General features: G+C 58.1%; 4 protein-coding genes across 17 annotated transcripts; 2 read left to right on the forward strand and 2 right to left on the reverse strand.

The window, feature by feature from the left end:
• Positions 1–22,253: 22,253 nt before the first annotated feature.
• Positions 22,254–97,062, reverse strand: TP73 (tumor protein p73). 7 transcript variants are annotated; one of them, XM_070768334.1, is made up of 14 exons: positions 96,808–97,062; positions 70,563–70,659; positions 70,097–70,217; positions 43,237–43,479; positions 29,907–30,093; positions 29,526–29,641; positions 27,958–28,067; positions 27,490–27,632; positions 27,063–27,151; positions 26,162–26,286; positions 25,593–25,741; positions 25,199–25,337; positions 24,738–24,831; positions 22,254–23,282 (listed from the first exon to the last, which is right to left on the reverse strand). In XM_070768334.1, exons 2-14 carry the CDS (start codon positions 70,628–70,630, stop codon positions 22,944–22,946), a joined length of 1,923 nt encoding a protein of 640 aa, XP_070624435.1. In that variant the 5' UTR covers positions 70,631–70,659; positions 96,808–97,062; the 3' UTR covers positions 22,254–22,943. The 7 variants fall into 7 exon arrangements, with proteins under 7 accessions (XP_070624435.1, XP_070624434.1, XP_070624433.1 ...); XM_070768333.1 differs by lacking the exon at positions 96,808–97,062 and adding an exon at positions 96,364–96,724; XM_070768332.1 differs by lacking the exon at positions 96,808–97,062 and adding an exon at positions 82,976–83,081.
• Positions 97,063–98,924: 1,862 nt separating this feature from the next.
• WRAP73 (WD repeat containing, antisense to TP73) lies at positions 98,925–110,939 on the forward strand. 4 transcript variants are annotated; one of them, XM_019976868.2, is made up of 12 exons: positions 98,942–99,071; positions 102,777–102,929; positions 103,415–103,531; positions 105,611–105,683; positions 106,654–106,757; positions 107,422–107,508; positions 107,813–107,947; positions 108,023–108,100; positions 109,055–109,154; positions 109,808–109,933; positions 110,273–110,464; positions 110,609–110,939. In XM_019976868.2, exons 1-12 carry the CDS (start codon positions 99,003–99,005, stop codon positions 110,749–110,751), a joined length of 1,377 nt encoding a protein of 458 aa, XP_019832427.1. In that variant the 5' UTR covers positions 98,942–99,002; the 3' UTR covers positions 110,752–110,939. The 4 variants fall into 4 exon arrangements, with proteins under 4 accessions (XP_019832429.1, XP_019832427.1, XP_019832428.1 ...); XM_019976869.2 differs by lacking the exon at positions 107,422–107,508; XM_019976870.2 differs by lacking the exons at positions 102,777–102,929; positions 103,415–103,531 and having other exon boundaries at positions 98,925–99,071.
• Positions 110,940–112,488: 1,549 nt separating this feature from the next.
• On the reverse strand, positions 112,489–115,438 carry TPRG1L (tumor protein p63 regulated 1 like). The gene is made up of 5 exons (XM_019976693.2): positions 115,128–115,438; positions 114,911–115,002; positions 114,657–114,833; positions 113,639–113,792; positions 112,489–113,003 (listed from the first exon to the last, which is right to left on the reverse strand). The coding sequence occupies exons 1-5, from the start codon at positions 115,335–115,337 to the stop codon at positions 112,809–112,811; spliced, it is 828 nt and encodes a 275-aa protein (XP_019832252.2). The 5' UTR covers positions 115,338–115,438; the 3' UTR covers positions 112,489–112,808.
• Positions 115,439–129,278: 13,840 nt separating this feature from the next.
• Positions 129,279–231,038, forward strand: MEGF6 (multiple EGF like domains 6). 5 transcript variants are annotated; one of them, XM_070768341.1, is made up of 39 exons: positions 129,280–129,654; positions 133,408–133,542; positions 137,855–137,964; positions 149,565–149,669; positions 177,509–177,631; positions 195,693–195,815; positions 205,498–205,623; positions 206,534–206,656; positions 208,116–208,238; positions 208,567–208,704; positions 209,559–209,678; positions 210,034–210,156; positions 210,689–210,859; positions 211,194–211,325; positions 212,047–212,175; positions 214,362–214,490; positions 215,172–215,306; positions 215,728–215,862; positions 218,596–218,721; positions 219,251–219,382; positions 219,476–219,604; positions 219,696–219,827; positions 220,353–220,481; positions 220,580–220,708; positions 220,882–221,010; positions 221,402–221,530; positions 221,784–221,912; positions 222,124–222,252; positions 222,372–222,500; positions 222,652–222,783; positions 222,889–223,017; positions 223,576–223,704; positions 224,783–224,911; positions 225,150–225,278; positions 225,506–225,634; positions 225,725–225,853; positions 226,447–226,575; positions 228,102–228,149; positions 228,436–231,038. In XM_070768341.1, the coding sequence occupies exons 1-39, from the start codon at positions 129,308–129,310 to the stop codon at positions 228,567–228,569; spliced, it is 5,166 nt and encodes a 1,721-aa protein (XP_070624442.1). In that variant the 5' UTR covers positions 129,280–129,307; the 3' UTR covers positions 228,570–231,038. The 5 variants fall into 5 exon arrangements, with proteins under 5 accessions (XP_070624444.1, XP_070624442.1, XP_070624443.1 ...); XM_070768342.1 differs by lacking the exon at positions 228,102–228,149; XM_019976749.2 differs by lacking the exon at positions 177,509–177,631 and having other exon boundaries at positions 129,281–129,654.
• Positions 231,039–231,364: the final 326 nt, after the last annotated feature.

The raw sequence follows: 231,364 nt of genomic DNA on the forward strand, positions 1-231,364 counted from the left end.
TGGATTGAAAGAATGTAGGCTCAAACTACAGAGAAGGCAATGGCACCCCATTCCAGTACTCTTGCCTGGAAAATCCCACGTATGGAGGAGCCTAATAGGCTGCAGTCCATGGGGTCTTGAAGAGTCAGACACGACTGAGCCACTTTACTTTCACTTTTCACTTTCATGCATTGGAGAAGGAAATGGCAACCCACTCCAGTGTTCTTGCCTGGAGAATCCCAGGGATGGGGGAGCCTGGTGGGCTGCCGTCTATGGGGTCTCACAGAGTCGGACACGACTGAAGTGACTCAGCAGCAGCAGGCTCAAATTACAGTTTTTTTAAAAAATTAAGATTAAAAATCACCAATAGTTTGAGGCTACATTTTTTCAGCCTATCCTTCAGGGAGCAGCAGACAGAGCTGTTTTTAAGCAGCTTCACTCTCCTTCAAGGGAACCAAGGTGTCGTCCCAGAGCCCAGTCCCCTCTGGGTCACCTCATGTGTCCTACAGCTCAGCATGGTCTTCACTCCCACACCATCCACTGGTCTGGCCCAGCTCAGAGTTTCGAAGGAAACTGGAACACTGTTTTGAGTTGAAGTCTCCTGCCTGTTTCAGTGTCATGTGTTGCTGCTCTTTCTCCAGTCCATGCGAGGGACACGTCTAGACATGAAGCTCTGGGTTCTGCGTTTCACAGACAGTTGAATCTGCCATCTTGGTTCCCACTCCTGACTGTTATCTTGAGTCTGAAAGGAGAGGGTCCCTCTTGGAATCAGAGGCTCTGAGAACCATCAGGGGCCCGTGTGCCATCCTGGAGGCACCTATGGAAACAAATGTGTCCATGAGAGCATGAGGGGCAATACTGCAAAGGCTTTGGTGCCTGTCCCATGTCAGTAGAGATACAGACAGTACAAGGGTAATCCTGAATCATGAAACAAATGTAAGAAAATCAAATATCAGTCATTCCCAGATGGTTATGTTAATGCTTTCTTTATGTGTGTGTGTGCTCAGTCCTGTCTGACTCTTTGTGACCTCATGGACTGTAGCCCGCCAGACTCCTCTGTACATGGGATTTTCTCAAGAATACTGGGATGGGTTGCTATTTCTTTCTCCAAGAGATCTTCCTGACTCGGGGGTTGAACCCAGGTCTCCAGTGTCTCTTGCATTGCAAGCAGATTCTTTTTTTTTTTTTTTAATCTAAAATCCAGATTTTATTGTTTTTGCCAGAATTTTTACCTTTTTCCTTTTTTAAAACTTAATTTATTTTAATTGGAGGCCAATTGTTTTACAATATTGTGTTGTAATATTGTAAAAGGCGGACCCCTTCCAGGGCCTGAAACTGGGCTCTTGTCTAACACTCAGAAATGAATTTTCCAAGGAGACACATGTGCTGACAAAGCAAGAGATTTTATTGGGAAAGGGCACCCGGTTGGAGAGCAGTAAGGTAAGGGAACCCAGGAGAACTGCTCTGCTGCGTGGCTAGCAGTCTAGGGTTTTATTGTGATGGGATTAGTTTCTGAATAGTCTTTGGCCAATCATTCTAATTCAGTCTTTCCTGGTGGCGCATGCATCACTCAGCCAAGATGGATGCTAGCGAGAGGGATTCTGGGAAGTGGACGGACTTGCAGTGTCTCCTTTCAACCTTTCCCGAACTCTTCTGGTTGATGGTGGCTTATTAGTTCCATATTCCTTATCAGGATCTCCTGTCATAAAACAACTCATGCAAATGGTTACTATGGTGCCTGGCCAAGGTGGGCGGTTTCAATCAGTGTGCTTCTCCTAACAATTTTCCCCTGAGAGACTTCATACTCAAGATACTTGTTGGGAATTGGGGCAGATGTCTCTTCCTTCTGTAACTTCTTCCTGCTATGCATGGGCATAGGCCTGCCTAGCAGAGCAGAAGTTTCTCTCTACCAGATCTAAGTCAAGGTATTTTTTGCCTGGAACCAGCATTCACCCTTGTAATAACAGCAATTTAGTTTGAAACTGTTGGCTCCTCTCAGAGATGAAACAGACAGGGGCCAAACAGGAGACCTAACAGGATGGTCATCTCTGGTCCCCAGAAACAAAAGGCAACATTTGGGGTGAGGGTTACAGGGTTTGTGACCCTTTTTGATTGGTTGGTGGTGAGGCAATAGAGCTGTGCTCCAGAAATCTTGTGTTCAGTCTGAAGTTACCACCCTCCACCTGGGTGGGGGCTTAAAGACTGTTATGCATATTTCTTTGAGTAAGAACCAGGACTCTGTCTGGAGGCAGTACCAACCTTTGATTGTTTCTCCTGTTTCTGTATCCCCTCCCTTTCCTGATTAGCAATTGTTTGAATCCACCCTTTGGAACTCAGGGAATGTCAAGGAGGCTGAATGAAGCCTATATCCTACAGACAAGAAATGGAGAACACAGAACAGATCTCTACTCCAGAGCCCCACAGAGTTCTACTCAGTTTTAATTTAGGGAACTAGGCAGCTATGACTGTGATAACTTCTTGTCAAAATGGAGCATAGGACTGCCTCAGCTTGGAGTATAGACACTGAATTGGAACTATTTCTGAGTTCCAAGTTCTAGATCTGAGTCTTGTATGATTAAAATTTCAATCCCTTGGTCTGCCATTTTGCTGTAACAGACCCAATTAGAAGTAGTTGGAGGAGTGATAACTGGGATTTAGTAGACAAAATAAATCTCATTTCTTTTTGGAAGAATAGGCCTGAAACCCAGTCTGGACCTGGCACTTCAGGGAGACTTTTAGCCAGGTAGTCAGTTGCCTAGTTTTATAAAAAGTAAGGTTGCGTGAATTTAACTCAGATGACTATTATATCTACTACTGCGGGCAGGAATCCCTCAGAAGAAATGGAGTAGCCATCATGGTCAACAAAAGAGTCCGAAATGCAGTACTTGGATGCAATCTCAAAAACGACAGAATGATTTCTGTTCATTTCCAAAGCAAACCATTCAATATCACAGTAATCCAAGTCTATGCCCCAACCAGTAACGCTGAAGAAGCTGAAGTTGAACGGTTCTATGAAGTCCTACAAGACCTTTTAGAACTAACACCCAAAAAAGATATCCTTTTCATTATAGGGGACTGGAATGCAAAAGTAGGAAGTCAAGAAATACCTGGAGTAACAGGCAAATTTGGCCTTGGAATATGGAATGAAGCAGGGCAAAGACTAATAGAGTTTTGCCAAGAAAATGCACTGGTCATAGCAAACACCCTCTTCCAACAACACAAGAGAAGACTCTACACATGGACATCACCAGATGGTCAACACCAAAATTAGATTGATTATAGTCTTTGCAGCCAAAGATGGAGAAGCTCTATACAGTCAGCAAAAACAAGACTGGGAGCTGACTGTGGCTCAGATCATGAACTCCTTATTGCCAAATTCAGACTTATATTGATGAAAGTAGGGAAAACCACTAGACCATCCAGGTATGACCTAAATCAAATCCCTTATGATTATACAGCGGAAGTGAGAAATAGATTTAAGGGCCTAGATCTGATAGATAGAGTGCCTGATGAACTATGGACGGAGGTTCGTGACATTGTACAGGAGACAGGGATCAAGACCATCCCCATGGAAAAGAAATGCAAAAAAGCAAAATGGCTGTCTGGGGAGGCCTTACAAGTAGCTGTGAAAAGAAGACAAGTGAAAAGCAAAGGAGAAAAGGAAAGATATAAGCATGTGAATGCAGAGTTCCAAAGAATAGCAAGAAGAGATAAGAAAGCCTTCCTCAGCGATCAATGCAAAGAAATAGAGGAAAACTACAGAATGGGAAAGACTAGAGATCTCTTCAAGAAAATTAGAGATCCCAAGGGAACATTTCATGCAAAGATGGGCTCGATAAAGGACAGAAATGGTATGGACCTAACAGAAGCAGAAGATATTAAGAAGAGGTGGCAAGAATACACAGAAGAACTGTACAAAAAAGATCTTCATGACCCAGATAATCACGATGGTGTGCTCACTCACCTAGAGTCAGACATCCTGGAATGTAAGTCAAGTGGGCCTTAGAAAGCATCACTACGAACAAAGCTAGTGGAGGTGATGGAATTCCAGTGGAGCTCTTTCAAATCCTGAAAGATGATGCTGTGAAAGTGCTGCACTCAATATGCCAGCAAATGTGGAAAACTCAGCAGTGGCCACAGGACTGGAAAAGGTGAGTTTTCATTCCAATCCCAAAGAAAGGCAATGCCAAAGAATGTTCAAACTACAGCACAGTTGCACTCATCTCACACGCTAGTGAAGTAATGCTCAAAATTCTCCAAGCCAGGCTTCAGCAATACGTGAACCGTGAACTTCCAGATGTTCAAGCTGGTTTTAGAAAAGGAAGAGGAACCAGAGATCAAATTGCCAACATCCGCTGGATCATGGAAAAAGCAAGAGTTCCAGAAAAACATCTACTTCTGCCTTATTGACTATGCCAAAGCCTTTGACTGTGTGGATCACAATAAACTGTGGGAAATTCTGAAAGAGATGGGAATACCAGACCACCTGACCAGCCTCTTGAGAAATCTGTATGCAGGTCAGGAAGCAACAGTTAGAACTGGACATGGAACAACAGACTGGTTCCAAATAGGGGAAGGAGTACATGAAGGCTCTATATTGTCACCCTGCTTATTTAACTTATATGCAGAGTACATCATGAGAAACGCTGGGCTGGAAGAAGCACAAGCTGGAATCAAGATTGCCAGGAGAAATATCAATAACCTCAGATATGCCGATGACACCACCCTTATGGCAGAAAGTGAAGAGGAACTAAAAAGCCTCTTGATGAAGGTAAAAGAGGAGACTGAAAAGGTTAGCTTAAAACTCAACATTCAGAAAACAAAGATCATGGCATCTGGTCCCATCACTTCATGGGAAATAGATGGGGAAACAGTGGAAACAGTGTCAGACTTTATTTTTGGGGGGCTCCAAAATCACTGCAGATGGTGACTGCAGCCATGAAATTAGAAGACGCTTGCTCCTTGAAAAGAAAGTTATGACCAACCTAGATAGCATATTCAAAAGCAGAGACATTACTTTGCCAACAAAGATCTGTCTAGTCAAGGCTATGGTTTTTCCAGTGGTCATGTATGGATGTGAGAGTTGGACTGTGAAGAAGGCTGAGCGCCAAAGAATCGATGATTTTGAACTGTGGTGTTGGAGAAGACTCTTGAGAGTCCCCTGGACTGCAAGGAGATCCAACCAATCCATTCTGAAGGAGATCTGCCCTGGGATTTCTTTGGAAGGAATGATGCTAAAGCTGAAACTCCAGTACTTTGGCTACCTCATGCGAAGAGTTGACTCACTGGAAAAGACTCTGATGCTGGGAGGGATTGGGGGCAGGAGGAGAAGGGGATGACAGAGGATGAGATGGCTGGATGGCATCACTGACTCGATGGATGTGGGTCTGAGTGAACTCTGGGAGTTGGTGATGGACAGGGAGGCCTGGCGTGCTGTGATTCATGGGGTCACAAAGTGTCGGACACGACTGAGCGACTGAACTGAACTGAACTGAAGGTTGCAGTTACTAGCTTCCAGCAGACATTGTTTTGAGAATGGTGGCATCCGAGCCTGACATGACTCAGGAAACTCAAGTGTTTATCAACACAAGGTCTAACCTGAAAGTACACCCATAGCATCACCTACTTATTTCCCAGGATATCTGAATCATAGCTACTCTATTTTGACTTTTAATTGTAAACTTTTCCTTAATAGCCAAAGCAGGTTTCACCGTTAATGACATCAGTGTTTCTCTAGGTATAAGAAGATGCAAGAATTGGGATTCATAAAATCTTCTCCTGAAAAGATTTAACTATTTGAAAGCCTGTTCTGCCAGTTTTTCCCAGAGCACAGAGTGCCTCATTCCTGGTTTTCACCCTGAACTCCTTTCAGGGGCGTTGAAAGCCAGCAGTTGCAGCAGCCACAATTTAATCTTTGTAGATGTAGATGGCAAGTGTCAGTCTTCAGTTGGCAGAGCCCCTTTTTGCTCATAAACTTGACCATGATTTTGAGGGGGACATTTCAAGACTATTTTATCCCATGGTGCTGAGAATGTCCATTCTCAGGTTTGGCAAAGATTTTGTTGACAGGCCACTCAATGTGCTGTTACTGGACTAGGCCATAAAACAGCATCCAAAATTCTCTGGACCACCTGTCATACTAGCCTCTTGGTCCAGGAAAATATTCCCTCTTGTTGCTTCTCATATCTAGAGTTACACTGTTACCATCATCTGTCTCGTAAGGCAATGGCACCCCACTCCAGTACTCTTGCCTGGAAAATCCCATGGACCGAGGAGCCTGGTAGGCTGCAGTCCATGGGGTCACTGAGAGTCGGACACGACTGAGAGACTTCACTTTCACTTTTCACTTTCATGTAGTGGAGAAGGAAATGGCAACTCACTCCAGTATTCTTGCCTGGAGAATCCCAGGGACAGGGGAGCCTGGTGGGCTGCTATCTATGGGGTCACACAGAGTCGGACATGACTGAAGTGACTTAGCATAGCATAGCATAGCATTATTCTATTAGAGGCCTCAGACACACATTTGACAGTGTAAGAAACAGCAATTTTGTAAAACAGGTGAAATACAAATAACATAGCCAGCAGTATTATTAAAGTCACAAGTAAGACTTAAGTTAAGAGCTTCTATTAGACGTAGCCGTATATCTCAGGTCATCTGACTTAGTCTGCTCTGTAGAATCTTTATCTTCCAGGGAAATTATATATTGGCACCATCTATAAGGCACATAGCCCAGTTTTCTAGTGTTACTAGACTAATTGTCCTTAGTATGATTTAATTGTTTCCAACACAGAGGAGACTTTAAACCTAAATTATCATAGCCTGGTGTTATCTATATAAATCCATCCCATAATTGTGGGAGATTTTTTCCTCCTTTGCTGAAACTTTTCTGGTTTCTCTGATTGAGCTTGAGTAATAGAAAAAAGCTCAAATTTATGGCCAGAGTCAGAGCAGGCATTATTAATTGGCCCAGTGAGGGGATCCCATCTAGTAATATCACAGTGACCTGAATATGACTATAATTTTTTTTTTTAAAGTAAAATTTCTCAGGGCCAACCAGTTAGAGTCTTGTAGTAGAGAAATTTACCAAGGTAACCCAGAACTAGACATAGGTAATTGGCTACAAACCCAACAATTGAATTTATTTCTAAAACTAGCATAGAATCAGGCCTATGATAGAAAAGGTCTTTGATTTATATGCAAAGGTCTAAGAAGTCAAGAAAACATAAATGATCATACGAATCAGGTCCAGCATCTTGGGCAAGCTGTCTACCTCTGATGTCGTTGTCTTCTCATCCTAGTGTAGTGTAGTTTCTCCTGCTTGAGCATCATTTTAAAGTGAGATCAGGTCAGCTGTCTTCTCTGTAGACCAATCCAGTGTAGGGGCCTTTAGAAGTGGGAATTAATCTAAGAGTTAATTTCCCTTCAGTTTCCTTGTGCATGAGCTAGTTAAGAGTACCTGATTAAAAAGTCCTTCCATCCAGGTTGGAGACAGTCCCTTAAATTATGTCTTTTTCCAGTCCTGGTTGCAGGTCATGAGGCATCTGATCTTCATCCAAAGATAGATTACTGAGATAAGCTTCAGAAACAAACTTAGGATGTTCTTTAAGAATTCAATTAAATTTTACATTAATATCACATAACAGCAAAGAACGATCTAAAAGATGAGTCTTACTAGATGCAGACCTCCATTAACAAACTGGGATTTAACATTTTTTGAAAAATATCTTTTTCTCCCAAAAGTTAACCTCATTTTTATCAAATATAACCAAATTAAGGATAGTTTGTTTGCAAAATAGTTCTGTTCTCACTAATTTGGGTCTGATGATTTATATAACCATAATTGATTATAGACTTTTTATTTTGCTGAAATATTTATAGAGTCTCAGACTGAACTATTAAAATAAAACAGGGCTGGGAAACTCACACCAAAGGCTTATCACAGATTTTGCCTAACAAATCTGGGTGAATTCTTCCCTTTTTAAGGTCTCAAAAATTTCTTGAGATTTTTGTACCCATGAGATAACCTTCCTAACTCATTTGATAAACTTACTGGAAACCTAAGAATTTCCAATTTTTGGAGGAGTCAGATAGAGAGAAAATATAATTGTTTTGTTTATAACGTTTAATTTTACCAAAGTATTGTCACAATTAGTTTGAGAGGAAGGTTTTCCCTACTCCCTGAAAACCTAAGATTCAAACCAGTAATTTTTCAGATAGAAACCATAAAAGTTATAAGCATATTCGCTGGCTCATTCAGTCCTTTTGTTAACTTTTGTGAAGTCATCAGGTTTTCCATTAGAATACCAGGACATATCAGAATGTTAAGAACTTCATATAATTTCTAGGACATCTGTATTAGTAATTTTACCATACATCATAACGTGAGCGGATTTATTACTCATTTGATAATCTTTTTCATGTAATTTAACCAACGAAATAAACACAGTTTAATATCTCTCTTTGGGATGTTTCAGGGGCCCTCTGAAGCACCCCAAAGTTAGCTAGAGGTCAAAAGAACTTCAAAAGAATTCTATTTAGGAAGTTTTATTGAAAAGATCAATTAAAAGGGTTTAGAACATGTGGTCAGATTTAGTCAGTGTTGATGGGTGCATCATTTAGCTTGCTGATACGTCACAATAGGCCTAAATACCAAGGCTCAAGGTCTAGTGAAAGTCAGCTCCACCATCTTGGACCCCAGTTTTCTTATGGCTGTGTCATTTCTAACAAAATCCATTTATCTGACTAATTGTAATCCAATTTTAGAAAATCCTGATCATGCATAACTCTTTTTAGTAATTTTTCATACCTTTTTTTTTTTTTTTTTTTACTGAAAACACACTTCCTACTTTCCTTTAGCAACCAAGAACTTACCTTTATATTAGCATTTTATAGATTGGTGAGCATAAATATCAGTGATAATTTCCAAAACACTTGCTTTCTTAGAACATTTTAGGATGGCACCAAACATTATTCATTTATAGTCCCAAATCTCTTTAGTTTCTCTGTAAAAGGAAATTAGTGTTTAGTAGTAAATGTTTCAAAATCTTTATTTTATTTGGAAATAACCTAACTATTCAACAGACTTCCAACACTTAGCACACTTGGCACAACCCTTAGAAATTTAAGTTACACCAATCTGGAGAGACTATTTTAGACAGATAATTCTAAAGAATAATTATTCTTAATAGAGTTTATATAAAAGCTCATATCTCATTTACATTTTTTTAGACGTTTCTTCACTCAAGGTAATTTCCTTATTGATAAACTTGTAACAGATATAATATTTAACTTATATTAAACCTAGGTACAATGAAAATATTCTACTTAATGTTAATTACTCTAAGACATATCTATATTAGATAGGTCAACAAACAAACATTAATATCAGGTATTTAATCTGAATATTTCCCAGTTCAATTAACCTGGAATTTATTGTTTAATTTAGAATTATTTGATTTGTAAGCACTTACCTTTTTTTAAGCCAAATAAATAGAGTTTATTTACAAATTAACCTCAAAAATATTACCCAGAGACAAAGACATACCAAGACATATTTAGGCAGACACAGTGCAAGATCTAGCTTCATTTTCTAAGTTTAGTCATGAATTAGATATTACAATATAGAATTTACTAGTTTATAAAAAAACAGTTGAAATAAATAAAAAATTTAAAGTCTTTTTCTCCTTTTCCCTCAGTATCAGGAGTTAGAGATGGTCTAGATAAGTGTTCCTGAGAGTCCTGGTCTCAAGGCATATGGAAAGAAAATCAAGTTCTAACAAAATGGCGGCAGGTCTAAACCAAATGGTGGCCAGACAAAGCAAAACGGCCATCAAAAATCACAACACAGAACAGAGTTAAAACACACACATATAAACCTGGCAGTCCTCATCAGACACTCCCTTAAATACAAGAATACAGTCTCTCAGAAAACCTCCTATAGAGACACAGAACTTCAGATCTAAGTACTAACAGCTTCAAAGATTTCAAAGGGAGGAAAGGAAGCCAGGTTGAAAGAAGGGGGAGAAGGCGGGAGAGGGGGCAAAAGTGGTGGCCTTACAGACGTCTCCTGCCACCCACAGATACCCAGGCATTACGGGACTTTACCCTGGGCCTCCAGCGAAGGGAGGACTGGAACTCGGCACTACCAGAAATCAGACCAGACCAGAACCAGAATTCGAGTTCTCTACCAAGAAGAGGCAATCAGTCTCCAATCCTCAGCTCAGGCTGAGGGCCCTCCGACCAGATTCCTGCATCCAGGACCGGGGGACTAGAAAAACGGGGAAGGATAGGAAGGTTTAAGGAGAGGAAAGAGAGAGGGAAGGGGAGAGAGATCAATAAAATCTCTTGTTCCTTACCGGTCGGGGCACTCTGGCCAGTTGTCTGCGTCAGGAGGAGACCAGGGACAAAAGGGTCCCAGTTGCAGCCGCTGGGTCTGGTCCATTGACAGGCAAGCTGGCCCCTGAGTACCCGGAGTGGTCAGGTTGTCAGTCTCAGTGAAGAAGAGTCCCGCCAGAGTCGCCATTTGTTGCAGGAAGGTGGACCCCTTCCAGGGCCCGAAACTGGGCTCTTGTCTAACACTCAGAAATGAATTGTCTGGGGAGACACATGTGCTGACAAAGCAAGAGATTTTATTGGAAAGGGCACCCGGGTGGAGCACAGTAGTGTAAGGGAACCCAGGAGGACTGCTCTGCTGAGTGGCTTGCAGTCTCAGGTTTTATTGTGATGGGATTAGTTTCTGGGTGGTCTTTGGCCAATCATTCTAATTCAGAGTCTTTCAAACTGGTGGTGCCACGCATCGCTCAGCTAAGATGGATGCTAGCGAGAGGGATTCTGGGAAGTAGACGGACACGCGGTGTCTCCTTTCGGCCTTTCCCGAACTCTTCTGGTTGGTGGTGGCTTATTAGTTCCATATTCCTTATCAGGATCTCCTGTCATAAAACAATTCATGCAAATGGTTACTATGGTGCCTGGCCAGGGTGGGCGGTTTCAATCAGTGTGCTTCCCCTAACAACTGCAGTGGTTTTTGCCATATATTGACATGAATTAGCCACGGGTGTACATGTGTCCCCCATCTCAAACCCCCCTCCCACCTCCCTTCCCATCCCATCCCTCTGGGTTGTCCCAGTGAATCGACTTTGAGTGCCCCGTTTCATGCATTGAACTTGGACTGGTCATCTATTATACATATGGTAATATACATGTTTCAATGCTGTTGTCAAATCATCCCACCCTTGCCTTATCCCACAGAGTCCAAAAGTCTGTTCTTTATATCTGTGTCTCTTTTCTGTCTCGCGTATAGGGTCATCGTTACCATCTTTCTAAATTTCATATATATATGTTAATATACTGTATTGGTGTTTTTCTTTCTGACTTACTTCACTCTGTTTAATAGGCTCCAGTTTCATCCACCTCATTAGAACTGATTCAAATGCATTCTTTTTAATAGATGAGTAATATTTCATTGTGTATATGTACCACAACTTTCTAATCCATTCGTCTGCCGATGGACATCTAGGTTGCTTCCATGTCCTAGCTTTTGTAAACAGGGCTGTGATGAACATTGGGGTACACGTGTCTTTTTCAATTCTGGTTTTCTTTGTGTGTATGCCCAGCAGTGGGATTGCTGAGTTTTATAGAAGTTCTATTTCCAGTTTTTTAAGGACTCTCCACACTGTTCGCCATAGTGGCTGTACTAGTTTGCATTTCTACCAACAGTGTAAGACGGCTCCCTTTTCTCCACATACTCTCCAGTATTTACTATTTGTAGACTTTTTGGTAGCAGTGCAGGCAGATTCTTTACCCACTGAGCTAATGTTTTCTTTGGGATCTATTAAATTCTTTCCTAATTTCTTCTTCTGCTTTGGTTTCTCTCTATTACTTTTGTCTTAAGTCTGTCTGTTGAGCGGTTCAGCTCTGGGGTAGGGGCAGCCTCCAATTCCATCCTGCTTCCTTTGTTGCTGTTGGGTGTAGTGTTTTATGTAGAGCAATTTGGTAAAGGAAACCCATAGTCTTATTCAGATCATCTTTCTCTCTCTCTCTCTTTTTTATTTTTATTTTTTTGGCTGCACTGTGCAGCTTGTGAGATCTTATTTCTCTAACCATGGGCCGAATGTGGGCTACAACACTGAAAGTTCTGAGTCCTAACACCAAGGAGCTCCTCAGATCCTCTTTGGCTTGCTGATTTTTACCCCTCTCATCTGCTGAGAAAAGATTATCAAAATCTTCCAACTGTGGTGCAGAACTATTTCCCCCTTCAGTTCTATAAATTTTGCTTTATGTGTTTAGGAGATCTATTACCGGACACATACGCATTTAAGATGGTCATCTCTTTCTCATGAATCAACTATTTATCTTAATGAAAGATCTCTCTCTTTTATCTTTTTGGCCTTAAAGTCTATTTTATCTGATATCTGATAGTCACTCTTACCTTCTTATGCTTCTATTTCATGGCATTCCCACCCCCATCCATTCATTTTCAATCTATTTGTGTCTTATATTTAAAGTGTATCTCTCACAAATAGCATATGGTTAGTAAAAGAGTTCCAGAAAAACATCTACTTTTGCTTTATTGACTATGCCAAAGCCTTTGACTATGTGGATCACAACAAATTGTGGAAAATTCTTCAAGAGATGGGAATACTAGACCACCTGACCTGCCTCCTGAGAAGTCTGTATGCAGATCAAGAAACAACAGTTACAACCGAACATGGAACAACAGACTGGTCCCAAATTGGGAAAGGAGTACATCAAGGCTATATCTTATCACCCTGCTTATTTAACTTATAAGAAGAGTACATCATGCAAAATGCCAGACTGGATGAAGCACAAGCTGGAATCAAGATTGCTGGGAGAAATATCAATAACCTCAGAAGTGCAGATGACACCACCCTTATGGCAGAAAATGAAGAGGAACTAAAGAGCCTCTTGATGAAAGTTAAAGAGGAGATTGAAAAAATTGGCTTAAAACTCAACATTCAAAAAGCTAAGATCATGACATCCGGTCCCATCACTTCATGGCAAATAGATGGGGAAATGATGGAAACCATGACAGACTTTATTTTCTTGGGCTCCAAAATCACTGCAGATGGTGACAGCAACCATGAAATTAAAAGATGCTTGTTCCTTGGAAGAAAAGCTATGATAAATCTACACAGCATATTAAAAAGCAGAGACCTTACTTTGCTGACAAAAGTCTGTCTAGTCAAAGCAATGGTTTTCCCAGTAGTCATGTATGGATGTGAAAGTTGGACTATAAAGAAGGTTGAGCACCTTCTTTTGAATTGTGGTGTTGTGAGAGTCCCTTGGACTGCAAGGAGATCAAACCAGTCAATCCTAAAGGAAATCAGGCTGAATATTCATTGAAAGGACTGTTGCTGAAGCTGAAACTCCAATGATTTGGCTACCTGATGCAAAGAACTGACTCACTGGAAAAGACCCTGATGCTGGGAAAGATTGAAGTCAGGAAGAGAAGGGGAAGACAGAGGATGAAATGTTTGGATTGTTAGTTCCGTGTTCCTTCCCAGGACCTCCTATCTTAACATAACTCAGGTAGATGGTTACTACTACGTGGTGCCTGGCCAGGGTGGCCGGTTCCAGTCAGTGTTTCCCCTAACAGAGCCAGAACCCCCAGTGGCAGCTACTACTGCCCTGGTCCCCCATGTGCTGGCCTCACGTGGCAGAGTCACTTCTCCAGTTCTGAAAGCCAGGAGTCCAAGACCAAGATGTCGGCAGGGCTAGTTCCTTCTCAGGCTGTGGAGGAGGTGCCTCCAGGTCTCTCACTGAGCCTCCAGTCCCCTGGGACTCCTTGGCTTTGTCGATTTAGAAAAAATTGCACAACGTGAGAGCTGTGAGTGAAGTTATATTTGGGGTGAGATGAGGAGTACAGCCTAGGAGCCGGCACTTCAGAGAGCTCTGAGAAACTGCTCCAAAGAGGTTGAGGGAGGGGAAGGTCAATATATATGCGATTTTGGTGAAGGGGGAGTTCATGTTATCAAGCACTTATCTTTGCAAAAAAGTTTTCTGCAAGTCACAAGGAGCTGATGTCACCACAAAGGGATGTAGTGCTTTGCTAGTTCTGAGGATAGGGCTCACAAAATACCTAACTATCCGAAGACCTGTTCTGCCAGTTTTTCCCAGAGCCCAGAGCGCCTCATTCCTGCTCTCCACCCTGAAATCCCTTCAGGGTGTGTTGAAGGTCAGCAGCTGCAGCAGCACATGGCTCAGTCCTTGCAGAGGTTGATGGCAAGTGCCAGGGTGTCGTTGACAGCTTGTGAGAAGCATCACCCTGTCTTCCGCTTCATCTTCACATGACACCTCCCCATGTGGTGTGCCTGTGTCCACATGTCCCCTGTTTATAAGGACACCAGTCCTATTGGACTAAGGGCCTGACTCCAGTGTGACTTCACTTTAACCCAACCATTCACTGTCTGCAATGACCCTGTTACCTAATAAGGTCACATTTACAGGTCCTGGGGGTTAGGACCTCAACACATGAATTTTTTAGGAGACAAGATTCAACCCATAACAACTTCCCCCATCAGTAATATTAAGTGAAGAGTGCTGTCCAGTCCAGATTCCCTGGCCTCGGGCCACCTGAAACATGCCTGGCACGTAGCAGTATTTGGTCAAATGCGTGAATCATCATTTTTGTCTTATGAGGATTTCTGGTGAAAAATGCAGTAAAAAGCTGAGGACATTCCAGCTTGTTTTCAAACTTTAAGTCAGTAAATACTTAAGGCCAACCAGTAAAAAACAGCAGGCTTGTTCCGGTGCCAGGGATAGTGAGGTGAAAATGAGACATCTGTTCCCTTGGAGATTAGCCCCTGGCCTGAGATATTTTGTCTTCACCTTTATTTTACTCAACTGTGACCCATGAATGTATCCTTCATTCAGAGTCTAGAAATAGGAGCTGATCACCAATGGGGCAGCTGCTTATACAATATTCCTTTCTTTCTGTAAACAGATCCTGGGTTTTAGGCCTGGCAGGGATTAACCCTGCTAAGACATTTCCCAGCCGTGCAAAAGTAGTCATTTGCTTTCCAGAGAGCTCTTTAAATAGAGAGGGTCTGCTAATGTTCAAGTTGTGATCAGACTTCCCTTCCTTTTTAGGGCTGGATAATATTCCATTGTATAAATAGACCACATTTTTTTTATCCCAGTGGTCATCCATAGATGGACACTTGGGTTGTTTCCATATTTTGGTTCTTGTGAATAAATCTGCCATGAACCCAGGAACATGAGTTTTCAGCTGTTGACTAAAAAGATCCACAATGTGAGAGTTGAGAGATCAGTTTTATTTGGGGCAAAATGATGACTGCAGCCTGGGACACCACACCTCAGGTAGCCCTGAGAGACTGTTCCAAAGAGGTAGTGGGGGAAGGTAAATAAATAAGATTTTGGGAGGGATTTCAGTGTAATCAGTATTTACTTTACAAAAGGTTTTCTGCTAGTCATGAGGGGTAGATGTCACCACGAAGGGGTTTAGTTCTTTTTTCAGATATGAAGAGATGCAAAGATTGATCATGAAATCAGTTCCTGAAAATATCTAACCATCTAAAGACCTTTCCACCAGGTTCCCTGGATCATGGAGTGCCCCACTCTCCACCCTGAACTGTCTTCAGGGCGTGCCGCAGGTCAGCAGCTGCAGCAGCGCAGGATTCAATCTCTGCAGAGGCAGATGGCAAGTACCAATTTGTAGCTGACACAAACATCACTTCCAGGCTCCCAATCATTCTTGGTCTTTTAAAAAAGTATTTGCTTATTTATTTATTTGGCTCCTCAATTAAAAGACATTCCTTGGAAGAAAAGCTATGACAAACCCAGACAGTGTATTAAAAAGCAGAGACATTACTTTGACGACAAAGGTCCATGTGGTCAAATGGTTTTTCCAGTAGTCATGTATGGATGTGAGAGTTCGACTGTGAAGAAAGCTGAGTGCTGAAGAATTGATGCCTTTGAACTGTGGTGTTGGAGAAGACTCTTGAGAGTCCCTTGGACTGCAGGGAAATCAAACCAGTCTATCCTAAAGGAAATCAACCCTGAATATTCATTGGAAGGGACTGATGCTGGAGCTGAAGCTCCAATCCTTTGGCCACCTGATGCGAAAAGCCAACTCATTAGAAAAGACCCTGATGCTGGGAAAGATTGAAGGCAGGAGGAGAAGGGGACGACACAGGACGAGATGGTTGTATGGTATCATCAACTCAATGGACGTGAGTTTGAGCAAGCTCTGGGAGTTGGTGATGGACAGAGAAGCCTGGGGTGCTGCAGTCAATGGAGTCGCAAAGAGTCGGACACGACTGAGCGACTGAACAACAGTTTATTTGGCTGCACTGAGCTGCAGTGATCTGCACGCAGGACCTTCAGTTGTGGCATTCGATCTTCAGTTGTTTGCATCTTTACTGCATGTGGTGGGGACTCTGTGCTGTCCTGGGCCAGGTGGCCCCCTCCCCAGGGCAGGATGGTGACTCAGTCTCCGTGCAGCACTGTCCGCACTGAGCCTGGGGCAGCCACACACCTGTGCTTAGGAGACACTTTTAGATTGACTGGTTCACCAGCCATAACCCCCCTTTTCTCTCAGTTTCCTGTTTGCTGTAAAGCTGTACCCTGTGTAGAAAACTTACTTGCCCTTTGGATATCAGAAGCTCTATACTTCCCCCAGATTAACTCCTATGACATCTAAAATGTTCTTCTATCCATTAATAGATATGACCTCCTTAAAAGATGTAGATAGGTCTTCCCTGGTGGTTCAGTGGTTAAGAATCCACCTTGCAATGCGGAGGATGCAGGTTCAATCCCACCCCTAGTTGGGGAACTCAGATCCCATGTGTAACTGGTCAGCTAAGCCCAGGCACCACAACTACTGAGCCCACAGGCCACAACTAGAGAGTCTATGTGATGCAATGAAAGGTCCCACATGATGTCACGAAGATCCCACGCGCCACAACTGAGACCCGTCACAGGCAAATAAACAGCACAGACACTGTGGTGATCACCATCAAATTCCCTGGCGAGTCTCTGGTCACTTTGAACATCAGCCAGCTCCACACGGGGATCTGTGACCAGAGACTGGAGGTGACTCCCTATCTCCTCTCCACCCCCCAACCAGTTGTAACTGTGAAACATAAAGTATTTCATTCTGACGGGTCGAAGGGAAGAGCTCTTCTGATCCAGCCGTGCTCTGTTCAGAGTGCACGCAGGAGGGGCAGTACTAGGGCAGCACCTTGTATGCAGTAGGTGCTCAGTAAATACTTTACTTTAGAAAAAAAAGCTTTTGTTTATTTATTTGGTTGCACCAGGTCTTAGTTGTGTGCGGCATGCCAGATCTTAGTTCCCTGACCAGGACTCGAACCCATGCCCTCTGCATAGGGAGCATGGAACATTAACCTCTGAACCACTAGGGAAGTCCCTATTGTACTTTTTTTTAAAGTACTTTTAAACTCTTCTGTTTAAAAGTTTCTTACGCTTTGATGATTGAGATTCACTCTTTGGTCCTAACGATGTTTAAAAAAATTGGCTTCCTGAAGGTGCTTATCCTTTATTTACATGGGTTGTTGTATCAAAGATCCCCGTGGTCTTTCGGTCATTACACACAGAGCTTAATCTGCATCATGGCACATTGTAGTATAGAGTGGAAACAGGCCTGGAAGGTCAGTGTCATATGTCCCCCCTCCTGTGCCCTGCCCTGTACAAGCTGTCACCACCTGGACAGTGCATCTCTAGCCATTTGCCCTTTCAAGTCCCCCTTGACCACTTTTCAAATGCACAGCTAGGGGCACCTTTACAGGCGTATAATCAGGTCCCCCTGGACATCTCCAGCCAGCCTCTCCCCTCTCCCTGGACTCCCAGGCCCAGGTTGAGGGCTACCTGGAGGCATGCCAAGAGCTCTACAGACACTTTCTCAGGAAACTTCAAGGTTGGTGACATTCTCAGGAGCAGGGATGTGCTGACTTTTTAAAAAATATTAAATATTTGGCAGCGCTGTGTGTTAGTTGTGGCATGTGGCATCTTAGAGCTTCATGTGGCATTCAGGATCTTTAGTTGTGGCATGAGAACTCTCAGCTGCAGCATGAGGAATCTTAGTTCCCTGACCAAGCCCACTGCCTCGGGAGCACGAAATCTTAGCCGCTGGACCACCAGGGAAGTCTTGGGACTGTGCGGACTTTCAACAAGAATATTAAGTTATGGGTGGTGCAGTGGGCGTGTCATTTTCAAAGTGGAATTCACATTGCCAATGCTAGAATTAGTTTCAAAGTTGTTTGTTTTGAATAATCATTAGCCTTGTATTTTAGGTACCATGCTGCAGGTGTCCCTTTAGGGTTATGTGAATATACCCCTTTGCCTGAAGTGCCATAAACACTGTTTTAGCTTTGAAGCATCTAATAGGACAGTTACTTCCAAGTTCCTGGGATCTAGCGAATTTCACATGTCCTTGAAGAAAGCATGTGCTTAGTCGTTCGGTTGTGTCCCACTCTTTGCGACCCCATGGACTGTAGATTGCCAGGCTCCTCTGTCCATGGGCTTTTCCAGGCAAGAATACTGCAGTGGATTGCCATTCCCTTCTCCAGTGGATCTTTCCAACCCAGGGACTGAACCCAGGTCTCGTACATTGAAGATGGATTCTTTATCACCTGAGTCAACAAAACATAGCAGCTGCTGAGTAGAGCTGTGAGTCTAAATCCCTGGAGAACTCCTGCCTGGGGCCGTCCTGCACTTAGGAGCCATTTCTGGGGCTGATTGGGCTTCCCTGGTGGCTCAGGAAAGCATCTCTTATGTCTCCTGCATTGGCAGGCAGGTTCTTTACCTGGGAAGCACACGTACCATACTGATATTAATGAATCATTTAAAAATTTTTGCCTGAAGATAGCCCTTTTCTTTGGGTGTATGTGTGAAGCGGAGCTGATGCTGTTCCTCCCGAGGGGGCCGTGGCCTCCTGTGCTCTCTGGCAGCTGCTGGGTGGGGGGGTGGAGTGGGGAGGTTGTCCCCGGAGCACTGTGCCTTGCAACACGGCAGATCTGCTCTGAGCCCAGGCTCTCTCTTTCTAAAATTACATGCCAGCCTATTGGATATGTTTTTGTATATTTGCAAACAATCGTGTGTTATTCCTTGTGCTCCACTTGTGAAGAGTTTTTAAACCTAGATACTAAAATCGTCTTGTGCTGAACACGTGAGCATTACCGTGTTCAAGTGCGTGTTGCAAGTCCCTGTCGCGACTTTGTCTGTCGCAGCCTGTTTCTAAGTCCTTGTTCCATCCTTTCCTGAGGTGTTGGCATCTGTGATGCGGATTCCTGTCACTGCGATGGGGTGGGACCACTTCGCTTTGACCTGGAGGATGGCAGTTCTGGAGGAGTCGGGGATGCCAAGAGCCCCGCCCAGGAAGGCGGGGCCGGGGAAGTGGGTGGGGCTCTATCTCATCTAGTTCTGAGAGGTGTGTGGAGGAGGGCACGCCAAGAGCCCCGCCCAGGAAGGCGGAGCGAGGGCGGGCCCGGGTGGTGGGCGGGGCTCCGCCTCACCTTGTTCCGCTTGGTTTCAGCCACGTGTCTAGAAAACCCCGAGCCTGTCTCAAGGTTGAACGGGTTTTGAGTGCTGTCCTTTTGCCATGACAGGACCCCAGTCCCGAGACCTGAGGGACAGAATGAAGCCCCGAGCCCTGGAGACTGAGCCTGGCTGACTGGACGAGGTCCTGAGTTTTGCAGAGAAACGTGAACCTCAACTCGAAACAGAGGGAGGGCTGTCTACACTTGACGCGGGGGAGACCTTCCTAAGAGGGACTCTGGACCCTGCTCCCAGGAGGCCTGAGGTGGCCGGGCCGCAGCCAGTCCTGTGAGCTGAACCAGCAGCACGGGGACAGAACCCGGTGTTACCCCTCAGGTCATGCTTGGACTCAAGTCCCTGCATATCCCCACGGAGCACTCGGCTCTGAGGTGCAGGGGAGGAGGGCTCCCGGGTGTGTCACACACTGAAAACACCGGACAAACTCCGATGGGAAGCCCGCTGGGTGGTTTATAACTTGTGCTCTTGGCTTTGAATCCGATTCAGTCATAAGCGTCAGTCATTGGAACCCAGGCTTTATTATGTAACAAAACCAAAAAATCCCATCAAAACACAGCTAAAAAAACACGTTTTCCCGAGATTACATTCCCAAGAGAGGGTAATAATACGGTCAGAATAGATCCATCAATGCTGCTGGAAGAAGCATTGCCTTACATTACCGACGGGAGTGGTGTGTTTTTTTTAAACCTTAAAGTGCTTTAGCCAATAAAACAGAAGCAAGTGTTTGTGTCTGCAAGGCTGGCATGTCCTAAGGGACAGTGAGACCATGTCCCCGGTCCCTGCATATCCCCGGACGAAAGCCACTAAAGGTGCCACCCAGACCTGGGTGGGTGACCACCCCCCAGCAGCCAGGAAGGGCTGGTGGAGACTGAGCAGCTGTGCTGGGCCTGGCCAGCTTCCTGCCCTCCTCTTCCCGGCTGGGAAACCTCACAGCTCACAGGTTTGTCTTCTCTTGATTTTTAAGGGCTTGTAAGGGCCATTGCTCCTGTGTGTGTTCCTGTGACCATGATGGAATCCCCACTGAACCGGTTCTCAAGGTTGCTCCTCCATCAGTGCCAGAACAAAGGTCCAGGACCGCTGGAGCTCACCACCTGTGGCATGGGAGTGGGGAGCCTGTGCTTGGCCCTCCACAGGAATGTGCCTCCTCTGCCTCCGTATTGGGGCTCTGCCTGCCCTCTGCCTGCATGTTGCAGCCTCCCAGTTTCAGGAGCACCCAAGGGCCTCCCCACCGGCCAATGGAATGAGCCTGAGGGACAGCCATGGGAGCTCCAGGAGCTCAGCTACTTCTCAGCTGGGCTCATGGACCCCCAGGACCTGGAGGAAAGGCCTGTGGCTCCTGATGGGCCATGACTGGGGGGCCCAGCATGTGCGCTGGAGCACATGCCCTACCCCACAGCAGCCGGCTGTGACCCTGGGCTCAGACCCAAGGTCTGTGGCTCAGTCTCCTCATCTGAACTGCATGAACAGTGTACTTACCCAGGCCCTGTGAGGGTGAGAAGGGAAACCGATGCCCACACCCCTCCCCCCGCCCCCACCAGCCCAGCAGCCCTGATCCTATGGCTGCTGTGATGATGCCACCAGGGTGTGTGCTCCAGGGGGGCTGTAGGCCCCCAGGACCGGAGCTGGCTCCTATCCCCAGGCTCTCAGGCCTGGCTGTGGGCGGGGCCTCCAGGTGCTGATGATGCCCCCTCCCACCTCAAGGAGCTTCACAGGGAGCTTATGGTGTTGGGGGAGGGGGGTGTCACCCTAGACTCTGGCACCTGCATTCACACAATGCTTTTTAAATAAGCAGAACCAGGCAGTGTGCAAACTCCATGTCCAGGATAAAGCCCTGGTCTGGAGGGCCACTGCTGGCCAGTCAGGGGTGGAGCTGGCTCTGGGGCTCCATTCCAGACTGGGCTCCGAGCCACTGAGTACAGGAGACACCCCACCCCTCCCACCCCACCCCCTGGTGCCCCTTACCTCCACCCAGTGCCCTCCTCTGAAGAGCCTGGGAACTGAACACAGGAACTGGCACTTGAACCCCCAGGACTGAGAGCCTGGCTTCAGAGTGGACCTGAGTGATCACAGTCTGCTGCTTCCTGACTTCCCAGGGCTGGGGGCAGGGTGGGGATTATGGCAAGGGAAAGAACCCAAAGAGCGGTTAGGGCTCTGTCTGCATCAGCCCCTGGTCTGGGAGCCTTGCACTTCCCCATGACTTAGAGACAGGAGGGCTCAGATGATAACCAGCTAACCACGGGTAACCATGCAGAGTGAGGGACAGACAGGTGTTAGGAAAATACCAGGTGATGTCTCAGCTTACACAGGAGTCAAGCTTCCCTGCATCCCTCCTGCCTCATCCCCTCGCCCACGATCCCCTGTGGTCCTGCTTCTGGCTCAGAAGGCTCCCTGCAGACAGAACCAGCCCCATCGCCCTGGGGGGTACAGACATTGTCTCTCCCAGCCCGCTGACTCCTCTAGCTGCCCACAGAGGCCAGGACCCCCTCCACTGGCCTCAGCACTGTGAAGACAGGAGGGCCCCTCCCACACAGAACACAGCCTCCCAAGGAGCAGGGTGGGGCTGCGGCTGCAGCTGGCTCTGTTCTCCCATCCCGTAATGGGGGAGCAAGTGACTGACCCCTCCCTGCTGTGGATCCCACCTGGCTGGCCCTTTTCTTAGCCCATTTTGTTTACACGCACGTTCAGAACGAAAGTTAAAAAAAAGAAAAGGCTCACCCACATGTAGAAAAAGGGCATCATTTTATCAAATGTTGACAATTCCCAGTGGTCTGAGGAACCTGTGTCCGTGCTCAGGGGGCCACTGATGGAAGGGCACTGTGGCCAGAGGTGTTGGCATGGGGCCTGGCTGCAGGCCATCCACCCGAAGTTTCCTTGCCTCCCAGGAGGGACCAGTCTTCCTAATTCCAGTGAAACTTGGGAGTTTGTTTGGGGCAGGAAATGGGAAGTGGCTGCAGTGGGCTTTACACCAGTGGACAAGGGTGCAAGGGGCAGACCGACCCTCAAGACCAGCAGAGGGACCAGCCTCGGGCGGAGATGTAATCTGGAGACTGGACTGGAGAACAAACGTGTTAGGGACAAGCACCGAGCCCCTCATCCCTACCCAGACATTGAAAAACACTTTTTGGCAGTTGTCAGCTGAGCCCCCCAGGAAGGAGAGGCAGGGAAGGTGAGCCCCCCAGAGAACGGACTTTGGATGCGCGTCCTCAGTACAGCTCCGGGGTCCTCCCCACTTCACCGGCGCAGCCCAAGGATCCTGCCTCCCAGGCCAGTTGGTGACTTGGAGGAAGCAGCCATCCAGCGAGGCTTCCTGGGCCGCCAGCCCGGAGACTCCGCCCTCTCCGCCGAGACTCCGCTCTCTCCGCTCTCCGCGTAGGTAGCACGGGGGCAGGGGGTCTGGCCGTGTCCTCCCCACTCAGTTGGCCTCGCTCTCCGTGAACTCCTCTTTGATGGACTGTTTGCGGGACTTACAGTCCGGGAGGTCGAAGCCGAAATCGGCCCACTCGTCGGGCCCCGCGCCCCCGGCGGGGCCCCCGCGGTTGGGGATGGTGATGGTGTGGCGCACGCGGAAGTGCACGGCCTCCATGACCCGCTGGCGCTGAAGTTCCCCCGAGCCCCCGATGGCGATGGTGGCCGCGTTGCTGCTGGAGCGGATCAGCTGCTGGGCGCTGTAGTCGTGGCTCTGCTTCAGGTCCTGGAGGCCCCTCCAGATGGTCATGCGGTACTGGTCGGGGATCTTCAGGGCCCCCAGGTCCTGCAGGAGCAGCTGTCAGGCTCCGCCCTCCCCCTACCAGGGACATCACCTGCCCTGCACAGCCATTGGGGGACCAGGAGGGAGGGGAGGAGCCCTCACCGGGGTGGGGGTGGGGGGCACAGAAGTAGACAGTGCTGGATGCCCCTGTGCCTGGTGGTCTGGCCACACCCAATTCTGCCCTCGACAGGACAGGAGAGACAAGAAATGACATGGGTGGGAGTGGGGCACTGAGGTCATGTGGGCCAGGTAGGGCCTGGTTACTCTGATCACAGTCAGAGTAACAGATGGAGCTCCCTGACACCGGGTGCTGGAGGACACCTGCCTCCCAGCCTTAGGGCCGGGACCCCCACTTCAGGACAAAGCAAAGCCTCAGGTTCCTGTCACCCAACCCCCACCCCACCAAGCAACGCATCAATTGGTGAGGCAGGGTTAACAGGCCCTGAGCTAGTCCAGTGGGGCCACCAGCGACAGGTCAGAGAGGGTAGTGGACAGAGGACAAGGCTGCCCTCTGAGCCACTGGCCCCGCTCCCTCTGGCAAACCCGCATCCCTTGGCCGGGGAGGAGGCCTCTGTCCCAGGGTCGACTGTGGAGCAGGTCCAATGGAGGCTCCAGGCCACTGAGTTGGAGCCCTGGGATCCAGCCCGCCGACAGCTGTGTCTCCCGGCCTCCAGCTAACAGTCATTACACTCAAGACGTCTCCAGGCTGTACACTGTGCTGTCGCTTCGGTCCTGTCTGACTCTTTGCGACCCCATGGACCGTAGCCCTCCAGGCTCCTCTGTCCATGGGATTCTCCAGGCAAGAATACTGGAGTGGGTTGCCATTCCCTCCTCCAGGGGATCTTCCTGACTCGGGAACTGACCCCGTGTCTCTTACATCTCCTGCATTGGCAGATGGATTCCTTACCACTAGAGTCATCTGGGAAGCCCTATGAGTGCTTGTTGCTGGGACTCTGGTTTAACCCAAAGACCAACCCTGGCTGTGGGTCAGGGGTCAGGATGCCAAGGGTGGGGCACTTCTAGCCCTGCACACCCGGGACCGGACATTCAGTTGCTGTGGGTGCATGGCAAGCAGTTTGGGCCTCAGTCCTCCCCCGCCCCCATCCTGTGTAAACAGTGCTGAGCTAAACCAGCACCAGGTCCCTTCTGGACTTCCCCTTCTGGAATTCATCATGCCTTGGAGACAGTCCGCCCCTAGATCAAAGGCCGCAGGATAGAGACTCAAGTCCAGATGAGGGACTCGGGGCAAGTCCTGTCCAGCTACGTGATGCTGGGTGTAAGCAAGTAGACTTGGCTACTTGCAGGAAGAAGGGTTTTCCAAACTCCCCAACCCCCCTTACACGGGAAGACGGGAAATGGAGGGACTGCACCGCAAGAGGAGAAAGTTCCCTGGCCTGCAGACAGGTCCCAGGCTGGTCTGGGGGTGGGTTCTCCATGCCTGCCCCAGCAGGCAGTTACCTCTATCGTCAGGTTCTGCAGGTGGTAAATGTTCTGTAAGCCCTGGGAGGTGAAATATTCGATGCAGTTTGGACACCCCAATCCTGTTAGAAAACTGCAGAGAATTGGGGAAACAGAGCAGCGTTAACTTGTAAAAACCTGGCTGTATGGCCCGTCTGAGTGGGAACTGGCCACCCCCAGGTCTCCCCACCCGGCCCAATGTGGCCACAGCTTCCGGCCCACGCTCACCTGGGTGCAGCCTCCAGGGAGCCCCTGGCTTTCTGTGCCCGCCTTCCAAGCACCTGCTGGAGGCTCACTATCCCCCTCCCTCTATCTGCTCTCCAGACAGCGCACCAGGGACGGCACCAGCTGCAAGGGGCAGCAGGCACAGAGCCCTACCTTGGGCTTGGGGCCAGGCGGCCAGGAGCCACCAGGGCTGAGGTTACTGGGTTTGTGGCAGCACCCAGCAGCAGCCCACATACCTGACCAGGCTGGAGTCAGCATGGTAGGGGGGTGGCGGGGTACAGTGGGACCCCGAGACCATGGACTGGGAGCTGGGGCCACCATTCATCTCCCCATTGGCCGGCAGGGTGTGGCCATGGTTGTTGAGTATCCCGGGGCCTGGGCAGAAAGCAGGTGGGACAGTCAGAGGCGGGCAGGCCAGGCCAGGTGTCCCAGGCTGTGTGAGGGAGGCTTGTAAGGCTCAGCCCCCACTGAGACCTGGAGTGGACAGAGGGGACCATGCCTCCTGCTCTCCGGCCAGAACTGCTGGAGGGTCCAGCCATCAAGAGCCCCAAGCGGTCCTGAGCTGGGCAGGAGGGTCTGGAGCCAGGCTCCCCCACTCCCCACCCCAGCCACCCTGTCCGAGCCACTCACCCATGGGTCCCAGGTTGGGCCCAGCCGCTGAGCCATGCGGGGGAGGCTGGCCCACCAGCTGGTTGACTGAGGGCAGCTTGTTGACGGCCCCATGCGCTTTGCTCATGGGCGAGAGGACAGGCCCATAGGATGGAGGCTGAAGGTGGCTCCTGCTCAGAAGGGACAGCACTCTGAGTGAAGCCCCCTGCTGCAGGGGCCTGGAGACCCCGCCTACACTGGGGTCAGAGTGCCCACTTCCAGCCCACCCTCCCTGCCTGACAGTGGCCACACTCACTCAAAGGCAAGACCTGGGCAATGAGTAGGAGCCAGAGGGGCACCGTTCTTGACCCTGGAACCAGACCTGTTCTTGGTGGGTCACTGTCACCCCGACCACCCCTTCCTGGCCTCCACTCAGCAGACTTCTAGGCTGAGATGCTGCAGTTCAGGGAGCCTTCCTGGAGGAGGGGTACTGCCTGGTGCTGCTGTGTTTTCCCTACTGGGTCATCCAGCCCCATCTTTCCCCACATCAGACAGGTAGGTAAGACCCGGAAGACTGGGATTGGGGGCGGAGGTGGAGGGGCTGCACTCACGGCCTCTGCAGGAGCTGCTGCTGCTGCTGCCGGTAGGAGTCCACCAGCTGCTGGGGCACCAGCTCCATCAGCTCCAGGCTCTCCTTGACCTTCATCAGGATCTCAAAGTTCTCCCGGCCCCGCACCTGAGCACAGACAAGTGGACCCTCTGCCTGCCCAGGATATGTAGACACCGCCTGGCCCCAGAACCCCCCACCTCCTGGCGCAGGGGAGTACTTCTTCTTTCTCAGGGCTCCCCAGCCCCTGCAGCCATGGGGTCCCCTGGTCCTGCTCTCCTCTCCAGAAGTAGGTCTGAGTGAAGCTGGTGGGCTGGCTCCTGTCCATGCAAACCACACCCATCCCTTACTACCCCTGAGTCTTTGCCACACTGCCCCCTCCCTCTTTTCAGAGCTCAGCAGACCTGGGGTACTGGGGGGGGCCCTGGACAAACATGGGGCTTCTCGAACAAGGAACTCATTCTTGAAGGACTCAAGACAAGTCCTTGAAGGACAAACAACAAGCTCACGTCATGGAGACCAGACCTAGCAAAGCAGGTGAGGGTTTATCTGAGCTGGGGTGGCCGCATCACAGGGCAGCCTATACTCCCGGCTCAGTGATGCGCTGGGGCCCACCAGGCTGTGGGATTCCTCCCACATGCTCCCTTGGGTGGGGGACTGCATCGCCCTGCACACTGTACCACTGTATCCGTAACGAGCCCTCCTGCTCTGGGAGCTCCATCAGTGGACCTGCTCCCCTTGTGGCTAGTCCAGCTCTCTGGGCCCTGGTTCTCCTTTCTGGGATCCACAGAGCTTGGGGTCTCAGCTGTCAGGGCATGCTGGATGGCACCTGCCACCCGCGGGGCCCTGGGTCTCCCCCTAGCACCGCCGTGCCCCGGCCTGGGCCCCGCAGCCGTGGGACTCACGTGTATGTAGTACACGTCATCGTCACCATGCCGCCTCTTCTTCACATTGGTGCCCAGGGCAGGAGCGGTAGGGGGGCTCTGCTTGAAGGCTGACAGGGGTCGGGGGCTTTGTGAGCAGGCAGGGAGGAGGCGGGGCACACGCAGGTGAGCCAAGCTAACCCCCTCACCCCACCCCACCACCCTCCCTGAGGTGTCCCTCGTGGACAGGCCCGAAGACCAGTCACCCACTTGGATGAGCAAACTGGAGCGGCCACCCAGGCTGGACAGAGTGGACTGGGGGGCAGCCACATGGGTGGGGCTCACTCTGTCCCCTGGACACAGGCTTGCATGTTTCCTGAAAGTCTCCAGACCGGTCCAGCTCGTCCGGAGGATGGCCTGGCTCTGACAGTCCGGAGTTGCCCTCCGCCCTTGCCCCCGCCCCGCTCACCGCGCTTGCTGGCAGCCCCGCTCTTGGCAGCACTCTCGTTGAGGGCCTGCTGCTCACGGTAGTGGTCTTCATCTGCTTTGCGGTCCCGGCCAGGACAGGCACAGATGCGGCCCTCGAAGGACCGGCGGCCCAGCACCTGTCCGCTGTCCAGGGTACAGCCAGAACCGTGAGCTCTAGGGGCCCACCTTCCCCACCCACCTTGAACCCTACGGGACTGGCCTTGATGGGCCCAGGGCTCAGGGCTGAGAGCACAGCTGCTCCAGGACACCAGGTCTTCTGCCTCCCTCCCAGGGTGGTGCCTGCCCCTGCAGCCCCTCCCAGCACATGGCCTTCAGGGGCCCTCCCCAAAGTTGCCTCCAGGGCCAGCATCCCTCCTAGGTCATGGCTGTCTCCCCAGCAAGACCCCCAGCAGCACTGGCCCAAATCCCTGCCCTCCCACCCCCCTACTCCCACCTCCAGCAGACTCACTCCCGTGTCTCCAGGGTGATGATGATGAGGATGGGCCGCCGGTTCATGCCCCCAACACAGCTGCTGTTGCACATGAAGTTGTACAGGATGGTGGTGAACTCTGTCCCCACCTGCACACAGGGAGGCGGGGAGGCTGTGGTGTCAGCAGGTGGCCTCAACCCACAGGTGTGGGGGCTCCTGGGCTTCCAAGCACCCATCCCTCACATCTCCGGTGGGCAAGAGGCTGCTGGGCCCTCTGGTCCTCTGCCATCTATCCACCCATTCACCATCCACCTGCCTCCATCCACCCATCTTTCCACCATTCACCATCCATCCATCAATCTACTTCCATCCACCTATCCTCCTATGGGTCATTCATCATCCATCTATTTATCTATTCACCATCTATCATCCATGCATGTATCCATCCATACATCTATCTATCCATCCCTCAGCCCCTATCCATCCATCATCCATCTACCTTCACCCACCCATCCTTCCATCCATCCACCCACCATCTGTCCATCATCTGTGCACCCAGGCGTACATCCATCCATTCCCCATGCACACATCCACTTGTGTGACTACAACCTATCCATTCACACACTACGCTGAGTGCCATGTGCTGTGCTGGCTGTGGGAACCAAGAGAGCCATGGCGGTTGCCCCCACCACCTCCCCACCCTGACACAGGCTGGAGGTTGCCCAGGCAGCTGGGTATGAGCACAGGCCCCTGTGGGCACAGGTGTGTGTTTTGCAGTGTGGGCTCTTCTGGGCACTGCTCTGGCAGAGGGAGGGACCAGAGCTGTCCGAGTGGGCTCCACATACACTGGTTCCTGGAAGTTTACGGACCTAGGACTCGTGACCCCGGGGGCATCCTAGGACCACAAAATGTGCAGTTGTCGCGGTCTCCCTGGGTCTGGAGGATGGCTTAGGAAACCTGGCCTTTCACAGAACTCCTAGCACGTGGCCGCCACCAGGGGGCGGGAGAGACCTGCTTTCCTGGCCAGTCCTAGAGGTGGAGCCGGGCTGGAGGCTGAGGGCTGGGGGAGGGAAGCCGGGGTGGAAAGCCCTCCCAGGGCCCTGGTCCCACTGACATAAGGGCTGTTCCGTGGGGAAGCACGAGGGCTTCTGGGGAACCAGGTGCAGGAATGAGGCCTGGAGTGGGAATGCCTAGAGGACTGGCTACAGCACTGGGGGAGGGTCTCGGATCCAGGGTGGGGGTGAAGTAGTGCCATGCCGCCGACTGCAGGTCTGTCCTCTTCTCCTCGGGGGCTCCCCACAACCCATTCCACCCGGCTGACTCCCCCTGACCTGAGTCCCTCCCTCCCCAGAGCCCAGAACCAGGAAGAGGGACGAAGGGCTGGGTTGAGGCTCAGGGGTCGCCGGGCCCACCCCATGCTGTAGAGCTGGGGGTGCAGATGCCCAGAGAAGGCTGGAGGGGCTGCCCCCAAGCCGGGGGTCAGGCTAGGAGGGACTGATGGACAGACAGATGAGAAGACGAGGGAGGAGCCCCACAGCTGGACTTAACTCTGGACACTAAGGAAGTGACTTGCGGGGCCTGTGCCCCACCCCCGCCTGGCTCCCTACCTGCGGGGGCTCATAGGGCACCATGACGCTCTGCCGGCCGGTGACTGGGTCGTCCACGTACTGCGAGAGGTTGTTGCCCTCCACACGGATGAGGTGGCTGGCGGGAGCGGACTGTCCTGCCGAGAGGAGTGAGCCGCTTCAGAGACCCTGCCAGCCAGGGGCTGCACCCCTTTGCCGGGCACAACGTAGTTGCTTCGGGGCCTCCCAGGGGGACGCAGGCGGCAGGCAGCTCTCACAGATGCCCGGGGCATCTGACTCAGCAGCCCTACCCCGCTCCACGCGCCCTCCCATTGGACCTGCTGCCTCCAGGTAGGAGGCCGGGCCAGCCCTCCTCTTCCCTCCAGGGTGCAGAGGGGCAGAGGAGGGGGCGGGGACACTCACCTTCATTGAAGTCCCGCCCGAGCTCGTGGTTGGGGCAGCGCTTCACAACCTCGGTCACGTGCTCCGCCTTCTTATAGACGGGCATGGCGCGGATGGCGGTGCCTGGGGGCGGCGGGGCGGACACCTTGATCTGGATGGGGCACGTCTTGGCGATTTGGCAGTAGAGCTTCTTCAGCAGCGGGGAGTACTGCAGGGGATGGGGGTCGCGGTGAGGCTGGTCACACCTCCTCCTGCTGCGCCCCGCCAGGACTCCCCGCCCCAAGCCCTGGGATGACGGCCCTCGCTGGACACTTCTGGCTATCTTTCCCTCCCAGCTTCTCCCCAGCCCCACTCAGCAGGTGCCGAGTGTCCTGTGCTGCCGGGAGGAGGCGCTTTCTGTCTGGATCTCACTAGTTGGAGGAGGAGGATGAGAATTGGACCATAAAGAAGGCTGAGTGCTGAAGAATTGATGCTTTCAAATTGTGGTGCTGGAAAAGACTCTCGAGAGTCCCTTGGACTGCAGGATCAAACCAGTCAATCCTAAAGGAAATCAACTCTGAATATTCATTGGAAGGACTGATGCTGAAGCTGAAGCTCCAATAATTTGGCCACCTGATGTGAAGAGATGACTCACTGGAAAAGACCCTGATGCTGGGAAAGACTGAAGGCAAAAGGAGAAGGAGGTGGCGGAGGATGAGGTGGTTAGATAGCATCACCGACTCAATGGACGTGAGTTTGAACGAACTCTGGGAGATAGTGAAGGATAGGAAAGTGAGAAGGAGCTGCTGGAGAGCAGGGCTGGGAGCCAGGTCTGGTGCCTCAAGCCTGTGGACCTTAAGCCTCCAGGCTGTAGTGGTTTGAGGGGTGAGGTGCAGCATCCCGTGTCGGGTTTAAAAGCCTGGAGTCAGGTCTTCTGGCATTTGTGCAGAGGAGACAGGCACAGGGACTCCCCGGACCATCCTCGGAGGGGCCAGCCCTGCAGTTGGGTTCTGGCCACTGCAAGTGGGGGGCTTTGACCACGGAGCCCCAGGATGCCTAAAAGAAGCCCCTGACCCAGGGAGGATGGGATGATGCCCACACCACCTGCAGGGACCCCCAGGGCCAGTGCCCAGGGGTCCAGGTGGCCCACCTGAGGACCCAGGCTGGCTCTCGTGAGCCCAAAGTGACCTTGATGGAAGGGCCCCTTGGAAACAGGGGTGTCCACTCATTTCTAAGCTGGCTGTTCTCCAGTGACTGGCTCCTGGGGACCCATGGCCCTATCTATCCACAGGGACAGTGGGGAACATCAAGCTCTTAGAGTCACAGGAGGCTTCCTGTCCCCATGCCACATCCCTGGGTCCCCCCACAAGCCCGGGGGACTTGGAGTTACCCCAGCCAGAAGACTCTGGGAAGCCCCCAGCACATCACACCATGGTGTGTGGGGTCAGGCTGGAGACGGGGCTGCTGCAGTCCAGAGGATGAGCAGGTCTGAGCCCACCTTTGCCAAGGAAGCTGGCGCCTGACACCATGACCCATAGATGAAGGCCACCCTGGCCACTTGCGCTGCCTCTCTGGCAACCAAGGGACACAGTGGACCCTCAGGGCCTCCTAACCTCAGCCACTCCAAGTCCGGGAAGAGCAAGGGAGATGGAGCTCACCCTGAGCCCAGGGGGAAGGGGTCCCTGCCCCTCAGCACCCTCGGCCCTGAGCAGCACAGCTGTCCTTCCTCTGATGAACTGAAACCCAGCCAGAAACGCTGCCCTGTCCCTGCAGTGGGTCTGGGGGGCTTGGGGAACAAGTGGGAGGGTCTTCCTAGTGACGTCCTGGGGGATGGGGACCCTGCCCAACTCCCTCGGCGCTGGTTGCAGGACGAGCGCCCTTGTACCCCTGTCACGGAAGGGATCGGATGCCCACAGGGCTTGTCCCCTCCCAGGTGCTCTGTCCACTTGTGCCGCAACCCCACTGCTGCAGGCAGGCACACCCGCTATGGATGCAGGTGGGCCCTCAGCTGCTAGACAGCAGGCTCAGAGGCCACACGGCAGGGGGCAGCTTGCATCCCAGGGAGGTGACCGCTGACCTCCTGTGTCCCCATCAGGATAAATGCTGCCCCTTCACCAGTTTGGGAGATCAGCTGAGTGCCCCGTATCGAGATCTGTGCCCAGGCAGCACTAGCCCAGCCCAAAGCAAACTCCAGGTGCCAGCCGAGGGCCCAGCTCTCTTGTCCACCCACGTACGAGGCTTCAGTGTCCGTCCCTGACGTGAGACAAGTGTGCACTTAGTCTCGGGATGAAACTGCCTGGTCATCGTCATGGAGGAGCTTCAGAGGGCTACCCAGGGGGTCTTCCTGGTGGAGGAGGGCCCCACAGGGAATGGGAGGCCTCAGTTGGATTGCAGGGACCTGAACACAAGCAGTGATGGAGTAAGAAGCTGGGATGCCGGGAGCCATCCACTCGGCAAGCCTTTGTTGAACGCCTAGTGTTTGCCCAGCTCTTGGCTCATTAAGGAAATGAGCCGAGAGGCCCTCCACCCCCAGAAAACTCTAGACTTAGCTGAGGCTCACGGCTCATGCCCAAAGGCCACGCAGCCTCATGGCCTCCTGCTGTGGCTGTTGGATCCCAGATGGGGCTTCCTCCCCTGCAGGTGACCCACCTGCCTTCGGAAGGCTCAGGGAATAAGGTGACCCGGGACTGGGAGGGGCATGCGGAGGACTGCAGAGAGCTGGCCTGGACTACTGGGGGTGGTCTGCAAGGGGAGACTGCCTGAGGTCTGGCCACTGTGTCCCAGTTTCAGCTCTGGGCTGGACAGCTGGGACACCTTAACCACTGGACAGACCTTTCTGTGGCGTGACCGTCGGCTGTGCAGGTCCCCCTCCGGGAGTCCCATTCGCCCTCTGACTTGTGCTCCCACCGAAGCCCTGAGATGGGTAAAGTCTACCAAGACCAGGCATTCCTGGCAGCCCCACTGAGGAGGGAATGGAGACAACAGGGTGCATCCAGGCTCCAGGCGCAGCCTGGGGAGGTACAAAACTGCTGCCCCCCCTACCCCAACCCCCCAGGCTCCCTGATCACCCCCTGGCTTCAGAACCCCCGCCCCACCCACACAGCCTTTCCCCCTGGGCTGCCTGCCCCAGCCCCACTGGCCACCTCCGCCAGAGCTGAGGACGCCCCACCCTCTGGGAGGAGCTGCCGGGAGCTGTCCCTGGTACCGCCGGGCAGCAGCAGCCCAACCGCCCCGGTGAAAGGCAAAAGCCGACTCGGCTGGGAGCACACCGCTGCCTGGGGCGCCTCACCGGCCAGCGGTGAGGGTGCAGAGAACACTCTTCCCTCTGTGGTCCTAGCAAGGCCAGTCACTGGCTCTCCACCGCTCCCCACAGGGGTGCCCCCAACCCAGTGCTGCCCTCCCTACTGGCTGCTCTTGTGGCTTTCGGGCACACACACAGGTCAGGCCCCCACTCCAGCAGGGGGTGGATCCACAGATGTCCAGCCTGGGCAGAGCCCGGTAGCGTCAGGGAGCGAGACCTGAGGTCTCCGCAGCCTGGTAGCATCAGTGGTGACACCTGTAGTCGCCGGCCTGCAGGGCAGGAGGGAAGCCTGGGAGGGGAGGGGGCAGGCCGGAGGGGTTGGGGGCAAACCAGTGGTTGGGTGCAGAGTGGGACCTGGAGGGAATGAAGGAGCCCCCCCTCTTCCCAGAGCTCCGGGGCCTCAGGCCATCCTGGGCACAGGGCAGGGAGAAGGAGGGCTCCTGGGTCCTCCTCGGTTCTGTAAGAAAGATCACGTGGAGACAGTTCCTCTCTCCCTCCTGCCTGCCTCTCCTTCCCTAGGACCGCTAGATGGATGTGTTTCAACAGATTCCGAGCTGATAAAATCTTATTTATCTTCGGCTGTTGACACGGAGCCGTCAGGACTTGCCTGTTCGGGGATGCGTGTGTTCCTTCGTGTTTGCAGGAAATGGTTCTCCCAAACACTGGTGTGTGCCCATCCCGCCCCCTCCAGCTCTTCCCCTCAGATCCACACCTCCCCGTCCCCCGCCCAGCTCACGATGGGCCCGGCCTGGCTGGAAGCCACAGGCCTGGCAGGGCTGGTGCGGGGGTGATGGGGGAGAGGGCGGCGGGTGGCGGGCGCGGCGTGGTGGCTGTTAATTTCCTCGCGCCCGCTCCCCGGCAGCTGGGTGCCCAGCATGGGCAGGTTTGGGCAGGAGCAGAGTGGAGAGGTGATAATAACTTGTCTGTCATTTTCCAGGGACGTGTAGCGTCTTGCAAACCGCAAATACCGTTAACCAGCTTGGGTGAATCTGTTACAACAGATTCTGGGAGACGGGGCCCTCAGTGGGGGCTTTATTTTTTTTAATGATTTTTTTATAGACCACTTTTATCTGCTTTCTGTATGTGTGTGCATGCATGCGCTGGTGCTCACACCCACATTTCTCCCTGCTCTTGGGCTACGGACCCTTTGAGGACCCCCTCAAGACCACAGACCCTCACTCACCCTAGAAAAGCTCTCGAGTAGATCAGCAGAGCGCTTGGCAAGAAGCTTCCTGGGGTTCCAGGAAGCTTCCAAAGCTCATAGGAACCCCCGGTTCAGCCTCCTTTCTCCCTCCAAGGGAGGAGGCCTCCCAGGGTGACACACACCACAGGGACAGTGCCCCCTACTTCTGGCCACACCCTCCCTGGCACAGATCCACTTCCACAATCCCATCTTCACTCAGCCAAGAGGGACTGGGGACACGGGGAGCTCTGACAGACGTCAGCGAGGTGACCGGCCTGGGGGATGCAGGGACACCTATGACCATCACCACAGCCTGCTTCAGGGCACCCACGCTCAGAAGGCAGTGAAGGTCTTCGCTGGAAACCCACACACAAGGAAACCCATGGCCAACACTCCACCCTGGATGCGGGCCTGGTGGCTGGAAGATCCAGGGAACTTGGGACGCCAGGGCAGCAGCCGGTGCCTGGCCGGCAGAGAAGGCAGGCCTCTATGATTCCTCAACAGCTCCTAGCTTGGGATGGGGTGGTGTGGGAGATGCTTCTGCTGACACCTCTGTGAACCTGGATGGCCCAGGCTCCCCTCGCCAGGAGCCCAGCAGACCGGGAGGTGGAAACAGGCTGTGCTGGTGCTGAGAGACCCTGACTACCATCTTGGGGAGGCCCTGGAGGCTGTGTTCTAGAAGCTGTCCCCCGGAGAGAGAGAGAGGCTGCAGGCCCCTGACAGCCTCAGTGAGTGTGCCCCCTTCAGCTGCACCCCTAAACCAGCACTCCTCGTCCCACTCAAGGCTGTGGGCTGCCAGGGGAAGTGGCTTCTGTCCTGGGCTAAGATCAGGGGCAAGGTGGACAGCAGGAGTGCACTGAGCTGACCCAAGAGAGAGGCTCCAGTGGGCACTGGGCCTGCTGTGCAGGGTGGCCAGCAGGGCAGGAGCCGAGGGCTCACCCAAAGCCTGGCCAGACGGAGGGGACAGACCACGTGGGTCTGGGGAGGCCATGTCCGCTGGTGTCGAGGCCAGGAGGCCCGTGAGTGGGCGCCGTTGCCCCGCACTCTCAACGGGGCTCCCGGGGCCACCTGCATGGCCACCGTTTACTGACACCTTCTCTGTGCTGGGTCCACTCGCACACAACCCCCGCCTCGAGGTCACCCTCTCACCCTGTTTTAGCAACACAGAGCTCTGCTTCCAAAAGCTGGGGTGGCGCCGCCTTGGGCCCTTGAGCTCCATCTCCAGAGCCCTTGTCACCACTGGGCTTGACTTGGGGCCGTGAAGACCACGTAGCTCAAAGAGGCAGGTGGACAAGGACACAGGGCCAGCTGTGACACCCTTCATTCCAGCTGGGCTGAGCTCCAGCCTCTCAGGACAAGGGAACCAACAGGCGGGAGCCTGACCTGCCCTGTCCTGCTGGGGAGGGGGGGCATCTCCCTCGACTGCAGAAGGAGCATAAGACAGCCTCCTGGTGCAGTGAGGGGTCTCCAGGTGGGGATTGCTGGGGAACAGCTAGCTGGGGGGAGGCAGCTGGCCTGGATGCTCCAGCCCCCACTTTTCTGTTGAGATGCTGTGTGATGAGCCTCAGTTCTGACCCTGAAGGGCCTTGTCGAGTCACCAGCTCCCCTGTGAACAGTGCTTGGGGGGTCCTGGCACACAGGGGGTCCTGTTGTCTCCTCGGTCACTCTGGTCCCTCCAGGAAGAGGAAGCTGCCCAGAGGCCGGCCGTGCCCGTGGCCCCAGTGAACCCTGAGGAGGAGAAGGACGTGCCCCCACCCCCTACTCCCAGGGCACAAACAGCGTCACCATCCAAAGCACCAAACTTTGGTTCTGCCGGGTCCAAACTCAGTTCCTCTGCCCACAAACTTGGCTTCTGACTTTGCAAGCCTGTCTGTGCTGGCCTCCTTTGAAGTCCAGTGTCCCTGCCTGCAGTGGGTATCCCCGCAGGCTGGCCTCATGGAGACAGCGCTCTGGCCAGAACCCGGCTAGCAGGGCCATGGCCAGGCCTCGGAACTGCCCGACATGAGGCAGCGTGGGGAGGCTGCCTACCAGCCCAGCTCTGATCCAGTGCTGGGAGGGCCCCCGGGACGGCCGGGGGAAGAGGCCCCCACTATGCTCACCCTACCCCCTTGTGCCTTTTTGAGTTGTCGTGGCCTTGTCGGCATGGTGAAGGCAAGGGTCAGTGGCCAGCTTCCACTCACAGGACAGTCCCAGAGCCTCTGCCTGTGGGCATGCCATTCTGGATACTGGGCTGTGCAGTGCAGGCAGTCCTTCCCCCAGCTCCCTGCAGCTTCTGGATGGCCTGGGGGCATCAGGGCCAGAGCTGAACCAGCTGCAGGAGGCTGAGGGGACTCAGGGAGGGGAGGCTGGGCAGTGGCCACGGCAGTGGCAGACGCTCAAGGTGGCCTCCTGGAGGGCTGTCACGTCGGTCCCAGCAGGAGCCCTAAGGAAGCACTCTCCTGCCTCTGACCTTCCTGCCATGGCTGCCACAGGTAAGCCCCCAGTTGGGAACCACAGTTAAAGCCACGCCCTCCAGTCAGGAAGCAGTGAGAGCATTTCTTCACTAAACAAACCCCACTCCCGGCCAGCAGGAGAGAAGCCCCGGGACCTGCATGCCCTGGACACGGTGGGTAGCCATTTCTCAGCTTTTAGTACAGATGGCTGCAATCGAAGTTTTCGCTGGAATTTGTAACTGGCCAGTGAAGGGTCCGAGGCAGGGAGTACTGACTTCTGAACATCCGGTCCCGTGCAGCGCAGCATGAGGCGCTCCCACTACATAGCACCACCTGGGCTCATCCTCCCTGGGCACTAGAGGCTCTGGCTGCTCCCCTCCCCAACACCAGGACCCCACAGAGGAAGGGGGCCTAGCCCTGGTAGGTCTGTGATCCTGAGGACTCTGCCTCCAGGCCACTGAGTGGTTTTCCCAACAGCCTCTGATCATCTACTTCACCCAACCCTGTGTACCTTTCACAGGGGCTTTCCTGCCCTAGAAATTCTGAGGGATCCATGAACTTGAGCTTGGTTTCCAAGTTCGGGATCTGAGAAAACCCCAAAGCAGATTTCCCTGACAACCAACCACAAGGACTCACTTGGCTTGGACACAAAGCCCCCACTCACTGCTCAGCTGTGACCTTCATCCCGAGTTCCCCATGGCCAAGGTCCAGGGCACTCAGCCCCCTGCTGCTGCAGCAGCGGTTTTAGGAGAAACCGAGGTGGGGTCTCCCCTTCTGGCCTCACTTTCCCACCCAGAAAGGGGGCTAAGGGAGCCTGAGAGTGAGCTGAGGATGGCGGGCCTGGCTGAGGTGTGGCAAGAGAGGAAGAGGGGCGGGTCCCCTGCCCAGCTCCCCTGACCCCCAGGCTCTCCTGGCCTGTGGCTACTTTTACTTTTGAGCCTGGTCAGACCCGATCTTATAGAATGCTCCTGAGGAGTTTTCATTGGTCAATAAGAAGCAGACAGAGAAAGTGGTCAGGCAGACTCCACCCGCCCAGGGGCAGCTGTCACTCATGCGCTGACAGTGATCACAGGCTTGCTAGGGGCCTGGGTGCTTCCTGCCGTAGCCATTGGCAGGCCCTGTACCTCTGAGGGGTCAGCTCCCCTTACCACTGGTCCCCTGGGTCCTGGGGGTGTCTGCAGACCCAGCCCTCGGAGCTGGGAGAAGGCTAGTCCTTAGATGTGCCCCACAGAGGTACACAGGCTGTGCCTACAAGCTAAGTAATGAAAGCCAGGGGTCAGGCTGCTGGGGTTCCAACGCCTCTCTCCCTGTGCTGATGGGTGACCTTGAGCAGGGACCTGGCCACCTAAGCCTTATCAGTAAAGTGGGGAGACCCTGAGAGCCTACAGCATGTACCAGGGTGCTCCTGGTGGGGCCTGCCCACAGGGGGACCCTGCAGGGGCACTGTTGATCCACAAACCGGTCACCCCAAAATTCACAGAGCTGTGTCCAACTCAGAAAAAGTCCCAGGAGATGAGAAATGACATGGATCGCATTGTGTCCCTTCCACAGCCCCACACTTCCGAGATGGACCCCCAAACCTAGGGGTTCCTCTACAAGAACCTTGGGGTGGGAGGTGGCAGCTGCCCTGGGAGCACCCCTCAGCAGCAGGGACTCAGGGCTCCTCTCAGGAGTCCCCAAGCTGAGCTCTGTGACCTCCAGGCGCAGGGCTCCCTGGCTGCTTGAGGGGACAGAAGGAGAAGAGGTGACCCCTACCTCGGGCTGCGAGCCAGGCACTGATGCCCCAAGTCCAGCCACAAGAAGCCCTGACCCCAAGCTCGACACAGGGTGAGGTTTGCTGAAGACCCTCCCTGAGTGTGGTGCATCCGATTCCCCTAAATAACCCGCGTTTCATCTCCACAGTGTTAGGACTCTTCCTTCAGTTTCAAATACGTATAATTGCTCCTGGTGCCAGTAAAAGGTATTAATTCCACTTATGCATTCCATAAACTTTTAGGATAACGCAATTGATACCGCGATCATGTTGGGACACCTCCACTATTATTTTCCTGCTTGCAAACCTCCGAGGGGCTGGAAAGTTTTCTCCCAAATCCATTAGTGTTGACTCAGCCCCGTTCTACCCAGGAATCCCATGAAGTGCCTTTGTGTTTCCTGGCCCCCCACCGTGTGCTTCTAGGAGGGGCATCACTTGGCCTTCGTGGGCCAGCTAACCCCCAAGACAGGCAAATGGACACATTCCCCACTGAGTCTGAGGGAAGCTGGAGGTCACTGAGGGGCTTTGTCCAGGCTGGCGGGCTGTCCATAGGTCCCCCAGGGGCCAGCTGTGCCCTCACACTCCCGCGTACCCACACCATCTCTCCTCACGGCAGCCTGCCCTGTGGGCCGTCAGCAGTGCCACCCAGTCTGCCCAAGGTGACCACAGATGCCCAACAGGGCCAGCGCTCTGACCACAGTAAGTCGCCCTTCTGCCCTCGGAAGCCCCTTCTCAAACCTCCAGAACACCAAGGACAGCCCTTCCCTGGCTCCCAGGTTCAGCCTGGAAGCAGATGGGGAGGCCGGGCTGGGCTCTATAGCATCCAGACGCCCTCACAGGGGCTGCTGCTGCTCTGTGCTCCCTGGGACTCTTGTCACCAGCTGTCCCCACACTGACAATGTAGGGGGGCTCCCGGGGTGGGAGTGGCCATCCGGAGGTCAACAGAGGGTGAACCGCCATGTCCTGGGGAGTATGTGGAACAGGGACCCGGGAACCTGGCACCTCCATCCGCAGCCTGGATCCACCCATCTACCAGCCCAAAGAGCATCAGTGCCCAAGGGTGCCAGCCTCACTCACACCCGTGAGCTCTCATGATGCCTGTCTCTCTCCAAAGCGCAGAAGGCCCCCAAAATGGACAAGCCCCAGCCGGGATGCTCACAGGCAGCGAACACTGGCAGGGGTTACAGAACCTCCTGTGATAGTGCCCTGGCCAGCCACACGCCCACCTGGCCTGGGCCCTGCCCCTTGTTCACAGTCTCAGGAAGAGCCCAGGCCCCTCCTCTGGCTGCTCAGTTACCTGCCACCCACTGCTCCCGGTTCCTGGAGGAGGGGAGGGGCTGTCAGAACCCTGGGCAGCAACCAGGAGGCACCGGCATGCGTGTGCGTGTTTAAGAACATGTATGCATGTCTGCACAGGTGCTCCCATGTGCAGACAGCATCTACATGCACGCCATGTGCACACATGTGCTGTGGTGTGCATGTGTGTGTTATGTGTGCGTGTCTGCATGTGTTCACACGCCTGTGCGTGTCTGCATGTGTTCACATGTCTGTGCATGTCTGCGTGTGTGTTCACACATCTGTGCATGTCTGCATATGTGTGCTATGTGAGCGTGTCTGCACACGTGTTCGTGTTTGTGCATGCATATCTGAGTGTTTCATGCACGCATATGTGCACATATCCTATGAGCTGAGGGCTCCAGGCCCTTCTGAGCCCTCAGTGTGGGTATGAGACCTGAAGTCTAAGGCACACAGGTCAGAGCAGATCCATCCAGGGCTGTGGGACTCGCAGGGGGCATCGGCCAAACAGAAGCCAAAGACCCCATTAACAGCTGCAGCCGTGTGGGGACTGGTGAGGGTGTTTTTCCTGAGCAGGGAGAGGAGTGAAGGCAGCAGTCAATCTGGAATTGCACTTGAGAAAAATATGAATTATCTATCAGTTACCAGCAGGCTGGCGTAGGGGGCAGCGGGCGGCACAGCGGAAGCCAGGATCGCAAGCCCGAGCAGCAAGTCTGGGCAGTGCCTGCACAGCCAGGGCCCCGCAGCCGTGAGCAGGGAGGATGCCCAGTGGTCTCCGTCCTCACCAGGAGCTGGCTGCCCATCTGCCCCCTCTCTGGGCAAGGAGGAGAGCCTGTGGGGACGGGGTCCGCTCCCAGAACCGAGGTGCCAAAAATCTCATTATCAATGTTTGTCCCATCTCTACCCTGGCATGGAGAAGGGCCAGAGAAGGGGATCTGTGAGCACCGTCTTCCTTCACTCAGCTCCATGAGCCATGGTGGAGAGTGGGAGGTGTGGGGAGGAAGGGAGGGAGGGAGGTATCCACTGCTTGGGCTCTGGGGGGTGAGAAGGGCTGGAGATTGGAGGCAGAGCCACTGGGGCAAGCGAGGCTTCCTCTGCGCCCTGGACAGACCACCCATGCGACCACTTAGGGCCAGCACAACTGTGGCCAAGGCATGAGCCCCTCCAGCCCTAAGGTCACACGCCTGGCAGGGGACGGTAGAGGCAACCAGGCACCAAGGGGCAGCTCCCATCCCTCCCCGAGGACCAGCTCAGACCATTCCAGGTGCTCCAAGCCCCCAAGATGCGACAGAAATTCCACCAGCATCCTCAAACAGTGGAAAGGAAGGGAGCCAGGACCCCCACAAGCTGCCCACCAGGACTCCTAAGAACCAGCAACTTGGGCCCTGATGACAGAATGTCAGTGAAGAAGGGACCGGGATCCTTCTGCTTAGAAGAGAGAGAAAGGGCTTAAGAAGCAAGTGGGAACTTGGAATAAGAGCGGTAGTGGGCCTCCTGTTGCTTGAGGTGTGCAAGTGCAGTGATGTCTCGAGGGCCAGACCTCACAGCAGGGGTGTGGGGAGCAGGACCCCACAGGCCATAAAGAATCCCTGGCAGGTGCAGCTTTGGGTAAACAACTTTGTCCAGGAGGACCAGGCTCCGTGGCACCCCCATCATCTAAGGAAATAATAAAGACATGCCAGCACTAAGCCCCATGCAGCACAGGCACCATCCCATTTAAGCCTTATCTCCTTCACCAATAGAGCAAAGGAATGAACATTTGCAGATGAGGCCATCTGGGCACCAACAGGACCAGGTGCTCCCTTGGCCACTGCAAGCCCTGGAGTCAGTCTGAGCCTTGACTCAGCAATCGGTCAGCATCTGGGGGAGCCCACTGCTCAAGCAAGAACTCAGAAATAGCTGTAGGGGGCTGCCCAGGCTGCCTTTTGCTCCGCCCCATCTCTGGTTCCCCAGAGTGTGGGAAAACCACAGTCTGGCCAGTGGGCACTGGGGACAGTGGGAACCAGTTCTTAAAGTGGCAGAACCTTAGTGTCACCTTCTCAGCACTCCCATGGGGGCCAGAACCAGCCCCCGGACACAGCCCAGCCTCCTCTGCTCCAGGGTCCTTTGCCAGGAGCTATGAGTGAGCACGGAGATGCTGTTCCTGGAGAAGGTGATGTGGCCCCATGGCCAGGCTCACTTTCCCTTCCTGGGGGCAGGCAGGAGACTGGCAGGTCCTTGGGGTGCCCTTTCCTGCCCCATGCCCTGTGTACCCAATGCTCAGAGGTGAGCTGCTAGTGTATCCAGGGGTCTCGGAGTCTCTATAGCCTTTACTGTGCCCAGCGGGGACATCAGGCAGCCTGTTTCTCTCTCAGCCAACAGTAGGGACAGTGCGGTTCCCACGTCAGCACCACCACCCCACCCCACCCCGCCGGCCTCTGCATAACTCTGAGAAGGCGGTCTAGACTATCCTGCATGCATGCTAATTCGCTTCAGTCGAGTTTGACTCTTTGCCACCCTGTGGACTGTAGCCCACCAGGCTTCTCTGTCCATGGGATTCTCCAGGCAAGAATACTGGAGTGGGTTGCCATGCCCTCCTCCATGGGATCTTCTCAACCCAGGGATCGAACTTACATCTCGGGTTTCCTGCACTGACAGGTGGGTTCTTTACCACTAGCGCCACCTGGGAAGGCCAGTCCTGGACTATAAATGGGTCAGTAACAGATTCTACCTTCTGGATTGTAGGCAGTTTCAAGGGTTAACATAAATTCAAAGAGCTTACGGCAATAGCAATTCACAATAGCAATTCTGGGAAGCAGCAACCATGGGTGTGTGGGATGTTCTCAAAGTTGGCAAAATCTTGATGGTGGTGGGTAGGAACATGCAGATGTGCCCAAGGGCGCTGTGGCAGGGCCTGGGGTCCGCAGCCTTGGGGCTCCATCTCGACCTCCTGTCTCACACCCACACTTGGAGATGACAACCCAGAGACAGAGTGGGCAACGCCTAAACATGCCTACGACAGAGGCTTCTCGCCAGCCTTGCACTGCCTGGAGGAGGTGGCCTCTGTGGACCCAGGGACCGAGCTCAGATGGCTTCAGGTGTCTGAGGTGGGAGCCTCCTGTCCACCCAGGACAGAATTCAAACCAGAGCCCCCACCCAAGCTCAGGGATGCTGGCCAGGCAGTCTTGATGAAAACAGTCTGCCTCTGTCCTCACGGGGGATGAGGGACATGTCCATCCCCTCTGGGGTGCTGTGGGCGGCTCTGTGGGAGGCTGGCCCACTCTGGCCACGCGTCCGAGGGCTGGGCACGCCCAGACTGCCCAGCCCTGAGACCCGCCTCCTGCCTGATGCTCCTCCTGGCCAGGTGGGAACCCTGAGCGGACACGGGTGTATGTGGTCACCCCCTCCCTGCCCTGGGCACCACTCACCGTCCAGGTGGCCGACTTGGCTGTGCTCGACTGCTGGAAGGTCACCTCGAAGTGGTGGGGGCCAGGGTAGTCAGTGTTGGAGGGGATGACGGGCGCGGGTGACATGGTGTCGAAGGTGGAGCTGGGCTGCGCGTAGGGCGAGTGGGTGGGCACGCTGGCGGCGTGCTCTGGGGTGTAGGGGCTGGCCGAGGCCGCGCGGCTGCTCATCTGGTCCATGGTGCTGCTCAGCAAATTGAACTGGGACTGGCGGGAAGGGGAGGAGGGAGGGGGAGACACACAGTCAGGCTGGAGAGTGGAAGCCATCCCGTCCGGGGAGGTGTCCTGTTACAGGAGCCTTAAAGGGCCAGCGGCTCAGTCATCCCAAATATTTCCTCGGTACCCCCCCACCCCGACAGGTCACTACTTGTGTTGGGATAAACTGACATATTCACCTCGCCCTCCTCTCTCCATCAGCCTCCCGGGTGCCAGGGCTCCTGGGGCTCTGCTGAGCGCACCTGGAGGGAGCTGCCTGTGGGGGCAGCTCCCAGGGCTGATGCCCTGGCTGCACTCTCTGGGGGCAGCACCTGGCTCAGCATCCTCATTTCTTGCCACCCCAACCCCCCGCCCCCTTCAGTTCAAAGTGGGGAGACCTTGCCCCAGGGAACCAGGCAGAAAGAGGGTGCCCCAGGGTGCAGGGGGCACACACCAGGCTCCGTCCAATGCAGGGGCTGCCCAAGAGGCTCTGGGGATCCAGCCCTGTAGGGTTGGGGGCTGGATGGTGGCTGAGCCAAGAGTCACTTTCGAAGGGCCCCTACAGGCTGCCTCCATCCATCAGCATCTGAATGCCGCACCCCCGCCCCCGCCCCCACCCCCACAGTCCCCTCTGCTAGCATCTTCCACACCCTCCACACACAGAAGGAACAGGAACTCAGCCTCACCGTGTGGGCGTGTCCCCTGGGTCACCCTCTGCGGGGTCCGACCATCAGTCCCTGCCAGGAGCTTAAAGGAGACCCCAGCAAAGGGAGGGGGTGCCAACCCATGATTCAGTGCCTTGAGGGCAAGGCAGGGCAGAGCCCCCCAGGAGGGCTGGCACGGAAGACCCCCTCCCGATGGCGGGGTCGGGGGGCTGAGGGGGGGGAGGCTTCAAGCAGGAGGTGGTTCAGAGGATGACACAGTAGCCGACAGGGACCAGACCGGCTCTAACCTCGAATGCTAAACTGCTCCTTCTCTGTGCCAGCTGCGCTCCGCGGAGCTGTTCCTTCTCACCACCTGGGGTGGGCGTTGCCGCCCCCACTTGCAAATGAGGAGACTGAGGCTGGAGAGCGGGTGATAACCTGGGGACTGTGAACTGGGGGACTTGCGTCTGGTGGGCAGAGAGCCTGGAGTCCCCCTAGTGGGGTGAGGGTTAGGGGTGGGGGGAGGACCAGAGGTGGCGGGGAGGACGGGACAGTGGGAGGAGGGGGGCAGGACCAGACAGCGGGAGAGGAGCCCTCCTGCTCTGTCCTCTTCTCCACAGTGAAAAATAAAAGAGCAAGTTCCTCCCATGGATGGTCAGGAGAAACTCCGCCCTGGGGCAACCCATGCTCAGCACCCCTCTGCACTTCAGGAGGCTGGGGCTCCATGACCCAGAGTCCCCTCCTGCTCAGTACTCCTCCCCAGGCACGCATTCCCCTGGGCCCCTCCCAGCCTGGAGAGGTGACTCTTCCCCTGAGGTCTGCCCAGCCTGGAGGAACTTCGGCTGGCCCTGGTGATGATGGAGCCGGGAGGTGACTGGTGACGGACGGCAGGTGGCTGGTTCTTAGCAAAGCCACTGCTCCCCACTCCTCCTGCCCACTGTGCCTCACCGAAGTGGGTGCCCCAGCCCCAGTGGCAGACTGCCACCCAGTGCAGATCGTCTGGCAGTGAGGCAGAGCCTCCAGGCCCACCTGTACCCTCCCCATCAGGAACGGCCAGACTGGGTGAGGCCATCAGGGCACAGGCATGATGCCCTGGCTGAAACTGCCATTGGACAGATCCCTTAAGCGGATCCCTTTTCTGTTTGAACCTCCAGGGCCATTCATACTCCCTGTAAACCAGTGGGACAGGGAGCCCTGCAGGGCAGACCCCACTTCACTGTCCCGTTGAGCTTCCTTCCCTGGTCAGCGCTGTACTACCCCCGCCACAGCCTTCCTACCCTCTGTGCCTCACCTGTAAGACGAAGGGGGCCCAGTGCCCACTGCCCACCTTGCAAGTGGATGAACAAACTGCAGAGTACGTGTGATGGAATATTATTCCTCCACCGTCAGAAAGAAATGAGCTACTGATGCCACAACCCAGAGGAGAAACACACCATGCAAAGGTGCAGACACAAAACCTCAGATGTCTTCTCTCTATTGACATGACGGTCCAGGCGCGGCAGACCCGGGGGAGAGACACAGGCAGGGGGCGGCCAGGGCTGGGGGTGCTGCAGGGGGACGGCTCAGGTGCAGGCTCCCTTCTGAGACTATGGAAGTGTTCTAAAATGGACTGTGGTGATGGGTCCACGTATCTGTGCATTTTTAAACTGAAGTATAGCTGATACCTGATGTGTTAATTTCTGCTGTACAATAAAGTGACTCAGTTATACACATCTATACATCTTTTTCATATTTTTTTCCATTCTGGTTTATCACAGGATGTTGAATATGGTTCCCTGTGCCATATAGTAGGGAGAAGGCAATGGCACCCCACTCCAGTACTCTTGCCTGGAAAATCCCATGGACGGAGGAGCCTGGTAGGCTGCAGTCCATGGGGTTGCTAAAAGCCGGGCAGGACTGAGCGACTTCACTTTCACTTTTCACTTTCATGCATTGGAGAAGGAAATGGCAACCCACTCCGGTGTTCTTGCCTGGAGAATCCCAGGGACGGGGGAGCCTGGTGGGCTGCTGTCTACGGGGTAGCACAGAGTCAGACACGACTGACGCGACTTAGCAGCAGCCACACAGTAGGGCCTTATTGTTTATCCATTCTATATGTAATAGCTTGCATCTGCTAACCCCAAACTCTCAATCATTCCATCCTTTACCTACCACCTACTTGGGAACTCTAAGTCTGTTCTCTATGATTCTGTTTTGTGAATATATTTAAAAAACACTGAACGGCATACTTCAAACTGCATACTGCAAACACTGAACTGAACACAGCTGAGCTGTGTGGTAAGTAAATTGTAACTCAGTAAAGCTATTGAAAACAAAACAACGGACCCTGCGGATCCTCGCCTCTCCTGAGCCCAGGTTGTTCTGGGGATGGGGGGATTGACAGCCACTCACTCCCGAGGGCCCATCTGGGGATCCCAAGTGCTCTCACACCCCCTTTCTCCAGGAGAGCTCTGCTCTGTGCCCCCCTGGTTTATGCCTCCCCACTGGACTTCAGACCCCACAAGGACAGACCTTGTCCCACGGGCATCAATGTATCCCCACATGGACACAGGAAATGCAGCCGGTGTGAACTGAGCTGTGCTGTGAGCATAGAGAACCGACTCCAAGGACTTAGTGCCAACGAAAAGAATAAGATAAAATATCTTGTTCACAGTTTTATATCGATGGCATGCTGAAATGAGCATAGTTTGGGATAAGTGAAATAAATTCTTGAATTATTTCCATTGTTTCTTTTCACCATTTTTAATGTGGTTACCAGAAAATGCAACATTATATATGCGGTTTGCATTCCGTTTCTCCTGGACATTAGGCACAGGATCCTCAATCAGTAGCCAATGAGGGACTTACAGCTGGAATTATTGTTATTACTATTAATTATGAGGGACTTGTAGCTGAAATTATTGTTATTACTATTATTACTATTAAATTATCAGCACGCCCTTTAGGGGTGTAGTGCATTTCTCATTATGGTGTGGTTACTCAAGAGGGTTCCTCCCCTCAAAAAAGAGGGTTGCTGGACAAGAGAGTGAGCAGGTACAGGGATGAAGGGATAGGTGGATGAATGGATGGAAGAATGGAGGGACGAATGGTGAAAGGAGGGATGGGTGGGTGGATAGATGGAGGGAGGGAGGGATAGATGGATGGAGGGGCGGATGGATGTGTGGATGGATGGGCAGAGGAAGGGAGGGATGGGGGAGGAGCAGAGGGATGGATCGATGGATAGTTGGAGGGATGGATGGAGGAGTGGGGGGCAGCAGGATGCCCCTCCCACCATCTGGATGCCCAGGAATGAGCATGGGATGTACGCCTGCTCCCCCATCACAGGAGGCTGAGAGCCCTGTGGGTCCTGGGGGGAGGAGTCCCAGCCTGCTCTCATTGTTTTTCTTTTCTAGGCGGTGAGCATGGCCCCTCTGGAGGGTCTTCCCTGTGCCTCCACTGAAGGCTGCAGGGAGCCTTCCTCATCTTGGCCGCAGAAGCATCCTATGTCCTGAGCAAGGTGGCCCAAACCAGGGGTCTCAGGTCTGTCCCCCCCTGCTCCATCCCCAACAGGAAGATGGCCCAGGCCAGCGGGGCAAACAGCCCTTGCCTCCCAGTTCAGGAGAGGCGGGAGGCTGCCCCACGACAACGTGTTCAGATTTTAACTTGTCCACATTCTTTTCAGATCTGAGGCGGGTGCCAGGGAATTAGTCATTGAACCAAAAGGAGCCGGGCCGATAGGATCTACACGCCCAGCAGCCACAAAGCAGGGAGGGGGATGACTTCCAGCAGGCTGGCCCCTGTGCAGGAGACCTTAATGAGATGTGGGACCACCGAGTCCAGAGAGGGTCCTGCCCCCTCTGCAGGTCCTCTTCTTGCTCCAACCTAGGTTCAGGGGCTTCCTGTGGTCTGGGGTCCTGGGAAGCCCCCCCACCCGCCCGGGAGCCCGAGGACAGTGGCCCTGTGCTGGGTCTGGCTCACAGGGGCAGATGCGGCCCTGGGGACACTGGGGCTGACCCTTCCTCCCTCGTGCTTCCCTAGGGACACCATGCCCATACCCTTGAGCCAGCTGTCCCTGCGGCTTTTCCCTGTGGCTTTGAGCACAGCTGGGAACCCGAAGATTAGAAGCGAGGCACCTCCGCCCTGAAGGGCCCTTTCTTTCCTGCCCACAGGAAACTTCGAATTTCCTTCCTCCTGACAGGAGCCTTGCTGGGGACCCCCGCCCTCCAGACCCAGCTGCTAAACAGGAGCCTGGACTTGGGGGGAGGGAGGGGAGGCCAGCGTAGTGCCCGAGGTCCAGGGTGGTGCACCCACCAGAGCCTGTGGGGGACGGGGGTTCTCCAGAACCAGAGGCCCCCCTCCCCCACTCCCCGGAAGCTGAGACGAGACCCACTTGGCAGCAGCGAGGAACTTGGGCAAAACCAGGACTTTTTTGGTTTGTTTTGCTTTCAATAAGAACTCCCAAGAGAGTGGGCTGATCGGGACACGCCCGGCCCGCGGCGGTCCACAAGTACCTACATGCGCGTGCAAGGCTCTGGGCCCGACCCAAAGAGGGCCGTGAGCGGGAGTCGGGAGCCGGCGGGTGGCCTCTACTCCTGCATCTGAAGAAGCGCCCGGCCTGCCTCTGTGGCCTCAATGCCCAGTGGGCGGGCGGGTGGGGTGGGAGCACTGAGAGGAGGTTGGCCAAGCCAGCCCACTCCAACCCTCGATGCCTCTGGCTGAGCAGGACAACACCCCAGGGGCCTCTCCCGCCAGGACCACGCAGCCCCTCCCAGACGGTCCTGTCCGTCTGCTCCACAAACGCTCTCCTGAGGCTCTCTGTCTACTTAGAGCAAGACGCTGAGCCGGGGGAGATGGGCCAGAGCTGCCCTCTGGGTGCCTACGGTCTGCAAACCCACACGGGCAGGGCTTCTGGGTTTAGAGCGCCTAGGTTTATGTCCCAGCCTCCAAAGGGCAGCCGGGCTTGCTCCTGAGGTCAGTGTTTCTCCGGCAGGAATCTAGGGTGGCCCCATTTTTGCTCTGTGTGGGACCTTGGGTCCCGCATCGGGGAAGGCGTGTTCATGCACGTGCTCAGCACACACAGGGGTGGGGCAAAGGGTCCCACTTCAGGCGAGTCAGCAGAGGGAGGAGGTTAGATGGGGAGGGAGAGCAGGGACCGAGGCGGCCCCGCCCCCTGGATGGACACCCCGCTTGGCCTCGGGAGTCCCAGGGAAAGGATGGGGTTCCCCAAAAAGCAGTGGGGAGAGGTCCAAAGGGGACTGTCCCTGGGTGGCATCCTGTCCCAGCTCCTGCCCCACCCCACCCCCCTGTACCCAGCCCCCAGCCTCAGGGGCCTCCCTTCAGTCCCTCCTGATTGGCTGCGGGTTTTCCCCGGCACAAATTAGCCCCAGACTGGATGCTCAGAAGCTCTGGGTTGAATGAACCGGATCCTGGAACTCACAAGTAGACCCCCCAAATCACACATGTCCATTGTACCTGAGTGCTAGGCGCACTTTGGGGCCAAAGGCAGCTTCAGCCCAGGGCAGCCCTCCTGGGAGACCCTGGTGGGAGTGGCCCCCTGTGCCCAAAGTGCCTCTGCCTGCCCTGGGGCTGGGCTCCGTCGCAGGGAGGGCAGGGAGGCTTCCCCCTCTGCGTCCTCCTCTGTCCCCCACCAATCGCCATCCTAATCAGCCGTCTCCAGAACCAAGGCGCCACTGGGTCCATCCTTCCACTGTGAGCTGTGTTCTGTAGGTTTATAAGTATCCCATTTCACGTGTTTATCTATTTAGCATTTGTAAACCATCTCAAATGATTTTGGGGGGTGTCCCTGGAAAATAAACTGCCTTTTACAGCCTGTGTCTCCACCCCTCCTAATCTCGTGCCTCTCTGTGTCCATGACCATCTTCAACAAGGCTCCAGGATGCTAAGATCAGACACCAACAGACCACACGGTCAGGGATCCAGCACAGATTTACAATCAGGGACGACAAGCACTGATCTCTGGAGTAAAACATTTTTTTAGTGAGCACGGCAACAGAAAAACTTGTCAGTAAAATTTAAAACAACTCTGGAGGCTGAGCAGAGGGAACTGGGAAACACGGAGCTCAAACACTGATTCAGGGAGCATCTGTCTCAGCTGCAACGACACACCTGCACCTCTGGGCGGTGACGACAGCTCTGAGGGAGCCCGTTTCCAGCCTCCTAGTGACCCTACAGGTGGTGCCCCAGGGCCTCTGCTCGTGCTGTCTCCCACTCCCACTCACCCCCAATGCCAACTGTCTCCTCTACCGTACCAGCTCTCAAGCCTCACCTCTTCCCCGAAGCCTCCCAGGCTCTCTCCCCCCATTTCTGTTTTCCAGGGCTTCCTCTGCTGCTTCTCTGAGTAGAGTAACTGACACAGTGATGAACACCTGTGTGGGTCTGCATCCATGCCCACCTTTCACCAATGGCTTCTGAGGGTCAAGCAGTTAATATACTAAAAAGCTGAGAAGGGTGCCCAGCACCCAGCGTGCACGGAAGCGTCTGCTGTTGTTCCTACCAGCTCTCTCTCCCTCACTTGCCCCAGGTGGGCACGAAGGCCACAGTCCTGAGAGCTACCATGTGGACAGCATCATTTCCAGTTCCTCCTTTTCCAAGCCACAGGAAGGCCAGCTCACCCATCCTGAATTCTCCCGCATTTCCGGCAGAAACCGAAGTTTCATGCTTTTAAGGTTTCTCCTATTCATTTAAGGTCTGGTGAGGAGAAGACTGTCACTCAGGGTGCCCTCCCAAGGCCCTGAGGGTCTGTCCCAGAAAAGATCAGAAGGGACTCAGCAAGGGACAAAAAAGACAGGACAACTCAGAAAGTGCCAAAGAGTCTGTCTGGTGGGGACCAGCGTGAACAGGGACCCAGGACGAGACACATCATTGCGGGATCCCACTGTCCAGGGAGCAGGGTGGGGAGAGAGAAACTTCCCCGAGGCATGGGAGCCCTGACCTTAGCACAGGGCTCCTCCACCACAGTGGGCCATCCATCGGATGCCCTCCTCCTGCTCTACTTCCTATTTCTATGTTAAAAGCCAGCTGAGTTTCCTGCATGCCTGCAGTCACAGAAGCAGCTGGCCAGCACCGAGTTCATGGCCCTGAAGTGTGTGCCGTGGCCCAAGTGCAGACCTTATCAGAGCCTTGAGTACAGCCAGTATGTGGGGTATATGGGAGAGAAAAGTGGCAAGGAGCACTTGCTGACCTGAAGCTCCTGTCCCCGCAGGAGCCAAGCCTGCTCAAGGAGGGAGTGGGGGAGGGGGAGGGTCTGCCACACCTTTGGCTCTTTAAAACGGCCCCCCTTCCGGCAGAGGGTAGAACAGTTTGACAAAGAGCTGGTCCCTCCCCCACAGGCAGGGTTGAAATTCCACCAAATGGGGCAGCGCCCAGGTCCTGCCTCCAGGGAGCGCTGGGGGCCCCTGTCCATCCCAGGGCTTCCAGACCCCACTGGCCCATCCCAGCCCTGCCTCTACCAGGTGGCCTGGCTGCACGGCTCGGCCACTGTGTTCTCAAGAGGTCACGAGCCCTGGTGACAGCAGCCAAGCAGCGGAACGCCTGCTGGCTACGTCCCAGGGCGCCCATGTGGGCGCAGGTTTGCCCCCCCGGGGAGTGGGTTGGGGCGGAAATGCAGGATTCTAGAGAAGCTAGCAGCATCCTGGGAAGACGCTTTTCTGGGCTGCCCTTTGTGCCTGTCCCTGCTCCTTCCGGGAGAGGGAGAGGCAGCAGGAGAGGCAGTGGCATTTAAGTTCCCAGCAGACTGAAAGGAACTAAAGGATCAGTTTATCTTTTTTTAATTGGGAGGTGGGGCTGTCCCTTTTCCTCTGGCTGTAAGCCTCCGCACCTTTGTAGAAACCATGGCAAAGGTCTCACACCCTTGACCCTCAGTTTGTTTTAGAAGCTGAAAGCGGGTCTCCCTGGATTTACATCAGGCCAGGAGTAGGACTGCTCTGTGTGGAGAGCAAGCAGGTGACAGCTGGCCTGGCGGCCCTCCCCAACACCCCCCTAAGCTCTTCTTGGTTTTTGACCTGAGCTAGGTTCACAGGGATCATGTGCGGGACCCTCGAGAACCAGCAGGGAGGTCTGGCTGCCAAGTCGGCCCTATCCATGTCCCCCATCCTTTCCCCGAGACTCCTGACAACAGGCAGATAAGATGTTTCCCAAAAACCCAGGAAGCCTAAACGCAGGTCCCAGCACAATCCCGTGTCCTTCCCAGATGTGCAAGGCGGCGACCCAACAGCCCAAGGCTTCACAACTTCCTCAGCTTCCTTCCCTCACTCCCTCCTGATTTCCATCCTTCCCTCCCTCTCCCTCCTCTTCACTTCCCTCCATCACTTCCCAGTCTCCTTCCCTCCCTCCCCTCGTTACTTCCCTCCCTCCATCCCTCTCTCCTTTCTTCTCTCCCTCCCTCTCTCCCTCCCTCCCTCTGAACCTTGCTGGGTCCCGGCAGACTCACTCATGCTGCCTCCACCTGCCTGTCTGCTGCACCCAAGTCCCCCAAGCCTGCAGCTCCCACCCTGCATCTAGCACTGCACCAGGGTCTGCAGACAGTCTTCACCACCCCAAGGACAGGCTCTAGGCTGCCCTCGTCTGCACACCAGCATTCCAGCTGTGCAAGGCTTCCCCACTGGCTGGCTGTTCTCCCCCAGAGAACACTTCAGCCTTTCACCCCAGGGAAGCCCTGAGCCCTCCAGCTCACAGCAGGGGCTCTCTGTCCCCTCTTGCTTCTTCCTTACTCCCTCCAGGCCCTGCTCTAGGCCCACATCCCCAGAAAGCCTTCTCCAGCAGCCTGGCCTGGCTGGTCCCTCCAGGCAAAGGGCCACAGCTGAGCCCAAAAGGCACGGCCCACAGACCCATCCTTTCCTTTCCAGGTAGGGGAACCTCCTGCCATGGGAGCCACATCACCCTACTGCACCCGTCTGCGTGGTCTGGCGGGGGACTTCTCTTCGGAAATCTGGTAAATATAGTAAGTCCCCTACATATGTACAAGTTCCGTTCTGAGAGCTCATTCGTTAAGTTCAATTTGTTCATAAGTCCAGAAAAGTTAGCCTAAGTACCCAGCTAACACAATCAGCTATATATACTACTGTACTGTAATATGTTTAAAATACTTTTCACACAAATAATGTATAAAAAAACAACCACAAAAATTAAAGAAAACATTTTAATCTCATGGTACCTTGGAAAATACAGTACAACAGCTGGCACACAGGGACTGGCATCGAGTTAACAGGCAAGAGTCATTGACTGGAGGAAGGAGCGGAGGTGGGAGATGGTAGAGCAGAAGGGTTGTCAGCAATACAAGACGGAGGGCAAGCTGCAATGTCACTCCCGCCTGCCGCGGATGGCACGGGTTCTGGTTCCTTGCTGGACTCAATTCTATCTACCCTCCTGAAAAAATGATCCAGGGATGACTGGGGAGCAGCTCTTTTCCTCTCGTCTCAGATGACACGGCAGCACTGGGCTGCACTCTGAACGGTTGGGCTGCTGCAACCTTTGTGCACCGTTCTACATTCCAGTCTTGTTCCTCAGAAAGGAAGAGTGTCTCCTCAAACAAAGAAAACCCCCGGGACTTCCCCGGTGGTCCAGCGGTTGAGAATCCCCCTGCCAGTACAGATCTGCCTGCCTGCCCTCGCAGAGGACACAGGCTCGATCCCTGGTCCAGGAAATAAGACCCCATGTGTCCCGGGGCAACTAAGCCTAAGGGTCACCAACCGCTGAGCCGGCGCTCTGGGGCCTTCGAGCCGCAACAAGAGAAGCCCTCGCACTGCAACTAGAGAGGAGCCTCCACTCGCCACAACCAGAGAAAACCCACACGCAGCAACGAAGACCCATGGCAGCCAAAAATAAATAAAATAATTTAAAAGTGCACTGAAAAAGAAAACCCACCTGCCATTTCCCGCGTTCTGAGTCTTCTTAGCGGTACCAGCTGCACTACCACTGCTTTCGCACGTGCTTCTGGACCTCCTGGGCTTGAAATGAAGCCACTGCACCACCATACTTGATACAGTAAAGACACGAAAGCTCAACCACTTGGAGAGGACGCACACACGTGACAGTGGACGCCAGACACGTGAATAACTTACATGACTGCATCTTTGAAAGTTTGCAACTCAAAGGTTCGCATGTAGGGGACTTACAGTAGCATTATCTGTGTCTTCCTCATGGGACCACAGCGTGCATCTAGATCGGATGGGGGCTGGGTGCAAGGTGCTGGGCCCCCTGCCCTGTGGCCCCTCCCGATTTCCCTTGGGCTCAGATGTCACCTCCTACAGTGCGAACCCCAGCCTGTCATTCTCATCCCAGGTACAGTACCTCCTAACCCAGGCCTCCACCCTGGTGACCCCCTTCATCTTGCTCCCCGCACTGGAGGAAGGTTCAAGTCACCCCAGGTTTGAGGACCTGGGGTCAGATCTCAGAGGCTCTGCTTGGGGAGGGTCAGCCAGGCGCCCCCTCCTCTGGCATGCTCCGTCTGCTCTGACCTCTACCCCCTGCTCCCCAGAGGAGGATACCAAGACCAGACTTTCAAAATCTAGAGCATGAAACTTCCAACTCCCGATCTTCCCTGGCAGGCATGTCTGAGCTTGGGCACAACCTCGCCCAGAGGAAAGTGACTGACGGGCCGTCTGGGCTTCAGTTGGAGATAACCCGTCCCACTCAGAGCGGGACCTCCAGCCTGCTGCTATTTCCCACAGCGTCTCCCGGAGTCTGTGATTAAACGGATGGAAATGCCAACAAGATTCGACTTGTGCTTGGGGGGAAAGGCTCCCGCTCCTCCAGAAAATATGCACACACGCTCTCCTCTCTCGGGGCCTTGCCCAATCCTCGCCAGGGCCGTGTGGAACTTTCCACACATCGCACCAGGGGAACGTGCCCCCAGAAGCTCCGGCTGCGCTGCCGCTGAGGGAGACGTGTGTCTGCAGGACCCGCGGCCAGAGCCTCCGCCTGCAGATGGCGCTGCTGAGACAGTGAGGGCCCAGACTGGACCCAAGCGCATCCGCAGGGTCCCGCGTGGGTCGGGGGTCTCGGCCTGCGCCCCTGCTGGGCTCTGAGGAGCTGCCCCGTGAACAGGCAGGTGACCCACCGATGCAGAGCCTTTTTTTAACCACTGGAAAAGGGGCCCAGTCCACGTCCCACACCTCCCAGGGTGCCTGGAAGAAAGAGATTCTCGAGGAAAGTGGGGAGCTTGGTGATCCCTCATAGGCACAGCCAGCCGGGGTACGTTGGGGTGTTGGTTCGCCTTCCCCCTCAGCACCACTGGGGAGCGGTCAGCCCCCTTCCCCACTGCCTGCAGCCCCAGAGCCCGGCCCATGTATCGTCCATTCATCCTTTTGTCTGTCTGTCCATCCTGAAGATGCTAAGCAGGAAGACACGGAGGGGCCATCATCAGGGTGGACACACTCCTCAGTGGAGAGACTGTGAGAAGCACAGTGAAGGGGCAGGGAGGCGGTGGTGGGAGGGGAGCCCCCTGGGACGCTGGGGAGGGACTGCCTGCACCTACCCAGGAAGTCCTGCGGGCGGACCCCAGCCCCGCCCTCCAGCCCTGAGGCCCAGTCCAGCTTCCCCCGGTGTGGGAGGCAGCTCAGCCCTTCAACTCTCATCTCCCAGGCACTGGGAGACAGCAGTGTGCGGGCACCAACACACGGCTGGCTGCACCCTCCGGAGCTTAGCTCGAACAGCGGAGAGTAGTAGAGGAACCAACGAGAGAACCGGCAAGTGAGGCTTCACTACAGGCTGAAGACAAAGGAAGACAAAAACAAAAGCAGCCCAGAGGTGGCCCAGGATGTGGGGCTGGGGGGGACCCTGGCCAGTGGGGTTCTGTAGGCAGGAGGTGGAAGATGCCACCGGCTACCCGGGTACTGGGTACCAGGACATCTAGACTCAGACATTGGGGAGGGGGAGGGCCTTCAGGCCAGGGAGCTGCAGGGCCGAGGGCAGGACACTGGTTAGAGGAGCAGAGCTCTCCCTACGGGGGCCTGAGGGGGACTGAGAGGGGAAGGGACGCTGCTCCATGATGTGCTGCGTGAAGCTGGCACAGTCAGGGTCAGGCTGACTGGTTCCTGATGAGAGCGGGTGCAGCAGAAAGGGGCCAGGAAGAGCTCCCAGGTGTTGCCGAGCGAAGGGAGGAAGGGTGGGTTTTCCACCAACTGAGAGGGACAGTCACTGTGGGGACGGTGGGGATGCCAAAAGCGTGGGTGCTTTGGGGACAGACGTGGAACCTGGCAAAGGAGCAGGAGCCTGGGCTGGTGAGCCCAGCTGATGGGATGACCCCTCTGTCCCCCAAATCAGGCTCTGACATCTCCTTCCGGAACGGTCAGTCCTCCCCCCAGCCCCAAGGCCTTGCATCCTGGCAGCACGAGCTAGGGAGCCTAGCCCAGTGCCCGCACCCCCCAGTTCAGACCCATCTGCTCCCATCCACGGAACGCCTCCTGCCGAGTCCCCTGAGGCCCTCCCTCTTCTGTCCTGGCCACCCCGCCCTCAGCAGCCTTCCCCACCCCGCTCCCTTCCCAGGCTGCCCCTTTTGTCTCCTGGCAGAGTCTCTCCCTCTGCTCAGCTCCAGTTTGGGGAGGTTCAGGGGAGCGGCCGGCTTGTCTCCAGCGCGCAGCCCCGCCCACCCTGATGCCCTGGGCTCCCCAGGGGCATCTCTGCCCAGACCCTCCAGCACTCGGGACACCTGCCCCAGGTGTCCAAGCGGCTCTTTCAGTCCGAGACTCAGACTCTGCACTGTCCTCCCGTCTGTAAGGTTCAAGAAGCCTGGACCTTTTTCTCAGTGCCTCTCCTGCCCTTATTCCGAAGGTCATCTCCAAAGCCCCCCTCAGCTGGCCGCCTCCCGACACCTCCCCATCTCCTCCTTGCTCCGTGTCTCAGGTCCCAGGCATCGGGGTGGCACTGCTCGGCCCTCAGCCCCACCGGACATCCCCTCCCACTTCCTCCCAAAGCTTCAGAAACTCTACTCCTGTTTCTCCTCTTGTTCACCTGTACAGTGGCCAAGACGCGTCTCACACAACACAGCCAAAGCAGAACGCTTACTTTCACCCTAAATCTCACTTCTTCAGCTTCCCAGCTGCATAAATGCCGACTCCCTTCACCCAGTCACTTAGGTCCAAACCTCAAGCCCATCAGCAGCCCTGTCCAGGACCCCAGGGCTCTCAGCCCTTCCCCTGCTCCCTCCGGGTCCAAGGCTCCTGCGCTGTTCTCCATCTGTCTCCCGTGGCTCCCAGCCTCGCCCTGCCCTCCTGTGGTCTGCTCTCAGCACTGCAGATGGGGCTGCTTCTAGAACTCAGGAGGGATCCCGTCCTCCTCTGGTGTGCCCGGTGTGCCTGGGGAGGCAGTAGGCTCTCAGCTAATATTTCTTAACGCCCTGACTGGCCTTTCCCTCCTGAGCCCTCCTGTCCAAGGCTGCCCTTCCTGTAGGAGCTGTCTTGTCTGGGGGGTGGGGACGACCCTGCTCCTGGATACACGAGAGATCCAGGCACTGTGCCCTCCCATGCTGCCCAGCACACAGCACACACCTACAAACCCTATCCTGGGCCTGGCCCCCAGGACAGTGGCCCAGTCACCCAGGAGCCGGCCTTCCATAACCTGCAGACCAGGTGGACCTGGGCCCATCAATAGAGGCAGGCACAGGGAAGCCAGTGGCGTCCAACATGCCCGTCTCATGCTGTGAGGGTCTAAATTGATACACAGTGAAACAGGGGCCTGGGAGGCAGCTGGGTGGGGCCCCTGGATACCCACCTGAAGGACTATGGGACCATCCGGGTGGTAACGGAGCTCGTCCCATCTGAGGCACCCCATGGGCCCTCAGCTCCTTCCTCTCTGTGAGCTACTGGTCCCTGCAGGAGGGAAAGGCTGCTCTGACCAGTACCAACCCCACCCCGGCATCAGCTGAAGGACCCCAGTAAATGGGCCATGGCAGGGGGCTGTCCAGCCCTGCCTGACCCATGGGCGGTAGGAGGGAGCAGGGAGTCAGACATGTGCCCTCCTGGGTCACCCACCGGCACAGGGCTGCAGGCCGCTGCATCAGAACCAGAGCTCAGAAAGGCGGGTCCCCCAGGAGACCAAGTGGGCGCCCCAACAGCTCCATGCTTCCTTCCTGGCCAGTGGGCTCCTGATAACCACAGGAGCGACCACATGACCTCCAGTTCAACCCCGAGTGTTCATACCACTTCCCCTCTGCATACAGTGAGTAGATCGGAGGTAAGCTCCCCCGGGACGGAAGCGGAGGCACTTTTACAAATCAGAACCACCCAACCCAGCTCCCTGGCCCCAGAAGGGGCTCTGGAGGCCCCCACCTGCCACCAGAGCTGGTCTGGGCACCTGTTGACCTAATGAACGAACAGATGGCCCACGGCTACCCTCGGTCTGCAAGGAGGCCAGGCAATGACAGGGTTGGCGTTGCTGGTCCCCAGGGCAGGGCAGCAGCAGCAGGGAGGATGCCAGGGGGTCCCTCCCCACCACCTACAGCTCCTGCAGGGAGGCGGCGCTCCATGGCCCAGAACCAGGGTCTGTGCCCCGCATCACCATGCCTCCGCCTTCTCAAAAGGCAATGAGCTGCAGCCTCAGCTGACTTACACGGTGACACCCACTTCATGCAAGAGGACAGGCTGTACCAGAGTCCTCTGTGTCCGAGGGGCTCCCCAGCTGGCTGGGCAGGGACACTGGCTTCCAGAGCCTGGGACTCCAGGCTCTACCTTAAGTTCTGTGTGTGACAACAGACCCTGGGCAGCAGGAGACTGCCCCTCCCAACTCACTCACCATCTGCATGGACAGTCTGGGGTGTGGGGCTGCTCCCCAGGAACCCATTGTCTGAGCCCAGTGACAGGGGCTGGTGGGTGAAGTGAGCAGAGATGGGACTCTAACTGTGGCCACATGGGGTTTTGCCCTTTCTCAGGGCCAGGTTTCAGATAAAAAGTTCCCACCAAAGATGTGGAGACACCAGGGAGCTTCCAGATGTGGGAGCATGGTGTCAATGCCCGGTCAGGCTGTATAGAAAGGTCACATACCCTTCACCCCTCCTGGGCCACACCCATGACATCACTCTTGCCATGGTCTCCTGGGGACACCTACCTGCAGGCACAAACACATATACCTGTCCCAACACACGGTGCGAATAGCGAATACACCCACTGTCACCCACACGCCCAGACACACGCACACAAACACTTGCGTGCACACACACGCCCAGACACACGCACACAAACACTTGCGTGCACACACACGCCCAGACACACGCACACAAACACTTGCACGCACACACACGCCCAGACACACGCACACAAACACTTGCACGCACACACATGACTGAGAACCTGCAGGTCTTTGTGGCTCTGCACACGGCGCTTGTCCTCCGCTCACAGAGCTTGGGGACACCTGGACTCTGTCCAGCTGTTCCCCCACCCCTCTGCCCACTGCTGGGTCTCCCACAGGGCACACAGTACCCACGGACCCCACTGCATCCACCTCCCCAGCAGGAGAAAGGCCTGAGGGAGCCGCTGCACCCCACGTCCACCTGCTCAATTAGCAGCCTGGTGCCTACTGGCCCCAGGGACCCAGCACGTCTGGAAATGAGCCCCAGTCCCCAGGGCTCAGGACACAGGGGCCAGGCACAAGCTGCAGACCCGTCCTTCTCTCTGCTAGCCAACGGCCCTCATGAAGGGCGATAGGATGGCCTCAAGGCCAGCTTGTGGCCATCCCCTGACCTGCAAACTCAGCTGCCAGGAAACACCCCGTCACCACAGCCAATAGAGCAGCGTCCCAGGTGAGGATGCTCTTGACCTGGGAGCAGGTGGTGGCAGCCTAACAGCCCGAGTCCCGGGAGCAAAGACAACCTCCAGGGTACGCTGAGCTCCTGCAGCCGGAGGAAGGGCTGGGCGGGCAGCACGGCAGACTCCGAGTTCAGACAGTCCAAAGCTGGGGAGCATGGCAAACCCCACATCTCATGGCTGGGCCACTAGCTGACAAGACACCCACCCACCCTCCTCTTCCTGGCTACTGGTTCTGCCCCGCTAGCGGACACTTGTCCTCAGGGCATCTCCAGGATGGGCCGGCACCTCCCTCCTGCCTCTGCTCCCCCTGGATGGCGGCACCCCATCTCGCAGCAAGTGCCCGACCAGGGGGACGAGGGGGGACAGGCAAGAGAATGCCCAGTGACTCTTCCACCAGGCGAAAGCCCCACCAAGGCCCCCCGAGAAGGACAGACACAGGCACCCCAGTCAACCCAAAGGACCCAGGAGGTGCACCTACCGAGGCGAAGTGCTGCATGGGGTCACTGACGAACAGCATGGCGGGCGCGCGGGGCTCTGCACACGCCGGGGAGCTGGCGTGCTGTGGGGCGAGGCATGGGCGTGGGTGGCCGGGGGGCTGGGGGCAGGGGTGCAGCTGCAGGGCAGGGTGGACCAGGTGGACAAGCTCGCCGGCTAGGGGACCAGAAGCGAGGGATGCTCTGGAGCATGTGGGCTGGCCAGGGGCACTTTGGCTCTCTCCATCTCCCCAGTGCTGTCAGCTAGCTGCATCTAACAACAAAACGGGCGGCCCACCCCTTTATTCCTCATGACTGTTCATCAAAGTCCAGGGCAGGCCTCAGCTTGCCCACTGCTGGGTCGGACCACACCAAGGAGGCTGCGCAGGGAGGGGGCGGCATGCGGGGCCGCAGGCCAGCTCCATAATGGGGCTGCACTCGGCTCCTTCTGAGATGCTGCCCGCGGGAGGCCGTGGGGGCCACAGGCCTCCATTCCAGAGCACTGGGGGGCCAGTCTGGGCCCCCGAGACCTCAAAAGGCAAAGCCAGGCCACCCCGAAGGGAAGAGATGGTGCCTTGGCCCCAGCGCCTGGGGCTCAGTGAGTTTTACTTTTGCTCAGGGAACATGGTGGTCCCCTGGGGCCGCCCCAAAGGGCTGAGTGGAGATGAGACATACACGGGGTGACTGCGCTCCCCTGGGACCCCACAGGGAGCCTGGCAACAGAAAGAGCAGCAGGGTGTGGCCCAGTGCAGCCCAGCCTGCACCACAGACCCTGCCCAGGCTGTCTCTGGCCATGCCCCTGCTGCTGCCGAGGCCCCGGAATCAGAGGGACGTGGTCCAGAAGGAGGAGTACTTCCATCCCTGCCCACCACAGGACTGGATGGCACTGCCCTCGGCACTGCCAGGGGCTCGGAGACGGGGATCTGCCTACCCGGGGGCTCTGCGGTGATCACCACCTCTCCCTTCTGAAGGAACCATGCATTCTAATGTAACCATCTTTGGCACAAAGCTGCCCCTGGCATAGGGGCCAGGATCCTCCCTAGAAGGTCAGTTGAGCCCAAACCATGTGAAAGGAGATGTGAAGCTTCCAAGACCCCCAAACCCAGCTGCTTCCCCCAGCAAGGAGAGCTTAAAACCCCCCTCCTGGCCTGTTCTAGCTACATGCTGGGGAACTGGGAGTGGTAGGGGCTACACAGAGGGAGGCTCGGCCCAAGGATCCCATCAGCATGTCCAGCCCCCCAGGTCCTCTGCAGGAGGGGAAGGGGGAGCCCAGGCAGAGGACGTGTAGCCAGTGCCGCCCCCGAGGGTCTGGGCTGGGAGCCCCTGGCTCAGGCTCTTGTGGGCCTTGGTGGCTTTAGCCAGAAACATGGCTCAGCACGCTTGGCCTGAACCCCAGGGCTCTGGGTGGGTGTGGCTGTTACTTCTAACACACAGGCATCCATCACTCATAATGAGACAATCGAGGAAAATCGAGGTTTTGAGGTATAGACTGGTGTTCAGGAAGTGGGGCTGCAGTGGGGCCCAGGCTGTAAGTTCTGGCCAGGATGCCTGCAGGCATGAAGGCCAGGGACTGGGGGCAGCTATCAGTCAGTGAGGTTCCTGTGGGTGCTCTCAGGCTTGCCCCCAAGAGGATTGGGGACTTGGCAGGTGGCTGGATGGAGGGACACAGAGACAGGTAGTAGGGGGAGGGGGCTGGGGTTGAGCCCCCATCCCCACAGGGTATTGCGAGACACTGGGAAATTTTTGATCAAAAGTGGCGCTCTCCAGGTGGGCCTGACCTAATTAGGGAGCGGTCGTCCTGATGGCCTCAGGAGCCAAGGATGGGAGGGACCACGGCGGGTAGGGGGGCGGCAGTTGGTCTCTGGGAGCTGAGAACAGCAGCCCTGGGTCAACAGCCAACAAGAATTTAAACCTGAATTCTGCCAACAACCAGAGCCCAGAGGAGGTCCCAGCCCCAGACACGACGGTGGTCCTGGCTGATGCTTGGAGTGCAGCTGGTGGGGCCCTGAGCAGGGGGCCCAGTGGGGGGACATGCAGGACTCCCTACCCACAGAACCTGTGGGACAATAGATGTGTGTCGCTTTAAGCCCCTCTGTAGGTGGGGACTGGCTACACAGCACAGCTGACTAATACACCAGGGGAATGAGCAGGTGGCTGAAGACCTCGGGGAGAGAAAGGCCAGGGACCCGAAGGACCTTGGGCCACTAGGATGGCTGAAGGGTGGCCTCAGCCTCACTCAGACCTTCAGGATACAGGCAGGCCCTAGGAGGAGCTGGCCACCATGTACCTTGGACCAAAGGCTGCCCAGCGCAAGGCAGGGTCGGGTCTGAAGGTCTCCTCTCTTGAGCCCTGGTGGCAGCCCTGAAGGCAGAGGGGCCACACCCTACCTATACTGCAGGGACACCTGGGGCCTGAGAACCAGCACTGTCGCCGTGGCCTGAGCCCGGGCAGGACTGGGAGTCCCAGGATGAATAAGAGCGTTTTCAGCTCTCAAAGTGCCAGGCTTCTCACCTGTCCCAAAGCATCACCCACTTCCTGTGCATGTATCCAAAGTCCTGACCATCTGGAGATATGACCGGGGGACCTGGGCCTTTGCCCCCAGGAACTCCTTCTAGCTCTGTCCTCAGATGCCAGCTCTGGCCTCCCAGGTCACCCCCGGGGCCCTCGGCACCTGCTCTTCTGAATTTAACTCACTGGGGGTTCTGCCCCACCAACCACTTCCTCACACTTACAGCAGCAGGATGGGGGTATTTTCTTGCTTGGCGCACCTGTGCAGGAAGGGGTGAGTCACCAGAAGGGCACAGCTCAGGGTCCCACTCCTCTCAGTCCCTCCAGACCACCCACAGGCAGGTGGCTCTGTCCCCCACGCCCTCCTACCCCAGGAGGTAGTGACCTGGTGGCTGGCTGTGCACTCAGAGGGTCTTCTTACTGAAGTCTAAGGAAGGGCTGGTGGAGGCTCCCTGCCCCCGAGCTCCTGGCCCTTCCTCCGGACATGAGGCCCTCCCTCCGCCCACCTGACCCCTTCTGGGGGCTGGCTCAGTTCCCGCTCCTGACAGTTCCTGCTCCGGGGACTGCACACACCCCTCCTCCTCCTGGGCCCCCTCCCCAGGCCAGGAAGTCCTGTCCCGGGTGAGTGCTGGGGTCTCAAGCCCCCAGGAGTCTCCAGGTTTTAACCCTGGCGTCTCCCTTGCATAGCTTGCTGGGCACCTGAGGAGGAGCGACAGGGCTCCGGGGTGGATCAGCCCCCAAATGTCACCCCCTCCACGGTCCATGACAGCTGTCACCAGACAAAGGCACCAGGAGAGGCAGGAAGGGCTGCAGGCAGGGGGCAGGCATGGGCAGCTAGCCCAGGAGGCTCCCAGATGCTGGGAGGATGGGTGGGGGAGACGGGGGAGGGGTGGTCAGGGCCAGCCTCAGCATCAGCTGAGCTCCCCTTCCGTGCATCTTCACAGCTGGCAGAGCGCTGCCCCTGTTTTGTCCTGAGGGACACCGAGAATCAGAAGGCCAGGACCACCCAAAGCCCAGGCCCACACGCGGCACAGGGTGCATACGGCCGCTGCCTGTTCTGGGCCCTACGGGCATGCACCACGGGGGGCTTCATCCTGTCCGTGCTCCACACAGACTGGGAGTGGGCCTCCAGGACCAGAGGAGACCCTACAAGCTTCCCCTCGTCACAGCACCTGCCCAGGGCCTAGGGGCCACCTCGATGCTCATGCCCTCTGTGCCGCCCTCCTCTCAAGCCCATAGGAGGCCAGGTGCTCCCCTCTCTCCTCTTGGAGAAGGTGGAGCCCTATGTCTCAGGTGAGTCACTCAGGTTCTGCACGGACTAGAATTGGAGGCCACTGCCCAGGGCAAGAGCCCCACCAAAGGGCCCCTAAGGTGGGCCCGGGGCACTGGTCCTTCCTAGGCACCGCAGGCTCTGGGGCTGGGGGCAGCTGCTCCCGGGCCCTCCCTGGCTCCACTGTTCCAGGTTCCAGACAGAATGGCTTTCTCAAACTCGGGCTTCATCCCTGGTGTCGCCATCACATCTAACGTCTGTCACACCCTCTTACAGGCTGGGCACCAGCAGTCATCCTTAAAACCCTGATGGTTTAGATCTGCATTGACCCATTTCACAGACAAGTAAACTGAGACCCAAAGGGTCAAATAACTCCAAGCAAAGAAGATGTGGGATTGGTATGGGACCTCCGAGACCCCAACCTCTGCACATCTCGGCCCCATGGTGCCTGGACCCTTCCTGAAGCAACCTCCGGGTGTCCACCAGGAATCTGTGCTCTGGGGCTCCTCCAAGGCTAGGGGCCCATTGCTCCCGCCAGGGCCCTTCCCCTTTAACTGCCTGATTCAGCTTCCTCAGCTGCCCAGCGTGGCAGGAGGGTGGTCGGAGGCCCCACAGGGCTGGGGGAGCCTCTGCTGGGGCCCCAGGCAGCCTGTCACCCCAGCTCCACAAGTGAGGGCACCAAGGCTCAGAGACGTGGGGGAGTCGATCCTGGTACAGACTGGCTCCTCAGGTGAGGCCCTGCCCACCCTGCCTGTCAACACTGGCCACTGACGCAGTGGGTGGGGCACCCGTGGGTCCCTGTGGTCCGTCTCCTGATAGAGCCGGGGTGCTGCTCAGGTACCTCTAGTCCAGCAGGAAGGAGTCAGCCTGTTCACCAGGGCAGCCAAGGGGGGTGGAGAGCCAGGGCCCCCAACCACAGTAGGTACCACCCTGGGACCCAGGGCCCCCAACGCCAGGACTGCCTAAGCCTCATCTTTTGATGGACGAGCCCCACAACCCAGAGAAGGGGGTGGCCCCAGAGCCTGGGGATGGGGTGCTGGTGCCCACTGTCACAGAGGCCAGAGGCCAGAGGGAGCGCTTGGGGGCATGTGTGTGTGTGTGTGTGTGTGTGTGTGTGCGTGCGCGCGCATGCACATGTGCATGTGCTCAAGTGCACAAGCCTTTACACGGAGCCTGAGTCACAACTGCAGGGTGGGCAGAGATGAAAGCTTTTGACTGTGCAGCCGCTGCTCTCTTGTGACCTGAGGCCTGGCCTGGGGAGCACCTGACCTGTCACCAACCTGGAGTTGGGGGCTAAACTCACTGCCCTAGCCCCAGGCTTTCCCTGATGAGGATGTGGACGTGCAGATGGGTGGGGGTGGAGGAGGCACTCAAGACACCGCCCACCCCGGCATCAGCAGGTCCCCACCCTCAGCAGCACTGTCCTAGAGGCTGCGTTCTGGCCAGAGGGATCGGTTTCCAGGTTGGACTTTAACAGCGCCCAGTTCAGCTCTGTGGGGCTCCCTGCCAGCACCCTGGGCTCTGTGGGCCCCTCCGGGCCCCCAGAAAACTCGGGCATCGGCCCTTCCACAATGCAGCCTGGTAGTGGGCTCTGCAGTCAGCTGTCCAGCTGCATCTCTGAGTCCCATCTTTGCCTCTGAGCGATGTCAGGCTGCATGAGGGTGAGGCTGGGCTGCAAGCCAGCCCCTAGACCAGTCTCTGCTCTCAGGATGGCCGCCGGGGGTCAGGATGAGGCACTCAAAAGGGTCCTGGCTTCCCTCACCCACCCCTGCCCCCAGCCAGGGCAAGCATGGTTCCAAGTATCCCCAGATGCCCTCTGGGAACCCGTAGGACTTTTACTAAGAGGCCTGTTACTACCTGCCAGACTCAGTCCTCTTGCTGGCAGAGATGGGGGATCCCATCCTCATTGCCCCATGGCTGTGAGGGAAGTCCTCTCCAGCCAGCCCAGACCTGCCAGCATCAGACATCCTCCCTGGAGAGAGGTGTCCCACCCCCACAGGACCCTAGAACTGGCCTCTCCTGATGCTGGGTCATCAGGGTCTCCCAGGCCTGCTGACCCTCAAAGGCATGAGCTGGGTAGCTAGGAGGCGGGGCTCATGGAATTCTGGAGATAGACCTCTTAGGAGACCGTGTTCAGGGGTCCTCCCACCCTGGAGCTCAGTGGCAGCTCCTGTTGCTCCGTAAGGTGTGTAGAGGGCGGGTGTCTGCTTTTTGATTGTGATGTAAGCCCTAACACGGCTTTGGGTAGCTGAGGCACCCACTTCAAAGACATGAATCTCCAACAACAAACACCTCACCAGCTACACAACTGAGTCAAGAGCCCAGCCACCCCACCCCTGACAGCCCCATCTCAGAAAGCCCTGGGTGACCAGACAATGGGTCTTGGAGTGACCCCACATCTCCCTGCCGTGCTTTAATTCCACTGCTGGATTTTAAATTCACCAGGAAAGGGACTTCCCTGGTGGTGCAGTGGTTAAGAATCTGGGGTGCAACACAGGGAATGTAGGTTCAATCCCTGGTCAGGGAACTAGAATTCCACATGCCGTGGGGCAACTAAGCCCATGCGCCCCAACTACTGAGCCTGCACACAACTACTGAGCCTTCAGGCCGCAACTACTGAGCCCAAGCGCCATAGCTACTGAGCCCACAGGCCACAACTACTGAGCCCAAGCGCCACAGCTACTGAGCCTTCAGGCCACAACTACTGAGCCCAAGCGCCATAGCTACTGAGCCCACGGGCCACAGCTACTGAGCCTTCAGGCCACAGCTACTGAGCCCAAGCGCCATAGCTACTGAGCCCACAGGCCACAGCTACTGAGCCCAAGCGCCATAGCTACTGAGCCCACGGGCCACAGCTACTGAGCCTTCAGGCCACAGCTACTGAGCCCACTGGCCACAGCTATTGAGCCTTCAGGCCACAACTACTGAGCCCGTATGCCACTGCTACTGAGCCCACGGGCCACAGCTACTGAGCCCACGGGCCACAGCTACTGAGGCTTCAGGCCACAACTACTGAGCCTTCAGGCCACAACTTCTGAGCCCGCGCACCACAACTACTGAGCCTGCGTGCCACAGCTACTGAGCCCGTGTGCCACCACTACTGAGCCCACAGGCCACAGCTACTGAGCCTTCAGGCTACAACTACTGAGCCCGAGCACCACAATTACTGAGCCTTCAGGCCATAACTACTGGGCCCACACAGCACACCTGGGGAGTCCATGCACCTTCACAGAGATCCCGTGTGCCACAAGTAAGACCTGATGCAGCCAAATATAATAAAAGATCATTCCAATAAAATAATAATAAATTCACCAGTAAAGAGTGGAGGCCCAGTCCCTAGGCACCCCATCCTGGGCCCCAGTACAGGCAAAGCCACCAGTCTTCTCTTTTTCCACTCTCCTCTACCCCCTGCAAGGCAGGTAGTAGGGTTCAGGTGAGCATTATAACCCAGAGCATCACTACTGACAGGCTGAGACCCACCCATTTATGAAGGATGCAAATGTCCAGGAGGGGCGGACCTGGAAGTGAGAGGTCAGGACCCGTGGCCCCTGGGGAGGTGTTGGCCGACTGGGAAGGGTCTGAACAGACAAGATGGCACTACCTGGCCCAGCACAGGCCTACCCTTTCCCAGCATCTGCCTTGGTTTCCTCACCTGTAAAATGGGAATACAACAGCTGTGTCTGCCCCAACAGTCTCCTGGGTAGAGATAGGAGGCTGGGCTGAGCAGGCAGATTCCTCCAGTCCAGCCTGAGGGGCTCCTCAGAGGCAACGATGTCACAGGGTCTCGCTGCCCCCTGAACCCCCAACCCGTCCTGGCTGCCACTGTCCGAGCAGGTACCTTCCCCTGTCCCACTCAGGCCAGTGGGCCCTGGGCCAGCTCAGCATCAGAGATGGACAACAACAAAGAACACAGGGACCCTTCCTCCCCTGCTGCCCTTTCACCCTGGCTCAGTCCCCTGACTGGAGCCCCCCACCCCCACTATTCTCAAAGGCTTGTGTGCTGGGATACGAGCTCCAACTCCTGGAGGGGTCTCTGGGGAGGAGGCAGGCTCTGCCTCCAGAGTTCCTGGCCCCACCTCCCACATGTGCCCTGGCCCTGGGCCTGCTACTGGTGCCCCAAGGCCCTCATGCTGCTGTGTGTGAGGCCGGTGGCCGTCCATGGAGCCCCCAGAGAGCAGAGCTGAGCACAGAGGCTGAGCAGCTGGGCTTCGTCCCCAGGGGACAGATAGCAGGAGAGAGCAGAGCTGAGCCCTGCCCAGATAAGACACAGAAGACAACGTAGTCCTCTTTCTCGAGGTCAAGGAGATGTTCCCAACTACATAGGCTAAGAAAGGCTCCCTGGAGATCAAAAAGGGAAGGGGTGTCACCCCACAGTGTGTGATGTCAATCCCCCCACAGGCCTCTTCGCTAGAATCCATCTTGGCTAAAAGATGTGCACACACACATGGGAGGAAGTGAAAGTGAGTCTCTCAGTCATGTCCGAGTCTTTGCAACCCCATGGACTGTAACCTGCCAAGCTCCTCTGTTTGTGGGATTCTCCAGGCAGACATACTGGAGTGGGTTGCCATGCCCTCCTCCAGGGGATCTTTCTGACCCAGGGATCGAACCTGGGTCTCCCACATTATGGGCAGATTCCTGACCTTCTGAGCCTCCAGACACGTGGGGGACCCTGAGATAACCCAATCATGGACTCAGGACCAGGTAAAGCATGATGACTGGCCACAGGAAACCCGTAAGAAACGCCCCATAAAAGTGGTTCAAACCCCCATGAGGGCGCAGCACTCTCCCTTGTGTCTATTCACATGTACCCTCTTCCTCCTAGTAAGCACTTTTCTGCTTTCACTACTTTCCATCTTTGTGGGAATTCATTTCCACACAGCTGACGGGCCAGGGCCTCATCACTGGCCACTGGTCCCTGCTGGTCTAGTGGTTAGGATTCAGCACTCTCACTGCCACAGCCCGATCTCAGTCTCTGGCCAGCAACCAGAACCCTGCTTCCATCCACTGCGGTCCGAGGCCACCTGAGATCCGAGCCAGGTGCTTCCCTCGTGCTCGTAGCAAAGGTCCTGAGACAGGTGCCCACCTGAGGGAGCCCTGGGCAGCGAGCCCACACACAGAACTCAGCAGCCCCAGGTCCAGCAGACACTATGCCGAGGAGGTGACCGTGGCGGGGTTCTGGGGCATTGCCAGGCTTCCCCAGGGCTGGGGGTCCTTACACACCCTTCTTGTGTCCTGCCTGCCCCCCACCTCCTGGAACCCCAATGCCTGGCAGGAGTATGGCCAGCTACCACAGCCCTGCCTCCAGCCAAGAGGGCCACCCAGTGTGGCAGGGCCTGAGACATAGCAAGACAGGCAGGTGTCAGGGCCTTGGGTGCTCCTGCAACCCCCCTCCCGCCTTCCTGCTCTGGAAACAGCAGCTCCATCCCTTTCGGGGGCCTCTTTCCCATAAGTTAGCGCCTGTGGTGGGGGAGCCCACAATACTCCACTCCATCCTGACCCTGCTTCAGGGCACCCAGGTCATCAATGACACAGGGACGGCTCAGGAATAGACACATGACATATTCAGAGATGGACGTGCTGGATTCTGGGCAAAGAAGGTCCTTCCCCATAGGGAGAGTGCTGCTGTTGGAGCCTCTACCGTAAGAGGAGACACTGCCTAAGAACAAATCTACCATGGGGGAGGCAAAGCAAGAGAACAAGAGGCAGCTGTTTGAGCACCTGGATCCAGCCATGCCTGAATTCATTCATACACCTAGATCCAGCCATACCCGAAGGTCTCGCTACACCTGGATCCAGCCAGGCCTGAAAAGCTTCGTACCCCTGGACTGACAGTTACATGAGCTGATCCAGTTTCTACTTTGTGATCTGAAATGTGCTAACAAGCACACAGAGGAAACTGGGTACCTGCGAGCCTGCCTCCTGGTTCTGCAGGCTCCCGAGACAGTTCACACTCACCACCCCCAGCCTGAGTCCCCCGCAGAGGGAAGCCCCACTCACCATGACAGACGTGGTCATGCCCGGCAGGTGGAAGACATCCATGCCAGCCTCTGCACCACCCGCCACTTCCTCATTCCCCTGGCCTGGCTGGGGAAGGTCAAAGTAGGTGCTGTCCGGCTCCCTAGACAGAGGAAGACATAGCGGACAGCGGAGTGGTGAGCCCAGACCGCCCAGGCCCAGAGCGTGAGGACAGCCCGCACCTCCCCTTGCCCCTCTGCTCCTTCCCCTAACCTCAGCTCTCAGAATCCCCAGCTTCCTTGCCCCACCAGCCTCTCCAGGGCTGGTGTGAGTGCCAGGGAGGTGGCCACCCACAGGCTCTGTCCCCTGGACCTCTCCCTGCCCGGAGCCCTCTGGACAGCTGGCCAGAGGAAGAAGCCCAGACTGTGGAGCCTGCGACTCCAGGAGGAAGCCCAGGGCAGCAGCTCCTACCCAGCCCTCTCCACCCTGCCCAGGGCCCGATACTCACAGAGAACTCCAGAGGTGCTGGAACGTGGCCCCCTCGTCGGCGGCGGCGGGCTGGGTGGACTGGGACATCTTCCAGCACAGGCAGAGGGCAGCTCACTCTGCGCGAGGAGAGAACAAGAGGGTGGGTTGGGAGGGTGCCTCCGAGCCCTCTGGCCAGCGTCCTCAAGCACAAGTGGCAGGGGGGCCAATGGCGACCACTCGGGGACACCCTTGGGTCCTGGTGCAGGCCCCCACCCACCGCTCCTTTCATCCTACCCTTTCTGGGGGTGGAAATCGAGACCCAGGGGTGGGGGCAGCATGGCCTTAGACCTTCTCAGAGCCATCAACTGTGAAGCGGGGATGATGACAGCACCCCCTCATGGGGCTGCTGCAAGGCCCCTTGGGAGCACTGATTTCAAGTCTCAGCCAGATGATCATACTAAGTGAAGTGAGTCAGAAAGAGAAAGACAAATACCATAGGGTATCAGTTACGTGTATAAGTTATAAACTTGTCTACAAAACAGACTCATGGGGGACTTTCTTGGTGGTTAAGACTACGAGATCCCAGTGCAGGAGGTCTGGTTCAGTCTCCGGTCGGGGGACAAAAGTCCCACGGGCCACAGCTAAGTCCACACACACTGCAAGTACTCAGCCGCACGCTGAAAAACTAGAGAAGCCCCACGATGCAACAGAGACCCAGCCCAGCCAAATAAAAAATAATAATAAAGAATGAAAGAAGAGAGAAGAAATGGACTCACACACATAGATAGCAGACATGTGATTACCAAGGTGGAGAGGGATGGGGAGTTTAGGGTTAGTAGATGTAAACCATTGTATCTAAAATAGATGGACAACAAGGTCCCACTGTACAGCACAGGGAACTATACCAATATTCTGTGATAAACGGTAGCAGCAGCTGCTGCTGCTGCTGCTCCTAAGTCACTTCAGTCGTGTCCAACTCTGTGCGACCCCATAGACAGCAGCCCATCAGGCTCCCCCGTCCCTGGGATTCTCCAGGCAAGAACACTGGAGTGGGTTGCCATTTCCTTCTCCAATGCATGAAAGTGAAAAGTGAAAGTGAAATCGCTCAGTCGTGTCCGACTCTTAGCGACCCCATGGACTGCAGCCTATCAGGCTCCTCCACTATCAGGCTCCTCCATCCATGGGATTTTCCAGGCAAGAGTACTGGAGTGGGGTGCCATTGTCTTCTCCAAACTGTAGCAGAAAATAATATTAAAAAGAATGTATATATGTGTATAACTGAGTCACTCTGCTGTACACCAGGAATTAACTCAATATTGTAGATCAACTACGTGCTGTGTGCTTAATCACTCAGTCGTGACCAACTCTTTGTGACCCCATGCACTGTAGCCCACCAGGCTCCTCTGTCCATGGGGATTCTCCAGGCAAGAAAACCGGAGTGGCCCTCCTCAAGGGGATCTTCCCAACCCAGGGATCGAAGCCAGGTCGCCAGCATTGCAGGTGGGTTCTTTACCCTCTGAGCTACCAGGGAAGTATAGATCAACTATACTTCAATAAAAACTAAATTAAAAAATAAAAACAAAACATGAAGATAAAGTCTCTGCTGTGTCTGGGTCATAGTTACACTGGCACACGAGTGGTCATTATTATGATGAACTGTGTCTCTAGGTTTAGCCTGGGGGGGAGACTCAAGCCAGGTTTCCGGGCTCCTGATGCCCCAGCAGCCAGTGACGGCTCAGATCCTGTGTCCCCCTCAAGAAAGGGTAGGTGCAGGGCCCACCCGAGGCTGGAGCCGAGGCCCGGGTAGGAGCCTGGCTGTGCCCAACTGCTGCAGGGCTGGGCAGTCTTTCACCTCTGTAGTGGGATCCTTGCTGGCAGCCTGGATGCAACAGCAATGCCAACCCGGTGAGGCAGCCACCAAGGCCGAGGTGGAGAATCTGCTCTGTCACTGGAGGGGGGTCACGGCATGAATGGCCTCCCTTCACAGGAGATGCCAAGGGCTCAGGGCCCCAGCCCCGTGTCTGCTGGCCTTTGTCCCCACCACCACCCCTCCTGAGAGAACCCATGCCCCAGTTACACCCAAAGCAGCCCTGTCACCACGGCAGTGGCCATGCCAGGCACATCTGGGATCCCTGTTCTTCAGGGAGGAAGGGGCAGGGAAACCAGAGCCCACTCTGCCCACTGCCCCCACCGAGGCCCAGGCGACGTCTCCCCTGGGCTGGCCTCCAGGTTCTTGGCAAGGGGCTACAGGAGTCAGCTCGGCCATCTCCTGGCAGTGCCCAAGCGGGCAGGCCTGGACCTGCCCACAGCCGTCAGGGGAGGAAGGGTGGGGCCTGCAATCTGTTGCTTTGTCTGTCCCCAGGCAGTGGGCCCTGATTGAGGCCTGTGGCATGTTCCTGGGGCTGCCACGTGCCAGGCCACCGTCCCTGGGGCAGTGGCACGAGCTGGGAGGGGCTGGGCAGGGAAGGTTAAGGTGGGGCCAAGTGAAGGCGGCCGGAACAAGTGGTTTGGAAAGTGCCAGCCACAAATCAACTCCCCAGCAGGCTCGGAGACGGTTCCACTCCGTCTCAGGAGATGGGGCTCAGAGAGGTTATGTGACCTGCCAAGGTCACACAGCACAGCTGAAAGTGCGGGGATAACAAGTGGCCTTCTCAGAGCTGGAAAGTAACTTAGTCATGCCTCCTGCCCACTCCACCTCAAACCTTTAGCACATGATCCACAGAGTTTTTACAAGGGGCTGGCCAGCACTCACTGGCATGCTTCCTGTGCTGGGGAGGTCACTCCCATCCTGGGCTAAGCTGTCCAAAACCCAGTGCAGCTCCAGTAAGGCCTGGAGTTGGCCATGAGGTAACTCAGAACAGGGTAGAGTTGGTAGGAAGCAGAATGCGCTGGCTGGAGCAGGCGTGGAACAGGCCGCCAAGCTGAAACTGGGTGGAAACCCACCGTCACCCACTCACCATGGGTGGTCCTTTCTGGGAGAGCAGAGATCAGTCAGGGTGGCCTCTTGGTGTGGCAGGCTGTGCCAGCTCGAGACTCAACTGGCCCAGGACATTTGGTCCCACCCCCTCTATTTTGCCAATGGCCCAACTAAGCCCAGAGATGACAATGCCTTGACTAACGTCACGCAGCAAGTGGACAGCAAGATGCTGTCTCTGGTCACAGCACCCACAACAGGGGAAATGTGGAAATAGCCCCCAGGAGCGTCAGCAGATGAATGAATAAACAGTCCTGGTAGGTCCACCTGTGTGTGTGCTAAGTCACTTCAGTCATGTCCAACTCTGTGCAACCCCATGGACCACAGCCCGCCAGGCTCCTCTGTCCGTGGGATTCATCAGGCAAGAAAACTGGAGTGGGTTGCCATTTCCTTCTCCAGGGGTCTTCCCGACCCAGGGACTGAACCTGAGTCTCTTACGTCTCCTGCATTGGCAGGCGGGCTCTTTACCACCAGCACGGCCTGGGAAGCCCTGGTAGGTCCACACACTGCAGTTTCACTCTATGAAAAGGATGATCTCTCACACCAGCTACATCACTATGCCCTCAGAACCTCACACTGAGTGAGCGGTCATGTGTCTTACGAAACGTCTAGGAAGGTGAATCCCCAGAGGCGGAAGGCCACTTGGTGGTTTGCAAGGACTGAGGGCGGGTTTGGAGTGGGGTGGGCTGGGGGGTGGGGTGACCGCTGCAAATAGACCAAGTGACGGTTGCTCAGCCCTGTGAACGAGCCAAACACCACTGCAAGGCTTGCTGCAAAGGGCTTAGTTTTATGTTGTGTGAGTTTCACCTCAATAAAGAAATGTTGAACTTCAGAGAAGGAGCCTGGGATAGTATGTTGGGGGGAAATCGGCACCACCAAGAATGTCAGGAATATGTCACTCTGCCAGTTACGTGAAAGTTAAGACAGTTTCTCTCCCGGAGCCTAGTCCTGGTTCTCAGCAACTCCCGCTGCCCAGCACCTGGGGTAGTACATCAGCACTGGGAATTTCCCCGAAGCCCCCTCCCCACGCTTATACACCTGCTTCCCCCTAAGAACAGCCAGGAGGTGGGACAGAGAGTCCCCACCCTGGGCAACACAACCAGCATCTTTCCTAACCACACCCCCTGCTTCACCCCAAGCTGCTGGGGTCAGAGGCGCCTGCCCCATCACACAGGCCAGTTCTGGCTCAGGACAGACCTGCAGGTGCCCAGCCCTCTGGGGAAGCAGGAGGCTGCAGGGGTCCCACCCCAGCCCTCATCACCAGGACTGCAGATTAGACAGTTCAGCCTTCCTGAAGGAAGAGGAGGTTCAGGCTCACCAAACTCCACTGTCTTCAGCAGATCCTGCTGCATCTGCCCCCAATACACCCCAAATGCAGGGCTCCATGTCCACTTTTAGCCAGCACCCCGGGACTCACAGAGATTCTGGGATAGACCCCTCTGCCAAAAGGGAAAGCATCATATAGGCCCACCTGGCCCACTGGGGGGACCCCTTTGGTTGCCAACCCGAAGATGGCGCCAGTCTCTGAGGGTGATTCCCACGCTGATTCTCCACCTGCAAAATGGGTCCAGAAACCTGCCCTGCCTAACTCAGAGGATCCGGGGGGACTCTACCCAGGAAGTCACGCAGCACCCAGATCTCCAACATCCTTGGAAAACTCAGAAGAGCTGGCTGCACTGGGCTACGTGTGACAGAGCTGCCGACCTAGTATCTACAGGTGTTGGGGACCACCCGCCACCCAGGCAGGAGCTGGGGCGTGAGGAAGAGGCAACACTGATGCCTGGCCTCAGGCCATCTGCCCACCCCGCCAGAACGCCCTGGGCTCGATGGGCACGGCACCCTCTCCCCTGGGCAGGGATGATCTTTTCCCTTTACCCACTAGCAGCATTTCGGCCAAAGTGGCCAAGGTTCGCAGGCATGAGAGAAAGAAAGCAATTCTAAAACCACTTCCTGCAAATTAAATCCAATTTCCCCGACACACTCTGCAAATCTGGAAATGTGCTCACAATGGAAACTGCTTTTGCAAATGATGCAAATTATGTTAAAAATCGCATGTAGGGGGGAGAGACCAACTTCCGATGATATCCCCCAGGTGGTAGCAATGATGCCACAGGGCACAAATGCATGGTGTGCAGCTCTGCTTTGCCATCAAGTTGAAGTTTCTCTGGAAAGGAAGTGCATCCTGTCACAACGAGAGGAGTCCAGTCCTGCTCAAGGTTGGAGACATGGACGCGAGAGGGTGGGGAGCGGCGTGGGTAGGGGCTGGACTCAAGGAATCCCTGAGCACCCGGCCAGGGGAAGCTGCAGTCACGGCAGCGTGAGAAGGGCAGAGTGCAGCCCGTTCTCACGGCAGCTGGCCCGATGCTCAGACACCCCCGACTGTGGGCTGTGGCCCCCAAAACCACTTCACCTCAAGGAATTTCCAGCGAATATTTGTGATTCTGAGGGGTGGGGGCTGGTGGCCCAGAGACTTCAACCCAGGCTTGAGTGGAGACACAGCCCCACGCCCTAACAACTTCATTTGGGGACTCCCCGAGGTCTCTGAGAGCCACCTGGGGGAGGAGACGTGGCCCCACATCCTGCAGTGCCCCCCAGCAGAAAAGGTTCCAGCCCAGAGGCCCGGTGCTGCAGGGGAGAAGCCAGCTAGCTGCTGCCGGGGCCAGCAGGCTCCCACACTGCCACCCCTGGGCAGGTCTCAGAGGTCCAAGAAACGTGCCCCAAGCTACCAAGGGTCCCAGCTGCAGCCCAGGTGGGAAAGACCCAAAGAACCCCACTCTGTTCCCCACCCAAAAACACCTGAGGGCTTTGCCCCAGGCGCATAGCCCCTCTGCCCCAGGCTGGTGGAAGCTGGAGGCCCTAGGAGGCTAACTCTTCCTTCAGGAGCTCAACCCTCTGACCTCATCCTCCAAAATCCCAGCGAGAGTGACAGCCTGACCTGGGCTCCCAGCCCCGTCCCCATGCACCCCAGCCAGGGCTGCCTCCACGTTCAGCCCTGGTCCCCTGTCCACTCCCTACCCCACCCTGGTCCTGCCAGGCCAGGCCTTGCCTCCTCCAAGAAGCTGCTGACTTCCCTGACTCCAGATCAGAATGAGCCTTATCCTGCCCCCATCACCTGGCTGGTGGCAGAGCACACACAGCCCTGTGCGGCCCAGAGAGCAGCCTCGCTGGTCGGCAGGACTTCAAGGCCTTGGGCTTCTCCTCTCCTCTCCCTCCACCGGCCCCTGCCCAGGGCTCCAGAACCAAGGCCCATAAACTGGGGCCCCTGTGACCCTTCGGAAGGGACACCCCACTCATAGAGGGGGCCCCCACCCACCTATGGTGGGTGTGGACACTTGGCCTGGGCACAGGGAGGGACAACTGGAGCACATGCCCTCCCCACAGCGTTCAGGGAGTGGGTGCGGCCCGGTCACTTTAGAGGGAAAAGACCCGAAGAACCCTCCCTGTCCCCTCCCCAAAACAATCCATCCCGGTTGTCCTCAGTCACACACTGGTTCTTCTTGTGGCTCTATCCCTGGCTATTTCCATAAACGTAGATGGACTGAAATCTAAGGGGCAGATAAACCTACACCATCACAGGAGGGATCCCAGGGGCCTTCCCAGCCCCTTCCAATACCCTGTGGCTTGTCTTGAGGGAACCCCAGAACATCCCAGCGCCCATAAGTCCCCGTACCCGGGCAGAGGGGTCAGGCGGCCATCACGCAGGAGGCCCTGCCGTGACATGGCGCTGTCCCTGGGCAGCAGCCCAACAGAATTCCTGAAGGACACCCAGTGCCCAGCCTCCTGGGCCCTCGGAGCTGAGGGGCCCCTTGTAGACCCAGCCACCCACCCCGGAACAGGCTGCCCTAGGCCAGTGGGGCCAGGACAGGGGTCCCACCTGGAATGGTGGCCGGAAGCGTGTCGCCCTCAGGGAGCATGGGCAGCGGCCATCTTCACCTGCCCCTCCCGCCCGCACCGGGCCACGTGGCCACAGGAGGCTGGATAGCCTCTGTCCCCGCTGGCCCAGCAGGGGGTGGGGTGCGGTCAGGACAAGACAGGACCCTCGGCCGGGGCTGGCCAGGGTGGCACCTGGGCCTCCTGTGGAGAGAGACGGAGCCTGCAGGGCCAGGGAGGAGGGCATCGCCGCGGCTCCATCACCCTGGGGTGTCTCCCTGCTCCCTCTCGGCTCCGCTCGGGGGGAGCCCAGTGCTGCTGATGAGACAAATTTAGCCTCCCCACCCTGGGGCAGGGTGCGCTTGTGAAATATGAAAACAGCTGGAGCTGCCCGATTAAGCCACCCTCTCTCCCTCCTGGGCTGGGGCCCCAGGCAGGCGGGGGAGGCCGAGCCTGGGAGCGGCCCGGGAATCCCCCAGCCCCGCCGCCTCTCATCCCGCGGGCCTCTTACTTTTGCTGGTGCCAGGGGCAGGATGGCCTCCCTCCGCACCTGGGCCAGCCTGGAGCACCCTGAGGTTGCCCGGCAGTTTCTGTTTGAATCTAACGGTTGGCTTAGTACCCACGTGAGGCCAGGAGCTGGGCAGCAGCCCTCTGACCACGTGAGCCTCACGCACTTCTGGAAGGAAATGGCCGACGAGATCCTCCAGGGCTGTGCGGCTCTGGCGTCACCCAGACCTCTGCTGGGAGAGGTGCTCGGCCAAGCTGAGTGTCGGGGACCCAGGGGCACCCCACCCCCGCTCCACCAGAGAGGCTGCCATGACCAGCTTCCCGGTGGACAAACTCTTGCAGCCAAACAAAGAAAGAAATGCCAGAGGATGGCTGAGCCCCACCATGTCCCAGCAGGCCCATGCAGTGACGTGGAACGTGCAGAGAGGTCAGGTCACTCACCCAAGGGCACACGGCTGGTCACAGCTCCAACCCAGTCAGCTGGCTCTTGACCTTGCCCTCAGCCTGGCCTTTCTAGGAGGGGAGCGAAGGAGGCCCAACTCCCTCCCCAGCCTGCATTGCCACCCACACAGCCCCACCGGCACGCTACTGGGAAGTCCCTCGCCCACCCCTCTTTCTTCACCCTCATGCAGAGGCCCTACCCACATCCGGGCCCCACCGCCACCCTCCGCTGACCTGCCCATGGTTTTCCTCCCATCCCAGCATGTGCAGGTCAGACCAGGACACACAGTCCCTGTCCCCTGGCTTTCTGCTCTGTAGCTCTACACTGCCTACCACACTCCCGGCCCCCGGCCCCCTCTGTCCACTTAGCCCCACTCTGCCACTCTGCTTGGCAGCTGTGTGACCCCAGACAGGTGTCTTGCCCATTCTGAGCCTGCTTCCTGTGCTGCATAGGAAGAGCCTGAGTACTCAGCAGGGCTCTGATACAGGCACGGATGAAGAGCTCGAGATCCCGGAGCGAGCTGTAATGGACCAGTGGGTCCTGAGGGTTAGAGTAGCAGCAGACAGGGAGGAAAAAAACTGCCCTGGTCCCAGGCAGAGGCCAGGTCTGGCCGCTGCCCTGTCCCTGGTTCGCTTACAGGGCCCTCTCTTCACTTCTCTCTCTAAAAACAAGGCACTTGCAGAGCAATGGATGGGACCCAGGGCAGCAGAAAGCTGATGTGCCATCCCAGGGTAACGGACAACCCACTTGCTGGAGGCAAGCAATGGATTCCAGCTTGGGCTTCAAAGGCTGGACCCCAGGGGCAGAGGAACAACGGAGAAGTCTCAGTTCCTGCCCAGCCTGGAGAATGGGGGCAGGCAAGTTTGTAGGTTGGGAGTGGTGGGGTGTCAGAGGCACAGGCACTGGTGGGGAGAAGTTTTCTCTAAGAAGGCACAGTGTGGGGGGCAGAGGGAATGACCTCACACTGGTTGGGGGGTCCTGGGTCTAAGAAGGGGCAGGTCAAGGGCAGCTGGAATGGTGCCCCAAGCCCAACTGCACCACCGCCAAGGGGGCTTCCATGGCAGCATCCAGCCACCTGTCGGGGGGCTGGGAGAGAAGAGTGGGAGCAGAAGCGAGGGTGTCGGTGAGGAAGGTTCAGATAGCAGAGAGGACAGGGAGGGGATCCAGGAGGCGGGTGGCTGCAGGGCTGGGAGCCTCACGAGGCTGGAGAGGATGGAGGAGATGCTTCAAGCAGAGCAGGTGTCTGAGCTCTCGGTCGTGGCGTGGCCCACATGAGAGCCGAGGTGGCTGTGAATGGACGGCAGCTGGGCGCATCCTGGGCCCTCCATCCCACTGCCCACCTCCAGCCGTGCCTTCACGTGGATCTGGAATCCAGCGCTCCCCTTGACGGGGCCACCCCAACCCAGATCCCCTCACCACTGCCCCATAAGTACAGCAGCCTTTTAGCCAGGCTCCCTGCTCCTGCCTCATCTGATGGCCCCCCAGTGGCCGGATGTAGGCTCATGCACCCCACCCCTGTACCCCCACCAGGTGGAAGAAGTCAACGACACGAAGACCAGACTGTAGCCATGACATAAGCTGCCACTCTTCTGAGAACTGGCCTCAGGGAATTCCCCAGTGGTCCAGTGGTTAGGACTCTGCACTTATACTGCAGCGGGTGCGGGCTGGATCCCTAGGGGAAACTAAGATGTATGCCAAAACAAAAAAAACAGAACTGGCCTCAAGAAATGGAAACAAACTGACCTGGAACTGAAGACTAACTGTACTTAATCAAAATGACACTGATGTCATTGATCACCACCGTGTGGTCAATTTCAAGATGACTGTCAGAGCTGACTGTGCTGTTTCCACATGTAGCCCCTCCCTCCACCTATAATAGCTCTTGCCCCGATACTCAGTGGGAAGGAGTCAGCCTTTGGACGGGAGTCTGCCCACCACCCCCTCAACTCTGCTGCCAGCCTCCGAAAAAAAAGCAAAGTTTCCTTTGCACCAGGCTTGCCTCCTTTTGGCTTTTGAGTGACGAGCAGCCAGACCCCCACTTTCGGCAACGCTCTCACCTTCCAGTCTGCCAGGCACTCCTGCTGTTTCTGTCTTTCTCCTCCAAGCCACCCCTCCCGGGGTCCCACCTCTACACGCCAGTGTGCCAGGTTCTGTCCTCCAGAATCTTCTCTTCCCTGAGCGAGCATTCATGCTCTTCAATTCTGCCCCACATGGTCATTCCCAAACCACCTGACCACCCGCCTCTGGACACCTCGACACTCCTTGAAGGGAAACATCATCTGTGCTCCCCCCCTGCACAGACTCCTTGACTCTCACCCTGGGCTCCTCGCTATGGGCTCAGGATGTACTAATTTCTACCATCCCCACTAATTTCTACCTCTACCCATCCCCACTCAGCTCTCCACCCACCCTGCCGCGCCCAGCCATCGAGGCCCTGATCTAGTTCGAGAGCTCCAATTGACTCATGAATTCTGCTTTCTATCTCTGAAGTTAGCTGACATCTGACATGACCTCATCCAAGGTGTCACAACACTGGTCCCTCCATGCCTCACTCACTCCAGGAACTCTCATCATCAGCCCTTCTGTCCCACCTGCCTCCCTGCCCCCACATCTCCAAGGTGCCCCCACCCCACCCCCTGGCCCTGGGGGTCTCTGTCTGATAATGATGTGCCCTCCCTCAGTGCCAACCCCAGCCTAGAAGCCTCTGCATTTCTTGATCTCAGTCTTAACGAGATCAAGGCACTGCTGCACCCCACTTTCCAGATGTTCCTACAGACAGCAGACCGCTTGCCCAGGGCCACTCACTCAGAAGCTGGGTTTGAGCCCAACTGTGGTTAGGATCCACCCAATCCCTTCCCGCCAGGCAGCCCCACCCTCCAAGAGACCTCCTCTCTTGAGGGGCAGACAAGAGAACCAGCCTTCCCCCCACAGTGTGAAGGGTGCGCTGAAGGGGCACGGACAGGCCTGGGGTCAGCCCAAGGGGAGATGAAGGTCCCTGTGCGTTGTCATTTTTGGTCTCACCAGCTGACTGAGGGTGGAGAAGGGGCGCCAGCCAGGTGGAGCTCGGCCAAGGACAGGCCCTAATGGCCCATCAGGTCAGGGGAGGCAGGAGTTTCCAGGCGGGCTGGAGAGGGGACAGGGGGCCCAGAGGCCTTGGTTACAGGGAGGGTTGTCGACCTGCAGCTGTGGGACTCAGAGAACAAGGAGGGGTTTGGCTCTCAGAGGGATGAAGGGGGATTCTGGTGGGGAAGGCCACCCGGGGGCACATCGTGGGTTTGGTGAACCTAGAGGCTGGTGGTCAGAGAGGCAGGGATTGGCTGGGTCCAGCGAGGTGGGGATATGGACCACAGGAATGCAGGAGGGTGCAGAAGGGATGAGGACACGTATCCTGTCCTGGGACCCCCTTCCACACTGATCCACAATGGGCTAATGCACTTCTGAGTTCAGCCCCTCAACCAGCTGCACTCGGGCGCCTTCAACCACCTACCAGTTGTGTGTGGTTTGAGGCCCTGTCTTTTCATCTGTAGAATGGGGACATCACACCCACCATGCAGGGCTGACCTACACAGGGGTGTCTAGCAGGATTCCTGGGGCATCTCAGGGTGCACACTCAGTGCTCCTGTCTGACCACTGAGCCATTTGTAAATCTGCTATTGGCTGTCTTGCAGTTAAGCCCTCACTCCTCGTTCCACTTGGGCTTCAGAATCTGCTTCCTGATGGCAGCACATGGGGTGAAGAGCCAGCCACCGGGGCCTACACACCCCACCAGCACCATCAACACACATGTCTGTGTTTGGTGTGTTTAGCCGCTCAGTTGTGTCTGACTCTTTGTGACCCCATGGATTGTAGCCCACCAGGCTCCTCTATCCATGGAATTGTCCAGGCAAGAATACCGGAGTGGGTTGCCATTTCCTCCTCCAAGGAATCTTTCCAAGGAGACTGAACGTGTGTTTCCTGCATTGCAGGCAGACTTCACCACTGAGCCACCACCATCAATGCACATGCACACGTGTATACACACCTGCACACACACATGCTCTGCTTTCATCGTGCTGAATCCCCCACCCCAGCCCCTCCACTCGAGTGCAACTTCAGAGGCACCCCTGGAGTGCAGGTGGGACCACAGTGCCTGGCAGGCAGCACAGGAAGCTGTCCTGCTGCCCGGGTCTTGGTGATGCCTGGGAGGCAGCCGGGGTGGGTGGGGGAGACCAGGGAAAACCGGCTCTGGCCTGGCCCTATGGGGCTGAGGAATGGTGGCCCCCAGCGGGACAAGCCTGGCCATGCGGCTGGGGCTGGGACTGGGCAAGCCACTCCAGGCCTCCTCGGCAGAACATGGAGAGAGTTCCTGGTGGACCCAAGGGGTGGAAGCGGTGGCACTAGAGTGACTTCTGTCCCTCCCCCAACTGCCGGGGCCATGCAAATTGCCCTGCCACCCCCCTGGGGGCAGACGGCAGTGCCACACAACAATGGCTGAGCCCCATCAGGGGAACCACAGGCATGGCCTCCTCGCACTGGCCCGTCTGCCACCCCCGCCCCCAAGGTACCCAGTTCCCAAGCACCAGGTGGGGAGCTAGTGAGGAGGGGCTTCTGTACCCTGGCGTGGCCCCAAAGAGCCCCAACCGGTAACTGAACAAGGAGGGCCAGCCCGAGCCAAGCCTACCTTGGCGGAGCCTGGGCCCTGGAGGGTCTGTGCAGAGGGAAGGCAGCCGGAAGGCCCACAGCTCGTGGCTGGGCAGGCCGGCGGTGGCAGCAGCGTCCCGGTCGCCTAGGCGATGACATTGGAGCCGAGGAAGCAGCGTGGCCTCCTGGAGCCTTGGGGCAGACGGGGCGGAGCGTGGCCTGGAGCCCTGGGGCCTGTGGCCAGCATGTGCCCCCTGCTCTAGTGGACACATTGCCCTCTGCAAGGGACCCGACAACAGCCCCACCTGGCGGGAAGCAGAACTAGGGGCGGGGGAGCAGGATCGGAGCCACTGACTCCATTTGTGTTTGTGCTTGTGGGTTTTTCTTCTACTCCTCTTGGTCGAAATTTCCAAACACACTCAGAAGTAGAGAGAATGGCATAGTGAACCCATGGATCTGTCCCCCGGTCCCAACATCGGTCTGCCCTCAGCCAAAGCCTATTTTACAAATTATATTGTTTCACCTGTCGGTCACTCAGTCGTGTCCTACTCTTTGCGACCCCATGGACTGCAGCCCGCCAGGTTCCTCCTTATGTTAGGGGAAGCACACTGACTGAAACCGCCCACCCTGGCCAGGCTCTCTAGTAACCTTTCATATGACAGCAGATCCTGGTAAGGAATACGGAACTAATAAGCCACCACCAACCAGAAGAGTTCGGGAAAGGTCTATAGGAGACACCGCGTGTCCGTCCACCTCCCAGAATCCCTCTCGCTAGCATCCATCTTGGCTGAGCGATGCATGCGCCACCAGGAAAGACTCCGAATTAGAATGATTGGCCAAAGACCACCCAGAAACTAATCCCATCACCATAAAACCCAAGACTTCGAGCCACGCGGCAGAGCCGTTCTCCTGGGTTCCCTTACCCTACTGCTCTCCACCCGGGTGCCCTTTCCCAATAAAATCTCTTGCTTTGTCAGCACGTGTCTCCTCGGACACTTCTTTTCTGAGTGTTAGACAAGAGCCCGCTCCTGGGGCCCTGAAGGGGGGCCTCCCCACTTGCTACAACACTTCCATGGGATTTTCCAGGCAAGAATACTGGAATGAGTTGCCATTTCCTTCTCCAGAGGATCTTCCTGACCCAGGGATTGAACCTGGGTCTCCTGCGTTGCAAGTAGACTGTTTATCATATGAGCTACCAGGGAAGCCCTTAATACAGCAGCAGGTGCTTCTAACAGATAAGGATCCACCTATTTCAACACCTATTTCAAAAGTGCTGATATTCAGCTCTTTCTGTCCTACCAACACACATGTGCATGTGCAGGCACATGCACACACACACACACACACACACACACACAGAATAAATTCAGATAATTCAATGTAATATGTGGCCACAGTACCACATTCTGAATTTCCAGGCCCAATTTTTAACTGCTGGTCCAAAGAACTTTGAAGAGGACACAGAAGGACTTTGAGGAGAACATAGATTTGGGACATTAATCTGTGTCCACATACTGTCCCTTCCCTCCCCCACTGTGGGCAGCAGCACAGAAAGCCCAGCCCAGCTCCTGGTAGACATGGCCAGAGGGACATTGCAAGTGGGATTAAGGACCTGGAGATGGCAGCCCTAGGTTATCTGGGTGGACCCAGTGTAACAACAACGGTCCTCACAGGGAGGCAGGAGGTCAGGGTGGAGGGAAGGTGCCTGGATGTGGCTTTGCAGAGGGAGGCTGGGGCCGTGCCCCAAGGAGCGTAGGCACCTCTAGAAGCCCTGAAAGGCAAGAAACAGGTTCTTCCCTGGAGCCGGCAGAAGAAATCAGCCCTGCCAGTGCCTGGACTTTAGGCCAGTAAGACTGACCTCAGCCATCTAACCTCCAGAACATGTAGGAAAACAGATGCATGTTTTAAGTGGCTGAATTTGTAGCAATTTGTTTACAGCAGCCTAGGAGACTGATACAGTTTCACACAACACAAGCTTAGGAAATGTCATTGCAGAGATCTCCCCATTTGCCAGGGCCCCAGGGACAGACATTAGCATGGCAGTAAGTCTGAGGAGGAATCCCTGGGGTGAGAGATGCTTTACAGAATAGCAGCCCCCGTCTGCTGACTAAAGACAACACCATCCTGGGAGCCAAAGTCCTCGCCCTTCGGGGATGTCACACACAGACACATGCACACATACAGATACACATGCACACATGGACACACACACACTTGTGCACACTTGCACACAGAGACACATGCACCGACACACATGCACGCATAGACACGTGTACACCTGTACACACATGCATACATGTGTGTACGTGCACACATGTGCTCAGGCACATGCACAGAGACACATGCACACAAACACAGACACACATGCTCATACACAGACACATGCACACATACTACAAAACAACAGTGAGTGGAGGTGGGAGGCAGGTGTTTCCTAGTCCTTGTAAAAGAGGCAAAGAAGCCAGAGGGATGCTGAGGGCTCCCCACGCCCTGATTCTGGGCTCTGCCAGGCCACCTTCAGCCAGCTGATGGCTGCAGTGGGCATGTCCTCAGGGAAGCCATGCAATTCTGGGAAGGACCCCTGCTGCCCATTCTTAAGAGAAATGGGTGATCTCACCACCCTGGGCTCCTGTGGGGTGACCTCCTGGCTGCCTCCTCTCCTCCCCTATGGAGACAGGAGAGTCCTGAGTTCCAGAAGGCTTGGGCCCCACCCTCAGAACTGGGACGGTGGATCCACAGCCCCAGGCTCTTGGGTGACAAACCCTCCTCTTCCTCAGCAGGGACAAGGAGGTCAGAGACAAAGGATTGCTGGCTGACTCTTGAGTGGTGGTCACAGCTGGACCTCTGGCTAAAGAGCAATTGACACAAAGGGACAACCACCACCAGCTCTGGGTGGGGCACTCAACGAGCATTCTGGGCCTCTTCTCCCTCAGGAGACACGACCTGAAAAGCCCTCCTTGCTGAGACCGGAGCCAAGGTCAGCCTGGGAGGCCCAGGTGTGAAGTCGGGGCAAGGCCTCTGGTTATCTCCATGGGGAGCAGAGGGCTGGGCCCTTGCAGGGTGAGCTTGCCTCACTTCCCTATTGCAGCCAGAACTGATGACCACAGGCCCTCTGTTATTCCTTCCTGGGCATCAGGAAGAGTCTTGTGAGCCTGAAATTAAGGTGTTTCTTGTGGAGGCTCCAGGACAATGTCTGTTCCTTTCTTTCTTCAGCTTCTAGAAGCTGCCTACATCCCTTGGCTCCTGGCCCCTCCCCTCCTCCATCCTGAAATTCCTCCCTCCACCCTCTTCCTCCATCTTGCTTTGACCTGCCCGCCTCCCCCTTAGAGGGACCTTTGTGATGACACTGATACCCCAGATACCCCAGGGGTAGATACTGCCCACCTCTAGCCCTTGATTTAATCATGTCCCTTTTCCTGTGAAATAAGTCACAGTTTCTAGGGACCAGGACATGGATGCTTTGGGAGGACCTTCTTCTGCCTTCCGTAAATGCCCTTTATTCAAGACACATTTTGGGGGCCCTGTATGGGGGTCAGCTAAAACAGCCCTGCGTCTTTAGACAGAAACCTCTGGACTTCCCTGGGGGTCCAGTGGCAAAGATTCTGAGCTCCCAGTACAGGGGCTGCTGTTGTTCAGTTGCTCAGTAGACTGCAGCGCCAGCCTTCCCTGTCCTTCGCCATCTCCCCTCACCTTCAGCGACTCCTATGAGTTTGCTCAAAACTCATATCCACTGAGTCGGTGAAGCTGTCCAACCATCTCATCCTCTGTCATCCCCATCTCCTCCTGCCTTCAATCTTTCCCAGCATCAGAGTCTTTTCCAATGTAGGGGTCCTGGGTTCAATCTCCGGTCAGGGAACTAGATACTACATGCTGAATCTAAGACCTAGTGCAGAGAGAGAGAGAAAGAAACAGAGAAAGAAAGAAGGAGAAACCCCTGCTTCCTGCTGGGGCAGCAACTTCGTGGTTGGGGAGGAGGCAGCAGAGGCATGTTCAAGGCCACCTCCCACCAACCCACCTCCCACTGTTAGAGGATCCTTCCTCCAGTTCTCAGCGTTTCCCAGGAGCCCCTGCTCATTCAGGGTGCCTTCCCAAAAGTGTGTCAGGAAGTCAACAGACAGTAGCCAGATCCCCGTGAACCCTCAGTGCCACACCCGACATGTGACTCCCTGGGCACGGGGCACCGGAAAAGCACTTTACAAACAGGGATCATTTAGTCATCATGTCAGCCCTGGAGCAGAGAAGGCGATGGCACCCCACTCCAGTACTCTTGCCTGGAAAATCCCATGGACGGCAGAGCCTGGTAGGCTGCAGTCCATGGGGTCGCGAAGAGTTGGACACGACTGAGCAGTTTCACTTTCACTTTTCACTTTCATGTATTGGAGAAGGAAATGGCAACCCACTCCAGTGTTCTTGTCTGGAGAATCCCAGGGACGGGGGAGCCTGGTGGGCTGCCATCTATGGGGTCACACAGAGTTGGACATGACTGAAGCAACTTAGCAGCAGCAGCAGCAGCAGCCCTGGAGAACAGCTACTGTCTCCATTCTGCAGGTGAGGATATGGAGGCACAGTGAGACTAAGGCACATCACACAGCAGAGCTGGGCCTAAAAACCAGCAGATGAACCTCTGACTAAACCACCTATTTCAGACGCGTCCTGGGCAAAGCATGTGCCATGTTTCCTGGGATGTGCTTGTTCTTCGGGACTGAACCACCACCATCAGATTCAGGAGACTCCAGGAGTTGAACCAAACTCCTGACCCACCTGTTGTGTGTTCTGAAACCTTCTCTCAGCTCCTCCCCCACCCCCACCCCCCACCCCAGCACCGTGTTAGTTTCCAAATGCTGGTGAGACAGCTTGGAGGAGCAGGTGCCTCAAAGCTGCCCAGAGGGCCTCTGTCTCAGTTCTGGGCACAGCCCATCCTGACCCTGGTGGTCAAGACCTCCCCCCACCCACGTCTTTAAACAAAGGAAGCTCTGAGTCACCGCTTGCGCCCAGGACCCTCAGCAGGGGGAAGCTTAGGCTCTGGCAAGCCCCTGCATATTTGCAGTCAGCACCCTGCTTCCCCTTCTTGTGCCTGGTCTCTGAGGAGTGGTAATTTTGGTTTTAGGTTGATATCACTGGGAGGCAAGGCTGTGGGCTTTTAGCCCTCGGAACGGAACGTGGTAAACTGTGGGTGCTCAGGAATGAATGACAAGTAATGGGTGGATGGATGGATAAAGAGTTAGACACTCTGCGGAATACTGATTTAAGCCACTCCACATCCCTTTTCTGAACTTTGAGATCCAAAAAACTCAGAAAACTGAAAGCCTTTCCTTACGTCTGGGGCTGACACCACTGGGTGGACAGACATGAGACCATCCATGGTCTTTGTTGATGTTTAGGGTAAACATCCATGTGCGTCATTGCAGAAACGTGGGTGCTCCTATCGGACCTCTTGGTGGTATCATAAAACAGACGATTCAGACACTATGCTACTTTTCTAAAATGAAAAAGTGAAAGTTGCTCAGTCATGTCCAGCTCTTTTCGTCCCCGTGGACTATACAGTCCATGGAATTCTCCAGGCCAGAATTCTGGAGTGGGTAGCCTTTCCCTTCTCCAGGGGATCGTCCCAACCAGAGATTGAACCCAGGTCTCCTGCATTGTTGGTGGATTCTTTACCAACTGAGAAGGCAAAATGAAAAAAAGTAATCTGAATTCTGAAATATCAGGGCTCAGGATTAGTTTGGACCATAAAGTTAGGGCCGTCACAATGGCTTGATTATCCCCAAGGCCCGGCTATACCCAGAGGTGCCCAGATAAGGGGTCAGGAAAGGGTCCCTCCCTGGGACCACAAGGGCTGAACTGGCCACATCCTCACGTTCTCTCCTTGTGTTAGTCACTCAATCATATCTGACTCTTTGTAACCCCATGGACTGTAGCCCGCCCGGCTCCTCTGTCCATGGGATTCTCCAGGCAAGAATAGTGGAGTAGGTTGCCATTTCCTCCTCCAGGGGATGTTCTCGACCCAGCAGACATCGAACCTGCGTCTGTCTAGCATACACTGGCAGGCAGGTTCTTTACCACTAGCACCACCTGGGAAGCCCCATTTTCTCTCCTTACATGGGGAAGGTATTTTTCCACTCATCAACCGAAGCCAGTCTTCACACAGCAGATCTGGGCTAGCTGATTCCAAGTTCGGTCACCCTCACCATGACTTTCGTCACTTTTTACCTCTGTGGATTGTTTTTTTGTTTGTTTTTTGTTTTTGTTTTTGTTTTTTTTTTGTCAATGAAACACTACTAAGTAGCAAAAATTTCAAAAGATTCAAAAAGGTTCAGGCAGGGCCAAGCCAGTCTCTCCCAACCCCGTTCGTCCCAGTCCCGGCTCCAGTCCGGGAGCCCAGCAGCTGACACATCTAGCAGATTTATCAGGAGGAAACAAAAAGGATGAAGGCTTAGTGACAGCAGAGGAAAGAAAAGAGAAAGTCAGCAACTTGAGGTTCTGTTGACCACTTTACATGACCCTGTCTGGCCAGAGACTCCTCCAGACTCCGAAGAGACAGCCTGGGATGGCTCGCGGCTTCCCCACGCTCTGCTCACACGGGGCTCTTTCTTTCACTTTCCTTCATCTGCACACTCCACCGCGAGAGCAGACGCTTCCTAGTATCCTAATTCTTTCAAACATCACACGGACCAGATGACAGCCAGGCAGTGCTCTTGGCATCACAGCGACCTCAATCTTCCAACTGTCTATTTGGACCACTTTTTATCAGAATTCATTACTTTCACATTAATCCAATTAGCATCTTGTTTACCAATACCTCATTTTTAATTTGCAGCTTCCTTCTAAAAGCTGGGGGGACTTTGACAACCTGCGTCCTCCTTGCTCATTACTGCCAAGTAATTAGGCAAGGAGCACCCCTGATCAGAAGCTAAGAAGCCTGGAGCAAGTGGCAGCTTGTCTGGCTCCGTGAAAAAAATAAAAAAAGACAGAGCGTCTCCTAATTACCGGGGTTTTGTTGGTTGAGTGAGGGGAAGGGGGGAGGGGTGTGGGAAACGGAGATGAGTAAAAGCAGAGGGGCCTCTAATGACTGGGTTTTGTAGGTCACAGAAAACACCTAGGGGATCCCCTTTTGATCTGCATACTAATAATGACCTGCCCTCCCACTGTCTTTTGGGGAATTGTGCTAAATTTGCATTGCACATAATGCAAATGATTGAGGACCCTAAATGCAGGACCGCCCAATGTGGAGAGGGTGATTTGATCTGTTTATTTGTGTCCTGCCTGGCAGAGACGAGGGTTTGATCCCTGGGTCGGGAAGATCCCCTGGAGACAGAAATGGCAACCCACTCCAGTATTCTTGCGTGGAGAGAGGAGCCTGGTGAGCTACAGTCCACAGGGTCAAAAATTGCGGGATACAACTGAGAAACTCAGCGCGTGCGCTCACACAAAGCAGAGGGAAGCATAGCCTCCCCTCCTGTAGCCCCAACAGCTGCAGAGACTCCTCAAGCCGCACCCCTCCCAAAAGCCGCCCTCCATCACTGTGCAGGATGGCAGGACCCACACTGGGCCCCAGGCTGCCCTCCTGGTCCCCACTCTGACCCGTCCCCCAGAGCCTGGCGTGTATGCTGGATGGACACAGAAGTGGCCTCTGTCTGGCAGGTGGGCACCACGCAAGCAAGCTTGGAGGCCCAAGGCTGATAAGAGAGGCCCTTGCGTCTTTCTCACGGCTCAGCCCCGACGGAGAAAAGAGCCCACGAAGTCAGCGGGGAGGAGGAGAGGCATCTTCGCTGCCTGCTCAGAAGGACCCAGTCCATCCCTGCCCCAGGAGAAGCCGCCCGCCCCAATTAGCCAGAGGCTTCCCCAGATGCCCGCCTCCCGGGCCTGGCACCTTGGAGCGGCAGGTGAGCAATTAGAGCCCCCGTCCCTCCTCACAGGCACCCAGGGCCTCAGGGAATGCTTTGCCGGCTGGCACTGCGCGGGGACACACCAGGGACTGGACCCTTCTACATGCAGCCACCCTGAGCAGGACCACAGCGGAGGGACCCCTGGGCACCCAGCCCAGCCCTGATGCCCAGGCCCCCGAACCCTGGCTGGTGGGAGGCAGACTTGTCTGGTGGGGCATGGAAGGGGCTGGACCAGTCTTCCCTGGGCACCTTGAGTCTGCCCTCTGGGGCTCTCAGGTGTGTTCCCATGGGCCACTCATGGGAGCCCTGGCTCCGGCTCCAACAACGGGGAGGCAGGTGGGTGTCCCCCGCCCAAAGATGAAGAGCCTGGGGACTAGCCCAAGGTCATGGAGGAGCCAGGTCTGCTCTGGACTACTGTCTGGACTACCAGCCCAGGGCCCTGCCTGTTGTACCCTCTGCCCGTGGTGTGCCAGGCATGGGTGGCCAGACACACCTGCATCTGATTTAATCACTTGGTCTGAGGTTTCTGGCTTCGGTGCCCACCTACAAGTGTGGTAAACGCCCAGAGGAACGTACACTGGGGGGGCGGGGGGCGCACTATGACTGTCTACTGTCAGGGTTATAACTCACCCTTGCCCCAAAACACAGATGGGAGGGCAGAAGCACTGGGCGGGGCTGGAGCGTGGTCCTCACTCTGGTGCCCCCGCCCCTCTGGCTCCCAGGTCCCTCTGGGGCTCACTCTTTGCGGGACTGGATTCTAAACCCAAGGGCCAGAGTGTCGCTGCCACCGACCCTCTAGAGCTGCCCGAAATCGGGGAGGCCCCGTCTCCTCTCTTCAAGCCCTGCAGGGCCCTCCCTGCTGCCTGGCCTCTCTCCTGGTCCAATTCCCTCGGAGGTGCCGCCCCTCCTCCCCGGACTCCCCCAGGTTGATGCCTGCCCACCTCTAAGCCCCTCTTTGGCGCCGGTGGCCCAAAGCTGCTTTGTGTGTCTGTTCTCTCTCCCACCTCTGGGGGCTGTGACGGCCCACGTAGCCTCGGGTGGGGTGGGCGGGATGGTGGTGGGAAGAACTCCCGCCAGAGGCTGGAGAAGTGGCTCCCTGCACCTTTGGCTGCCCTGGAACAGACTGGGGGGAGGGGTGTCTGGTTCCTCTTTCAGCACAGAGGGGTGTGGGTTAGAAGAAGTTTCTTCACCTTTTATGTCCTGGCCCCTGGAACACTTCTTAGAAACATATTTCAGAAAAAAAAAAAAAAAGAAAGAAACATATTTCAGGGAGTTCACTGGTGGCCCAGTTGTTAGAACTCAGTGCTTCCAGTGCCGTGGCCCAGGTTGGACCCCTGGGCCCTGGGGGTTCCAGAGGTCGCGTGTGCAGAATGGGCAAACAAAAAATTACCAACGAAACTAGCTACACTGAATTACGATTATTCTAGTGGGTTGAATGGCACCCCCCTCCCCTTTGTAGACCTGTAAGATAAAGATCTCAGGATGGGGTCTCCCGGATTGCTGTGGTTCTAAACCCAATGACAAGGGTCCTTATAAGAGACAAAAACGGGGAGACACACAGGAGAGGCCGCGTGAACCCGGAGGCAGGGATTGGGGTGGTGTGCGTAGAAGTCCAGGAAGATTCGGGGCGAGGGGTAAGACACAGACGCGCTCTCCCTCAGAGCCTCCAGAGGAAACCAGCTCTGCCCACACCTGCGTTTTGGACTTTGGAACTCCAGCCCACGAAAGAGTAAGTCCTTTTCGTTTGTTTTCAGCCCCCTCGTTCTTGGTTAGTGCCCCAGGACACTAACACAGTTAGGATGATATTTAAAAGCAAAATTAGGGACATTCCCCGGCTGTCCAGTGGTTAAGAACCCGCACTTTCACTGACAACACGGGTTCAATCCCTGGTCGGGGAAATCAAGATTCCACAAGCTGCATGGCTTGGCCAAAATAAGATAAAAGCCAATTCGTGATATGGTGATTATGGGGCTTCAGGTAGCAGGTCTGACGACTATTTCAACTCAGTGACAAGAACAAACGAAATTCTGAGATTTCCACAGCAGCTGCCACATACAATGAAAATATCAGTGATTCCTTTAGGAGTTTTTGCTTTCTTTGGGTCTCTGATTTGAGGGATGATCTCTAGGAAAAGAAAATACTTTTGAGGAGCGAATGTCTGGTTTGCAAAGGAATACCAGCCTGAGAGCAGACACGAAGCAGGGGATGCAGATGAAAAGTTAATGCCCGCCCACTCGTGCAGACTCTCAGAGCCGGCTGCAGTAAAAGTGTCTTTAACTCGAGCCCCGATGAGTAGAGGCTTTTCTTGTATAGAAAAAAATCAACTTTCCTCTGCATAACACATTCAGAAAGGGTTTTCCAGGAGTCCTATGTAATCTACTTAAGAAGGCAAACTTAAAGAAAAAAAAAGATATTGTATATTTTCAGTTCAATTCAGTCGCTTAGTCGTGTCATGTCCGACTCTTTGCGACCCCATGGACTGCAGCACGCCAGGCCTCCCTGTCCATCACCAACACCCAGAGTTTACTCAAACTCATGTCCATTGAGTCAGTGATGCCATCCATCTATCTCATCCTCTGTCGTCCCCTTCTCCTCCTGTCTTCAATCTTTCCCAGCATTGGGGTCTTTTCCAATGAGTCAGTTCTTTGCATCAGGTGGCTTGTGTATTTTGGCTACACACAAATGGATGCTGCTAGTTCCAGACACGGAGAAGGCAATGGCAACCCACTCCAGTACTCTTGCCTGGAAATCCCATGGACAGAGGAGCCTGGTGGGCTACAGTCCATGGGGCGGTGAAGAGTCAGACATGATAGAGCAACTTCACTTTCATTTTTCACTTTGATGCATTGGAGAAGGAAATGGCAGCCCACTCCAGTGTTCTTGCCTGGAGAATCCCAGGCACGGGGGAGCCTGGTGGGCTGCCGTCTATGGGGTCGCACAGAGTCAGACACGACTGAAGCGACTTAGCAGCAGCAGCAGTTCCAGACAACTGGGCAGGGCACAGAAACACTTCACAGCAGCTTGCAGGGGTAAACTGGCACACAGTGTTCTGGGGGCACAGTTCTCATAAGAGTAAAGCTTTCAGTATCCAGACAGAAGCATGGTCAGGGGCCAAGGGAACCAGGACTTGCTCAAACACTCCTCTCAGGTTTTTTTTTTTTTTTTCATTTTTGCTGTATAAAGCTAAATCATCAGAAAATGAGTAGTTTTAAACATTGACTCAGCACTCCAACGGAAATGCCCAAATTGGAAAATAAAAGCATGCCCTTCCCCTTTATGGGGGCTGGGTAGAAGAAATGCACAGTTGAAGAAAGTTTCTGGGTTTTGTTTTTTTTTTTTTTGCAAACCCGAAGTTCATTGTGTGTATCCTCGATGTCTTTTATACAAGCCTTTCGAGGACAAACTCCCCTTGAATTTGTTGTCCAGAAGCAGTCTCCTGGCTGGATGAACATGAAGCTTCCTTTCACCCACCGAGGATTTCCCTTTAAGGTGTCAGAATCTCTGAGTGAATGCCATCCTTGGCCACAGGCAGGAATTGCCCAGGTCCGGTTCCCAAGCTCTCTACAAATAACTACTCAGGGAGGCATCCTTGCTCCAGTACCCCCGACAGAGACTGGCAGCCTCCATCCAAACCACAGGCAGATTCCTGCCCCACTGCCAGCCATTCCGTTCCCCACTCCCAAGGGGAGACCTGTTGGCTACCAGAGAACTATGTCCCCTACCCTACCAAGGGCCTCTGGAGCAGCATCAACAGCCAGCACTTTGGGGCCCACTTGTGTGTAGCAGCGTCATTCTAAGCACTTAGACATGGCATCTTGGTTACTGTTCCTCCAACCCTCTGGATCAGAGGCCATTATTGCCTTTCTTTATAGACGGGTGAACTGAGGCTCCAAATGGCTGGGTCACTGGACGTCCATGACAAGTAAGTGGCGGAGAGGGGATTAGAACCCCAATGTTCTAACCTCCACACCTACAGGATTAACCATTGCACCAGGCTGGCCCTTCCGTGGGGCTGTCCTTGGAGGCTGAATTTGTAGACAGCTACCCTGTTCTCCTGTTTTCCCAGCAAATTCTGGTGGATAGTAAAGGACAGGGAAACCTGCAGTGCTGCAGTGCGTGGGCTCACAGAGTCGGACACAACTTAGAGACTAAACAACACCACCCGATCCTCCAGAACCTCAGTAGGACTTTGGAACGGGGCTAAACTTTCTGTGGCCATTCACCTGGTGGCACCCCACTGACACCCTGGCAGCTTCTGGTACCAGCCCAACTTTTTGTCTTATTTTTAAAAATCACATGCATGATCCATACATTTATATGTTGCAAAATGTTAAACACTTTGACTTTTCGTTCTCGATACAATTCTTCTTTAACTTATGGAGTAAGTCAAAAGATGAGTGCTACACTTCCGGGGAACAGTGCATTCCCCCCAAAGCTAATAATACATGAAGGTGAAACAAAAGTAACAATGACAGCAAAACCAACAAACAAAAGGCTCCCAAATGTACAGCGTTCAATAAACAGGTTACAGCATACTTGAACCAATGACCTCTGGTCAGAAGTGAACGGCGTGCTGTTTCACCGGCCCCTTGCTGGTTGATGGTGGTTTACCCATCACCCATTCACTTATGCAGACACGTGCATACTTTGTGCAAAGCCGCTTAGGGACCAAAGGAAAATACAAGCTGTAGCCCATGGGGTCTCAGAGTCTGAGTGACTGAACAACAACAAGAAGGTGATAATAGCCCCCCAGCACCCCCCTCCCCCCAGTCTAAGGCCTAAAAGGATGGCGACTGCAAAGCAAGGAGGACTAGGAGAGAAGGGGTCCTGGAAAGACGTGTGGTCTCTGGCCAGGCCGGCCCAGGGCCTAATTCTGACCCCTCTTTTCCCTGTTTGGAACAGATTCGGAAAACAGGTGGGTACCCCAGCCAACTCAGGGCCACCCAGAGATGCCACTCTGGAACCTGGCCCCTTGGTAAACCACCCCTGGGACCAGCCTAGGGGCTATGCCCAGTTCCCCTGGTCCAGGGAAGACCTGGGTCTCACTCGACCATGCGGGGTAGGATGGCTAACGCCTCCAGATTGCTAACAGCCCTCTAGAGTGCAGACGGACTGGCACCCGGCGGGGAGGAGCTTGTCAGCTACCGGCACCCGCACCCCTCCGCAGCCAACCTCTTGGGGGTCGCACTCCCTACCTCCCCTTGAAGCTGGGGTGGAGAGGGGTTAACCCGAGGCAGGCCCTCTGGGAATCCCAGCCAGGCTGATCCTGGCCCCAAAGGCCGCCACGCTGGGGGCAGGACTCCACATTTCCTCCCCGGCTGGACTCTGGCTCCCTGCCGCCCCACCGCGCCCCGTGTCAGTAGCTGGTCATACTCGAGGGAGACCCCAGGTCAGCCTCTCATGAGTTCGTGCACAAGGTCTCTTCTCACCGACTCCCAGCTTCAGAGCCGCGAGCCCATGCGCTCGCCGCTATGGACTCAGGCCCCGCAGGCGGAGCCCAAACACGCCCAGGCCCCTTGCGCCAGGTCCCCGTGCTCCCTACCTGGTGCCGTCGGAGCCCCGGGAATCGATGCCCGAGCTGCCTGGCGCTAGCCGGGGCTTCGCCGCGTAACCCCTTCGTGGGCTCAGGGCGGGCGCGGGACGAGAGGCGGGTGCGGCCTGGCGGGCGCGGGCGCGGAGGCAGGGCGGGCTCCGGCCGCCAAGGCGGGTTATATGGGCGCGGGGAGGGGAGGCGCCGCGGGGAGGGGTAGCCGCCAGCGTTAGCGCCTTCCGCAGCCGGCCGGCGGGAAGGCAGCGCGGGCCGCTCAGCCGTTGGCAGGAGGAGCAAGGGGCAACAGCGCCAGGCTAGGGCCAAGGTCGCCATCCGGCGCTCCGCCCCCCCAGCTGGCCGCGTCCGAGTCGGGGTCCCGGGGCGCACTCTGCCCCGCCTCCTTCCCGCCGTCTTTTGGCGCGCGTCGCCCCTCCCGGCCCCGGCGGGACCGCCTACCTCGGGTTGGACGCGGGCCGGGCCCCTGGGCCCTGATGCTGCGAAAACGGGACAGTGGTTCTCGGCCGGCTTAGGAGCGCGCACGTGGAGGGCAGAGGTGCTGACCCCTCGACCCGACGCCTTCCTGTCCCCGGAACGCCGCATCTTCCGGGTCCCAGTCCTCCGCCCCCACGGGCGCGAGACCCCTCAACGCCGGGAGCAGAAGGATCCACGGGGCAGGGGAAGGGCTGGGCATCGTAGGAGCGAGGCCACCCAGGTCTGCGGAGTGCGCGCACTGGCTGTGGCCTGCGGCGGGGGCGGGGGGTGGGGAGATGAAAGTGGCAACCCCAGGACCGGGATTAAGTGAAGCCGCTCGCTTCCGGGTGGTACGAGCCGGGCTCCTCCGCCCTGGGGGGCTCGCCACCTACATCGCTCACCCAGCCGAGGCCACAGCCCCGCTCCGGCCCCTGTCCGCATTGTGGATCTGCGGGAATACCCTCTAGACGCGTCTCTTTCGGCCCAGCGGGAGATGTGCCCACAGCACCCGGGGAGTAATTCCGAACACAAACACTCCCGTGTCGAAGCCGGCACCTTGCTCCCTCCCCCGGCCACCGATTCGCGCGCCAGGGGCTGGGTTTCGTTCCGCGCTGCGCAGGTATGCGCGGGTGTCCACGGCGACACATGGGTAGTGCACTGGGAATTGATTTCTACGCGCAGAGACCCGCTTCAGACCAAGACTTTCCTAGGGCGCCCACACCTGGGGCTCCATAGACCGGTCGCCCCCGCAGGGCAGACGGGGTCTTCAGGGCTTCCACCTAGTTCTGGGGCCTTGGCTGAAGAAACCAACAGGCTGGCGAGTTTTGAACTACTCAAGGCAGCGGGTACCTGCTGTGCGCTGCCTTCTGGTGCTCAACGTGACCTGCCTCAAGGCCACGGGAACCCGCGCGGCAGAGTTACCCTGGAACTGCGCGCAGCCAGGGCTGGTGCACGGGTCAGCACCTGGCCCATCTGGCTGACTCCCACACACCTTTACTGATCACCTACTGCTTGCAAGGTGCGTGGTATGGGGGTTGGGGTACCCAAAGACGAATCACACACAGGGTTTGATCTGGCCGGGGACAAAAACGGCTGGCACCGCCGAGCAGGACGCCTACATGCATCCCCTACCCGTTTGTTCTGGGAAGCTGGAGGGGGCTTCCCCAGGGCACAGGACCAGGCCGGATTCGCGCGGATGCGAGTAAGACCAGGCCGGATTCGCGCGGATGCGAGTAGGGCCGGATCTCGGATCTCAGGACGTAAGAGCGGGAGCGGGTGTCCCGGTCCGCGCGATCTAGAGGCGCTGGCTGGGCCTGGCAGGGTCGCGAGGGCGAAGAGGACCAGGAGTCCCTAGTGGGCAAGAGGACAGGCCCGCGCGGGGCGGCGAGCGAGGCCAGCAGAGCCAGCGCCAGCGCAGGAGCTCGCTCCAGTCCGTGCCGTGCGGGCTGCGGCGGGGCTCTGGTCCCGGCCTGGGTGTTGTTCTCCTCGCGGGTCCGAGCGCAGGTGCGCGCGTGTGATGGACAAGCGGGCGCGCAAGATCCAGGAGCTTTCTGCGCGGTGCGAGCGCCAAATTCGTTCTCTCTTGGATCAGAGAAGTTCCTAATCGCCAAGTGAGGGCCTCGCTGGAAGCATGTTGCCGGACTTACCCAAAAGACAAACGAAGAAAAACGAATATTTATTCATACTCTATGTATATATAGAATGTAATATACGTACTATGCACCACATTTCATATTCTTGTATGTATACAAATACATGAATACAAATACACAGATACACAGGACGACACGTTTTAACTTCAGACAAGCGGATAGTTTTTAAGCATATGTGTCATATAGTATTGGGGAACATATTTATCCTGGAAAATGATTCGTTGTTTATCTAAATTCAGCTGTAGTGCACTTTCTGCATTTTATGTGGCAACCCTAGTTGAACGGGACTTCCCACACGCAAGCACCGGCGGAAATCCTGGGTGAGACCAAACACCTTGTCTGCTTTAAAGCGCTGTTGCGCGCGTTGGGCGGGGTAGCGAACTACAAGCCCCACAATGCCACGCGTCACCCGGGGTCCTGACTGGCTGCGGCACGCTTCCCGCCCTTCCGTCACTTCCGGTCGCGGAGGGGCGGTTGCGGCTGGCCGGGGTGGCGGGGCTTGGCGGTCCCCCGGGTGCAGCGGCCGCCATGAACTTCTCCGAGGTGTTCAAGCTCTCTAGCCTGCTCTGCAAGTTCTCCCCGGACGGCAAGTACCTGGTGAGCGACCGCCGGGCCTGGGCCGCAGGCGCGGCTTCCGCGAGGAGGCGCGTGTCCGCACGGGGCGGTGAGGAACCAAGGGGGTGGGGCCTACCTGGGGCCCGGAAGGAGGTAGCAGGTGTGGGCTTCGAGCAGGTGACCTGGGCAGTGGTTCCGAGCAGGGTACCTGGACACTTGCTGCGTTCTGGGAACCCGGGAAGCTGCCTGCACCTCGGTTTCCATCTGTTAAAAGCAGGTAAAAGCAACACTGTCTTAACACTTCAGGACACAGTAAACGTGGACTGTTGTTCTTCAGTCTCTCAGTCGTGTCCGACTCTTTGTGACCCCATGGGCTGCAGCACGCCAGGCTTCCCTATTCTTCACTATATCCTGGAGTTTGCGCCCTTGAGTCAGTAATGCCATCGAACCATCTCATCCTCTGTCATCCGCTTCTCCTCCTGCTCTGTCTTGCCCAGCTTCAGGGTTTTTTTCTAATGAGTTGGCTCTTGGAATCGGGTGGCCAAAGTATTGGAGTGTCAGCTTCAAAATCAGTCTTTCCAATGAGTTTTTAGGGTTGATTTCCTTTAGGATTGACTGCCCTGCTTTCCTTGCTGTCCAAGGAACTCTTAAGAGTCTTTTCCAACATCATAGCTCAAAAGCAGCAATTCTTTGGCGCTCAGCCTTCTTTATGGTCCAACTCTCACATCCATACATGACTACTGGAATAAACCATAGCTTTGACTATAAGTTGTTGTTTGTTTGTAACAAAAGGCAGGTATATAGTCCTGTTGGCTATAAAACAGTTCAGTGCTGCAGCTAACTGTTGTCACCTTTTCCAGCCCCCTTCGAGGGTCTCTACCACATGCCAGATGAATGACTTAGGTAACTAGCATTCTGTGCTCAGATAAAGAGAGTGGTCTATACTCCTGGTATTTGAGTTGCTCATTCCGTGGATGGCAGAATGGTTCTCACATCACTGAGCTCTCATACATGAAATATAAGTTTTGAAATATACAAGTATGATCAGTGTACATTCTCAGAATCTTGGGGGGAAATGTGGTGGGTGGGTGATAATTGGCATTGGAAAGACATTAAGGGAAAAAAATGCTTTTTAAAAACTGTACTTAGTTTCATTAACTATTAACTGATGCATCCTGTTTTGTCTTTTCAGTCTGAGCTTTGTCAACATTCCATTTATCCCTGAGGATGGATGTATTAATACCTCAAATTACATATTTACTTTCTTTATGGTGGTTTTATTCTGAATCACCTAGTATGGTATTCAGCTACAAAATACAAAATATCTTTAGCTTAAATGGCACCCCGAAAACCTTGGTATACTTTTCAGAATACTCCCCAGTAAATTTGCTTTTTGGTCATTTATGAAACTTCCCTAGTGGCTCAGCTGGTAAAGAATCCACCTGCAATGTGGGAGACCTGGGTCCGATCCCTGGGTTGGGAAGATGCCCTGGATAAGGGAAAGGCCACCCACTCCAATATTCTGGCCTGGAGAGTTCCATGGACTGTATAGCCATGGGACTGCGAAGAGTCTGTACACAACTGAGTGACTTTCACTCACTGACATGAAACTTCCAGTGAATTATGGAGACAAAGATTACATTTCCTCATTTAGTTCTGGTACCTTTTAGTTTTTACATTCTGATTAAAATTGTGAGCCTAGGTAGTAATGTTACTGGAACCATGTTCTTCAGAGCTCTATCCTAAATGCTGAAAAAAGTAGGCCTGTGTTGCCATTTTTAACATCTTGCAACAGATTTGATACAGTTTTTCCAAGTGTTTCTATAGACATTTCATTTCACTAGGAGTTTGTGGTAACTGATCACAGCTTTCAAAGCTACAAAGTGAAAAAATAAGCAGGGACAAAAAAAAAGCAGTATATTTGTTCTAATCAGCAGTCCATCTCGCACTCTTTTTTCCCCAGGTGGGACTCAATGGCTTTTTAAAAATGAAAGTTCATAAAACAAAAACCTAACAATCCAGTTTGACCTTGATAAGTACCAACATGAGGCAATTAACATTCAGAAGTCAGTTCTTGATTTTTGAATGATGATGCACTCTCTGGTTAATAGTTAAGTATGATCGGTTATAGAAGTCATTTGCTTGGATTTGGATATTATTAACAAATGTGGACATAAAGTAACTGTATTTTTAAGAACACTATATTAAGAGTTAAATGTTTCCAAACTCAGGTTTAGGAATAAGTTAATAGGTGTGTAAGAAACCCCCCAGCCCTCCCTCTGTCAGTCCCTTTTCCTCTCAAACGACTGCCATACTCAACACTTATGAAACGTCTGGTCACCTACTATGTGGGGTTTTCCCCACACCGAGCAGTTCTCCCCAACACCAGCTGGGTGTCCTACAGTTTGACTCTGTTTTGACACTGTCCACCAGGTGAAGGGCTCAGCCCCACAAGACTGCCCCCCACCTTGCAGACTGCAATTGAAAGTCCAGGCGGTCACCTTTGCTCCTGACCAACTGGATATAGGCTCCATGACCTCCTGTTTGGGTTCCGTTAGTTTGCTGGAGTGACTCATAGCGCTCAGAAAAACAGATTTACCATATTATTAAGGAGTGTGATAAAGGAACAGATGAGCAGGCATATGAAGAGATAAAGAGGGTGAGATCTGGGGGTCTCGAGTGCAGGAGTTCTGTCCCCGTGGAGCTGGCAAAGAATTCTCCTGCAGTGTGGGAGACCTGAGTTTGATCTCTGGATTGCGAAGATCCCCTGGATAAGGGAAAGGCTACCCACTCCAGTATTCTGGCCTGGAGAATTCCATGGGCTGTATAGTCCATGGGGTCGCAGAGTCAGACACAACTGAGTGACTTTCACTCACTTACCCACTCAGGATGTGGGTGTGCTTGCCCACCTGGAAGCTCTGGACCCTGCATCTTTGGGATTTTTTGGAGGCTTCACCACATAGACCTGGGTGATCATTTACTCTATCTTGAGCCCTCTTTGCTGAAGAGAAGAGGAGAGCAGGGCTGAGAACTCCAAGCCTCTAGTCTTGGCTTGGTCTCTCTGGTGACAGTCCCCCCAGGAGCCCACTCAGAGTTGCCTCAGTAGAATAAGAGATGCTCCCGCCCCCCAGCAGTTTCCAAGGGTTTCATCAGGAGCCTGTGTCAGGACCTGTGAGCAGATACCAGTGTGTATTATCTGTTCTTCTCATCACAGGTAGACGGACATTTATGATGTGTCCTTACACTTGCAGAATTTCAGACCTGTATGTTGACTTTCTGTTGGTTTGGGTCCAGGTTAGACACTGAACCAAAGGGAGCTGTGTTCCTGGATCGTTCTCACCGCAGCCCGGAGCCCCCTGCTCGCGCCTCACACACAGCTTGTTTGCAGGTGGTAGAACCAGAGGGGAGCTGGTTGTTCTCGGAGGGCCTTTTGCCAGTGCCGTGTCCTGCTTTAGCATTTGCCACGCAGTGAAGACAGGCGAAGAAATGACGCTGGTAGAGGTCTGCAGTAATACTTCCTCCTGGGGCTGAACAGCTGGGCACCTGGTTTTACATTTACGCTTCATCTTTCTGCTAACTCATCTTTGTTTGGAATACACTGTCCGCATGGCAAACACAAGACCATCTAGATGGAAAGCGTGTGTGCAGTGAGAGGAGGCAACCATCCTGACCAGAGGGTACGCTGCCGTCCCAAGAGCGCCCTCCTCCGGAGCCCACCCCGCCATGACCTCTCCTCTCCCCCTCCAGGCTTCCTGCATCCAGTACCGGTTGGTGGTCAGGGATGCGAACACCCTGCAGATCCTCCAGCTATACACATGCCTGGACCAGATCCAGCACCTCGAGTGGTCGGCTGACTCACTCTTCATCCTGTGTGCCCTGTACAAGCGGGGGCTCGTGCAGGTACCTCCGGATGGATTTCCCCCCTCCCCCTAAACACAGCCCCCGCCCAGGGCCTTGTTCTGAGCCCTACTGGTACGGAGGAAGGGGCTGCACAGGTCAAAGCCTGTTTTCTTTTAACATTATAATACTGCTCTAATAGTTTAAGTACTTTTAAAAACAAGAAAGCATGTAAATGTCCTTAATCTGTAACCTAGTTCATTCTGTAACAGGAAGTGTTCAGCAAGCAGCCCAGCTGGTTCCTGTGTTTAGGGAGTGCTGAGATGTGTCTTGCTGTAGACTCCACATTTAACTAAGTGAGGTCTCAGACAGCAAAGGGAATAAAGCCTTCAAACCACTCAGTGACATCACTGAGAAGTTTGGTGCAACCCAGGACCTGTCCTTCACACTGCAGGATTCTGAGAGTTGGGCCATCTTTGCCTCCATGCAGCTCACCAGTTGTTCTTAAGCCTGAGTAGCAAACGGGTTCATCTCTTTTGTGAGTCCAGGTGTGGTCCTTGGAGCAGCCAGAGTGGCACTGCAAGATAGACGAGGGCTCGGCGGGGCTGGTGGCCTCCTGCTGGAGCCCCGACGGGCGCCACATCCTCAACACGACGGAATTCCACGTGAGTGGGCACCCCAGACACCTGCCTCAGCCACAGGACAGTCACCCCTCACCCCTTGTCCTGATCACTTGGGAGGATTGGAGGGAGTGGTCTAGTGGGGAGGATGTATGTCATAAGTGGTTATGTCATACATGAGCATTATAAGCCCATGAGTGTTGTTGTGTAATCTTTTTGCCCAGTTTTAATGAAAAAAGGTTTTTAAAAAGAACATCTCAAATTGTATCTTTAAGGGTTTAGACAGGTCCTTTGAGTCAACAATAGAAAAGAACTTCAGTGATGCAAAGAGCCGACTCGGTGGAAAAGACCCTGATGCTGGGAAAGATTGAGGGCAAGAGGAGAAGGGAGTGACAGAGGATGAGATGATTGGATGGCATCATTGAGTCAATGGACAAGAGTTTGAGCAAACTCGGGGAGATAGTGAACGACAGGGAAGCCTGGTGTGCTGCAGACTGTGGGGTCGCAGAGTTGGAAACAACTTAGCGACTAAACAACAACAGTGCACGACTTTACATCTTTCCCTGGAGACATCTGATCTGTGTGTCTCTAACCTCCTCATTCATTTGCTCTTCAAGCCTTGGGCTCCTTTGGGATGCAGGACCCTGGGCAGGAGCTCTGAGTGGGAAGAACCTTTGAAATCCAACCGTAAATCAGAGACCGCTTGGGTGGTGTGCATATGCCTCCCAAACACATCATGTCAGGGGACTATGGGGGGTTTGGGTGTGCTAGTCCTTCATTGGCACAGCTTCTTCCAGCCCCTGGTGTGACGTGCCTACAGTGGGTCCCCCAGAAATCCTCTGCAGAGCCTCCACTCGGACAGTCGGACCACTCCCTGTCCCTGCTGACCCCAGGCCCAGCTACCTGGCAAGGCAGAGCCACTCACCCCCTTCACTGCTTTGCGAGACTGGGGGGCATCTTGTGTGGCTTTCTCTCCTAGATGTGTTTCTGTGAGAAACATTTTTAGGTTTGCTACTATATGAAAACTTTGACTGTAGCACCCCCCCACCCCTGGCATCCCAGGGCATGCCTTCTTGGACCCCTGGATGCTGAATCCCCCAGAAATACTGGACCGTCCATGGGCTGCTGTGCCTGCTGCTGCTGCTGCTAAGTTGCTTCAGTCGTGTCTGACTCTGTGCGACCCCATAGACAGCAGCCCACCAGGTTCTCCCATCCCTGCGATTCTCCAGGCAAGAACACTGGAGTGGGTTGCCATTTCCTTCTCCAGTGCAGGAAAGTGAAAAGTGAAAGTGAAATTGCTCAGTCACGCCTGACTCATAGCGACCCCATGGACTGCAGCCTACCAGGCTCCTCCGTCCATGGGATTTTCCAGGCAAGAGTACTGGAGTGGGGTGCCATTGCCTTCTGTGGCTGTGCCTGCAATAAAGCTTAATTTATCAGGCAGAAAGGGGTGCTGACTGTACTTTGAACTAAAATGCACTTATATTTAATTTTGTGTCACTTAGATAATATTGTCACAAAATGAAAACCAAACACTAAGACTGTTAAATTTAACAATTGTGGGAGTTCTCTGCTAGTCCAATGGTTAGGACTCAGCACTTTCACCTCCGTGTCCTGGGTTTGATCCCTGGTTGGGGAACAAAGATCCTGCAAGCCACATAGCACCACCAGAAAAAAAAAAATTGGCAATTGTAGATGTGAGTTTGACACATTTCTTCAGGCAGAAAACACCCTGGGACTCCTGATACTTTTACTTCAGTAAATCTCGTTTCTGCTAAGTCACTTCAGTCGTGTCCGACCCTGTGCGACCCATAGACGGCAGCCCACCAGGCTCCCCCGTCCCTGGGATTCTCCAGGCAAGAACACTGAAGTGGGTTGCCATTTCCTTCTCCAATGCATGAAAGTGAAAAGTGAAAGTGAAGTCGCTCAGTCGTGTCTGACTCTTAGCGACCCCATGGACTTCAGCTTACCAGGCTCCTCCGTCCATGGGATTTTCCAGGCAGGAGTACTGGAGTGGGGTGCCATTGCTTAGGTGCAGGCAATCTGGACCTAAGTGACTCACAACTCTTTCCCAGAATGCTAAGTTATGCTCTTTCCTTTCTCTTCCTCCCCCTTCCCCGGCAGCTGCGGATAACTGTGTGGTCCTTGTGCACAAAGTCTGTGTCCTACATCAAATACCCTAAGGCTTGTCAGCAAGGTGAGTCGTCAGAGCTACTTAGAAGCCATTTCTCTGTAGTTGTTTGGGGGTTTGGAGACCTTTTTATCCTGGAAAATTTCAAACACAGACAAAAGTAGCCTCAACTGTATTTCAGCTCATAGCCAGTCTTTTTTCTCTATACCCACCCCTCCCCTGATTGACTTAAAGTACATCCTGGATCTCCTAGTACTTCTCCTAGTCTCAGAGGAGGGACGAAGGGCGTGTGTCCACGGTGCCCTCAGTTAACCCCCCACACGCGTTTAACTGCACCTGCGAGCTCGTCTATGCCCCCTCCCGAATCATGAAATTACTTGATTGTCTTCTAATTAATAAACAGAAGGAAGCATCACATGATTTGAGAGGTTTTTCTGTTCTTTCTCTTGCCATCAGCGGCTTGAAGCTCACATGTGAGTGAAATGCGATTGTTCATTTATTTTTTGTTTTCATAGTTTGTATGTTAGTGTCTCTCCAGATGACACGCATGCTTCTTGGTGAAACAGCAGCTCTGTCACCTAGGTGTTCTCTTGAGGTGTGAAGTGTGGCTGAGGACTCAGTTCACCGATGTGGACCTGGAAGGGACAGTCTGACGTTTCAGCCAGATTCTCACCTTAAATTGACTTCTTCCAAATTTAAATTCAAAAGTAAAAATAGGAGCTGTAGTGACGAGCCTGCGTTGACCCAGCTGAGCTTCTTGCAGTTGATTTCCTGAGAATACAGCATCCTGTAGGGCTCCACACTTCCCCGTAAAATTAGGGGCTCATCAGGGCTCGGGGCGCCCTGTGTGTCTCACAGGTTCTCTGTACGTCAGAAGCCTGATCGAGGGTATGGGGACCCTGCCTCGTGCCCACACTCTGCCGCAGACTCGGGGTCTGTGCGCTGCCTCCCCTCTTCAGACCTCTGCCTTCTCTCTCTCCTTCTAATGGGAAAACTACTGCTTCTCGATCCCAGTACCTTTCCCTCTTCTCGGCAGGAATAACCTTCACCAGGGACGGCCGCTACCTGGCGCTGGCAGAGAGGCGGGACTGCAGGGACTACGTGAGCATCTTCGTCTGCAGTGACTGGCAGCTGCTAAGGGTGAGGTGCACACCAGGAGCACCAGGACCCTGGGGCGGGGGTGGGGGCGGAAGTACGTTCTTGAAGATCCCAGAAGCTCTTCTGGGTGGTGTGAGAAAGGCAGCTCCATGTTTTCAAAGGTGGGTGCTGCCTGTTACCCCATGGCACGCACACGGGCAGGTGTTCACAGGATCCGGTGAGACTGCATGGGCTCACAGGGTGTTAGCAGTTAACAGTCCCCCAGATGGGAGCCGCTAGGCTTCTTGGTGGCTCAGTGGTATTAGCGTCCACGTGCCCACATGAGGAGGAGTGAGCTGCAGGTTAATACTGACCACGTGCCTGGATGGGCAGGAGGCTGCCAGGCACAGACACCCAGGGCGGGGCTGGATCCCGGATGCTGTTGATTGGCGGCCTCCTTGACCAGGGCAGCGATGTCCTGGGAGGGTCTCCCCTGAGCTGATCTTAAAGGGGTGAGACTCAGCCGCACGGAGGCCTGAGCCATGTCGCGGATGCATGTTGCTCCGCCTATCATGGCAGGAGGACACAGTTGTAGGTGTTGCTGCCCATGGCTAGGTGAAGAGATTAAATACTGTGTTAACGCATCAGGTGTGAGATAGATGTTCGTGTATTTGTTGAAGAAGATGTTCTCAATGTCATCTGTTCCCCCCCTCGCCTGCCTGGGAAGCACTTTGACACGGATACTCAGGACCTGGCAGGGATCGAGTGGGCCCCCAACGGCTGCGTGCTGGCCGTCTGGGACTCCTGCCTGGAGGTAGGGAGCCCGCTTGGGACGCTCTCTGCTTGTAGCACTGCTGTCTGTTTCTCACACTCTCTGAACGCCTCAAGCGTGAACTCTGCCTTTTTCAGATGTTGAGCTGAGGAGCTTTTATTACAAGTCTTTAGATTTAAGACCCAGCTTCCCCTTTTCCACAACGTTCTCTCTGCTCCTCCAGTACCATCCCCGTCTCCACTTCCCACCACTGTGGAGGAGGGCAGGGTCTCTGCCCAAGTCTCACTCCCCTGGGGTGGCTGTCTCGCATGCCACAGGTTCAGTAATGCCTTCACTGTCTTTGCAGTACAAGGTCCTGCTCTACTCCCTGGATGGCCGGCTGCTGTCCGCCTTCTGTGCCTACGAGTGGTCTCTGGGCATCAAGTCCGTGGCCTGGAGCCCCAGCAGTCAGTTCCTGGCAATTGGGAGCTATGATGGAAAGGTGGGAGGGGGCCTGTGGGGCAAAGCCCATGCACAGCCAGCGCCCCAGAGGCTCTGACCATGTGGTTCTCCCCAGGTGCGGATTCTTAACCACGTGACTTGGAAAATGATCACGGAGTTTGGGCATCCTGCAACTGTTAATAATCCCAAAATAGTAAGTCTGGAAGTGTGTTTGAGGAAGGGATAGAAAGCTGCTCTTTGACTTTACACTATTAGTGTAAGTGTTACAGGGGCTCATGTTACATGACCTTCTGATGCTGAAACATTCTAAATGCAGATGTTCCCGTGGCCCTTGTTTCTCCTGCCATGTTCCCAAAGGGTCCCAAGTGGTGTCCTTCCCAGCCTCCTCCACCCCCATCTCCACGACTCTGGGACCAGCTCCTGCTCTGTGCCAGGCAGAGATCAGCAGGCGGCTTCTTCCCCGTGGAGCCTTCCCTGGGAGGGCAGGAAGGCTGCCTGCCAAGGGGCCCCGGGGCGGACCTTGGGAGGAAGTGGTGCAGGATCTGGGGAAGAGCGATTCAGGCAGTGTGAACAGAACAGCAGGGCAGAGGCCCTGAGGAGGGATCGAGCTCTGTTTATTTGGCAGGCCCCTGACAAGGTGTGGGAGACCGTAGGGACCCAGACAGACAGCCTTTCTCGGGTCGGGGGGTGGGGTGGGACAGTGGGAATGAGGGCAGACACCCTGGCCTCGGGGCAGGAATGAGGGCAGATACCCTGGTGAGTTGCCCGCAGGTGAGGGACCCAAGGAAGACAGGTGTGGGGTGAGGAGGAAGCAGTGGGTGGGCCGCTATACAGCCCTGGGGTCTGGATGGGTTTCTGGGGAGCCTGTGTGTGGGCGGATGTCCCAACAAGGGCGGTGACTGGAGGGCCTTCTGGAGGAGCGGGAGTGGGACTGACCTGAGGCCTCACAGGGTTTGCCTCGGGTCCTTCACCCCACAGCCGTTCATCCTTCCCATCCAGCCTCTGGTGACACGTGCCCCCACCCTGGCCCATCTGTCACCTGTCTCCACTGAAATGCCGGCTGCAGGCGGGACCTTGTGGAGAAGGTCCAGGAGGGCACAGTGAGGGGCCATGGCCACATGTGCTGCCCGGGCCATCTCTCTTCCAGGTGGTGTACAAGGAGGCTGAGAAGAGTCCGCCACTGGGCCACCTGGCCTGCCCTCCGCCCCGAGTAGCGGCCGGGCCCCTGACGTCCTCAGAGAGCAAATGTGAGCCGCTCGGCTGGTTGTGCCGCCCTTGTCTTTCTCCGTTTCCTTTCTTTTCATTATGAGAAAAATCCCTCTCGGTCCAGGGAGACTCCAGATACTCCGTTTTTTCCTTTCAATCCTTTTCCTCTCTGGCGATACCTGGTGGACAGAGTCCTCAGCTGAGAGCCAGCAGGCTGCCTGGGCTCTGGCTCCGTGGATGGAATACATGCCGTGGGTCTCCTGATTGTTGGCTGGTCCTGAGAGCGACTTTTTTTTTTAATGAATGCTGACCTTTTCTTGGGTGAGTGGGAGGCCATCAGAGGGCTCAGGGAGGAGCTGCAGCTGCATCTGTGGCACAGAGGTCACTTCTGGTTCAGTTTCATCATCCATAAAGTGGGAGTAATTGGGGCACCAGAAGAGCCACCGGGCCTGGGCCGACCACCAGCCCTGTGGTGTTGCCGGGCCCGTCACAGCTCTGGGACCACAGCCTCACGTGGGAGGGCGGGCCAGGTGCCCTTACAGCCCTGCCTTCTGTCAGACCCTGCCTGCCCCTGCTGTCACGTGTCCTTGCCCCACAGATAGCTACGCTTAGCTCCTCCCCTGTTGTGGGCAGCACCGCAGACCCAGGTCGCTCGCCCACGGGGAGGCTCAGGGCACTTTCTTTTCCCACCCAGATGAGATTGCCTCGATGCCAGTCTCCTTACAGACCCTAAAGCCGGCTGCTGACAGAGCCAACCCCAGAATCGGCATTGGGGCGCTGGCCTTCAGTCCTGACAACTACTTCCTGGCCACGAGGAACGGTCAGTGGCCCGTCCCGTGTGTGTGCTGTCCCCATCGGCCTCCTCCTGGGCCCGGACCTCCCACGCTTGCTTCTTCCCATTCTGCTGCTGCTGGCGGGGTGGACATCCTGCAGCAATAGTGTCTGGGGCCCATCGCCCCATCAGACCAGCAGCCACTCAAGCCCAAGCCTCCACACTCTCTGCTCTCTTTGGGAAAGAGCAGGGTTCCAGGCCCACAGGATACGCCCCCCTTCCCCTTCCTGCCCCTGGGGAAGGTGGGCATCCTCAATGGTGAAAGGCTGGGGGCTGGAGCGGAGCAGCGAGGGGTGAACGTGAGCCTGGGTGCCCCTTCCTCCTCAGACAGTGTCCCCAACGCCGTGTGGATCTGGGACATCCGGAAGCTGAGACCGCTGGCGGTGCTGGAGCAGCTTTGCACTGTGCGCGCCTTCCAGTGGGGCCCACAGCAGCCCCGGCTGGCCATCTGCACGGGGGGCAGCAAGGTGTACCTGTGGTCGCCGGCAGGCTGCGTGTCGGTGCAGGTGCCCGGGGAAGGTGAGCATGGGCAGGGACGCAAGCAGATGCTCTGGGGAGGCACCTGCCTGTGAACCTCAGGGCCTGCTGCTACACTTTGGGATTCCAGCTGGGTCACCCTGGGACCCGGGTCTCCCCTAACCTCTGGCCACCTGTCTTCTCCAGGTGACTTCCAGGTGCTCTCCCTGTGCTGGCATCCGAGCGGGGACTCTCTAGCCCTCCTTAGCAAGGACCACTTCTGCCTGTGCTTCCTGGAGATGGAGGAGGGCATGCGTATGGCCTTTGGGCAGCGGGGTGACTGCACGTAGGACCCGGGCGTGGTCAGGCCCAGGTGGCACACATTGGCCATGGGACAGAAGCAGAGCATCTTGGGCGAGTTTTCCTTCCAGAGGAAAGGATTTGCTTTCATTTTGCTATAGCAAGGTGTTTTTGTAAATATGTATGGAATAAACTGTAATTTTTGTTATTTAAAATAAATACTTGTTCATTTATAAAATGGCTAATGCTTACTTTTTTAAAAGGTTTAAGTCACAGGAAAGTCTTCCAGGTCAGTTTTAAATTTGGGGTTCACTTGACTTAGGGGAAGTAACTTCACCCCAAGTGGCCAATCCCCCATCCCACCCCACCCCACCCTCGACACAGGACCCGTTCTGCAGAGAGCCTGTGTTCCGTCCTTGAACACTCTGAAGCATGGCCTGTGTGTCACGTGGGCCTGTGCTGGAGCAGAATTGGAGATCAGGGCTGTGGGTCCCAGGGCAGCCCAGTTAAGGTCAGGTCTCTGCAGGGAGTGTCTGCCTGGAATGATCCAGGTGCTTCAGGCAGTTGGCCAGGGCTAAGAAGGACACTGGAGGAATAAGGGTTCTTCACCCTGGGCAGAGGCTGGACGGTGGGCACCACCCCTGTGGCTGTGAAAGGAGTAGGCTGTGCAAATCCCCGCAGTGCACATGGCCGGGGTTAAATCCAGTGCGGAGAACATCTCGGCTCTAAGATGCTCTCACCAAACAAGACCCTTTCTTGGTTGTTGCGCCTACTTTAAAAAAGGAACAACACTCACTGGATTATAAATGTCTTTACTAGAAGACCAAAAGCAAAAGATCAAAACCCAGGCAGAGTTGGGGCCCCTGCATCAGGATCATCACATCCATGCTGACTAGAGCTCTGCCAGCCTGGGCAGTGAGGAGGAAAGAACTTGGGGGCCAGCAGTCAGACCACTGTGGATGGACGGGGGCGGTGAGCGATGACTGCCCACGGACTGGGATCTGCACGGAGCAGCAGGAACTGAGGTGGGGCAGGCTGCTTCAGGAGACTAACATGGTTCCTTTCTGAAAGCGCTTCCTTAAAGGCAAATTAAGCAATTCCTTTTTAAAATATGCCATGACAGGACAAACCTAACAGAGATGTCAGCATCACGTGCAAAGAACTTACCAATGTGACTTTCTCAAACAAATGAGTTGTCTTAAAATAATTTTCTGGGAAGTTTTTGGGTGGGCCTGAGAAAGACGCCATCAGTATTATTCACACAATATAGATAAATTTTGGAGAAGGCAATGGCACCCCACTCTAGTACTCTTGCCTGGAAAATCCCATGGACGGAGGAGCCTGGAAGGCTGCAGTCCATGGGGTTGCTGAGGGTCGGACATGACTGAGCGACTTCACTTTCACTTTTCACTTTCATGCATTGGAGAAGGAAATGGCAACCCACTCCAGTGTTCTTGCCTGGAGAATCCCAGGGACGGGGGAGCCTGGTGGGCTGGCGTCTATGGGGTTGCACAGAGTTGGACACGACTGAAGCGACTTAGCAGCATAGATTTAGGAGAAGTGTGACTTTAGGTCAACCACGCATTTCCACAAAAGCAACAGTCCATTCAGGAGCTGACAAGGCAGGCCAACTTTTGCTGAGCTGGTGGTCTGCTGGCTTCTTCCATATTAGCTTTAAGAAGATGGATTAAATCTCAAAATGCAAAACTGGACACCAACTGTACACACACTTTCAACAACGGGCACTCGGTCCCAGGCACATCCCTGGATGGAGCGAACGACACAGCTAATCACGTGACATTTATTGTTAACATGCTCCAGGGCTTGCGGGGAGGGACCACGGGGAGCCGAATGGAGACACAGGAGACTTGAAGACTGAGATCCTGGCCAGGATGCTGACAGGTTCCCTCTGCTGTGTCTGGAGCTCACGTGACCATCTGTCCAGTAGCCAGCTACAGTATTCAGTCCACCTGATTGCACTCGTGGTGCCCAGGTCTCTGAAGGTAGGGGGCCTTGACCCTGCCGGCAGAAGGGGAGCTGGGCCAAGGTCTGTCACTCCCAGAGTCCTGCTGGCCGCCTCTCCTGGCAAGAGCCCCACGTGCAGCATTTAGAAGCCGATCTTGCCTCTGGTCATGGAGTAGCCCAGCTTGGCCTCGTTGTTGATGAAGGACATGAGCCCCACGTAGGTCTCAATGAGGAGTGGACACTCCAGGACCAGCACTCCACCCTCCTGGCCTGGCAAAGGACTCTCCTTCTGGGCTTTCTTAACAGCTTGGATTAACAGAGCCTTGAAACCATCCAACTGCAAAGAGAGAAAACATGGAGTCTGAGCAGACGATCTGCACGAGGTCCCCCACCCCTGGACAAGAGGCCTTCCCAGCCACACCCAGCGGCCCATGGGCTTACCTCCTGGGTGTGGCTTTCACCTCTGGGCTCACCCATGACAGACGACAGCTAGTCCTCACAGACCTCCCTCTTCCGCTCGAAGGCGTTTTGCCACGGGGACCCACCTGGTCCTCCCCACCACCCACCAGGCAGGCAGCAAGCAAAGGCACTTGGCTGGAAGTGGGGGGCCTGTCCCCAGTCCCATACCCCATGCCCATCACCCCCAGGCCTCCTCTCCTGCTGAGCGCGCAGCTTGCCCAGCTCTAGCAGGGGCGGGGGTCAGCTGCCACACCCCGAAGCCCTTCTGGGCCCTTCTCCAAAATGACCACAGCCACCGGGGCCACGTCACAGCACCACACTGACCAGTCCCCACTTACCACACAGGGCTATCTAAGCATAACTAAAGCTTTTAAAAATTGAAAAGTTTATTTTCTCAGTTTAGCCACCGTTCAAATGCTCAGCAGCCCCACGTGGCCACCATACTGAAAAGTGCAGGCCTGGAAGGTGCCTGTCCCCACTGGGCAGCGCTGCTGCTGCCGTCCGTGTCCTTACTTGGCACAGAGAGGCTGTCTTCTCGTCCACACCGGCCATCGGGTGTTCTATGAATGTGGTGTATGGCACGCTGGTGGACCACGGGTTCCATCTGCTGATGAAGGACGGGCGGCTCTGCTTGTCCCACTGGATGCGAATCCCAAAGCCTTCTCGCCTGCAGGGTCAGAAGACAGGGACCAGACTTCACAGGCAGGCCCGTGTCCCAGAGCACCTGCTTGGTGCTGGGTGTGGGAACAAAAAGCGGTCCCACTGGTGAAGATGAGACTGATGATGGCCATTTCACAACAGCCAAGGACCCGCGGGTCTGGACAGGAATGTCATGTCTAATAATGACAGCTTTTAGCACTTTAAGACACAACAAACTGAGTACTTAGTTAGGCTAATCTTTACACGGTTAATAAAGTTAAACATGTAGTGCTCTAACTAAACAAATAATACTCTTCCAACTTCAAATCCTTTTTCCCAGAATACTTTATTGTTGTTTAGAATTTTGAACTTATCTTCCTGAATTTCCTACCCAAATCTCCACATCAAAACCCTAAAATTTACTGTTTAATTCAACTGAGTATACTCATGTCTAGGTTTCTCATATTTCAGAAAGCTCCCTAACTGATGAAGATCAGCTCTTGAAAGTTGTCCATTAAACATTTCCAAATTTAATCTTCAATAGTATCTGTAAACCAAAGAGATGTGCTACCTTTTTCTTTTAAAAATTAACCACAACAGGGTTTGACATGACAGCTGCCAATCCTTTCTTGGCAGGGATAAAGTGCTGAGTTCACTCTTATCTGAAGAATACCTGTGTCAGGCCTATGCTAACCGTACCCTGAATTCATTTACCACCAGCCTAATAGCTGTCTCTTGTGCCAGAATGCCTTTTAATGCACCCTGCTGGGCAGAAGTCCCCCGGGTCTATTCTAAACTCCACTGATATTAAAGCAAGACGTGCACTGGGGGCTGGTTTTGGAAGGGCTGTTGAGAAGGCCCTAGAGAGGGGCTCTATGTTGAAAAGACTTACTTGTTGAGCGATTTTGGGGGAAACTGGAATTCTCCGTAGGAGATGGTGTCCACCGCGTTTAAGGCCACCCTGACCACCTGCTGGCACTGCAGGCTGATGAAGTCGTATTTGCAGATGAGGAGCGCCTGGTCGGTGATGAGCACCAGCCGCTCCTTTTCATTGTTCCAATGATCAACCCTACGGGCGGCAGCGGTCACCTCGGCGCTGCGGAGCGCACAAGTGCCCGGGCCCCTCCCCAGGGCGCGCCCCCTTACTCGGTCAGCAGCCACACCCCCTGGATGTCTCCGTCCTCCACGGGCCGGACCACTACGCGGATCTCCTCCACCGCCTGCTCGATGGTGCCGGGCTGCGCAGAGCGGGCGGAGCGGGGGCGGAGGTCGCCACAGGTCCCGCCCGCTCGCCCGCCCTGCCCCGCCCCCGGCCCCACAGGCCCACGCCCTCTCCCGCCCCCGCCCCCACCTCCAGCCTCACCCGGAACACGAAATACTCCTTGACGCGGGCGCGGCGCGTGGGGTCGTGGACGCTGAGCGGCCACAGCGTCTGTCGCAGCGGCGTGCCCACCCCCGGACGCCCCCCGCCACCGCCGCCGCCGCCACTACCCGGCCCGACCTCCTCGCCGGCGGCCAGCAGTGCCGTGGGGCTCGTCCCCGCCGAGTCCACCGAGTCCCGCAGCTGCAGCATCACCGCGCCCGCAGCCGAGCGACCCCGGACCGGACCCGACGCGGCCGCAGTAGCAGCCGCCACCTCCGCCTCCACTTCCACCTCCGCCGGACCCTCGGCCCCGCCCCAGGGCCCGCCCCGCACCGCGGCCCGCGCGATTGGCTCCGCCTCGCCAGTCCCGCCTCAGTCTCGAGTCCCCTCCCGCCCGCTCCGGTCCTGACGATTGGCTCTTCCCTCAGATTTCTTCCACGATTGGTCCTGCTCGCCGCCGTTACAATCGCTCCCGCCCCCCCCCCCGCCCCCCGCCACTGCGCCGGAAGCGCACGCCGCGCTCACGCTCACTTCCTGTTTACGCTACCGGGGAAGGGCGGGACCTAGGCCGGTTGCCAAGGCGACGCGGAGGGCAAGCGGGGAGAGGGTAGTCAGGTGCTTACTGCACCAGGTCAACGCTTCTCTATTCATGTTCGGCTGAAGTGCAGCGGATCTCCGGGGAGGGACTCCTGTCCTTGCCTAGAGTGACCGGGCCCTGGACGCGCCCCCCGCTAGAGCTGATAACTTCTCTGGACTCGCCTTACGCCCTGGACGACCGCCCCCTGGATGCGGACCCCTGAAGGGGGAGACCACTTCCCTGGTCACACCTGCCCGGGGTGACTGCCGCCTGGACGGGCCCCCGCCCGGGGTGACCATCCCCTGGATTAGCTCTGCCCCTCCCAGGGGTCCGCATTGCACAGCAGGGGGAGCGCGGGCTTCGGGGACTGGAGGAGAGGAGGCCGGCGGGGCAAAGCCCCTTCCTGAGCGCCTCCTCCTTTCTGACCGCGGGTTCAGGGATGCAGCAGCATGGACATGGCCCCCAGCGCTGTGTTAAATGCAGACGTGCTCCCCGCGGCGTGGGAAGCAGAGCTCCGACCCTGCACCACGGAAGGGAACACGGTGGAGGCACCGGGCGTCATCACTCCATTGAGGGCCGAACCAGGGTTCATTGCTGTCGCTCTGCGCTTGTCCTCCCGAGAGTTAGATGTGTTCTTGTCCTGAGTGAGCTTGCCTACGGCTAGCGGCATCCTGGGCCTCCGCAGTCCCTGCCGGGGACCTCAGCTCCCTGGTGTTGGCGCCTACAGGCCCCAAGGCAACCTCATCTCCGTCCACCTTGTCCCGTTGTCTTAGAAACCCAAGGGCTGCAGCTGCGACAGTTTACAGCTGCTCCTAAATGTCAGCACCTGTGATCCTGACCTGGTTGGTCATTTTGTCCTTCCACTGCCTGTAGCCACAGCTCCAGCTACTCCCCCCACTCCAAAAGGCTTCTTGCCTCAGTCCTGCTGTGTCCATCCTCTGATACTGGGGTTTAGCGCCCCCTCCCAAGGAGGCACCGCCATTAACTACACTCACTGCTAGTTCTTTGCTGTGTCATACAGTCACCTACTGCGTGTGTGTCCTGTGTATAATTCACTTGTGTTTGTTAGGTCATCCTGTGTGTATGTATGTGTGTGTGTGCCCACGTGCACACGCGCATACCCTATTAGGAAATTTCAAGAAACCAGCCCTTGGCATATGACTGCGCTTTGGAGTTTATAACCCCCAGATTCACAATCCTTTGAATTTCACAAGAGCTGGGGGAGGTAACCCCTCTCTTGTACACGTGCTGCAGTTGGAGAAGCAGGTCTGGAGAATGCCGCTCAGGTGCCTGGGGCTGCATAGCTGGCATAGCCGGGCTGGTCAGCCATGGCCCTCCTGGCTCTGCAGACTCAGATGCGCTCCTGGGCTGTGAAGGATTCTAGGGTGGCTGGCCTGCCTTCCCAGGGCGTCTCTGGAGGTTAAGGGGGGTCACCGAGCTGTGCATACAGCAGGTCCTTGGCAGCCCCTCACCACTCCACCTGGACATAGTCATCCACAGAAACAGGAGGGATGAAAATATCACAGATGCTGAAATATTAACAGCTTTGGTACTTCACTTCCTGGGAAGACCAAGGGCTCAGAGATGGCTGAGTGTACAGAGACAGGAAAGGGCTTCTAGCCCCGCCAGCCTGCTGAGATGGTGCAGGGACAGCCACTGCTGCCCCTGGGGGACCAGGGGCCATGTCACACCCAATGGGAGGTAGCCGCTTTCTCTGGCACCCAGAGCCTCCAGCTGAGTCTGCTCTGCTGGTCCCTGCAGGGTGGGCCTGAATCAGGCCCCAGAGGGTCAGCCTGAGTGGTTGGGCTTAGGAGACCTGCTGGCCCCTCTCCTGAGTCCCCTCAGTACAGGGGCTCAGCAATGGCAGCTGGGCGAGTGGCCTCAAAGGGACTTGAATCCCGGCTGCCCTGCTTCTGTCCACTGAACTGGGACCCTCAAGCCCTGTCTGCCTCAGTCTCCTTTTTTTTTACTGAGTGGAGATAATGACAGTTCCTGCTTCCTATGGCTGTTGGAAGAAGTCTGTGAGTGAGGACCTGGGACTCAGTGCCCCGCCAGACCTGGAGCCAGCTCAGTGTTAAGCATGTTCATGCTGTTCGCTGAGCTGCTACTCAGGGCCTCGTGTGCTGCAGATATCGTCTTTGCTCCGCCCACATGTGCACGTCCCATTCAACCAAGGAGAAAACAGTCCCAGAGAGGCTGTCACTTTGCAAAGGTCACGAAGAGCCCTGGAGTGCAGGGCCTGTGTCCCCGCCCCCACCCCTGCCCCCCGCTGGTGGCCCATGAGAACAGGCAGAGGAAACCCGTCCTCCACTGGATTCACTAGGAGTCCATGTGTGCTCACCCACCCTAGGACACGATGACCAGGGAGACACGATCGAGAGCTGATGGCATGACTTTACAACGACCTTGATCAGGGTCAACTCAGCCGAGGAAGGAGGGATGAGAAGGAGCCATGGTTTAAAGGATGAGGCTGAAGGTGGGGAGGAGGAAGTAAGAGGGGACAGCAGTGATGCTGACAGGCGGCAGCAGTGTGGGGATGGAAGAGGCCTGGTCATTTCTGTGGGACAGCCAGCCCCACAGGGCCCAGCCCGCTCATCCACACATAGCTGTGGTGACCTTGAACTCAGTACTTAACCTTCCTGCCTCCCTCTCCTTGTCTGGAGAGCAAGAATAATGCAACCTGGCTCCCAGTTTGTCATGAGGCTCAAACGAGCTCACAGGTGCCGAGAAAGACACCTGAACATCCCTGGCTCAGGTGCTTCGTGGGCGTTGGTGGAGTCAAGGACAGGACGGGGCTGAAGAAACGGGACAAAGGCCAGTGTGAATGCACCCAGCTCTCGAGGAGGCTGGTGGGCAGAACCTAGAGCTCAGGGGTTTGGGTCTACCTAGAGCAGGAGGGCTCCGCCTGCTCAGGGATAGATGGAGAGAGCTGCGGGTGGACAGGTGGTGGGGTGCGGATGCAGTGGGGGAGCAGCATGGAGCGGTTCTGGGACATCTGCTTTCTTCGGTGTCGAGCAAAGGAGTTGTTTCAGGTGGGTGTGGGGACCACCAGGAGTGCCAGGAGTCCTCAGGCAGGTTCTCAGTGGAGCCTTCCACGCAGCAGCTGGTGGGAGTGGGAGAAGCCAGTGGCTGGACTGGAGTTTGCTGGGCAGCTGTGGCCGAAGACAAGGGGAAAAGGGAGGACAAGCTCCTATAAGTGAGTATTCGCCAAGGCCCATGAGGGGTCAGGGATGGCACCCCAGTTGTCAGCTGACAGGCTAAGCTGCCAAGATTTCAGGGATGCTGTGGAAGACAGGTGACCCCCGGATCAGAGATGATGGGCTGTTATCCACAGGGAAGCCACGTCCAGAGCGTCAGCATGTTGCATGCGTCCTGAGTCCCAGCTCCTACGGGATGCTGCCATGGGGCCGTGTCACTGCAGAGAAACTGGGGCCTGTGAGCAAGCCTGGTCCTTGCCCCTCAGGGCTGCTCTGTGACCAGCGGCCCCAGGCGGGGCGGTCAGGGCCTGGCACTTGCTCCTGGCGCCCCCTGCAGGATGTGTAGGAGAGTTTCCCAGCAAGGTCAATGGAGGGGACCTTGAGTCTAGTTCTGGTATGACGGAGGCATCAGCAGATCTAATAGGCACTGGTGACCGGGAGGAGGTCATTGAGAGAATGGGACCACTGCTGACTCTCAAGCTGGACCCAGGCAATCGGAGTGTTGACGAAAATAATCATTGAGCTATCTAATATAGGAACAGAAAAGAGCCAAACTGTAGCCCGGAAGACTGCCTGTCAGATCACTCAGAGGAACTGCTCCAGAGAAGCAGGATTTTCAGCACAGTTTTCTGTCTTGTCAGAACAGAGAGCATCAAAGGAGTCAGGGAGACATTTCTTCAAGGTTTCAAAAAACAGATCGGCACATACACAGGGCTTCAGTGTGGCCTTGGCAACTGGGAAGGGAGTCTTATTGTGGAGGGAGTAACCAGCATTGGTGTCCCACAAGGGGAGGTGTTTAATCTTCATTTTTAACATGGGTAGTCTTTACTTCTGGTCAATGTTTCCTTTAATAATTAAAGTGAAAGTGAAGTCGCTCAGTCATGTCCGATTCTTTGCGACCCCATGGACTGTAGCCTACCAGGCTCCTCTGTCCATGGGATTTTCCAGGCAATAGTACTGGAGTGGATTGCCATTTCCTTCTCCAGGGGATCTTTCCAACCCAGGGATTGAACCCAGGTCTCCCGCATTGTAGATAGACGCTTTACTGTCTGAGCCACCAGGAATTAAAGCAGACAGGAATTCCCTGGTGGCTCAGTGGTAAAGAACCTGCCTGCCAATGCAGGGGAATCGGGTTTGATACCTGGTCCAGGAAGGCCCCACATGCCGAGGAGCAACCAAGCCCGTGCTCTGGAGCCTGGGAACCGCAACTACTGAAGCCTGCGCTCTTTAGAGCTGCTCTCTGCAACAAGAGAAGCCACTGCAATGAGAAGCCTGCACACGGCAGCTAGAGAGTAGCCCCCGCTCACTGCAACTGGAGAAAAGCTGAGGTAGCAGGGAAGACCCAGCACAGTCAAAAATAAAATTATAAAAAATAATTAAAGCAGACATATGACCTGCCACAAACAGGCTGTTCTAGTTGGCATCAGATTCAGGCTAGCTCCTGTATGAGCCAGAATGACTTCCCCAGACCTTGGCGCGTGAGGATTTCCTTCATCAGGAAGCTCCTTGAACATCTTAAGATGTCCTTAAGATATTCAGAAGCAGCCATAGGACAGTGAGGTGCCCGTGAGACCACAGTCACGTGACTGAGCCCCATGAAGGCCTCTGCGTGAACTTTTATGATCTGGCAGGTGGGTGTGGAGACCCACTGGAACTACAGTGCCCAAGACAAGCCTCAGGAGCAAATTCCCTGTTTGTCAACCTGCCCCCGGCCCATCTGGAGCGTCTGCCTCTTCCTTCGGTCTCTTGCTGCCCTGGCGTGTGGCTGGTTTTGAAACCAGCAGTGTGGAGGGATGGAGAACAGGGTCTGACGTCTGGACGCCAGAGGCTACAGTGGGTGCTGGAGTCGGAAGTGTCACAGAGACAGCGCTCTGCAGGGGAACATGGACTGAGTCTTGGTCTTGGGACTGGGTGCCCAGTGATGGGTGAGCAGGGGCCAGGACCGGACAGAGGGTGGGCCCTGAGTTCCCAGGATGCTGGCAGGAGTAGGCATGACAGTGAAGATGCTGACCGGGTGTCTGAGCCTTTAGTGGATGTGGAGGGGGTGGGGCAGGTAACTTGAACATCCACAAACTCGAGAGATGGCTGGGTTGGTCACTGAGCATCCGTTGGACACCTGGCACCAGCTGTTGTGCTGACCTCATGGGGCCATCATCCCAAAGTACCACAGATGGGGGTGTTTTAACAACAGTCTGAGGCCGGAAATCCAAGGTCAGGTGTCTGCAGGGCCATGATCCCCCTGAAACCTGTAGGGGAAACTCTCTGCTGCCCTTTCCAGCCCCTGGCGGCTGCCAGAGGTCCTGAGCAGGTGGCCAGGTCACCCTGATACCCCCTCCTCCTCCTGATAACTCTCTCCCCTCTTCCATGTTGGACTCAGGCCCGCCCAGGTGACCTCATCTTAACCTGATGACACCTGCAAAGACCGCGAAACATGGCCACGGATACTGAAAGACTCCACCCCCAAACACGGCCATGGATCCCGAGTGGCAGCGGTTAGGACTCTAGAGTGACTGGGGAGGTGACGCAGTTCTCCCTGTGAGAGGGGTGGGCACGTGCTAACAGCGAGGGGGCTCAGCTGGTGCTCAGCGCTGTCCATCTGCACACAGTGGTCGTCGACGGGAGGGAACTCCTGCCGGGTCTGGCTGTGGCTGCCCCTCCCGAGCTGCGTCCCCCTAGGTTTGCACTGCCTCTCTCTTGGGACCATTGAAAGGCTGTTCCCGCTCCCACCAGCAGGTGGCAGGATCGCCCACACGGGGCCTTCAGAGCAGCGTCCTGCGCCTGGGTGTCCGTTAGCAAATAGATGATGGTCATCTCTTCCCCAGGTGAGTGGAAGGCCGCCAAGTCTCAGCTGGAAGTGTGGATTTTTAACTCCAGATGTTGTGGCTTAGTGTTTGTTTGTTTGGTTTTTTACCAAATCCAAGGATCTCACCTTTGACGTCTGCTTCTGATGGAAAGGGAGGTCAGGCGCACGCCTGTGGGAACTGCAGGGGCAGGACCTCAGAGCTGCCAGGGTTCCAGGGGTTCTGGGGCTCTGCGTCAGAGGTTAAGGCAGAGCCCAGGGACTACTCTGTGGGCCACACTCACCTTCCAGAGACAGCTGCCCTCTGGGCGAGGCCTGTCTCTCCTGGGGAACCAGGCTGTGGACTCAGGGCTGGTCAGAGGCTGGACAGTGTTTGCTGGCTGCCCTGGCCCTGGAGACCCACCTGAGAGCTGCCGTGTGGTGCACTGGGGAGACTGCTCTTGATCTTTAGTAGATTTCTTTCAACAAACAAACACCCCGTCCAGCAGACAGGGTTGGGGGAAGCCCTGGCCTTGGGCAAGGAGGGGGCGGGCTTCCAGACATCCTGACTTTAAGGCATATGAGCAGGACATGGGGAGACAGGAAGACATGGACACAGTACTGCAGTGTCTAAAGGCTGAGTCATCTCCATGGTAACTTTCATCATGTCCTGCACTCTGATGGAGAGGACTGGCTCCCTCTGCCCACACTCTGCTGCCCACCTCACCACGCCGAGGAGCCCCTAGTGCCCTGTGCCCATCTGGCGGGAGCTGAGGTGTGAAGATGGAACCCAGGGAAGGTCTGGCCACATGGATGTGCTGCCCTCGGGCGAGTGGGTTCAGGAGGGTCACTGGGTGATACTGGGATAGGGTTGGGGGCCAGGAGTTCTTGGAAAGGTCATTGCCTGGGACTGGGGCATCTGCCCTGGTTCTGGTCAGCATGGAAGTCAAAGGGTGACAGGAAGGGGGACACATATTGACTGTTCCCGAGAAATGCCAGGGCTGCACCGTGGGGAGTGTGTCCAGCAACAGCAAATTCCCGTGTCTCCCAGACTCGGTGTCAGGAGGAGCCTTTGCCTGCCCCCAAGGACATGTGCTTCTGAGTAGGCGGGCAGGAAGGGCCCCCCGGCATGCCCCGTGCTCTGCCACCTCCTCTGTGGGCTCCCAGGGCAGGCGCTGGGCCGCCTTGTCACGGCTGTACGTGTGCCCTATAGCTGCTGTGAGAAACGACCACAATCTGGGTGTCAAAATGAAGGAAAGCTGCTCTCTCACAGTCTGGAGGCTGGAGCCTGAGAAGGAGGAGCAGCCAGGCTGGTCCCTCTGGAGGCTGCAGGGAGTGTCTTCTCTGTGCTCCTCTCCCAGCTTCTGGTGGTGGCTGCAGTCTCCTGCGTCCCTGGGCTGGTGGGTGTGCCCCTCCCATCCTGCCTGCATGTGGCCACAATGCCGCCCTGATGTCTCCCTGTGTCTCAGGTCGCCTCCTTCTAAGTATCTTCTTTCTGGAAGCTTCCTTAAGGAACCTCAGATTGGACTTGTATTTATTTGTTATTTATTTATTTCTGGCTGTGCGGTGTGTGGAATCTTGGTTCCCTGACCTGGGGTCGAACCTGTGCCCCGGACCACCAGGGAAGTTCCCTCTTTCTCTTACAAGGACACCTGTCGTTGGGCTGAGGCTAAGTCCAGGGCAGTTTCTTTCTGATATCCTTAACTTATATCTACAGAGACCCCTTTCCCATGTCTGGTCACATTTGCTGGTCCTGGGGGCCAGGGCTTAGAAAGATGACTTTTCAGGGGATACAGCTCAATCTGGCACTGGTGCATGAGTGGGTGGTTTTCTGCTCGCAAGGTTGGCAGGGATCTGTAACCCCCTTCTTGATGCCCCTTCCCTCACCCCCAGGTAAAGGGAGGGAAGGGTGAAGGGGGCGAGCCAAGCCTGTCTGTCCACTGAGCAGTAGTCAACTTGCTGTCCAGCCAATAGGCCATCAGATCAGTGGCCGAGCAGGAACCGGATTCTGGGCCAATACTCTGCCGTTCCTGGCCCACCACGTGGATGGAGGCAGAGAGAGGCACTGGGCGTCACCCAGGGCTGCACAGTAGAGGGGCCCTGACCCTGGCGTCTGCTCCAGAATCCTGGCCCACCCACCCTCTCCGGCCCCGTCGCACAGCCTGACTGTGTTTGCGTGGGTGGCCTCTTTGGTGTCAGTCTCTCTTGGGGGTGAAAGAGGAGGTTTAGAACTAGACTCTGGAAGCAGAGCCTGAGAGCATCCATCTGGCTGGAGAGGCGTTTGGCGTAGGGTTTTGGATGCCCTGCTTAACTCGTCATCTGGTCCAGAGAGGGGTGATACTGGATTTGAGGTCCCCTCCCAGTGGGAAATGGTGGGCTTCCCCCTACACATACACACACACTATCGCAGGCGCCCAACCCCCTGTGGACACTGCTTATACCAGGCCCTCTCTTCTGGAACCTGAAAATGCCTTTGGCACTAAGTAATTTGCTTACTCTCCTGTCAAGGAGAGGTGTCTGTAAAAATTCAGACAGAATACTGGATTCTTCTCTTGGATTGCCAACAAGTCCAGCTCAGGGAGCCGCAGAGGCTGTGCTAGGCCATCTCTGCAGGACCCTGTCTTCCAATTTCCTGGGACTGGGCGCCACCGAGGAGGTGAGGGGCTGCAGCTTGGCGTGGGAGAGGGAGCAGGTGGCTGTGTGAGGGGCCAGCCAGGCTGGGAGCACGCCTCTTCCTCCGCCCCACCTTATTTCCCTTGGGCCAAAGGCTATTTTTATCATTTCCAGCAAAGAATGGGACCAAAACATCAACAAGCAGTGTCTTTTAAAAGTGCTCTTCATAAAAGGCTCACGTTCGGGGCGCCTTCTGGGCCTGTGTCCCTGCAAACACTCGGGATCCTGACTACCAGCTTCCCATCTGCACCTTGTAAACTGAGCCAGTGATCCCAGGCTGGAGTTGGGAGGTTTGGCTATAGTTGGTCTAGTGGCCTCAGAGATGGGAAATTGGACTGAGCAGAATTCCATCCCCAGCAACCCAGCTCCAGCTCAAAGAGAGTAAAGCCTTAGCCTATGGAGGCCACGTGGGTGAGGCGTGGGGACCGGAGGGCTTCAGTGGACTGGTGAGGAATGCACATCGCCTCCACTGTCAGAGTAAATCTCCCCCCCACGCTTCTTGACTTTCTCCGAGTTGGATCACTATGAAGATGCCAGATCTTCTGGAATTAATGAGTATGTTTAACAAAATTCTAATGAAAAGTCTGAAGCAACTTTGAAAGTGCTGGATAAGGGACTCCAAAGTTTATTTGGAAGAAAGATGGGTGAAAATTCCCAGCATAATTTGCAGTTAAATAAGGGTGAAGCGGGTCCCTTCATGGATTTCACCCTTGTCACGGCGAAGCAGCTTGTGTGCCTCAGTGAGTCTCTGAGCTGTGCTGTGCAGGGCCGTCTGCAGGACGTGCTCACTGCAGGAGGGTATGGCAAACCACGCCAGTGCTCTTGCTGTGAGAACCCTGTGGACAGTATGAAAAGGCACAAAGGTGTGACCCTGGAAGATGAACCTCCCACATTGGAAGGTGTCCAATATGCTGCTGGGGAGATTGGAGGATAATTACTAATAGCTCCAGGAAGAATGAAGCGGCTGGGCCAAAGCAGAAACGATGCTTAGCTGCAGATGTGTCTTGTGGTGAAAGTAAAGTCTGATGCTGTAGAGAACAATATTGCATAGGAACCTGGAATGTTAGGTCCATGAATCAAGGTAAATTGGAGTAGTCCAGCAGGAGATGGCAAGAGTGAACACCGACATCTTAGGAATCAGTGAACCAGAATGGACGGAAATGGGTGAATTTAATTCTGATGACCATTATATCTACTACTGTGGGCAAGAATCCTTTTGAAGAAATGGAGTAGCCCTCATAATCAACAAGAGAGTCTGAAATGCAGTACTTGAGTGCAATCTCAAAATGACAGAATGATCTCAGTTTGTTTCCAAAGCAAACCAAGACTGCCTCCAAGTCTATGCCCCAACCACTAATGCCAAAGAACCTGAAGTTGATTGGTTCTATGAAGGCCTACATGACCTTCTAGAACTAACACCAAAAAAGATGTCCTTTTCATGACAGGGGACTGGAATCCAAAAGTAGGAAGTCAAGAGATACCTGGAATAATAGACAAATTTGGCCTTGGAGTACAAATTGAAGCAGGGCAAAGTCTAACAGAGTTTTGTTAAGAGAACAGGCTGGTCAACAGAGGGTCAGCAAACACCCTCTTCTGACCACACAAGAGACCACTCTACACATGACCATCACCAATTGACCTCTAATGAAATTAAATTGATTGTATTCTTTGTAGCTGAAGATGGAGAAGCTCTATACAGTCAGCAAAAACAAGACCAGGAGTTGACTGTGGCTCAGATCATGAGCTCCTTATTGCAAAGTTCAGGCTTAAACTGAAAAAGTAGGGAAAATCATTAGACCATTCAGGTATGAGCTAAATCAAATCCCTTATGATTATACAGTGGAGGTGATAAATAAATTCAAGGGATTAGATTTTGTAGGTTGAGTGCCTGAAGAACTATGGACAGAGGTTTGTACCATTGTACGGGAGGCAATGACTAAAACCATCCCCAAGAAAAAGAAATGCAAAAAGGCAAAGTGGTTGTCTGAGGAGGGCTTACAAATAGCTGAGAAAAGAAGGGATGTGAAAGACAAAGGAGAAAGGGAAAGATGTACTCAACTGAACGCAGAGTTCCAGAAAATAGCAAGGAGAGATAAGAAAGCCTTCTTGCATGCCAAGGTGACATACAGAAAGAAAACTGTATTTCTGATCTTCCCCAACTCAGTGCCTATCTCTAGGCACCGGGGAAATAGCAGGGCAGACTGTAGGCTTGGGGACACACACTCAGAAACCTACATTGTCTGGAAGCATCACCAACTACCCCAAGACTGAAACTACAGACCAGGAAAATGTTTGCAATGTCCCATAAACTGTCACTTTATCATGAAAATGGACAAAGATGGAAAATTCTTAGGGAATATTTATTGCATTCTAATTAGATGGATTACTAAAAAGGTTGTTTGAGTTAAGTCCATTTATAAAAGTGTACGAAACACATATGTGGGCTTCAGTGGTAAAGAATCTGCATACCAATTCAGGAGACATGAGTTTGATCCCTGGGTCAGGAAGATACCCTGGAGAAGGAAATGGCAACCCATTCCAGGATTCTTGCCTGGGGAATCCCATGGACGGAGGAGCCTGGTGGGCTACAGCTCACGAGGCACAAGAGTCGAACATGACTTAGCAACTGAACAACAATGAACACATATCTACTATTTAATTCACTTCCGTTCTTTCCTTACAGAAGGACCCATCTTATTTGTTTTAGGGCCCTTCACACTTGGGGACCCTCCCATCAGCAGCCTCCATTTTAACCCACAGGACCCACCCAGATTCTTTCCTCCCTCCTCTGAGGAGCCGGAGAAGGTTCTGAAAGGATGCAGCCCCCTCAGCCTATGTTGAGGGGGCTGGGATGGGGTCCCTCGAGGAGCTGGTGAACAGTTGAAGCTGCTCACTCACTCATTCAGTGCACACTTATCCAGCTGTTTCATGCCAAGTACAGCTCTGGAGGGGAGGGGGCGGTCAGGTCTTTGAAGGTAGACAGCAGGTGGGCCACGAGGAAACTCTCTGGTGGAGGGACTCGAACCCCAGGCAGGGCCTCACATTCACTCGGGAACTCGAAGGCTCTCTTAGGGCAGGCTCGTAAGATACCAGGTGTCAGGGAGCCCAGAAGGAGCATGGGCCCTAGGGTGGACCAGTCCTGCCACTGGGATGCCAGTGAGGGGTGGGGGGTGAGGTTGAGCAGAGGGCACACAGGACCATGTCTGGGGCATCACCGAGCAGGGGTGCTGACCTGTGTTTGTGGTTTCAGAAGATGGTGAAATCACCCTGCTGTGGACTGAACTGTTTTTTTGTTCAGTCGCTCAGTCATGTCCGACTCTTTCTGACCCCATGGACTGCAGCACGCCAGGCTTCTCTGTCCTTCACCATCTCCTGGAGCTTGCTCAAACTAATGTCCATCAAGTTGGTGATGCCATCCACCCATCTCATCTTTTTTCGTCCGCTTCTTCTCCTGCCCTCAATGTTTCCCGGCATCAGGGTCTTTTCAAATGAGTCTGCTCTTCCCATCAGGTGGCCAAAGTATTGGAGCTTCAGCCTCACCATCAGCCCTTCCAATGAATATTCAGGGTTGATTTCCTTTACCATTGATTGACCGGTTTGATCTCCTTGCAGTCCAAGGGTCTCTCAAGAGTCTTCTCCAACACCACAGTTCAAAAGCATCAATTCTTCAGCGCTCATCCTTCTTTATGGTCCAGCTCTCACATTGATACATGACTACTGGAAAAACCATAGCTTTGACCACATGGACCTCTCTAGGCAAAGTAATGTCTCTGCTTATCCACAGGTTGAAGCCCTACTCCTCAATGTGAATGTATATGGAGCCTGGCCTTTAAGGAGGTGAAAGTGAAAGTCCCTCAGTTGTGTCCGACTCTTTGAGACTCCATTGACTATATAGTCCATGGAACTCTCCAGGCCAGAATATTAGAGTAGGTAGCCTTTCCCTTCAGGGCGTCTTCCCAACCCAGGGATGGAACCCAGGTCTTCCGCATTGCAGGAGGATTCTTTACAAGCTGAGCCACCAGGGAAGCCCAAGGAGGGTGACTATAGTTAAATGAGGTAATGGGGTGGGGCCCTGGTCCCAGGTGTCTGGCTTTGTCTAAGAAGCAGACACCAGAGCTGCTGTCTCTCTCACCCCTTTGCCCCCCAGGTGAGCTCACACCAGGAGGCAGTCTCTGCAGGTCAGGAAGAGGGCCTCCCCAGGAACCCAGAGAGTCAGCATCTTGACCTTGGGCGTCCAGTGTCCAGAAGGAGATAAATCACCGTCTGGTCGTGTTGACCCAGACACCTTGAGGGGCTGCTGGACTGGCCGGACTTCTCTCTACTCTCCGAGATCCAGTGGTTTTCTTAGCTGCACAGGTTTAGTGAAGGTCCCAGAGACAGCTCGCCCTGTCCAGTTCCAGGATCTGCAGTTTATTAGGGGCGACTTGGGGGTGCTGGCTGCTTCCGCTCTGACCTTAGTTTCCCCATTCGTGCAGCAGGGTGGAGGCGGGACTGGCCCGACAGAGACCCACCTCCCCCGGGATAACGAGGGGCTGGGGCCCAGCGTCCTGGAGGACTGCCTTTCCACGGGTGAGGGGCGAGATCTCTGCTGCTCCACCTTTGGTCTCCCGAGTCGCACGGAACCTGGGACTTTCAGCCGGAGAGGAGGGGGAAGCGCGAGTGGGCAGCGAGGGGTGGGGGCGAGGACCTAGGCGGGTTGTGGGCGGGGCTGTGGGCCGAGGAAGGCGGGGCTGGGGCGGAGCGTCTGGGCGAGGACGGGGTGTGGGCCGGGGTCTGCGCCCGGGGGTGTGCCGGGGGCGGGGCGAGACCGGAGTAGGAGGGATCGGGTATGTCTGGGCGGTGGGCGGAGTCGGGGCTGGGGTCGGAGCAGGGGGCGTGGCGGAGGTGGGCCGCTTCTCCCTCGCCGGGCTTGAAGTGCACTGGGCTCCCCGCGCCGGGGCGGGTATCTGGCTGGATGCATTCAGGCGCACAGGACTCCGCGTTGCCCTCCAGCGCGGGCTCGAAACCGGGGCCCTGCCCACCTGCGGCGACCTCACGCTCGGCGGGACCGGGCGCGGCACCTGTGGCTGCCCCCGCCGGGTCCCCCGGGCCATGGCGCACGTGGAGGAGGCGGCTACGAGCGCCCGCCTGGGCCGCCTGTGAGCGCGGGACCGTAGGAGGGACCCGGCGCGACGCCGCGGGCACTATGCCTTTCCTTCCGGAGGCGGGGGCGGCGGGGCGCGCCGTGGCCCTGGCCCTGGTGCTGCTGCTCCCCGCAGTACCCACGGGCGCCGGCGCCCTGCTCCGCCTGCAACCGGGCATGTGAGTAGCCGGGGCGGGCGCGGGAGGCTGGAGGGACGTCCGGAGACCCCGAGTCCTGGGCGGCTTTTCCCCCGGGTCCCTAAGAACTATGGGCTCTTTGCCTTAACTGGGGAGGGGGAGGTTAAGAGACAAGGATCGGGGGTTGGGTCTGGGGGAGCCTCCGTGGTAGGGCCACCCGGCCTCTCCCCTTCCCCTTCTTCGTCTGCCTGAACTCTGACCGCGGGTTTGCACGTTGGGAGGAATCGGCGCCCCGCGAGGTGAGGGAGTCTGGGCAGCTTGGAGAAGCTGAGAGGAAGCTTGGAGCAGCTTGGAGAAGGCTGAGAGGAAGCAGCGCGTGCCCACTTCCTTCCAGAGCCTGTCTCCTGGGGCCGGGGTCCTGTGCCCAGACAGGGGGCCGCTTGGGCTTGGTTTCTGTGTTAAATACGCGCGGGCTTTGGGGCTGGGAGACAGGAGAAGGAATTCAGTTACAGAATGGGCAGGAAGAGAGGGTCAGGGAGCCAGCCGAGATGAATTTAATTTTGAAAGATGATTCCTCAGCGGGCCGTTTTAGCGGTCTCTTTTAAACAGCAAATCGATCCTTGTGTTGGCCTCAGAGGAAAACTGGTGCGAAGTGAGCCGGTCTGGAGGAGGAGGGTGGGGGGAGGGCCTGCTGGCGCCCCGCGCTCTCCGCAGGGTATTGGGCCTGGGGCCCTCCGAGCTTGGAAAGGCTGCTGAGGGGCTACAGGAGGACTGCGAGGGGCCTTGGCGGGGGCTTCCTGTGCCGGGCTCCGCCAGCCCTGAGGGCTGGGTGCACCTGGCTGTCCAGACTGAAAGGACAGGCTTCCAGGCAGAGCTGGGGAGGGGGCAAATCCATGCCCCCAGGCCCCCGGGGTCTTGCTTTACTCCAAGAAAGATTCTTCTGTGGCCTTTTAAAGGAGCAGATCTGGGGCCTGAGCCCCGACTCTCCACGTGACTTCTCCCCTGACATTGCTCTTTGCTGTGACCCCAGGGAGTTTAGTTTGTCCAGGGGAAGCGGTGGCCTCTCAGCCTGCCTGCTCTTCACGTGGTCGGCCCAGGCTCCCCAGAATCCCTGGGTGCTGGTCAGGGTGGATGCTGAACAGAGGACTCTGCTCTTAAGAGGGGCTTCTGCCCCTGTGGGCTGGTGGGGACCGCTGGTTGCCCTTCCCCGACCCCGGGGAGTGAACCTGTCCTTTGAGGTATACCCATTCAGCCAGGGGTCACCCAGCCCTGGGAGGGCTTTCTCCCAGCGGGCAGAGGACTGCAGGAGAGTTCAGACTTCCTCTGCTCACTTTTCCCAAAGCCTCCTCCTGGCCCCTCACCTCCACTCTTCAGACCCTTCAAGGCCCCGCCCACCAGTCCTCCTCCTGGGGAGCCTCCCACCTGTGTGTGGGGGGGTGGCTGCCCTCTGGGGCCTGTGCCCATGTTTCTTGTCCTGGGGCACAGTCACTCCACTCTCAGATGCCCCCTGTCATGTTGACTTCCTTGCTGCCGGGGAGCAGACCTTCCCAGTCATGTCTGTAAGCACCTGCCACCTTCCCAGACCCTCAGTGGCACCATAGTGAGAGTGCTGGCTGGCTGAATGATTGGGGGTGCTTTTTTGCTAGACTTCTGAGAAACCTTATGAATGGGCCCATCCTGCAGCTCATTCTGCCCAGAAAGGAGGCAGGAGCCAGTGGGCCCTTGGAGGCCCCAGAATTGGCTCCTTGCTGCCTGCACCCCAAAAGCGGGGTCTGGAGAGCAGTGAGGGCCCCAGAAGGTCCTGACCCCTGTGTCACTTCCCTTCACGGACAGCTTCACCCTCCCTGGCTGGCTCAACAATCCTATGATGGGCCTGTGGGAAGGTGAGGCGGGAGGATGCTCTAAGGGGGGTTCCCACTTACTGGTGGCTCTGAGACCCTGGGGACCTGCAGGGGTGATGTGGCTGGTCCTTTGGCTCTTGCTGGCTGATGGGTCCAGAATCCAAATGAGACAATGCTTATTTATTTACTTAATTACATCTCCGAAGTGAACCTCTTCTGCTACGGAAAGATGCTGGCCTTTCTCTCCAGGGCCTGGGCTGACTGCTGACAGTGTGCTGGGCTGGTCAAGACAGGGCTGTGGGAGCAGTGTCTGAGCACAGGGAGCTCTGACCTACCTCAGCCCAAGGCTGCAAGGCTCAGAGGAGGCATCTTCTCACAGCCCTGCTTCCCTGGGGCTGGAGTCCTCTGGGCAGCTGTGCTAGGAAAATGTCCAGTACTCCAGAATCAGCTCATTAGACTGACCCCTCCCACCTGGAGAGGAACAGGCCCTCCAAGCTCAAGTCCCCTCTTACAAGCAACTCCTGAACCCACTGGCCCTGAGCACTGCATGGTCCCCATTCGCTGAGGCTTCCTCTGGCCATTCGAAGGCCCCTGCTCACTGGTCAGGGAGCTTGAAAGCTGAACTGTACTTTCATGGCCTGTGAGCAGCTCGCAGTCACTGGGCCCTGCCTGTCCGCCTCTCCTGGGGGCAGAGGCTGTGCTGGGTGGAGGGAGAAGGCAGGGAAGGGGCACTCCCCTCACCAGCTGCCCTGTGCCAGGCCAGGCTGTGTGTTTGGTGCCGGGCGTGAGCTTGACGTTGCGATCATTTCTCCATTTGTCCAGTGGGAGGACCTGGGTGTCTGAGGGTGGTCTGCCCGGGTCACAGCGTCCTTGGGACCTCAAGGCTGGACCTGGGCTCGTCCAAGCTCAGAGCGCCGAGCGTCCCCTCGTGCATACTGCATCCAAGCCAGGAGGCCACTAAAAAATGGAGCCTGTAAAAACAGACAGGACAGAGACACTTCTCAGCAACCCAGCCCCCTCCTAGACCCGGGGGTGTGTGCAGTCAGGCTTCCCCAGCTGCGTGTGCATGGCTGGCTCCCTTGCCCTGTGCCCTGGTTTCGTCCTCACCTCTTCACCCTGGCGTCTAGTTCTTGGGGTCCAGGAACTGCCCACCCTGGAGGGACGTGTCTCACTCCTACCCTTGCAGCTCCAGGAGCCCTGCTCTGCCCCCGATACCAGATGGCCCATGCTGGCATGAACACCGCCCCTTACAAAGCTCTGCTCACTTTGCAGTTGAGGAAGCACCTCCCGCCCCCCAGATGGGCAGTGGGTTCATTTCAGGAGCAGAGGGCCCGAGCAGGGACTCCTGCCCGCCCTGCTCCCAACCTCCCAACCTCGGGAGTCTTTTCTGTGCCTCCTCCCACCTGCCTCTTTGTTTCCCCCTCCGCCCTCCCCCACCATTTCCTCCTTCTTTCCAAATGGAAAAGCCAGCTCCGCTTGTGCTTCTGAGGTGCCGGAAACTTCCCAGAGGAGAAAGTCGTTCCAGGCTCGCCCCTCCTCCCTTGAACGGTTTTCAGCACGCAGTAGCCAGGCGGCCTGCCTGCCAGCCTAGGGGACCAGAGTCACGCAGGGGCCTCAGGGGGCGGGGACAGGGGGCAGCGGACGGGAGAGTGACCAGAGCAGATGTGGCTGAAGGGCTGCCGTGCCGCCTCGTCGTGGTCATCCCGCTGGTCAGCATCCCTCAGCCCACGTGGCTGAGGTTTGAGGTGGAGGTTCAGAGGCGGCCCTGTGCATCCTTTTTCTCCTGAATATCCGTGCTCTTGAGGCCCGGCCTGTGCAGGCCCGGGGTGGGCACTGGGCTGGGTGCCCTCACCCGGGGCCTGGCCTCAAGTCTGGACAGCTGGACCCCCGAGAGCAAGCATGCAGGGGGGTTGGAGTTGGTGATGGGGGTGCTGACTGTCTGTCTCTGTCCCAGGCCCCACGTGTGTGCGGAGCAGGAGCTGACTCTGGTGGGCCGCCGCCAGCCCTGTGTGCGGGCCTTCAGCCGCACAGTGCCCGTGTGGAGGCCGGGTTGTGGGCGGCAGGCCTGGTGTGTCAGCCACGAGCGCAGGTATGTGCAGGGGTCCCAAGGCCCCGTGTGGGGGTGGGGACTCAGCTCACCCCCGCTGCTGCATGGAGTGCAGGGAGGGGGCAGTGTGGCTGGGACGGGGCTGTCCTGGTCTCAGGGCACAGCCCCCCCGCAGTGCCCCACATCTGAGGTCAAGGCCCCTGACACTGCCTTGGGGTATGGCTACCATGGAGGCTATTCCCAGACTGTACACCCCTGCTCAGCGGCCACCTGGGGCCTGGTGGGTGGGGGCAGACCCCGTGGTGAGGGGGCCTGTGAGGAGGAGGAGGGGACCCTGCAGGGAGAGGTGCTGGCCATCCATGCAGGAGGGTGAGAGTGGGGCGCTCAGCCTGCTGAGGTCCCGCCTGCCGGCGGCTGCTACCTGCCCCTGAGCCCATGTGAAACCTCTATTGCTCAAGATTTTATTTCAAAATCAAGCGGAGGGAGTGCCTTTGCCTGCCTCTCCTCTTCTGGCAGGTTCTGGAATCTGCCTGATTGCAGAGCTGGGTGGGGCGGGGTGAGAAGGGCCTTCCGTCCCTCCCTCTTCTGAGGGGGTGTGCCGAGGAGGTGTGCCGTCCAGCCTCTCGGCTAGGTCTTCAGGATGTGAACCTGCTGGGTCTGCCCCAGGGAGCAGGGGCCGTCACCTTTGTTTTAAATGCTTGCTGTCCCATCACACCTGTGCTGTTCTCACCGTGGTTCTCAGCTGGGGGCTGAGGGGTTCATCTCCCTCCCGGGGCCTTCACAGCGTCTGGAGAGTGTGGGTTGTGGAAGTTGAGCTGGGAGGACGGGGCAGGTGGAGGCAAGGACAGCTCCTCTACCAGGACGGTCCCGCCCCAGGGTCAGGAGGGCTGAGGCTGGGCCCTGCCGGCGAAGGGGAAGTTAGCCTGTCGTTTCCTCAGAGATGTGCATCTCTTTGTCTTTCCTGGCCCCACGTGTGTGTGGGTGTAGGTGTGTTTGTAAAACAGGAATGAGGTCACATCAGCTGCATCCCCACCCCCCCATAGCTTTCGGGGAAAGGGCGCTACTTTGGAAGCAGCCAGAAGCCCTGTGGTCCCTGGGTTGGAGGGTGGGTGGGTGGGTGGCCCTGCTAGAGAGGCTCCTGTGACTGGCCATTTCTCCAGGCTGTCCTGGGCAGGGCGGGTGCAGCGTTTTCAAGGTGACTGGTGCCTCAGCTTCCTGGCAGGGCACCTGGGCACTGCTGGGGAACGTCCATCTGCTGGGGAGCCGTGCTGCCTGGCCATGTGCAGCCCGTGTCGAGGGTCCGTGTTCTGGGTCCCAGTTTCCTGGGAAGGCTCAGGCAGGGCTCTGGATCCTTTCCTTGCACTGCTCAGCCCGGTACCTGGGACCCTACCCCCCGAAACCCAGCAGGACCACCTCCAGGTTCCGAGGGAGCAGTGTGGGCCCCAGCTCCATGGCGACTGCTGTCCCGTCTGCCTGGCTCTGGGCTGGAGCAGGGGCACAGGTTCCTCTGTTGGGCTGTCTCACTCCAGGTGAGCACAGACACCTTCCCACCTCGGTGCCCATGGCGGTCAGTGTCCTATAGAGTTTCCTGGGGTCGGTGCTGAGGGCATGTGGGCGTCCCAGTCTCATTTTGACTCTGGAGGGCTCCCTGCTTTGTTAATATGTCTTGTCCCCTCTCACGATGCTCATGGCTGAGGCCTCCATGCCGGCTGTGGAAGGTTTCCCAAATGCGTCATCCAGCTGGCCCTTCCGTGGCTGTGGAGGCTATGGCCAGTGTTAAGGAGGCTTCCGCGGCTGGCCCACTCCTGTAAGACCCCACAGAGGCTCCAGCTTTATCGTGCTGAGCTCCCAGCCCTCCCTCCCGCTCTGCCAGACCAGCGTCCAGCCCTCCTTGGTCCACTCTTATGTGATCAGCCACGGGCCAGGCCACACATGTGACAGCTCCGTGGTGGCTGCTGTTTCTCCTGCAGCCACAGTGACGTCTGTATCTGGTTCCTGGGCTGGTGGGCTTGCTGCATGGCCCTGGCGGGGCTGGGTGGGGTGGCACGGGTCTGCATCCTGGCCCAGAGCAGGCAAGGCTGTGACAACACCTGAGAGGCTGGACGAGGGTTCTTGCTTATGTCCCCCCAGTGAGCATTTCCCCAACAAACCCAACATAGACTGCCCCAGGGTGAGGGAGCTTGGGCTGTGTGCCCCCCAGGGGCACAAAGGAACAGGTGAGGAGGGAGAGGATGCTTGAGCATGAAGCTTACACATGAGCCCCCACCAGGCCCCTCCCCTGTCCCACTGTGCCGGGGCCTGGGCTTCTCAGGGGCCACACAAGGTGAGGAGTGGATGTCAGCCTGGTAGCCATGTCCCCCGTCCACCCCGGCCTTGCGAAAACTGGCTCCTGGCCGTGGCGGGGGCCCATGTGACTGTCCCACATGAGGTGTCCCATGTGAGCTGCAGCAGGGGCTGCAGTCTGACCTGCTGTCTCCAAGGGTCACTGGCTTTAGGGGCCATCGGGGAGGGTGGCCGACCAGCCAGGTCACTGGGAGGAGCAGCACGTAGCCCAGGGAGCGGGTAAATATTTACGGCAGAAGAGTCCGTCTGCTTTGCCAGACATTGTCCGCGCCGTGGTAGGCCTCTCTCCAAGCAAGTGGTTTCATGTCCTGCCAAAGTGGCGTTTTGCAGACTCCCCTGAGATGCGTGTACACAGTCATGTGCACGTGCTCACGCTTCCGGGAAGCGCGGTTGGTTTGAGGGGTCCCGGTCCCCTCGGCGACCAGGAGCTTCCTGGAGCTCCTGAGGGCCAGGAAGAGCAAGCCAGGGGGTGCGGGGGGTGTTGTTTCCCTGTTCTGGAGCTGGTAGCCTAAGCTCCCACACCTCCTGATGCCACAAGGGCCCTGGACCCAACCAGGCCAGGCCCTGGGCAGCAGCCCTGCAGATGGCAGCAGGGCGGGGTGTTGTGCCTGGAGGTCGCTCACGCAGGGTGGGCTTGGGTTGTCCCTTTGCTCTCCTGCTACTCCACTCTGTCGTCTGGGCTGGGGGCTGAAGCGGGGAGTTGGGGTGGCTCCCCGGGCAGGTGGGTGGGGTGTGGCAGATCCTTGCTTGGGTTGTTAAAGCCCACTCTCTGGAGCAACAAACACAGAGGTCTCCAGATGGGATGCAGGAGTTGGGGTGCGGCTGGAAGGAGGAGCACTGCAGGTGGGGGACAGTCTGATGGGCTGAGTCGGACCAGGGCACCCCCACCCCGCCCTCCCGCTTCTGCTCCGGGTTCATGGTTGCAGGGGAGTCCCAGCCTGGGGGAGGTGGACCCTCTCGGACTACTCCCCCAAGCCTGCCCGCTGTGGGGGCTGGTGATACAGGGCAGAGGTTGGGCTGGACTGGCAGAAGGTAGCCCTGAGTGGCTGGGCTTCCGGGGACCTGGAGGCGCAGGTGTCCGGGGGCAGCCTGTGGATCTGGGGTAGGGACAGATGGGAGGCCCTTACCCCTTGGGTGGGGCTTGTCTCTCTCTGATGTGGGCAGCACCTTCCTGTGGCCACTCCCTGTGCCAGGCCCCAGGCTGGCTGGATTGGCTGCCTGCTTCCAACTCCTGGAAGCAGGACTATGCCCCTCTCTGCTCAGCCTTTGTGAGGCCATAGCAGTCCCATTGGAGCAGTCCCATTGGAGCAGTCCCATTGGACCAGCCTTGGACTCAGGGAACCCTGGCCTCTAGAGCACCCTCCTCCAGGAAGCCCTCCCACCTGTCCCTTCTGACCTCAGTGCCGTGTGCTGAGCACACTCGGGTCCTGCTGCTTCCACAGATGCTTGACCCTCATCAGCCTGTCTCCCCGGCTTAGCCCTTAGTGGGGAAGGGGCCCGTCCCCAGGGACATCCCAGGACCAGCCTGCCACCTGGCTCCTTGGTGCACTGGTGGGCTGGGAGCCTGGGACACGGCTTGCCAGCACTGGGCACCTCAGCCCACTTGGTCATTCCAGGGGCCACTCTTGCTCCTGGGCTGGGCCCTGAGTCTAACCCTCAGACCCTTGTAGACTGGCCTCAGGATGAGAGCTGTGTGCTGGACACGATGCCTGTCCCGAGGTTCCTCAGAGCCGGACCACCATGGGGGTGAGAGGGAAGGGGTGGCATGTTGCCCTGCTGCTGGTTCCAGGATGGCTGTGCCCCCCCCCTCAGTGCCCCTCATTTATATGACACGGCCTCTGGAATGCTGACCTTCCACCCACCTCTGTGCCCTGACCTGCTCAGCTGTGAACTGGGGACAGTGGGGGAGTTGGCCTGGGACATGAGGTGTGGTGGGAGCCAGAAGCACCAGATAGAAATGCCTGGAGCCTGGTCCTTCGGCAGTAATGCTCCCCTCTCCCTTCTCTTCTAGAACCGTCTACTACACGGGCTACAGGCAGGTGTACTCCACAGAGGCCCAAACGGTGTTCCGGTGCTGCCCAGGGTGGAGCCAACAGCCAGGGAGCCAGGGCTGCCTCTCCCGTGAGTGCCCCCAGCCCCCAGTCCCCCCATGGAGGCTATATCCTCAGTCAGTCTCCCGGGGGTTTGTCCCGCTGCCACACACGATGGAGCATCTCATGGCTGTGGGGGAGACTTCAGAGCCACTGGCTCAGCCACTCTACTCCCCCGAGACTGCTCACACGAACTGATGGAAGGGGAGGACCAGTGATGCTTCTCTGGCCTGATGCTGCAGGAGCTGCAGAGAGAGTTGGGACTTGTGGAGGTGCAGAGCTGGAGGGCAGGGGCCGTCTGCGTGGCGCCAGGGAGGGGGCCAAGGGTGGCCCCAGGGCCATGTCTGGGTGTCAGTGGGCTCAGACGCCCCTGAGCTTGGTTTGGGGTTGGTGTTATAGAGTGTGAACCCCTTGCCCACCTGCCCCGTGTGCCCACGCCCACGCCCTGCTCTCTGGGTCCTTCTGCTGCTCTGCCCAGGGCCTGGGCGAGGAACTCCGTCCTGTCCCCCCCCCCCCACCGTGGGCACCCTGGGCCTCAGTCTCCTCTCTGCTGGACAGAATGTCAATCCTGCCTCCCTCAGAGAAAAGGGTCCTGATGGATGCGGGGGGAGGGGCAGCCCCTAGGTGTCTGCACAGGACCACAGGCAGCCTGCAACCCCCAAAGGGACCCCACTGAGGGTCCCAGAGGTGGGGCAGGAATCGGATTCCGATCCTAGTGGGCGGCTGTGAACCTCTGCTTTGTAAATGGAACGGATGGGGCTGGAGTCCAGCTGCCGGGGATGTTGGGGGAGGGTTCCTGGTCTGCAGGTGTGGGCACAAGCGAGCCCACCGTTGTAGCTGGCAGGGTGGGAGAAGGCAGCCGTCCTCCTGAGAGGTTGGCCCACAGGTTGGGCAGCCCCTGAAACAGCACTGGGGCGTCCAGACAGGGTGAGGTTGGGCTGCACCGTGGAGGGTGGCAGGTTTGTGGCTCCTCATGGCGTGGGGGTTAACCTCGGGTGGGCCGCTCTGTGACGGGTGGAAACTGGACTTCCCAGGTCATGTCCCTGCCTGTCCTCTGGCCCCTGGGGGGGGGATTCCATAAACAGGGGCCACAGACGCGCTCTGTGGACTCCAGCAGGAAAGGGGGAAAGTAGAGGATGTGGTGATGTTTGTCCAGGAGAGGAAATGAGTAATTCTCTGCAGGAAGGGGCGGGGGGAGAGGACCAGACGTGCCTTGGGGGATGATGCAGGAGCAGGTGGTGCTGGCCAGCGGCCCCTGGAGCGTGGGGAGCATCCAGCTCTGACGGCCCTCCTCTCCGTGGCTGTCTGATCACAATGGTGATCTGTGCGGAAGAGGAAGTGGGCTCTATGTCTGTGTGCCCTGGGTTTATGGGAAGGGACGTGGGTGCATCCCCGCGTGGCCGGCCTGGGGTGAAGACTTCTGGGCACGGTAGGGGCAGGGGAAGGGGCAGGGAAGGTTTGCACAGCAGTGTCCCGCAGTTGTCATCCACTGTGCACTCCTGATCTGGAGCCCAGTGACCCTCAGTGTCACCTGTGTCTTGGAGTGACCATCCCAGGATTGGGTGGGGGGAGTGGGAGGACCCAAGGGCCATCCAGACCCCTGGAGGCCCGCTGCGGAGATGGTCCAGTGCCGGCTGTTCAGAAACGGGGGGTCAGCATTGGGCTGGGTCCACGGCACCAGGAGCTGCTAGTCTCAGCCACAGCCTGGCGGGCCCGGCCTGTGGTTCTGCCTGTGCCCGCAGCCAGGATGCTCGAGGTGGCCCTGCCCTGGCTGGCTGGGTGGCAAGAGGAAGATGCAGCCACACCACTTGGGGATCAGGGGTTGCTGAACCAGCCCAGGACTAAGGGGCCCACCTTTGGGACTTCTCAGTGCAGGGAGGGGTCTCAGCGGGGACCCTCCCAGGGCAGCCTGGGCTGTGCCTCTGGCTGGGGCCAGGGCTGAGGTGGTAGGGAGGTGGGACGCATCTCGGTGTCTGGGTCAGGCCCTGGAGGTACAGGTTGTCATGTCAGCTGGCAGACACAGGACAGGGCCCCCACGTGTATCTTGAACTTGAGGCTCTCGCTTTCTTGGTTGATTTTTAAAAATTCATTTTTAGGGTGGGATTTATTTATTTATGTACCTGGCTTGTATCTGTTTGCTTTAATTATCCGGGAAGAGCCCTGTGATCTGACCTCTTGGGACACTCACTTGTCCCCCCGGCATCTGGGTGGCCAGCATGTGAAGGAGCAGGGAGAGAGCTGGGATCCTGCCCCCAGCATCAGCTCATTGGTACACTCATTCATTTTTTCATACATTCATTCATTCGGTTTATGCTCAGCTGATCTGGAGCACTGAAAGTTCAGGGGGACTAGGTTAGGGTTACGGACAATACATGTCCATGCGGGCCTCAGGTCTGTGGGGGATCTCAGGCCCGTGGGGGACTCAGGTCTGTGGCGAGGCCAGCAGCTGCTGGCAGATGCTGAAGTGACCCTGATATGTGAGGATGGGCAGACCAGGCCAGCCAGATGGGCACTGGTGTTGTGTGGAGTGACTGGAGCCAGAGCAGGAGGAGTTTGTGGGGGGAGGAGGAGGAAGGGGGAGAGGTGGGTGGCCAGGGCCTTTCTTAGCTGCCCCACGCTGTAGCTGAGCCCCTGGGGTCCCTCTGCCTGTAGCTGCTCAGGGCTGGTTTCCCAGCATCATGGGGCCAGAGCCTTCCCCATGTCCTTTGTGCATTTCAGACCCGGGACTCTCATGGGGGGACCTGGGGCAGGTGTACAGTCGAATCAGGCACCCATCTTGGGGTTGGGAGACCCAGGGTCCCTACAGGTGCCACAGCCCCCAGCCCCGGGGAAGCCCTGCCTCGGGGGTCAGGTGAGAGTAGGTGGCTGCCTTCGGTCCCCTCTTGGCCACATGTCAGCAGGCGTCAGGCCTGCAGATGGGGTCAGTGTCGCTTCCGTGGTCCTGTGAGTGGAGGGGCCAGTGATGGGGCAAAGGGCCTTCCCTGCGTGCAGAGGGGCCCCTGGGGTCCACTCCTCCGGCTTTGCCCCCACCCTCCCCCTTTCTCCCCCTCTATCTGCCCCATTCTTTCCCGACCGTCTCCCCAGTCTAGCCTCCTCAGCACCTTTCCTTGTATCCAGTCTAGGCCCTCCCCCTTTCTCCCCCTCTATCTGCCCCATTCTTTCCCGACCGTCTCCCCAGTCTAGCCTCCTCAGCACCTTTCCTTGTATCCAGTCTAGGCCCTCCCCCTTTCTCCCCCTCTATCTGCCCCATTCTTTCCCGACCGTCTCCCTAGTCTAGCCTCCTCAGCACCTTTCCTTGTATCCAGTCTAGGCTCTCTCCAGTTCTGGGGCCCTGAGAAATGGGCAGGTTGCGGCAGGGCCCTGTGATGCTGACTCCCGCTGGCCCTACCCCCTCTACCAGCCACAGATATTACCTGGAAACTCGGCCATGTGTGTGACCAGCTCAGGTCCTCATGGTGTTCATGCCGGAGGACAGCAGGAAGCTTCTAATGTTGGGTGGGATTTCTCCAAGACCCACATGGCAGCAGGTGTGACCTGGAGGTGACTGAAAAGGAAAAGTGCCAGCAGGGGGCTGCCCGATGGCCAGGGCCTTCCCCAATCTGTGGGCCCCAAGCATGTGTGCCGTGGGGGGCAGATGGGCTCTGCTGCTGGGGTGCAGGTCCTCTTGTTTCAGTGGCCTCTGAACTGCACCCCCATCCCAATCAGATGACAGATTTCGCTGGCCCCTCCCCATGTGTCCACTATGGTCATCCTGGGTCCTGGCCACCCTTATTGGGTGCCCAGAAGAGGTGCCTGGCCTGGAGCAGTTCAACCCCTCAGACCCCTGTGTGCAGACCCTGAAATGGACTGGGTGCCGAGAAGACCATGCCAGGAAGACCACCCATGGCTCCGTCTCGAGCTCTCTCCATGTGGGCTGGGCTCAGTCCATCAGAGGCTGGAGGATGGAGAAGCAGGGCCCGAGGAGGGGCCAGAGCCTGCACAAACTCTGTGGGTGCCAGGAGCTCTGGGAAAGGGATACTGTGGTCCAGGAAGCTCTGTGTCAAGCAGTTAAGTGGGTTGTCTTTGCAGGACTTGTCAGAGCCTTTAGTACGGTAGTGTACGCTGCAGTTTGCTTACACAGGCTGTGTAGTGTTTTCCGAATGGATTCTTTCTTTAAAAAGGAAGAAAAAAAAAAAAAGCCAAAAGTCAAAGTAATACAACAGTGTTCCTAAAGCACGTACTGGGAAGTATGCTAGTGATCCCGACAAGCATCTGTAGAGGCTGACAGGGTGCCTGGCGCTGCTCTTGGTGTGGGAGGGGCCACGAGCAGAGGCGGCTTCTGGCCCTGTTCTCCTGGAACTTGCATCCTGTGCAGAGGGAGAGGAAGGAAGAAAGGAAGTTTCCATGCCGGCGAGTGGGGATGCTCCAGAGAAAAATGAGGCGAGAAAGGGCCCACGGATGGGAGGTGCTAACTTAGTGGGCGTCCAGGAGGCCTCTGTGTCCAGGGCGGTGGTGGCCTGTGTGATGTGAGTCTGGGCCTTATTGGTGCCCAGGGAAGAGCCCCACTGCAGAGGGAAGGACAGGTTCGAGGTGGTGGGAACTGGGCAGGGCTGAGCTGTTGTCCCTGCCCCGGGAGCCCAGCCCTGGGTCTGGATCTGTGCCTGTGGCCTCAGCTCCTTCAGCCAGGGCCACAGGGCAAAGCGTGGCTTGGCACCCCTGTGTCCAGCTCTCGAACTGCCAGGCAGGCCTATCTTCCCTCCGGCCTCCTCAGTGGTCCCTGGCTGGTTGGGGCTGTAGGGAAGGAGCTGCAGGAAGGCGGCCCTGAGTACGCCCGCCCCCCCGAGGTGGGGGCTTCCTCAGCCTCCGGTCTCTGGCCTTCACTTGTCCTTTCCCGCTCTGGCTGCAGCATGGCAGCCCTGCGCCCACCCCACGCCCGGTGGGGGAACTTACAGAGCTGGTGCCCCGGGTCTCCTGTCCCTGGTATGGACCAAGGTACTGGGGGCAGGGCGTGTTGTCCTGCTGTGTCCCCACCCCCACGCCCCCAGGTCTCTCCAAACCATGCATCACACCCGAACTGGCCCGGCCCTGTGCCCAGCACACATTTACACACACACTCACATTTGGGCCTGCAGCCCACCCAGAGGAGCTCACCACGCAGCCTCACATACACACACGTGTGCACACATTGTGCCTAGGTTTACTCACACGTGTGTAACCTACTCACATGGGCAATCACATCTGTTCACTCAGGTGTGCGCCCATGCTCATGATCACACGTGTGTGTGCACAGTCACGTGCATGAACTCACACTTCCGTGGGTGCCCAGACACCTACATGCATGCTCTCACGGGGGCATGATGCGGTGGGGAGCACCGGTGATGAGACACAGAGGTGCCCCTGTCTGTCACCAGGGGCCCAGAGTGCTCCGTGCGCCCAGGGGAGCTGGGACCAAGTTCAGCTTCTGGAAGGTTCTGGGTGCACGGCCCCTCCCCACCGACTGCCTTCGGAAAGGTGGGCATGGTGGGGGCAAGGAAGGAGGCTGCCCCTGCCAGGTGTGCTCTGAGGGCTCCTGCAGCCCAGGGTGGGCCTGGAGGGGGCAGTGGGCTTCGCTGTCATCAGGGTGCCTCAGCCTCTCACTCCTGTTGACCGGACACAATGTCCCAAAGTCATTGTGGCTAGTTTGTGCCAGGCCTGCCTTCATGCGGGGGCTCTGGGAGCTGGGCCTGACCCTGGGTAGAGGGAGTCTGCCCGCCTGTCTTCTGGGATCCCCCCCTCCCCCGTGTGGGGGGGTGCTGATCTAGGCACAGGACACTGAGGAGCCGGCCTGGAGGGCATGCCCCTTCCTCGGGCACTTGAAGCCTGAGTGCTCAGCACGGAGCTGAGGTGACTCCCTCCCTGCAGCAAGGGTCCTGGTGGGAGAGGTCGGGTGGGGCATGGGATCTGGGCCCCGAGCCCTCGGCCAGCGTTGGGTGGAAGGCTGGCAGGAGCAGGGTCAGAGGGACAAGGCAGGAGGGCTCAGGCCGGCTCTCCCCTGGGCTCCCAGGGAAGTGGCCTCCCTTCCTGAACCACTGCCAACTTGAGGTGGGTGCTGGTTCCCACGCCGGCTCGCCTGCGCACGGGCAGCTCTTAATCAGTGGCTGGGGTGAAGCTGAGGAAACGCTGCCCTGCAGCCTGGGCGATAAGACGGGAGCCACCCTGCCTGCCCGTGACCTTGAGCTGAGCCAGCCCTCCCTGCAGGGTCTCTGGGATGCAGGCGAGCCCTCGCTTGCAGGGCTGGCTTCCAGACCCGCCTTTGGTGACCTCGGCATGTGGGCGGGTGGTTTGGCAGGCCAGACAAAGGTGTCAGTTGGGTCACCCTGTCCTACCTGTGGTCACTCAGGTTTCCACTAGCCCCTCTGGGGGCAGAGGGAAGGAGGCTCAGCCTCAGCCAAGCCTAGGTCCAGGGTGATGGTCCGGGGGCTGAACTTGCAGAAATCAAGCCCTCAGAAAACAGCCAAGTCCCATTTCCAGGGTCAGCCCGTTCTGGGACAGTGAGGCTGGGGCCGCCACGGCCAGTGGAGTTGAAGTCTGGCTGGGCCTGGGTGTCCCTGCCTGTCCCAGTGAGAGGAAGGGGCTGGGTCAGGATGCCACAGACGATGCCTGGATGTGGTGCCCTTCCCTGCAGACTGTGCTCCCCAAATCTGTCCTCCCATTCCCGGACTTGGCCAGGATCCCCCTTGGAACTGGACACCCTAAGGATCCTCCCAGCCTTTGGTGTTAGGAATGTGGGCGAGTCCACCCAGCTTCACCCCAAGGCAAAGGCCTGGTCAGTGTCTCTGAGCTGCGGCTCCCCGTCGGTAACCTGGTGGGGGTGGTTCCTCCTCTCTGTTCAGATCGTGGCCCTGGACCCGAGCTGCTGCGGGGCCGTGTGCATCTTCAGCTCCAGGTGATTGTGCGGGGGCAGCACTCTGACAGTGGGAAGGGCAGGGAGCTTAGCCCACATTTCCAACCAACAGATGGGTATCAGGGCTGGGACTTAAATGTAGGTCTTCAGAGCCCGAGCTGCCTTGCCCTGTGAAGGCATCTGGGCGGGGTGAGGGGGGGCAGCGGGGGTCCAAGGAAGAAGGACAGCGTCCTTCAGCCTTGGAAGACGCGGCCGCCTGATAACTGCAGACCCTGTGGGCACAGTGCTCCCCCACCCCCGGCTCACCTCCACCTGCTCTTGAGTTTCTCACACTTGTGGGCTCTGACAGTTCCTCCAGGGTCCCTGAGGGTCCTATGGGTTCAGCCATGCTGAGAGTGACGAGGGTAGGTCCCCAAGCTGACCCCCTGCTGTCGCCCTGGCACTCAGTAGGTGCTGATAAAATTCATTAGAAAGTATGGGCTTTCCAGGTGGCGGGCGCAATGGTAAAGAATCCACCTGCCAAGCAGCAGATGTGGATTTGATCTCTGGGTTGGGACGATCCCCTGGAGGAGGAAATGGCAACCCACTCCAGTATGCTTGCCTGGAGAGTTCCAGAGACAGAGGAGCCTGGCGGGCTACAATCCATGGGGTCACAAAGAGTTGAACACGACTTAGTGACTTAAATAACCATGTTAAGTATAAGGCAGATTTGGTACTTAACAATCTATAAACCATTTCCAAAGCATCCATCCTTCTTTCATTTAACACCTGCGCATGGTTCCTCTAGTGGCTCAGCAGTAAAGAATCTGCTTGCGATGCAGGAGACCCAGGTTTGATCCCTGGGTCAGGAAGATCCCCTGGAGGGGGACATGGCAACCCACTCCAGTATTCTTGCCTGGAGAACCCCATGGACAGAGGAGCCTGGTGGGCTACAGGCCACAGGGTCACAAAGAGCTGGACACGACTGAAGTGATTTAGCATGCACACACGCACCCTGCCTGCTAGCATTTGAGCTCAGTGAGAGCAAGAGTCTTCAAATTGTTCACTAAGGTATCCCACGTGTCTGTAGAAATAATAGTTTCCTTTGTGTAGTAGATGCTCAGCAAACACTAGTCAAATAGATGAATCTATCTGAGCCACTGATGGGCTTCCCAGGTAATGAATCCGTCTGCCGATGCAGGAGACCTGGGTTTGATCCTGGAGTTGGGAAGATCCCCTGGAGAAGGAAGTGACAACGCACTCCAGTATTCCTGCCTGGAGAATCCCCTAGACAGAGGAGCCTGGTGGGCTACAGTCCATGGGGTCGCAATGAGTCAGACACGAGTGAGCATGTACGAGCCACCACATGGAACTTTTACATTTTTCTTTTGCACGTGTCCCATGGGTCTGTTTTCCTACCTGCCTGCTCTTCACACACATGGCTCCTCTTTCTTGTAGAGGAAAGCAAACGTCCTGATATGAAGCCTCAGTCTGTGGCTCCTGAGCTCCATTTCCACAGCTGTGCTGTGAGTGTTGCCTGTGGTCTTCCTCACCTATGGGGGGTTCTCTTGGGGGGGTGTTGAGTGACAGCGGGAGGAGTGGGGGGCTCCTGGAGATATCCCTGACCACCACCCACCTGGGGGAAGGATGGGGACCCACAGGTGCTCCACCATGCTGCCCTGTCCCTTTGCTCTGGGTGCCCAACGCCACCCCATGCCACCCAGAACCCGCGGTCCCAGGCTTCTCTCTGTGGTAACCCTGTCTTTCCAGCATCCTACGAGCCTGCGGCCACTAGGAGCACCCTTCTCGGTTTGGGTGCTTTGAGCACCTTTGTTGTGAAGCCTTTTCTTTTTTCTGTCTGAGGATGCTCTGCCCTAGACATCCCTTCTGGATCCTTAGCGCCTGCCTTCCCCTGAGGGCCTTCCCGCAAATAACTCTCACATCTCACTTGGCCTGACATTTATTTGTCTCTTTCCTCTTCATTCAACAAAGTTTATGGAGCGCCTTCTAAGTGAGGGTGTGTCGGTGGCACCAAGGGAGGCGATGGTGCTGGAGGTGGGCTTGTGCCCTGCTCCCAGGGAGCCCAGGCCTGGGTGGGAGCTTAGCTGTCGCCTTTCTTAAGCGCTGGTACACTGGGAGGTACAGCCTTGCAAACTGCAGGGCACTGTGGGTGCTGATTTGCCTGGTGGCTTGGGAAGGCTTGGGGCTTCCCTGGTGGCTCAGACATTAAAGCATCTGCCTGCAAGGCGGGAGGCCCAGGTTCGATCCCTGGGTCCGGAAGATCCCCTGGAGAAGGAAATGGCAACCTACTCCAGTATTCTTACCTGGAATATTCCAGGGACAGAGGAGCCTGGTGGGCTGCAGTCCATGGGGTCTCAAAGAGTCAGACACAACTGAGCGACTTCACTTTCTTTTCTTTCTTTCTTTGGGAAGGCTCCCTGCGGAAGGGACCTGTTGTCCAGACACACAGCTCTCGGGGTCTGACGGGTGGCTGGGGGGCTCTGTGCCAGGTCGATGGGAAAGCCACAGAAGGATTTTCAGCCAGGGGCCTGTGATCTGATTGTTGCTATGAAGGAACATGATGGCTGCGCCATTGAGAAAGGACAGGGGTGAGTGGGACCAGCTGAGAGGACTCCAAGGGGATACTAGAGGTGGCTTCTTCCAGCCTGACCACAGAGACAAGTGTGGACTCCAGGTGTATCGGAGGTGGAGCCGATGGGCTGGCTTTGGATTGGACCCGGGGTGAGAGCGAGGCAAGCTCCCCGTTTCTGGCTTGAGCCCTTGGTGGCTGTGATGCTGTGTACCGGGTCAGGGGAGGGGTGTAGGAGCAGGGAGTGGGGTGCTGTCTCCCCCTGAGCTCCAGAACTGACCATGGAGGGGGGCACAGGCAGGGTGCTGTCCACAGGGGCCCCCAGGCTGGGCATGGACCTGGCAGAACCTGCAGAGGCTCCTGGGGGTGGGCAGAGTCCCGGGGTGAGCTCCAACCTGGATACTTGGTTCCCCCACGATTGGAGGGGTGGCCCATCGTGGTGGTTTGAGGCTGAAGGTCTTCAGGATGGTGAAAACTTCTTTAAGATGTGAAAAGTAAACACAGCTGGCTTCCCTTCCTCCACAGAGTCGCCCAAGTCCACAGGTTTGGGGCCCTCAGCAGTGGGAACTCTGGTGCCACATGGCCTGGGTTGGCCCTGTGCCCAGACTTACCTGTGCAGGTTCCAGGGTCACCACGTGATTCCTCCTGCTCCCCTGTGGCACTGCCTTGTCCCCCGGCTCCCCACTCCCATCGCTTTTCAGAAATCTCAGGGAGTTTGCCAGGTGTGAGTAGAGCCAGCTGCGACCCCGGCAGGGTGGCTCGAAAGGAGGGATCCCTCCAGGGCTGGGACAGAGGCCCGGATATGAAACAGAGGAGGAAGAATAGGCTCCCTGAAAAGACCTGTGTCTCCCTCGGCCAGTCCTCCTGACTCTAAGTCAGAAAGCCCTGGGCTCATCTGTCCTGGGATGGTCCCTCGTGGACTAGTCCCTCCTCAGCAGCTGCGTGACCTGGGGCCATGTGCTGCATGTCTCTGAGCCCCAGTCTCCTCATCAAGGGCAGTGCCTGGTCCAGGGGGATGCTCAGACTCATGTACCCGGCCAGCGTCCCTACCCTCGGGGTCTCCTGCCCTCCAGCTTCTCTGCCTGCTGGACCCATGGGTCACGCTGGGCTCTGGGGTGCCTGGGGAGTGTCCAGGCCACTGTTCAGGGTGTCTACTCACCCAGCAAGCACCCCAATGTCTTTGGACTCAGGGCCTGGCTGTTGGGGTTGTGGGGATGGGAGCAGAGCCCACCTGCCCTGGCCTTGCCCTCTCCTGTGTGGATGTGGGCCGGGGGTGGCTGCAGAGACAAGAAAACTCATGCTGAAGCCCCTGGAAGCACCCGGTCCAGCATGGGGTGGGGTCCTTTCTGTGATGGGGCTGGGACTGGACCTGGCCTTCCATCCAGGGCCCCTGCCTCTTGGGCCAGCCGCTGCCTCCTCCATGCAGTGGCCTGGCACTGGAGGGGGCGGCTCAGTAACCCTAGGCTACCCCCAGGCAGTGGGTTTAGGTGTAAACACAGCTGCCCCCAGGGTGACCGGTTGGGTCCAGCTGGGGCTTGGGTGTGGGGAGAGGGTCTGGGAGCAGGGAGTCTCCTCTGGAGAACGCAGGGGAGGCCGGCTGCTCTCAGCCCTGACCTTTTGTCTGGACCCTCTCTTCTTGCTCTCCCAAGGCCTGGGCCAGCATTGCCCCTCCTCCGGGGTGGGACCAGTCTGGGCATTTCCACCAATGAGATTTTGCAGGGAGGGGGCCTCAGCCAATCTCTCAGCCTCCTTCAACTGTGGGCTGCTCTCTCTGAGCCCCTCACTACCCACCCTCCTCCCACGACCCCCTCCCCCTTGGCCTCCCCCAGAAAGTGCCCTGGAACTCCATGTCCCACTGAAGTGAGTGGGGTTATTTTTGCTTCACCCAGAGGGGCTTCACTGAACCCAGACCTGGTGGGGATGGCTCAAGCCCTGGTGGAGGGGGAGCGGTGTGTGACCCAGGACAGCAGAGCGGGGCCAGTGACCTGCCTGGCTGTGGGACCCTTCCCCAGGGCCCCCACATGGTTCCAGGGCTGGAGTGGGAGTGTGGGGATCTGTCCTGTCTGTCCAGAGTCTGGGTCCTGTCCAGGCCTGAGGCCTCACCTTGTGGGGAGACTTAGGGACCTTGTGTCCTGGCAGTGGCCTGGGGGAGCCTCCACGCCCCTGCCCCTCCTCACACGCCTTCTCCCTCCCTCCACAGCCGTGTGCAGCTCCGGCCTCTGCTTTAACGGCGGCCACTGCGTGTCCGGCTCAGCCCAGCCGTGCCGCTGTCCCTCTGGCTTCCAGGGTCCTCGCTGTCAGCATGGTGAGTGGTGCGCCCTCCAGGTACTCCATGCCGGGGAGTCTCTGATGGTTGGGGGTGGGGGTCTCCGGTGCCCTGACCCCACTCCCTGCAGTCCCCTGAGGGTGTTGGGAGGAGGGGCAATGCTGCAACCCCCTTTCTCATGGATGCCTCTGCACCATCGTCAGAGTCCACCACATCCAATAACCCCCTCTGTGGATGGGGACAGTGGGCATGGAGACAAACAGGCATGAACCAGGTCCCTGGGTCAGCTGGGAAGCGGCTCGTCCCAGGGGCCCCTGAGCTGTACCCTTACCTGCCAGGGGCTCTCGTGTCCTTCGTGTCAGAAGTTGGGGGACATGGGGCCCTACCCTCACGCCTGCAGACTGGATCCTGACCTGCTGACGATCCATCCCCCGGCAGTGTCCTGTGGGGACATTGTGGGTGTGGATGAGCTTAAAAGCAGGTGCTGGGGCGAGGGGCAAGGGCAATAGAAACTTTATAAAGAAATACAGATAAGTACATGAAAAGTCGTCCAAAGAACCTGCAGACCTCCTCCTAATTTCTTGGCGTGAATCTCCCTGGTGGTCTTCTGCTTTGTTTGAGTTACTTACCCGACCGTGTAGCTCGCGGGTCCTGCTGGAACAGGGCACGGAGCTGCGGCCGCCGTCGAAACACTTGAGATGATTTCCGCTGCTTTGAACTTGCTTCTGCTGAGCAGCTGGGGGCCTCTTCCCCATAGACGCTGGGGCGTACATCCTGTGCGTGCTTTAAGGCTCTGGATGCCAGCAGGCAACCGGAGGGAAACCAGGAAATCGTGGGGGACTGGGGCCCCCCTTTGTAGGGGGACCCCCGTGCTCTTGCTGTTCCCTGTGCATTCACATGCGTGTGCCCCCAAAGCGGGGCTGAAAGCAGGGGTCCTGGGGAGGTGCTGGTTGGTTCTGAGCCTGGCACTGGTGCCCGGGGTGCTGGCATCATTGGAAAGAGTCGGCAGGCTCTGACTGCTCATTGAATGCCCTCTGTGAGGCGGAAGGTCCTGCTTCCTGGGCTCTGGGTGCTGGACTGCTGCTGTCCGGCCATGGTGTGAGGACCACTGTCTCCCTTCCAGGCGCTGGGGTCCCAGCTGCGTACCCTGGACCATCAGGGCTCCAGGTCTCAGTCAGGCCTCCATGTGGATTTAGAGCCTAAGCACCTCTGTGGGCTGGACAGAGGTGACTCCACCCCACACCAGTGCAGGCTGGGGTCCAGGCTGGGGTGCAGGGGCCTAGCTGCCATGCGTCACCTCTTCTCAGGGTCTTTCTGATAGCCGCGGGTGGGTGTGAAGATGCTGGGTTGTGTGCTCAGGGCGAGAGGGACATCCGGCCTCGAGCTGCTGTGGGGTGGTCCCTGGGACTGGGCTGTGCCTTGACAGTCAGCAGCCCCACGGTCCCTGCTGCCCAGGGAGGGCGGTGAGGAGGTAACTGTGCAGTGTGGCCTGTCCTTGGCCTCGTCCTCAGGAAGCAGCCAGGACCCCTGCCCCCTGCCCTCGGGCCAGGCTTTCTCTAGGCCCCTCCCCTTCCGCCATGCTTTCTGGGGCCACTAGTCCTCCCACCACTCCTGCCCTGACGCTCTTTCCGACGCCCAGCCCTAAACATCACTGACAGGTGCTCCTTTTGTCCTGAGCAGCACCGCCTTCCTGTGAGACCTGACACTCGGCCTCCTGGGTACCAGAGGGTGCATGGCTTGCAGGGGTGAGGTGGGTGTGGGGCTCGTCATCCAGCAGGTGCTCTGCAGCCAGCCGGGGGCCCCCTAGGGCAGTACCAGCTCCTGGACTCGGAGACCCACACTCAGTGCTCCTGGTGGGGAGGGGCCCGTGATCACAGGCTCACACACTCCCTGGTCTCTTGGAGTCTGGGCTCCAGGCTTGGCTTTGCCTCCAGAGCAGCCGTGCTCCTGTGGTCACTTACGGGTGGCCTCTCGGGGTGGGGGCACCTTCCTTTCCCTTCCCACACTCTGCCTGCGTCACTCCCTTGAGCCCTAGCCTCGTCTGCTTCGTGGAAGAGGAATCTGGTGTTAGGGAGGTCTGGCTGCTGCTGGCCGCTCAGCAGAGCTGGGGCTGGGGCCTGGTCCAGCCCAGTGAGCACCTTGAACCTTCCAGCCATGCCATCTCTGGTCACGGTGCTGGCCCTTGGTGGGGGCAGAGTCTTGTTGACATCTGATTGGGAGGAGAGGGCCGGATCCCCAGGTCCCCTCCCTGCTCACCTCCCAGGCTGGAGCGTCTGCATGGGGAGAGGTGAGGGGGCTGGCCTGTGACAGCCCGTGGCCCTCCAGGGTCGGGGGCCTTCCTGGGAGAATGGCCAGTTGTAGTAACAAAGCTGTAGGGTGGCCCCTAGGCCTCCTCTTAGGATACCATCTCCTGGAAGAAATGTCTGGTGTGCAGAGCAGGGATGAGGTCTGGTGTGCAGACCTGGTGTTCAGGGTTTGGTGTACAGGGCTGAGTGTGCAGGGCTGGGTGGGCAGAGCTGGTGTGCAGGACTGGGTTGGCTGTACAGAGCTGGTGTGCAGGGTTGGTGCGCAGAGCTGTGTGTGCAAAACTGGGTTGGGTATACAGGGCTGGTGTGCAGACCTGGTGCAGGGTGGGTGTGCAGAGCTGGGTGTGTAGGACTGGGCTGGGTGTACAGGGCTGGAGTGCAGGGCTGGGTGGGCAGAGCTGGTGTGCAGGGCTGGGTGGGCAGAGCTGGGTGTGCAGGACTGGGCTGGGTGTGCAGGACTGGTGTGCAGGGCTTTTGAGCAGGGTTGGTGTGCAGGGCTGGGTGTGTGCAGACCTGCTGTGAGGCCTGTGCCCCTGCAGGGCCGCTCCGTCCCCTTCCGGTCCATCCATGCTGGGTTTGGAGCCGGCAGACCTGAGACCTGGCACTGTTGGGCATGTTACTCACCGCCCCCCCAAATATAATTGATTCCAGTTTCAAAAATAAAAGCCACATTTTTTTCTGGTTTCCCAAATACTTTCATTTGAACAAAAGAGTAGGGGAGGGAGAAAGGAACTCTGCTGATGGTGGGGAGGAGGGGGAGAGGAAGAGCCCTTCCCCCGCCTGGTACCCCTCCCCTCACCTTGGGCCTGCCTGCTCACCTCTGCCTGCCGCCCCCTCCCTTCCCTGGAAGACTTTCTGCAGGAGCCTCAGGAGCACAAAGGGAGCCTGTGCTGGCGGGGCCTGGAGCTGGGGGTGGAGGCTGGGGCAGCACAGGCCCCTGGTGCAGTCTGGCCAAGGGCGGCTGTCTGTCCAGGCTGGGCATTTCATCATCCTGATGTGCCTGTGGGCCTCAGGGTAACGCGCCAGCCTCCAGCTCCCCTCTCTGTTTGGTGGCGATGGAACAGGGGGGTGTTTGTGCAGGTCCCAGGCATCAGTGCAGGGGAGGGGCAGAGTGCCCTGGCAGGGTGGTGGTGACCTTTTCTCCCCAGAGGTCTGGCCATTGAGGGACCTAAGGGATGATGGGGGTGGGGATAGGATGGTGATGGTCCCTTGTCCTGGGGTCCCTGCACATCGGATGCCTGAGCCTCTGTGGGCGAGTGGTGCCCATGTGGCCTCTCTTTTGGGATAGCCTGAGGTCAGGACACCCCCCGGGACCACTGGCTTCCTTGCCCTGAGGACCGGCATCTTCAGGTACCCCAACCCTAAGTGGGCTCCAATGATCCTATTATAGCATCTGTTCCATCAGCCAGACTAGGAACAGTTTCCACCCTCTGAAAATACAGCTTTGTCCTCCCTCTGCACCCAGAGTACAGCTGGGTGCGGCTTGGAGTGAGTGAAGGCAAAGGCCTCTCCCACCCATCCCCCAGATCTGCTGGGGACGATCTTGTCATAGCCAACTGGCCTTGACTCTTTCAGGAAAAACAGGCAAACAGACCACACTTTGGAACGTTGCTCGGTCACTAAGTTGTGTCCGACTCTTTGCGACCCCCTGGACTGTAGCAGGCCAGATTCCTCTGTCCTTCACTATCTCCTAGAGCTTGCTCAAATTCATGTTCATTAAGTCAGCGATGGCATCCAACCATCTCGTCCTCTTTCATCCCCTTCTCCTCCTGCCTTCAATCTTTCCCAGCATCAGGGTCTTTTCCAACGAGTCAGCTCTTCGAATCAGGTGGCTAAAATATTGGAGTTTCAGCTTCAGCATCAGTCCTTCCAATGAATATTCAGGACTGATTTCCTTTAGGATGGACTGGCTTCATCTCCTTGTTGTCCAAGGGACTCTAAAGAGTCTTCAGATTTGAATGCATCAATTCTTCTGCTCTTGACCTTCTTTATGGTCCAGGTCTCACATCTGTACATGACTACAGGAGAAACCATAGCTTTGACTAGACGGAGCTTTGTCTGCAAAGTGATGTCTCTGCTTTTTAATGCACTGTCTAGGTTTGTCTTAATTTATCTTTATCTAGTATCATAAATCGGAGAAGGCAATGGCACCCCACTCCAGTACTCTTGCCTAGAGAATCCCATGGATGGAGGAGCCTGGTAGGCTGCAGTCCATGGGGTCGCTAAGAGTCGGACATGACTGATCGACTTCCCTTTCACTTTCATGCATTGGAGAAGGAAATGGCAACCCACTCCAGTGTTCTTGCCTGGAGAATCCCAGGGACAGGGGAGCCTGGTGGGCTTCCGTCTATGAGGTCGAGCAGAGTCAGACACAACTGAATCGACTTAGCAGCAGCAGCAGTATCATAAATGGAGAAGGCAATGGCACCCCACTTCAGTACTCTTGCCTGGAAAATCCCATGGATGGAGGAGCCTGGTGGGCTGCAGTCCATGGGGTTGCTAAGAGTCGGACACGACTGAGCGACTTCACTTTCATTTTTCACTTTCATGCATTGGAGAAGGAAATGGCAACCCACTCCAGTGTTCTTGCCTGCAGAATCCCAGGGACGGGGGAGCCTGGTTAGGTCTATGGGGTCGCACAGAGTCGGACACGACTGAAGCAACTTAGCAGCAGCAGCAGTATCATAAATAGCCGCTGGTCATTTCTTGTGACCTGGTCTCTACTGACCTCAGAGAAGGAGAGCGGACTCTGAGGTCCAAGACCTGGGTAACCTCTAGGTACTTCTTAGTTCAAGAAGCTTAGGTCCTGGTCCCTCTGGGCCTCCGTTTCCTCACCTGTCAAATGGTCAGATTGGGTCTGTCTCACAGGCAGCTCTAGGACTTGCTCCTGGGTCCACGGAGCTCTCAGGGCACCAGTGCTAACGTGCAGCAGGATGAGTGGTCTGGAGGGCTTCCTGAAGGAGGGGGGCCTGTGGGTTAGGCTTGGAGGTGCAGGTGGACCTGGTGGCCTTTCCAGGTGGGAGCAAGGCAGGGGCAGAGGAGCAGAGTGGAAGGAGGTAGTCGGTTTGGCCTGGAGGAACTGGTGGGGACAGACGGCGGAGAAGGTTCAGCCTGGAATCAGAGACTTAGGGTTCCCCTCTGAGCTGTCTGGAATAACCTGGAACCTGGGGAGGGGCAGCCCTGGGGACCTAGGCTGGCCTGCCCCTCCCCCCACCCACTCTCTGCAGGGAGAGGTGTCCGTGGTCCTGCCTGGAGCCTCAGGCCCAGGCCTCCTTCTTTGAAGGAAGGAGCCCGATCCCCACAGGAGCAGGGAGTGGGCGGGTGGGGTCCTAGGAGTGGCCCTAAGTGGCTTTGGGTTCTTGAGGGGGAGGCCCTGGTCTCTGCCAGGAGGCCTTGGGAGCAGGCGGCTCCCCCTGAGGGCATGAGGGTGAGAGGCAGGCCCACGGGTCTTGAGCTCCTGGCCTTGGCTCAAGGATGACTTTGTTTCTAAACTGGGATAATTGATGAATGGAGAGGAAGCCGCCCCCGGGCTGCCTTCAGTGGTGCCCACTGTATCCGAGGGTGGGAGACTGACCCCTGGCTCGAGGTCCAGACACCGCCAAGGGCTGCTCTTGGCCACTGGCCGGGACCAGGCCTGGGACCTGGCTCTCCTCTGCCTGACGGGTGTGCAGAGCTGCCACCTCCCCCAGGCCCCTTGCCCTGCTCTGCCCTCCCCTTGCCCCCACCGTGGTGGGCACTGTGGCCTTTGGCTCTCACACACGCCCGATTTAGCTACACTGAACCCCTCCTTTGAGGACAGTTCCCGAAATCTCCAGGGAGATTTTTCCACTCCCTGCGGGAGCTGGCGCTGGGCGTCTGCTGGTGGCCATTGGGATGAATGGAGGGGTGGGTGGCTGTGGCCGTGCCCTCTGGCCCTGCTGGCCTGACCATCAGCTGGGACAGGTGTGGTTGCTGCCCTGTACTCGGGGGTCCGTGTCTCTGCAGGGCAGCGGGTCTACATACCGCCTGCTCCAGGACAGTCCGGGGACCCCCACAGGCAGACTCCTAACTCCTTTCAAAGCATCTGACTCTGGGAAGGGGCTTCGTGTTCGCTCCGCGAATCCTTTAATTACCAGGTTCGTCCCCTGCCCACCCCCAACCACCCACAAAGGCGCCTCTGTCTTTCCGATGACTGTTCTCCAGGCCTGCTCTGCACACAGTGGGGCTGTGGGCCTCTCCCAGGGCTGGCCTCTGAGACGCGGTGGTCTTCTAATGATGTAATTACAGCAGGATCCACCAAGAGGCAGGCCTTCTGGGGCCCCGGGGGCCTGTGAGCTCGCCCCCTACCCGCCCCATGCCTTCCCCCTGGGTGTTTGGTAAGTGGATGGCACAACTGCCCCTGCCCACGCAGGACCTACCATCTGGGCAGGATGGAGGCTGGGTCTGCAGAGAAAGACAAGGCCTCCCAGCCTTGCTTGCCCAGGGCTGCCCCAGGCTGGAGCCCCGCCCATCCTCCTGGGTGGGCTCCTGAAAGGACCGTGGGAACCTGCCCTCTGGCTTTCCCTGGCCTCGGCCACAGAGCTTGTCCGTGCCCCTGGGAACTGTCCCAGACCCTCCCAGTGAAATGCCTTCTGGGCTGCAGGGGCCTTCCTGGGCGTTCCCTGGTGGGCTGGGGGCTTGTCCCATTTTACAGATGAGACCACTGAGCCCTGGCAGTTCCTGAGTTGCCAGGGTCAGTGATATGCTCAGGGTGGGCAGACAGTTTCTCAGTCCCAGCAGGGCAGGGTGGGTTGCGGGTGGAGGTCCTGCTGGGGTGAGGGAGCCTGGGGAGTTTGTGGGGCATCTATGCAGCCTGCGTGCCCATTGTGGGTCCCCTGACTGCTGCTGCCTTGGGACTGACAAGAATTGGGGTGCAGGAGCCCTGGGTGTGTTGGGGCTGAGGGGCCGTGCCTGGGCTTCTGGCTGACCTTTTCTGGTAGTCTGCTGGGCTGGTAAAGCCAGGCAGCTGCCCACTTGCCAAGGGGCTGCGGTGCCCAATTTTCTAGCCACTGGCTGGCTGCGGTGGGTGGCTTGGCACTTTCTATTCTGGACACAGGAATGGCTTGGCCATGCCGTGTGGGCAGGGGTGGGGGCCCAGAGACCCCTCTCTGCTCAGACGCCGCTTGCTGGTCCTCCTGCACCCACACTGGCTCAGGCTTTCTCTGCAAGGGAGGGGAGCAGAGGAGCCCAGCTGAGGAGCAGGAGCTCGATTAGACCAGGGCCTGCCCCCACCTCCCCCGCTGAGGCCTCATGGCCCTGTGTGCTGGGCTGGGTGGGGACATCCATGCCAGGAGGGGCTGAAGGCTGGGCATCAGGGGCAGCGTGCATCTGTGGTGGGGCACAGGGGCAGTGGAGGGGGCTGGAGGGGCCCCAGGAGGGGAGTGTGGTGTATGGGGGTCCCTTTGCTTGGGGGTTCTTGGCCTGGGCACTAGGGAGAGGCTCTCACAGGCAGGCCATGGGTCACTGCTCTCCGAGAATCGTGTGTGGAAGGGAACTCACGCATGAAGCCTGAGCCCACCTTCCAGCCCCGTGTGGACACACCATCCTGCTCTGGCTGAAGGGGCGCCTTCCGAGGACCCCCTGGGGTATCCAGGACCATGGTCCATGCCCCCTACTGTGTCAGGCCCCCTTCTCATTACCCCAGAAGCCTTCTCCTCCCCCCACAGTGGGAGCTTCTGTGGTTGGCACTCACTGCTCACCCTGGAGCCCTGGCACTTTAAATAAGTCAATAAAATGTAGCAGCTGCAGAGCAGAGCTGTTAGTCTCAATTCCTGGAGAATTCCTGTCTGGGGCCATCCGGTGCTCAGGAGCCTGTTTTGGGGCTGGTGCTGCCTCCCCCAGCAGTTGGACCCCTCGGCTCGGGTGACCACACTCCTGTCCCCCAGTCCGACGGTGCCGAGATTTCGTGCAGGGGCCTCTGAGGCAGCGGGCCCTGGAGAGCCGAGAGCTCCCGATGCTTGCTGGGCTCCTGGACGGACGTCTCATCCCTGTGTCCACTCTTCCTGCGGTGCCCGCCTGCCGAGCGCTGGCCGCCAGGGTTGTAGTTGTTGTCGTTCAGTTGCTAATTTGTGTCTGACTCTTTGTGACCCCATGGACTGCAGCACACCAGGCTCCCCTGTCCTTCACTGTCTCCCTGAGTTTGCTCAAATTCATGTCCATTGAGTCCTGTGGTGCAAAGTCCAGGAAAGACCCCGACTGCCCACTTCCAGGATTCCTGGGGCCGTGCCTGCCTCCGTGTCCTGGCAGGATAATTAATGAGGGGTCTGTGAGCGCAGGAGCTGGCATCCTGGAATCTGGCTCGGGTTCTGGCAGCCCCCCGCATTCCAGAGCAGGGCCTGGCCTCTGAGCCCTGGTCGGACTGAGGCCTGGGCAGCATCGCACGGAGCCTGGCCAGCTGATTACGGGCAGTAACCGCAGGAGGAGGAGGTGGCGGCCAAGGGCGCTGACAGCCTGCTAGACTGGTCTCCAGCCGCGGCTGGTGCGGAGGAGCTGCTGTCCAGGTCGATCTCCCAGCCAACATCTGCTGTGCTGGGAACCAGGAGCGGCGGAGGGAGGCGTCACCCACCATTCAGGGTCAGGGCGAGGTTAGCCATCCGCGGAGGCTAGCCCGCCCTGGAATCAGGGGTCTCCGCACCGAGGAGGTCTCACCCCCACCGAGCCCCAGGCTGCTGCCTGTCCTGCTGCTGTTGAGGTCCCACAGGACCACGAGGCCAGAAGTGGGCACCAGCCGTTCCTGGAGCAGGATGTGGGACAGGTGGCCCACACGCCCATGCACAGCTGTGATCGCCCCAACCCTGACTGGGGACCCTCCCCCCTCCCCAGGAAACCACAGTGCATGATGGCGTGTGCAGACCACAGTATGTGAACCTGGAGGTGAGGAGACCCGGACAGTTCGGTCCCACACGTCATTTCGGAATGCTCTCAGACAGCATGAACTGGGCTTGCCAATGTCCTGGCTGTGCCTTTGTCATCCGTGGGCTCCTGTCCAAAGGGCTGGCAGTGCCCTTCCTGCTCAGGGAAAGGGAGGGCGTGTTGGCAGCACACTCGGTCAGGACCACCGGACTGTTCACCGGGAAAAGCTGAGCTCCTCTCCGGCCAGCACGTCCCCGACGGCGGCCATCCCACACAAAGGGTGCGGCCACACGGCCCCTGGACGTTTGCGCTCCAGCTGCGTCCAGGGAGGAGGGTGGGGCAGATGGCATTGTCAGTGCTGGCAGGGCCTCAGGGGCCCGCCTGTGTCCCATGGGACTCTCGAATCCCCTGGGCCTTTCTGCCATTCCTGGGGACTGGCTCCAGTGCCTGGACTTTGGGTCTGCCTGCCTGGAGGTCAGGACAGCAGGTCTGGGAGCTCAGGCCTCCCTCGGGGCTCCCTCTGGGTGTCACTGGTTACTGCGTTTGTTGAGGGGCCGTAGGGGAGGTTCAGCATCAGAACCCCAGCTCCCAGTCCCAGCTGTCTGCTCCCCCCGGCACTCCCGCGTGGCCCCTTCTTCCTGGTCCCTCCCGTGGGGCATGCTCACCCCCCGAGGACGGTGAGGACGACCTCACCTTACAGCCTTAGTGCCTGCTCCCACACCTCTGGATCAGCCCCTCCCTTGGGCCGTCCTCCAGGCTGAGGGCAGGCAGGCTGGACACGAGGGCAGGCCAGCTCTGGGCTGGATTCAGGACTGACCTCCACCTCGCAGGGTGATTGAGCTGCTCTCCCTGTGGCTGGGCCTCTCTGGGTGCCCCCCGGGAGCTGAGGGACCACGGGCGGGTGGAGGTGCCTGTGGAAGAGGTGGCACCGATGAGGCTGCCGGTGCCCAGTGCAGGCCTCCAGCCCGTACCAGGGCCTTCCTCCTGCACCCCAGCTGGGAGGGTGGCTGGGCATTCAGGGCTCACCCTGCCTGACCCCAGGGTGGGGGAACTGTGTGCATGGTCGTCACCCTCTAGACACCATGAGAGCTCCAGGACTGGGTGCCCAGGTGCATGTAGCTCCGTGGGTGCTCACACTTTCTCAGCTAAACTCCAACCCGGGGAGGGAGGTTCAGGATGGGGAACACATGTACACCCGTGGTGGATGCATGTTGATGTATGGCAAAACCAATACAATATTGTAAAGTAAATAATAATAATAATTAAAAAAATAAACTCCAACCCAACTAGCTCCCTACCCCAGCCAGAGCTGGTCTGCCCTCGTGTCCCACTCTGCTAGTAGGGTTTCCAAGGGCCCACCCTCCTGCCCCGTCTTGCCTCTGAGAGACTTGGCTCAGGCTGAGCCGGGCGGCCTGCTTGTTGCCTGGCTGAGCTGCAGAGGGGGCAGGTGTGGATGCAGCAGGGTTGCAGACTGTGCTGGCTGCTCTGCTCACAGCCCCCCGGCCCTCCTGCCTCCAGGAGCACATACCATGTTGGCTGAGCGTCTGGGTTCCCACGGGAGAGGGAAGGTGTCGGGGCTTCTGGCTCTTTCTGTGGCTCATGGTGGGGACGCCCCACCCCAACTCACCAGCCCCAGGATGTACTTATTGGATTCACAGACACAGAGCCGTCAGGAAGAGCCCCGAGTGCCTGGGCCTTCAGGTTGGAGGACCTGAACTTGGGCCCCAGTCTGTCACATCCCAGTCTTCCTGGTGGGCTGTGGGACGGTGTGTCTGGCTCAGGCAGCCAGCAGGGTACAGAGCCTGAGTGGTGGGGTGAGTGGTCTTCACTGTGTCTCTCTGTCCCCGTGGGTGCGATGACGTCTCTAGGGACTAGGAGGGCCATCCTGGGAGGCCTGGGAAATGCTGGCCATCATGTGGTTAAGCACCTGCTGTGACACCTGGAAAGCAGGGGGGTTCATTCCTACACAATGTGGCCAGATGGGGAGCCTCTGGGCTCTGGCTTGGAGGGTCCTAGGTGGTGTGTCCTGTGACCTGGGAGCCTGGGACTGCTGGAGTGCCTGGAGGCTGGCCCTCCCTTGGCCCCAGAGGTCACAGACACGCCCGCTCCCCTGGCCCCAGAGGTCACACACTTGCCTGCTCCCCTGTTGCCCAGGCCCTGGAGGTCACAGACACATGTGCTCCTGGTGAGGGTGGACAAAGGCAGGCGGATGGCATTGGGGTGGGGGCCGAATGTCCTCAGGAGTGGCATGGGTGCCCACTGCTCCTCATCTCAGACCCCCAGTCAGGTGGGGATGAGGGGAGTGTCGGAAAGGCTGCACCTCACAGACAAAGTCATCCCACCTGGCTCCCAGCAGCAGGTGTGGAGGGGCCTAACTTGTGCCATTTCCAAGGCCAGGGCTCCGGAAATGGAGCAGAGAGCTGGGCCCCATGCCTTAGACAGCTGCCTTGCATGACTCCTGAGCAGGGCACTTCCCCAGGGGGTGGGGACTTGATTTCCCCTGATGCTGTGGGGTGCTACTTCTTCCGGGTGGCTGCTCCAGCCTGAGAGCCTAGGCCCCAGGTCAGAAGTGGCCAATGGATGCTGCCCAGTCCAAGCCCCTCCTTTTACAAACTAAATGTTGCACAGAGAGGGGGCACATCTGCCCAGGGGCCCTCTCTGTGTGTGCTCATGGAGGGCAGGTGGTCCCTGCTGGGCCCTCTGCACTATTTGGATGGATGGATGGATCCATCCAGTGGACGGATGATGGATGGATGGATGGGTGGATGACTAACATGGGGATCTGTGGCTAGGTCCACTGCATACCTGCCGACACCTTGTTCTCTTCCTCTGGACCCACTGGGGTGGGCAACTGGAAAGTGATGGAGGACCCAAGGTGGGTGGGTGAGATCAGACTCTGGCCAGGAAGATGCCACCCGTGTGCCAAGGGGCACATGCCCAGTGGGATGAGAGGGTGGGCAGCTGGCCCTGTGCGCTGAGCGGTGTCCACCTGGGCTTCACCCCGTGCGAGGCAGGTGTCGTGCACAGGGGCCAGGCCTTGCATTCCTGACCTTTCTCTGTTAGGCACTGGCCTTGGCCCCCAGCTGGTGCCGGCTTCTGAGGGTGGTCCTGGCTCTTGGAGCCCCTAGAGGAGTTGGGGGGAATCCCAGGGACTGGCTGGGAATGTGGGCACCCAAGCACACAGGGCCTCTTCTCCCCCCACTGTGGACCCCCAGACTCTCAACCCGGGGCTGCCAGCTGCCCCCAGGGACTCTCAGCCCTGCCTGCCCTCCCAAGGCCTCCGTGGCTACAGGTAGGCCCAGAAAGAACAGCCCAGGCGTGAGGGATCCCAGAGCCTCCTGGAAGGGCTCCTGCCCCAGCTTGGGGGTGGTGCAGGGAGGAGGGGCCCACCTGCTCTCCCCTCGGGGTGGTGCACTGGCGCCCCCTGGTGGCAGTGACATGCCAGCACAGGCGCAGGGGGCTGCCTGGAATTTGCGGTCAAAGATGAGTGCCAGCTCCTCCACTCCCTTTGCCATCCCTGCAGGGGATGCTGGTGTCACCTGTGACGGCTGCCGAGGGACACAGCTGGGAAAGAGAGGCTGAGACCTTGGCGAGGAGTCCAGGGGCATGAGTGTGGAGGGGCGGTCTGGGTGCACGGCCTGCACTCAGTCATGCACTCACTGGTTCATTCATTCATTCATCCATCCACCCCAGCAGTCATTGAACCGTCCAGGCCCCATGCCAGGGACTCAGCTGTGCAGGGGGGCCAGTGCAACCCTGGCGGCTGGGTCACTGAGGCCTGCTGGGGCATGACCGGGCGTCCCTCAGCGATCTTGCTTGCTGCACATTTGTGGTGCGTGTGCTTCCGTCAGGATGCTGAGAGCTTTGCCTCGGGACGGGGGGGCAGGCTTCCGAGTACTGAGGCTGGAAGTCAGGCAGCCATGGTGGCTCGTGCCGGGGCCAGGCTGGTGGCCAGGGTGACCCCGGTCCAGGGCAGAAAGACTGAGGAGTCAGTGCAGAGGGAGAGGAGGTCCCTGTGTGTCCAGGCGAGGAGAGGCTCCATGTGAAAGAAAGAGGGGGCTCCTGAGGTCTGGTCCAGGAGATAGGGTGGAGAGCAGCGATTTCTGAACTCGTGGAGAACAGGGTGGGAGCAGTTGGTGGGAACATGGGGCTTCTACTTAGGCCTCTGTGCCAGGAGGGGCCATCTGGCCAAGGGGTTTTGCCCCAGGTCCTGGGGAGGAGCAGGCATCTGGATGTGTGCCTGGGAGAGGCCACAGCCTTCCCTTCTCAGACGTGGAGGGCACTGCAGGGCTCGGGCTGCCAGATGCACCAGCCACTCTCCAGTCTGTGTGCCGATCTGCAGGGTGGAGGCTGGACTCGCTGGCCCGCTCGGGCCCCGTGGATTCTAACACTCAGAGCATTGGCTCACTTCTCCTCCTCGGGGCTGTCTGGAAGCTGCAGGAGGGCTCTTTGCAGAAAACAGAACTTCCGCTCAAATCCAGATCTCAGATGAAGTAATCATCACTGTTGAATGTTCCTTCGCTCAGCAAGCATTCTTCCAAATTTATTTGTTGACTTTTATCATGTGCCAGGCACAGCTGGGGGTTGGCCATGCCGTGGCTGTTGAGCCGACATGGCCTGATCTCAGGGACCTTCAGGTCACGGGGGTCAGAAATCCCACTGCCAGAGGTGTGATGGAGGCTGTGAAGGGGACGTGTAAGCTGGACCTGGCCCAGGGTCAGGGCGAGGCAGCCACCCTGCAGGAAATCCCCAAACCCTCCATGTGTCCATCTGTCTGAGCCCGTAGCTCTGGGATCTGTTGGCACCAAGTGTGGGGCTTAACACCAGGTCCTGCAGGGGACCCCTCTGGGGAGCCTTCCTGGCCAGGACCCGGAGCTCTTGGGGAGAGCGAGCGGCCCGCCGGAGAATGAGGCCCGGGAGGGGCCAGCTCCCTCCTTAGGAGCCAGCCTCCTGTCTGGACAGGGGCAGGTCTGGTTGAGGGGCTCCCAGCAGGGCAGAGGCTTGGCTGGCCAGAGGCTTAAGAGTGTCCAGGCCCTGGATTTCACACCAGGGTTTGGAGCCCAGCCTAGCGCTCTGGCCCCAGGGTGACTGGGCTTCCGCTGGGGCCCCAGCCCGGTTCCCGGCAGGGTTCTGAGCTCTGCTTCAGGAAATGATAGAGAAATGCCAGTCCCCCCCTGCCTGCCCCCACCACAGTTCTTCCTGATCTTGACTTAGAAAGAGGCAAAGAGAGGGCACTACACTCTGTCGTCCAGAGCAGAAGGTGTCCAGTGTTGGGGCCCTTCCTCCATGGTCAGGACCATGCTGTGCAGGCCACTGGGCTCGGGACTAGAGGGGCTCTGGGGGACCTCACACAAGCTCAGGAATCAGAGTTCTTGGTACAGAGAGAGAGATGCAGACACACCCAACGCGTAAACACAGGCACACACCCACATGTGCACACGCATGCACCCACTCCTGCACACACACATGCGGAGGGCACGTGCTGAGAGTGTGCCAGGCTCAGCGCACACCACCCTCCCCAGCCTCGCCCCCTGCCGTGGGGCAGCTCAGAAGCAGAGGCAGAGGCCGGCCTCCGGCTGCAGCCCCATCCCTTCCACCAGAGCATGAAACGGCCCAGGAACTCGGCCGTGGAGGGGGAGTGGAGACCTGGACATTGGGGAACCAAGGAATGTTCTTGGCTCCCTTCTGGGCCTTTTACATTTTGTCTTGTTTTCTGGGAAACAAATGGAAAAAATATCCCCGTTCCCACATTTTTGGAGGCTGATTTGTATAAACAGACCAGACCCGATAACTTTCAGAGTAAACAGAGAAACTGTCCGAAGTCGGGCCCTGGGGCCTGGGCCGAGGGCAGGGGGGTGACGGAGCCCTTCTGGTCCTGCCGGGGCTGCTCCACGTCCTTAAGGGCCTTAATGATGATAACTTCATGCCTGTGAGGGTCCTGCTCGAGCACCTTCCGCCTGACCTCCCATGATACCTGCCCCCAACCCCATCTTGGGCCTGGGGGGCTGGCTGGACCGGTGGTGGGAGTCCCCCCTTAGCCCTTGTGCCCCCTCCCTTCACTGGGTTCCCCAAAGCTCCCCAAAGCCTGAAGTTCCTTCGTCCTCCACGGAGCCAGTGGCAAGGAAGCGGTCTCCCATTCTGAAGGCCATCTCTCCTGCCGGGTGGGGTCTGCTCTGCACCCCCTGCCCACTAGAGGCAAGTACTTTGTGAGAACTGGCAGCCTCACCTGACCCTGAGCCACCTTTGCACCGGGGGCGCACTGAGCAGCCAAGAGCTGAGCCTGCCTCGCAGAGAACAGGAGAGGCCTGGGGGAGGGGAGCCCAGTGGTGGGCAGCCCAAGCCAACCACCCACTCTTGACCTGCCCCTGTGACCTTCTCCCAGAGGAGACCACCTGCTGACCCTGAAACCCAGAGCAGGTGAGGCCTGTCTGACTGTTTCTGGGCGACCCAATCTTGGTTTCCATGGTTGCCCTGGAAATCACAGATGGGGAGGGGGTTGACTGGCCCTGGGAAGGAATCCTTGACCCTCGGGGAGCTCTCCCCTGGGAAAAACTTGTGAGCAGCTCAGTGTTCTCAGACGCATGCTCTGAAGCGAAGAAAGTGCGTCCGAGGAGGATACGTGCTGTGTGCTTCCAGCCAGCGACATTTGGGAAAAGGCAAAACCGTGGAGGCAGCACAAAGATGGGTGGCTGCCGGGATCTGGGGGAGGGGAAGGCCAGGTGGAGCACAGAGGGCGTTCAGGACAGTAAAGCTCCTCCATACTTTGCTGTCATAGTGGATCCATGACCCCATGCATCTGTCAAACCCACAGGACATCCAGCAGCAAGAGCGCTGCTCGTGCAAACTGCCAGCGTTAGTTAATAATGACATCTCGGTGCGGGTCCATGTACTGCAACAAATGTAGGCACAAACGTGGGATGTTAGCGATAAAGTCGTGTGCACCGGGGAGATGAGATTACACAGAACGCTCTGTGCTTTCTGCTCAGTTTTTCCAAAAACGTGAAACTGCTCTAAGAAATAAAATCTATTAACTCCAGACAAAAGATGAACAAAGAGCCCAGCCTTCTGGACCTTGGGGACTGGCCTTGCCTGACCCCGTCCTGAGAATGCCCCCCTCTCCTTGGAGGGGCTGGAGCCTCAATTTCTTTCTGTGCTTTATTTGGGTTTTCTTGGCATATTGCTTAGTGCACCTTCAGAAGCCTCACTTACTTTGTCCCCTGAGGACGGGCTCCACGGTTTCTGGTTCCCTGTCTGGTCCCCTCTTTCCTTAAGAGCCACTGGTTTGTAATTGTCATTGTTATAGACATCTGGAAGTTGAACTGAGGGATCAAGCGTCCAGGGTCCCAGTGCTGTCCATCTAAAGCCTCTGAGCAAGAGGGACCCTTTCTGTCGCAAGGCCAGTTTCTCCATCAAACAGAATAAACCTCATACTGGAATGCAGTGGTCTTACAGTGATGGTCGAGACTGAGGTTCCTTTAGGGAACGAGTAGCTGGGCCCGCTGACTGTCCCCTTCATGGTCATGTGTGAGGCCCACAGAGCTCCTGCTTCGCCTGCTGGCGCCCAGGCGCTGGCTTTGGACGGAGTTGGTTTCATTGCAGATCTTCCAGGTGCAGCAGTGATGGGCTGAGAGGCACAGGAGGTTTTCTAAGGTGTTCAGCTTTAGAAGGAAGTGAGAAGGGAGACTGAGGAGTCACGTGTGTGTTTATTACCAATTTTTGTTCAGTTGCTAAGTTGTATCTGACTCTTTGCAACCTCATGGACTGCAGCACGCCAGGCTCCTCTGTCCTTCACTATCTCCCAGAGTTTGCTCAAACTCATGTCCATTGAGTCCGTGACGCCATCTAGTTACCTCATTCTCTGTTGCCCCTTTTCCTCTGGCCCTCAATCTTTCCCAGCATCAGGGTCTTTTCCAGTGAGTCATGCGAGGGTGGCGATGTCTGTTACTGAGTCCAAGCTCACCCTGCTCGCTGAACGATAGGCCAGTGGATCCAAGAGGTGAGATGTTGAGGCAAAGAAGAGACTTTAACTGGGGAGAGATGGCAGGCTGGCACCTCAAAATAACCATCTTATTGGGGTCTGGATGCCAGGTTCTTTTATAGATCAGAGAGAAAAAAGCAAGGAGGAACTAAAGTCAAAAGGCAGAACAGAGGGAGATGCAGTGGGGAAGTAAAGTGAAAGGGTCTTCAGGCTTGCAAAACATCTCTGAGGGAATGGCCAGCCCTAGAAGGGGTGTGTTAACCTCTTCTGCTCACAGATGGGCAGGGACAGACTATCTCTCCCTGAGCTGAAGAAAGGCACTTTAGTTTACAGTCACGCGGGCTTCCTCCCTGCAACAGGTCCAGAGAGACAGAGAAAGAGGAGAGGGGGTTGCAGGGGACTGCTTCCCGCCCCAAGGCTGAGCCACCGCCACGGAGGGGCCCTGGACCAGCTTGGTTGCTGTCCGGGTGAGGGTGGGCAGGACCTGTGTGTCCTTCAGACCGTGCACAGCGTCCAGATGAGAAAGCCTCGCTTTAGCCAAGCCAGACAATAAATCCTGGACCTCCAGAGGCAGCAGAACAGCGTGGTGGTGGTGGTGGTGGTGGGGACGGTCACCTCGCAGAGCGTCCGTCCTGTGCAGGAGAGGACCCCATGGAACTCCTTAGATGGCAGACTCTCCTCGAGCCGGCAGACAGGCCTTGGTGCTCAGGGATTATCCCTGGAGCAGGAGGTACATGGCTTCTGTTTCTCCTGCATCTGCCCCAGCAGTGCCCCTTGGGGAGACCCAGGGGTTCCTCAGAGCCTGAGTAGCATTGGCCCTGGGGACACTGCTTCTAGGAAGCCTCCCAGGCTTTCCTGTCTGTGCCCCCTTCTGCTTGCTCGCTTAGGTCCCATCTCCTTGAGTCCTGGAAGTCTTTCTGCCTGGCTGGCAGGGCCCTGCAAGCAGAGATGCTGTGTCCTCCTGTAGGGTTGGCCGTTGGCAGATGCTTGTGGGAGGGGAGTGAGTGATGAGGGGGCGTGTCAGCCCTCTGGCGAGTGCTGAGCTGGGGTGGGGGCTTATGGGAATTGCACTGGAATGTTCTGGCTGCCCCGGCTGGCGGACTTCCGAACTACACGAGAGAGATAACCACCCGGCCAGGTGGGCCCTGGCCCGGCGGTGGGTTTGCTTATAGAGTGGCTTCTCTCAGTTTGGGGGGCGCCTCCCGGGATGGCCCAACTGGGCGAGATGCCCCCTCCCCGGGCCAAGGGCAAGCTACAGCCTAGAGCAGCATGAAGCACTTTCTCTAACAAAATGGTTTTCATTTTTTTTCCATTTTAAAGGTGATGCTTGCCCGATGACTTAGTTTTCATCTGCTGCAGTGACTGACAGCCCAGACTTAGGGGAGTAAGACACACGTGTATCATCTCACTCTTCTGAGCTCACAAGTCCCTGAACTAAAGTTCAGTGCTGGGCAGGACGGGTTCGTCCTGGAGGCTCTGAGGGCACCTGAGTTCCTTAGCTCGTGGCCCCTTCCTTCACGTTCAAGGCCAGCAACGAGGCACCCGCCTGCCCCTGCTTCCCACGGCCTCAGCTCTCTCCAGACTCTCGCTCTGGCCTTGCTCGTCCACTCATGCTGACCCTGGGATGCCACTGGACCCGCCCGCGTCCTGCAGACACTCCCCCACTGTAAGATAGGCTGATTGGCACCCGTCATTCCACTTTGCCCTCTGGGGATCCGGAGATGGGGCGTGGACACCTTGGGGGCCCTGATTTTATTGGCCGGAGTAACAAAAGATTAAACAGAAAAGAACAATGGCAGCCTTGCCAGCCACCCGCAGCAGGCCTGGGGCCTTCTGTAATGTTTTCACACCCGGGAGCATCTGCATGGTTTATGTGGACTTTCCTCAGGTCATCATTACTGGGATGTCCCCTGCTCTAACGGGCCGCCGCTCTGGACCGTCTGGGTTTGGGAAGGTTCCTGTGCAGTAGGTGTTCCTCTCAAGCGTCCTCTGTGGGGCTGCAGGCTGATCCATGGCGGGATGACGTGCTGCCTTCCTGACGGGCCCCGAGCTGCGGAGAGGGCAGCGCCGGGGAGCCCGGTGTGAGTGTCGGATGGAGGCAGTGGGCGTCTTGTCTTTGTGGGAATTTCTCCCATCCCACTCACTCTTGCTCCGAGAGGAGATAACTGTATGAGTTTAATCCCATGAGACAGCTTTGGATCTCCCAGTTACCATGGCAGCCTTGTAAAGCATATGTGACATTTTCTGCCCCCGGTTGCTCCTGGTAGGGAATGGGGTCCTCTTTGGACCAGGGTTATGGGCCATCTGGTCTTGCTCCCCACACTGGGAACTCTTGGTAGGGTGGGGGGACTGAACATGGACTCATAGGGTGGCCCGTTGGCACGGCCAAAATTGGTGCCCAGACCAGGGAGGCTGCTCCCTCCGTGACAGGCTGAGGCAACCTGGCTCCGCTGGCCACAGACCACTTCCAGCTGGTTCCCTGGACCGCTGGGGTCCCGTCCTTCTGAGTGGGAGGCCCAGGGCAGTGGTGGGACAGCTTTTTGAGGTGGGGTCTTGTTTCAGGCAGTTTGCACATTACCGGTGTTAGAAGGGTGCCAAGCAGGTCCTCTGTGGTAACTGTTTCCTCTGCCAGGGGAAGGGGCGGGTCTGGTTTTGGCAGCGGGCTGGGATCCCCACCCCACCTGGCAGTCTCTCCCCCAGGAGCCAGGAGCCCAGGAGGGAATGTGGTTAGGGAGCTTCTGGGACAAGCTGAGGCGGGTGCCTGGCCCAGCTGTGCTGAGCTGGGGGAGGCGGGAGGAAGTGGAGGGGATTCTGTGCAGCCCTCTGAAGCCTCTGCATTTTTGTAAAGGGCCCAGGGGCCACTAGAACGAGCAGGAGTCCAGCCTCCATTGTCGCGGGCCTGGGTCTCAGACAAGGCCCTGGGGCTATGCAACTTCGAACTTTCATTTCTGACCCAAATGGAATTAAAAATGCTGATGAGGCTCAGTCCTCTCGGAGTGCGTCCCCTGGATCCCCTGGCCTTGTGTCCTTCTCCCGTTTTAGGAATGAGGACTCCAGGGCCCAGAAGAGTTTTGTGGTGGGTCGTGTTCACCCAGTGGCTGAGATGCCGAGCCAGCCCAGACCCCCACCATGTCCTGGGGACCCCCGGCCTGTTCTGGGTGCCACCCACCCAGCTTCTGACTGAGAGGGTTGGAGGGTGAAGGGAGGCCCCCTTCCTGCACTGCTGTCCAGGCCTGGGTCTGGGTGTGGGAGCGATGCGGCTCTGACCCGTGGAACCCTGGCTGGTGGAAGAGGCAAGGGGACACCCACCCCTCAGGCCTCATGAGGCAGGGTGGGCCCAGTGACACCTGTTTTAGCTCCAGTGACACTGATGTCAGACTTGTGGCCCCAGAGCCAAGTGAGGACACATGTCTGTTGTTTAAGCCACAAGCTCTGTGGTCCTTTGTCGCGGTAGCCAAGACATTCTGCCAGCACCTCTGACGGTGGCCCGACACCCTGGGGCTCTGGCCTGGCTCCTGGTGAATTTCCCCTTCCCCTGGGTCAGAGCGAAGGCCCGGCCTGCAGCACTGCCCCCAGCCCACCGTGGATCCCTCCTCCTTGGCCCTCCTGGCTTTCCCAGCCTGGCACCACTGGGAGCCACCTTCTCCCCCACGGGCTGGTGGTGAGGGCCGAGCCCAGCCTTGTGTTCATCACTGCTCTGTGTATCCCCTGTGGCATCTGCCCCCCAAGGCTGGCTCAGAGCCCCGCAGGGGTCTTGCCTCACCTGTCTCAGGAGCCAGAACCCCTGCCCACAACACAGAGTAGGTGCCTGGGAAGGGGGTCTCTGTGCTGGGGCAGGGTGCACATGCTCCAAGGCAGGTCCAGACCTGTGCAGACCGGGGCGCTGAGCAGACATGTCAGCCCCAGAGCAAGCTTGCTCAGGGAGCCCCACTTGTCCCCTACCCACTGTGTGGAGGGGCTGGTGGGACATGGGGTGGGGGTAGCATCCTTAGGGAGAGAGACTTGGTGGGTCCGGGCAGTGCATCCTGCCCTAGGAGGGGGCTCCCCATGCCGGTCCATCTGTGCTGGTCACGGGGATGCCCTGGACACTCCTCTTCCTTCAGGGGGGCCAGGAAGGTAAGGAGCCGCCTACCCCTGCCTGGGGAGTTGCCTTTCCAGGCCCCTTGGAGCTCAGGGCTGCCCCCCACCCCCACCTCCAGCTCCTCTGTCTCTGTTCCTGTAGCCCCATGTTGCCGACTCTGGCCCAGCTGATTCTCATCACTCGTCCCAACTGAGATTTTGGGAGCAGCCCTGGCCTGTCGGGTGACACCTGGCTGTAGGCAGGGAGGATTTTCTTGGCCTCCTCGGCAGGCAAGGCCTTGTAAATCCTGGCTCCGACAGGTAGCCTGCAGCCTGGGTGGGCGGTGGGGGTGAGGGCTGACTGTCACACAGAGCCGGCGAGCCAAGGCCTGGCCAGGTCCCCGCCTGGTGGGCTGGGCGGCCTCCCCTTGTGTGGTCTTGGCCTCTGTTCTCAGGGTGAAACTTCCTTATCCTCACAGGTTGGGTGGGGGTCCCTTGGCCACGCCCTGCCCTGGAACCACGTGCCTTGTCTGACCTGCTTCACACCTGAGGGGCTCCCAGGCCCACCATCGGCCTCAGACCAGGCCAGGTTTGTCCCAGAAGGGACCACGTTCCCTCTCGGGTTCCTGGCTCCTGGGAAAGAGACTGCCAGGTGGCTGTTTGAGTTCACTTCATCTTTACTTTGCCCTACCTGGAGAGCCCCAGCCCTGCACTCAGGCTGCTGGCGGATGGGCTGGGGGGTGTAGAGGGCATCTCTCTCGGGCGGTGGGCCCCTCTCATTCCCCTGGGAGATTGGGGCCTGTGCTCCTCAATCTGCATCCCTTGGTCACCAGGTCTGCTGAAAGGTCAAGAGCTTCCGAGCCCTCGTCCAGCCTGGGTGGCTGCTGCGGCTTAGGGCCTTTGTAGAGTTGCTGCCGTCGGAGGGAGGGCCCTGTGCTGGGGCCAGCGCTGTCCAGGGGCTGGGGCCTGGGCCCCCGTTCCTGCTGTAGCAAATCCCTGGAGATGTGTGTGCAGCGTGGGGGCCGGTTTGAGGAGCACTTTTTGGGGTGAAATCTGTGTAACACAAGATCGACCCCTTTGCAGCATGCAGGTCAGTGTCATCGAGCACACTCACAGTGCTGTGCTCCTGCCTCCTGCATTGCCCTGTGGACGGGGCGGTGAGAAGAATCAAGAGCCAGCTTTGGGTGTCAGCGTCCACACCCCACGCTCACCAGAGGCCTGGTGTGGGGGCCAGAGGCCTCTCCGAGCTGCTGCCTCGCTCCAGAAATGGGAGGAAACTCAGTTTCCCCGGACCCCACACGCCCTCCCTCGGGTTGGGGGTGCTCCTGGGCTGATCATCTAAGAAGCCAGGGTTTCAGGGCGCCTGCCTCCTAAGCACTTACTGACACTTCCTGGAGCAGAACGCCCTCTGCCAGTGACCAGATGGGCCTTGGCCACAGCTCCAGGCCAGGGCTTGACCTTCGACCTCCTGACTTGCCTGGGCTCAGTCCACCCCTTCGACAAGCTGGAGCATCAGCCTATCAGGTGACCAGGCCACTGGGCTTTCAGGGCACACCCCACCCCCAGACTGGCTTTGTGAGCAAGAAGGGTGGTCGGTCCCTGGATGGTTTTCTGGGCTGTGTCATCATCCCTGCACCATTCCAGTCTGTGTCTGACAGCCGGGAGCTGGGATGGGCTGGCCAGCTGAGTCACTTTCAGGGAGGGTGGGGGCTGCAGGGAGTAGCTGTTGGAATCTGTTTCACAACAGTGGTGTTGGAGAAGACTCTTGAGAGTCCCTTGGACAGCAAGGAGGTCAAGCCAGTTCAATCTTAAAGGAAATGAGTCTTGAATATTAATTGGAAGGACTGATATTGAAGCTGAAGCTCCAATCCTTTGGTCACCTGATGCGAAGAGCTAACTCCTTGGAAAAGACCCTGATGCTGGGAAAGATTGAAGGCAGGAAGAGAAGGGGGCAACAGAGGATGAGATGGTTGGATGACATGAGTTTGAGCACACTCTGGGAGACAGTGAAGGATAGGGAACCATGGTGTGCTGCAGTCCATGGGGTCATAGAGTCGGACACGAGTTACTGACTGAACAACAACAACAATGCCCTGCAAGCTGATAGATCATTCTGGAAGCAGGAGGATTGTGCTGCAGCTGACCTGGGCCAGGACTCCCCAGGGTCAGCTCCCAGAAATCCCAGGCAGCCCCAGTCTCCACACGGAGGCCTGGAACCCCACACGCCCCAGTCTTGGGTCAGGAAGGAAAGGTGGGGTGGGGTGCCTCTCTGTCTCTCCTTCCTGGCCCCTCTGCTGCTTGCCTCCCCGGGGTTTCAGCTGAGGCCCAGCTGCTGGCCTGCTGAAGTTCCCCACCCCAACCTGGAGACTGGCCTGGGTGGGGGTCATTGCTGGCCCTCCCTTGGCAGGGCTACTGACTGTCCTGGGGTACCCACAGGACCCACAGCTGCCCCCACAACCCTGGACTGCCCCCAACCTGAAAGATCTGCTATTTATTTTGGTTTCTGAATCATCCATACTGATTCATACAGGATTTAGGAAGTCTCACTCAAAGAATATTCAAAGTATGAATGTGTTAGTTGTGTCCGACTCTTTCCAGCCCCATGGACTGCAGCCCATCAGGCTCCTCTGTCCACAGGGATTCTCCAGGCAAGAATACTGGAGTGGGTTGCCATGCCCTCCTTCAGGGGATCTTCCCAACCCAGGGATCAAACCCAGGTCTCCTGCATTGCAGGCAGATTCGTTACCGTCTGAGCCACCAGGGAAGCCCCCCAAAATGTTCAAACTACTGTACAATTGTGCTCATTTCACATGCTAGCAAAGTAATGCTCAAAATCCTTCAAGCTAGGCTTCAGCAGTACGTGAATCAAGAACTTCTAGATGTACAAGCTGGATTTAGAAAAGGCAGAGGAACCAGAGATCAAATTGCCAACATCTGTTGGATCATAGAAAAAGCAAGGGAATTCCAGGAAAAAAACATACTTCTCCTCATTGACTACACTAATGCCTTTGACCATGCGGATCACAACAAACAATGGAAAATGCTTAAAGAGATGGGAATACCAGACCACCTTACCTGTCGCCTAAGAAACCTGTATGTGGGTAAAGAAGCGATAGTTAGAACTGGACATAGAACAATGGGCTGGTTCAAAATTGAGTAAGGAGTACATCAAGACTATATATTGTTACTCTGGTTATTTAACTTATATGCAGAGTACCTTGTGCGAAATGCCAGGCTGGACGACTCACAAGCTGGAATCAAGATTGCCGGTAGAAATATCAACAACCTCAGATATGCAGATGATACCACTCTAATGGCAGAAAGTGAAGAGGAACCAAAGAGCCTCTTGAGAGTAAAAGAGGAGAATGAAAAAGCTGGCTTAAAACTCAACATCCTTTAATTAAAAATAAATTTATTTTAAAAAGTGAAAAAAAACCCTCAGCATTCAAAAAACTAAGATGCTGACATCCAGACTCATCACTGCACGGCAAATAGATGGGGAAAAAGTAGAAACAACGACAGAGTTTATTTTCTTGGGCTCCAAAATCACTGTGGACAGTGACTGCATCCATGAAATTAAAAGACGCTTGCTCCTTGAAGAAAAGCTATTACAAATCTAAACATCATATTAAAAAGCAGAGACGTCACTTTGCTGACAAAGGTTCGTCTAGTCAAAGTATGGTTTTTCCGGTAGCCACGTACGAATGTGAAAGTCAAACAACAAAGAAGGCTGAGCACCGAAGAATCGATGCTTTCAAACTGTGGTGCTGGAGAAGACTTGAGAGTCCCTTGGACAGCACAGAGTTCAAACCAGTCTATCCTAAAGGAAATCAACCATGAATATTCATTGGAAGGACTGATTCTGAAGCTGAAGCTCCAATACTTTGGTCACCTGAAGCAAGGAGCCAACTAATTGGAAAAGACCCTAATGCTGGAAAAGATTGAGGGCAGGAGGAGAAGAGAGTAACAGAGGGTGAGATCGTTGGATGGCATCACCGATTCAGTGGACATGAGTTTCAGCAAACTCTGGGAGATAGTGAAGGACAGGGAATCCTGGCATGCTGCAGTTCATGGGATGGCAGAATTGGACGTGGCTTAGTGGCTGAACAACAAAGCAACCCCTTCCCCCCAGGTACCCAGGAGGCACAGGAGGTGGGGGGCACCTATCTTCACAAGTTCATTCCACTGCTGTGTGGGCTAGATGCTGGAGTTATGGCAAGGAGCCAACAAGGTCAAGGCACCGTGCCCTTGAGGCATGGGTCCCGAGGGGCTGAGGGTACAGCGGTGCTGGTCCATGGATGCTGTGAACTAAAAGCTTGGCCTGTGGCTGCTGGGGGAGTCAAACAAGTGCCCATTCCTCTCCCCAACCCCCACCACCCCAGCAGGGACTTGAACCTGATGTGCAGTCTGGGTGGTCCTCCAAGCTCTCCCCTGCCCTGACTGGTGGGTCCCTTTCCTCTGTATCTCCCCCTCTCCCCAGTTCCAGCCGTGTACAGGGCAGATGCTTAGCAGAGGGGAGCCTGCTGAACCTGCCCAGCCCCTCCCTGGCCCTGGGCAGGGTCACCTCCTTCTCAGTCCGAGTTGCCATTGCCTGGGGACAGTGCACAGGGAGGGCCAGCCCCCTGCCTGCTCTGCTTCTCTCCAGGAGGCCCTGGGGGTGATGCCTGTGCAGTAGTCACAAGGCATCCTGTGGCCCCTTTCCTGCCAGCCTTGGCTGGGCCCTGGAACCCCGACTCTAGGGGGGCCCAGCCCCTACACTGAGGCCGGCACGGTCCAGCTGCGAGCAGATTCAGGGGCTGAGCAGCCTTCCCAGTGCAGAGACACAAGGGACTCAGCTTGGTGAGGCGGTGGAGGTGGATGCTCAGCTGAGCTGAGGTGCCTGGCAGGGAGATGCTGGGGGCAGGGGGCAGTAAGGGCCATTCAAACCTGGTTGGGCACCTGTAGGATGGCATCCAGATGCGGCTAGAGGGACACAGCAGGTGCCATTGTGAGTTCCAGACCCTGAGCGTCAGCACACAGGCCCTTTCCGTGGGTGTGGGAGTCCTGGAGGCTCCAGGTCACATTGTCCTGGTCACCAGCATCCACAGGGTCAGGGCAGGGTGCAGGAAGGCAGCTATAAGGCTGACTCCACCCTGGCGGCAGTCCCCAGCCCCTGGGGACCCTGCCATGTCAGCAGCTGCCAGAGGGCGTCTGCCCTTTATTTGCAGCCCCGCCTGGCTGGCCTCTGCCCTGCTAGCTGCCTGGCTACACAGCCCGAGTATCAAGGTGGGCCCTGGTGGGGAGGGGTCTTGCACCTGGCTGCTGCCCGCCTGAGAGCCTGGCCCCTGTGCCATCTCCCCAGGCTAGTCTGGTGGGGAGACCCTGGGCACCCAAGCTCTGACCCCCGGGCTGGGCTGAGCGTGGACTAGCCCTGCGTAACTCTCTAGGAATTCCCAGAAAATTCCCAGTGTTAACCCCGCAGGCTGGGGCTCAGGGTGACATTCCAGTGCCGCCTTTCCCGTGGGACCTTGGCCGCCCCTGCAGCCTGAACTTGGCTCGGGGTCTCCCAGGGACCCTCCCAAGGACATGCCAGTGGAGAGGGGAGCTGAAGACGTCAGTGGCTTGGGCTTAGGCTTGGGGACTGCAGCCCAGGCTGGTCTGGGCCTTGAGCCTCCAGGCGGGGGTGGCATTTCCAGCAACTGCTCCTTGTGGGCTGTCCTGGCATCTGGCCGTCCATGGCTTGTGGCTCCTGGGGGTCTCCGCTTGCCTCTGGGTCACATTCCCTATGAGATTGGGGGACCCCCCGCCTTTGATGTTGGGGCGCTGGGAGGACAGAGCTGGGCCCCCTCAGACCTCGGGCTTGCCGCACAGCAGGGGGCTGGGGGCGGGCATAAGGGCCTGGGCCCCTTGTCACCCTATGCCCAAGAGGTGTTCTGGAAAACGAGGCACCCGAGTCCCCCGGGCCCCGGCTGGGTCTGTGGGGCCACGGTGCCACCAGCCCCTCGTGGGCATCCTGGGCACCCCCGGCCACATTCCTTGTGGCAGGGGAAGTGCTACCATCCTGCACCCACAAAGGCTGAGCAGAGGACAGGGGAGCTGTGGGCAGCGTGGCCTCGTCGGTGGGGTCTCCGCCTGCTCTGCCCTCCATGCCAGAGCCCAGTGGCATTCCCCTACTCCCCAGGCCTGACTCACATGCCACAGGGTCCCAGCAGACAGAGTGGGGGAGACCTAGGCGGGGATGGGGGCGCATGGAGCCCACTGCCAGGTCTCAAGCAGCTGTGGGGTGACAGTGGGGGCCTCTTCCTGGCCTCCATGCTGGGGGATGCCTGGTTTCTCTGGCAAACCCACAGCTGGACAGAACACAGGGGCCATTCTCGGGGGGACGCAGGCAAGCGAGGATGGCTCCTTAGGGAGCAGGGCCCATCCTGTGCCGAGCTGTCCCCAAGGGACACTCCTGCCAGGTCACACTGGGACACCACAGGACCACAGGTGCTGGGCATGGGGAGGGACCTGGTTGGCGGCGCGGCCCCCCAGCTGCTGGATTGACTCGGCGGGTCCCTCTCTCCTGAGGCCTGTCTGGAGGGGTGAGGTTTGCCCATCTCTGCCGGGCCTCGTCCTCCAGTGTTGTGGGGTCCTGAGCTTCCTCCTGCCCCTGTGCTGGGCTCACCCGCGTCTCCCCCTCACAGATGTGAATGAGTGTGCCACTGGCAACGCAGGCTGTGAGGGTGAGTGTCACAACACCGTGGGGGGCTTCTACTGCCGCTGCCCGCCTGGCCGCCAGCTGCAGGGAGACGGCAAGACCTGCCGAGGTAGGTCCCCGGCCCGGCCCCGTGCCCCCGCCCAGGTGTGGCCTAAGCATCCCTGCCCTGACTGCTCCTGGGCTGCCTCCTCCCTACCCCTGGGCTGCTCTGCTGAGGGCCCTGGAGTGGCGCCCAGCTCCCTGGGGTCCTCCCTGCCCGACTGCTCCCCGCACCTTTGGGGAATCCACGTTTCCCCCAAAACGAGCCTCGGTGGGTCAGAGAGCCTGATGTGGGTGGAGGGCACCCTGGGTGCCGTGTTGGGGAGGGAGATTGCTCTGCTCCCGGGTAGGGAGAGGCAGGTGGTGGGTCGGAGATGCAGCTGGGGAGGGTGGGCGGGCAGTTCGCAGGCCCGAGTATAGCTGCATGGCCCCTGAGAGGGTCAGAGGGCAGGCTGTGTGCCTGGGCGGCATGGGGACGCCGGGGGGCACCCTACCCCTGCAAGGGCTTGCTGAGCCCAGTCTGGAAGTGGTCACCAGCTCTGGGCCTGTCACAGCTCTCTGCCATCACTGGCAGGCTGTCAGCAAAACCAAGAACAGACAGAAGGAAATTTCCTGGATTTGGGGAGAGAGGAACAGATTAGCTTAGCATTGAGGCTGGGAGAAGGCAAGGGGTGGGGTGGAGGACATGCTCTCCCTCCTTGTCCCCCACACTCCCACACCTGCGCTCCCCCACCAGGCCCCTGACCCCAGGACCCGGTTGGCTGCTTGGTCCCTGAGTTCATACAGGGTGGGGGCTGGCGGGCATCTGTGTTCCCTCCCCTGAGTCATGTCAGACAGCCGCTGTCATCCCCCATCTCTCCGAACTTCTTTTCCCGACCAGAACGCTGTCTTTGGTTCTGCCAGAGACCAGCTGTGAGCCATCCCTCAGGGTAGGGGTGGTGGCAGGATCACAGCCCACTGGACTGGGGATCTGGGAACCGGGGGGAGTCTGCCCTGGCTGGGGTGTTTTGCAAACTGTTCTGGTTTCCAGCATGTCTTCATTGGAGGGGAGAAGGGTGGAGGCAGCAGAGAGGTGGCTGACCTGTCACTCACAGCCCAGGACCTGAGGACCTTGTGCTTGTTGGGTGACAGGAGCACAGACCTGTCACAGACAGAACCAGTACCAGACAGAACCAGACCATGTCACCCACCTGCGTCCCGGTTTCCCCTTCTGTGAATGGAGCCCCGCTGGGCTGGCAGGACCTTCCACGGCCCGCAGTCCCACCCCAGGGCACACTGAATGCAGGTGGAGTTGGGGGTGGGAAGGAGTGCCCCTTCCTGGCCCCGTGTCCGCTCTCCTGCCAGTGCCCCCTGAAGTGGGGGTGGCTGCCCTGATGTCGGGAAGGCATCAGGGGCCTAAAACCTGCCAGGCCCTTGGCAGTCTCTCCAGGAGCTCAGCCCCCTTCACCCACTCTCAGCCTCCTGGTCTCCATGAACTCCAGGGATGCCGGCACACAAGACAGAGCAGCCCCCAGCATGTGCTCCCGCACGGGGGTCTCCTGGCCTTCCACCCACTGCAGGTGCCCCGGGGTGAGGGTCCTGCTCCTGCCACCACTGCTGCTGGCGCACTGCCGACCTCGCAGCCTCTCTGAGCGTTTCCAGCTCTGTGGCCTACAGATAGGGCTGGACACGGGTTTCCCGTCCCTGACCCTTCTGGCCCTCAGTCCCCAGAGTCTGCGGGTGTGCAACCCAGCCCCTTGTCAGTGCCCAGGAAGCTCCGGGCCAGGGCCTGGGGGGCATGTTGGGGCTGCCCCAGGGCTGGGCGTCTTCTGACGTGTGCTCCAGGCCGCTCCGTGCTGACCTGGGGCCCAGTGGCCAGGAGCAGTCCCGGAACACAAGTGCACAGCTTGGCCACTGGCTGGAGCCCAGCTCAGGGTCAGCAGGCCCGGTCTTGATGCCTTCCCTGGAATTCCTTGATTTAGAAGGTCTCAAGGACAGGTGGGCGAGATGGTCGCCACCTGGCAGTTGGCTGAAGGGGGGGTACTGAGAGGACCAGAAGGGGGCCAGTCAGGGGGCTGCCCTCACCCTGGCGTGCCCACCCTTGCCTCGCTCCCGGCCCCTCCCCAGCCCCCTGGGAGCTCGCTGACTGGCTCCGCGTGTTTGGGATGGCTGAGGCTCCGAGTCACCGCGTGGCTGAGAGCGCTCTGCCGAGAGCCAAGCGCCTGCTGTTTTCTCTGTCCCTCAGCCAGCCCCCGCCGCCGCTGAAATCTCAGCTCTGGCCAGTGATCGGGGCTCTGGGGGCGGCCAGCCGGCTGAATGTGAGCAGAGCGGACAGGAAATCAAGATGTTACTGTGGAGGACAGGCCAGCCCTGGCCGCTCACACACAGGGCTGCGCGCCGAGTTGCCGGTGGGGTGAGCCTGGAAACCGCCCCAGTGATTGATCGACGCCGTGAAACACCGAGCGCTGGTGCAGGCCCTGCCCGAGGGTGGCCTTGGCCCCCACCCGGGGGGCAGCGCCAGATCAGTGTGTCTGTCATGTTCTGGGGGGACATCGATGGCAGGAGCCCTGCTCCCTTCTCCTGGGGGGGCACAGGTGCTGGGGAAGGGCGCATTGCCAGGTGATGCTGTAGCCCACTGCTGCTCCCGCAGCGTCCTCGTAGGGTACGTCCTCTGACCGGTGCCCGCCCTCCCTCCAGACCCACGGGCAGGTGTGCTCAAACCTGTGCTTTATGGGGGAGGTGGGTCTTGGGGAGAAACGTGGACCCCACTGTCCAGCTCCCGTCCCAGCTGCCGGGGCCCTGAGCTCCTACCCAGCACCGCCAGGCTTTCCATGTCGGCCCCTCTGGGGAGGCCCCTCCAGGGCCAGACTCCAGTGTCAGCCTCAGCTCAGCGCCTTGGGGCGCTCTCAACTTCAGTCTCTTCCTCTGGAAAGTGGTGCCGACACCCTTGGCTCCTAGGATCCCTGAGAGGACTCAGCGCTGGCAGCAGGCTCCCTACCCCTCAGGGACTGCTGGGGGGCATGAGGGAGGGAGATGAGGGGGGCCGCAACCTGAGCCAAACCCCCCTCACCCTGGCCTGAGGCCATGAGCCCTTCACCCCAGCCTCACTGCCTCCTCTTGAGCAAGGTCTGCAGGGACTAGCCTGGAGATCTGGGGCGGGGACCAGGATCTACATCTAGGGCCATGATGGGAATCAGAACCCCCAGGGGACCCTGGCAGGTCCTTGCCCTCCCCAAGGCACATCCCCCCTCCTCACTCCTTCCGGCCATGCTGGCTGGGTGGATGCTGAGTCCCTCAGTGAGGTGGGTCCTTCCATCAGGCTGGGTGGTGTTGCCTGAAGGTCTCAGAGACCTTGCTGTGAGGAGGGGTTTTCGGTCCCATTGTGAGGGGGAAATTAATCTTGTCGGTTGGAGAAAATCAGGGTGTCTCCCTGGGATAGACTCCAGGGGTTGGGGGGGGTGCGCCTCCCAGGTCCAGGCCTGAGGGCCAGCCTTCCCTTGGTGCTGGGGGTGGAATTCTTCCTGAGCCAGTTCCATGGTTCCCACCCCTCCGCTGCTCCCTCCCTCCAGGAGGTCAGGAAGGGCTGGGAAACTGGCAGCAGGTGACTCTCCGGGTAGGGTGGGGGTAGGGGTGGGGGGCTGAGTGGGAGTCCTCAGTCCAACATGAAAACGGCTGGCTCTGGCCTGGGGGCTCAGCATGTCCCCAATCCCCACTACTCCTTGGCTGTGGGGCGTCCAGTGCAGAGTTAGGGTCTCTAACGGGGTGTCTGTGAGAAGCTCATGGAGGGGTCAAGGCTTTGAGAAAGTAGAAGTGCCCTGTACTCCAGCCCCCCGGCCCAGGCTTTGGCGTCCGCGTGGTCCCCACCATGGGACTGACCCTTCTCAAGAGGTAAAGGGCCTGCTCCAAGGCCTTGCACTCAGGATGGTGCAGGCTGCGCTCCTCACCCTGTCTGACTCGGCTGTTGCCACCGGCTCGTCCCGCCTGGGTCCGGGTGGGAATGCAGTTGAGCCTTGTCCGACCCGACGGGGATCCTCTCTCACACTCGCTCGGGCCGGCTGCTGCCAGGTCCCGTCTGTCCCCAGGGAGAGTCAGGAATGTGGGAAGTGACGTGTCCTGATTAGGAAGCCCCTGGGGCTCCCGCCTGCGCTGGGAGGGCCGTGGGCTGACCCGAGCCAGCTGTACTGTCCTGCGGCCGTGGGGGTGGGGGCAAGGGGAGCCGCTATGGACTCTCATACTGGTGCCCTGGGCGGAGTCCACCTGCACTTCCCTGGGCCCTTCGTGGGGGCTTTCTCTGAATCTCCTGCTGTGGCAACCCTAGATGGCAATGCCGCCTCACAGGGGGTTTCAGAGCCTTTAGTGCTAGGAGGACTTTTCACTTCCTGGGGACCCAGCTGCCTGAGTCAGGAGAGTGGGGAGGGCGGCAAGACTCTTGTGGGGATGTGAAGAGGTGTCTGGCCTGCCCAGCCTGCACTCCATGCCAGGTTCTGGCTGTAGCCCTACACACCAGTCTGCTCAGTGTTCACATGGCCCCGTGGTCCCCATCTGCTCAGTGCTCACAGGCCCTGTGGTCCCAGGTCTGCTTAGTGCTCACGGTGCCCTGTGGTCCCGGGTCTGCACAGCGCTCACAGTGCCCCATGGTCCCCATCTGCTCAGTGCTCACAGCGCCCCGTGGTCCCAGGTCTGCTCAGCACTCAATGGCCCTGTGGTCCCCGGTCTGCTCAGCGCTCACATGGCCCCGTGGTCCCCATCTGCTCAGCACTCACATGGCCCTGTGGTCCTCGCTCTGCTCAGTGCTCACATGGCCCCATGGTCCCCCGTCTGCTCAGCGCTCACATGGCCCCGTGGTCCCCCGTCTGCTCAGCGCTCACAGGCCCCGTTGTCCCCCTCTGCTCAGTGCTCACATGGCCCCGTGGTCCCCCATCTGCTCAGCGCTCACAGGCCCCGTGGTCCCCCATCTGCTCAGTGCTCACATGGCCCCGTGGTCCCCGGTCTGCTCAGTGCTCACATGGCCCCGTGGTCCCCGGTCTGCTCAGCACTCACATGGTCCTGTGGTCCCCGCCTGCTCAGCGCTCACAGCGCCCCGTGGTCCCTGGTCTGCTCAGGGCTCACAGTGTCCAGTGGTCCTCATTTTGTGCAGAGGAGCAAGAGGCTCAGAGAGGGCAAGAGTGCATTCAGGTCACACAGCTGGGTGCAGCGGATAAAGCCCAGAGTGACGTCATGGGCTCCCCTGGCCCCAGGTCCCACCGAAGCCAGTGCTCAGGCCCGTCTAGGGGTGGCTGCCAGCCTCTCGGGAGCTGGAGGACCTGGAGGGGCTGCCTGCTCACTCCACACAGCTTGCACTAGCAGTGTCCAGTGCAGAGTGGACATCCACAAATACCTACCGAGTGACCTGCCCCTTCCAGACGAGACCGAGGGGGGACGCCGGCTGGTGGGCTCATGGCACTCATGTGGGCTGAGCAGCCCAGCGTGAGTCAACTTGAGCCTTCAGCGTGCAAAGCCCTGGCCTTATTCCTGCGAGGCCCGGGATCTGGGCCTTTCCAAGCCAGGCTGTCTGGCTGGCTGTGCTCTGGACACGAGTGAAGAGCCTGGCCCCAGCCGCGGTCCCTTCAGGCAGGATGGCAGCGTTTCCGAAGAGGCAGCTGTCCTAGGGCCTCCGCTGTCAGAGGTGGTGAGAGGTTGAGAGCTGTCTTTTCCCAACTCTGGCTCACTCGTCCCTCTCATGAGCTGATTCTGGCAGGTATGTCTCTGGTTAAGGGCAAGGCAGGAGACAACAGCCCTCAACATCAGCTGTCAGAGCCAGCCGGTGACAGGAGAGAGGCCCACCCCCTCGGGCCTGCCTGGATCCCCGAAGCCCAGGCGGAGGCCCCAGGATGGGCAGTCTGCAGGCATCTGCGTGGTCAACATCTGGGTGCCCATGACTGCCTGCAGGACTGGACATGGGAGCAGAAAAGCCAATTCTCTCCCTGGGCTGTGACCTAGAATAGGTGTGACCCCCAGAGGCCACAGTCCTCAGACTTGGGGCTCAGTGGGAGGAGGCAGACACATCCTAAGAGTGAACCCCACAGTGCCCAGGACCCTGTGGCTGGGGCGGCTGCCATGAGGAGGACCAGCAGAGAAGATGGGCTGGGGGGGCCCCAGCATAGGAGTTAGCTGGATTGGGGGGCCCCTGGGCTAGGGAAACGGAGGCTCCAGCAGCCCCTGTCTTCCTGTATCCCAGGGGTCCCAGCTCTGCTCCCAGTGGTCCGGGGGCTGCAGCTGAGAGATGGGGGCAGTTCAGGCGACTCGGAGCTCACAGGGGCCTGCAGCCTCAGGAAAGCAGGTACTTCCCCATCTCTGTGACTCTTGAGAGTGGAAGCAGCCCCTCCTGGCTGGGCTGGAGGCGGGCAGGCAGGATGAATGGGGAGGGGTGGTTCAGGCCCTCGTTGCCTGGCTCCGGGGAAGGCGGGCCCCTGCCCTGCCTCTGTCTGGAGGGTGGGAAAGTTCTCGTCCATCACCACTGGTCCCAACAAGCCCTCTTCCCTCGGCGTCTGGCCTCCTGATTAGATTCTCTTGCTGTCTGTGTCTCTGGGCTGCCTCTTGTCTCTGTCTCTCCCAGCGGTAATGAGTTTGGACCTTCCTGGCCACACCCTTTATCTTTTCCAGCTTCCCCACCCCCACCCTGCGAGGTTGTTGACCTGGTCTAGGCCTCCACCTCCATCTTCTCATCTCCTCTCTGCTCCACACCCCGCTGGGCAGCTGGACTCCTGACCCCACAGAACCCTCATCCAACCCCCCAAATCCCATGGTCAAATCCCATTGCTCCCCGGGGTCTGGCCAGAGCAGCTCTGGGTGGGGCCAGGCAGGGAACCTGCCCCAGAATGCAAACGGGAGGGTGTTCCTTCTGTCTGGTGAGGAAACAGTAAAAAAGATCCTGCGAGATGCTTGTAATGATGAGACGTGAGGGGCTGGTTCAACCCTGGTGTAAAGGTTTCGTGTGGGGCGTGGGCGTGGGTGCTCAGAGTGGGGATGGGAGGTCTGGTCCCGTGGGTTAGAAAGTGCACTCTGCACTTGATGTGGACGGCGGCTGGCTTGGACCTCTATCTGTGCAGCAGTGGCCCCGAGGACTCAGGGGGTGCCGTCGGGGCCTCAGAGGCAGGAGCGGCTGTGGCAGCTGTGGCGGCTGCAGCCTGGGCACCTTGGGAGGTGGCGAGTGCTGGCTAACCTGGGTACCTGGCCGGACCTGGCTGCTGCCTCCACAACCCTGGTGTTCTGTGAACAGGTTTGGCCTTTGGGACAGGGGCAGCGGAGGAGTGACCATGGGGGCCGGAAGTGGGCCGTCCATTTGCTGGTGTGTTCAGACCTCCTGGGTGCTCGCTGTAGGCCAGGCCCAGGCCCACAGCTTTGGCTGGACCTCTTGTCTGGCACTCACCCTCTTGGGCCTTTCCTGCCTCTGAACCAGCAGCCCTGCATCTGCCCCCAGAGCTCTCCAACAAACCATCTTTACGTCCCGCCCAGCACGTGTCCGAAGGCCACCTCCTCCAGGAAGCCTTGTCACTGCTTTCAGGAACTCCCTTCCGCCGAGTACAGTTTGAGCCCCGGGGCTGTCCCCTTCTGTAGTCATTGCTCCCGGGCAGCTCAGTGTCCCCCATGAGAGTCAGGCCTCAGGGGCTGTGCCCGTGGTGGGGCTCTCAGTGTTGCAGGGCTCAGGTGCCCCCAGGGTCAGACCTGGCCTTACCCTGACCTTCACAGGCCTCAGGCCACTGCGTGGAGGCAGCAGAGAGCCACAGAGGGGACCTCGTCATGTGTGCACACACATGCACACATATGCGGGGGCCTCCAGGGAGGCTCGTGTCTGGCCTGCTGTGGGTGCCTCGGTGGGGTAACCAGGCCTTGGTTCCCTGGCACAGGGCAGGGTCTGCCCTCGCCCTCAGCCGTCTTGTCTCTGGAGGAGAGTACGTGTGGCAGTGACTGCTCTGCCCTGAGCTCTCCCGGGGCGTTCGTGTGTGCGTGTATGTGTGTAGAGCGGGCCTGGCCCCAGCCCAGGGCAGATGCAGCCAGGAGCGGCAGCTGGGCTCTCGGAAACAACCGTGGTTTCCATTTTCCTTCCTTTGGCTCAGTGAGGGCCCAGAGTGGGTAATGAGTTTACCATGAGGCTGACGCCCGGACGACTCTTGGAGGCCAGGCCCGGCCTCCGCTCCCAAAATAACACTGCAGGGGCGGCCCTGGGACAGGGGGTGGAGGGATGTTCTGGGGGTGGTTCTCCTGGGCCTGCATGGGGCCACAGTGGACCCCAGCTAAAAACTGCCCTCCTGGGCTGCGCTGGGCTCTGGCCATCTAGGTTGGAAGCAACCAGGCAGGACATTTGTCCCCTTGGGGGACTGGGAGGTGGGGAGGGGGACTTTTGGGCTGAGAGGCCTTGAGTCCCCAAAGGCAGATTGAAGAAACCTGAAAGGGGGGCCTCCTTCCAGCACCTTCCTGGCCTTCTCCCCTGCGGCAGGGGGCCATCTGATCGCCGGCCAGTCCCTCTCATGGCCCCATTGCCCCTCACAGCCCCCAGATGGCTCCCACACTGCTTTCTTGGCCATCAGGGTCCTCCAACCCAGCCTCTGCCCAGCCCCCCGAGCCTTGCAGCCTGTCACGTGAGACTTGACTTCAGCAGGAGGTGCTGATGGAGGCAGGGCCCCAACCTGTAGTTCCCCTACTCCCCACCAGCTTGTGTGGCTTCATTCTGGGTCTGCCTGTCCACCTGTGAGAGGGCACAGTCTGGTGCCAAGCCCGTGGAGTGCCCGGTACAGAGGGCAATGTAGGTGGTCAGTGGGTGGCCAGTGACAGCTACTCCATCCAGCATCCACTGTGCCCGTGGACTGTCACCCTCGAAGAAGGGTATCTTGGCGTCAGGGCGGTGACCTCTGGGGCCTCTCTGAGAGTCTCTCCTCTCTGTCACACACACAACCCCACCTGCCTCCAGAGGATTTAGTTCCTCCTGAGAAGTTTAGTTCTCCCCACCCCCCAGCCAGACAGGAATGGTCAGGGACTCCCCCCTGGCCTGGGGTGGGGCGTGGTCTCTTCCTGTCCCACTGGAGGGCCTTCTTGTCCCGTGTCTTGGGGCCTCCTTGTCCTGTGTCCCTAGGAACTTGGGTGGGAGACACAAGGCCACCCCCCCAACCCCTGCAGGCATCGAGTGCTCCGAAGCCCAGCCAGGCTCCCCCAGCACCTGCTCTACAACCAGAGGCCAAGATGACCTCCCTTTCAGCAGGCTGGCAGAATGCCACAGGGCAACCTGGGACCTCAAGAGGCCTCCTGGAGGGCTTCCTGGAGGAAGTGTCCATAGCATCAAGGGACAGATACCACAAGTGTAGGGAGGAAATGCACCTTGTTCTGCTTCCTGCTGACCCCAGGGACACGGCAGTCCTGCCCCTGAAGCCCCAGTTCAGGGGTCTAGGGTGGGACGGGCCCAGCACTAAGGGGGAGCTGTAGCTTTGCGGGGGCAGCATGGGGCCCTCTCTCCAGCCTGGGTCCTGGCAGAGGAGCTCGGTGGCTGCCTAGCTTGGAGAGAAAAGCTGGAGCCGGCCTGACGGGTTGGCGGGGGGTGGTCCGCTCCTTCTGCTGACACATAGACATTCCACTGGGCAGAGACACCAGCCCAGTCTCCGCATCGGGAAAGCATTTCCCAAACAGCTTCCAGACCACAGCTGCGCGCCTGGGTGTGCTTGGTGGCACCAGGGAGGCCAGTGGGCCCTGCCTGGGCTGTGGTGGCTGGCTGCCATCACGCTGTGCCCAGCCTAGTGGGGATGGAGGCCCAGAGCCATAGAACCCCCACCCCGGGTCCTTTAGGGAGGTGCTGCCCGAGCTCATCACGTCACAAGTTGTCTCGGGCTCAGCTGGGCTGCTGGGGAGACAGCTCTGCCTCCTAGAACCGGGTTCTGCCCAGAGCGGGCACTCAGGTCCTCGCTGAGGGAGAGGAGCAAGGGAGTGAGGGCTGAAGGGAAGGAGGGACAGGCCAGCTTCAGGGGAAGCAGAGTTGGCAGTGGTGGCTCTCGGGGGAGCGGGCTGGGGAACTTTGCAGAGAAGGCCTCTTGGGATTGGCACTCAACAGATGTGTAGGAGCTCGCTGTTTGCGGGTCGGAGGAAGAGTGGGCATCTTGGCTGCTGTGGAAGCTGGGGCGCTGGGAAGGCCAGGCCACCCACGAGGGATGGAAGAGCCAGGGCCTGGAGCCAGCGCCTCCTGGAAGTGCTGTGCCCAGGGTCCACGTGGAGAGCCCTTCGGTGGCTTGGGCTGAGGGAGCCCAGCACTGAATTCTGGCCGACAGTCCGGGGCCCTGTGGTAGGGGGCAGTGAGAGAGCAGGAGAAGCACCACAGGTCCACTGCCTCCTCTGGGCCTTTGCCCCCCCACCACCCAGAACCCACTGGGCACCCCCGACAGAGCCTCTGGGTACCTGCAGAGGCCATGTCTCCAGGAGCCTGGAGGAGGGTGCCCAATGAAGGCAGGATTTAGGTCAGACCTGATCCCTGTCGGTGGTCCCCTTTGTCCTGTGTGACCCTGGGCAGGTCATTTATCCCCTGGATAAAGACTGTACGAGAACGTCTGGGACCCTGTGTGCAAAGGGCAGGGCCTAGGTGGGCACCTGGCTGGAGGATTCCCTCCTGGGCAGAATGAAGGTTTAATTATAGGTGTGTCTGGGAGGCACAGACCTGCTTCAAAACGGCACCATGAGACAGTGAGGAAAGAGCTCTGCTGGAAGTCACGAGTCAGTGGCATGCTGTGGAGCAACTAAGCCTGAATGCCACAGCTACTGAAGCCCGCGTGCCTAGAGCCTGCGCTCTGCAATAAGAGAAGACACTGCAGGGAGAAGCCCTCGCACTGCAATGAAGATCCAGCCCAACCACAAATGCTTTATAATTAAAAAAGGAGTTCAGTGACCAGGTCTGCATGCCGGACCCCCTGCCAGGCTGAGCAGTGCGATGCTTGGCAGTATCTGGAGCAGAGTGTCTGAGGCCCCGGACCTGTGTCCAGCACCCCCCTGCTCCCTGCAGCCTGACTGGTGGCTGCACAGGGACCCTCAGGTTTTTGTTAGTGTTGTTGGGAGCGAATGAGATACACGTTGCAGTGATAAACAGAGCTGGCGCATTGTGGGAGGCACTGTTCAAATGGCCATGGGACACTGTTCAAGTGTCCACCTGGGAGATATGTGGGGGCTCCCTACATTGACAGGCTGGGATCCACAGGCTGCAGTGCTGCCCCGGGGGAGGTGGGGAGAAGCTTACCCCCAAGGCTGGGGCAGACAGGAAGGCAGGCCTGTTCTGCACTGCCTGGCACCTGGCAGGCGGGTGGTGGGGGCAGACAGTGGGATGAGTTGGCTTCTGGGCTGCAGACAGGACCGGACAAGGCGAGACAGTGCCTTTCTCCACAAGCTTGAGGTTGCCCCCTTTGAACCCTGCCCACAGGTGGGCTGTGAAGAATGACAGCCAGCAGTTTCTGGATAGGGCTGGGTCAGGCAGGGTGCCATGGGTGAGCCATTGGGGATCAGCATAAGCCTACACCAGATGGGGGGCTGGGGGCGCAGCCTTCGTCAGGCCTGAATGCACAGGTCTCTCGAGTGCACAGCCAGTGTGACCCCACCACCTCTGAGGAGGGCTGCCTGACACATCTGGGACCACCAACTGTGCCCAGCAGTCTGGGGTTGGAGGAGTGTCCATGATTCGGCAGCCTCACCCCTGGGGCTCACTGTCCCTGAAGGCTCGGACCCTCCCCCATCTGCTATAGGGGCGCAGTGATGCTTTACCAGGCTCCCGCAGGTACTGGCCCTGGACCAGTGGAGAGATGAGGGACACCGGGCTGGGGGCCTGGGGGAGTCTTCACCCCCAAGACATCCACTACCGCGGTGTGGCCTCGCAGTGCGCCGGTTCCCCACTCTCCGCAACCTGCGTCGAGCTGCGGAGCCCTGGGGCCTTGCCAGGGTGGCCTCCATCCACCTCTATATTGCGTGTTTTCTTTAACTTGTTGGCTCAGGGATCCCGCCTGTGCCAGCGCCCGTGTATATCGATGTGCCCATGCAGGTCCGTGCAGGACTCTGGGTGTCTTGTGTACGTCTTGCACACGTGGGTCTGCTTGTGCACGTGTCTGCGTGGAGGTGCTTGCTCTTGTGGGTCTGGGTGTGTGCCGGCTGCGTGAGCGCGCGCATAGGAATGTGCGGAGCGGGTGGGCGGGCGGCGCGCAGGGGGGCCCATGCTCTTTCTGAGAGTCGGGGGCGGGGCCGGGCGGGGCCGGGCGGGGCGGGGCGGGGCCTGGCTGCGGCGGGAATTTGGCCCTTACCTGCGGGGGGCGGAGGGAAAGCGGAGAACTGAAAGGCGAGGGGCGGGGCGCGCCCCACCAGAGCCGCTCCAGCGGCGCCGAGCGGAGCGGAGCTGGGAGACCCGAGTGCGCGCTGCCCGGAGCCAGGAGGGAGCGGATGGGCCATGGAGGCGCCGTGGAGGCGCGGCGGGCTGGCGGCTCTCTGGTACCTCGGGCTGCTGGGGAGCCTGGCGCGCGTTGCGGGCGTGCACTACCGCTACCTGTGGAGGGGCTGCTACCCGTGCCATCTGGGCCAAGCCGGCTACCCCGTGAGCTCCGGCGACCCGAGGCCAGGTGGGAGCGGCGGGCTCTGCGCGGGGGCAGGCTGGATGCGCTCCGTCCCGCGTGCGCTGCCTTTGTTTCCTCCTTCACAGTTTGCATCCCGGGGGGCTGATGCCGTGGTTGGAGGGAGCGGGGTTGGGGCAGACGGGGAGGCAGCCGCTGCCTCTGGGACAGGTCCCGTGTGCCCTGAGTCGTCGGACATTCCTGACCCGTCTCTGGCCTGGCTGCGTGGGCTGCTGACAGCATTTCAGCCCCTCGACCAGAGGGAGGAGAAACGTACAGCAACTGTGTTTGCTGGTGGGCACAAGGGCTGCACTTCCCCTGCAGCACCAGCAGCTCTGGGGGTTAAACAGGAGGGGTAGGGCAGGCCCAAGAGAGAGGCCCTTGGGGTCTTGGAGTAGAGTTTCCTTTTCCAGGGTCCCCAGAGCCTTGGCCCCTTGGGGGCTGTATGTGGATGTGGCAGGTGCTGTCCTGTCACCCCCCATCCCCGCCCCCCAAGGCTGGGGACTGTGGTCAGCCCAGTGAGCGGCAGGGTCAGCTGGGAGGACCCCAGCAGCCCTGTCCCTGGTCTGTCCTGCCTCTCCCACGCTGGTACCCACGCTGGGCCAGCCTCCTGCAGGAAGCTCCTGAGCATCGTGGGTTCCATGGAGTTTGGAGTCTGGCAACCTCAGGAATGTGACGAGGGGTGTGGCGTGCCGTGAGTCATCGCCTGCGATACTTGGACACCCGGCGTGGGGCAAGGCTGCGTCTCCCCACACCAAGGACCCTGAAGCCCCTGGTGCAATTGCTGCCCTCGGTACTGCCCTTGGGCTGCAGCCGTCTGTCCGGCAGGAGCAGGCAGGTCCAGAGCAGGGCTATTAAAGCAGGGCCAGGATTGGGCTCCCCTCCACGGCCTCCCAGGCCCCTGAGTGTGGCTCTGTGCAGGGCATCTGATCTCTGTGCTCAGCTGTCCTCCGGGCCAGTCCCTGCTGCTCTCCACCAGAGGACACACAGATCTCTGAGCAGCAGGGCTGGGCTGTGACAAAGTCCACTGTCTCCCCTGGCTTTGTCACTCGCCCTCTGGGGCTAGATCCCATCCCCACAGGGTAAGCAGCCCTCCCCCTGGGTGACTCGGTCTAGGCCGGCACTGTCACTCCACTGGTGGCACTAAATGCTGAGGGCCCGTAGCGTCCAAGGGCCTGGGGCTGAGCAGGGGTCGGCAGGGCTGGGCTTAGGGAGTCAGGTGTGCCCGCTCTGTTCTGAGAACTGATGGGCATGTGAAGGGGCCAAGAGAGGGCCTGTGGGTGATGGGATGGACTGTCCGGGGCGAGGACCCTGCGTCCTGTTTGGGGGAAGCAGGATAACAAAGTTGGTATGTGCTGAGCGGACCTTTCTGGTGGGATCCCAGGGGCTCAGGTTTTCCTGTAAGTGTGGCTGAGGTTTCAGAACGGGCTCATCTGGGGTGGTTTCTGCAGGGGCTGTGTGCTCCTGGGTTCCCATCAGTGTGGCGATGGGCCCTCAGAGGCACCATCGCCCAGCAAGTCCCATAGGCTCTCAAGGGAACGGCCCCATGTCTGTACAGGGAAGTGTCCCCGAGTGCCAGCGTGTGACCCATCCCCAGGCTGCTGCTTCCCTAATCACACGTCTCAGTTGAGGGGAGCAGTGAGACCCCAGAGACTGTCCTGCTGAACCCCAACCTGCCTGCTCCCAGAGACCAGATGGCTGCAGCCTGGGGCTGTCCTGAGGCTTTGGAGCCCTTGTTGCGGGTGGGAGCGGCTCTGCCTGCTTGTCTGGAAGGAGCAGACTTCATCCCCTGATGCTCCGAGGGGAAGATGGCAGAGGAGGAAGCCTCCAAGCTCCTTTTCAGCTGCCGTGGGGACTGGGCCCCCTCCATGCTGTCTGGGTGGGCTGCCCGTGTGCCCTCTGGCGTGGAGAGCAGCACAGACTGGCCCGGAGGACGACTGAGCAAGGCGCATGTCTCTCAGGAGAACAGATGACTTGCGGTAGTTTCAGGGTCCACAGGGCCAGTTCTGAGCCGTGGTCACCGGGTGGAGGCAGTGTGTGGCATGGAGGTGAGGGCAGCCTGCAGCGTGGGACCCAGGGGAGTGCCCCCAGCCCCCTTCCCTCCCCCCATCCCCCCAAGACCACAGTGGCCCTCTCCTCTGGCGTCAGGAGGCCAGGCTGGCCAGAGTGGTCTTTTGGGAACCTGGATTTCCAGGTCGGGTTGTCTGAGCCTCTATGACACTGGAGAGGCTGCTAGATGGTTATTCCCTCTGTGTTCAGTTATTGTGGCTTGTGGGACATGTTATCCCAAGCTGATGGCTGAAAACCACCCAGGTCTCTGGTACCTTACACTTCTGAGGTTGGAAGTCTGAGAAGGGCTAAAATGAAGGCACTGGCAGGCCTGGTCCCTCCTGGAGGCTCTGGGGGAGCATTTGCTTTCCCACACGTCCAGGTTCTAGAGGCACCTGGACTCTTTGGCTGTGGCCCCTCCTCCACCTTCAAAGCCAGCAGCGCAGCATCTTTTTTTGTTGTTGTTTTAGATTTTTTTTTTTTTTATGGAAGTATAGTTGATTTACAGTGTTCAGGTGTACAGCAAAGTAATGCGTGTGCTCAGTCGTGTCTGACTCTTTGTGATTCCCTGGACTATAGCCTGCCTGGCTCTTCCCTCCATGGGATTTCCCAGGCTAGAATACTGGAGTGGATTGCCATTCCTTTCACCAGGGGTTTGGTTACACAGACACACACACACACACACACACACACGGCTTCCCAGGTGGCTCACTGGTAAAGAATTGCTAATGCAGTAGACACAGGAGATGTGGGTTCAATCCTTGGGTGGAGAAAATCCTCTGGAGTAGGACATGGCACCCCACTCCAGTATTCTTTGCCTGAAAAATCCCATGGACAGAGGAGCCTGACGGGCTGCAGTCCATGAGGTCACAAAGAGTTGGACACGATTTAGCTACTGAACACATATACACATATATACTCTTTTTGAGATTCTTTTCTACTATAGGTTGTTACGAGATATTGAGTATAGTTCCCCGTGCTATACAGAGGGTCCTTGGTATCTGTTTTCTGTGCGCGAATGTGTATGTTAATTCCAAACTCCTAGTTTATCTCTCCCACCCTTTCCCATTTGGTCACCATGAGTTTGTTTTTGTGTCTGTGAGTCTGTTTCTGTTTTGTAAATAAGTTCAGACGTATTTTTTTTCAGATTCCACGTATAAGTGATATCAGATGTCGTTTGTCTTTCTCTATCTGACTTACTTCACTTAGTATGATCACTTCTAGGTCCATCCACGTTGCTGCGAATGGCATTGTTTCCTTTTATGTTTTTTTTTTATGGCTGAGTAGGATTCCACTGTATGGAGCCCTCCTCCCTCTCTTACTTGTAAGGCCCGTGTGATGACCTTGGACTCACCTGGAAGCTCCAGGATAATCTCTCATCTCACCTGCAAAGTCCTTTCTGTTGTGTAAGGCTCCAGGATTACGATGCTCTCATCCTCTTTGCGGGGTTGGGGGGCCCGTTATTCAGCTGACCACACCCTCCTTAAGAACTGAGCCTGGGCTCCTCGGGTCACAGCATGACTGCAGTCGCGGTCACAAGGTCGTCACTGGGTCGGCGGCTCCAGGTCATGGGCGGTGGCTGAGGGCAGCTCTGACCTCCCACCACGTGGCCCGCCTGGGAGTGGGGCCAGCTGGGTTTCGGTCACTCGGTCCTGCCTTGCTTTCTGAGTAAGCTGTTTCAGTAGAGGGGCCTCGATCTCAGAGCTGGAGGGACCCCAGCAGGAGTGCCCGCCTACCCGTAAGCTGGGAGGTGGAGGGGGAGGCCTTGAGCTGTGCCGCTGGGCCCACGTAATCTGGACAGGCTGACAGCAAACCATGGGCACTGGGAAGCCTGGCCCGGCCTCGTGGCCCCCTGCCTGTGCCTCTGACCACGGTCACTGTCGCTGGCAGGACAGCTTTGGAGGCGGGAAGGCCTCCCGGGTGCCAAGGGGCTGGTCTGGCAGGATTTAGGCAGGAGCCTGGGGACACCTCTCAAGTCTAAATGTCCGTCCTTGCCACAGGAGGGCGTTGAGAGTGTGATCATGTGGGTGGGGGGGCCCGGCCGTCAGCGCTGCCCCTGAAGGAGCCCTGCTGATGACGGGCTTACCTGCCCCACCTCCCCCACCTGCTGTCCCAGACTGCCCGTCAGTTTGGTGTCTTTGTGGGCCCCGGGCTGCTGGCTCCCTGCACATCCCCTCGAGGACAGGGCCCCTAGTGTGGGCTCTCCCCCGCTAGCCAGGTGCCTGAGGGCTCGAGAGTGCAGTACCACTGTGGTTCAGCCACTCCCCAAGGCCAGCATCTGAGGTGACCAGCTGAGAGGTGGTTTGGGAGCCAGTGTCCCCGTCGGTCGGTCTGCTGCGCACCTGCCGCTGGGCCCATGTCTGGAAATGACAGCCCCTCTGTCCTTCTGTCCTGTCCGGCGAGGCCACTGAGACACACTGAGACCCAGTCAGTCCACCCGCCCTCTCGGACAGCGCACTTGGGGCGCCTCTTCCCCCAGGCTTTGCTGAGCCCTTACCTTATGCGCAGTGCTGTTCGCCATGCAGTCGCTTTACTTTTCGGGGACCTTGAAGGGGTCGCAGAGAGAGGAATCTGAGCTCAGAGGGGATGAGGTCTCCTTTCTGAACCCCTTGGGTGGCAGCTGCCCACCCTGCCTTGCCCAGCGGGTGTGGGTCAGCCCACGGTCCCCACCCCCATCACTACTCAGCTGACTCCCCCACTGGAGGGCCCTGGGTCCTGAGACCTCCCACTGTGCCCTGGGTCCTCTGGACCCTGAGACTCCTTGGGGCTCTACTGGGGGCTGAAAACACTTTACCTTCAATCTTCCACCTGCTGATCATTCTGGTGTCATTCCAAGGAGGGCTCCCCAGTCACCATATTTCCAAGGAGGAGTTCTCTTGGTCTCATCTCCTCTCTGAACAGCCCTGGGGCTTGAGGGACACCCTGGGGTTCTTCCCGGGGTGGTTGTGGCTTGTGCATGGAGCAGAGGCCAGGCCTCCTAGGGTCGTCTCTGGTTGTTCCTGGAGGGACAAGCGCATGGATGGAGTCAGGGTTTCTGTCCATGGGAGGCACGACCTGGTGGGCAGGCTCTGGGGACTTCCCAGGAGAAACCCTGCCCCTGTGCCTCTGACACCCTGCAGAGGTGTGCTCAGGTGGCTGGGGCTTTAGGAGGGGCGCCTCAAAGGTGGGTGTTTTCACGGGGATGATGGGTGAGAGCTGGAGGGTGCAGTCACAATGTGTAGTGTGGACCCGGGGGGTTATTAAGTGGAATTAGAGGTGGCTCTTCCTCCCAGGTGGGCCCCAGGTGTTGGAGTCTGGCCTGCCTTCTCTCTGCTCTGCTCCAGCAAGCATGGGTGAGGGACTCGGGACTGTGGCGGACAGCGTGGCCTGAGAAGGAGGGGTCCCGACACCCGGGCAGGGACGGTGTCCTGAGAGAAGGGGGTCGGACCTGCTGCCTGGGGCCAGCGCAGCGCGAGGGCACCGTGTTGGTTCTGTTAACCCCAGCCCCGTGTCTTCCCCCTCCCCCAGACGTGGACGAGTGCCAGGTGCACAATGGCGGCTGCCAGCACCGGTGTGTGAACACCCCAGGCTCCTACTTCTGCGAGTGCAAGCCCGGCTTCCGTCTCCACGCGGACGGCAGGACCTGCCTGGGTAAGCAGTCTCCTGGGCCCAGCGCTCCTAACCTCAGCCGTCACCCCACCCTTCTGGGTGTGCCTAGGTTTAGGGGGTCCCTGCACTCCTGCACTGATGGGCCCCAGGGGGCCTGTCTGCTCAGTGCAGCCACCGTTACAGTGGCCTCCGTACTGCCGAGTGTGGCGTGCCAAGGGGCCCTCGCCACCCATCGTGGGCCCTTGCCAGCACCACTCCCGTGAGGTCACCGGCGCTCAGGTGGTGAAAGAACGTGTCCTGGGCCCGGGTCTCTACGCTGAGGCTGGCCCCTGGGCACTGTGACCTGGGCTGAGCACCCTCAGTGGTCACAGCTGAGTCCGGCCGGGATGCCAAGCCCACTTCCCAGGGGACTTCCGCAGTGGGGAGGAGCCCTGGGCCACCATCCCCTCCAGGGCCCTCTGCCGCAGAGGCTGTGGACGTCCGTCTCCAGGGACACAGGTCTGGCTGTGCTGCCCCAAATGGGAAGACTTGGTGCCTGCCGGGTGGTGGTGGGGGGTGCCCTGCCTGGGGCAGGGGCAGTGCAGAGTTGCTCTTGGTCTGCAGAGCTGGGTTCCCTGGCTCAGGCCCCCCATCCGTCTTGAAGAGCCTGGGGGTGGGGGTGTGACAGGCAGGGACATGGTAACCAAGAGGCAGGGTATTAGCCCTCACTTCCTCTGTGGGGTCTTTTTACTATGGGGAATGGGCTTGATGGGGGCGCCTGGGGCCAGTGACAGTTGCCCCTACCAGCACAGTTGGCTCCAGGGAGAGAAGGGGCACGTGGGTGCCCACTGGGCAGAGGGTAGAGGGCTGGAGTCCAGGAATCTGGCAGTGAACGGTGGCCATCCACTGCCCTCACCCACCCCCCCGATCCCGGCTGCCCTGGACACAGGTGTCGCAGGCAGGGCTGCCCCTCCCTGCTGGCCGCTTTGTCTGGCAGGCTGCGTGGGGGTTGTTCTCTGGGGGCTGGGCTGGTGGTCACCTTCCCTGGCCAGGGCTCTCTCCCTGGCTGTGGCAGGGAGCCCCTTCTTTCCACCCTGGAGACCCGGAGTGGGCCCAGGCGGGCTCTGAGCAGCCTCCCTCCTGCACGCCTCGTTGCTATGTGGCAGGGCGGCCCGCCAGCCCTGGGGGGCCCTCCCCAGAAGACACGCTCACATGTCCGGGCCGCCACTCAGGGAGCGAGGCTGCTGCCCTGTAAAGTTTCAGAGCTGGAAAGTGGAAACAGATGCAGGAATGTTGTGATGTGCTTCAGGACAAATGCAACAGAGTGCAGCCCGGCTGCTGATCGCCGGGTCCCCTGTATTCTCCCTTCCTCTGGGGCAGGTTCTTCTCAAAGAAGGGTGTCCCTGGGGGCTGGTCCAGGGTGGGCTTGGCTGGGACACCCTCCTGTCTCCCTGGATCCCCCTAGTCCACCAGATAGTGGTCTTCACTGAGCTGCCAGAATGGGTAAACAGCACGCAAAGGGGAGGGTGCCTGTCAGGGCTTTGGGAGGATTGTGGCAATCTCTAACAGCGCCTTGAGCTGCTGGCGTCGGGCAGCCCAGGAGGAATACCCTGCTTCTGGAGGGGGATAGCCTCCTTCAGGCAGCCCAGGAGGAAAGCCTAGCCCAGCCCAGCCCATCACTATGCTGGAGCCCTTCCCTGGGAGACGCCTGGGCTCAAGGCTCCTGAAGTCTCCATCTGTGGCATTTGTTCACGTCATCGACTCAAAGGACATGTGTTTGAACAAACTCCAGGAGATGGTCAAGGACGGGAAAGCCTGGTGTGCTGCAGTCGCTGGGGCTGCAAAGAGTTAGACACGATTGAGAGACTGAAAAGCAGTAACAACACAGAGTCTTCTAAAGATCTGATGCCAGGACCCCCAGTGTGGTCTGCACAGCCTGGTATGAGGCTGCTGGGACCTTACCACCCCCTCTGCCTACCACCGTCAACTCTGTACCCCCAGACTGTATGGTCCCTAGGACCTCAGGGGGTCTGCAGCTCTCTTGGGTGCTTGTGCTCACCTCCTGGCCACCCACCTCCTGTCTGCTTCCGTCAAAGGGGGCAGGTGAAATACCCACATTCCACAACTTCCAGTCGCGGCGGGAAATACATGCTGCGTCCCCTGCACACACTCACTCACACGCACGCACACCTGTGGGCAGATTCCAAGTATCTGAAATTCCTGGGAGCTGACACCTGCAGGCCAACCCCCAGGTCTCCTGGGAGTGATGTGGGTTTGTCAGCCCGGGTCTGTTGGGGGCTGCCTTCCCTGTGGGGGGCCCGGGCTTTGCCGGAAAGTTTCCAGAGCAGATAGGGGTCTCCTGGGGACTTTCTCCCAGGCAGAGCAGGAAGCAGTTGCTCTAGGGGCACCCTCCCTTCTCCCTGAAGGGCCCCTTTGGGTTGTGGAGGGACCCTCCCCAGCAGCAGAGCACCTGACCTACGGCCCTGGGATGGGTAGGGCGGCCGAGCACCAGATGAGGGGCTCCAGGTGGGGCCTGGTGAAGGGCACTGCCTGGCCCCTGCCAGGCTGCTGGAAGTCCCTGCTGCTTTGTGAGAGGTGTGGGCCCTCCCCGCTTCTCCTCCAGGACTCCCAGACCGCAGGGTGTGGGGAGGAGCTGGTGGCCTTGTCTGAGGTTCACAATGGGGGCACCCTCTGGGCCCAGCCCACCCTAGGGTCTCAGCAGACACTGATGGGAAGATCAGCGTAGGACTAGGCCCCTCCCCAGTTGTCCCCTCCCCCACGCAGGCCAGCTGCAGGCGGGCTGCGCAGTTGGAGCACAGCTGCCCTGGACCCCCTCCCTGGGGCCTGCTGGGATCCTCTGGGCAAGGGGAGGAGTGCTCTGAGCTCTCCTGGGACTGGCAGGGCAGGCAGGGGACAGGTCCGGGCACCCCTCCCTTCAGCAGCTTGGAATGAGGGTTATGGAAATGCTAGAGAGTGAGAATAAAGAAGGTACCCACAGGGATGTGACAGCTCTTCCTCCATACAGGGTGGGAAGGCCCTGCGTGCTGGGAGCTCTCAGGTTGGTGCCGCATCATGGTACCCAGGGATCTGGGAAGTCTTCAAAGGTGGTTTTGCTTAAGGAGGTGGGGAGGCCTTGAAACAGACAAGGGAAAACTTGAAACACTCTTTCAAGGTGCTTTAGAGGCAGGGAGAAGACAGAAAGCACACAGTCTTCCTGCGCCCCTCCCTTGTAAAAGGCCCCTTGCAAATAACGGGGAAAAAGTTTCCATTTTTAAAGTGAAAATTTGCAGGAAGGATCTTGCTGTCAGCCTCAAAGCCCCTGAGTGCCTCACGTCTGACCTTGGCTGCTCTTGTCCAGCCTGGGCCCAAGAGAAAGAAGCAGAAGCAGCCTGGTGTCCTGGGTGCTCCACCTCCTGGTGGCTCCACCTGGGAGCCCCCTGGGTTTGTCCCTACCCCCGCCCCAGCAGGCTCTGGGGTGGGAAGAGGTGGGCAGAGAGGCCGAGGGCTGGTCCAGCCTGCTTCTCACCCTCAGGGATGAGGAACTGGGCCCTGTCCTTCCCCAGACTGTGGGAAATGGAGCTGCAGAGAGCTGTGCTGGGCGGCGAGCCTGGGGGCACCTGTTCTTTTCTGTGCCATGCAGTGCACCCAGGCAGACCCACGGAGACCCACTCCCGGTCTTTGGGAAACCCTCCTCCTCCGGGCTAGGGTGACTCCTGCCCAGAGGTCCCTCCTGGATCCTGGCCTTGAATGTTCCCCATGGTGAGCAGCACACCCCGTCTGAGGGGCCATGATGTCACTGTCAACGAGCAGAGGGGCCCCTGTGACGCCCCGGGGCCAGCCCCTGGGGAGAGGCAGGTCCCCTCCTCCTCCTCCCCTCGGCCTCAGGCCTGTTGAGTCTTTTGGATGGACACTGTGGGGAGGATTCTGCTGTCAGCCTGCACCCCTGGTGGTCTGGAGTCAGATGAGCCCCACTGCAAGAGCCCCTGGAGGAGGAAAAGGGAACCCACCTCAGCATTCTTGTTTGGAGAGTCCCATGGACAGAGGCCCTGAAAGGCTACAGTCCAAGGGGCTGCAAAGAGTCGGATACGACTGAGCAACTGAGGGCACACACAGTGCCCACAGTACGGGGAGGCTCTTCCTGCACCCCGCCTGCCTTTGGGGTTCTCCCTCAGGTGTGCTAAGTGGCCTCGGGGCAGACACTTCCCCAGGCCTGGGTCTCCCCGGTGAGGGGATAGCAAGGTGTCTGCACAGGGCCCCACAGCCTGCTGTCCCCCGACTCCTTGGCGGGGAGGCTTCCAGGGCCCCTGAAGGCTTCGTTGGCAAAGCCACAGGCAGCAGAGGGGTGGAGACTGCTAGGCTGTTTGGCAGAGCTCGTCCCTGCAAACCACAGACAGTTCTGGCCACGTTTTCAAGTCACCTCCAGGCCTGAACCAGGCTGCAGTTTCTGAAAGTGCCTTCCCAGCCCCAAGGGGCCACTGAGTCTGAACAGGGAGCAGGAAGGGCCACCCTGCCCAAGGCCATCCTGGGAGGTCACCCCTGTGCCCGAGACCAAGCCCTGTATCTGTAGGCTGCCAGTGCCCAGGGAGGACGGGAGGGTTGCACCCTGACCTGGGGAAGCTGGGGCAGTGCCCACAGACCCTTGGGCTGGATGCAGAGACCCTGTGGGGAAGCAGGGGCAGACTGGGGCCTCAGGAGGTGGGGGGTTAGAGTCAGAGAGTTTATGAGGGCAGAACCTAGCAGGGAGCACAGCGTGGGAGGGGGGAGAGGTGTGAGAATGCGGATGACCTTGGAATGTGTACCAGGGGCTGCAGAGCCTGGGTCCTCACCTGTGAGTGCATGTCCTGAGGTGGGCAGGCACTGGGCAGGGCAGCTGCAGGGCCTGTGTCCAAGCTTTGCTGCTTTCTCTGGCCGGGCCTGGTGAGCGTGGGTGCTGGGCAGTGCAGTCTGTGATGTGGGTGCCGGTGGGTGGGAGGGAGTGTGGCCTGTGGGTGGGAGCGGCTGAATCTATGCTGCAGGGGAACTGTGCCACCCTGGGCAGTGTGGAGGCCCCAGCAGAGGGTCGGGGATGGGGCAGGATGCATAAGGCCAGGCTGTAGGCAAACCGTGAGCTGCCAAGGAGTACCCGGCGGGCCAAGCCCACGTGAGTCTCCCTCACTGGCTGAGCCGGTGGACCACCCCTTTCCAGTCCCGCCATCCCAGCCCTGTGGCCAACAGAGGGCTTCCTAGAAGTATGGGCTGTACATGGCTGCTGACCACACGTGGTGTGAGGCTCTTGGGACCTGGAAGCCAAGCCAGTCTGAGGGCAGTCATTACGAACCCACAAAGCTGCCATCCAGCCTACTCTGATCCACCGGCTGGGGTTGGAGGCTGGAGCAGAGTGGGCTGGTGGGCTCAGCACGCTGCCAACAGGCTTGTCCTAACGCCAGCAGCCTGCCAGGCACAACCCCTTGAATGACCAGCTCGGGCGGGCCACCGTGCTGGTGTCCCAGGCCAGGGCCTCGCCAGCGGAGCTGCCTCGCAGGTCAACCGTGCAGAGCCCTACCTGCACCTCCATGGCACTCACACACACCTAATGCTGGGCTCCAGGTGGTACCACCTGCATCTCCAGCAGTGGCTAGTCAACCAGCATGCATGGAGCAGATCCTCCTCCCTGTAGGACATCTAGAAGGTCCAGTTTCCTCACACCTGGCTCTGGGCTGGAGCGACCCCTGCAGGCGAAAGACGGAGTTGTAGCCTGCACTATTAGAACCCGGGGCTTCCCTGGTGGAGACATGGGTTTGATCCCTTGGTCTCAAAAATCCCTTGGAGGCATTCTTGCCTGGAGAATCCGATGGATAGAGGAGCCTGGCGGGCTACAGTCCATGGGGTCACAAAAGAGTCAGATGCAACTGAATGACTAACGCTTTCACTTTCGTTTCTGTTAGAACCTGCAAGTCCCCTGGTTCTGGTGCTTGCAAACTGGGAAGTGAAGGTGCAGTAGTCGGCTCAGGCTGCCCTAACCAACGCACCGACTGGGCGGCTTAGAGAAGTTTATCTTCTCACTGTTCTGCAGGCTGACAGTTCTCACTCATGGTCCCAGCCAGTCCAGTCCCTGATGAGAACATTCTTCCTGCTGTTGCCTCGTGTGGCCATGGGGACAGAGACAGAGAGAGACTTTATGTCTTTCCTGTTTTTTTTTTTTTAAGCTCCTTCCCATATTAGAGAAAGGGAGGTCTTTATTGTTAACAAATACTTTTATTTTTTTTGGCTGCAACAATACTGGGGTGATTTGCCATTTTCTACTCCAGGGGATTTTCCCAATCTTGGGATCAAACTCAGGTCTCCTGCATTGCAGGGAGATTCTTTACTGTATGAGCCACCAGAGAAGCCAAAAAATATTTTTAGTTTAATTTTTCAGGCTGCAAGGCATGTGGGATCTTAGTTCCCTGATCAGGATCAAACCCATGTCCCCTGAATTGGATGCCTGGAGTCTTAATCACTGGACCGCCAGGGAAGTCCTTATATCTTTTCTTTAAAGACACAAATTCTGTTGGATCAGGGCCCCACCCTTATGACCTCATTTAACCTGAATTGTTGTTGTCCAGTCACCAAGTCATGTCCGACCAATGGACTGCAGCATGCCAGGCTTCCCTGTCCTTCACTGTCTCCCTGAGTTTGCTCAAATTTGTGTCCATTGAGTCACTGATGCCATCCAACCATCTCATCCTCTGCCACCCGCTTCTCCTGCCCTCAGTCTTTCCCAGCATCAAGGTCTTTTCCAATGAGTTGTCTCTTCTCATCAGGTGGTCAAAGTATTGGAGCTTCAGCTTCATCATTCAGTTCAGTTCAGTTCAGTCGCTTAGTCATGTCCGACTCTTTGTGACCCCATGAATCGCAGCATGCCACACCTCCCTGTCCATCACCAACTCCCGGAATTCACCCAGACTCACGTCCATTGAGTCAGTGATGCCGTCCAGCCATCTCATCCTCTGTCACCCCCTTCTCCTCCTGCCCCCGATCCCTCCCAGCATCAGAGTCTTTTCCAATGAGTCAACTCTTCTCATGAGGTGGCCAAAGGACTGGAGTTTCAGCTTTAGCATCATTCCTTCCAAAGAAATCCCAGGGCTGATCTCCTTCAGAATGGACTGGTTGGATCTCCTTGCAGTCCAAGGGACTCTCAAGAGTCTTCTCCAACACCACAGTTCAAAAGCATCAATTCTTTGGCGCTCAGCCTTCTTCATAGTCCAACTCTCACATCCATACATGACCACAGGAAAAACCATAGCCTTGACTAGATGGACCTTTGTTGCCAAAGTAGAGTTGATTTCCTTTAGGATTGACTGGTTTGATCTCCTTGCAGTCCAAGACTTTTAAGTCTTCTCCAGCACCACAATTCATTATTTCACTTCCAAATATGGGCACATTGATGGTTGAATTTTAGAAGTGCACATGTGAATTGCAGAGGTACACAAACATTGGTCCCCTTAGGGGCTGTGGAACCCCCTCGCTCCTGAAGCTCGAAGCTTCAGCTCTGAGCCTGGTCCATTCAGGCATGGGGCAATGGTATGTGGACTCCGTGGCTATGACTCACAGTGACCTGAGGGCTTGGAAGCTTTATCCCCAGCTCTAGGCACTGGGCATGCAGAGGCTGGCCCTCCCCTGAGCTGTACAGCCCAGCGCCTGAGAAAAACTACCTTGCTAAGCTTTCCGGGCATCCTGGGCACAGGATGTGTGAGATGATGATGTGGGACTTGGCTTCCTCGTGTGTAGCACAGCTTGGGGGCATCTGGAACGTTAGGATTTGTACAGCAGAGCAAGAGACTCGGGCTGGTATTGGGGAGGCTCAAAGCTGCATGGGGAGCTGGACACCTCCGTGGGATTTCTTCCCCGGTGGGCTTCTGTGGGCCCAGTACCAGGTCGCCCCTGGACCCGTCTCGGGGGTCCTGCCATAGCTCTGTGGGACGTCCTTGCAGCCGCAGTGTCTGCCCAGCCGTTCCCCTGGCCCTCTCTCTGTGTGCCTGCCCGGCGCTGCCAGGATGGGCTTCTGGTTCTTGTTATGAGCTCTGAGCAGTGATGCAGTTGGTGCTGTAAACACAGACAGGGCCCCAGGAATGGGCTGGCTCAGGCCATACTTGGAAGCCTCTGGAGTTGATGGCAGTGGGTTAAGCAGAGCTGTCTCGGGGGAGGAATGTGGGGCTTTGGGGGTCAGCGCAGAATTGGGGGTGGGTGGCTGCAGAGGGGGCCTAGAGGCTGTCTGGGACCGGAGACACGGCCATCCTGCTTGCCTCCGTCCGAACCGGATCTCGGGTCTCTGCTGCTCCCCCTCGACACGTGGCAGAGGCAGATGTGGCCAGGAGACAGCCTGCCCTGCACCCTGGGTGTTCACTCCACCCCAAGAGCAGGGCTGGCTCGGCCCCGGGGGTACCCTCAGCTCTAGTTCCTCCCCCACACACTCCTCGTGGGGAACCAGCAGGATGGCGAGTGCTGGGTTTTGGCTTTTGGGGAGCATACTTGCTTTGAAGGAAGTCTTGTTCTTGGCAGACACTGTGGGCCTGGCCACTCTGAGCCTTGAGGCTGTTCGCTTGCTCTGCGTGCAGACACGGCTGCTCCTGGCTCCACGGGCCTCAGTGGTGGGGTGGATCGCTCCTGGCCCCCAGACCCACTGACAGTGAATGGCCTCTCCAGACTCAGGCCCTGAGGCCCCCCTGAAGTCTGTGATGACAGCACAGGTGGTGTCTGGGGATGAATCCCTGCCCCCCGGCGGTCGCTGTGTTTAGTACCAGCACTCAGGCTTGCTCTGGCCCAGGCCCGCTGGGCAGTGATCTGCGCCTCACCGCGGTGCATTCTTGAAGCTTTACTGCAGAGCTGGGGACCTGTCCCTCCCTAACCACAAGGCCTCTACCAGCGACTTGGTGGAGCTACCGGAGGTCAGGTGTCCTCCCTGGATGCCCAGTCTCGCCCAGTGCCCTCTTCCTGGGCACAGCCTCAACGCATCCACACAGGACATAGGCACCCACTTGCCCAGCCTGACCCATAAGAGCCTTGCTGTAGGTGGGCCTGAGCGGGAACACCTGGACCCCTGGCATCCTAGGACTGGGATGGGGGTCCCTGGCTCTGACCTCACCAAGTGCTGTCCCCACAGCTGCTGAGAGGAGTGGGGTCTGGGTGAGGTCAGGTGGGGGTGAGGCCCCACCTGGGGTGGGCGGGTGCTGCAGTGGTCCGACAAGCTGGTGGCTAGGCCTGCAGGTCATGTTGGCTGTCCACGGAGGCCCATGCCTGCCCCTCTGCCCTGGCCTGATGACCAACAGTGGAGTGTGTGGGTCTTCCCCAGCCCCTGCTGGCCTCCTGCTCCTCCAGGGAGGCTCCCAGCCTGCTGGACCCTGAGCCCTGGATGCCCTGACCCTCAGCAGGGCCTGGTGTTTTGTGCTCTGTGCCCGGGGTTGCGGGGCAGGGGCTGGGCTTCCACTGGGGCGCTCTGCAGTGCCTCCTTACATCCAGTCCTGGGGCAGGCTGGACCAGAGGACCCAGATTCGGATCATGGCCCTGTGTGTCCCATGTGTGGGCCGAGAAACAAAGCCAGGCCTGCGACCTGGACGGGAGCTGTGTTGCCCTCTCAAAGCCCCTGCTTTTGGGACGCGGACAGGAAGGACGGAGGGGCTCGGAGGTGCCAGAAGCTTCCTGCAGGAGGTGCTCTGAGCCTGCCTGGGGTGGAGCCCTTCGGCCGGGCCGTCCTCCTGGGGTGACCTGACTCCTCTCGGGTCTCCAGCCATCAACTCCTGCGCCGTGGGCAATGGTGGCTGCCAGCACAACTGCGTCCAGCTCACAGTGACCCAGCACCGCTGCCAATGCCGGCCCGAGTTCCAGCTCCAGGAGGATGGCAGGCGCTGCGTCCGTGAGTGTCCCAGGGGTGAAGGCAGGGGATCAGGGCTGGGCCTTCCACTGGGACCCCCTGCCCGTTCTCCATGCTCCTTCAGACCTTCCCCGGGGATCATGCAGCCAAGTCCCTCCCTGCTTGGCCACTGGTGTTGCAGGAGGGTCTGAGGGGTCCTATCTATGTCGTTGCCTTTGGTTGACCTGTGATCACACTGGGGGCTCCTTGACTGTGGAGAGTGATGGGGCATCATCCAGCCCCTCTGGGCCCTGGGGAGGAAGCCCGTCAGGCTGTGCTCTGGGATCTCACGTCTTTGGGGGCAGGAAGCTTAGGATGGGGGTACCGGCATGAAGAGGAAGGGCATCCTGTGTTGTCTCAGTTCTGAGGCCTGCCCTGGCCTTGGCGTGGGCATGCAGGCCCCAGCCCTGGCCCTCAGGCAGAGGAGACTGGCCAGGCCCTGTCTGGCTCCTTGCCCTGGGGTCCCAGGGCTGTGGGTCATGGAAGGGGTCCTCTGCTGACGGAGAAGGTGGAGCAGGCCCAGGAGACCCCTGAGAAGTGGGAAGGGATGGGTGCAGGGCTGGTGCTGAGGGAGTCCTTCCCACCCTACCTGGCCTTCTAGGTCCCTGGGGGTCAGGACTGAGTGTGGGCCAGCGGTGGGGCAGGGTGGCATGAGTTCACAGGGCTGGGGCTCCGACAAGAAGAGAGGTGGGGGAGCTGGCCATGCGTTCACCGCCCTCTGTCTTCTCTGGAGTCGTCTGGGAGTGCCTGGGGCTCCCCTGGCCCCTAGTCCACGTCCCAGCCTGTCAGGACAGAGCAGGAGGGGTGAGATCTCTAGGTGGGGGCTCACCAGAGGCCCTGGGGTGGGGACCCCAAACCTGCTGGATCCTCCACGCCTGCCCTTTGCCCCCATTCCTCCTGGCCATGACCGCAGGGAGAAACCCATGCGCAGACAGGAATGGCGGCTGCATGCACAGGTGCCGGGCACTCCGGGGCCTTGCCCACTGCGAGTGCCGCGCGGGCTACCAGCTGGCAGTAGACCGCAAGGCCTGCGAAGGTAAGACGCCCTCTCTGTGCTAGGGCCAGTCCAGGTCAGCCGCACGGGGTCAGCTCCCTGCATCCCCCCTCAGGGGCCTGTGTGTGCGGGGCCAGTTCCCGTGTTGTCACTCTCGGCTGACCTGGGATGATGCAGGGTCATCTCTAGGACTGGGGTTGCCGGTGGCGGGGTGGAGGGTGGGAGATGGAGAGGAGGGGCGGGAGCTCAAGGAACTGCTCCCAAAGAGAGTCTCGTGTCTGCAGGAAGACAGTTCTCAGGGTGCCTTGTTAGTTTTAAATCTCTCTCTTAGGTGTTAGCTAACCAGTACCTGCTTGTTAGGGCTTCCCTGGTGGCTCAGTGGTGAAGAACTCACCTGCCAAGCAGAAGATGCAGGTTTGATCTCTGAGTTGGGAAGATCCCCTGGAGAAGGAAATTCAATCCACTCCAGTATTCTTGCCTGGAGAATCCCATGGACAGAGGAGCCTGGAGGGCTACAGTCCATGGGGTTGCAAGAGTCAGACATAACTTAGCGAGTAAACAACAACCTGCTTATTAGAGAAAGGGTCATCACTGTGACCCGAGTGACATCCCCGAGCCAGTTTCCAGGTTGTCTCTAGGCTTGTTGGTTAATGGGTGCATAGAGCATCACCCCAGAGCGTGGTGGGCACAGCTTCTTAGAACATGCTCCGACCTCATGGCTGCATGGGCGTCCACTGTGCAGTGTTGGTTGCCCCACCTCAGGACTCGGGTGTCCCTGCTCCCCCCTGTTACACGTGGTTGTGGATGAGCAGCCTGGGCCTGTCCCCCTGACTCCTGGGGTGAGTCTCTGAAGTGATGTGGTGCCTCCAGGGCATGCAGTGGTCATTTCCCAAGGAGTCCTGCCCGACGGCCATCAGAGAGACAGGTCTGTGGGTGTAGAAGCTTGTTGTTCCACGTCACTATCAGGAAAGTGTTCTAGGTCTCACTGCCAATGTGATGGACATGTCCTGGCATTCCAAATGCAGTGGCTGCAGAGAACCCAGTGGGAAATGAGGCTGAGGGTCAGCTTCATTCCAGGGACTCTCAGGCGGCGGGACTGAGGCAGTCATCAGGGATGCTAGATCCCGAGGCCAGTGCCACGCGGCCACAGGGAAGAAGCTGTAGCTTGACCCTGGATGACAGAGTGCGCTTTCTCCCACTGGCCCCCGGAGGCTGGTGGCGAAAGGCCCCTTCTGTGCCTGGCCTGGATGAGGGGTGCTTGGCAAGAGCAGACACACACACATCTCAGGGACCGTGGGCTCAGAGAGGCGGAACAGCGCCCGAGCACCTGGAGTGTGTTGATGAAAGCAAAGGTGCTCAGAGGGAAGCAGGAGAGGGCACCGGGGGCCTCTACTGGCACAGGGCGCCTGGGCCCTGACCCCTTGGTGAAGACCACCTCTGGGGGCTGAGCCTCCCCGGCCAGTGGCCCAAAGTGCCCTTCACCCCCAATGTCTCCCATCAGATGTGGATGAATGTGCCACGGGCCTGGCCCAGTGTGCACACGGCTGCCTCAACACGCACGGCTCCTTCAAGTGTGTGTGCAATGCGGGCTACGAGCTGGGTGCTGATGGCCGGCAGTGCTACCGTGAGTGGACAGTGGGCGACGGCACCACCGGGCGTGGAGATGCCACATGGCTCCCCAGGCCCCCACAGCTGTCGGCTCGCTTTGGCTGAGGGGCAGAACTTCCTTGTCAGTCGAGGGCGGCGTTGGGCCTGGGGGCTGACTGTGGGTCCTGGGAGGATGGGGGAGGACAGAGGGACCCCAGGAGGACAGGGTTCCAGGGTCCACTGAGCCCAGGAGCTCCGTGCAGCCTGTTTCCCAGTGGACTGGCAGCAGCTAGGGCGGGAGGACTGCGCCAGCTTGGGGTATCCCCCCAGCACTGATCCCACGTCCCTGGTGGCTCTGGCCGCAGGGATCGAGATGGAGATTGTGAACAGCTGTGAGGCAGACAACGGCGGCTGCTCCCACGGCTGCAGCCACAGCAGCGCGGGCCCCGTCTGCACCTGCCCCCATGGCTACGAGCTGGATGAGGACCAGAGGACGTGTATCGGTGCGAGCCACCTCCTTCCTGACTGCCGTCCCCCAAGCCAGAGGCTCGCTGCTGCCCTGGGGCAGTGCCCGGGTTTGATGCCGTGAATGGGAACCTCCCTCCTGTTGCCCCCAGTCCTGTTCCCTCAGCCCCGGGAAGGGGTGGGGGTGGTACAAGGGGGCCTGGTGAGAGGCAGCATCGAGACCCCGCCGAGCACCCACCGCCCCATGTCCACCTGCAGCTCTGCTCAGCCGCTTGGTCAACACCCATGTGCTGTGGCACGTGAGCATCCCCTCTGCATCAGCGGGCACTTCCTAGCACCTGCCACTCCCTACCCTGCTCCCACAGCAGGCGGGGTGGCCCTGGGCTGCCACCTGCGTCCTGGTGTGCCGTGTGTGCAGGGCCGGGGACGTACCTGGGTGCCTATGTGATTGTGGGCGAGTATGTGCAACTCACATGCAGGTGTGCATACAGTCATGTGCAAGTGTGTGTGTGCATGTGGTTGCCTGCAGGTAGTTGTGGGTGGGCGTGCGTGTGGTTGTGTGCAGGTGGTTGTGTGCACGTGTGTGTGTGTGGTTGTGTGCAGGTGGTTGTGTGCAGGTGTGCACGTGGTGTGTAGGTGTGTTTGTGAGGTGTGCGTGTGGCTGTGTGCAGGTAGTTGTGGGTGGGTGTGCGTGTGGTTGCCTGCAGGATTTTGTGCGCACGTGTGCGTGTGGTTGTGTGCAGGTAGTTGTGTGCAGGTGTGCACGTGGTGTGTAGGTGTGTTTGTGAGGTGTGCGTGTGGCTGTGTGCAGGTGTGTGCACACTACCATGCTGTGGAAGGAGTGCACGTGGGTGGCACTGGTGCCAGCTGGGTTGTGGTGTGTGCCCTGCAGACGTCGACGACTGTGCCGCCTCCCCCTGCTGCCAGCAGGTTTGCACCAACAGCCCCGGTGGCTACGAGTGCAGCTGCTATGCTGGCTACCGGCTCAGTGCGGATGGCTGCGGGTGTGAGGGTGAGTGGTGGGTGGCTGGGGTGGCTGGGGAGTGGGCCGTCCTAAGGATGACACGGGGTGGGCTCTGGCCCCGCCCAGCACTCTGTCTCTGGGTGTTGGTTTAATGCCTGCCGTCTGCAGGCTTGTGGAGGCCTTCCTGTTCCCTCCCCTGTGTGGTCACTGTCTTTCTCTCTGGGCTGGGCCTGCACCCCCAGCTGCCTCTGGCCTGCCCTTTCTCGAGTAGGAGGCCAGGAGGGTGGCTGTGGCGTGGGTGTCACCCAGCAGGTCCCCATCCCATGGGGAGGGGTGGGGCGGGAGCACCGCCCCAAGGCCCCGACCCCTGGAGGACGGGCGCCACCCCTGGGTTTGCCCGCAGACGTGGACGAGTGCGCCTCTGGCCGCGGTGGCTGCGAGCACCACTGTGCCAACCTGGCCGGCTCCTTCCAGTGCTCCTGTGAGGCCGGCTACCAGCTGGACGAGGACCGCAGGGGTTGCACCTGTGAGTCTCCGCCTGGCACCATGGGACCCTGTCTTCCTGCAGCACCGGGGCCTCACTCCCTGCTTCCCAGCTGGATGGACCTCACCTCAGACCAGCCTCCCACTGTGGGATGGGCTAGGGATGGGTGGGTGAGAGGGGCTGGACAGACAGGGGCCCCCAGGCAAGGTGTTACGCAGGGGTCCCAGTGGTCCAGCTTCAGCCCCTCCCAGACGAGAGGAGGGACTTCATTCAGGGACTGAGGACCATGTCCAGAGCAGAGGGCTCTCCTGTCCCCGCGCCCTCTCCACACTTAGGGTCCCTCGGGCTAGTGCGGGAGCCGGGACAGCTGGGGCGGACGTGGCGAGAGTCAGGTCCTCAGGACCTGGAGCCTCCTCTGTCCTGAGAAGTAGGCTCACTCCTGGTGACCAGGGTGAGGAGGGGCATGGTGGAGTCTGTAGGTGGGGGTCCTGGGGTGGCACCGAGGGGCAGGGGAGTCAATCCTGACGAGGACAGGTGAGCAGCAGGGACTCAGGGGCCTTCGTGCTCTGCCCAGCCCTGGAGCTGCCCGAGCTGGTCCTGGACGGCCACCTCCCCCTCGGGCGCCCCCCTCTGCACGTCGCGGTGCTCCAGGACGAGCTGCCCCACCTCTTCCAAGACGACTACGTCGGGGCTGAGGAGGAAGAGGCCGAGGCACGGGGCGAACACACACTGCAGGAAAAGTATGGTGAGAGGCAGGCCCGTCCCCGGGCCTCCGTGCCAGCACCCCCTGGGCCCGGCTGCTGCCCAGCCTACGGTCCTGGGCATGAGGAAGTCTTCCTGTGAGCGCCTTGTTTGACCAAGGCTCAGAGAGGCCAAGAGGCTTGCTCAGTCTGCCCAGTGTGTCCGGGGCTGAGCCTGGCTGCCCACTTAAGGCCCTTTCTGGCCCCTATGTGGCTCCCTTGTCTCCGTTCACCCACGTGGGGCCTGCATGGCCCGAGGATGCCCTGTGTCCCCTTCTCTGGGTAGGGTCCAGGGCGAGGGGCCAGGCTCTGAGGCTCCTCTCTCAATCCGTCCCCCAGTCTGCCTGGACGACACCTTTGGCCCAGACTGCAGCTTGACCTGTGATGACTGCAGGAATGGGGGAACCTGCCTCCCCACGTTGGACAGCTGTGACTGCCCCGACGGCTGGACCGGGCTCGTCTGCAACGAGAGTGAGGCTGCTATGGGGGCGGGGCTGTGTGGGGGACAGGGCCCAGGAGCCCTAGGACCTGCATGGCACGGACAGTCCACTCCTCCTACCGTCCTGGGCAGGGGCTTCCTGGGTCCTTCCATTCACTCATTCCTTCAGGGTCTCCCAGCTGCCTTCTCCACGCCAGGTCCTCTTCTAGGTGCTGTGAGACCCTGGGGGCTCGCAGAGCCTGGTGTCTGCCCCTCAGAGATGTTTCGGTCGATGAGGGTCCAGCCACAAGCAAGCCAGCAGCTAACTGAGACAAAAAGGGGTCTGATGAAGAGCAGTGGGTGGGCAGGCCAGTCATGCTAGAGTCTCCGGGGGGACAGGTGACTTCCCCAGGCCACACAGCAAGTGGGCAGCTGAAGCACATTTGAACACTGCTCTCTCCTACCCTCTGTCCAGGGCATGTCCACTCCCTGCCCAGCGGCCCTCTAGTCTCAGAGGCCATAGTGACTGAAAGTGCTGGTTGAGAAGGTGGACCTGTTGGAGTTCAGAGGGAGAGGATGCAGGATTGATGAGTGATGTCTGCCATACATGTGGGCGGGGTCCCGGGGCACAAGTGCCGTTGGGTGCTGCTCTGGGAAGTTGCTTCTGAACTGGAGGCTTGACCCCCAGGAGGGTGTCTGTATCTCTGGAGGGGTTTCTGAGTGCAGGGTCCTTTTGCGGGCCGACGACCCTAAGCTCCTCTGTCCCCCTTGCAGCTTGTCCTCCGGACACCTTCGGGAAGAACTGCAGCTTCTCCTGCAGCTGTCAGAACGGCGGGACCTGTGACCCTGTGACGGGGGCCTGCCGCTGCCCCCCAGGGGTCGGCGGAGCCCACTGTGAGGACGGTGGGTGCAGCCCCTCCTTGACCTCTGGGTTCATCCTGGGGGTGGAGGTGAGGGGCAGGCACCACCTCTTGGCTCCTGGTCCCCTTTCTCCTGCAGTGGTGGGGAAAGTGACGGTATGGTATAGAGGAAGCCCTTTAGTGCAAGGAGCACTGGGTTATCATTGGCTGTTCTCACAGGGCCTGACTAACGCAGGTGGTGAGGACTTGTGGGAAGAACAGCACTTTTGTAACTGGGTCCCCTGAGAAGTGGTGAACTCCCTGTTCCTGGATGCATTCAAGGAGAGCTACGTGATGGCTGGGTGGGGTTTGCAGAAGGGAGCGTGCCTGGGCTGTGGCTTCTTGGGATGACACTAACATCCTTTCTAACTCTGAAGTTGCAACATTTTTGGAGGAACTGGAGTCCACAGAAATTTCCCAGGTGCCTGACGCTTCATTTTAAAGTCTTCAGACCTTTACGTTTCTGCTACTTTTGCTGGCAAATACAGCTAGTATATCAAGGACTTCTGTCTTAGCAGCGATGGCAACAATTGGTGGACGGTTCCCAGTGCCCAGGCGGCCTATGTGGGGTGGCAGGGCAGGTCTTTCTGCCTCCTCCCTCCGGTCACCTTCTCAGCTTGGTCGCATCCCTGTTTCTTTTCCTGCGATCTGCCATCCCTACTCTGAGTGAGAGCTGAAAGCACCCTGCCTGTTGGAAGCTGTATGTGTGTTGTTCAGTTGCTAAGTTGTGTCCCACTTGTGACCCTGCGGACTGCAGCACACCAGGCTCCTCTGTCCTTCACTCTCTCCCAGAGTTTGCTCAGACTCGTGTCTGTCGAGTCGGTGATGCCATCCAACCATCTCATCCTCTGCGCCCTTTCTCCTCCTGCTCTCAATCTTCCCCATCATGAGACTCTTTTCCAATGAGTTGGCTCCTTGCTTCAGGTGGCCAAAGGATTGGAGCTTCAGCTTCCAGTGAATATCCAGGGTTGATTTCCCTTAGGATTGACTGGTTTGATCTCCTTGCTGTCCAAGGGATTCTCAAGAGTCTTCTCCAACTCCACAGTTTGAAAGCATCAGTTCTTTGGTGTTCAGCCTTCTTTATGGTCCAAATCTCACATCCATACATGACTACTGGAAAAACCATAGCTTTGACTATACGGACCTTTGTCAGCAAAGTGATGTCTCTGCTTTTTAATAATGTGCATTTAGGTTGGTCATACCTTTCCTTCCAAGGAGCAAGCGTCTTTTAAATTCATGTATATGTGATGGGTCCTCAGTGGACCCATGGGACTCCTAGCAGATAAAGGGCCTCCATCTCAGTACTTCCCTTGGTGACGTGGTGTGGCTTCCCAGAGACTAGGCCTCAGTCAGGGTCCTGTGAGTAAAGTGCACCTGTGCAGGTGAGCTGCAGAAGGTTCGTCCCAGCTCTCAGGGGCCCCTCTACGAGTTTCCTAGACTCCAGGTGCCCCGGGCTCATGACTGTCCCTCTAGCCTCTGCCTCCGTCTCCCCATGGCCTCCTCTTTTTGTGTCTAGCCTCCCTCTCCTTTCCCTTCTCGGGACACTTGTTGGGTTAGCTCGCTGGGACAGTCCAGGATGGTCCCACCAGGAGATCTGGATGGCCAGGATGTGGACGTTCCTTGGGGTCACCATGCAGGTCCCTGAAGCCCTTCAGAAGGCAGGTCAGGGGCAGAGCTGAGTCAGAGTGAAGCATTTGGGGAGGAGGGCACAACCCCGCCCTGGCCCTGGGCCCCTTGAACTTGGGCCTGTGTCCTTCCCTCTGTGAGTTCCGGAGGCCAGGCTCGATGACCACTGAGGGACAGGCATCAGGATGCTGTCGGTGCCAGTCAGATGGAGAGCGTGGGCTCTTGGAGTCACTCCTGCATGTGGTGAAGATGTGATGGCCTCCGGTCTGGCCACCGTCCAGGGCCGCAGACCCTGGGGGCACAGGCCCGCAGGGGCAGACGGCCACATTCATGGGGCTCACCTCATCCTGCCCTGCCCCCGGAGGCCCTCGCCAGCCTCAGGGACCCTCTCTGTCTGGGGCACAGGGTCCTTGGGCTTCCGGTGGCCCTGAAGCCCTGCGGCTGTACCCTGGTGGCCCAGGCCTCTCCAGGCTCCTGTACTGGGTGCTAATGTCACTCTCGGAGCATCTCCTTGGGTGGGAGGCCATGTCTGGGTGGGCAGTCAAGAGGCCCCCCTTCCCCCAGGCTGCCCCAAAGGCTTCTATGGCAAGCACTGCCGTAAGAAGTGCCACTGTGCCAACCGGGGCCGCTGCCACCGCCTCTACGGGGCCTGCCTCTGTGACCCGGGGCTCTACGGCCGCTTCTGCCACCTGGGTGAGTCCCACTGACCGCTGGGCGCTTGGATCTGAGGGGGGTGGGGCCACACAGTGGGCTGGGTTCTTCCTGCCTGGGTCCAGCTTGTGTTCAACCATCAGTCTTCACAGATAAGGACACGGGGGCTCAATGAGGTCCTCAGCTGGGGTGAGGGGCCTGCAGACTCAAAGTCCTTTGGACTGTGCTGGCTGCCAGAGCATCTGGGTGGGCGGCCCTCGCCCCAGTCAGGCTGGTGGGTGGCTTGCAGGCCTGTGTGGGGGCAGGTCCCCCCACCCTCGGGAGCTCCAGGGCACAGAGCTTGTCTTGGCTTTTGGAACTTCCTGGGAGCAAGTCCTGAGCCCCCATTGGGGTCACGCCCCCCTTCCCTGGGTCCGCAGACACCCAGAATGGTGCAGGGAGAAGCGGTGGGCTGCTGGAGAAAAGCCAGCAGGCCTCACCCCAGCAGCTCTTGTAGGAGGATTGTTCAGAGGGAGGCAGTGAGGATCCCAGGTGTTCCCTGGCTGGGAAGTGCCTCTCTATGAGCCTGTTTCTCGTCTGCAAAGTGGGCAGTGTGCCTGGTGCTCTAGGCACCAACGACTCTGTGGGGTCCCAGATATAACTAGGTGGACGGGGCCAGAGATCTTGGCTGGAGTGGGCGCTGGCAGTGGGCAGGCCCCCCTCACACTGCATTCTGGGGTGCAGCCTGCCCGCCATGGGCCTTTGGGCCAGGCTGCTCAGAGGAGTGCAAGTGTGAGCAGCAGAATACGCGTGCGTGTGATAAGAGGGATGGCAGCTGTGCCTGCAAGGCGGGCTTCAGGGGCGAGTGGTGCCAGGATGGTGAGTACAGGGCCGGGGGGAGGAAGAGGGCCCCAGGGGAGGAGGACAGGCCCCAGGGGAGGGTGAGCAGGTCCCAAGGGAGAGGGACAGGCCCCAGCAGAGGGGGACAGGCCCCAGGGGAGAGGGACAGGCCAGGGAAGGGGGGACAGGCCCTAGGGGAGAGGGACAGGCCCCAGGGGAGAGGGACAGGCCCCAGGGGAGGGCGGACAGGTCCCAGGGGAGAGGAACAGGCCCCAGGGGAGAGGGACAGGCCCCAGGGGATGGGGACAGGCCCCAGGGGAGGGGGAAAGGCCCCAGGGGAGAGGGACAGGCCAGGGGAGGGCGGGCAGGTCCCAGGGGAGAGGGACAGGCCCCAGGGGAGGGGGGACAGGCTCCAGGGCCCTTGGAACCTTGCAGACGCCTTTCCCCTCTCCCTCTGCAGAGTGCCAGCCGGGCTTCTTTGGGCCAGGGTGCCGGCAGGCGTGCACCTGCCCCCCGGGCGTGGCCTGCGACCCTGTCAGTGGCGAGTGTGGGAAGCAGTGTCCCGCTGGTTACCACGGGGAGGACTGCGGCCAAGGTGAGTGGCCCCAGTGCCCAGGTAGGGTGCAGGGTATCTGGCCGTGCAGGGCGCCAGGCACCAGAAGTGCTGGAGCTGGGTACCGTGTCAGCCCTAAAGCCTGGCTCTGGCAGCACCTTGACTGCTGTGTCCCCACCCTGGTCATGCAGTGGTGACTCAGCCACAGGTCTGCCTGTCCCTGTGCACCCAAGAGGGCAGGAGCTCATGTGTGTGTGTGTATACACGCATGTACACTGTGTGTGTGTGTGTGTGCGTGCGTGTGGATGTGCAGGGCTGCTGGCAGGGTTGGTACCACTCCCAGATCATCCCCTCCCTTGCTCGTTCACTCCCTCCATCATGGGACAGACTGAGTGCGCTTTGTGCTGGAAGCCAGCCGGGGGCTCCTCCCTGGTGGGTCTGAGCAGGCAGGACAGAGGCAGTTGCTCCCAGGGGTGGTGTCTCGAGAGGCCTGGGCTGGAGGTGCCAGCGTGATGACTGTAGGCCCTCCGTGTGGATGCCGAGGCTGGGACAGTGTGAATGGGTGCCAAGCAGGGAGAGGCTGGAGGCAGGAGGTCCTCGTTTATATGGGGGAGCCCTTGATGTGAGCATCAGCACTGCCGTGGCTGCCAACGGAGTGTAGGCAGGTCGGGACCTCCCTCAGCGCAGGGTACACTGTCCTCACCCATCAGCCAAGGCAGGTGGGAGTGGAGAGGGGGCCTGCAGTGTGACTGGCGTGACTCCCACTGGAGGCAGTGGTCCGAGTCCCCTCAGGGACGAGGAGGGCCTGGGGGCCACTGCCGACCCCAACCCGGGGAGTCAGTCTCCCTCTACACCCAGGCCTGGACCCCCCTCTCAGTGGTGGTCCTGGAGACCCCCGGGAAGATCTGGGCTCTGATTCCCTTGGTGCAGGAGGGCTGTGTGTAGGGCTTAGAACCCAGCTTGGAAACCAAGTATCCCCACAAGCCCAACCTACACTCGGGGGGGCCTCTGTGGTCTCGAGGGCCTTCAGGAGCCAGGCACGTCATCCCATCCGTGAACCAGCGTGGGAGCTGGTGGACCTCGCCTGCCTGGCGTTGGCTCAGGCTCCGTGACTCCCCTGACTTCTCTCTGCGCCCTCCCCTTCCTCCACTCCTGCCGGCGGCCGCTGTCCAGCAGTGCCCTCCAAGGAGGCCTGAGTGCTGAGACTTGAAGGGCCTTAACCCCCGTCCTTCCCTGCCGGACTTCTTTGTCTTCCTTTCCCTTTTCTCTTCAAAAGCATCCAGGGCTCCAGGGATGGGTGGCGGGACATGGACACATCTTTTCGGCCGTGATGGGCCCCCTGCTGTAGTCAGGTCTGGAGAGCATCTGTACCCCAAACACGTCTGCCCGTCAGTGGAGCGGGGACCCCCCAGATGGCGGGACAGCTCCGTGTGCCCTGCTGGGCCTCCCTGCCCCTGTCCACGCTGCCTGGGTGCCTGCATGTGCGCCCAGCGTGTGTGCCGCCTGGGGTCCTGTGGGTGAGCAGGTGCCTGTAGGTGTGGGCCCTCAGGGCAAGGGTTCAAGGGGTGTGTCCTTTGTCCAGAGCCCATCCCGGGGCCGGAGAGACCCCAGGCCTGGGACCTCACGCCATTCCGGCTGACATCTCCCCCTACCCAGGGAGGGCGCGTCCTCAATTCTCAGTCCCGCTGAGTGTTGTGGTGGGAGAGACGGGTTTTCTGATTCTTTGGTGTGAAGTGTGGACCCCAGCCTGGCCACTCCAGGTGCCTGGCTGGCCTTCCAGGGCCCAGAACTTTCTTTATAGCAGCATCACAGCAGCCACATGGTGCTGGGGCCAGCAGGGCCTTCTCATCATCTGGGTTACCACCCTAGTCAAGCAGGTATAGGGGGGACAGGGGGCCCTGCCAGGCCATTGGAGCCACCACTGCAGCCCACATGGGTGGGGTCAGGCTCCATGATCCCAATGTTCTTTTCTGAAGCTCTACTTTGGGCCCAGAGCGGCTGGCCCCTCCTCCCCAGGCTTTTCTCACTCCCGAACACGTGGTGACCACATGGGGTCCCCATGGTGGACCACAGTGGGAGGAAGGCAGACAGAGCGGGCCTGCCACCGCTCTCCAGGGTCCTGACTCACCCCCCATAGGCCCTGCCATCTGCGGCCTCCAGGCCACCCCTCACCACTGCTCCTACGTGGGCCTTTCCCTGCCCCGTGTCCCCATCTCCTGTTCACTCCTGTGACTGCCCTCATCACCCTGGGGACCCGGGCTGTGTCCAGCAACCCTGTGGGGCAGGTGAAGGGGGCAGGTGCTGGGGACAGGTGAGGGGGGCAGGAGCAGGGGGCAGTTGGGGGTGCAGGTGAGGGGGGCAGGTGCAGGGGACAGGTGAGGAGGGCAGGTGCAGGGGGCAGGTGAGGGGGCAGGTGCAGAGGGGAGGAGGGGAGGGCAGGTGCAGGGGGCAGGTGGTGCAGGTACAGGGGGGAGGAGAGGAGGGCAGGTGCAGGGGGCAGGTGGGGGTGCAGGTGAGGGGGCAGGTGTGGGAGGCAGGTGAGGGGGGCAGGTGGAGGGGTAGATGAGGAGGGAAGGTGTGGGGGGCAGATGAGGGGGGACAGGTTCCAGGGAGGCAGGTGGGGGGGCAGGTGTGGGGGGCAGGTGAGAGTGTGACAGGTGCCAAGGGTGGCAGGTGGGGGGACAGGTGGGGGGACAGGTGCTGGGTGGGGTGGAGGTCAGGGGAGGAGGGCCACTCTGAGTGGGGGCCCTGAGGCTCTCCGCTCCCCGCCCCTAGAGTGCCCAGCAGGGACGTTTGGCCAGAACTGCTCAGGCTCCTGCTCCTGTGGGGACGCCCCCTGCGACCGGGTCACAGGGCAATGTCTGTGCCCCCCGGGGAGGACCGGGGACGACTGTGGGGCAGGTGAGTGGCAGCCGTGGCCCAGGGTCACCTCAGCTCCCTGTGCTACACAATGCCTGGCCGCGTTTACAGACCCCAACCCTGGAGCCCTGCAGACCCCAGGCCCATCCACAGCAGCTACAAGAGCTCACACCACCAGCCTTGGGTCTGGATGTGGGCATCTGTGGCTGCCCCGTGGCCGAGCCTGCAGAGGGGACACTGGGAACTGTCAGCCACGGGGACAGCTTGGCCAGCGGCCCCCCGCCCTCCCCAGCCTGTGGTGGGTCCTCTAAGCTCCTGTTCATTGCATGTGGGTCTCCCGGTTCTTCTGGGGCCCCCCTTTTGCTTGTTGAGCATCCTGGGGCAGGGGGTCTCCCCCTGGGGTGAATGCCCTAAAGTCTACAGCCTGTGAGTGGACTAGGGGTTCCCATGACCTGCCCCCTCCCTCCTCTGGGATGACTCAGTTGGGAAGAGATATCCCTGCTCCCCAGTGGGCCCAGCAAGGCCTGGAAGACTGACTACCTCTGTGTGTGTGTGTGGGGGGGGTTGCTAGATTGTCCCGAGGGCCGCTGGGGGCTTGGCTGCCAGGAGATCTGCCCGCCGTGTGAGCACGGTGCCGCCTGTGTGCCGGAGACTGGAGCCTGCCTGTGCCGCCCCGGCTTCATGGGCAGCCGCTGCCAGGATGGTGAGTGCCCGCTGCCCCCACCTCAGCCCTGCCCGCAATCACAGCCGGCCCCATGTCCGGCCCCAGCTACGCTCAGCCTGTCTCTGCCCACAGCCTGCCCTGCTGGCTGGTTTGGACCTGGCTGCCAGACGCAGTGCTCCTGTGCCAACGATGGGCTCTGCCACCCAGTGACCGGCCGGTGCAGCTGCGCCCCTGGGTGGACCGGCCTCAGCTGCCAGAGAGGTAGCGGCCTGGTGTCCAGGCGTCCCTCCCCACCCCTGACCCGACTGTGGTCACCTGCGCAGGGTGCCCAGCCTTTGCTGCTCTGTTGCAGCCTGTGACAGCGGCCACTGGGGCCCCGACTGCAGCTTCGCCTGCAACTGCAGTGCAGGCCACGGGGGCTGTGACGCCGTCAGCGGCCTGTGTGTGTGTGAAGCCGGCTACGTGGGCCCGCGGTGTGAGCAGCGTGAGTCCCGGCCTGGCCCGCACACGCATGTGCACATGTGTGCTCATGTGCGTACACACACGCACGCTCACGTGCACACATATGTACACACACACGTACAAGTGTCAGGGGGACCCAGCCCTGCTCCCTGTCCCCAGACAAGCAGGAAGTCTCCTCGTCTAAGCCTACCCCCAACCTCCCCCATCTGGCCCCCCCACCACCCACCACCCTCCTACCTGCCTGGGCTCAAGAGATGGCCCACGTGGAGCAAAGGCAGCGAGAGATGGCTCAGTGGCACCCTAGGGGGCACCTGCCACCTGTGGGAGGGGAGGAGAGTGTCTGCTAAGGACCAAGGGCCCTGCGCTTCAGTGTCGACCCCCACCCGGCCTGGGCCAGTGGGCCTGGGTGAGCTGGGGGCTTGGTCCCTAGCTGGGAGGGATGCAGAGGCCTTGGGTAAGGGAGGGGCTTCCCCTGCCCCACGGCCCAGGCCCTGGGCAGGACTGGGGCAGGCTCACTGTACCCCCAGCTGAGAGTCCGGTGTCTCAGGGTGTCCCCAGGGCTACTTCGGGCCGGGCTGTGGGCGGCAGTGCCAGTGCGAGCACGGGGCGGCCTGTGACCATGTCAGCGGGGCCTGCACCTGCCCTGCCGGCTGGAGGGGCACCTTCTGTGAGCGAGGTGAGCCAGGGCACGGGCCGGAGGGGTGTGGGAGGGGTGGCCGGCGTGCGGGCGGGTCTTGTGACCCCGGTGGTCTCCTGTCACCGCCCCGCCTGCAGCCTGCCCAGCCGGCTTCTTTGGAGTGGACTGTGGCCATGCCTGTGACTGCAGTGCCGGAGTCCCCTGTGATCCTGTGAGCGGCTCCTGCCTCTGTCCTTCCGGCCGCCAGGGCCCCCGCTGTGCCCAGAGTGCGTGAGGCCCCCGTCAGCCCTGGGCGCTGCCCGTTAGGGTTAGGGTCCATCCTTGTGTGTGGCCACCCAGGTCAGAAGGAGGGGCGCTAGATCTCAGCAGCCTGGGACCATCTGCTGCAGCCCCTCCTGGGGTCCATCACCCCCGGCCCCTGACCCCCTCTCTCCTGCAGCCTGCCCAGCCCACATGTTCGGCCACAACTGCAGCCAGGCCTGCTCCTGCTTTAATGGGGCCTCCTGTGACCCTGTCCACGGGCAGTGCCACTGTGGCCCTGGCTGGACGGGGCCCACCTGCCTGCAGGGTAAGCCCTGATCGGGAGTCTGGAGCCAGCTGTCATACTTGTCCCTCCCTGGGCCATGCAGGGTGACATGGGTGGGACTTGAGGGGGATCTAAACCTCTCTGGGCAGGGAGGGTGGGAGTCTGTCTCCCTGCTATGGGGCACCTGGGGAGGGAGGGAGGCCTTAGGACTCCTAAGGGACCACACCCTTCAGCGCTGAGCCCCCAGAGACTGGCCGGCGGGCCCGGGGAGCCCTGGGCAGCTCGTCCTAGAGGCGGCCCCAGTTCCCGCCCCTAAAGTTTGGTGTCGGGCTTTGGGATGAGCCTGCAGGTCCGGTGGGCTGGCCTTACCGGGGTTCAGGCCTCTGGCCTGGCTGGCGGGGAAACCACAGGTTGCTTCTCTCTCTGGCCTCAGCCTGCCCAGAGGGCCTCTATGGTGAGGACTGTCAGCACTCCTGCCTGTGCCAGAATGGGGGCAGCTGTGACCCTGTCTCAGGACACTGCACCTGCCCAGAGGGCTGGGCCGGCCTGGCCTGTGAGAAGGGTGAGTGTCAGGCTGGTGGAGGAGAGGCCCTGGGGGTCTGGGGGCACCCAAGGCCACTGCCCTGGCCCCCTCCCTCTGAGGCCCAAGACGGCTGCCTGGCGTTGAGGGGCAGGGCCCTGGGTGTACCCTGTAGTGTCACCACCCCCGGGCACCTATCCTTCCCAAGGACCCAGGATCCGAGGCTCAGGGTGCAGGAAGCATGGGCAGGGCAGGTGTCCCAGGCCCCCAGGCATCACCTGCCCCGTCTCTGCAGAGTGCCTCCCGGGGGTCTTTGAAGTTGGCTGCCCGCACAGCTGCGGGTGCCTCAACGGTGGCCTCTGTGATCCGCACACCATCCACTGCCTCTGCCCAGCCGGCTGGACCGGGGACAAGTGCCAGAGCTGTGAGTGGGTGGCTCGGGGACCCATGGGGGAGGCCAGGAGGCCCCTCGGGCCCCTGTGGGGTGGCCTCCATCGTGCCAGAGTGTGGGGCCTCAGCAGGGTGGGCAGTGGGTAGGAGAGGGCAGGGCTGCGGTCTGAGCTCCCCAGGCCTACTGCCTCTGTCCGGGGAGCCGCCCCGAGCTGGACTCAGCCTGCCTGCCTCTTTTGCCACAGCCTGTCCCGAGGGCACCTTTGGGGTCCGCTGTGAGGAGCGCTGCGCCTGCCGGTGGGGGGCCGCCTGCCACGCCGTCACTGGGGACTGCCTCTGTCCCCCGGGGTGGAGGGGCTCGCGGTGTGAGAGCGGTGAGCCCTCAGCTCTGCTGGTGCCCAGGGTGGGGGCGGGTCCTCCACACGGTGACCCCTCGGGCCCCCGCCCCCCAACCCCAGGGCTCCCCACCACCTCCGCCCGCGCCTCCCCGCAGCCTGCCCACCCGGCTGGTTTGGAGAGGCCTGTGCCCAGCGCTGCCAGTGCCCCCCGGGCGCCGCCTGCCACCACGTCACCGGGGAGTGTCACTGTCCCCCGGGCTTCACGGGGCCCAGCTGTGAGCAAGGTGGGTGCCGGATGTGGGCAGGCCTGAGGGCAGTTCAGGCCACATGCGCTTCTGGACTGGGCCCCAGAGCTCTGCCCCCAAGAGGGGCCCGGTGTGAGGGAGGGTGCCTTCTCCGGGCCGGGCCAGGACTGACCCCTGCCGCCTCCCCCAGCCTGCCCACCTGGCACCTTTGGGGAGCGCTGTGGGCAGCAGTGCCACTGCCCCGGCGAGAACCAGGCCTGCCACCCCGCCTCGGGGACCTGCGCGTGTGCCCCCGGCTACCACGGCGCCGGCTGCCAGCAACGTGAGTGCTGCCTCGGCTGCCCGCCGGCCCACTGGAGTGATGGTGGGAAAGGGGGAGGGGCTTCAGGAGCCCCCCACCCCTGGCAGCCGGCCCCTCCCTCTGCAGGGTGCCCACCAGGGCGGTTTGGGCCTGGCTGTGAGCTGCTGTGTGGGTGTCTCAATGGGGGCTCTTGTGACGCGGTCACTGGGGCCTGCCGCTGCCCCGCCGGATTCCTTGGGACTGACTGCAGCCTCGGTGAGTGGCTGGGGTGTCTTCTCCCTGCACCTCGACAGGCAGGGCCACGCCATCCGGCCTGCAGGGCAGACAGCCCCTGACCGTGCCACTCCTTGGGTCCCTCACTGGGACTGGCTGCAGACCAGGCTAAGCTGGGGGATCGATGTGGCCAAAACGTCTCCTCGGCCTGCCCTGCCTGGCCGTGTGCTGCGCCCTCGACCCGGGCTGTGTCCACCAGGAGCCCTGCAGAAGCCAGCTGGTGTCCTACCGAGAGAAGGGCCTCTCCCTGAGTCACGTGGGGACTTTCCGACCATCTGGGGCTGGGGCTGGTGGAAGTGGGCGGGGGCACCGTGAGTCACTCACTGTAGTGTGAGCCCGGCCCCCCGCAGAGCCTGCAGCCGAGAGAGACACCAGGGCAGGCGGGGCCTCAGCGGCAGGTGGCCCTGCCCTGTCTGGGCAGACAGGGCGGGAGTCTCCCCACCCAGCCTGCCCTGGCCCAGTCCTGTCCCATCCGGGTTGACAGAGCAGAGGCAGGGAGATCGAGCCAGGAGTGGCCACCCTCGCCTTTCCTCCCGGCAGCCTGTCCACACGGCCGCTTTGGCCCTGGCTGCGCCTACGTGTGCGGGTGTGGGCAGGGGGCGGCCTGTGACCCCGTGACCGGCAGCTGCTCCTGTCCGCCTGGGAGGACCGGCGTCCACTGCGAGCACGGTGAGAACCCACTTGCCTGCTGCCTCAGGCACTTCGCATTCATCACTACATTAGCCGTGGAGGGCGTTGGTGATAGAGAGAAGATAGAAGTGAAGGTGGTGATAGAGTGATAAATACGAGTCACGGGAGAGTGGGGTGCCTTCTGTTAATCCCCGAGGTGCCCTGAGGATATAAGTGAGGGCTTACTCATGTTGACCGCAATGCCCACTCAGATCATCCGATAGCACCCCATATCTTGCCTTGACCCGTGACTCCAGGACTCAGGCCGTCAGTTGACCTCTCCAGTTCCCTGTGGCCAGTGGGGGATGAATAACTTCTTTCCCAGAGCCAGCCCCCACCGCCCAGCAGGAGGGGTCAGGCGACTGCTCCATCTTGAGGATGGAGCCAGCCTCTTGGCTGATGTCCTCCTGGAACGGGGTCCTGCTGGCCCTTCCTCCTGGGCCCAGCAGCTGGGAACCCACAGAGATGGAGGCCCAGAGCACAGGTGATGGTGGGGCAATCGGAGTGGCCCCTGGGACCGTCGTGGGGTTTGTGCTCATGATGGTAAGCAGGTCCTCAGGCCTTGCCCACACTGCTTGGTCTGACCCCACACCCTGGTAGGTCTGAGCCCTCTGCACCCTCTGGTCCTCTTCAGGGGGCCGGTCACACTCCCCCAGGTCCTGAGTCCTGACTCGAGCCAGGCCACTCCTCACCTCCAGGGGAGAACGGCAGCTAGGGGTCAGAGTCTGAAAGCACCACCTGGAGTGTGGGGCTGCCCAGCCTCCTCCGAACCTGGAGGGTGCCTCCTCCCCAGGAAGACTTCCCTGGTCCCCTCCCGCCTGCTGGACAGGCACTCCCATCCTCTGGAGGGCCCTGGTCCCTTTCCTCCTGTGTAACTCTCAGCGCTGGCTCAGTTCTGGCCTCTGAGGAAGATGGATGAACTGGCAGGATGTGGTTGGTGCTGCTTCCTGGCACGTGTATGCCTTGGGGGCGGGGGGAGGAGGAAGTGTTTGTTGAATGACTGTCGGATCACGTGGGAGTGTCCTGGAGCGTGTCTGGCTCTGGACCAGAGCTCTGAGCACGCCCGCTTCACCCCTAGGCTGCCCCCAGAATCGGTTTGGTGTGAATTGTGAGCATGCGTGCTCCTGCAGGAATGGGGGCCTGTGTCACGCCACCAACGGCAGCTGTTCCTGTGGCCTGGGCTGGACTGGGCCACACTGCGAGCTGGGTGAGTCCGGGCCAGCCTGGGGGCGGCGGCGTGTGTGAGCTGGAGAGTCGCCGCCCGTAGCGGGTGAGGCCATGCCCGGTGTGGCAGGGGCTGGGTGGCGGAGGAGGGCCATAGCTTAGGGGCGATTGTGGGGAGGCACCGGCTGCCGGAGGGCCGGGCGAGGCTCCCAGGGTCCCCTGGGTGAGGCTAGTGGCCCTGCTGTCCCGCGGCGGGAGGCTGACCCCCGGCCCCTCCCCAGCCTGCCCCGCCGGGCGCTACGGTGCCGCCTGCAGCCTCGAGTGCTCCTGCCACAACCACGGGGCCTGTGAGCCCACGTCGGGGGCCTGCCGCTGCGGCCCCGGCTTCTACGGCCAGGCCTGCGAGCACTGTGAGTTGTAGGGTCGGGCCACCACACCCCCGGGAGCGCACTCCTCTGCTTTCCGCGTCACTCCTTGTGGCGGCCCGATGCGACGAGGCCTGACCCAGCTTCGGGGCAGAGGGCCACAAGGCGCAGGCGCTGGGCCTGGGTGGGAGGAAGCGGGCGCCAGCCCCCAGCCCGTCCTTTGCTCTCTCTGGGCAAACTGAATCACGGGCTCCAACCCGGGTCTCCCTCAGCCTGTCCCCCCGGCTTCCATGGGGCTGGCTGCCAGCAGACGTGCCAGTGTCAGCATGGCGCCCCCTGCGACCCTGTCAGCGGCCAGTGCCTCTGCCCTGCTGGCCTCCATGGCCAGTTCTGCGAGCGGGGTAAGTGTCTGCACCCCCACTCACTCCCACCCGGTCGGTCCCCCCGCCCTGGGCTCAGGACAGAGGATGCTGAGCCAGTGCCCCTTCCAGGGTGTGAGCTGGGCTCGTTCGGAGAGGGCTGCGGCCAGCAGTGTGACTGCGAGCTTGGGGTGCCCTGTGACCCCGTCACCGGCCACTGCCTGTGCCCCCCTGGGCGCACAGGGACCACCTGTGACCTGGGTGAGTTGGGGTACCGCTTGGTGGGGGCAGGGGTGTGGGTCTCTGTTGGTGGAATCGACTGTGTTTCTGGAGCCCACCTGTGTCACGTCCTGGCCTGGGCACTGCGTCCTCCTGCCCGGTCCCTCTGCTGGCGCAGTGGCTCACAGGGGCCCAGCACCAGGGTTCCTGCTCGGGGTTGTCGAGGCCCATCCTGCTTTACGGCTTTCCCCTGAGTCCCTGGGGGGGCCTCTCCCTGGGGTGGGGGGCCTTGGTCCTGGGGATGGGCCCCTGGTGAGGTGGGAAGGAAACCTCCCAGATGGGCCAGCTGGCCTGCTCCTCAGGGCTCTTGGCCATCTTGCCCCTAGGGAGCCTCCCTGACCGCCAGCTCCCCTTCGCTGGCCTGGGGGCTGGTGGGAACATGGGGAAGAGATTCTGGGCCAGTGCCCGGCGCCCAGCACTTTCCCACGTGAGGGCTCACACAGGACAAATCTAAGGCTTGAGGTCTTTGCTCTTGCATGCTCCCTGGGGGTATCCTGAGGCCTGCGGTCCCAGCCCCGGGTGGACCGGAGTGGCACTCAGGCCTGTCCCTCCCACGACCCCCACCCCACCCACAGGCTGCAGGAGGGGCTTCTTCGGGCCGGGCTGTGCCCTGCACTGCTCCTGTGGGGGTGGAGCCGACTGCGACCCTGTCAGCGGGCAGTGCCTCTGCATGGACGGCTACACAGGGCCCACGTGCCAGCAGGGTGAGTCGGGCTCGGGGCGGGGGGCGAGAGGGGGACAGGGTGCTCGTGGGGTCAGGCGAGTGGCACGAATGTCACCATCTGAGCGCGATGCCCATGGTGTCTGCCTGGCCTCTGCTGGACAAAGTGTGGACCTTCCAGCCCCTGGACCGTGGGTGGGACTCAGCATACAGCCAACCCAAGAGCAGCAGGCGTGGGCTCAAACTGCAGAGGGTGGAGACCCCTTGGGCAGGGCTGGGTGATCCAGTGTGGGTGGGCGCTGACACAGCCCCCCGCCACCCCTTCCTCACCCTGCATGTGTGAACCAGGGCATGACAGTGTACCTATCCGAGGGTGCGTGTGTGCAGTAGCACAAGTGTGTGCTCCAGTCTTCCCAGCTGGCACTAGGGGTAAAGAACCCATCTGCCAATGCAGGAGACATAAAAGAAGCGGGTTCAGTCCCTGGGTTGGGGAGATCCCCTGGAGGACGGCATGGCAACACACTCCAGTATTCCTGCCTGGAGAATCCCATGGACAGAGGATCCTGGCGAGCTGAAGTCCATGGGGTCGCGAAGAGTCAGACACGATTAAGTGACTGAGCACGCAGCACGTGCTTCTGTCTTCATGCTGGCACCTGTGTCTCCCAGCGTGTGTGTGTGTGTGTGTGTGTGTGTGTGTGTGCTTCTGTGCACACGGGCACTTCACTGCTTGCCTGTGCTCACGTGCATACGTGTGCCTGTGCACACCTACAGGCAGGGTCAGGGGTGGTGATGGCACCGTGACCCCCCCACCCCCGAAGCACTGGGGGAGCCTGCTTTTTGAAGGCAGAGCTTGGTGTGCCCCTGCTCCTCTGGCCACCTGTGCCCCTCTGGTGTGCCCTGGTCACCTCGCCCAGGCCCAGCCTGTTCCTGGGAAGCATTGTGTCTGCTAGGAGAGACCGGAGGCCGGCTTGGGGCCTGTGCCAGGCAGGCCTTGAGATGGGGTGATGGGGGAAGCAAGGGTGTGAGTGGAGATTCCAGGCTGGGATCCTTGACCTGGGGACCCCAGACATGGTCTTGATATTGTGAGTGCATCTTGTTGAGCCTCCCCAAGGCAGCCCTGGCCCCTAAGCGCCTTTAGGGGAGGGATCCCACCTCCCCAAGAGGAGGGGGTTGAGCAGATGGAGACAGAAACTTGTGGGGCTCGTGCTGGGACGAATGATGCCCACAGCGGCACCTGGTGGTTAAGTTTGGTACTGCACCAGAGGCATTCTAGGCGGCCTTGCCGTTTACCCTGGGGTGGGGGTCGGTGGGCGTCAGGAACTGGGGCTGCCCCTGCCTGAGCCCTGCTGGGAAGGAGGACAGGAAGGGCCTCACTGCTCCTGCCCTGGAGTGGACCCCACAGGGCCTGCAGTGAAGCCCCTCTTCATCCAGTCCTAAGTCCTGCCTCCCCACCCTGTATATTGGTGGGGGGATGCTGTGCAGGGAGAGAGTGGGGGTCCCTGCAGCCTCGCTGCTCCGTGACTGCTGCCCACCCGAGGGAGGGGCACCAGCGTGTTTGTCTGCCTGCAGGTGGACCCTCCCAGCTCCCGGAGAGCCCATCTCCAGCCCTGGGCCCAGGTAGGCGGGCCAGGGGCATCCCTGTGTTGCCAGGAGGGTGGCCCTTGCTGGTGTTACAGCCCCCTTACCTGCAGACTAAGGCCAGAGGAGGGAGGGGGATCCAGCACTTGCATGTAATCTGGGTCCCCAGGGTGGCAGGGATTCTAAAACCTGAACCTCAGAGGTGAGTCAAGTCTGGAGCTGGAAGGACAGGAGGGGCAGCAGGAAGCCTGAGCCCAGGACTCAAAAGGCCTTGGAGAATTTCTGCCCACCCCAGGGCTGACCTGCTTCTTTCCTTCCCCTGCAGCGGCCCTACAACCAGCTTCCCACCAGACCCGGGCTCAGCAGCAGCCTAGAGAAGCACTAGCTCAGGGGCAGCCCCCACTGAGGCTTGGCTCCCAGGGGCCACTGAGGGGACCTGGGGGCTTTGGTGTCCACTGAGGAGGGACGTGTGGGGGCCAGGACTCCGGCCCCACCCTGGTCTCCGAGGCCTGTGGACAGTGGTGCAACCTTCCGCTCTGCAAGGATCTTCTGACCACGAGGATGGAGGCCCTGCCTGGCCCGCGCTGAGGATCATAGTGTGGAGGAAGCCCCACCTGCCATGCCCCCGGGGTGAGACTGCAGGCAGATGCGGGGGCAGGTGCGGGCATGGGGCCCTTCCTTGGAGCAAGTTCTTCTGGTGCTAGGCCTTGAACTGCTGCAGTTCAGTCTGTTTACCTGGAAACAGATGCTGGTGCTAGGCCGGGCCATATTTATGGAAGGTATTTATGGGCAGCCAGACCCTGGGCACTGGAGGGCTGCCTGCCTGCTGCCCCACCTAGGAGGCCTTGACTCAGGCCTCTGGGTGGGGCTTCGGTACCCTGTGAAACCCAGTAAGTTAAGAAAGGAGCAGCTACTTCTTCGAGGCCTGTGTGCTTGCTGCTTTGTACAGGCTCCGTGTGGTGCCCTCCTGGGACCACTGGCGTGAGTGACCTGACCAGAGAGGCCCGTGAGGCCCCTGGGCCTCCCTGGGTGCCACACAAGCAGTCAGGGTTTATCCTGGTTCCCAGTGCTCTTGAGGGCATGGAGCCCAGAGACCCTCCAAGTGCTGGCAACAGCCTGTATATGGGACGTGTGGTCCCCAGAGGAGAAGAGCAGGGTGCTGCTAAGGGCAGCTTGGGTGTCCCCCACTCCTCCCCCTGCCCTGTCTTCAGGGTAGAACCAGGGGAGATGGTTGGACCCAGATTGTCACACGGGACACTTAGGTCTGGGCTGGAGCCCCCTCTCCCCTCCAGCATGAGCCCAGGTAGCTGATTGCTCCAGGCGCAAAGAATCTCATGGGGCAAAGCAGGGTGGGTTCTCGTAAACCCTGTCCCCTTAGATGGACAGCGAGTGGACAAGCAGTAGCAGATGAAACCGAGTTAATGGGCCACTGTTTTAAGACTTTGAGGTATATAAATAGAATCCATATCCCAGAAAGTGTCAGGGACAGTGCAGGGATAATGGGATGCAGGTCAAGAAGGACCATCGTCAGGACTGGGCTCGGAGCGTGTGGAGGCTGGAGTTGCTGAGGGGTGGGAGGTGGGGAGGGTGGCAGGAATCTAGCCAAATACCAGGTTTTACAGCTCAGGACCCTCCCAGGAGGCATCAGGGAGGCAGAGAGAGAGAAGATACAAAGGAAAGGTTAGTGGAAAAGGATGAGGGAAGTGTTAGCACTTCTGAGGCCCTAGAAAAAGAAGGGAAAAACCATCGACACAAAGCACCAAGCTCTCAGGTCTAAGTTGGATGATCTCAGATCGAAAGTGCTCATACTGGAAATAAAATTTAAAACATTTTAAAGCCATTGTCTAAGGAATTTAAAGAATTTTAGTAACAAAGAGAGACTCTAAAACGTCCAGAGAAAGCCAACAGGAGTCAGAGTGACAGCAGTCGCTCCAGCAGAAACACTGAAGCGAGAAGGCGGTGATGTCAGTTTCAGGGTGTCGAAGAAAAGACGCTGAAACTTGAATTTCACGGCCTTCAATCGTGTGTCCTGCTAAACTGTCCTTGAGGAGAAAAGTGGACATTATTCCTGGGTGTCCACAGCCTCAGTGGGCACCATGTGAGAACCACACTTGAAATTACATTCAGAGGAAGTTTTCCATTAAGAATGGAAAGCATGAGATAATCATTATGTTTCTCATATGACCTAGTGATTTGTTGTTTAGTCGCTTAATTGTGTCCGACTCTTTTTGCAACCAGCCCCCAACCTAGAGATTAAGAGAATGAAAACAGGCACCAGGAAGCCAGGTGAGGTGGAGCAGAGGAAGGGAGAGACACTGGTCTTGTTCACTCGCTAAGTTGTGTCTGATTCTTTGCCACCCCATGGACTGCAGCATGCCATGCTTCCTTCCCTGTCCTTCACAATTTCCAGGAGTTGGCTCAAATTCATGTCCATTAAGTTGGTGATGCTATCCAACCGTCTCATCCTCTGCTGCCCTCTTCTCCTTTTGTCTTCAATCTTTCCCAGGATCAGGGTCTTTTCCAATGAGTTGTTTCTTCGCATCTGGTGGCCAAAGTATTGGTGCTTCAGCTTCAGCATCAGTCCTTCCCGTGAATATTCAGGGTTGATTTCCTTTAGGATTGACTAGTTTATCTTGCTGTCCAAGGGACTCTTAAGAGTCTTCTCCAGCATTACAGCTTGAAAGTATCAGTTCTTTGGCGCTCAGCCTTCTTTGGTGCAATTCTCACTTCTATACATGACTACTGGAAAAACCATAGCTTTGACTAGATGGACCTTTGTCAGGAAAGTGATGCCTTTGCTTTTTAATATGCTGTCTAGGTTTGTCATAGCTTTTCTTCCAAGGAGCAAGTGTTTTTTGATTTCATGCCTGCAGTCACCATCCACAGTGATGTTGGAACCCAAGAAAATAAAGTCTGCCACTGTTTTCATTTTTTCCCCATCTATTTGCCATGAAGTGTTGGGACCAGATGCCATGACATTAGTTTTCTGAATGTTGAGTTTTAAGCCAGCTTTTTCTCTGGTCAGAGGCAGCCAAACCCTCATGTAGACTGGACTCGATAAGGTACTGTGACCTCCACAGAAGTACTAATAGGTTTAACTTTGAAACTGGAGGAAATGTCATCTCTCTAATGGAAGGCAGGGAAGGAGGAAGAGTCAAGCAGAATAAGTAGGTGAAAGCCTAATTGAAATGGTTACAGATGATCAAAATCAGGCCCCTAGACTGCATTAAACATTCTTCAACATTTTATTGATA

Source organism: Bos indicus, chromosome 16 (genome assembly GCF_029378745.1).
Source record: "Bos indicus isolate NIAB-ARS_2022 breed Sahiwal x Tharparkar chromosome 16, NIAB-ARS_B.indTharparkar_mat_pri_1.0, whole genome shotgun sequence".
NCBI lineage: Eukaryota > Metazoa > Chordata > Mammalia > Artiodactyla > Bovidae > Bos > Bos indicus.

Coding starts and splice junctions, on each gene's coding strand:
- TP73 (XM_070768334.1), bottom strand. CDS start 70,630: ATGTCCCAGTCCACCCAGCCCGCCGCCGCCGACGAGGGGGCCACGTTC. Junction 27,152..27,489: donor CGGGGCTGCCAGCAAGCGCG/GTGAGCGGGGCG, acceptor GACCCCTGTCAG/CCTTCAAGCAGAGCCCCCCT. Junction 25,742..26,161: donor CAGCAGCTCCTGCAGAGGCC/GTGAGTGCAGCC, acceptor CCTTCTGAGCAG/GAGCCACCTTCAGCCTCCAT.
- WRAP73 (XM_019976868.2), top strand. CDS start 99,003: ATGAACTTCTCCGAGGTGTTCAAGCTCTCTAGCCTGCTCTGCAAGTTC. Junction 99,072..102,776: donor CCCCGGACGGCAAGTACCTG/GTGAGCGACCGC, acceptor CTCCCCCTCCAG/GCTTCCTGCATCCAGTACCG. Junction 102,930..103,414: donor ACAAGCGGGGGCTCGTGCAG/GTACCTCCGGAT, acceptor TTGTGAGTCCAG/GTGTGGTCCTTGGAGCAGCC.
- TPRG1L (XM_019976693.2), bottom strand. CDS start 115,337: ATGCTGCAGCTGCGGGACTCGGTGGACTCGGCGGGGACGAGCCCCACG. Junction 114,834..114,910: donor GGGGTGTGGCTGCTGACCGA/GTAAGGGGGCGC, acceptor TGCCGCCCGTAG/GGTTGATCATTGGAACAATG. Junction 113,793..114,656: donor CCCCCAAAATCGCTCAACAA/GTAAGTCTTTTC, acceptor CTGACCCTGCAG/GCGAGAAGGCTTTGGGATTC.
- MEGF6 (XM_070768341.1), top strand. CDS start 129,308: ATGCATTCAGGCGCACAGGACTCCGCGTTGCCCTCCAGCGCGGGCTCG. Junction 149,670..177,508: donor GGGTCCTCGCTGTCAGCATG/GTGAGTGGTGCG, acceptor TCCCCCTCACAG/ATGTGAATGAGTGTGCCACT. Junction 177,632..195,692: donor AGACGGCAAGACCTGCCGAG/GTAGGTCCCCGG, acceptor CCCCTCCCCCAG/ACGTGGACGAGTGCCAGGTG.